The sequence below is a fragment of the Dromiciops gliroides genome, chromosome 2 (genome assembly GCF_019393635.1).
Source record: "Dromiciops gliroides isolate mDroGli1 chromosome 2, mDroGli1.pri, whole genome shotgun sequence".
Classification (NCBI taxonomy): Eukaryota; Metazoa; Chordata; class Mammalia; order Microbiotheria; family Microbiotheriidae; genus Dromiciops; species Dromiciops gliroides.
Window position 1 is genome coordinate 194,517,471 of NC_057862.1, and position 229,952 is coordinate 194,747,422.

A 229,952-nucleotide genomic window follows, 5' to 3' on the forward strand; every position below is an offset into this window, starting at 1 on the left:
TTCCCAGAGTTATTGTGAGGCTCAAATGAAATGAGATTTATAAGTTCTTAGCACAATGCCTGGCACATAATAGGCACCATGTAAATGCTTATTCCCTTCCCTTCCCTTCCCCTCAGGGAAGACCCGAGTTCAACTCCATCCCAACATTTACTAGCTGTTTGACCCTAGGCAAAGTACATGCCCATTGATTGGAGAATGACTATACAAGTAGTATATGAATGTAATGGAATATTACTGTATTTTAAGAAACAACAAATGTGATGAATACAGAGGAGGGAAAGACTTACAAGAACTGATGTAAAGTGAAGTCAGCAGAACCAAGAAAACAATATTCACAATGACTACAATAATGTAAATGGAAAGAACAATAAGCACAAAACAATTGAAATTGAAAGCTGTAATATATATATATATGTATATATATATATACAACACATACATATACACATATACTTGTATGCATGTATATTTGTGCATATATATATATATTAATAAAAAACAAGCTTGATCCCAAAGAAGAAATGAAAGACACATTCCTCAACTCCTTTTCAGAGGCAGGGGTCCAAAGGAGGACAACACTACATATGGTATCACATTTTTTCAGTGTGTTGATTTGTTTTGCTAATTTTTTTTCTTATTCCACTTTTTAATAAATTATTTGTTCCAAAGGAGAGTTCTCTAGATGGAGTAAAAGGCAGAGCTACTGAGGGAAGAATAGATAACATTTTTTTAAAAGGCAGCTAGGTGGCACAGTGGATCTAGAGCACTTGGCCTGGAGTCAGGAAGGCCTGACTCAGACTCTTACTAAGCTGTGTGACCCTGGGAAAGTCACTTAACCCTGGCGATCCACTCCAGTATCTTTGCCAAGAAAACCCCAGAAGGGGTCACAAAGAGTCAGGCATGACTGAAAACAAAAAACAAAACCTATAAATATATAAATTTATATATCTAAATATATATAATAAAATCTAAATATATATTTTATAAAAGGTGCAGCAGAGAGCCAAGGAAGATTTAAAATTATAGAACTTTAGGACTAGAAGTAGTTTTAAAGATCTTCTAGTCCAAATCCATAGTTTTATAGATAATTAGGGAGCTCTAGAAAAGCAAAACTAAAAGATCAAGTCACAGGGGAATAAGTGTACATTTAAAAACTGAATATAATAAGGATCTTATTTCAAGACAGCACTATAGGAAGAGACATTTAAGACTAATTTGGGCATGAAGCATTATCATTTATTATGGACTAAAAATACATCCAATTTAGAGGAAAGTGACATTTGTGAGCCTGTCGCTATAGAAAGTAAGAAAGAGACTCCTCCAACAAGTTTGGATTTATTCTTTCTTTTTGCTTCTTTTACCCTGGAGATCCAAGGGATGTTGAGAGAGGACTAAGAGATCCCGAAAGCTTCTGTCAAATGGGGGGAAAATAGGAAAGAGTCTGAAAATCTTAGTCTAAGCTCCCAACTCCACTCCTCCTTTCCATGTACTCCCCATTCTAATCTGGTCTAAAGTTCAAGTCATGAGACAGATATATCAAGAAACAGCATCCCATAGTGAATAGGGCACTGAAGTTGGAATTGGGAGGAGGCCTAGGTTCAAATCCTGATTCAGACACTTATTAGCTGTGTGATCCTGGATGAGTCACTTGAGTTCTCTGTGCCTCAGTCTCCTCATCTGTAAAAGAAGGAGTTGGATTCAATGATCTCTTGGTTCCCTTGCAGCTCTAAATCTATGCTTTTCAGATACAGGACCATCAAGATGATGGGGTTGTGGTGGACTCCTGGAGTAGTTCCTAAACGTAGATTCCTTAGGGGAATTTCTGCTTGAGTCAAAAACAAATGGTTCTATCAAAATTAGAAAATCCTTGGACATCTCATCTCTACCTTTCAGAATATTTATTTATCTTCCTTCAAAGCTCATCTCAGGGACCACATCCTCAGAAGTCTTTCCTGGTCCCCTTACCACCCCCGTCCCTACCCCACCCCACTGCTGTTACCCATTCCTAGAAGTATCTGAGTGGTTCAGTAAATAAAGTCTAGAGTTAGGAAGTTCTAATTAGGCCCCAGACATGTACTTAGTATCTGTGTGACTCTGGGAAAGTCACTTAACCTCTGTCTCTTATTTTCTCCATTGTAAAAAGGAGGTAACTGTAACGATTGGAATGACGCCACCTACTGGAGACTTACTGTAGAAGAGTTCCGCCCATGAAGCGAAGGTCTTTGAGGGCAAGACCAGGAGTCTTTTCTTTGGCGTCAGGAAGTGACGCAGGCTAGTGGGAGGAGGAAGGAAGAGACTGGTGCTCACTCTCACTCTCTTTCCTTTGGACTCTGGTGGAGAGCGGAGCTAGAAATGTGCTCTCCCTTTAATAGATAGGAATCTAGGCCTTTCTCTCTCTTTACCAAATTCTTATTCTCCTTAATAAACGCTTAAAAGTCTAACTCTTGCTAAAGCTTATAATTTATTGGCAACCACTCATTAAATATTTTAGACAGTTTAGCTAGAATTTTATCCCTTAACATAATAATAGTATCTATCTCACAGGGTTGTTGTGAAGGTGAAATGAGACTATTTTTTTGTAAAGTACTTAGCACAATGCCTGGCACAAAGGAAGTTCTTAATAAGCATTTATTTCTTCCTCCTCCTCCTCCTCCTCCTCTTCCACACCCCCAATATTGCTAGAAGATTTGTCTAATCTTCTTTACTTTCTTCAGTTCTTAATCTGTATTCTATTTACCTCTGTAAACTGTATCCTCCTAATATAACAGCAGCCAGGTGTGCAGTGGATAGAGCATTGGGCTTGAAATCAGGAAGACTCATCTTCATGAGTTCAAATCCAACCTCAGATATGTAATAGCTATGTAGTCCTGGGCAAATCACTTAACCCTGTATGCCTCAGTTTCCTCATCTGTAAAATGTGTAATTTAAGATTCTAAATGTGGATTCTAATCTGTTCCCCCAGTTTTGGGGGAAACTGACTAAAAATCACTGATAAAACAAGTTTAGGTTTTTAAGGGTTTATTGGAAAATAGAAAGAAAAGATTGAGAACAGAATTCTAACAGCCTGGCATTCCTATCTTTCCTCAAATTTCCTGTGAAGTCCTCTGCCGCCACCACCATCAAGTCAGGAAGCCAAAGAGCCCAGCGCTCTCTGCGCAGGCTCCCTTTCCTCCTTCCTGTCTCCTCCCAGACCATAGGAGGCTCCTCAAGTTGATTGGCTGGTAGCCTTGATAGACAGCACCCATGAGCAAACGTCATTTCCTGATGCCAAGGAAAAGCCACAATGCCTCTGAGGCATTTTCCTCATGGTGGAGCTTTCCCACAGCAAGTCTCCAGTAGGTGGCGTCATTCCAATCATTACAAAAATGAGCTGGAGAAGGAAATGGCAAATCACTCCAGTATTTTTGCCAAGAAAACCCCAAACAGGGTCACAGAAAGTCAAACACAACTGAAACAATTGAACGACAACAATATAATATAAACTCACTGAAGGCAGAGACTGTTTTTTCCTCTTTTTGTCCCTAGTACCTAGCATGGTATGGTGAATGATCTAGTTTGGCTATGATATAGAATATATAGAAGACAGTGATATGAGACAAAGCTGGCAAGGGAGGGGGATGTCAGATCTTAGAGGACTTTGCATGACAGGCTAAAGAGCTTGATAGAAGGCAGTATGGGGGCAGCTAGATGGCGCAGTGGTTAAAGCACCGACCCTGGATTCAGGAGGACCTGAGTTCAAATCCGGCCTCAGACACTTGACACTTACTAGCTGTGTGACCCTGGGCAAGTCACTTAACCCCCATTGCCTAAAAAAAAAAAAAAGAAGGCAGTGTGAGGCCCCTGTAGAATTTTTTTTTTTTTGGTGGGGCAATGGGGGTTAAGTGACTTGCCCACGGTCACACAGCTAGTAAGTGTTAAGTGTCTGAGGCCGGATTTGAACTCAGGTACTCCTGACTCCAGTGCCGGTGCTTTATCCACTCCCCCTGTAGAATTTTGAACAAAGAAAATAAATTTGGCAGTAGCAGAGGTAGAAAGCATAGATGGGCAGAGGCAAAGGAGTATAGGGAAACAAGTGAGGGTGAGGAGCTTGGTTAGGATGTGATTACAATAGTATAGTGTAATGATTGGAATGTGCTGGAGACTTACTGTAGAAGAGTTCTGCCCATGAAGCGAAGGTCTTTGAGGGCAAGACCAGGAGTCTTTTCTTTGGCGTCAGGAAGTGACGTTGGCTAGTGGGAGGAAGAAGGAAGAGACTGGCGCTCTGTCTTGCTCTCGTTCCTGAGGACTCCGGTGGAGCTAGAAATGCACTCTCCCTTTAATAGATAGATGAATGTAGGCCTTTCTCTCTCGCTCTCGGCGCACACACACGATGGCTCAGGTTTGACAGTGTGTTCGGGTGATCAGCCCTGGTCCTCGGTGGTAGCACGTGCTTGATGCTGTTCTCAGCCTGAGAGGTAGCTTTGTGATTCGGGGAGTTTTATAAAAGAATATAGACTAAGCTTAGATCTAAGACTATTTATTTGTATTTCTACTTTCCTATTTCTCTAATCGGCATCACCTGTTTGTTGGCTAATTAATTCCCAAACAATAAAAGCTAAGTAATCCATCTCTAATTAAAGCTCAGTAATCCATCTCTAATTAAAGCTCAGAGGTTTCTTTCTCTTACTGGTCTGGGAGATATATAAGGGAAAGGTTAAAGGGGAGTTTAATGCTCTTATACCACTTTTAAATCTCACAATAGGAAGGTAGTGTGATAGCAGTGGAAATAGCAAGAAGGGAAAAAATGCCAGGAAGAAAATGAGGTAAAATTGATAGTTCTTAGTAATGATTGGACCTGGGAGGTATAGAAAAGGAAAGAGTCAAAGACAGAGCCTAAAAGAATGGTAGTACTAGTTTGGATCTCTTCTTTCCCCCATCACATTCTACCCTGCATATGTTTGTGTACAGATCATATTTTATAACTTTTGAAGTTGCAAGCTCTTTTTCATCTTTGTCTACCCAGTCTGCCCCTCAATAATAACTTTTAAAAACTAGATTTAAGTCAGAAGGAGGAGCAGGCTTAGGGGGATAGGGGGAAGTAATAAATTTTATTTTGGACATGTTGAGTTTTTGAATTAGCAGTGGATGACATCTTATTGGTAGTTGAAAATACAAGGGTAGAGGTCAGTAGTAGAAATATAAATTTGGAAATCATTTGCATAGGGGTGGTCATTGAAATTGTTGAAGTGGATGAGATGGCCAAAGGAGAAAGAGGGCCAATGACAGAACATTGAGAAACACCAACATTTAGGGGTTGAAAAGAAAAACTGGATGGAGCAGCTAGGTGCTGCAGTGGATAGAGCACCGGCCCTGGATTCAGAAGGACCTGAGTTCAAATCCGGCCTCAGACACTTAACACTTACTAGCTGTGTGACCTTGTGCAAGTCACTTAACCCCAATTGCCTCACCAAAAAAAAAAAAAAAAAGAAAGATAGAAAAAAGAAAAGAAAAGAAAAGAAAAACCAGTAATTGAGGTAGAGAAGGGTAGGAGGATAGCCAGGAGAGTGTGTTATCTCAAAAGACAAGATCCAGAAGAATGGAAAAGCCCACGGTATCAAATGCTACAGAGAGACCAAGAAGAATGAGGAATGTGTTGGTGATTTAGTGGAAAGTGATACTGGTTTTGGAGTCAGAGGACCTGAATTTGAACCTTAAGTTCCAACATTTTCTAGCTATGTAATTCTGGGCAAATCGCTTAATTTTTTGTGCCTCAATTTCTTCATTTGTAAAGTGTAGTGTGGATAATACTAACACTACCTAAACACAGGGTTTTTGTGAAGAAAAGTCTTTAAGTACTAAATACACGTAATAAGGTATTATTATTAGGAATAATAAACTCATATGATTGAGCACCTAATTGTTATATGTTATCTAGTTTTGGTTTTTTGTTTTTCTGAGCACTTTCCACACCTGGTTTCTATTACTAGGTACCTTGTCTCTTGACAGGCTAAATGAATTCTGTCTGGCTGGGTCAGCAATCAGTTCCTTTTCCTTAACAAGGTTGATTCATCAACCCTTCCTCAGGTATCTTGTATAATCTAACTTTATGTTGAATAGAGAAGGGGAAAAAACTCTTACACTCAAGTCCCAACACCCTCCCATGGTCACGTATTTCTTCCTACCTGTTGTTTCTGTAGGACATGTGACCAAATGCAGCGTTAGTCTTACATGTGGAATGAGCTCAGGCAACTCCCCTAATAACTTTTAAGCCAACAGAGGAGCAGTCAGGCAAAATTATGGAAGGAGGTTTATCCAGAACTGAGCAGGAAACTGAGTTACCACGATGCCGCGTCAGAACTGTGTGGTTCTTAATGATTATTCTGACTCGGACTTTCATGGGTTAGGACAGACCTTAGTCAAAAAATCATTAAGGTGAGGTGTGGCTGGCCTCCAGCCCTGACTGATGAAATCTTGCATCAGGGCAGGTGTCCAAACCAGCATTTAAGGAAGGCACCAGCCCTAAGCCAGTGTTTCAACACTTTCACCAGAAGTCTTGCATGATGGATGGTTTCATTTCCTGAGAGATGTTGTTTTTGTGTAGGATAAAAACATAATTACTAGAAATGGACTAATTTTTCATTGTCATTGTGACTTTTGCCTCTGGCACTTCCTTGATGAAAAAAGGCCAGTGAGCCTTCCTTCTATTCCTATTGGCTTGAAACAGTGGCCAAGTCACATAATTGTCTTAGGGATAAATATGACACTAGGCCTTAAAAGCTTAATAAATCATACCTCTGAACACAAATGTTTCTTTGGTATCACAAGATCAGCTTCTATCATTTGATGTGCAATACATATCTATTGAGCAAGGCTCTAGGCTAAAAACCATAGGAAAACCACGTTGACAAAGGCATCCCTGCCTTATTGGGGCTTATCAGGAGTTTATTAGTTTGTAGGAGAGATAAGACATACACAAATAACTCTGTTATGGTGCTATAGTTTGCATGTGTACTTAGCAGGCATTACACATGACATTTGAGGCACTACATTAAGCAGTAACAGCCCACCTAAGCTTACATTTTGCCTTCTGTAAGTCCACAAGACAAAAATCACACATAACAATTAACCAACAAGGGAAAGTATTTATAATTTGTCTATCAGGAAGGTGCTATGCTCAAGGCAACAGCCTCATAAACTCATAAAAGTCCCTTGAGTAACCCCAAAACAACAATTTCAAAATATGCTCCATGGACCCCTGGGGGGGTCTCTGAGACCCTTTCAGAGGGTCCTTGAGACAAAAACTATTTTCATAATAATACTAATTTCTAATATAGTATATAACAATAGATATAACCGATATAAACAAAAGCTCTTGAGGAAGAGGGGTACACAATACTTTTTAAAGGTATAAAGAGATCCTGAGCCTAAAAAATTTGAGAAAACTCAGTTCTAAAACATTTGTAGGTGATCTGTTTCTTTCCCTTCCCTCTCCTGCCCCCAATCTCTCACCTACCCAATGAACATATGGAAATGGAAAGTCACAAAGAATAGATTTGGAGATCATAAACTGGATCTTGGATGCATTGAATTTCAGAAACGATTTGAGGACAAGCAGAAGAGAGCTAGATACGTGGGCCTCGTGTTTAGAAAACGGGTCAGAGGAGGAGATACAAATTTAGATCAGTTACATAAAAGTGATAATTGAAGCTGTGGGAGGGAACAAGATTGATAAGTGAGAGATTGTAAAGAGAGAAGAAAAGAATGCCAAGAACAATGGCTGTAGAATGACAACCATTAAATGGTGGAAGCAAGAAACTGAAAGAAGCAGAGATATAGTTAGAAAGGCAGTAGGAGAATCAAGGAAATACAGTGTAATGTTATTTTCAAGAAGGGAAGAGTGGTTGAGTGTCAATGATACAGAGAGGTCAAAGAGAAAAAGATCACTAGTTTTGACCCTATGAGGATCACTTTGGAACACCTTTGAAACAGCAATTCTAATATAATGGTAGGGACAGAAGTCAGAATGCATGCCAAGATCGAGAAGTCAGAATGGGAATGAGGAAACTGGGATAATGAATGTAGGCTGTTATTTTGAGATGTTTGGCAATGAAGAGAAAGGGCAAAAGGAAGTATCAGAGTGTCAGGAAGGATTGGTCTGTTTGAATCTAGTCAATCAATTGGTCTGTTTGAATCTAGTGAATATTATGTGCCAAAGACTAGGCTAAGTGATGGGGATGTAAGGAGACAAAAGACAACACCTGACCTCAAGGAACTCATAATCTAATGATGCAAGAATTTTTTAAATAAATTTTCAAATAATGTTATTGTAATTTACTAGAATTTTCCCAACCTGTACAAATTTACTTTAAAGACAAATAGTTACAAGCAGATATTAGGATTTTATTTTAAAATAAGAATTTTTAAACCACTATCTCTAATTACGTGCAAATGTGCCACATCACAGGTGCAAGCTCTTTGATATCAAAATGTCATCGCTCAATCCTTAGAGATAGCCTTAAATTCTGGTCCTTCTATTATGAATATCAGAGATAGGTTTTAAAAACAAAATCTTTGTAACCCATCCCAACTCCAGGTGCTCTTTGTTCTCTTAGCAACTGATTCTTGTCAGCCAGGTCACTGGGGCAGCCTGTCCCTCTCAGAAGAGCTGAACATAATCAAACAGCCCTTTTTTCTGTCTAGAATGCTCAGTTAAAAATGTTACCTGTGAGAACCAGGAGAACAAGTTATATGACTAACACACTATTATAATACACTAACACCAAAAAAATGACTTTGAAAAGCTTAATTAGTCGATCAAACAAGTATTTATCCAATGCCTTTGTGCTCTACACTGTGCTAGGTGCTGGAGACAGAAGTATAGTGAATGAAACAGTATCTCCTCATAAGGAGTGAGAAAACAAGGGGGCAACAGCAAGGATATCCATGTTATGGGAGGGCCCAGTCCTTAGAGCATGCTCAGATTTGCCCATATGGTTGGTTATACAGAGCAATGAGTTTATCATCTGACTCCAATTCAACATATGAAACTTGGAGGAACCTACTTCCACCCAGGAATGACTCAGGGGTCTGTACTATGGGTTGATGAAGTCTTCTAATTGGCTTAATAGCCAGAGGAATGCTGACTCAGTAGAAGCTGAGCCAGAACTAAGGGGCCATACAAAAGTTTCTGCTCTTTTCTGGTTGCTTTTGAGTGAGGAAGGGGTAGGAGAAGCAGCAAGCTGTGTTCTCCCACATGGTCCCTATGTGTCTGTGAATGTGACACATGTTTATTTTTTCTGATCTTAGGTGACTGAGTATTTGGAGACAGGTTTGACCAAGTTATGAATCTGTGAGCTTTCAAAGTTTGGAAGAGGGGGCAGCTAGGTGGCACAGTGGATAAAGCACCGGCCCTGGATTCTGGAGTACCTGGGTTCAAATCCGGCCTCAGATACTTGACACTTACTAGCTGTGTGACCCTGGGCAAGTCACTTAACCCCCACTGCCCCCCCCCCCACAAAAAAAGTTTGGAAGAGTCATCAGAGGTCCTCTTAGCACCTGGAGTTGATATCAGAGACCAGCAGAGCCAGTGTAGCAAGCCTACTGGCCTGACCCATTAGTTGACACATCACATCATAGGAAGAGCCAGCCTAGCTAAGCAAGAGAGTGGCTTATCCTTCACAATGCCATATCTCAAAGGGAACCTGGTGGGGATTCTGCGAAGAAATAAAATGGACTCCCAGGGCCAGGTCTTGTGCAGTATCTTTCAACCCCACATACTTCCTATATGTGTACCTCACTGCCTTTGTACTCTAAGTTTGAGCTCCCTCTCCCAAGAGATTCTGTGTACAGAATGGAGAGCGTGCCTCAAGTTTGGGGAATAGTTTTGTAACTTCTATCTTTGGGATAACTTCTCAACATATATCCCTTTATGAAGAGGGCAAAGTGGAAATAGAAAGAATCGTCAGCAGCCACAACTCTGATTCTGTGAGACAGAGGTGAAGAAGGAACGGAGGACAGGCAGGGAAAAGACATAGGCATAGGAAGCCATGTGTCAGAAACAGAGAGACCAGTTTGGCTAAGTTACATAAAGTAGTAGGGGAGTACTATGAGATGAGGAAAGTTAAGTTGTGACAAGGTTGTGAAGGGTTCAAATACTAAAGAGAGGAGTCAATACTTGATTCCAGAGGCAATATAGGAAGCTATTAGAGCTGATTGAGTAGGGGAGTTGTATGGTCATATCTGAACTTAAGGAAAATCATCTGGGCAGCAATTTAGAAGATGGACTAAGGTAGAGAGACAGAGACAGAGAGAGACAGAGAGACAGAGAATTGAGGCTGGGAGATCAAGGAGGAGGCTGTTGTAACAATCTAGGCAAGAGGTGAGGAGGGGCTGAACTAAGGTGGGAGCTTGTGAATAGAGAGAAGGGGTTGGATATGACAAATGTTGCAGAGGTAGAAATGACAAGATTTGGAAACATTGCACATGTGGGAAAAGAGAGAGTGAGAAACTTTGATCAATGCAATAACTAACCACCATTCCAGAAGACCAATGATGAAGCAAGCTTCTCATCTCTGGAGAGAGAGGTGATAGACTAAAGGGATAGAATAAAGCATGCATTTTCATCCATGGCCAATATTGTGCTTATTTGTTATAAAAGAGGGGATTTTTTTGAGGAAGGGGAGGGTTGGAAGAAGGTGATGGAAGTTCATAATAGGGATTCAAAAAAAAGAAGAAAAAAAAAGAGAAAAGGTGCATCAATTTTCATTGGGCAGGAAAGAACAAAAGGGAGTTCAAAGGGAGGCACAGCTAAGTGGGACAGCTCTGGAACTAACTTATTGAATATGAAATATGCCTTAAGAAAAAGTTCTACATTAGTAGAGATTTGTGCTTTCATATCAATCTCTGATTTTCTGTTCTTGTATATGGAAATATTCATGTTTATTGATATTTGTCAAGTTTATAATAGAATTAACTTTTACATAGAATGCATCTAGACTGAAAAAATAGTAGAAAATGTAAAGTATCTCATAGCAAAAAACCAACTGATCTGGAAAACAGATCAAGGAAAGATACTTTAAGGATTATTGGACTACTTGAAAGCTATGACCAAAAATAGTTTAGATATCATATTTCAAGAAATCATAAAATAAGACTGTTCACATTTCTTAGAACCAGAGAGCAAAGTGGAAATAGAAAGAATCCACTAATCATCTCCCAAAATAACTCCCAAAATGAAAACTTCCAGGACTATTATAGCCCAAATCCAGATTTTCCAGGTAAAAGAAAAAATACTGCAAGCAGTTGAAGAGAAAAAATTCAAGAACTGAGAAGCTACAGTCAGAACCATACATGATTTAGCAGGCACAACTATAAAGGAGTGGAGAGTTTGGAATATGATATTCCTGAAGGCAAAGAATATAGGTTTATAACCAAGAATAACTTACCCAATAAAGCTGAATATCCTATAGGTCAAAAAAATAGAACTTTAATGAAAAAAAGGAATTCTAAGCATCCCTGAAAAAGACCAGAACTGTATAGAAACTTTGAAGTGCAAACACAGGAATCAAGGGAAACAGAAAAGGGTAAACATGAGCAAGCAATCATAAAAGACTAATATATATATATATATATATATATATATATGTATACACACACATATACATACATATATAGATGTATAAACTGTTTACATTCTAACATGAGGAGATTGTTTTGTTTCTCCTTAGAACCCTCTTATCATTATGGATCACAGAGTCTGATTAAAGAGAAAGTCTGTGAATGGTTTGGTTATGTCTTAATGACATTAAGAATGGAAAAAGAGAAGAGAAATACACTAGATGGGGAGAAGGGAAAGGAGACGGGGGAAAACATCTCATATAATCAAGGTACACAATTAGAAGTCTATACAGGGGCAGCTAGGTGGCACAGTAGATAAAGCACCGGCCCTGGATTTAGGAGAACCTGAGTTCAAATCCAGCTTCAGCCACTTGACACTTACCAGCTGTGTGACCCTGGGCAAGTCACTTAACCCTCATTGCCCAGGCCCCTCCCACCCCCGCCAAATGACACTTGAATTTCATTCTCATCTTAAATGGTCAAAGGAGGGAAAAATATACACAACACATATTTGAGTATAGAATACATTTCATTAACATGGAAGGGGGTTGGAATAAGGAGGAGGACATATTACAGGAAGGATTAGTCCTAAGTTAAATAAACTCTAAAGACATACAAAAATATTTATAGCAGCCCTTTCTGAGTGGCAAAGAATTAGAAATCGAGGAGGTACCCACTAATTGGGGTTGTCTGAACAAATTATAGTATATATATATATATATATATATATATATATATATATATATATATATATATATGCAGGGCAATGAGGGTTAAGTGACTTTCCCAAGGTCACACAGCTAGTAAGTGTCAAGTGTCTGAGGGCAGATTTGAACTCAGGTCTTCCTAAATCCAGGGCCGGTGCTTTATCCACTGCACCACCTAGCTGCCCCCTAAATTATAGTATATTAATGTTATAGAATACTATTGTTCTATAAGAAGTGATGAAGTGAATGGTTTCAGAGAAACCTGGGAAAACTTGAATGAACTGATGCAGAGTGCAGTGAGCAGAACGATTTGTATAATTATAATATCGTAAATACAAACTACTTTGAAAGCCCTAAGAATTCTGATCAACACAATGACCAACCATGATTCTAGAAGACTAATGATGAAATCCATCTCCTGATAGAGAGGTAATGAACTCAGTGTACAGAGTACATTTGTTTTATTTGTAACAAGGTTTGTGGGTTGTTTTTTTTTTTCAGTTGGGAGATGTGGGAGAGATAAAAGGTAGATTTTTATTAGTTAAAAAAATAATTTTAAAAAGAATAGATCTGTGATAGAAATATATCCAACTCTATTCTGTTTTACTGGGGCTGACTCAATGGAAGAAGTCTCCTATCTTTTCAGCTCAGCCATCTTGACATGAAATATATTTGGGATATCTGGATAGGGTACAGATGGTCCCTCCCAATCACAACCAAGTCTTGTTTCTACCATAGTTTAACACTGTCTTAGCTCTGATTCTCGTATCTATAGCCTTTGCCTCAGATTAGAATACCCAGTCTACCATTATGCCTCATTATGATGTAACCATGGGTTTCAAAAGCTATATCACTGGAATGCAAGCTCTGCTGATTTCTACCAAACTAGACAAGAACTAAGTGCATGTTCAGCTATGATTTGAAGTATGGTATGAAGACACTTATTCAGAAGGCAGTTGTTGATAAACAAAACAAAAGTTATCTTCTCTAGTTGTCTACTTCTTTCTTGGCTCTACCTTCACTTCTGCTGTATTGCAACTAGGTGACACAGTGAATAGAATGACACATGTGGAGTAAGGAAGACCTGAGTTTAAATCCTGTCTCAAATACTTACTAACTATGTGGCCTTGTATAAGTTAATTAACCTCTTCAGTCTTCACTTTCTTCATCTTTAAAATGGGGCTAATAGTTGTTATTGTTTGTCTTTTTGTTTTCAAAGAGAACCAGTGACATCCCGAGGTGACTGATGTCTTTACACATGCATGAATTAGATTTAGATGAGGCAGAGTTGTAAAAAGTCATTAGCCTCACTCTTTCCTCCAGAATCATCAAAGTCCAGTGGCAGGACAAAAATCAGAATGACTATAGATGACCTGGGATGTAATGGATGACATTGCTATCTTTAATGTCTGACCAAGCTCTAAGCGCTTCACAGAGCCTGCTTCATTCACCTTCATAGCTGCTGGAATAAATTGTTCTCACCTGCCCATTCTGTTGGAGGAAGTCTTCACATGACACCCCACTAATTCACTGATAGATTTAAGGCCCGTCAGTTACTTTCAACCTGGTTTAGCCTGTCTGCCAAGACAGTTTACCAGGGAGTGGCCAGTAATAATAATAGCTAATAAAAGCAGAGTTGTTGTGAGGCTCAAACAAGATAATATATATGAAGTGTTCTGCAAACCGTAAAACGCTATATAAATATTGACTGTTATTATCTTTATGATTTTTAGTGAGAACACCAGGTTAAGGCAATAATACTTACTCAATATGCATTGTGTCATTTAATCAGCACTACATTCCATTTATAGGTGGTAGATTAATTATTTTCAGATAATGATGACCACCTCCAGCAAATGAGTCATATATCCTGGTAATGTAATGGGAAGGCAGAACTGTGGGCAAATAAGGAAGGGTGATGGGATCATCTAACAGGACTAGCTCTAACACCCAGAAATAAGAGTGAGGTTATGTCCAGCAAAGGACTCAAGTTCCACAAAAATCCTCCCACTTAATGAAGCAGTGAAGAGAAATGGTATTCTGCTTTATGTTGCTTAAAAACTATTTCTACAGGGGCAGCTAAGTGGTGCAGTGGATAAAGCACCGGTCTTGGATTCAAGAGGACCTGAGTTCAAACCCAGCCTCAGACACTTGACACTTACTAGCTGTGTGACCCTGGGCAAGTCACTTAACCCTCACTGCCCTGCAATAAAAGAAAAGAAAAAGGGGAAAAAACCCTATTTCTACCAATTAACACATCAACGTGGATCTTATATGTGTTCATACAGAATGGGTCACTATGATGGGAGAAGAAAGGTCTAACTTGGGAAATTCACATTAGCAAAATATTGATTCTGTATTTTACAGATGAAGAAAATGAGGCTTATTGAGGTTAAGTGTTTTGTATCAGAGGCGGGATACAAGCCGCTAGGTCTATTTGGCTCCAAGGTCAGCACTCCTGCAGCTGCCTCATACTGTTTCTGTCACTGTGTCCTATTGTTCCTTCCTTGGAAATATCTTTAGGAGTGACCTTTTCCTTTCCATTACCACCATCCAATCCTGGCTCTCTTTACCTCCCTCATGGATTAGTGCAATAGAATCTTAATTGTTCTACCTGCTTCCTTTTTTTTTTTTTTTTTTTTGGAGGCAATTGGGGTTGACTTGCCCAGGGTCACACAGCTAGTAAGTGTTAAGTGTCTGAGGCAGGATTTCAACTCAGGTACTCCCGACTCCAGGGCTGGTGCTCTATCCACGGCGCCACCTAGCTGCCTCTACCTGCTTCCTTTTGATAGGATCAATACTGACCAGGTTCCCTCCCCCTCAACAACACCCAATGTAGGCTAGACTAGTTTCTTTCCCTAGCTTTCCCTGATACTTGATTGGCCCAATGGGCTAAATCTCAAGAGTCCTCATGGCTCAGATAACTTCCTAAAATACTTGGGCTGTGTTAATGTGACTTCTTGGTTACTTTAAGAATATAAAAAATCCCATCCACTTGACCTGAGTCTCTTTCAGTAGCTAAGTGACATATACTTGTGGAATAGCCTTTCTGTGTTATGGCTAAGTCAGATTCCTTTTGTTAAATCTTGCATGGTCTATGATTGTCTTACTGCTTCAATATCCAGCCTGAACTGCCAGACCCAGCCCACAACATACCTCCAACCCACCTTTCATAATAGCAATGTTAAACTAATCTTTTTTAAATACTGCTTTCATCATGTCAATTCTGTAGCGACTCTCTACTGCCTACCACATCAAATCCAGAATCTTCTTCCTGGCTTTCAAGGAAGGCTCCACCCTTGCCTATCCAACCACATTTCCCACCAGTCTCTAATAGTCACTTCTATTCCAATCAAACTAGTTTCCTCACTGTCTGATGAACAACAACAGACTGGGATCAATTCCTCTCTTATGCCTTTGCTTATGCTGTTCTCACCACCTAGTACTCCTTCTTCTCCTTAATCATTTTTCAAGGTCCATCTCAAGTCTCATCTCCTCCTTGGAGCATTTAAAGCACTTTGATCATTCCCATAAACTACTTGTGTGGTCTTGTCACACAGCTAGTTTGTGAGGACAACTGGAGTACTTGAAAATCCCTTAACTTCTAAACTTCACTATTTTGTTGTTCAGTTGTTTCAGTCATGATCGACTCTTTGTGACCCCATTTAGGTGGTTTTTTAGGGTTTTCTTGGCAAGACAATGTAGTGATTTGCCATTTCCTTCTCCTGTTCATTTTACAGATGGGGACACTGAGGCAAACAGGGTTAAGTGACTTGCCCAGGGTCACTCAGCTAGTAAGTGTTTGAGGCCAGATTTGAACTCAGGAAGATGAGGCTTCCTGACCCCAGGTCCAGCACTCTATCCACTGTGCCACCCGGCTGCCAAGGACCACTCTATCCACTACACCACCAAGCTAACTTCAGAGAAGTTTGTCACCAGAAGGTTGGCCACCAGGTAATTTATTTTGGCCATAAAGACTATTAAGGTACAGAGAGGGTTGTAATTTCCACTGATGGAGGGAATGCCAATTAAATCAGTGATCCTTGAAATATTGAACTATCATGTACATTTATTTCACCTTTTCAAATGGACTGTGAGCACGTCATCAGAATGCTCATCTAGAGAATGTGTACTAAATAACTGTAGTACTTGTCGACTTATTGAGCACTTAACTGATTCCTGAGGAAAGAGTGGAATATTTATGCTCCTTCCTAAAGTAGGCAAGGGATGGACCTATAAAACAGGATTAAATTGTGGAGATGAACCCTTCCACCTTTTAGAGTTCCTCCTGGCTTAGCTAACTATTAGGTAGTTGAGAGAGTGCAGATAGAATTAGGTTTGTATTCTGCCTCTGATACTTGTAGTCTCTGATAAAATAGATTTGGAAAAGCTTTAGTCTGGTTTGCAAGTGAATGCAGACAGTTGACTACAGCTTAGTCAGTGAATTTTATTGTATCCCAGTTATTACCATTGACTAAAAGACTTTACTGAGAGACTGGTGTGTGTGTGTGTGTGTGGGGGGGGACCTTGTATGATCCATCAAGAGCAGATGGTGCTGGGTGTATCCCTGACTTGCCCAGTAAAATGGGATAAAAGCATCACGATCTCTAAGTTTAGTAATCTTGGTTGTCTTTGGGTGACTGAAAGAACTCTCACCAGGTGCGCGTGCAAGTCATTTATCCTCCCTCTGCCAGTCACTGGATAGGAGGAAATCACCATTTGTTGGAAGAGATTCAACAATTTGAAGAATTGTCAAGAAGGTGGAGCAACCTTCACCTAGCAGCTAGGACCAGGACCCAGCATTAGAAATAAGTTGAATTGGGGGGCAGCTAGGTGGCACAGTGGATAAAGCACCGGCCCTGGATTCAGGAGTACCTGAGTTCAAATCCGGCCTCAGACACTTGACATTTACTAGCTGTGTGACCCTGGGTAAGTCACTTAACCCCCATTGCCCCGCAAAAAAAAAAAAGAAAAGAAATAAGAAATAAGCTGAATCCAATCATTTTGACTTACTGTGCATCTGTGGCCAGTTTGGTTTCAGCTTTACGAATGTTTCAAGCCTAGATCAATCTGGAGTGTGGTAGGCTACATTGATAATGACCCTGGTAAATAGTGATGTATGGTTCTGGGTCATCACTAGTCCTAAAGAGCCCAAGGAAACTGGATTAGTTCCAGGCTTCTGCCAACTCACATTTACCTGGGAATCCAGTTCTTACTAGGGTTGTTATTACTAGGGTCCAAAATGGAATCAACAAATTGGCTTTTCACTTAGAAACAAAGCAAATCAAAATCCCAAACCAGCACACGTCTTTTGTTACTATCCATCAGCTGTCTGGATGGGAAGTAATAATTTACATTTACATATCACTGTATGCAGGGACCAAAGTCCTATGAGATTCTTTAAAAGATTAAAAAAAAAACCAGGGACATTTAGGTGGTGGAGTAGATAGAACACCAGCCCTGGAGTCATAAGGACCTAAGTTCAAATCTGGCCTCTGATACTTACCAACTGTGTGACCCTGTGCAAATCACTTAACCCCAACTGCCTCCAAAAAAAAAGATAAAAAAGCAATAACCTTTGTTTGGCAAATATCTGATTCTTATAATATGATAAGGCATAAAACAGATTCAAAGGTATTTTCTACTGTAAAATAGGATGTCCAGCAGAGATTACAATTAGAAGAGGGAATCCCTATTCATGGTGAGGTTCTCTACATTAGAGGTGCCAAATACATATATGGCCCACAACACTCCCAAGTGCAACTTAAACCATATTAAAATATTATTGGGAAATATTTAACAAATCATAAACTCTAGAATATGCACAGATATTGTTTCCTGTCTGTTAACCCCATGAAGAAGAGGAGTCTCTTAATTGGCTACTGATCCATAAATGTTAATGCCTTCAAAAAGCACTAACCAAAGCATTTTCTTTTTCCCTTCTGACTGAGATGAAGGAAAGGCATGCTACCATAAACATCTGGGTGGGGAGAAAGCCCTCAGGTCTTAATTTTAATAACTCTTATTAGCTATTATTAATCTTCCCATCCAGGCCCACATATGGTGATGAATATAGGTCTCTGTTTTTTTTGTCTCTGTGCATTTGTTTTTCCCAGCTTTTAGTTGTTGTTGTTCATCCTGTGTTCTCTCTCTCTCTCTCTCTCTCTCTCTCTGTCTTTTTGGGGGGGTAGAGGCAATCTGGGTTAAGTGACTTGTCCAGGGTCACACAGACAGTAAGTTTCTGAGGCTGGATTTGAACTCAGATCCTCCTGACTCCAGGGCCAGTGCTCTATCCACTGCACCACCTAGCTGCTCCTCATTCTGATTCTGGAAGAGGATTGATGACATCACAAGGCTGCTCTCTTGACTTGCACATGAATTGGATATAAGTGAGGCAAAGTGGTATGGGAGACAACAATGACCTTGTGAGCTTTGAAAGGTCTAGAGAGCAAGACACCATAAATCTAATTACAGAAATCCAGGCCTGAATTTGCTACCAGACAAGGCATCAACCCCATTAGTAGAATTTAAGATGACAGAGTCCCAGGATGATGCTGAATTCACAAGTCAACTTAGCAAAGGGGGAAGGGGGGGCAAATGCTTTGTAGAAATGATCTTAAGTTTGAGCCTATTCTCCCAAAGCTCTGAATTGAGATAAGGGATAGTATTCCCTGCTCCCACTACCTACCCCACATAGAGGAGAAATGTTTTTATTTCTGTTCTTGCTGTATGTGAGAGTTAACATATTCATTGGTTACATGAAACTGGAGCACTTCCTGGTGGTCAGCATTGGGAAGAACACCAGAATGGGTGTCTGAGCAAACAAAATTAGAGGATTAGGGGTATGCTGGAGCCAGCTTGAATTAACTAGACCCTACTGTTCAATTTTCAGTGTGGAAATTGGCAAAGACTATAAATCAGGATTTGATTTATTGTTTTGGTGATTGTCTAGACTTAAGTGATGGAGAAAATGTTAATAATAAAGATTAAACTTAAAAATAGGTTGTATGTATATTTTTCAGAGAGCTGCTTGTTAAACATTTACCAGAATACCACTGTAGAAAATCAGCCCTTTAACCTGAGCTCCTGAGCTCAGATACTCCTATGGGTACCCTTGAGGTCTTGCTCAGGAACTTGGATAATCATCCAATAAATATTCTCAGAACTTTATAATGATTACATCTAAGAAAAAAGTCCCATATTATCAAGATCACTATTTTTCTAAGGATGTTATATGATTATGACCATAATCTCTGAATAAAGTCACCTAAAGGACAATAGAGACATAGAGTAGTCATGAATAGCCTACAAGATATTACTGATGAAGAATTGTAAAGAAATGGGAGAAAGCTATCCTCAGAAAGTTAAATATCTGAAAAAGGCTATAGGCTAAAAAATGAAAGATAACCAGTGGACCATCTATGTGCTCCACAACCCCCACCATATGCACACCATAACAAGAGATCTAGATTTGGGACTGAGAGAAAAGACTATATTTGGACTCTTCTCAGAGCCCTAACGACAGAGAGTAAGTTCAGTTTCAGGCCCAACAGCTTTGTGCCGCCCCCCCCCACCCAACCTCTCAGCAGGGGGCCGCTAGGTATAAGAGGCTTCAAGCCAAGGCTCCTGGGCCTGAGGCCCAAGCAGGGGCTGAAGAAGGGCCTGGGTTTTGTGGGAGTCGGGCTGAGCTAGGAGTTCACCTTGAGGCGCAGAAGGTGATCCCCATGTGACTCGGGCTCAAGCCCTGACTTGAGTTTTGTTTTAAAAGGTTATGTTTACACAAGCACTGTTTAGTGGGGAATGGGGACATTTTTACTCCAGAATAGGGATGGAGCCTAAATCTGCAATCTGACTGGTCAGTGAATGGAGCAATCTGATTGGTCAAATCCCAAGACCAGTTTTCTTTCTTAAAGAGTTGTGTATGTTAACACAGCATTGTTCTACGGAGTAACTGACACTCTTGCCCAGGATAGGTTAAGGCCTGGTATAGTAGTTTGTAAAATCTGATTGGTTAACAGGGATCACCTCATGGGTTCTTAGGCTGTTACTGCTTTTCTGTATATATAGCAACTGTAATAACTGAAATGTAAATGAGGGGCTATCAAAATGCCTTAATGTGAATGGTTGGAGGGGACCCCTTGAGGGGTATAAATAGAGGTGAGGGACCTCACTTCAGTGCACTCTCCGGCACATTCAGAAGAGTTCCCATCTTCTCGAAGATGAATAAAGCCTTCACTCACCAACTGCTGCCTACTTGGAGTTTTTGAACAGCAAACTGCTAGCAACACTAGGGCTGCCAACACTTGAGCTGCTGACACTCAAACTACCAACCGCTAACACTAGAGCTGTGCAACACGAAGAGTAATTAGCTGTGTTTCTAACAGGAACCCTCATGGAGGATTTATGGGAGGACATGGACAAAAAAAGCCACACAAAAGAAGACATAGATAGGTGACAATCTGCTTCATTGGAGGCAACAACTACATTGATGAGTTTAGAAATTCATAGAAGTATTGAGTTTACTGTTTACAAGGCACTTTCCTCACAAAAATTTGTGAGGTAAACAGGGAATGTAATATCGATCCTCTTTTACAGGTTAGGAAACCGAGTCTGAAAGAAGTCAAGAGACTCAGCCAGCTGGGGTCATATATTTACCAAAGCTTCTAGGTGTCAGAACTAGGATGTGAACTTGGATTTCTCCTGACTCCCAGGCCAATACTTTTGCCCATTACATCACATTTGACTCAAATCTATGCATATATACCTGTGTAATTGCAGGAAAGCCACTTATTCTCTTTGTCTCATATGTCAAATGAGGAGAGGTTTGAACTAGATGACCTCTACTGCCCCTTCCATTTCTGAATCCTTCTGTGGCTAGAATCCTGCTACCTCTCAGGTGGTGACAGAAGCAGGAGGGATGGGGCAGGAATTCCTGAGAAGAGGCATGTATTTGTTCTAATGATTCTATCAAGTTCCCTAGGGTTGTTTTTTGTTTGTTTGTTTTCTTGTGGGGCAGTGAGGGTCAAGTGACTTGCCCAGGGTCACAAAGCTAGTAAGTGTCAAGTGTCTGAGACCAGATTTGAACTCAGGTCCTCCTGACTCCAGGGCCAGTGCTTTATCCACTGCATCACCTAGCTGCCCTTCCCTAGGGTTTTGTGACATCAAATAGGATCATAGGACATTATAGAAATTGGAAGGAGGAGTTCAGAAGAGGTGAAGGGGGAAAGCCTATGGAATTAATAGAAGAAATCTAATGTAACGCCAATAATTCCATTTCCTCCTCCTAGGAAGTTGGTGATGCAGGGCATCAAAAGAATACATCAAAAACCATATCGTACCGGCCTCAGACACTGAACACTTACTAGCTGTGTGGCCTTGGGCAAGTCATTTAACCCCAACTGCCTCACCAAAAAAACCATATAGTAAAAAGTCATTATTACACTAATACACTATTGGTGGAGCTTTGAATTCCTTCAACTGTTATGGAAAACAATTTGGAATTATTTGGCAAAAGTCATACCCTTTGACCCAGGGATCCCATTACTAGGCATGTACCCAAGATCAATGACAGAAATTATAATAAAGTATATAATAAAATACTCATCTCAGCCCTCTGTGGTAGCAAAAAACTAGAAACAAAATGAATACTCATCAATAAAGGAATGACTGGACTGTGATATATGCCTGTAATGCAACATTATAAGACAATATTATTGTCATAAGAAATGAGTGATGGGGGCAGCTAGGTGGTACAGTAGATAAAGCACAGGCCCTGGATTTAGGAGGACCTGAGTTCAAATCCGGCTTCAGACACTTGACACTTACTAGCTGTCACACAGCTAGAAAGGTCTGAGACTTTTTGTTTTTTGTTTTGTTTTGTTTTGTTTTTTGGTGAGGCAATTAGGGTTAAGTGACTTGCCCAGGGAAGTGTCTGAGGTCGGATTTGAACTCGAGGTCCTCCTGACTCCAGGGCCGGTGCTCTATCCACTGCACCACCTAGCTGCCCCAGGTACCTCTTTTCTTAGACAAATGTCCAAGAGTAGCTAGAGGCTTGTGGCTGCTTAATGGGAAAATTGTTTTGTTTTGTTTTTTCTGACTTTTCCTTTCAGGCTAGAAGCTGCATTTCTAATTCAGATACTTTATTACTCAGTCCAGCCAGGTTTTACAGTGGGAAGAGGGGAATCAATGTAGAGGATGGGAGAGGAGTGGGGGATGTTAATACCTCCCCACTAATCCAAAACAAACTTATCACTACTCCAACCCTGAGCTAGCCTCAGCCAGCTGTCCTACAAACTGTGCACTTCAAAGGCATCCCTGAGATTTTGCATAAGTTAGGTTGGATCCCCAGGAGTACTTGGATTTCGAGGTGATGTCAGGCATGGGGTGTGGAGCTCCAGGTTCAGTGACTGTTTTATGGTTTCACATTGCCCACTTGTGAAAAGGCAATTCCATTTCCCATCACCCTATCCTCAGCACATTCTAAGCACTGGCATTTAGAAATTGCAACTCTAATTAGTCTGGGGGAAAAAAAGAAAGAAAGAAAAGCAGCTTCCTAAGGCACCACCCTAAGGAGGAAGAAGATACTAAGGAAGAGATCAAAGAGTTGTGTAATTTTCTTTTCTCGAAAGCTGACACAGGCACTCAGAAGTGAACACTCAGAGACTCAGATTCCATGTAAGACATGAATCAGTGGACATCATCATTACATTACCTTCTAGAACCAGAGGCATTGCCCAAATTAAAACCAATAATTCATTACTAGTTCTAGACAAAATCACATATAGATTGTCATTCATGACACTGGCTACTAGTCTGAATATGGGTAAACACTATTATCCAAACGTATACTGAGTGAATACAGGATCCCCTTTGTCAGCTTTTGACTGGGGAATTAGTGATGGAGGTGGAGAACATTGGGTAGAATTCTAAGTTGTTTAAAAAATGGTTTTTTAAAAAAGTTTTAGTTGCATTCCTTCTTTTGTAATTGACATAACCATATTTATGAAATGAGTTTTGCTATTTTTTCTTAAATAAGTAGAAGTACAAATAAGAGTCACAGATCAGATCCTAATGAAGACCCTGCAATTGAGGGTAAAGGCTAGGGAATGAGGAAGAAAGCACAAAGTATCATATCATAATAATTCATCCCATTGCAAGTTCCAAGTGTGAAATACTTTAGTCTGATAATTAAGTGGCTAATGACTTTTCACAGAAAAATTAGGGCAAGGTCTTTTTGTCTTTTCCCATTAAACTCATTCAGAGTTAAACACCAGGTCATGCTTAGTGAAGCATCACAAAATCCAAAAAAGATTCCTTTTGTGTTTTTTAATTGCATGTCTCTAGTACCTCAGATTAAGTTTTCTGGAAAGCTAACTAACTCCTGTGATGTATTTTGTTTGTTTAATTCTTATTTTCCATTGTTGTATTCTTTTAAAAATCTTAATCATTCTTCCAACTTACCCTCAAGACTAAGGGAAAGCAGAGGTCTTATTGGTGATATTCAAGGCAGAAATGGAAGGTCTCAGTAGTAGGGAAGGATACAGAATCCAGCTTGTTAGAACGAACAATTCCAACACTGGGGAAATAATCCAGACAATTCTGTGTAAACTGCAGGAGGCATTAAAATGCAATCCAGTGTATCTGACGGTGTTTTAACCTAGATTAATAAGGTGATGGCTGAAGTCAGGGAAAATGAGGACATGAGGTAAAAGGCTTGAAAAATGAGATTACAAACATTAGCCAATCACAATTGCATTATGGAGAGAGGAAAAGTATGTTAAAGTAAAAACCATGCAACTTTTTCACCCACACCTTACCAATGACATGTAGACACCGGGGTTCCCAAAAGTACTCTGGTTTCATTAGATCAAAGGATTTAACTAAACTGAGGGTCTTTAAAATCTTTACTAGGCTCATAGCAATTACATTTGGCAGCAGCAGCTTTTAAAGTCTGTCCATCTATTGGACAGTAGGCAGTCATAATAGCACTCAAAACACTACTTTTCTGTGTGCAAAAAAGCATCTCTGATCTTATTTGAGAAGTTGGAATTTTTCACTCAATTCTACAGAACTCTCAGTATATCTATTCTTGTTTGCCCACCCAGCCCACTTACACAGTCATTAGGAGGTGTTTTTAAGTGTTTAAGGCATTGTGAGTGGCCCCACAATTATCTTAATTTGTGGGATAAAAACTCATTGCAGTTCACTACTCTGTGTCTTTCTATGAAGTTCTATCAACTCTAATCAATAAAGTTTCATAATTTCTATTTACATACTCTTCTTCTATCCATTTAAATAACTAAGTCAACTATAACTAATATTTGCAACCTTATTTTCTAGTCCCTCATTACTTCATATCTTGGTCAGTTTCCTTGACCTCAGCCAGAAGGCTCTGTATCCCTTTGTTAAACCAGGTTTAAACTGTCATCAGTATATTGGGTAGGCAGTGTTTTCATGATTTCACCATACATAATCCTACACAAAAGACATTTTACACATTTTGCATCTACATCTTCAATCAACTCTTCTCTTGTTCATGGAATAAACTCTCTGGAAAACAGACTTCTTTTTTCCAAGAGGCCTTTAATATTCAACATGGCATCTTTCCTTCTCATCCCCCCTCCCGTCACCTTTACAAATGGTGTCTTCCTGAATTATGTCCCAGGAAAATTGTAAAATCATAGATTCTAGACTTAGAAAGGATCTTAGAGGCCAGTAAGTTCAGAGTTCTCATTTACAGAGAGGGAAACAGAACCCTAGAGAAGTTGATTTGCTCAAGGTCATACAGGTAGTAAGAATCAGAGGAAGGATGCTGAGAAGGGGATGAGAATACATGGGGGCAGGGAAGAAGCGACAATAAAGGGAATTACGGGCACTCAAGAGTGTCCTTGGCTTGCTTCTGAGTAGGAAACGTGTCATAGTCAAGATGTATGTATGTACGTATGTATGTATGTACGTATGTATGTATGTATGTATGTATGTATGTATGTATGTATTTTTGCAGGGCAATTGGGGTTAAGTGACTTGCCCAGGGTCACACAGCTAGTAAGTGTTAAGTGTCTGAAGCCGGATTTGAACTCAGGTACGCCTGACTCCAGGGCCGGTGCTCTATCCACTGCGCCACCTAGCTGTCCCCTCGAGATGTATTTATTAAGAGTTTACTATGTGGGGCAGCTAGATGGTGCAGTGGATAGAGCACCGGCCCTGGAGTCAGGCGTACCTGAGTTCAAATCCGGCTTCAGACACTTAACACTTACTAGCTGTGTGACCCTGGGCAAGTCACTTAACCCCAATTGCCTCACTAAAAAAAAAAAAAAGAGTTTACTATGTGCCAGGCACCGTGCTAAACACTAGGGATTCAAAAAAAAGGAAAAAAAAAAGTTCCTTTCCTCAAGGAGTTCACAGTTTAATAGAGGAGACAACATGCAAACCATGTACAAACAAGATATATACAGAATAAACTGGAGATAACCACACCAGGTTATTATAACATGATCTGATATAATGTATGATATAATGATATAATATAATAGTGTTCATGATGTCACAGGCACTGTGCTAAGTGCTTGACAATTATTCTATCATTTGGTCCTCACAACAACCCAGGGAGTTAGGCACTATTATTATCCCCATTTTACAGATGGAGAGACTTGAAGCAAACCGAGATTAAGTGACTTCCCCAGGGTCACACAGAGAGCCAGTGTCTGAGACTGCACTTGAACCCGGTGCTCCATCCACTTACCCATCATACAGTAATTAGCACAGAATGGATATAGTGTAAGACAACGGCTCAATGCATTGGGAAAAGACCAAGGAAATCTATGTTCTATAGAGCAGACACATGCCTACTTGCTGACATCATTGAGGAAGACTAGAACTTCAGAAAGATGGAAGTTTAGTCACAAAACTTAGGAACCACAACAAGGATGTGCTGGCATTCAGTTCTACAAACCACACACATTCAGTACCTATCTTAAAAGAGGAATTCTTACCTTTTACGGGGGGCAGGGGGAATTTGTCTGGTCTGACGAATTCTTACTGTGCCTCTGATGGACTGATTATTGATTTAAAAAAAGATGGCTCTATCACTTGTCATCTTGGTCTCTCTGGCCTAGGGAAGCAAGGGTATTTTTCCTTTCTCTTCCAGTGCTGTTCTCAGCTTCATAACAGGGCTTTAAGTAAAATAAAGAGTTTAGGGGAGAGATTGATATCATGTATCGAATTGACCTAAGAGTCAGGAAAATCTGAGTTTAAGCAAACCCATGGACATAGACTGGCTGTGTGATTCTGGGCAATTCCTTGAGACCTGCTCTTGTACAGAAGGCACCCTCCACGGCAGTGGGAGGGAGGGAAAGAAGAAGGGAGGAAAAGAGAGAGGGAGAGAGGAAGAGAGGGAGGGGGAGAGAGAGACAGAGAGAATGAGAATTTAGAGGTAGACTGGAATGGCAACATTTATGACCAAATTCCTCGATTTATGCTGGAGTCACAGATGTAATTGCCACAGACCATTTGTAATGAGACTCTCTCTGGTCAGGAAGCATTGCCCATGAGGACACAAAGTAAATGCTGGGCCAGGCTGTAGTTTCATAAGTGTTCTAATGAGGAGACTGGGAGGTGCATGATGCATGTATGGGCTGAAAGGTGGGGAAGAGCATGCTTAATCTGGTAATAGCTTACAGAAAATGTGGATAATTTCTGTGGGGAGAACAAGCCCAATTAGTCACAATATAAGATGCTGACCAGTACAGAGGGTAATAGATACACTTTACTACTTTTAATTTGGATTTGGTACATATTATGAAAATTTTACCAAACTCTTCATCTGAAAAAAATCCCACATTTTTTTGTCCCTTTAAAGTCAGGAAGACCTGAGTTCAAATATGGGTTCAAATACTTCATAGTTGTGTGATCCTGGGCAAGTCACTTAACCTGTTTGCCTTAGTGTCCTTCACTCTAAATTGGGGATAATAATAGCACCTACCTCCCCAGAAGATCAAATGAAATATTTGTAAAGTGCTTAGCACAGTCCTTGGTACAAAGTAGGTTCTTAGTAAATGCTTGTTTGCTTTCTTACAGCATGGTTTAGGATAAAAACCAATGGCCTCTGGAAATGGAAGACCTGAGCTCAGCTCCCAGTACTATCTTTTAAAAGTGATACTGAGTGTTGCATTCCTTCTCTGTAATTTTTTTTCTTCATTTGTAAAATGGAAATAACACCTATACTCTTCAGGTCATTGTAAAGAAAACTAAAATTGGTGTTTTTTGACAGTCCTCTGGCACAAGAGAATCCCTCCTAGGAGGACAAAGGGCTCCCCTATTAACCCTTGCTTTCTACAACTGGGCTCACAGTCCCCTGATAGGTGCAGCTATCAATAAGTTAAGTCCTTCTCTGGATACCCAGTTTATGGCTATGGAAAGACCCATGGGCCCTGTTGGAGACATCAAGGGAAACAACCCCTTAATGAGTTCAGGTGCTGAGAATATAAAACAATAGGAGTCAGTTCAGTACAAAGCCTTATTGAAAACAATGGGAAAAAGAGGAAGGGAAGAGAAGAAAAGGGTACCCAACACACAACTCAGTCATACCAACATAGAGCATAACTAACATAAGGGCAGTGCTGCACTGGGGAGCACAGTGCATTCAGCAGGAAGGGGAAGTGCACTCCATCAGTAAGGGGTTCTCTTGCTGGAGAGAAGCATATGCTCCTCAGCAGGAAGGGGTGCTCCACACTGCTCTTCTGAAAGTGAGGTTCTTATACTATGATTTTGGATGGCTTCCTTGGAGCTGGCCAAATTGCGTATCAGGGGTCAGGGCAAAATATTATTTGGGGGGAATTGTTCTCAGGGAGAAAAGCTGGTGGTATATATTATTTGGAGGACATGGCTATACCAAACATTGAAAAATGTTATTGTCAGTATTTTTCCATGATTATGTTCTATAAGCTTTCGGACTCCCTTGAGAGGAGACATCAGGGTGGCTTCAAAACCATCAGGCCTGATCTTTTTTTTTTTTTTTTTTGGTGGGACAATGAGGGTTAAGTGACTTACCCAGGGTCACACAGCTAATAAGTGTCAAGTGTCTGAGGGCAGATTTGAACTCAGGTCCTCCTGAATCCAGGGCCGTTGCTTTATCCACTGTGCCACCTACCTGCCCCCTTTTTGTTTTTTTTGGCGAGGCAATTGGGATTAAGTGACTTGCCCAGGGTCACACAGCTAGTAAGGGTCAAGTGTCTGAGGTCAAATTTGAACTCAGGTCCTCCTGACTCCAGGGCTGGTGCTCTACCCACTGTGCCACTTAGCTGCCCCCAGGCCTAATCTTTAAACAAAGGTTTCCATCCATAGATTCTATAAACTACAGCCTCCCTTAATAAGAAGCTGTCACAACTGTCTCAAGACCACCAGGACTTTTTAATTAAGTATATGGTGGTATAAAAACATGAATTATTACTATTACCTGAAATTAGTTAGATTGCAATGTTGACCACATGGTTCAAGAGAGTATCTTCCATATTGGATAGAGTGATTAGCTTTTCTTATTAAAAGACTTGGCATATCTGTGGGAAAGGGGGCTTAAAATTTTTTTAAAGATTCTGTTCCAAGATTTACAAAGTACATTCCTCACAATAACCCTGTGAAATAGATGGTGCACATATGCTGCAAATGTGGAAGCTAAACTCAGATAGCTTGTGTGAATTGCACAGAATAACTCACTAGAAAGGGCTGGTGTTGGGACCTGAATCCAGATGTTCTCATTTAAAGTCTAGTGTTCTCTCTACTATACCATGCTGGCATTTTCTAGAGTGGGAAGTGGGAAGGGGTTGGGATAGGGGAGTAGTAAATTTGTTCTGCTTCTGATTTTCTAAACTTAGCTAGGGTAGGGACTATATTTGTATCCCCTCTGCTTAGCACAATGCTTGGCACATGGTAAGCACTTATTTTTTTTTCTTTCTCTTATTGGTCCCACTACCACTTGAGCCTATTTCTAGACTAATTTTGGGACTGTGAATTCAACTAGGAAAAAATAAAAATAAGGCCTCTGTGGTTCAGTGATTCCAGGTCTAGCTCATAGATACCTAGATTGAAGAGTATTCACCAAGGGTACTTCTGGGTTGTTTTTGTTTTGGTGAGGTAATTGGGGTTAAGTGACTTGCCCAGGGTCACACAGCTAGTAAGTGTTTAGTGTCTGAGGCCGGATTTGAACTCGGGTCCTTCTGAATCCAGGGCCAGTGCTCTATCCACTGCGCCACCTAGCTGCCCCACTAAGGGTACTTCTGAAGGGAATTTAAAGTGCTTGTGTTTGATTTTGGATAGGTTGGGGGGTATTTAGCAGCAGTACTAAAAGGTCAGTTCTGTCTGTAACTACCTCATCTAAAGCAGGGCTTCATAAACTTTTTCCACTTGTGACCCTGTTTTGCCCAAGAAATTTTTACATAACCCCAGGTACATAGGTATATAAAAGAGGTATACATAAACTTTTACTGTTGCCAAATATTTCACGAGCCCCACATTCAGTTATGCAACTCCACATGGGGTCAGGACCCACAGTTTAAGAAGCTTTGATCTAAAGGTGAAGATAGTTCTAGGCCATAGAATAAATCACTTACACTCAATATTAACTTAAGGCTTGAAAAGCATCTTCCTCAATACAATCCTATGAGTGCAGTAGTGCAAATATTTCCATCTCCATTTTATAAATAAGGAAACTGAGTCTCTGAGAAGTTAAGTGACCATCCTTTGATCACACAGTCAGTAATTGGGATTTGAACTCATGTTTTCAGACTCTGAGGTCACTTGATCTTCTATGCCATGATGCCCTATGATAGAATCATCTAGGCTATGAGTCTTATAGACCAAGGATTATCTAAGATTACACCTCCTGTAGATATATCCAGAATAGCTTGACTGGTTCACAGCTCCACCAACAATGCATGTGTCCATTTTCAACCTATTTAGTAGCTTTGATTTTGACTCACTACCTCATTTTGGGCCAAGAGGTTTTTATTTGGGTCTTTTTGTTTGGAGTTACCTAATATGCTCCAGATTTTGATATATCTGCCACAACAAATCTCTGAGGAGCAGGAGTAGTAGTAGTAGTGATGATAATAATAACATTATATAGAGCTTTACAATCTCATTTGATCCCTTTTAAGTTGATATTAGACCCATTTTACAGATGAGAAAACTGAAGCACCAAAAGGTTAAGTGACTTGCCCCAAATCGGATAGTACATATGTAATCCCAGATTTGAACTCAGGTTTCCTGATTCCAGGCCCAACATTCTATCTACTGTACTATCTAGCTGCCTCAAATATGCCCTGCCTATGACACTACATAACCACAAACACCCTTCAAACGTAGGGCTCTCCCCAGATAGAAAGGAATTCTTTTCCTACATAGTATCTTGTAGTATTATTCCTATAACTCTCTTTTGAATATCCAGGCCCCCTTTCATTGTCACACTCTAAGTTCATACTTTTCCTTGGGAAACAAATATATGCGACAACTAAGGCCTTTCTCCTAGGTGTACTGTCAAGCCACTCCCCTCATTCCTGTTCCTGGTCTTACCTACAGATATATTACCTCAAGATTTCCAATTAGAAGCCTTTGGACACCTGCATTTGAACCACTGCTTGCTGAATTTTTGCCTGTGCATATTTGCTTTCCCCCCACCCACATTCTTTTTTTTTGGTCAGGCAATTGGGGTTAAGTGACTTGCCCAGGGTCACACAGCTAGTAAGTGTCAAGTGTCTGAGGCCAGATTTGAACTCAGGTCCTCCTGAATCCAGGGCTGGTGCTTTATCCACTGTACCACCTAACTGCTCCATCCCCCCACGTTCTTAAAGCCTCAAACCCCCATGACTAGTATAAATGTAATTTAGCATAATAGATCATACTTGATAAGTGATAAGTGACCTTGGGTAAGTCACTTAACCCAAGCTTCCAATTCCTCATCCCTCAAGAATATAAATCTTTGCACTCCTTACCTCACAAGGTTATATACTTTGAGCAGGAGGTAAGGTGAAGCTCAGTATAAGAGGTGAGATTTAAGGTTGAAAATTCAAGATGCATCCCTAACAGTTCATTATTGTATGAACTGTGTGCAAGACACTACAAAATCCAATTGATCGCAACAAGTTCCTCTGATACAGGTTTCAAATTTATAAAACTGAGAGGTAAATAAATAGCTAAAGGACATATACAAGCAGTTTTCAAAGGAAGAAATACAAGTCACCAAGTGCTTTACATCACCAGAAAAAAATGCCAACTAAAGCAACTTGAGGATTTACTTCATACCCATCAAAAATAAAGAGGAACAGAGGGAAAACAGAGGCACTGGTTCATTGTTGGTGGAGCTACAAATTAGTCTAGCCATTCTGGAAAATGACCATGTGGAACTAAGCTCCAAGTTACTAAACTGAACCCAGATATACCACTAGGTCTATAACCCAGAGATCAGAGGAAGAGGAAAAGGACCCATACACACAAAAATATAGCAGCTCTTTTCACAGAAACCCCAAATTGGAAACTATGCAGTTGTCTTATTGGGAAGTAGTGAAACAAATCATGATGTATAAACACAGTGGAATATTATCATGCCATAAGAAATGACAATTTCAGAGAAAACAGGGAAGACTGAAAAAAATTAACATAGAGTGAAGTGAGAATATGAACAATTTACATGACAAAACTGTAGGAAAAAAAACTAGACTAATGACTTTAGACTCTGATCAATACAATAATAAACCATGACTTCAGGAGACTAAAGATGACACTTGCCTCCTGCCAGAGGTGATGAATTAAAATGCAGAAATATATTTTGAGGCATGGTCAAATTGAAAACTTGTTTTGCTGCATTATATGATTATGATGGGGTTTTGGTTTTCATGGGGGGGGTGTAGTGGAAGGGACAAATTATAAAACAAAATAAATTAACAATTTTAACAAGAAACAAAATTCAACTTAAAGAAACAAGCTAACTGGAAATGTGTAACCTAAACCAATTATACAAACATTAAGTGGTAAAACATGGACTGAAACCAACAACTTTGCAAATGCAGATTTGCAAGTTTTCTTGGGAATTCCTCCCGTTTTTGTTCAAGCTGGTTTTTTGTGCTGCTCCACTTTTGTTTCAGACTTCGGTTTGGGGTTTTTTACAGACACTGATTGGTATGTGTGGTTGGTTGCCCTATCCACCTACAATCCCAGGTATGCTTCTATATTCACTTTCATGGCCTCATTTGTAGTCATAATTTAACTAAGGTATCTGTGATTTTCTACACAAGGGACCCTTGCTGGTCTATATCTCTCAGAGAAAAGTTGAGACAACCTCCATTCAACATTTCAGGAGATGGAAGATTTTGGACACCTCATACCTAAGCAACCTATTACTACATGAACAGCAGCAATCATTGCCTAAGCCTCAAAGAAGTGACATCCAAAGTGACTGGGTGGGAATTAAAGTGGGTACCAAAAGAAAAACAGTTCCCACCCCCTCCAAGGAGAAGGAGTTGTTGCTCTTCTGGTAGGAAGATGCTGGTATGATTATGCAGCATTAGAGGCCATGGAACATAAGTTGTGTCAATAAGGTACTCAGAGCTCAGTTTTGTGGTCAGGTCAATCACAGTCACTCCAGGAACATAGGAGGAATGAATCCAGACCCCTCCCACCAGCAACAGCTTTCCATCAAATACATGGGCTGTGTGAGAATACCTCGGGGTGATGGGAGGCTGAACGTCCAAGCTTTCCCAACAAAATCCATGAGAGACTGGTTTCAGAAAGTATATAGAGCCCAGTGGTTCCTCTGAAACACTCAGGCCTCCTGCAATGAGGGCTCCTCCCTTCCAACTGCAGGCACTATGAGAGTGTCGAGCATCAGGTTCTGGCCCCTCTACTGGTAAACTGACGCAAGTCATTGTGTCCATGTGTAGAAAAAGCCAGTCACCTAGCACTGGATCCTTCCCATTGCGCCCCCCGTATACAAACAAGTATTTCTGCCTCTTACAAAGGACCTTGGCTGCTGAGTGTCGCCACCGTGGAGAGGGGAACTCAGCGCCAACCTTGGTGACTGTCACCTTTAGGTTGTCAGGATCATTTCCCTCCGGGGAGAGGCAGCTGAGCCAGTACATCCCCGAGGCGGGAGTCACCGGGGACAGCCTCCCACCCAGCACAAGAACCAGAGTATCTGAGAAGGAGGTCATGGTGTGGAAGAGGCGCCCATCCCACTGGGTTCCAGGCCCACCCACGTGGCTTGCATTCCACCTAGAGCCGGGCTGTCTAAATAGCACATGACACTTGCTCATCCTCACATGTCGCCCGTCGTGCTCCCCAAAGCCCCCGGTGCTTAGGATAACATCGGGGCCTAGGAGGGCTGAGGCGTGGCCAAAACGCTTCAGGTCGAAGCCCTGGCACTCCCCTACTATACGGGCGGACAAGACACCAGTAGGAGAGGCTGGCTCCACTCGAGGAAAAGCCTCCACGGGGGGAAGCAAGGGGGTTTGAGCCACACAGCCAGCAGTGGAGGCGGCTAGAATGAAATAGTGGGAGCACTTCAGGTGCCACTCCTCAAACTCATCAAAGGGCTCGAGGGTCTCCACGCGCCTCCGCTCCTCGAGAGGGAGGACGCTGTGGTAAAACTCGTTCAAGTCCAGGGCGCTGCAGGCCGCCCAGCCGGCGTCGAGGAAACGCCGCCGCTGGGCCGCCACGTCGGGGAAGCTGGTCAGCCCGTGTAGGGGCGAGTTCAGCCGCCGGAAGTGCCGTTGCATGACCTGGCCGAAGGGGTCGTGCGGCCCCATCTGTTCATAGAGCACGAAGACAGCGTTGTCGAAGCGGCCAGCGGCCCACGCCACCAGGGCTGCAGCGCTGCCCGGTTCCATGTACGACAGCACGGCTTCGGCCAGCAGCAGCGTGGGCGCCGCGGCGTCCAACCCGGACGCCTCCAGGGCGTCGCGCAGCGCCGGCAGGTCCCGCAAGTCGCTGCCCAGGAGGCGGTAGTCCTCGCTGGCGAAGCGTGTAGCCGGGCCGAGGCCGGGCTCCGTCCCACTCAGGGGCGGCCCAGCCACGGCGAAAAGCTCCGGCGTGGTGCAAATCCTCGACGCCTTACGCTCGGCCACGTCGGGGAAGTCCACTTCCCACACGGCGGCCTGAGCCAGGCGGCCCGCAGCTTTAAGGCGGAAGTACAGCGAGTCGAAGCCAGCGCCCAGGGAGAGGATCTGCCGGCGCCGCGCGCCGCCCTCGGCGGGAGCGCGCTCCAAAAAGGCGCGCACGCAGTGCCTTACGGCTCTCGCGCGCACGTAGTACCCGCGGTGGATGAGCGGCGCGCGTCGCGGGGCGCCGGCGACCAGCAGCGCGGCGAAGGGATCCCGCACGTAGCCGTGCGCCGCGAGGGAGGACTTGCTCAGGGAGCTGCTGTCGTTCGTACTTTGGACCGCCCCAGCCCGGCCGCGCCCGCGCGGGCCCATGGCCGGCGGCACCCGACTGGCGGGCTGGAAACACGTGCCGGCGGTCCGGAAGGGCGCTTACCCACGCGTCCTCACTTTCGCACTTTGGTTCTCGCCGGTCCTGGGATTCGTGCAGGCGCGTATGCCCTTCTTTCCATGGGCCTCGCGGGAGGTGATTTCAGAAGAAACCCGTTTCCGACCAACTAGAAAAGGAGGGCGGGACAAGCACCAAACACTTGCCTGTGATTGGCTCCACACTCAACCTTTTCCAGTGCCTTCCTGCACTTCCGGGGAGGGGTTTGTTGGTGATCTTAATAACATCCGCTTGGCGGCTGGCACTAGCCATGTGGCATAAACCTTTTTTTTCTGTCCTTCCGGAGTAAGAGGAAAAAGCGGTTCCTGCTCGTATTTGCAAAGGTGTGAAGGCTTTGAGAGGTGGGTTCGTGGTGGGCAGAGGCCTCCTTTTGGGGCCATGTGGTTGGATGGACGGTGGGAACAACTTAGGGGTGCCTTCTGCAGGGGGCAAAATCAGTCCAGCCGCTTGGGTCTTTTGGATAAAGAGGGGTCAGAGGCTGGGAACGAATTTGGGTGTCTTGAGAGTGATGCAAAGCCAACGTGGAACTTAAATGGGAGTTGACAGACTGCAGTCAGCAGAAATTGGTGTTGCACCTACTATGTGCAGGGCGTTATGCTAGTTGTGATCCTCACAATAGCCCTGTGAGGTAGGTACTATTTTGACGTCCATTTTACAGTTGAGTAAACTGAGGCAAACAGGTAAAGTGACTCGTCCAGGGTCACACATTTAGTGAGTGTCAGAGGCTGCATTTGAACTCAGATGTTCCTCACTCTAGGCCCATTGTTCTATCCACTGTACTATGTAGCTGGAGAAACTTGGAGAATGTAATTTCAATTATGTGTGGTCAGAAGCAGTTATAAGATGTTGGAAAGTGACTCAAAGTGAGGAAATGGAGATAATGAGTATAAATTTTTTTAATACTTTGTCTATAAAAAGGAGAAGAAATTGTAGGATAGTGCTACAAGAGGATGGTTGAGTCCCATAAAGTTTTTTCTAAGGAGATAATCTGAACATGTTTTTAGGCTGCAGGGAAGGAATAAGTATCCAGGTAGAGATTGAAGGTGAACTAGAACAGGGCTTCTTAAACTTTTTCCACTCACAACCCCTTTTAGCCTGATAAATTTTTACACAACCCTGGGTATATAGGCATATAAAATAGGTATACAAATCAAACATTTACTGCCAGATTTTTCATGACCCCCACATTCAATTACTCAACCCCATATGGGGTTAAAGCCCACAGTTTAAGAAGCTGTGAACTAGAAGGAATGATCAAAGGGCAACCTTTGGGAGGAGATATAAGGCAGTGAGATAAAAGATGCAAGTGGTGGAAATTGGCCCTTGCAAGAAGATCCCTGCTTTTATTCAGGGTCTGGAGCAAAGGAGTAGGAGGAGCATAAGTTGTGTGTTTGGGAGCACAGGAATAGGATTGGAGAAGGCAGATGGTGTTGGTAGCCAAGAGTTGGGTATTGGCAAGGCATGAGCTGCAGTAGTCAAGTATGGATGGCAATGGATGGAAGACAGTGTATAAGTTGAACTGGTCAACTATGTAGTGTTAAGACTGAAGGGAGAAAAATAAAGTTTTAAAAAAAGAATGAAGGGAGGAAAGGGAGCAGAGAGCAAGAGGGACAGACTAGAAGAACAGGGAGAAGTGAAAGGAATGGAGGTCACAGTGAGGACAAGTAACAGGCTGAGGTGTCATGAGGAAAGGAGGAAGTTGGAAAGATCAGAGGTTATGATTCAGGTGGGGAACTTTGGTGTTTAGTATCATGTAGGTTACACAGTTGTGGTTGATGATGAGAACTAAGGTATTGCACATTCTTGTCTGTGGAGTAAAGATATAGGTTATGGGAGCTGAGGAGGTTGAATTGGAAGGCCACTTTGTTTAAGAGGACATCATAATTTGTTGAAGTCCCTGAGTATGAAGGCAAACATTTGGATGGACAGGGGTAAGCCAGGTACTTAACTTGAGAAAGGGTGAAAAGAAACCTGGAAGCCAATAGATTACAGCAAAAGGATCTACACAGAATGATTTAAATGAATGGTATGAACCCCAAAGGAGAAGTTGCTTTTGGGTGGCTGCAGTAGGTGGGTCTGGAAATGAAAAGGAAAAGCAAAAGGGGTACCAATTCCTCCTGGTCCAGTGTGTCAGGTGGTATTAGAAGGAAGGATCCAATATTGGAAAGGCCAGCGATGCATTGGCATCTGGAAGAAGCTAACTTCCCTTCAGTTTAAGAATAGTCAAAAAGCATTTAATAAGTGCCAGTGACATATTCATGCTTTGTGGGGATACAAAGAAAGGTCAAAGGACAGGCAAAATGTGCCCTCTCACATTCTAATGGGAGAAACTACTTAGAAACAACTAAAATAGATGCTAAGCATTAGCATCTGGAAGGAATGGAAAAGGCTGCAGGCAAGAAGTGGTATTGGTGCAGAGTCTTGAAGGAAGTCCTGGAAACCAAGAAGTAGAGATAAGAGGGTAAAGCATTTCCAGGCCTGGGAAACAGCAAGTACAAAGGCTAGCTGGTGTGGTAGATTCAGAGAACTGCAGGTAGACCTGTGTTGCTGGAGTAGAGTATGTGCAAACAAGTAAAGAAGTGAGAAGTCTAGAAAGATAGAAAGAGACCAGGTTACTGCAGAACTTTAAATGCCAAACAGAGAACTCTGTTTTTGATTTCTGGTATTCGACTCTTTGTATTTGTACTTTTTATATTTATTATTATGTTATTTATGTTATTTGTATTTATATTTTTTATATTTGATTCTGAAAGTGATAGGGAGCCACTGCAGCTAACTGAAGAAGGAGATGACTTAGACCAGAGATTTAGGAAACCCACCTTGGCATCTGAATGGAGAATGACTTGGAGTGAGGAGAGACCTGAGGTGGAGAGACCAGTTAGAAGGTAATTGTATTAGTCCAGGTGAGAGGTGATAAGGGCCTGAATATCATGGTTGTGTGGTTGGAGAGAAGGGGACTAAATGAGAGATGTTGTAAGGAAGGAAAGAAAAGACTGCAATTTGTAGGATGTATGTAATGATGAATACAAGAGAGGAGTTGAGAATGCTACCAAGGTTGAGAGTCTGGGTGCTGGGGCGATTGTGGTGTGAAAGAAATAGGAACGTTGGGAAGAGGAAAAAGGCTTTAAGGGGAAAGATGAATTCTCTTTGGAAGTGTTGAGTTTGAGATAGTTATGGAGCATCTAGTTGAGATGTCCTGAAGGCAGTTGGTGTTAGGAGATTGGAGCTTAGGAGAGACTTGGGCTGGATAGACAGATCTGACTTGTCTTCCATGAAGATTTTTTTTTTTAAGACTATAGGAGAGAAAAATAGAGATAGCAGAAATTTGTGCCTTAGTGTTCTAAGATGGACTTTGTTATGAACTTTAGTACCTATCCCGTCTTCCCTCTAGCTTACGATTTGTAAGAAGAAAGCCATGTGTTTCAGGAACTGTTCCATCCTAAAAAAGTCTGTAGTAAAAGAGTAGCAGGAAATAAGGGTTGTGTTCATGTTCTTACTTACTGAAACATTGTTGGGAATTGAGAAGGAGTTAGTCAGAGGTTGCCTTCCAGCTTTTCCTTTTCCCTCTGACCTCAGCACCAGAAGCCTGGAGTTGTCAGTGATGTGGCACTGGGAGCAGCAAGGGAAAAGTGAAGTAGTGCTTGTCTTCAAGGAACTTAGAGTCTTAACAAGTCTAGCATCCTGCTTGGGCGGGAAGGATTTGGTCACTGACAAATTTTTTAAAATATATGTGCTGGGGCAGCTAGGTGGCGCAGTGGATAAAGCACTGGCCTTGGATTCAGGAGGACCTGAGTTCAAATCCAGCCTCAAACACTTGACAATTGCTAGCTGTGTGACCTTGGGCAAGTCACTTAACCCTCATCCCCCCCCCCCCCCGCCCCCCCAGATGATGAGCAGGCAGATTTCAGAAAAACCTAGGAAGACTTAAGTGGACTGATGCCAAGTGAAGTGAGCAGAACCAAGAGATCCCTTAAAAATCATTTCTTTTTTCTTTCTTTTTTTTTTTTTTTGCAAAAATCGTTTCTTGAAGATCGTTCTCCCTCCCCCCCTCCCCATTACTGTTGTTGAGCTTAGTAAAGGGTGGATTAATGGAATCCTATTACTCAGGTGTGGTCTGTTCTTAAAACAGCCTTATCAGTTGGAAACTGTTCATGTTTTGTTAAAATGTAGGAGATACACCTTCCTGATTTGACTGTGCAACCAGTAGTAGAAGAATTTGTGGAAGCAAGCGCATGTGGGAGAGGTTCCAGACTACAGAACTTGCTGGATAGAATTCTACTTTTCGGTTCACAACAAGAATAGCAGTATTTTGGATCTGTGGTCACATCACTTTTGCTTGAAGGAAAGTCTTTTTCCATTAAAATCATGATGGCAATGGAAGAGCAGCAGCAGCCACAGAAGAATAATTTTTACTTGGGATTACCCAAAGTGGTGAGAATTAAATGACAGATAACATAATTCTTGAGCTAATGCTAATTATGTTGATGAGTGTGTTGTCTCTTCTCATAAAAGTAAATTTTTAGGCAGAATTGCTCATTTTTAAGCTTTTGCCATTAAAATTAAAACTTTAAAAAGCATATGTCTTTAAATGAAAATAGATCAAATAGATGGTTTGCCTAGTATAGTGTAAGCACCTAATTATTATGCCATTTGTCTTTATACTGTTGGCACTTAAATTCTGAATACCTGTTTCTTTTTAGGAACTTCATGCCCACTTGAATGGCTCCATTAGTTCTGCTACTATGAAGAAGCTAATAGCCAAAAAGCCAGACCTTAAAATCCATGATCAGATGACCGTGATTGATAAAGGAAAGAAAAGAACTTTAAAAGAGTAAGTATAAGGAGCTTTGTTAGGGGCTTCAGGGTTTTTCCCCTGTATATTTTCTGAGCTTTTAAGTAGAATGTTAAAACCACATCAGTTGCAGAGATTCTTTTTTTTTTTTTTAGCTAAGGGAAATGACCTCATATTACCATTATTATTACATCTAGATAATAAATGTGTTTTGAAATTCATTCTGAGTCTTGTTGCAGATGTTTCCAGATGTTTCAGCTCATTCATCAGATTACCACTAGCCCTGAAGACATATTAATGGTAAGATATTAGGGGACTTTTTAGGATTTTTTATATTATTAAATAAGTCCTTTTTTTGTCATCCTGAGAATCTGATGGAAGGTTTTGAATTTGTTGTTTTCAATAAGATCCCTTGTCAAAACTAATATAAATCATTTGCCTACAAACTAATACATAAAGCTCACTGCTTTTTTAAAGATTAATCCGGGAGAGATTTAGTCTTAAGGCTCTCTTAACAAGTAGGGCAAAGTGGATACATTTTCTGTAGCTAGTGCTTTTCTGTAACATGTAGAATTTGCCTTCATATGTAACCACAGTGAATGGAAGTTTCAGAAAAAAAGGTAGGTTTAAAAATGGCTTAGATAAATTTATGTATGGAAAAATCTGGAAAGTCTTACATGAACTGATGCTGAGTGAAATGAGTGGAACCAGGAGAACATTGTACACAATAACAGCAACATTGTATGATGATAAACTAAGATAGACTTAATACAGTGATCCAAGACGATGCCAAAAGACTCCTGTTGGAAAATGCTCTTCCATATCCAGAGAGTCTGAATGCAGGTCAAGGCATACTGTTTTCACTTTTTGGGGGTATTTTGTTTTTTCTTTCTCATGGTTTTTCCCCTTTGTTCTGATTTCTTTTTTTACAACATGACTAATGTGGAAATATGTTTAACATGATTGTACATGTATAACTTATATCAGTGCTTCCTGTCTTATAGGGAAGGAGAAAAACTTGGAACTCAAAATCTTACCAAAATGAATGTTGATAAATTTATGTATGACTCCTTGATACCACTGAATACTGTGTTCTATGGACCATTGGGACTGACCACTATGGCATTATTTATAGTTCCTATGCAAACAGAGTGGGGTGGGGTGGCAATCTTAGCATTCTTAACTATTAGGAGAAAATGAATGGGTGAAATTATTGCTTTCTCTATGTGAAGAATTTTGGCTTATCTATTTTGAATACAAAAGAATTTTTGTTTTATTTGCAGCCTGTTTATATTATAGTTAGATCTCTTTGTGTCCTATTTCTCTACTAGACCATAAGCTCCTGGAAGACAAGAGGCAGTTTGATATAGATGAGAGAATACTTCATCGGAAGTCAAAGCAGTTGGGTTCAGTTCCCTCTCTGCCACTTCCTGCCTGGCAGACTGGAGCAAATCACTTATCATCTCTGGGCCTAAAGTTCTGTAATATATGAACTAGATGACCTCCAAGGTTACTTCCAAGTTTAATCTACAGTCCTGTTGTCTTTTGGCAGGGTCTGTGTCTTAATTAAGCTTTTTTATTTTTCATTGTACCTTCTGAGCACAGGGCTTTGCACATAGTAGGCATTTAATGTTTCTTCCATTGAATTAGTAAGGAATTAGAATAATAGCCACAAAGTGATGAATTCTTTGATCTTGAAAACTAATGAATCAGTGATTTGAATGAGCAAATGAAAAGTGGTTCTCAGTCTTATGTGGTAGCTGATAAAAGATCAAATGATGCTAAGATTCATTAGACTATTAGTGAATAATTAAGGTAGGTACTCTAATGTGAGATTTGTCAGATGACCAGTGAATTGTCAATACAGCTGGAAGAAATGAATCACTTCAGTGATGATAGTGCAGTAAATGAAACCAGAAGAAAAAGATAATTTACAGGACTTCCTCAAAGAAGGAAACAATGCTGTTGGTAAAAATAGTTTCATAGTATTCTCAAAGGCAACATGAAACATTTCTTGGAATATCTGGATTCATCCTACCTTGCACTGCTCATTAATAAGCTTATGATCACATGAAAGTAATTGTAATTATATATCAAATCCCCATTGCAGAAGATGAAGAGATAGAAAAATTCTATATTCTACATACAATTTTTATAGCTTAGTGACTTCTTTAATCACAGAATGGATTCATTTGGTAAAAATTACAGTAACTTTCATTTTAATCTTTGTAACAAAGTGGTGCAAAAAATCCAGACATCTTGATAGTGGTTTCTCTTTAGTCCCTAAAACATTGCTTTTAATGCCAGTGGTATAAAGGTATTTGTGTCTGATTTTTTTTTTAACCTCTTGATTTTCCTAGTGTTTTATTATGAACACATGACATGCAAACATCCTCTGTATGTATAAGAACTGAAAACTTCCATATTTAAACTCTTGATTTAATATTTCCTCCCAATTACATGCAAAAAAATCTTTAATATTTACTTTTTTAAAAATTTTGAGTTCCAAGTTCTTTACCTCCTTCATTTCGTGCCCCACCCCACCCCAATTGAGAAGGCAAGTGATTTGATATAAGTTATATATACATTTGCAGCCATGCAAAACATTTCTACATTAGTCATGTTGTGAAAGAAAATGCAGGACTCTCCCCTCCTCGCCAAAAAAAAATCCCAGAAAAGAAAAAGTATACTTTGATCCGCATTCAGACTCCATCAGTTCTTTCTCTGAAGATGGGTGAAATTTTCCATCATAAGTCCATCAGAATTGTCTTGGATCATTGTATTGCTGAGACATTTCTTTCTTTCTTTCTTTTTTTTTTTTTAGTTTTTTAGTGAGGCAATTGGGATTAAGTGACTTGCCCAGGGTCACACAGCTAGTAAGTGTTAAGTATCTGAGGCTGGATTTGAACTCAGGTACTCCTGAACCCAGGGTCAGTGCTCTATCCACTGCGCCACCAAGCTGCCCCGACATTTAAATTCTTAACATCTTAGTTCCCAAGGTGCCATATGAAAAAGTTGAAATTGTATTTAGGAACAAAGCTCGGAAGGAAAACTGGACCAGACCAAGTGTGTGCTGAAGAAATCCTCCCTGGCAGTGATATTCTTGAATAATTTTAGGAAGAATTACTTTGATAGGGAAGGAAAGATACCAAAAGAAAGGGGGGGTGGTGGTGATTGAAAGAACAGAATTTTCAGGGGCAGCTAGGTGGTGCAGTGGATAGAGCACTGACCCTGGGTTCAGGAGGACCCAAGTTTAAATTCGGCCTCAGACACTTGACACTTACTAGCTTTGTGACCCTGGGCAAGTCACTTAACCCCAATTGCCACACACACACACAAGAAAGAACAGAATTTTATGCCTACTTTTTCATCACTAAATTGTGAGCATAATCTACGTACATATTAAGAGTATCAAGTATCTTTAGTCAAAATATAAGAAGGGAACTAGGCCGGCTTTAACAGTGATTCTTTATGACAGACCATATCTTTATTGTCATAATTGACTGAAAAAAATAGAACATTAAAGACTAAAATGGGTTGACTTCTCGTTTTAGATTTAGATGGAAACTTTTAATAAAAATAATTTAATGATAAGATGACATGACAGCCAAATCATACAACAAAGTTTTTGCCATCCCTTGACATTGGGGAAATAAGTCAAATAAATGGATCCTTATTTTTCAAGTTTCACTGTGTTTCAAGTTCCTTGATGAAACAAAATAAACCTCCAAGGTCACTTCCAGGTTTAATCTACAGTCCTGTTATCTTTTGACAGGGTCTGTATCTTATTTAAGCTTTTTTATTTTTCATTGTACCTCCTGAGCACAGGGCTTTGCACGTAGTAGGCATTTCTTCCATTGAATTAGTAAGGAATTAGAATAATAGCCACAAAATAAAATTAGGTGATTGAAAGAACAGAATTTTATGTCTGCTTTCTCATCACTGTAAATTGTGAGCATAATCTACATACATATTAAGGGTATCAGGTATCTTTAGTCAAAATATAAGAAGGGAACTAGGCAGACTTTAACAGTGATTCTTTATGATAGACCATATCTTTATTGTCATATAATTGGCTGAAAAAAATAGAAGCATTAAAGAAGCATTTTACTTGATAGAACAAAAAGCAGTCTTAAAGGCTCTCTTGTGACAAAATCTGCCATACATTAGGTTCATAAAAGAATTCTTGAAGGGAAAAAGAAAAGGGAATAAATTTAATTTTAAATTTCATTTCATTTAAAGCCATGACTCAAGGTTCTTAGAAGTAATATTATATAGTAATAGAATTCTTCAGGGCTGAATTTTGCCCAGAAGTACTTAGTGGCAAAGGGGATTATAGATAAATGAGTGCAATTAAGGCCATTAAAAGTACAAATTTCAACAAATATTAAATAATCAAAGGAAAAGAATGGAGTTTTTAAAGACATATATGATCTTCCAGTAGTTTACCTAATAAGAGCATAACTAAAAGAAAAATTCCCAGAACCTGCTTTATTTAATAGTTGACTAAAATGGGTTGACTTCTCATTTTATATTTAGATGGAAACTTTTAATAATAATAATTTAATGATAAGATGACATGCCAGTCAAATCACATAACAAAGTCTATGCCGTCCCTTGACATTGGGGAAATAAGTCAAATAATTGGATCCTTATTTTTCAAGTTTCACTGTGTTTCAAGTTCCTTGATGAAACAAAATAACACAAATCATTGAGAGGATTATTTTTCACATTTAGACTGTTGGGTTCCATCATACTATACTTAAGTCATGGCAGCAATTATCAAACCTTATTTTTAGCTTAGTTTCAAAATCTGCCTTCACTGAATCTTTTACCAGCATTGCTAACAAGATTTAAATGATTTTAACTTTATCTCCTTTTTTTTTTCCCCACAACCTACAGTTTAGAATTTTTAATGGCTAAAAGAGAAGTAAAGGATATAGTCAGCAAATTCATTTATGAATTTAATTTAGTGTGGGTGTTGGGAGCAGAGTGGGTATAAATTTTTTAAGGCATCTTGTGAAATTTCATATATTTTACAGTGTGTATAAAGGTTTTCTTTCTTTAAAAAAATGATCAATTCTGGTACCTCAGAATTTACCCATTATAAATATTGATGTTTCATTTTATATAATAATATGAACTGCTATGTTACCAGGTCACAAAAGATGTTATTAAAGAATTTGCTGATGATGGTGTCAAGTACCTAGAACTGAGGAGTACACCTAGAGAAGAAAATGCAACAGGTAGATTCTAATATATACTTTAATTTGTTGCTCAGTTGTTTTCAGTCCCGTCCAGTTCTTTGTGATCCCATTTGGGATTTTCTTGGCAAAGATAATGGAGTGGTTTGCCATTTCCTTCTCCAGATGATTTTATAAAAAAGGAAACTGAGGCAAACACGGTTTAGTGATTTGCCCAGGGTGACACAGCTAGCAAGTGTCTGAAGCTAGATTTGAACCCAGGTTTTCCTGACTCCAGGCCCAGTGCTCTATCCCTTTGTACCACCTAGCTGTCTATATACCTTAATTAAGGTACGCAGTATATCCCTAATTAATATAGCTTGCCACTTCCCATTTTCTCTGCATTAGGTCCAAAAATGGGATTAGTTGACAGTTACTTTTCTGTTGTATTGTCCTCTAATTGTTCCATGTGTTTCCTCTCTCCAGCCAGATTATAAACTTCTCGAGTGATCATAGCTTAAACTACTTCTGTGTTTCCCCACATCATCAAGCTCAGTTTTAAGCATGCAGTAGGCATTCAGTAAATATTTACTGATGCCTTGATTGATGTTTTGTTTGGAAATGATTTAATAAATGCTTCTAGAGTGAACAGTCCAGCTCTGCAGCTCTTTCTACAGATCCTATTAATGAGTGACTTATGATCACACAAAGATCAGAAATTCAGGTACAAACCAATCTGTGTATACGCATCATTACTTCCCTTTAGGACTAAAAAAACCTAAATAGTAAAGCCAACCCTGCAGAAAAGGCTTTTTTAATTAAATGATTACTTTTGTGCTTCTTTTGTAGCTCTTTTATTTTTTATGCTGTGTAGTAAGGGTACTTACTTCTTGTGGTTTTGCTTCTTCTGCTGGGTTGTCTTCCTGAAGATGAGAATCTGGATCATACTTTGTAGCAGCAAAATGGAAACTGTTGTTGCCTCTAGTGGCCCCTACTAAGTAACTCAGAATTTCAGCCTTTTCAGACCTGTTTCCTTCTCCCTTTCCTTCCCATGGTCAGTGTTCCAGCTTAGTACCTATTGCTCAACTTGGAATTGTCACTAATACCTGTGCCTTCATCCAGCCTGCCCGCCAGGATTGGAATTCATAACCCCTCTCACCTCTTCATCTTAGAAGCCTTAGCATCTTTTAAGATGGGGGGGGGGGCGGGGGAGCAGCTAGGTGGCACAGTGGATAAAGCACCAATCTTGGATTCAGGAGGACCTGAGTTCGAATATGACCTCAGACACTTGACACTTACTAGCTGTGTGACCTTGGGCAAGTCACTTAACCCTCATTGCCCTGCTTGGGGAGGGAAAAAAGACTCACCTCAGATACCCCCTCTATTACAACACCTTCTCCTGATTTCTGTATTTCCCACCCTCCATATTTTGTTTATACACATTTTATTGCATCTGCAAATAAAATTACTTTTTCTTGTCTTTTATTAGAAATTCCTAACAGTGATTTACACATAAGTATTTAATTTTTGTTGGATTTTAATGATGGAAAAATTCCTTGGTTGCAGATAAAAATGAAGTTGAGATCAAGTAAAATTTTTTAATATCTTCTGGAATATGACCTCCATACACATATATATCAGTGGAGACTAGGTATGATTAGGGTGTAGTCTGGAGAGTTGTGTAGGTACCCTTCTACAGAAACCAGTAACTACAGGTGAAGGGCTAAAGAATTTCCAATACTGTCAGTGATGCACATTGAAATTTATAGGTCATTAAAATTTTTGAAATTATTTCCAAGACTATTTTGTGATGAGGCAAGTTATTGAAATTTGGGAGGTGGGGGAGAATCTTCATTTACATTTTTAAACTTTAGAATAAGCATTGAATTGAACTATACACAGTAATCAGGGAAGAACTTTTCCTAAAAAATGAATACTGAGTAGGGTAATGTAGCTTGGCTAGGGTGAGGAAGAGTGGAGGAATGACACTTAATTAGCTGTATCTAGGGGTTTCTTCCAGTGGTGTGAGGACATTAAAAAGGAGACTGCTAAGGGAGAACTAACTCACCAGAAGATAAAGATTTGGGTACCCAGGAATGTTCATTTTTTTCCACTGACTTGGGGGATAGACTTTGAGTTTGGGATATTAGAGTTTTCTTTCCCCAACTAAGAAGATAAACAAATACCTGAAATTCTAAATGAGGTTGCTTTTTTTTTTTTTTGCAGGGTCATGAGGGTTAAGTGACTTGCCCAGGGTCACACAGCTAGTGTCTAGTGTCTGAGGCCGAATTTGAACTCAGGTCCTCCTGAATCCAGAGCCGGTGCTTTATCCACTGTGCCATCTAGCTGCCCCCAAAGAGGTTACTTTTTAAAAAGGATAGTGTTTTAGCTCAACTCTCCCTCTTCTGACATGAAAATGAAATTGTTTACACAGGAATGTTTCTGTTTACATTGAAATTTTGCTCAATCACATGAATGTTTGCATGTGCCCTTCCTAGGTATGACTAAAAAGTCTTATGTGGAAGCTGTTCTAGAAGGCATAAAACAGTGTAAACAAGAAAATTTGGATATTGAGGTGAGGTAAGAAACATACCTTTTCCTACAAAAACAAGAACATGACATTTTACTGCCAAATCTCTGGTGTGATTGGTTTTTGTGGAATGATCAGTGATGTAGCTTAATACTCTGGTGTGCCTTTTAGTAGTGAAATATACTATTCTCTGCCTACAAATTTTGAAACAGTTTTAAATGTTAGCAGTAAGTAACAAAGAACCTTGGTTGTAGAGACTGTGGAGCAGTGGAGCAAGTGCAGTAATTTGAATGAGGTCCGACCTGGGTTCAAATTTTGATTGCCTCTACTACCTGTGGGAACATGGACATTTTACCCCTGGGCCTCAGTTTACTTTTGGAAAATGAGGGAACTAGATTAGATGACTTACTCAGCATGCTCACTGGTTCTGCCTTTTCCATGCTTCAGGTCTCACATCCAAATGAAACAGTTCAGGGAGTACACAAAGCCATCCCTTTAATAGACTACATGGAGATATGTAAAGTTAAAATGGTGACCTCTTCTTTTTTGTTACCAAAAAACTGGGGGAATGGCTAAACAAACTTGTATCTGACCATGATGGTATATTATTGTGCTATGAGAAATTGAAAGATGTAAAGAATTGAGAGGAATGTTGAAGGACTTAATGGATCCAGAATGAAGTCAGTGGAACTAGAACTATCTACAAAATTACAATGCTGATATAAATAAAACAGTAAATGGAAACTGAACTGTGTCATTGCTCCAGAAAGAGAGATAATGAAGCATATTTCCGTCTTGAAAAAGAAGTGGACAAATATTGGTATAGAATGTTACATATACAGTTTTTCTTTCTTACAAAGGAATTTGTGTGTAGAGCATATATGAAAATGACTATGATATAGTAAAAAGCGTCAATAAAATTTATTTTAAAAATAAGATGATAAACTCATTCTCCAACAGGAGAACTGAATATATTGTGACATTGTGTAATAAGTATTCCTAGAATATAATTGATTTTTGTGTTTCCTGGCACTTCTGGCTAAGTATTACTTTGAGTAAAGTTATATTAATTGTTTAAAACATACACACACACATACACACACACACCCTCTCTGGTCCTTACACCAATGGTCCTGTTTTCTCTCTTTGGCTATATATTTGTTCACTGTCAACCATTCATCTGTATTACAGATATTTAATAGCAATAGACAGAAGAGGTGGACCTTCAGTAGCAAAAGAGACTGTTAAACTTGCCAAAGAATTCATCCTTTCATCTGAAGATACTGTCCTTGGTCTTGACTTGAGCGGAGACCCCTTTGTAAGTTTTTCCTAAAAGTAGTTATTCTTATTTTATTATTATAGGGCAAGATTTTTTTTTTTGGTGGGGCAATCAATGAGGGTTAAGTGACTTGCCCAGGGTCACACTTCGCCACCTAGCTGCTCCCTGGACACTATCACTTTTGACAAGATTTAACCTCAAAAAAACCCCCAAAAGTGGGGCAGCTAGGTGGCACAGTGGATAAAGCACTGACCCTGGATTCAGGAGTATCTGAGTTCAAATCCGGCCTCAGACACTTAACACTTACTAGCTGTGTGACCTTGGGCAAGTCACTTAACCCCCATTGCCCCCCCCCCCAAAAAAGATTTAACCTCGCTGGACCATCGTTTTTTTTCTCATATGAGGGCATTCTTTTAGATCAGTCAGTCAACAAGCACTTAGTAAGAATCTGTTATGCACCAAGCACTATAAGAGATGCCTGCTCTCAAGGCATCTGCAGTGTGCCAGGGGAAACAACATATACATATATAAGTAAATATAAAAGGCAATGGAGCAGGGGAAAGGGGAGAACGTTGTAAGAGGTGGCTCTGAGGCTGAGCTGGAGAGAAGAAGGGCCTCTATAGAGGCACAGAAGTAGGAGATAGAATGTTGTGTTCAGGAACAGAAAGGTTTGACTGGAACGTAGTGTGAAAGAATAATAGTATATTAAGGGGCAGCTAGGTGGCGCAGTGGATAAAGCACCGGCCCTGGATTCAGGAGTACCTGAGTTAAAATCTGCCTTCAGACACTTGACACTTACTAGCTTTGTGTGACCCTGGGCAAGTCACTTAACCCTCATTGCCCTGCAAAAAAAAAAAAAAATTGTGTATTAAGTCTAAGGAGGCAAGCTGTATTTAGATTGTGAAGTGTATTAAATGCCAGACAGAAGTTTGTATTTTATGCTAGATACAGAGCTTTGGGGGCAGGACATGGACTTTAGGAATACTATTTGGCAGCTGTGTGGAAGATAGATTGGAGAAGAGACTTAAGGCAGTGATCAAGCAAAGGTGCCTAAAGAGTGGTCAGACTGGAAGAGAACCAAGAGACAACTGTCAAAAAAATCCAAAGCATATATCCAGGAGGAGAAGGTAGCCACATTATCAAAAGATATAGAGAGATAAAGAATGATCAGGATTCTGAAAAGGCCACTGGATTTGGCATTTAAGAGAGCATTGGTAACTTTGGAAAGAGGAGTTGTAGTTGGGAACCAGATTGCAAGAGGTTAAGTAGTGAGAGGGGAGAGACAATAATGGGGTAGACAGCTTTTCCTAAGAATTTGGCTCTGAGAGGGAAGAGAGATTTAGAATCCTATAGGGATGGCAGGAGTCTAGTGGAGACATATTAAGGATATAGGAGAGCGGGTATATTTGTGAAAAGCAGGGAAGAAACCAGTGGATAGGAAGAGACCGAAGATTAGAAGAGTAGGAGGTGATTAGAGGGGCAGTCTGTCAGAGATAGAAAAGGAGAGGATCAAGAAAGTGTTAATGGGGATGATCAAGTCAAGGGATTTTTGAAGTGTAGAAGAGGAGAGAGCAGGGAACTCATAACAAATGACCTCTTTTCCCAGTGAAATAAGAGGTGGGGGGTCTTCCACTGAAAGGTTGTGGGGTCAGGGTAGTGTGAGCAATTTGAGGAGAAAGAGATTTGAAACAGTTCTGGGGAGCAGGATGGTCAGTACAAGGATTCCCTTGTGGTAGTGAGGGCCTGTTGAGATGAGTTAACATAAATTTGTATTGAACATAGGCCAGTTGTGGGACATCCTGCAGCACTGTTCAGCATTATATCAGCAGGATAGAGGAGGCTGTTGGTGGGGGTAATCAAGGGTTAGCATTTAGCAAATCATGAGTAGCAAGAGGGCAGAGGATTCTAGAATAGAGTTGTGATCAGCTCTGTGGTCACTTTAAGTTAAAAACTCCTTTAACAGATTATCTACATTTTGCTTAGCACTCTAATATTGTGCTTATCTAATCTTGACCACTCTTTCCTCCCACCTTATTAGTGGCTTTAACAGTAGCATAGCTGATTTCACCAGTTTATTCATGAGTCTTATGCAACCTTGTTTTAACTTATCTCTTTAAGGCAGGACATGGGAAAGACTTTTTGGAACCTCTTTTGGAAGCAAAAAAAGCAGGTCTGAAACTGGCATTGCATCTTTCAGAGGTAAAGAATAATAATCTCAGACTAGAATAATCCTTTTCCCACTGGCACATGGGGAAAGTATACAGTTAGAAATCATCAGGAAATGGTTGGAAGAAACTGCAGTTTTGAAAAATTATTTTGAAAGGGGAAAGGTAGACTTTGGAGGGGATATAAATTAAGACAAACTATTGCAATTTATATATGATTCTTCTTTCTGGCAGTGTTCTTATTTTGGGTTTTGAAGGTCAGTATTCAATCACACTCCAGTTCATAATCACAGTGTTCAAAACAACAACTTGTTCAAATCAACATCTTGCCAGAACTACAAAAAAAGACAAGAACTTCTCATCATCTTTGTTATTGAAAGCATTATCTCCCTGTACTGAAGACTAAATTCAAGCAGACTAGTTTCATTTGTCCCAGGGCATGACATTTCAGTGAGTATTTGACATGAGGAATTTGAAGGGACAGGGAAAGAGACTGTTTCTCATGTCCTTGGCGAGCAAGGAGATGAAGAGACACTTCTCAGTTGCCAAATATCTGGCAATGGTGAGACTATAACTAGTATATAGACCATGGTTTTATGCCCCAAAGCACCAACAGGATGAAAATTAGTCAGGGAAACATTTCCATCCTGGAAGAGTTCATATCGGTGATTTTTCCTCTGGCACCTACAGGTCTCTCTGGATCTCCATACTGCCAGTTTCTCTTCCCTCCTCTCCCTCAAAATGACTAGTTATGACTCTAATCAATGTACACTTACAAAACTTGAATAGCAAAGACTGATTTTTATCCTTAGTTAATGTTCATTTGGTTAAGAAATCCATCCTCTTTTCCAGTGATATAAGTGTAAGGTAGGCAGGGACTACTCCCCATTTTACCTATAGAGAGACTAAGGCAATTAAAATGCTATTGGGCCAGTATCAAAAATCCGTTGGTAGATGTAAAAATTTTGTTGTCCAAGGTTCTAGTTTACTCTTTTATGTGAATTACTGGGTAATCTTTTTTTTGCCCACACAGCATCAAGTAGGGCAACCAACTTGACTAAGTTTAATCTACACAGACTACGTATGGACATAACAGAAGAATTCTTTCTTAATTATCTCTAGTCTATATATGCACTTCTTTCCCCAAAATGTGTTCACTCCTCTGAGATTCCTATTTTTATTTCTACTTTTTCCACTGCTTATGAAACATTCAAATGTGAATCATTTTGAACATTATCCTGGGCTCTCTAAAAATAAAAACAACAGTCTAGTAAACCTTGAGTTCAGAGACAGTTGTAACTCTAATTATGACTATGGGACATAGATAACTGTCAAAACAAAACATTAATGAAATGAGGTCTAGAGGAATATGGTGTAGTGAGTAGGCAAAAGGAGGAAGAAAAGGAGAGTGAAAAAGATTCATCAGAAGAAAACAAGGTAAAGTGTGAACTCCTACTGTGCATCAATACCTCACTCAGAGCCCCTTAGTTACCAATGATAGCCCCAGAAAAAGAAACTAAGAACCACTGAATCAGTCTTTTTTTTTTTTTTTAAGAAACCTGTATAGATATATTTATATGTATCATTTTCAGATTCCAAACCAAGAAAAAGAGACCCAAGTTCTCCTGGGGCTGCTTCCTGACAGAATTGGCCACGGGACATTTCTCAATTCGTGTGTAGGAGGGTCACTGGATCTGGTAGAGTTTGTTAGAGAGCACCGTATACCACTAGGTGAGGTCCAGATCACCGAGAACCCTTGTAAGCTCCCCCCACGGCTTGTAACATATATTTTGAGAGGCACCACTCTTAAGGCAGCACTTAAAAGGCAAAAGATTAAAAATAATCACTTATTTAATGCTGTTCTAAAATAAAAGTTCATAATGACATTTGCTGGGTACAGCTAGGTCGTGCAGTAGATAGAGAGCCAGGTCTGAAGTCAGGAAGATTCATCTTTCTGAATTCACATCTGACCTCAGACACTTACTAGTTGTATGACCCCGAGCAAGTCACCTGTTTGCCTGAGTTCCTCATCTGTAAAATGAGCTGGAGAAGGAAATGGCAAACCGCTCTAGTATCTTTGTCAAGAAAACCCCAAGTGGGGTCACAAAGAGTTGGACATAACTAAAATGATTGAACAGCAAACGACATTTGTTAGGAAAAAAACGCAACATTTATTTAAAAATTTACAAATTTAGGAAAAGTTGTAAGTATTTCAGGTCTAGCAAATGCATGCTTCTATTTTTTCCAGATTTTTAGGTATGGAAGTTATTTGAACAGAAACAAATTGCAAATATAATCTTTCACACATGAAAGGGAGTCTTTCCACTCCCAACTTCCTCACTCCCTAGATCCTCCCTCAATAAAGGAAGGATTGGCAAAATGTAAACCTATCTTAGAATACTGTGGCCTGGACATGTGTCATGGCTAGAGAATATGCTCACCCGGGGTTTCCAGAGTGCTCTTGGCCTCCCTTTGCTTATAAGTAAAGATGGTCATTCACTCAGTATACATTTATTAAGTGCTTACTGTGTGCCAGGCATTGTGCTAAGAACTAGGTATACAAAGAAAGGCAAAAGACAGGCACTCCACTCTTACATATCCCACATTTGGAAAGAAGGATTTTCAAAGTGGTCAATTTGTGCATAAGCCTGGGAGGTAGGTGGAATAGGTTTTTGTTTCTTATTTTGATAAATTTCTCAACATGAAGTATAGAGTCAAGTCCATAAATATTTCACTAAGGAAACTAGTATTTTGTGATAGGAGTTTGGTAATATTGTAAATTAGTCTTAGAATTTACTTAACTTTGCTTAAGAACAGTAGGTGAATGTTTGTATAGATAAATAAATGCACATTTCCTATAGGACCACAGAAAAAATTCAGAGTTTTGCTTTACCTGATTCTGTCCTAGTCTCCTTATAATGTTGCAGCTTCCACTCACTGCTATATTTTCAAGGCCTTGTGTGAGTTTATGCAGTAAGCTAGGGATTAGAATGGATACCCCAGCCTAAAAGATTCTTGCTCCCTCTCCCCACTCCCATAACCCCATCATATATGCTGGGCTGCCAAAACCATTCCCTATACTGTTATACATTATAATGCTGATCTTGTGTCTGGATAAGGGAAGAAAGAGGAAACCCCACATGGAATGGGTTTCCAACTATGGAGGTGAGTTTTGGGAGGAAGGGAGAAAGGAACATTAAATATTTTATTATAATTTACTACAATTTGATGTAATAATAGAAAAGAATTTTGTTCCACTGGTAAATTATAAGTGTATCTAATTGTGTTTACTAAACAAAAATTTTTAAATTATGAAATACTATTATGTGAAAGAGAACATAGTGTAGATTAATTTCCTATCTGTGGTTTTAATATAGTGTTTGCGGTTTTTCCCGTTAGAACTGTGTTTAACTTCAAACATCAAAAGTCAGACAGTACCTTCTTATGATCAGCATCACTTTGGATTCTGGTATGGCATAGCCCACCCTTCTGTAATTTGTGTAAGTAAGATACTTTGCTTAAATTATTTTGATCCCTTTTTTCTTCTGCTTTTGTAGTAAACCAAGTATAGCATTAATAGCTGAATTACCTACCTTAGATGCCTCACAATATTGCTTAAGCAATTGGTTGAGTGGTTGGTCTGGCAGGAAGGATTGCATAAGACCAGGGTGAATAGCTCTTGGCTTCACAGAAAAGAACCAGGGAAGCAACTAACTTGAGAAAGATGGTAAAGAAGTTATAAGTGAGAAATGCACTATTCTTCTACTGATTTGTCTCTAATCCTGGGGCCCAGAGAGTAGTGCTACCCACAACTATGATGAATATTTCTTTATGCACCATGACTTATAAAAATCTATCCCAAAAGGAGCAATTAAAAATTTATTTCAAAGCTGAAATCTCAGGTTGGTTTGAATGATGGGTTCAGTTCTGCAATACTAGTTGCAGTTTCCTGGTAAGAAAGATTTACATTGACCCTTCTAGCTAGAGGTCTCAAAGGACTCTAGAAGTAGTATTAATCATTTATGATAATAAATACTGACATCAGTATAGCTCTTCACATTTTACAAAGTGCTAGGACAGTTTATTCCTTCATGAATGAATTTAAGAGAGGCTGAATGACTTGCCATGAATCATTTAAACTTGGGACTAGAACCAGGTTTTCTGATTCCTAGTGCAGTTTTCTTTCCATCATTATCATACTACCTCTCTCTTACCTTCTCATAGGTGGGTATGAAAAGAGCACTTTGGGATTCAGTAGTTTGAGGAGTCAGAAAATGTATGCCCTGTATAAACATATTCTAGTGTACATTATAGGGGGAACACAAGACAAATCAATGCTACCATAGGAAAATTGATCACATATTAAAAGGGAGTAGTCATTTCCTCTAATTCTGAAACTTTCTTGGTTTATATCGGCAGACTGATGACAAAGGTGTTTTTGCAACACACCTTTCTCAAGAGTACCAGCTAGCTGCTGAGACATTCGGTTTGACCCAGACACAGATGTGGGACCTCTCCTATGAATCCATCAATTATACTTTTGCTTCCAGCAGCACCAAATCTGAATTAAGGAAGAAATGGAATAATTTGAAACCAAAATTGTTACATTAAGTTTTGAAATGGGAGAGATGACTCTCTGGGAAGTCACATCATGGTCCTTGGCCTCCTTCCATTTGGAATCACTCTGCAATCCTTCTGCCACCTTGCTTTGAATCAGTGATTAGGAAATCCTCAGAGAGTCTAAATCAGGGATCCTTAACCAGCAGGTGACAGCCCCCTGGAAGCTGCAGAAGCCTTACCTGGCTGATCTCTGGTTTGTCTGTGGCTAATACTCACCCTCCTCCCCAACTCCCTCCAAGGGAACTAGATTAATCAGTAACTCGTACCACAAGCTATATTCTCCATTGCCTACCCAGCAATCATAAGGCTTTAGAGAAATCATCCTTTTTCCTCTCATTCATTCCTCAAATATCCCAGGAGCATTAACAGCTGATGATGACATGGATCTTTCCTAAAGACTCTGTAAACAGAAGCAGCAATCTCTCATAGAAATATTTATTGCCCACTTAGACTGCTGTAAGACTCATCAGCAGTTCTCCATTTCCTTCCCGAGCCTGAATAGATCCCTGCAATAACAGCATCACTGCCTAGGATCCTCCAATTCCACCATCTTCTAAGCCCCCACACAACAAGTATATGCATAGCTACTTCAATAGATGGGACTAAACTAATAAAACTACTAAACTGGAGGAAGAAGTAACCAAGTAGGATAGGATCAGGGCATATTTGTTTTGCTCTCTAGAAATCCCACTATAACTTGGCATATGAAAGTGTGCCCCGTTAGTTCCAAAGGAGCTACCAGATCCTACCTAAACATCAGCCATGCGCTACCCTTCTTTTTCTAGTATCTCATCCCTTTCAGATTTTATTTATGATAGCTGTTGTTATTCCCTATTTTCTAGAGCCTCACTAGTAGCATGCATAAGTCATGACTAATGAGGAAAGGTCGGGGGCATAGGGTGGTTCTGGGTGCAACTGTTTCATCAGGCCCATTGCTTCATTTTTATCCTGCCTGCATCAGAGTTGCTGACTTTACATCTGTGTACAAAGCCATGACCAGATTGGGCTGTAATTCTTTAAGGATTATGCTTCCTTATTGTCATGATGAGCTGTTCATTTTCTCTTAAGTTTACAAGTCTAACCTCAGGAAATTTTTCTTTGAGAGCTGAGAAATAGACATGAAGCCAAAAAAACCCCAGACTGTCTGAAAAGCAGCTCAGGTGTAACTTAGCAGTACAGATAGGGTTTTGAATACTTATATGTTGGTTTTCCTAATGGTGTGTTCGCCAAAATGATCGGTGAATAAATTGAACCTTATTTAAAATTTATATGGTGAGCTTGCTATTTCAAGGAAGCCTGTTCAATCACCTACCAAATTTAATATTGGATTTTCTTATTGGGTATAATCTATAAATTATTGATATTGCCCTCCTCTCCAAGCACAAATAATCCAGACTTTTACTCAGGAACCTTCAAGGGAATGGGTTGGAAACTGGCTTGTAGTAGAGTGCTACCCACAAGTCAGAAAACATAACCTTGGGCAGCTAGATGGCGCAGTGGATAGAGCACCGGCCCTGGAGTCAGGAGTACCTGAGTTCAAATCCGGCCTCAGACACTTAACACTTACTAGCTGTGTGACCCTGGGCAAGTCACTTAACCCCAATTGCCTCACTAAAAAAAAAAAAGAAAAGAAAACATAACCTTGTTACAGGGCTGTCCTTTAAGGAAATACAAGTCCTCCCTCATGACACAGTGGCTGTGAGACTGTGGTCCAGTCATTCAACCCTAGGGCCTGGGCAACTAAGACTAAGTTACAGATAAATTGTCAGTACATTACTGGAGGATGAAGTGGAAGGAGTTTCCACAAGAAGGCAGTTCCTCATGCTAATGAAATCACAAGTCCAAAATTAAAATAAAAAAACCCTGCATAGGGAAGAACTTTGAATCAAAGTTCTAAAATATTAAAATTATGAGACAGAAAAATCCCTGCTTAACTGTGGAAGAGAGTTTGGTGTGGATTTTTAAATGGAAAAATTTAATTGTGGTGGGGGAGGGGTGGGAGGTGGCATTTGGTAGTCTTCACAACCTTGTTAGTCCCAAACCCTCACCCCCCTGCATCAGTATCATCATAATTTTTAAAAATTTATTATATACCTAAGTTCAAATGGCACAGTACCAATGCAGTACAAAATTTAAACACAGTCCCTGCAAAGAGTTTACAATATAAAAAATAGTAACAGATAAATAGAAAACTTAAATGCAACTTTTAAAAGTTTTCATTTTTTTTTTTGCTTCATTTGTTTGGCTTTCGGGGGTTGGTACTTTAGTTTGTTAGAATAATTCTGAGGGTACGTGGTAAGAATAGAGAATTCAAGATGAGAAGATGTGAGATTAGTAGCCAAGAGTCGAGAGAGAATGAACTGACGGAACTGGAAAAGGGATCAGCAAGCTTTTGCCAAAGGGAGTGATGATGCTGATCTGTTCTGGCCTTTGTTGCTACCACAGCCTATTTTCTTTAGAACTTTTTGAACATGATTTAAAAACGAAGACATGTCTAGGTCCTACATTGCCCCGCTTCCCCCAAACATCTCTTTTAGTTTTTATGTTCAATGTTGATGTTTCTTATTGCTTTTATCCACAGATAGTAGAATTAAACAATGGAGTTGAGAGGGGGCTGAGAGTAGCCTGACATTTATTCCCACCCTAGCAAAGCTTTTTTTTAACTTTTATCCTGTTCCTTTTGCTTATATTTGCCAATTGTAGATAGCATTACTACTCTAATTTTGAGATAATACATCTGGCTCCTAGTTATCCAAGGTCCTTAGATCATAGGTAGATACCAAACCTAGCAGGCTTGTAATAATGATTTTTCTTAGTTTACAGTAATCCCACTTGACAAACCTACTGCCACATCTCCTAAGAACATAAAGATTCGATAGGAGTAAACTAACGACTCCAGGGCAGTCACAAAAGCAAGTTGTTACAGTGTTCTCAGCCAAATAACAAACAATTAAATATTTCTCCAGCACTTCCTTTTTGAAGAACTCCAGGCATTTTATAGACATCTCATTTATTCATATGGCATCCCTGAGAGGCAGCTTAAGGTGTAAACATGATTGTTTTACAGATAGGGGAAATGAGGCAGTTTGATTTATACATAAGACAGTACAGACAGTTCATGTCTTTCTATACCCCATTCCCATGATCTTTCCACCAGACTACATGAATATGCTGAAGACAGTAAACTTATTTTTATATTATTGATCACACATTCTACACTATCACAGAGCTTGGCTTTAAGGCAGTTTTAGACGGGCTTTCTTATACCTTTTACTGCTTATTCTGGGGGGAATTCCTAATAAAAGTATGTTCTGGAATCCCAGTATTCCTCCTCCATAAGAACCTTCTAAATCACATAACATCTTCATCTACAAACTTTCTACAATAGTCCACCTCACCCATTAGCCAATTTTCTGACTCCTAACTTATAGGACAATTAAATGAATGTATTATCTCAGTACCAAGTGTGAGGAAGACAGAGCTGCTCATCTCTCCAGTAAACACTCTCCACCACCCTCAGCCTCCTGTAATGTCTACCTTCCTTCTCAACGAGTATTGGTCAGGTATCCTCTCCTACCCACAAAGGTATCTTAGAATCAACTCTAAGTCCTGACTTATTGGCTTCCCACATAGTCGAATAGGATTATTCTTATTCTGTGCTGGAAGCCATCCTCAATCCCCAATGATACTCCAAATAATCAATTATTGCACCTCTGGTTTCTCTGCCTCTGGCACACCTTCAAGTATCACTGAAGGTCATTTCTTCTACTACACAGTTTCAAAGCCCTTCAAAGGTGTGAGGTTCACTATCCCAAGCAATTTCTTTTGCTCTACCCATACCAAACACCCTGCTTTCCAGTTTTTAGACTTTTTCCACTCACAAAATTCTACCTTATGAACTGCTTCCATTTTGAGAATTTTCCCCCTCACCCATTCCCTTCAAAAAACTGGTAACTCACTAAATAGAATGGGTACTTCCCAGCACCTTTCCTGACACTGTTGCAATGCACCAAACTTATAAATACATAAACTTACTAGTTTTATGTCTTAAACTGTTTAGTATCTGCTACATACTATAGATGTGCACTTTATTATTTGATGTATGTGTCAATTAGACTGTAGGTTCCCAGAGGATAAGGCCCAACTCTGTTTACCTCATTTTATATCTGGCCCACCACAGTATTAATACACACTTGGGCAGTTAATACTATTTGAAAAACAGCAGTAAGCAGACTTATTCTTAAGTGTTCCATATTCCATGTATATTTTTTTAAAATACTAAATACGGATTGGCAACCCCACCAAGCTGGTAAAGATAATTTATCTTTAATCAGGCTTGAGGGCTATTGGCACTGGTGGGCTCTGTTCCCAGTACATAGTAACATAGTAAACGTCTTTTGCTTATTAGTCAAGAAGTATTTAGCACCCATAGGGTGCGTAATACTATTATTAGTTGAACTGAATACCAGGGAAATGGAAAATCCCTATTAATGCCCCTTTCTACTCCCCTCCTGCCCAGCTGGCTTGCTCTTTGGGGTTACAAGGGACAGTTGAAATACAGATGAGATGGGACAGAAGGGAAGTAAGAAACTAGATACTATAAGTACAGGAGTTCTTTCTACTTAGAACCATCTGAGGGTTGAAGGAAACTAAGGAATAGCCATCCAGGGCTGACACTTCAAACTGACACAAGGTTTGTAACAGCTTCCCCATAAACAACACCTAGATTCTTAACAAGACAATTTGTAAGACATGACTGAGAGGGACACTAAATTCATCTTCATTAAGGGTAAAGGAGTAGGGAGACTAAATTCAATCACATCAGTCTGAGTACAGGTTTACATGAACAAGAAGAGTCATTCCATTCCTTTCAGTATTTCTCTTGTTTTGTGGGAGGTGGGGGCGGAGGGGTGGGTGGAGGGGAAGACCTGGAATCATGAGATAAGTCCATAACATCTTTCCCCCTTGATGCTGCTAAGTTTCCAGTCAAAGATGCAGCAAAATGACAGGATGAGCAATGTCAGGGATAAGTTTAACTCACAGGATTCTCTCCTTTTATTGAAGGAATGACATAGGCACTGAGAGGGGGCAAGGAACTTTGTCAAGTCAGAAGCAGAGCTACGGTGGTATCTAGATCTTCTTTGTTCCTTAGATGTTATTGCCTTGGTGTTGTGGCTTCAGACTCAGAAGACTAGGTAAGGAGCACCATAGTGGTGTAAATCCTAAAGGTGATTTCCTAAGCCAGGTGGGCATTGCAATGGGATTTCTATTAGAAGATGTTTTCCCAAATAATACATTTATAAAGGCTCTTTGCAGATTCTCAGGTTTTTACTTAGGTTCTGACTGTGACAGAAGCTTTTCTCTTGTGTGGATTTCTCGGTGTTTATTAAGGGCTGAACTTTTGCTGAAACATTTCCCACATTCGTGACATCCATAGGGTTTCTCTCCTGTGTGGGTTCTGTGATGTGCCCGTAAGTCAGAGCTTTTACTGAAGCTTTTCCCACAATCAGGACACACATGGGGCCTTTCTCCTGTGTGTATTCGCCTGTGTGCACTAAAGTGAGAGCTATTATTGAAGCTTTTACCACACTCTTCACACTGATAGGGTTTTTCTCCAGTGTGGGTTCTCTGATGTATGATAAGGCTTGAACTCTGATTGAATCGTTTTCCACACTCACCACACTGATAGGGTTTCTCTCCTGTGTGAATTCTCCTATGAGTGATGAAGTTTGAACTGTCACGGAAACTTTTCCCACAGTCAAGACACTTATAAGGTTTTTCACCGGTGTGTATCCTCCGATGTCTAATGAGGCGTGCACTTCGACTGAAACTTTTTCCACAGTCTCCACATTTATATGGATTCTCTATCTGGTGGGGTATCTGATGAATGAGAAGGTGTGAATTTGGACCAAAGCTTTTTCCATATCTAAGATATTTATAAGGTCTCTCTCCCAAGTAAGGTTTTTGATGACTTAGGATTTTTCCTAAGCCCCTTTCTGGCGGTGTCAGTTTTCCTCTTTTGTCCACTGGGGACTTTGCCCATTGCCTTCCTGTCCTGCAATCACTGTCATCATCTTTTCCCAGATTAAAATGATGGGGAATTTTCCTTTCAGACCTTGCAAGTAATGTCCTGTGCAGTTCTACTTCTTCAGAAATATCCCGTTTTGTGTTCTGCTTGTTTTCAAATCCAGCTTCAAAACCTGAAATTAATAAATAGAATTCCACAAGTCATCCATTCCCTCAGTTCTTCAAGTCAGAGTATAAGAAAATTAGGGAGAAGCAAAAGTTTAAATTAAGTTAACTAAATTAATTTAGGAGCTGGATCTCCCAACTGAATTTTAACTCACATAGGAATTAGAAGTTTTATTTTTCTTTTAGGGAAATGCTTATGGGATTTTCATTATACTATTTTGTGGGGGTGTTGAGAGGATATTCTAAAGACTTGAGATCTAGAACTCTTCTTACTGTAGTAAGGCAATGTCACTGGGTTTGGGAATAGCAGTAACTGCTGGGGAAATGTCAATTGTTGCCAGAAACAAAGAGCCTCCCTGATTCTGACTTTTCTCTAGTACCACACCTTCCACAGAAGCTCAATATTTGATGATCACAAATCCCCAAACCTTTTCTCTGCCCAGGTACATTCTTCTTGTGTCTAGGAAGAGGTATATAGGTTCCTTTCCCTTGGGGTGGTAACTAATGGTATGGAAGGAATGTGGAGGGGATAGCAGAATACTCAGAAATTACTGTATTCTAATTCAACTTAAAAGACATGATTAAGGGGGCAGCTAGGTGGTGCAGTGGATAAAGCACCAGCCCTGGATTCAGGAGTACCTGAGTTCAAATCCGGCCTCACATACTAGCTGTGTGACCCTGGGCAAGTCACTTAACCCCCATTGCCCCGCAAAAAAAAAAAAAAAGACATGATTAAGTACCTACTATATACAAGGAACTGGAGATACATAAAAAAGCACCATAATCTCTGTCCTCAAGGAGCCTGTAATCTAATAAAGGGCATCCTAAGAGTGAAACTTAAAAAAAAAACCACAAAACAAAATTTAAATTTAAAAACAACCTAGTTTCTATGAAGGTTAAAAGGGGGGGAAATGACATAAGAATTTAAAAATCACCCAGGCGTTTTGCTAATCAGCTTTTTAGAATTCATCAAAGTGGGAGAAAGATTAATTGTCAGAATGCTCTAGGTTCACACTATGAAACCCCAACTCAGTTCTCCACACTGTTCATAAACAGAATGTACAAAACTATTCAAGCATCTTTTATAGAATGTCCCAATGTCTAGACTCTTGAAATTTTGCAGCTGGAATGTTCCAGCCTAGGATCCTTAACTAATAACTATCTAGTTCTAACCAGATTTATGGTGCATGCTAAGCTTAAGCATAATCAAGCAACTGACTAAACTGGGTTTTTTTGATCTCCCCCATCATGGGGGAGGTTCTAGAGACTATATGTAAATATTATACTCAGAGAATCTCCCCAAATTTCCTCTCTACTAGAGGTGGGTGCAAGGCTGGAAAGGGCAACAGGTTTTCAATAAGTAAGTGAGACTGACAGCATGGGAAACTCAGTTAAGCTGACGGAAGAAAACAACACACTTAGATGACAACAAACTTTTAAAATCATCTTTATGCTAGGACACCCACCTGAGATGAACAAACGTGCTGTCCAGGACAAGATATTAGAGATGCCTTTCATTTCCTTGCTGCCTGCCAACCCACACAGAGGTGGTGACAGCTTAAAGAACTCAGCTACTATTTCCCAGACTTTGTGGCTTGAATTCCTCAAGCTGATGCTGTCTTTGGAGTAAACAGAATGCACTGGGGAACCATATTTACCACTGCCCTACAGCTCTATGAGTTAGGGAAGGCTTTTTCGCTTTGATTATTTTAAAAGATTAGAACCTGAGGGAAGAATCAAAGTGTTCACAAACTGAGTCAGAAGAGTTGGGAGTAGAACCCAAGACTCTTGGAACCTCAGTTGGTGCTCTACATCATAACTGCCTTTTTTGTACATCCAGGCCCCAAGAATGAAGTTTATCTTACCCCTTGGGCTTTGGAACAGGACAGGAGCACCGGGGCTCCCAGAACTCCGAGGTGCCTCCTCAGCGCCCATTTCCTCACCCTCAGAGTCTTCTGCTGTGGCTGAGGCCTCCTCAGCTGCCTCTCCCTGCTGCCAGCCCTCCTGGTCTTGTTCTTCTGTCTCACCATCACTGGCTCCCAAGCCAGGGTGAGGTGCTGCATCCTCCTCCACACCACCACTAGGTGGGACAGCAACCCGGGCACTCACCAAGGCGTCCATCTCCTCAAAGAAGGGGCAGGTCTCAGGGGCATGGCCACTCTTGACTTTCCGATAGCTGGTTTGGAGGCTTTTAAATTTAGTCCGACACTGTTCCGGTGTCCTAAGGAAACCATATTCCCATAACCGCTCAGCCACTGCTCCATATAATTGGCTATTACGATGACAGTTCCGGAGCGCTTCATAAAACTGAGTCTCACTGAGAATTGCAAGATAAGTCTTGGTCTCTTCATAGCCCCAGTGTACACCTGCCACCCGAAGAGAAAGTTCAGTCTTCTAAGACACTTAGCTTTGAACCTCAGTTTACCAATTCTACCATTTGCTTCCTCAGAAATCATCTGGGAATGGACTTCGAATGGGTTGCTTACAAAGTAAAAATATTTCATTTTTTTCTGTATGCTACAAAATCTGATAAATCATGTTATCTCACTCTTCAGCTAGGGCTGAATTCCATAGTTATTTCTTTTAGTTTGCCTATTCATATGAGAGGGCATTCCTACCTGACCCCTGGCCTATTATATTATCCTGGATTCTTCTGACAATCTGTCTTAGGAACCTGATTCTAAATAGAAAGTGACCAACTGATTAAGGGCAGGCTCATTCAATTCCTGTTAGCCATGGTAGATGTCTATGCACTACTCTAATCCTTCTGCTCTTTTCTATTACCCTCATCATAATCTCAGGTTTTTCAATATTTCCAAAGGAGGGCTCAGATGACTAAAAAACACTGCTTCCGGGGCAGCTAGGTGGCGCAGTGGATAAAGCGCCGGCCCTGGATTCAGGAGTACCTGAGTTCAAATCTGGCCTCAGACACTTAACACTTATTAGCTGTGTGACCCTGGGCAAGTCATTTAACCCACATTGCCCTTTAAAAAAAAATAAATTAAAAAAAAACACAAAAAACCCCCACTGCTTCTTCCAATGCTTCCAATACAGGGCAACCAGTTTGCCTTTAGGTCCCAGCATTGGGGCTCTCCAAATAACTACCACTCTGGGACACTAAGCCATTCAGTATATGCTTTCTCCAATGGGGACTTAACATGATCCTTAACAGACACACTTTATTCACAGGAACCTGGCAAGGAAAAGAGATCCAATGAGTGAGATTTCTTTTTGTTAGAGATCTGCTTGAACTGCATCTCCAACTTCTAAGGAGGCAGGGCAGATAGGAAGACATAAGGATATTTATCCGATCTGTTTTCTGAGGGCTTCCAGGGTGGAGAAATGTAGGAACTTTTCCTCCAGACTGAGAACAAAATTAGGGAAGCTTAATCACTTGTTTTCTCCCTGCCAAACTTCTCAAGTTTTCATCAGCCTCTCCAAAAAAGAGGTGATACACTGTGGCTGGGATAAGGGCAGATGAGAAGGAATCTTGACCAAAGAGGGAAAGATCTACCCATTGGTAATTCAGACCTCCCCATACAGGGAATAATCTGAATTCTGAACTAGTACAGTGGCCCCTGTCTCATTTGCTGGTAAAAACAGATCGGAAACAGAACAGAGTATATGTTGAGGGGGTAGTAGAAAAGAGGATGATAGGGGTGGGGAAGAAACCAAAAAAGAGAGGGTTTAAGGCAAAGAAAATATCACAGTCATGAAAATTTAGAGATGGAAGGAGCTTTGACAATCATTTATTTCAACTAATTTAACAGCCAAGTGCCAGAGTGGAAGGATCACTGAACTTAAGGGTCAGGAAGATCCAAGTTCAAATCCTATTTCAGATACCTACTAGCTGGGTGACCCTGGGCAAGTTCCTCATCTATAAAATGGGAAAAATAATAATAATAATAGCACCTACCTCCCAGGGTTGTGAGGATAAATGATATATTTATGAAAGCATTTTGCAAATCTTAAATGCAATATAAATGCTAGCTATTACTATAACTGAATAAACCAATGACAAGTAGGTTAAGTCACCTGCCTAAAGTTGCATACCTATTGTGATGGCTAGGGGCTAGAATCTCAGTTTCTTAACTCCTAATACACTAGCATCCACAACTCTTTCCATTACACTATTCTGTTACAAACAAGTACGACAACAGCAAAGAAAAACAATATAATGAAAGGGTGCATGGGGGAAGTTGAGGAGAAAGGCAAAAAACAGTAGGGAAAAAATTAAGAAATGAAATATAAAAGTAACAAATATAGAAACAGCATAACATTGCATCAAGGCCTAGTCTGGGAGGCAGAAAAGTCTGGCTGCCTCTTAGACATATTGGCTGTGTGACCCCAAACAAGTCACTTAAACTCTCACTGCTCCCAGGAAACTAACTAAGCCAACCAGTTGATAGGCATTGGTGGCATTTCCTTATTGGGAGTTCTCTACACCAATAAATCAATGGGTTTTTATTCCCTCTTCCTACCCCCCCCCCAAAAGGAATGGAACAGAAGAAGAAAGGTCATTTTGGCTATCCATAATCCTAGTAATGCAGGGTTATGAGAATATTCATTTACTCCGTTACTTTGAACCACTCTTCTCTCACCCCAAAACTCTTTAAAAAGCTCACTCTGTATTTTTTCCCACTGATCCTTCTAACACAGAGAGTGCTATTTCCTATTTCAATACCAGGACCCCAAGGATAAAGAGGATCTTACCACTAGGGCTTCGGAACAAGACTGGAGCATTGGGGCTCCCAGGCTCTTGGGGGCCTGCTTCAATTCCCATTTCATCACCATCAGATTCTTCAGCTGCAGCCTCTTCTGTGGCTTCCTCTTGCTGCCAGCCTCCCTGCTCTTGCTCTTCTGTTTCAGCATCACTGGCCCCCAGGCTGGGGCGAGGTGCTGCCTCTTCTTCCATGCCATTGCTGGGTAGAGCAATGACTCGGGCACTCATCAAGGCTTCCATTTCTTCAAAGAAGGGGCAGGTCTCAGGTGGATGCCCACTCTTGACTTTACGGTATCTTTTCTGGAGGCCTTTAAATTTGGTCCGACATTGTTCGAGTGTCCGGAGAAAGCCATACTCCCGCAGTCGCTCAGCAACAGCTCCATACACTTGGCTATTACGATGGCAGTTCCGGAGGGCTTCATAAAACTCAGTCTGACTTAAAATTGCAAGTAGAGTCCTGGTTTTCTTCATATCCCCAGTGCCACACCAGCTACCTTTTCATCCTCAAAGCCCCACTGCTCCTGGTCTCCCCAGCCTTTTTCTTTCCCTTCCTTGATGGCATAAAATCAGAGTGCATTCGTTTTGTCACCTGTGTGACTGCCTCTTGAGATTTCCCTCTCCTTGGAGCCCAGAAGATCTGGGGCCCATGGTTCTCCTCGTTCCATCCCAGAAACCATACCAGATTTGGGAAAAGGAAATTCCTGCTCACAGGGAAGCAACAAAGGACATCATAGTTCTGTACTAATCATAGAAAACCCTAGGCTCAACACCACCCTCCAATCCTCTAAGTATAGGGAAGGTTTATAAGAAAAAATATCCAGAGAGATCCTGCAAAGAGCCCAGTGATATAGAGAGATTTGAAAGAAATGTAAGGATCTGAAACTTTAAAAAATGGCAAAAATTTGTTTTGGGGGGACAGAAGGATGTCATGGCAAGGTAGAAGAGAGGAGAGACCCACATTAGCCTTCTAGAACCTATCCTCATGTCTCCTTACCTCTCAAATTTATGTTATGACCCATGACTATCTACAGAAGTTCCTAAGCACTAACCATCCAGAAGTTAGAAGAATGGTCTCTAATCTCGTGGGTTTTCACAACTGGTTTGAAAACTATATTCAGAATAATTATCAATGGATTGAAAGGAGTCTCTATCAACTGGCATTCTTGAGGGCCATCTTCAACTTGCTCGTGTCTTCTCTTTCATCTCTGTATTTAGTCAATCACCACATTTTGTATATTTTGAAATGCCTCTGGTATCCGAACTTTCCTATTCCACTGTCACATACCTTAGACTAAGCCATTATCAGCTCCACACCTGGATTATAGCAAGAGCCACTTAGCTGTCTCCCAGACTTCAGGTTTTTTCCTATTCAATCCATTCTATATGCTGCTGCCAAACTGATCTTCCTTAAACACTGCTTCCTTGTCACTCCCTCGTTAAAAACCTTCATTGGCTCCTACTGTAAGAAATAGCAACTCCTTTGCTTGTTTCTTAAAGTCCTCTATATTCTTCAGCCACTCCCCAATCCAACCTATTTTCCAACTATTCAGTATTCCTTCTCCTATCAAAACAAGTTAATTTCTTTCCTGTCCCAGGAACACAGCATAATCTTTCCTGCCTGTTTCTTCTCTTATTGTTCCCCTCACTTGAAGTGTCTTCCATTTTTCCTTTCTGCCATGTATTAACTATCCTTAAAACCCCATCTCTTCCATGAAAGCTTTTCCTAGCTTTTCTAGCCTGTCTTCCTTCTCTGAACCATAGAATTTAGCACCTTCTATTTCTCTTTTGCATTGTTTGCTACTGTTTTCATTTGTCATATCTTTGTTTTTCAATTAGAACACAAACCTCTTAAGGGCAAGTACTATTTTATACTCTTAGCATTTTCGTTCAGCAAAAAAGTCCATAGCAGATGACTAAAATGATTCACTTTTAATTCTGTAGTACTATGAGTAAACCAAAATCCTATTTTCATATTTTTCATACATGTCTTAAATGACTAAGGAACATCAATTTTAACCCTATACATGACACAAGTTGGTTGTTGGCTAGCAACCTGTAAAAATGAAATGCTAAAATAGTCTCAAGCGGAGAGGTGATTAAAAATAAACAGGACATAGTTCAATAGAGTACAAGGAGGAAAAACAAGTTATACAAATTCAAAGGTAAGGAATGACCAACTAGGCACAAGGGCAACAAAAATTTAAGCAGCATGAAAATTTACCAGGTGATATAAATAATTACATAAGCACAACACTGGGATGTGAATACAACATATAAAAACTTTAGGACTTTCTGCCAAATCTATACTTGTCAGACCCTCAATAGAATATGCTCTGTTTGGGGCTTCACAAACAAAGATGTGGAAAACTTGAAACGGTTCTAGAGGAAAGTAGAGGAGGTAGATAGGTGTCACATTGGATAAAGCACAGGTCCTGGATTCAGGACCTGAGTTCAAATCTTGCCTCAGACACTTGGCACTTACTAGCTGTGTGACTCTGGGCAAGTCACTTAACCCCTCATTGCCCCTGCAAAAAGGAAAAAAAAGAGGAAAGTAGAAAAAATAAAGTCTCAGGGAAATGGCAACCCTGAGGAAAAATTCAATTTAGAGGGGAAAAGCCTAAAAAGGATGTGTTGGAAAAACAATAAAGGATTATTACATGATAATGGTGACCTAATACCATTTTTACATAGATGAAACAAAAGAATATAAGTTGCTAATTCTGAAGAAAAAAAAGCCTCTGGAAACATGGTAATTTATAAAAACAGAATATAAGATCACTCACGTGGGTTAAGTGTAGTCATTCCTGGAGATAGGAGGGTGAACTTCTGGTGATCCCTAATAGCTCCTTAATTCTAAAACTTTCCAAAGTCTCCCCAAGGGACCCTCACCCATTCACTGTCAGTTCTCCAACCTAAAGTGTCTTCCTCTTTTCCCTAAATGAACCTGTATTTCTTACCAGTCTTTTGATGAGGTTTAAGCTTTTCCTTTAGGTTAAGTTGTTCTTGTGGTCCTAGTTTCTGGGCAACTTGTCCCTTCTTCTTGGCTACAACCTTGGGTTGTGACTCCCCTGCTTCCTGCTGGACACTTAGTAACTCCCGGGGTGACCTTAGAGGTGCCATCTTCTCTGGACGAACTTCCTGTCCTTTCACAGGGACAGTGACCTAAAAAGAACACCCATTAATTCTCACTGAAAAGCTAGAATAGGATGGTTTTTCAAAGATGAATACTTGAAGTAAAAGGAGATCACCCCACAGGGGCATGATTAGAGAATAGGGTCTCAAGGAAACGTCACTTGGTTACATAGCCAGAAATAATAGGCATCACACAGAGAGACAAAGGACCCTATTTTATCCCCTCTTCTACTTTAATTTGATCCTTCACCCTGTTTTCCTCTCATTTATGTTTCTAAATTCCCCCGCTTCTCACCGGGCACTTTGGTCTTTTGGGTTCTCTCTCCAAATCTTCTACCAGGGTCACAGCCTCCTCTCCACTTTCTGGACAATGCTCCTGTACCCAGGTCTGAATCTCCCCAGGTAGGACAGTCAGGAATTGCTCCAGTACCAGTATCTCTAGTATCTGCTCCTTGGTTCGAACCTCTGGCCTTAACCATCTACAGCATAGTTCCCAGAGTTGGCTGAAAGCTTCACGGGGCCCAGCCACCTCCTGGTAATGGAATTTCCTGAAACGCTGTCGAAAGGTTTCAGATTTCCCCCCATCTCCTCTCAGAGTGGATTTGGCCATCATTCACAGTAGAACGCTGCTTGACATCAGCGGGGAGTCTGAGAGCCAGGGCTTCTACCTGTCTCCTCTCTATCCTTGGGGAAAATCACTGCACCTGGGCATCTGTGGGAGGAGTTTCTCCCTAGGGCAGAGAGGAATGACAAAGTCAAAAGGATGCACCCATTCATACAAAGCCCTCATAGGACTAGCTTGCCTATCTACATGCTCTGAAGAAATTACTTGAATTAGGGAGCACTCTCGGAGGACAAGAATCCAGGATTATGAGCCAGTGAGCAACGCTGCCTAAAAGGATATTTCCTGTCTGGCTTGTAGTCTGAAACAGAGTAAACTGTGTTGTGTCTCCGGCTGTTCCCTCTCCCCCCAAGTCCTATTAAGAACTACACCTCCAATAATATATGGTGGGGTCTGAATCGCAGGCAGGTGACCTAGTAGCAGAGGAACAGGAAGAGATGGGGCGATTCCACTGGGGAACAGCAGCAAAACCTCTGAACCCCAAGCAGCTTGTCCCTCAGGGTCCGCCCCCCGCCCCAATCCCGAACCTTTCCCAGAGCCCTATGCGCCTGCCCCGCCCCGCTCGGCTCCCCTTACACTACCTCCCCAGGCAACAATCAATACATGAAAATTTTGTCTTTGTTTTCCTCTCATTTCGGTAACCTCGGTGTCTCGGCTCTGTGGGGGATACATCAGGGGGAGGATCGGCCCCGGGAGACGAGGGTTCCAGCTCCTGTCCCTCGCCCCGACTGGGTGGTCCTCGGGGGTCACCCTGAGCTGGGGGTGACAGACCTGACGGGGGGACTTCAGAAGGATAAAGCGCATTGAGAGAGGGGACAGGATTCGAGGGAGGACACCAGGGGTGCCCCAGAGCCTCGGGGATAGAGGGGGATCGGGGTTCGGAAGAGAAGGGAACGTCTGCGGTTCGGCCTCTTTGTCTCGGCTCCCTCCGGCCGGGTCACTCTTGGCGTCGTTGTCCCGTCCCTTCCAGACGGTCACTGACTGGGTTGAGGGGAGCTCCAGGCACCCCTCTCCCGGCTTGCCTCCTGAATCTATCCGCTCCCCTTCACCCCCGCCTTCTCCTCCCGCTCCCTTCCAACCCGATCCCGTCCCCGCCTCCCGGCGGGCCTCACCCTCACCCGCTCCCGCTCCGGCCCCGGCCCCCGCTCTTCAGCCTCCCAGTCCAGCTCCCAAACCGGAAGTCCGCAGGGAGACACCGAGGACTTTAGGGCGCGTGCGCCAAGGCCGCTGCTTGGACTACGTCTCCCAGAGAGCTCGGTGGACTAGAAGCAAACGGGGTCCCTTAGACCAAGCTAGGTGAACACTTCCGGGATTCCACTGGCGGGGAAAAGGACGCCCTCGCGCTGGTCGGTGCTTTTTCTCTTCCTCCCGAAAGAATTGTCTTTCCCGGCTTGTTGGTTTGACCGGAACTACACCCCCCAGCGGGCCTTGCGCACAACGGCGAGATCCGTGCTCCTCCAAGAGGGCCCGAGGAGCTAGCGCCGGCAGAGGCTGTGGGCGTTCTCAGCCGCCAGCTGCCCGCCGTGGGAATGATCCACGAGCTGCTCTTGGCTTTGAGCGGGTACCCGGGTGCCATCTTCACCTGGAACAAGCGGAGCGGCCTCCAGGTACCGTTCACCCTAAAGGGAGCGCTAACTGGGGCACCAACTGACTGAGTGAATGCTAGGGGCGGAGCTAAAAGTGCAAGTGTTTCGGGCCGGGGCAGGGGGAGGTGTAAAGAGGTCAAGAGGGGAGGGGATGGGACCCAGGGAGTAGAGAGCGCGGACTGGCTATTGGGCCTGCGGCAGAGGAATGGAGGGCGGGCTCATGGGAGCAGGCAAAAATCAGGGGCGGGGCCTGGAAAAGGCGGGAGGGAGGCTCCGAGGAACGGGCCTTGGTTGCTGAATGGAGGTGGGGAGGGGCGGGATCATAACAGCAGAAAAGTTGAAGAAGAGGAGGGGGTCTAGGGTAGAGGCGGTGAAGGGAATAGCCAAGGTAGAATTAAAAGGTCTCAGACAGGGGCAGCTAGGTGGCGCAGTGGATAGAGCACCGGCCTGGAGTCAGGAGGACCAGATTTCAAATTCGACCTTAGACACGTACTAGCTGTGTGACCCTGGGCAAGTAACTTAACCCTAATTGCCTCAACAAAAAAAACAAAAACAACAACAACAACAAAAAAAGGTCTCAGACCTTTCTAGCTGTGTGGCCCTGGGCAAGTCACTTCACCCTGTTTGCCTCCGTTTCCTCATCTGTAAAATGAGCTAGAGAAGGAAATGGCAAAACCCTCCAGCATCTTTGCCAAGAAAACCCCAAATTGGGTAACTAGAGTCGTATTTGACTAAAACGACTGAACAGCAAAAAAGGGTCAGAGTCTGGGGGCTAGGCTGGGGAAGGAGGGAGTGCTGGCCAAAACTCCTATGCCCATAGATAAGGGCCATGTATGATTCAGAACCCAAATGAGGACGCCTTGCCCCAGGCTCCCATTTTTAGCAGTCTCAGAGCTGGCCATGTGTGGGAGGCTTCCAAGAGCTATTCTGAACTTGTCTCCAGCCCTTCTGGTTCTCCCTCCCCCCCAAGGGAAAATGAAACATTACTTGGTGATTCTTCTCCGAGGAGCTTCAGGTAACCTTGGTGTCACAGGAATAGAAAAGTAGGATCACAAATTTAAAGCTGGCCTTCATTTGGGGAAACTGAGGTCAAGTGGTTGTCCTGGGATTAGAGACCAGATCTGATTCCATATCCAGCATTAGTTTTACCATAACCAGCCTTGGAAGAAGCTTAGACATTCAGCCTAATGAAGGCAAAAATTATATTCCCAGTCTTTAAGAATTCAGAAATGAAGCAGAGGCATGTCCATTTTCCCTTGGGTAGAAATTAAAAGGCATTCATAAGATTTAGAAATGGAAAAGGACCTTAAAAAGCACTTAGACCAACTTCTTCTTATAGAGGGGGAAACAGAGGTGCAGAGAGGCATTAAATTCCATCTTCTGCACCTCCACTTCATTGAAGCCACATAGAGGAATACCCTTCATTTCATTAGTTTCAGCCGAAACGACAATCTTTTAAAGTGAGCAATAATCTCTTTAATGGACAAATCCAGTGGCCTTTTATCAGTTAGCCTTTGGGATCTCTCTTCAGTCTTTGACATTTTAGCCTTCTCTGCTTCTGGACACTGACATCTCTCTTTCAGTTTTTATAATACTGTGATTTTTTCCTATCTGACTTCTGCCTACTTGTCTGACCACTCCTCAGACTCCTTTGCTGTCTAGTCAGTCATAACATGATCCCTAAGCGTGGATGTGCCTGTGCCCTCTTTTCTTTCTCTGTTCTTTCTCAGTGACCTCATTGACTCTCATGGGTTTAATTATCATCTCTGTGCTGATGACATATCTATACATCCACCCTTAGTTTTTCTCTTTTCCTCCATAGACACTTTACAAACTGCCCACTAGATATTTTAGACCAGATGTCCCATAGGCACTTCAAACTCAGCATGTCCAAAAAAGAACCCAGCTTCCCCACTGAATCTGCCCTTCCTCCTACAAACTGTCCAATTTCTATCGAAAGTGCTATCATCCCTCCAGTCACTCAGGTTCACAACCCCAGATCCAACCTGCGCTCCTTCTCCCTTAGCCTCTATATCCAATCAGTTGGTTCCGCCTCAGCATCTCCCACATCCAGCTCTTTCTTTCTGTTTACATCTAAACCACTTTAGTTCAGGCTCTCATTACCTTTCATTTAGGCTATTGCAAAAGCTTCCTCCTTGATCCATCTTACACAGAGCTCTCTAGAATCATAGATCTTATTATTTCACTCCCCTGTTCAAGAAGTTCATAGCTCTCACTTGGCTCTCTATTTGGCATTGAATGCCCTCACAATCTAACTCCAGAATGATTATACATGACCCCCCCCCTTTATTCACTCTTTTCTAACCAACCAGAGCACATGAAATTCCCTTTCCCTTTTCTGTGCATGGCATAGGCTGTGCCCCATTCCTGGAGGCCCTCCCTCCCCACCTTATGCCTCTTAAATGCCATCTGCTACATGAGGTCTTTCCTGATCTCCACTCCCTGCCCCCAACCGCTAGTGCTCCTCCTGAAAAATTATATTGTGTACATTTTGTATTTACTTGTATGCAAATATGTTGTATCTTCCCCGTAGAATGTTAGATCCTTGAGGGCAAGGACTGTTTTGTCTTTGCCTAGCACAATGCCAAGTCTATAATGAGAATTTAATAAATACTTGCTGATTGATTTTCTGCTCCTACTTGCATGCCAACGAATGCTGCTAGGGGAAGTCCCAACACTGATAATTAGGTCCTCTGCAAACGGATGTTATCTAACCTTAGCTGGACCTTCGATTCTGCTTGCCAGCCCTCTTCTCATTTGGCCTTCTGTTGTACTTCTCTACCACCCCTTCCCTGCTCCCTCTCAACAGGAGGTTTCAACTTACACTTCACTAAAAAATTGGGGCTGTTTCGCATGAGTTTCCTCTTTTTCCCATTATATACTTCAGATCATCTCAGTGTTATCCTCTCCTTTACATTAGTCAAGGAGGAAGAAGTGGCCCTTCTCTTTACCAATACCAAATCCTCTACTTCGGAGATTCTTAATTCTTAATCTGTGAACTTGGTTTTAAAAAATATTTTGATAACTGGTTTTCAATATAATGAGTTTTCTTTGCAGTCCCATGCCTTTTGTTTTGCATGGTTATAAACCCCATTCTGAGAAAGGGTCTTTAGGCTTCACAGGACATGATCCGCCAAAGGGGTCCATGACACAATAAAAATAAAGAACCCCTGGTCTACTTGTACCTTTGTACCCTCCTCTCCCTTCTCTGGGAGCTTACTCTTTCAGACCTTGCTCTCCCAAATTTCTCATCTCGCCCTATCCACTGGCTTCTGCCCCGGTGCCCCCAAAACATGCCAGCTATTGTTCAACTTCTAAAAAAAGCTGTCTAAACTCATTGCCTCTACTCTCTCAGCTCCCCCCTGCTTTTCAACCTCCTGCATTCTTGCTTCTGTCCTCACCACTTGGCTGAAACAGCTGTCTCTAAGGTTACCAGTGATTTCTTTATTGTTCACTCCAGTGGCCTTTTCTCAGTCCTCATCTTTCTTGGCTTCTCCATAATGATTGACTGAATACCTTCCCTTCTCTGGGTTTGTTCTGGGCATTGTTCTGTCATGCTTTTCCTCCCCCCTACTCTACCCATACTTTTCAGTCTCTTTGCAGGATCATCATCCATGTCTTACCCTAAAGTTTGGGTGTCATACACCAATGCTATGTCCTGGACCCTCTTCTCCTTTACTTCTACATTTTCAGTGTTCCCTTCTCACTCCCATGGGCCCAAATATTATCTTTATCCACTTTACAATATAGCCCTCCTTTCACTCCTGAGCTCCAGTGCCACATCTCCAACTTTCTGTAGCTAGACTTCTGAAGCTCAGCTGGAAAATCATCTCAGCCTGTCTTTTTGTGGGTTTTTCTGCTCCAGGCATCCTTGCTTCCTTCTTCAGCCTTTTCATCGCCCACTGCTTCATCTCTTGCGTGTCTCCATCCCTTTCTCTCCACTCATGATGGCCATCCTAGTTCAGGCCCTATCACCTCTCACCTGGACTATTGCAGAGCCATAGATTTGGACGCCTCATCTCAAGTCTTTCCCTCTTTTCAGTCCATTCTTCCTAGAGCTGCCAAAATAATGTCCTTAAAGAATAGGATTGACCATGTCACTCTTCTGCTCAAGAAGCTTCAATGGTTCCCCTTGCCTCTAAAATAAAATACAAAATCATGGCTGCATGCCTGGAATATTGCAATAGCCTTGCATTCTCCTTGCATCTGGTCTCCCTCTTCTTCTGTCTACCCTCCATGGAGCTGCCAAAGTAACATTCTTAAAGTATATGTCTGACTTTATCACTCCCCTGCTCAGGGAAGCCTTAGTGGTGACTTATTGGCAGTAAGAAAACAATTCACTTTTTTTTTGTGGTGGTGGTGGCGGTGGGGGAGGAACCTTAAAGCCCTTCCTAGTTTGACTCTAGCATGTCTTTGCCCTATGGTTACATGTTACTTTCCTTCACATACTAGTTCCATCCATACTGACTTGTTTATTCCTGGTAAAGGACATCCCATCTTTGCTCTCTATGCTTTTGCCCTATGCCTGAAAAGCTCTCCTTTTAAACTTTGCCTCTTGGGACCCCTGGCTTTCTTCAAGCTTCAGCTCAGAGGATGCCTCTTCTCATTTCCCAACTTGTTGATACCCTCCCCCCATTAATCTGTATATATTTTGTATTTATTTTTCTGTGTACAAATTTATGATGTAAACTCGAGAGCAGAAGCAGTTGCATTTTTGTCCTGGTGTCTGTCCACAGTGCCTGTCCCATCGGTGCTTAGAAAATAATTGTTAAAATAAAGAGCTCAGCCAAGAAGAAGGTGTTGACATTGTTCTTCCTCTTCATTCTTGAATTTTTTGTGTTTAACCTGTGGTTTGGATGGATTTTTCTCCTAAACTTTCCAAGTTTAGCAACTTGGAAAGACAAGTCTTATTTATAGTCTTTCTCATCTTTGGTAGTTTGTGAAGCGAGAGAGATTGAGAAGAGGAGAATGCTTTTATTTTTTTGTTTAATTTCTTCACACTGTTGTCTCGTAAATTATTTAAGTGGTGTGGTTTTGGTTTTTTTGGGGTTTTTTTAAGTTTTCATGAGTGTTTGCCAGTGTGCCTCTTCATATCGCCTGCACTAACTGGCACAGTACTGTGCACACAGAAGGTGTTTAATAAGTGTTCAGTGGTAGAATGTTAGAAAGGGAAATACTGAAAAGATTAGGAAAGAAAGGGTAATTGCTTGTTACTTAGCCTCCTTTCCCGAAACCCTTTTCAAATTATGTAAGTCCATTCAGTTAATAGATTCACAATGAAGAATTTTTTATACCTGATTTAGACAATGCAGGAATTTGTTTGGCCCAACTGTACATATTTGCTACAGGGCTTTTGGTTTTCTTTTCTTTTTTTAAATGAGGGGGAAGAAGGGGAGCAGCTAGGTGGTGCAGTGGAAAAAACACTGGCCCTGGATTCAGGAGCACCTGAGTTCAAATTCGGCCTCAGACACTTGACACTTACTAGCTGGGTGACCCCAGGCAAGTCACTTAACCCTCACTGACTCACTCCCCCCCCCAAAAAAAAAAGAAAGAAAATTACTGGCTTAGTAATTACTTTCAATGATATTTCTCCATTAAATGAGGGGAAGGAGAGAAAGAAATCTTGTTAATTGAAAAATTACATTTAAAAAACACACTATTTCCTTTTTAAATGATATTTCCCCAGACCAAAAAAAATCAGTTTTTTACAGTCTATAATGAATTTGTTGTGATCGCTTTAGAAAAACACCAGTAATATGGAAATAGTAATGTTTTACAGAATTCTTCTGATAAATTTAACTTACAAATATTCCTCAGAATGAGAAAAAAATAGGATCATAAAACATTGGAGAAAAACATCATATGATTGTAAAGCATTTGGAATATCTTCAGAAAAGGAGTCAAATGAATTAGAGGTATCTCTGTCCTTAATCTTGTTACTCTTTTTGTAGGTGTCACAGGACTTTCCATTTCTCCACCCCAGTGAAACTAGTGTCCTGAATCGACTCTGCCGTCTTGGCACAGACTATATTCGCTTTACAGAGTTCATTGAACAGTATACAGGTCATGTGCAGCAACAGGTGGGTAGCCACTCCTTGGAGAATATAGGCCCCTTGAGGACAGTGGTGATGTTGTTTACACATTTTGCAGAATGCCTTTCCGGTTCAGAATAATGCTAAGTGGTAACAATAATAACAGTAACAATAATAGAACCACTGAATTGTAGAGTTGAACAGGACTTCAGTGGCTACTGAAGTGAAACCCAAATTCTTACTACAAACATCCCTAACAAGTCTTCATCCAATCTATTCTTGAAAATCTCTAATGGGGAAGAATTCATTACTTTCTTGAGACAATCCGTTCATTCCCTGCTTGGCTAGGTCTAAGTGTTGGGAAGTTTTTTCCTGACAATCAAGCATAAATTTGCCTCTCTGTGATTTTAACTCACTGCTCCTAGTTCTGAGCTATATGATGAATGATACAGAGAGTCGTGTGGAGGATGGAATTCACCTAAGGTTATTCACAAATGTGTCTTGTTATTTGGTTGTCTTTTCCCGTCATTTCTAGGAATTTTTGTTCTACAGCTTAAGAATCAGCATTGTATGATGGGGAGAATGCCAGATATGGATCTGGTTCTATCACATATTTCCTACATGCCCTTGGAGGAAGTGATTGAAACTCTCTGGTCTTAGAAAAACATCTCTCTTTGGTGGGCACTATACTAGACATGAGAAAGGGAGAGAAGGAGTTAGAAGTTAGTTTAAAACTGAGACTTGTAGCTGGGTGCTCAAGTCTGAGTTAAAAACCTGGGTTCTTCAAATCCAGTAGTTATCAAAGAAGATGGATTTTTTTTCATCAGAGGAGGAATTCTTTCCTTTTTCTCTTTGCATTAGAAAGCTTTATTTCTCCTTAAGAGGAAGGGTAAAAACACATCCAGGTTTGAAATGAATATGATGTCAGTTTGGAAGGTGGGAATAGAAATTATGAGTCACACTGATAAGATGTTTACAAATGCTTTCCTTGCAGTATCCCTTGAGGCAGGGAGTATAAATTTTACAGATAAGTAAACTTAGACTCAGAGCAGTGAGGTGACTTTGCTCCAGTTTGCTCACCTAATCAGTGTTGGAAGTAGCACTGGAGTTCAGGTTCTCTTGAGACCAGTACTTGGGGGCAGCTAGGTGGTACAGTGGATAAAGCGCTGGCCCTGGATTCAGGAGGACCTGAGTTCAAATTTGGCCTCAAACACTTGACATTTATTAGCTGTGTGACCCTGGGCAAGTCACTTAATCCTCATTGCCCCACCAAAGGAAAAGAAAAAAAAGACCATTGTTCCACATTACACCAAATGCTGGGCTCAGTCCCTAGGTCAGCCTCTTATGACCTCTGTGACCTTGGACAGTTCACCTAACCTCTCTGAACTTTTTCCTCATCTCTGAAATGAGAAAGTTGGACTAGATGAACTCCAAGTGCCCTTACTGCTCTAAAGCTATGATCCCACAATGTTAACAGCCAAACTACTGTCTAAGTTTTTTCTTCTTATTCAAACATTAACAATACAACTTATAAAGACAATAATAACAACAAAAATAACAGCATTTACATAACACTGTAAGGTTTTATAAAGTACTTTACAAATATCTCATTTAGTCCTCTACAACTCTGGGAGATAGGTGCTGTAACTACCCTCATTTTACAGATGAGGAAACTGAGGTAGGCAGCAGAAATGTTAAATGTCAAGGGTTATACAGCTAGAAAGTATATTTTAATTCAGGACTTTGTTACTCCAGGTTCAGCACTTGATCTGCAAGTCCCAACACTGAGGCTAATTTAATTTGCCTTTGTTTAATTGCAGGATCACCATCTATCCCAGCAAGGCCAGAGTGGATTACATGGAATTTATTTGCGGGCCTTCTGTACAGGTCTTGACTCAATCCTGCAGCCATATCGTCAAGCACTGCTTGACTTAGAGCAGGAGGTAAGGTAGAGAAGAGGAGAAACAGGAGACAACACCCCTGAATCCCCCAATTCCCTTGTTAGACCACATCTGTGGAAAGGAAATGTCTTCTGATCCCTTATCTTCCTTTAATCAGGGTTTCAGAAAAGGAAAATGTCTTTAATGGGCAGAAAATACTATAAGCTCTCTGCCATCACTTATGAAATGATCAAAGAAATTTCCTGTATATGTCAGAGGTTCTCAGGGTATTCTATGGAAGTCTTGCCTTTAGTTTTGGTTTTTTGGTGGGTTTTTTTTTTTTTTGGGAAATCGCATTCCCTTTATTCTCTTCAGCTACTCCACACAACCACCAGTGACACAACACTGTTTCTGACACACAACACTCAAGGAGGGGACCCCTCCCAGCCCACTGGTCTGGAAAATGAGGAGCTGTGGGGCAGTGAGGGAAAGCTAGGTCACCCTGACCTGGGCTATGGAGTTTGGTGTCGGTTCACCATACCTCTAACAGTGGTTAAAGGACTTCTCACCTCACTGCTTGATGGTTTAAGGTCTCTCCACCATTCAGTATCCCCACTGCTAGCAAGTTGTCACCTAATTTCACAAGTCATAGCTCTGAAATCTTCCAGTTTCTCTCCTTAAGACTCTCTAACCCCACTCCTTCCAAGTCAGTTTCCAGTGTCTCCTTACACTGTCTCCAGCTTGCTGAATTGCCTTGGCTCCCTCCTCACCCTGGCCACTACTGGTGACATTTTATTTTACTGGGGTTCAAAGGGTGCAGTTCTAGAATGAGGGGAAATGGCAAGGAGCTAGTGAAATAGATCAGGTAAGGGTGGTCTCCCCTGCAGTTCACTTAATTGACCCATCTTTAAATGTAGCTAGCTCTGGGATGGAAAACAGAAAAGTATAACAAGTTGGTGTTCCTGATTCTAGGGTGGGGCAAAGCCAATAGAGAGATGACACTGACATGGTGTGACTGCCCATACAAGCCATGGAGATGCACGGTTGCCTTTAGTTTTTAATGACCTCTCTTACTTTCCCTGTTCCTCTGTGGGAACCTAAAAGCACCCAAATTACCACTAGGTCCATTCTTTCCCTCTCCCTAGCTAGTATTCTTATACCATAGGTTGGAAACTTTCTGAGATGGTGTTTTTCTAATTATATTTTTTTAATTGCAGTTCCTTGCTGACCCTCACCTTTCCATATCACATGTCAATTACTCCTTGGATCAGGTAGGCTTTGTAGATAATGGACCGTCTTGGATTCTTTTAACCTCTTCTCTCAATCTGTTAGGCTATATTTGCCTACTCTTGGATTTTGAAGAACCTTCTTACTTCCAGATTCAGAATTTGAGTCTAAAATTTTATATTTTGCCTGCTTGACCTGCTTTACTATTTCAGCATTATTCTATGAATTCTAAAGATAAATCATCTTAACATTTGATAGTAAATGTATCCATATTAACATTATATTAACTATTCTACCATCCTTAAAAATAGGTGTTTATATCTACCTTCCTCATACTGTCTAGCACCATGGAAGTTAAGATAGGCTTAGAACAGAAGACCTTTTTCTTGCCTCTTCTAGGTGGACCTGACATCTTTATCTTCACTCAAAAATGCTATCATTTCCTGAGCTTATGTTTATATTCTCTCTCTTACATTTGGTTGCCTGACCTCTCAATTAGCTTTTGCTTTGCTTTGTAGTTCCAGCTTCTTTTTCCCTCGGTGATGGTTGTTGTTGAACAGATTAAAAGTCAGAAGGTGAGCACTTCCTTTGTTATTTTAATAATGTTAGTAATTTGGTGTGCTTAGTGATTTGCACTATATGGATTTCTTCAAACTGTCGTGTTTGGGGGAACCATGAAATTAGGCCTGAGAAAAAGACACAAGGTATGCACTGATCACTGATGGGAAGGGGGAGCTTTTTCCTCATGGTCATGCTTCAGTATGAAGAGATCATGGTGCTTAAGCCATTCACCCATTTTGCTTGTTAAATATACTTTTTGCTTATGTTGCTGCTGTTATTATTCTCATGGAAAAATATATTCCAAGTATTCTAAGAGACTGCTGGCATCTTGTGTCTGAGCTAGTAACTCTGAAACCAGCAAACACTGAGTAGATCCCCTTTTGAAGTTGTGCTGGGAAAAGTACCCTCTGGTTCCCTTATTTAAATGAGTGTCTTTCTCATGAGTTATAAAAACAATCAATCACGGGAAGCAGTCTTGAAAGCAGCATCATTTTTTACATCCATAGCATTTGTAAAAATCTGCAGTGAGCCAGTTGGTTGCATATGACACATTGCTGTCCTCTTTCCCTACCTCTACCCACTCCCAACCCCATAGATATTTAATAAGACCTTTGTAAATGTCACACAGATTCAAAATATGTATGTATACTAATAGATATGGGTTCTCTCCCTCTTCGCCCCCTCTGTCTCTGTCACTCTCCTCTCCTTTCCTCTCCTCTCTTCTCTCCTTTCGTCTCTCTTCTCTCTTTCCCTCCTCTCCTCTCCTTTCCTCTCCTCTCTTTCCCTCCTCTTCCTCTTCTCCCTTCTCTCTCTCACCCTGCGTTTCCCTTCTCCCCCTTCCCCCAGTCTGTCTCTCTTATGTATAAACAACACAGAGTAAACAACTGCCACTTCTTCAGCTAAATTGATCAGAGAGAAAGCCCAACCAGATAATTCAGGCCAAAGACTTGAACATGAAGGGTAGGACCCAGTCGAAAATAGATGTAATCACACTAAAGAGGCTAATTTAGCTCATTTAGCTTCCTGCTTTGATGGATTTCATCAAATTATTGCCAGCCTTTCATTTCATTTTATGTTGTATAGACACATACCCGGCCCTATTCCACAATGAATTGTTTATGTAAACCCCTTCCATTTCTTTAAGCCTTGTGTGAAGACTTCATAGATCTCTCCATCTTTGTTGCTTCCTTATAACCACCTCTCTCTGCTGTAATATCAAATGAGAGGAACATTGCCAGCGTGAATAGTTACTAGACAGATTGAAGTTTCCTCTCCTTTCCCGTATTAGCATTCTCTGTTTCATTTGAATTGGGAAAGGAGAGTGAAAAATCCAAGAAAAGCTGTTGGGTCACTTTCCCTCATTTCCAGAATGGGCCTATGGATGCCTTGGGCTGAGGTTCAGAATAAATTGAAAATACTTGCATGTTTCAACAGTCTTCACTTTGCTCAGCTAGAAGAGAGCTTCATCCATGTTATCCTTTACAGTTACAGAAGCAAAGATAAAAATTCCCTCCTGGGAGAAGCTAATAGGGATGCCAGTGGTAGCAGTGTTTTCATTTCTGAGTTAATATATTTACTCCTGACTGATGAATCTAGAACCTGTAGTTTTCTAAACAGATAAACATTCTTGTGCAGCATCTTTCTGGAGAAGAAGTTCTACTTCTTCCAGAGCAAGAGAATAGGTACACATCCACAGGTAGATCTGGCTCAAGAGATTGGCTGACTCTGCTTGGCCACCCTTAGAAACCCAATGGAATATGTAGCTGACAGCACCTGCAGACAGGGATCCAGAAAGCCTCCTTGCAGAAGGGGGGAACTTTAGCTGAGACTTGAAGGATCAAGGAAAACTAGAAGGCATAGGTAAGGAAGAAAAAGTTCCAGGGATGAGTGATAGCCAGAGAAAATGCCTGGAGTCCAGAGAATCAGCAATGAGGCCAGTGTCACTAGATGGGTGTGTGTCTGTGTTTATGTGTGTGGTGTGTGTTTTGGGGGGGGGAAGCAGGTTACTGGTGAAGTGTTAAGAGGGCTGTAAAGGTAGGAAGGGGCCAAGTTATAGAAGGCTTTATAAGTCAAACAAGGTTTTACATTTAATCTGGGTCACAATAGTGATTGAATAGGTCTCTTCTGGACCATTCACAGTTGAATGTAGAGTTTAAACTTCTGCAGCAGGTGCTGTTATAATGAAATAGAGTTTTTGCAAGTTTATCTTTTCCACAGATTCATGGCTGTCAGATCTTGGAAACAGTCTACAAATACAGCTGTGGGGGGCTGCCTCCTGTACGCAGTGCACTAGAAAAGTAAGTGACAAAAACGTAGATAGGATAGACACTGTTAGTCGAGAGCATTTTATTTGCATGTTGTCAAAGACCTCTCCAAAACAGTCAGTAATAGATGGGACAGGAAAGCTAACACTGAGCAGATGGGTCTGTATGACCAAAGTAGGAGAGGCAGGCTGCCAGCCAATAAAGAAGGTTCCAAGATGGTAGGTACTACATGAAGGAGAGTGAAGTAACCTGGACGACTTTGAGGTCCCTCTGATTTTCAGATCTCATCATTCTTAGGAAGTCACCATTATATATGCTGAATTTTGCTTGGCTATATTTGAGTAGATCTTTGAAAATAGTCACTGTTTTCAGTCAATACGTCAACAGGCATTTTATTAAATGTTTACTATTTATCAGGCTCTTTGCTAAGCCCAGGAATACAAAGAAAGGCAAAAAATACAGTCCCCGCCTTCAAGGATCTCACTTTTCTAATGGGGGAAACAACTTTTAAACAACTATGTACATACAAGGTACTGTATATGCAGAATAGATGGAAGATAATCTCAGAGGGAAGGCACCAATCATGGGGAGGGACCAGGAAAGGCCTCCAGCACAAGGTGGGATTTGAGCTGGAAAAGGAAAGCCTCCTGGGCACTGGGACAGCCTGTAACAAGACGTGGAGTCAGGAGGGGGTACTGAGAAGGCAGATGCTACTGGATTGTAAATTACGTGGAGAGGAGTACAATCTAAGAAGACCAGAAAGGAAGGAAGGGGTCAGGTTGTAAAGGGCTTCTTCATATGCTAAGTGGAGAATTTTATAGTTGATCCTGGAGGTGGTAGGGAGCCAACTCATCCTGCCCATTTTATCTCGCCTTCTTTAAAACTTGAAGTTAAGACTCTTCTCAGCAATACAATGGTCCAAGATAGTTCCAAAGGACTCACGATGGAAAATGCTCTCCACATTCAATCTGCATCTAGATTGAAGCATACTATTTCTATTTTTTTTGTTTGTCTTTTTGTTTTTTGAGGTTTTTCCTTTTTGCTCTGATTCTTCTTTCACAGCATGACTAATGAAGGAATATGTTTAATGTGATTGTACAGATATAACATATCAGATTGCTTGCTGTCTTGGGGATGGAGGGAGAAAAATTTGAAACTAGAAATCTTATAAAAACAAATGTTGAAAACTATTTCTACATGTAACTGGAAAATAATAAAATACTTTTATGAAAAAAAAACCCTTGAAGTTAAGTTTCTGTACTGGGTGGAAGATTCTGTGATCTCCAAGTTCCTTTCTAATTTTAATATTTGCTTATTGCACAAGAAAGCCTTGGAAATGCTTCGAATAGTTTTGCAGGAGGTGCTTAATCTTCTGTTTCCATGTGTTTTTGTAATGCTACATTTTTAGAGTCATTTCTCCCTTATCAAATCCATTCCCTTCCTTCTCAGTGAAACCAGAGAAAATAAGCAAACTGCTTTTGCTGGCAGAGAAACAGACGTCTCTTAGCTCATCCCATTTCATTTTAGCAAGAATTTTCTGCTCTGGAACTCTTACAGAGGGTGAGAAAAACAAGAAATCTTTTCTAAAAGAAGCTGTCAAAATGGCTGAAGATTTTAAACTTTAATTTGTGAGCTTTAATTCTAAGAAATTTAATGACTGAGTAAATCCAAAAAGCATATAAATAAAAATGGCGTCATTATCATTAGCATAATGGACAATTTCCTTTCTGACTCACCAAGTCCTTATTCAGATCTTAGCCAGTACCCTCTAATAATACACCAGAATGGCCTATGTTTGTGGGTTTGGAACACTCTCTGCAGGGGTCTTTTAGGACATTGATTTTTCTTTTCCTTTCTCTACTCAGGATCTTGGCTGTGTGCCATGGGGTCATGTACAAACAGCTTTCAGCCTGGATGCTACATGGCCTGCTCTTGGACCAACATGAAGAGTTCTTTATTAAACAGGGTCCATCTTCCGGCCTTGTCTCCACTCAGCTGGAGGAGGAGGAGGAGGACCTGGGCATTGGGGGCCTGACAGGGAAGCAATTACGAGAACTTCAGGATCTGGTGAGGATGTGTATCTCCATCAGTGTAGTATACTGGTGTAGTACATTCCACCAGAAATTGGCCCCTTAACCCTCTCAGATGAGCTTCCACTGAGCCTGCCACCTTGCCATGGTCTGGGCCACTTCCCTGAACCTGTCCATTTCAATATTGTCTTTGAATAAGGTTTGCAGGATGTATGGGAAAGCACTGACTCTGGCATCCCTTGAGGGCCTAAGCTCAGCTTCCCACTGCCCTTGCTTCTTTGTCTAGGACCCGTCACTTAACCTCCCTGGGGTCTATTTTTCTCATCTATAAAATAAGGTTGGGGGCAACTAGGTGGCACAGTGGAAAGAGCACTGGCCTTGGATTCAGGAGGACCTGAGTTCAAATTCAGCCTCAGACATATAACACTAGCTGTGTGACCCTAGGCAAGTCACTTAACCCCAATTGCCTCACCAAAAAAAAAAAAAATAAGGTTGGACTTGATGGCTTTTAACATCCTTTCCAGCTCCAGATCTGTGAGCCTGTGATAATCCATTAGAATGGGCAGTTGTGAGGCCTTCTTCATACCATACAGACACATATTAGGAAGTGGGTAGCACCTGTGTGGTCCTTAAGTCAACTCTCCCTGGCAGCTTTTAGATGTAGCTCAGGGTGTTAATTAGGGTTCACAAAACCCTGTGTAGGCCAGTGCATTATACAAGAATGATAAAGTTTTGAAACTGAGGATAATAGGATTTTAGGATTTTTTAGGACTTTACAGGTCTGAGCCAACCTTCTCATTTACATATGAAGAAACTAAGGCTGAGAGCAGTTGAATGACTTAGCCAGAGTCCCATAACTAGTTAATGGCAATGCTAAGATTAGAACAACCCAAGTGTTATAACTGTCCTGTCTGCTTTTCTTCCCACTAGGCTAGACTACTTCCTTGCAAACACAATATACACCTGGTGATTTGTGGCAAGTGTGAGGTTGTACATGCCTAGGTTTAAAGTCCCTTTTCTCCAAATATATTAACTATGGAATATAATGGATAGAGATAAATACAGAATTAGTGCCTATTTGCTTGTTTCCTTTCTCATGCCATATTTCCTTGCCTAGCGCCTGATTGAAGAAGAGAACATGCTGGCCCCCTCCCTGAAGCAGTTTTCCCTTCGGGTGGAGATCCTTCCTTCCTATATCCCAGTGAGGGTCGCTGAAAAAATTCTCTTTGTAGGAGAATCTGTACAGATGTTTGAGAATCAGAATGTGAATCTGACCAGAAAAGGTAGGAAGTCCTGCCCTAATATCTCGTCCCTAAGAGCTGGTCAAGAGCAGCTCTTAATATTGCCCAGTGCCTCATGAGCCAAGGCCTTTTCTGAGATAAATGTTGTGAGGGCACCATGATGCTTCTTATCAGAAATCTCCAAAGGAAATGAAGTGGTACCAGTGGATAGGAGAAAAAGTCAATGCCCCGTGTTTACTAAACCCTGGGTAGTTAGATTCTCTGCAACAGCAAATGAAAGAACCAGATCATTGTTAGTAGCTTAGCTCCAAGGGTCTCTCCTCCTACTATCCATGATACACAGGATCTATTTTAAAGAATCAAGAAGACACCTTTGCTGCAGAGCTGCATCGCCTCAAGCAGCAGCCTCTTTTCAGCCTTGTGGATTTTGAGCTGGTGGTGGACCGGATACGTAGCACTGTTGCTGAGGTTTGCCTTTTAAGTGTCTGATCCAGTAGATGTTTTTGAGGGGGTGGGTTGGTCTGGAAAGATAGAGAATGGAGCATGGCAGCCATTTCTTATAGCTAGGATTAGAGACCTGGATGAAGGAATGATTTCTCAGGCTGACCCTCTTCTCTATCTTTGGGTTTTAGGGACACTCCAATATTAAGCATCCTTCCCTCTTATTGAGCTCAATCTCTTGAGAGACATGCAATGTCTATTTCTTGTTGCCTGTATGGTGACAGAGACACAATTGGCAAGATCTTTGTTTCATCTGAACTGTTCACCATTTTGTATGTGTGTTTCTGCTCCACAGTAACTTTCAAAAGAGTAGACTGCTTTTTACCAAATTTGGTCTACCACTAAAGAACAGAAGAATAAAGGGGCAAGTCACTGCTCAACTTACCTTTTCTGCTGCTGGCATACATATACAGGGTCTAGTATCATTTTTTTCAGAAGTTTTTTTGTAGAAAATTTATTGTAATGATCATAAGAGTAAGATCTTTTTGTGAATCATCCAATGGCACGTAGGGGTAGCTTTTAAATAAAGGATCTTCCTTTGTAATGGTGTTCTTGAAATAGGATTTCACTTATGTTCTTGTTTCCTTAGCATCTATGGAAGCTCATGGTAGAAGAGTCTGATTTACTGGGCCAACTAAAGGTAATAGCTTCATTTATTTTCCTTTACTGTTAAAATGTCTAGGGGGCAGCTAGGTGGCGCAGTGGATAAAGCACCGGTCCTGGATTCAGGAGTACCTGAGTTCAAATCCGGCCTCAGACTCTTGACACTTACTAGCTGTGTGACTCTGGGCAAGTCACTTAACCCCCATGGCCCTGCAAAAAAAAAAAAAAAAATGTCTGATGGGAAATGACCATTTCCCCCAAACTCTCCTGACTTTGAGAAGGAAACCTATCACTGGATTGATAGGATGACCTTGTATACACTTCCCCAAAATGAGCAGCCCACTGTGGGGTGTCAGTCTGAAGGAACAATTCTTTTTAGGATTTGCTTCTGTAACTATAAACATGATTGTACAAATAGAGCATACTATATGGACACAAGTTTTCATATAATTTGATCCTTTGTGTTGCCATTGAGTAAATGATACCAAACACGCTGTAATCCTCCAGTCTTAACAATGTCACTAAAGTTTCAGTCCCCAGGATGCCTGTTTAGAATGGCAGAATCTCATATCCGTGTGTTGGGAATGGGAGGGAAATGGCCTGGTGTTCATTGGTATGGGGAATTCCCAGTACTAATTCTGTCAGTGCAAGTCAGTACCGTTTCTTCATCTTGTCTTAAAGAGAATTTACCTGGAGTCACTGAGAGGTTGAGGGACTTGCCCATGGTCACATAACCAGGATGTATCATAGAAGGGACTTGGACCCAGGTCTTCTTGCCTCTGAGGTTGGCTCTTTACCCACTTTACCACACTGCCTCCTCAGATCCGTGTGTTAATTGGGTCTAAATTAAGGAGACAGCTCTAAGTTGTCTTTAGTTTAAAGGCCTTTCTACAATCTGGGAACCTAGTTTGCCAGCAGTATTTCATACTACTCCCTTTCATGAGCTCTGTTCCACCCACCATGATTACTGGCTGTTCCCGAACCCTTTGTCTTCAGCCTCTTTCTTCTCACACAAGCCATCCCCCCATGTCTGGAATGTATTCCTTTCTCATCTCTGCTTTTCTAGAGGCCCTGTCTTCTTCCTTCAAGGTTTAGCTTGGGGTCCACTTCCTCAGGGAAGCCTTCACTTATCTGCCCAGTCTTTAGTGCCTTCTGACTCTAATTTATCTTCAGTTTTACTTATTTAGGTATATATTGTATCTCCCAAGTAGAATAGAAGCTGCTTGACAGTAGGGATGATTTAATGCTCTTCTATGTGTTCCCATCTCTTTGGACAGTGACTTATACATAGCAGGAGCTTCATGAATGCTTGAATTGAATTGAATTGAATCCCCCATAGTAGTAAGGAATTCCTAGGCTTGCCTGATTGTTGACTTGTATACTGATATTCTTTTTCAAAGATCATTAAAGACTTTTACCTGCTGGGACGAGGAGAACTGTTCCAGGCCTTCATTGACACAGCCCAGCACATGTTAAAGACACCACCCACTGCAGTAACTGAGCATGGTAAGCATCCTTGGCTTCCTGAAATTACATGTTCCTGGGGTGCTATTCCCACCACACTGTTGAGTTTAATCAACAGAAGAGTGGATGGCTGAGTCACAGAAGTGCCTTTTCATGAGAGAAGAGCCCAATTCTCAGCTTCTTCATTGAGGGGTCAAGGGGCAGCCTCTTTGACCTCTGTCACTTCCTGAAGGAGCCATTCCACAGTAACTGGATAACTGCCATCAGGCTGCTGCTGTCTCATGGGATGAGAAGCCACATAACCAACATCTGTATGAAAAGGTGTGGTTGGACCCCAACGTCAAATAGTGTTTGTTCCTGACAGTATTATAGTGAGGCAGGGCTGTGTGGGAGTCCTCTTCCCCCAGGCTTAGTTATATAGCCAAGTGCTATTATTTGCTCCCTGTTCTCTCTCTCTCTCTGCCAGATGTTAACGTAGCCTTCCAGCAGTCTGCCCACAAGGTACTGTTAGACGATGATAACCTTCTCCCTCTGCTCCATCTGACAATTGAGTACCATGGAAAGGAACATAAAGGTATCCATTCCCTTTCGCTCTCCATTCCATGTCAGTGTTCCTGTTTTTTCTTCTTCTTTTTTTTCCTGGCTCTGCTTCCTTCTCTAAATTCACCTACGTGGTTTTCTTGGGTTTTTATCTTAAGTGTTATCTACCTTTAGCACACAGAGGCTCCTATGAGATCTTCTATTCAACCTCCTCATTTTCAAGATTAAGCAACAGGGATACAAGGTGGTTACGTGACTTGCCTGGACTTGTGAGTGGCAGAGCCAGGATTAGAATGCAGACCATTTCATTGTTCAGCCAAGGATTTTTTCATTATACCATGCTGCCTTTCTGCTAGATGGGTCAATTCTTGTCCAATTCTTTCCAGTTTCTTTTAAAGGTTTAAAGACCATAGAATAATCACTAAGATCTCCCAAGAAATCTGCATACACTTTGTTTCCTTGCCCTCTGCCTATTGTGTCTTCCTCCTTGTGCCTTAGACCTCTTCTTGTCTTTTCTTTCATGTTATATATGTGCATTCTTCTTTTAGCAAAACAAGTTATCTATCTTCATTGGGCTGAAGTTTCTTCATTTTTTTTTTCTTTTTTTTACCTTAGATGTCACTCAAGCACGAGAAGCACCTTCTCGGGACACCTCTCCCCGGGAAGCCCCTGCATCAGGCTGGGCAGCCCTGGGTCTTTCCTACAAAGTGCAGTGGCCTCTCCACATTCTCTTCACCCCTGCTGTCTTGGAGAAGTAGGTTTACAAGGCTGCTGTGAGCTGTTTGTTAGTCAACGCTATGCTAAGTGCTCTAGGAAAGAGAGGAGCTAGGCAGGAAAGACAGAGGCACTCTGACCAGTTGTTAGTAGTCTGCAGGCCCAGGAGACACACCTTCAAGAATCCAGCCATTCATTCCCCCCCACCGCCCCCATTACATTTAACATTTAGAGAATGCCTGGTAAAAGATGGTTTTTTTGGACTAAAGTTCTTGGGTAGGAATGTGGTTTAGTAGAAATCGTGCTCAACTTGGAATCACTGAATCTGAGTTTGAGTCCTGGCTCTGGCACTGGCTACCTCTGTGAGAATGGGCAAGTCACTTAAACTCCCTGGGCTTCAGTTTTCTCATCCGCTGAAGGAGGGGGTTGGACTAAATGACTTCCAAACTCCTAGGTCTCCTAATATGCCGTGTTGCCTCTGTTTTTGAAATTGATTTCGGGGAGGCTGGAGGCTTGTCTGGGGGAGAGTAGTGGCAGTGACCAGCATAATCAGCTTGATGCTAGATGTATCCTTAACCCCTTTGAAGAAGGAGAGTTTAAACATGGATTATTTTAAGGTCCTTTCCAGCTCCAAATTTGTGAGCCTATGATAATCCATTAGAATTTGAGGAAATTCGGTTTCTCGTTTTTCTATAAAAAAATTATGCCAAATGAGAGGTCACATCATTCTGGTTCCCCTAGGAATCAAATCTTCTTCCAAGTTGTACCCTGCCCTCAATACGTGTCCTCTGGCATTGCTCCCACATCAGTGGCTATCATGACCTAGTGAGGCATGAAAAGTTTAGTCACAGACTCTAGGGTTAGAAGAGACCTTACAAGTTATGTAGTCTAGCCTCACTCCCAGGACAGGAGTTCTTTCTCTGAAAGAATAATTTAGTCTCTGTTAGAATACTTGCAGGGACTGGCAACTCATTACTTTTAAAAGAAGACAGCTAACCATTAAGAAGTCATCATGTACATAGCACAATCCTGAGCCCTAAGAAATGGTGAGAAAACATGTCTTCCTTTGAGGGGCTTAACATTTCCCAAAAGCTGACCAGTTTTTTGGGTCACCTGTTGCTTCTCGTGACCTGTGTATAGCTCAGTGAACTTTGTAAAGCAGAGGTTGTTTGGCACAACTTGTAAAAGTAGAAGGGGCAGAGGCAGTTTGAAATTCTGGGCCTCCCCTGAGTGGAAAAGTGGAAAATCCTGGAACAGACCCATGCATTGAGTTGAGCCTTAGGAAGGAGGAACAATGCCCTCACTGCCACCAGAGAGCTCCTCTCTGACTATCCTCACATCCTTCCATTTTGGAAATGGGAAGGAAAATGGGGGAAAGGGTAGGAATCTGAAATTTGTTCAGGGGAAGAAGGGAGGTGGCTGGGAATGGAAGATTCTAGCATCATGGTGGTTGTTTTGGACCTAGGTACAATGTCGTCTTCAAGTACTTGCTCAGTGTACGACGAGTACAGGCAGAACTACAGCACTGCTGGGCTCTCCAAATGCAGCGCAAGCACCTCAAGTCTAACCAGAGCGATGCCATTAAATGGCGTCTACGGAACCACATGGCCTTCTTGGTGGATAATCTTCAATATTATCTCCAGGTCTGTGCTGAAAGTTGAGTGGTAGATGGGGATGAAGACATGGTGGGAAAAAGGTCTTGAAGTGATATCTTATTCCTGCCCTGTGTGCAGTGCTTCTGAGAGAAGAAGTGGGCTGGTGTCACTGGGTGTGGTTTTTAGGGTTACTTTACACTGGAATGGTGCTGATGAGGTATAAGGGTCTTACACGGCACTGAACAAGTTCTTGTGGATATGTCATTGGCATCACACTAACATGCTACTCTGTTCTGTCGGACAGGAAGCTGATCCTGAGGGGGTTTGAAAGTTATGTCAGTAAAGTGCATGCGCCGGCAGATCCTACCAAACTATGACACTTTGAGGTCAGGCCACATAACAAACTATCTGTTGCCTAAGAACCAGCCTAAGTAAGTGAGGGGAGGCTTAGCATCAGATGGTTGATGTCCAGCTGATGAACTGGTTTAGTCACAGCAACTCACAAAGACTGTCTGCTAAGGTGTCGAATGGTGGCAATAGAATTCACTGGAGGAAGCATCCCTAGGATGAAATCTCAGATCTTTGGAATCATTGAAGTTTGGGTTTGACTGTTTTTGAAGTGCTCCACAAGTTCATAAGTTAATAAGATGTAACCAAGTCAATCAATATGAACATAAGACATCTATTCAACTAGGGGAGGCTGGGCCGAAGCAGGTTTTCCACTTTCCCTACCAGAGTCATGCCAAATAATAAGAGCTTTCTTGAAAGCTAGGTACAGGGGGGGTTTTCTTTTTATCTTTCACATGCTGCACTACTTCTTTCTATCCTAGAGTGATCATGTCATACAAAATGCTTTAATTACTTCTATTTCTCCTTCAGGTAGATGTGCTGGAGTCTCAATTCTCCCAGCTCCTCCATCAGATTAACTCCACTAGGGATTTTGAGAGCATCCAGTTGGCTCATGACCACTTCCTAAGCAACTTGTTGGCTCAGTCATTCATCTTGCTGAAACCTGTAAGTAGAGCTAGTTTGTTTTTTCTGAAATTTTTATAGCACTGAATCTTCCCCTTCTTCAGATGCTGATTGAGTTGACAAGACAACAGACTTCCATTAAGCAAATCTTTATTCCCCATTTTTGTTGGTGCTTGACAATATTTAAAAAACATAAATAGAAGATAGAAAGCACAGATGATGTGTATTCAAGTTTCTGAAATTAATATAAGGAGTAGACAATAGCTTAAGACAAACAAAAACTGCTTTATTGTAGCAAGAGGAACTTTAGTGAGTGTGTATGGTAATAATAAAAAGAATGAGTGAAAGCTAAAGATGTCTGTGAACTACAAAAGCTTGAGAACTTTTAGGATAGATCAGTTACCTGCTTTGGATAGTTTGATTTCAGTTCTACTTTGGAGAAAGAATGATGGGAGTAGAACTTCATCAATAAACCTTCCTTAAGCACCTGTTCTACTATGGCTCTATACTAGACACTCAGGATCCAAAGAGAAATGACATAGTTTTGCCTCTCAAGGAGATTACAGTCTAATTGTCTAAAAGATTACGTACAAGATAGCATATATTACCTTGTATTGTTACTATGATGCCATATGAGTGTCATGGCCAATAAATGCCAGAGTGGTTGGTATGGACAGAGATCGTTGTGAGCTAGGGCAGTCAAGGAAGGTTTCATGGAAGAAGTGGGACTTAAGCTACACATTGAAGACTTAGAGAAGTGGAAAAACAAGGAAAGAAAAAGTCTATTTTGCACATGCCATATGGGGGCTATAGAAAAGTAAATACATATCTGGGGGCAGTTAGGTGGCACAGTGGATAAAGCACTGGCCCTGGATTCAGGAGGACCTGAATTCAAATCCGGCCTCAGACACTTGACACTGGCTGATGTGACCCTGAGCAAGTCACTTAACCCTCACTGTCCCGCCAAAAAAAAGAAGACATATCCATGTCATGTTCAGGACATAGTGAATAGAAATTGGGAATCCTAAAGGGCAAGGTGGTTTTGAGGAAATAAAGGTAATGAGTTCTGAGTTCTGTTTCAAACATTCTGAATTTGAGGTACCAAAGGACATCCAAATTGAAATGTATATTCAACAATCAGAGATGTAAGCCTGTAGCTAAAGGAGAAAGGTCAGAGTTGTAGGTTTGTTCTTGGGAATAGAAGGCCCCAAGTCCTCTATCATTCCTCATAACATGTCCATTTTCCTTCCTCTACTGTTGTTGATGTTTTAAAAAATATAGGTGTTCCATTGCCTTAATGAAATCCTAGATCTCTGTCACAGTTTCTGCTCACTGGTCAGTCAGAATCTGGGACCTCTAGATGAGCGTGGGGCTGCCCAACTGAGTATCCTAGTGAAGGTAAGTCTTTCAAAGTAGACAGCTCTGCCAAAATGGGGTCGGTTAGGAATAGTCTTGCTAGCCAGAGAGAGAGAGTTTTCCAACCTCTTCTGTGGAATTTTTTTAAATTAAATTTTACTTTTTTCAATTAAGCAAATCTGCCTTCTCTTCCTCCCACCTTCCCTTACCAATGAAAACAAAATTAAAAGAAAGCTCTTGTTACAGATATGTATAGTCAAGCAAAACAGATTTCCTCACTGGCTGAAGTTTAAAAAAAAAAAGAACAGTAAAAATGGAGAAAACTATAAACTGATATGTCTAATAAAATTTTTGCAGGTAGACTTTAGCAACATATCACAAAGATCATACAGTATGAGCAGGTTGGATTTATAGCAAGAATGCAGGATTTGTTTGTTATTAGTAAAACTATAAACATAATTGGCCATGTTAATAATGACAAAAATAATATGATTATATCAAAAGATACAGAAAAGGTTTTTGACAAGATACAACACCCATTCCTGTTAAAAAACAAAACAAAACTGGGAAACAGCACAGGAATAAATGCATCTTCCTTAATTTGATAAGTAGTATTTATCTATAACCAAGAGTCAGCATTATATGTAATGATAAACTTAGACATCTTTGAATAAGATTAAGGGCAAAGCAAGGGTGTCCATTATCACCATTACAATTTGATATAATGTTAGAAATGCTAGCTAAAGCGATAAGAAAAAAATACTGAGAGAATAAACGTAGACAGAGAAGAAACACAGTTATCACTTTTTGCATATGACATAATGGTTTATATAGAAAGCTCTATATAACTGAAGAATTAATTCAAACAATTAACAACTTCAACAAATTTACAGGATATAAAATAAACCCACAGAAATCATTAGCATTTCTGCATATTACCAACAAAGCCCAGCAGGAAGAGATAGAAAGAAAAAATCATTTAAAATAACTACATATAACTAAATTTACTCAAGTAAAATCCTTGAGAATCTACCTGCTGAGATGCTCACAAGAATTATGTGAATACAACCACAAAACACTCTTTACATTAAGACAAATCTGAATAATTGGAGAATATTCATTGCTCATGGGTAGGCTAAGCCCATATAATAAAAATGACACTACTGCCTAAATGAATTTACTTATTCAGTGCCATTTCAATCAAACTTTCAAAGGATTTCTTTATAGAGTTAAAAAATAATAATAAAATTTATCTGGAAGAATAAAAGGCTAAGAACCCCAAGGGAAACGGTTAAAAAAAAAAGGAGGGGGAGGAAGCGGTACCAGATCTCAGACTATACTACCTATACTACAAAACTGTAATCATCAAAATGATTTGGTACTAATTAAGGAAAAGGTTGATCAGTAGAACAAAATGTACAGTAGGTATAAAATATACAGAAGCAAATGAGCACAGTAGCCTAATATTTGATAAACCCAAAGATCCCAGCTTAAAATAGGGTCAGAACTTGCTATTTGACAAAAACTTGGGAAAACTGGAATGTAGTCTAAAAGAAACCAGTTTCTAGTTTCAGCATCTCATACCATATACTAAGATACTGGCCAAATGAGTACATGTCTTAGATATAAGGGGTAACATCATAAACAGTTTTTAAAAGCAAGAGGGGGGGCAGCTAGGTGGCGCAGTGGATAGAGCACCGGCCCTGGAGTCAGGAGTACCTGAGTTCAAATCCGGCCTCAGACACTTAACACACACTTACTAGCTGTGTGACCCTGGGCAAGTCACTTAACCCCAATTGCCTCATTAAAAAAAAAAAAAAAGCAAGAGGGGAAGAATTCATGCCCAAACAAAGAATAGAGAGGATTATAGGACAATTTTGATTAGATAAAATTTTTTGTTTTTTTGCACAAACAAAACTAATGCAGCCAAAATTAAAAGCAGAAATGGAAAAATATTTGTAGCAATTTTCTCCAAGAAAGACATTATTTCTAAAAAAATAAAGGGAATGATTTCAGATTAATAAGAATAAATCCCCCAGTTGTCAAATGGTCAAAGACTATAAACAGGGCAGTTTTCAGAGAAAGAAATCCAAGCTATCAAAAACCATATTAAAAAAATGCCTAAGTCGGTAATAATTAAGAGAAATGCATATTAAAACAACTCTGAGGTTCCCCTTTATATTCATCAGTTTGGCAAAGCTGTCAAAAAAGGGAAAATAGCAAATTCTGGAAAGAATATGGGGAAATAGTTACATTAATGCACTGTTTATATAGAGCTAAAAATTGGTCTAGCCATTCTAGAAAGCAGTTTGGAGCTTTGCTCCAGAAGTCATTAATTTTCCCTGAACTTTCCCTTCCCTCTCTCATCCAGTACATTATACTTTCCCTCTCCTTCCATTCTTCTTTTAAGATCACCAAGACATCAACAGAACCACTCCCAGGCTTTGTCTAATTAGACTTCCTATGACTCCTAATAATGATAGGGTTCAGAGGGTGCATATATATCATTTCCCCATATTTGCATGTAAGCAATTGCACTTGTTTAGTCCCTTATCATTGTTTGTGTTTACCTTTTTATTTTTCTGTTAATCCCTATGTTTGAACTTCAAAGTTTCTACCAAACTCTGGTATTTTCATCAAGAATGGTTGGAAGTCCTCTGTTTCATTAAAAATCCATTTTTACCCCTGTGTATTATACTGTTTTGCTGATAAGTTATTTTTGACTGTAACCCTATGTCTTTGGCTTTCTGAAATATTGCATTTGAAGTTCTCCACTCCTTTAACTGGTGGCTGCTAAGTCATGTATGATTCTGACTGTGGCTCCTTGGTATTTAGATTCTTTTTTGCAACTTGGAGTATTTTTTCTTTGACCCAGAAGCTCTGGATTTTGGCTATGGTGTTCCTGGGAGTTTTTATTTTGGGGTTTCTTTCTGTCGATCAGTCAATTCTTTCTATTCCTACTTTGCCCTCTAGTTCTGTGTGTTTTTTTTTGTTTTTTTTTTAGTGAGGCAATTGGGGTTAAGTGACTTGCCCAGGGTCACACAGCTAGTAAGTGTTAAGTGTCTGAGGCCGGATTTGAACCCAGGTACTCCTGACTCCAGGGCCAGTGCTCTATCCACTGCGCCACCTAGCCGCCCCTCTAGTTCTGTTTTTTAAAATTTCTTGAGATAAGCTAACTAGGCTCATGGGTTTCAGATGGTGGCAGGTCAATGATTCTTTCTTATCTTTGATCCATTTCCCAGTTATGTTGTTTTTGCTATGAGATTCCTTGCATTTGCTTCTATTTTTTCAGTCTTTTGACTTTAATATTTTTTAATATTGGCTTCTTTTAGGTCCATTCTAATTTTCAAGGAGTTTGCTGCTTAGGCAGAGATTTGTCCCTCTTGTGCCAAGCTGTTAATTCCCTTTTCAATTGGTTCATCCATAGCTCTCGTTTCTTTTCCATTTTTCTCCTCAAGTGCTCTCAATTTATAAAAATGTTTTGAATCTCTTCCAAGAATTACAGGTGAATTTGTGCCCAAGCTATACTTTTCTCCTAGGCTTTGCTTTTTGATCTTTTGCAGTCATTCTTTTCTTATAGTTTTATAGTGGGATTCTTTGTTCATTCTTCCAGCCTACTTCCTAACTTCAGACTTGATATTATAACTGGGCCCTGCACACTTCTAGAAAGTCCAGGCTGGTGCTGTTGCTACTTTCTTGGAGTACTGAGTGTTGTGTGTTATTCCAGGAGCCAGGGATGAGCAAGCTTTCAGTGCCCCCAAAGTGGTCTGATCCTGGGCAAAGTCTGATCACTGCCTCTTGGTTTGAGCTCTACAAGGTCCTGCCCTGGGTTTGTGGCTAAACAGAAATAGACTGCTATCAGTCAGCTGGAATGCTGCTAATTCAGAGTGATGGAGTTGTCTCCTCATGGTCTGGGATTCCCACCAGGGTTATTCTTCTGCAGGTGTCAGACTGGGCTAGAAGCTGGCACCCTACCTGGGGGATCTGAACCATGTCATTACCACTTATTTCTGAACTTGCTTCCTCTTGCCTTAAACCACTGTGGACCTCTCTGGTAAGGAATACCACCCCCTGGGTACAGGTTGTCTTCTCAGTCTGCCAAGGATCTGTGACTCAGAACTGGATAGCTGGTGCCAAAACTGCCTGTTGACACCTGTTCCTGCATCCTGCATGCAATGTCCTAATATAGGTCTGGGACTTCCTCTTGCCCTGGTGCACAGCCTCACCCTGGGAGCTTGAGTCCTTCATGCCTGAGGTGGTCTGGGCCCAACTTCATCCCTGGTGTTCATAGACCTCTCCATCTATCTCCCTAGGATGACCTGGGATAGACAAATGAGACACTATGACTTTTCCTGGATTTACCTATCAAGATTCAGTCTGGAGGGCAGCTAGGTGGTGCAGTGGATAAAGCACTGGCCCTGGATTCAGGAGGACCTGAGTTCAAATCTGGCCTCAGATACTTGACACTACCTGTGTGACCCTGAGTCACTTAACCCTCATTGCCCCACCAAAAAAAAAAAAAAGTTAAAAAATGTGGTTAAAAAAAAAAAGATTCAGTCTGGTGTGTTTTCTATATTTGTCTGAAGTAATTTTGTTTTTTTAGTGGGGAGAGCGTTGTACTGCTTCATGCCACTCTGCCATATCTTGGCTTCCTCCCATAGACATCTTAAACTCAGCATGTCCAAAACTGAATTCATTAACTTTCCCCTAAAACCTGACCTCTTCTGATATTGTTGAGGATTACAACATACCTAGGTCTCAAGTCTTCACTCTCTTTAACTCCCCATATCCAGTCTGTTGCTAAGTCTCATTGATTTTACCTCAAAATATGATATATAATGCCTCTTTCCTCTTGACACTGATGCTCTGGTGCCCATCCTTATCACTGCATTCCTGTCCTCTAGTCTCTTCCCACTACAGTCCATATTCCACTCATCTCTCAAATTAATTTTCTTAAAAGTGCAGATCTGACCATGTCACTGCCCTACTCAATAAATGTCAATAGCTCCTTGTCACCCCAGTATCAAATATAAAATCCTGTTTGACATTAAAGCCTTTTATAACCTAGCTCCCTCCTACCTTTACAGTCTTCTCACACCTTAGTCACCACCACATACTCTTGATCCAGTGACATTGGCCTCCTTGATCTTCCTCCCCCAAGACACTCCACCTCCCAACTGCAGGCATTTTCCCTGTCCCCTTTGCTTGGAATTCTCTCTCTCTTCATCTCCATCTCCTGGCTTCAAGATCCAGCTAAAAACCTGCCTTCTACAGGAAGCCTTTCTTGATCCCCCTTAATCCTAGTGCTTTCCTTTTGTTGATAATTTCAGATTTATCACATATCCAGTTTGTTTGAACATAGTTATTTGTGTGTTGTCTCCCCTAATAGACTTTGAGCTTCTTTCTTTGTATCCTTAGTGCTTAGCACACTGCCAAACACATAGAAGCTTAATAAATGCTTACTGAGTGATTGATATTGCCTTCTTGTCTCATGGAGTCATTATATTTAATCCATTCTAGTTTTCAGGAAGTCTGTTACATGGTAAGGTTTGTAAGTGTCCCAAGCTATAAATTCTCTAATTCTGTGTGCCATCCAATTCTTTTCCTCTAATGCTTTTACTTTATGTATAAGAATTTTTTTTTAGCTCTTCAGCTTGGCTAATGTGCACATTTGTTTTACATTACTATACATATTTGTAATAGGTTTGGGTTTTTTTTTAAACTTTCTTAATGGGTGGGATAGGGAGTGAGGTGAATGGGAGATAAAGTCTTTGTGCTTTGAAAAAATAAACTCATGTCTTCCTTTTTAGGGATTCTAGTTGAACTTGTGCTCAAGCTGCATTTTTCTGACACTTTGCTTATTATAGGTGTTTTGGAGTCATTCTTTTCTTCAGAGTTTGTATCTTGAGTGACCTTTTCACAAATAATAACTAATTATAGTGGGATTGATTGGTTTTTGGTTTGTTCACTTTTCCAACTTCTTGACTTTAAAGGCCATACTGTATGCGATATCTAAGCTATATTTGTGTCTTCTTGGGTCTTGATGCTGTTTTCTTTGGGTATTGTTATGTTATTTTAGGGTCTCAGAGACAATTCAGGCTAGATACCTGCAAGCTTCCCAAACTTCCAAAGAGATCTGATCCAAGGTGAAATCTGAGTGTCATCCTAATGGTCTGAGCTCTACAAGTTCCTGGCCTGTTAAGCGACACAAGTGTAGCCTTGCCTCTCATTGGAGTTCCAGTGGAGTGCTGTTGGAATCAGCCACTATAAGCCCATAGGAAAGCTGTGCAGATTCAGGATGACAGAACAAAGGGTTCCCCTTTGACCAAGAATTCCTGCCAGCTTCAGACTGGGCTTTGCTGAAAATGAGACCCCTTCCCTCCCTCACCCCAAGCTATACTCCCAGAGTGAGAGCCACATAACTGTTGCTTCTCAACTCACTGCTTGCTCAGTGCATAGCCTAGCACCTGTGACCACTCCTTGCCCAGTACCATTCTTACTAGGTACAGGACCCTTCCTCAGCTCCCCTGGATCTGTGACTCAGAACTGGGTAGTGAATAACAGAGCAGTCATTTGCCATTTGTTACTGTTCTCTGCACAGGCCCCTTTGTGCTGGATCTGGGACCTCTTCTTTTGCCCTGGTATACAGTCACAATCACTTCCCTGAACTTAAAGGCACTTCTATGAAATTCCCCATCTTACCCAGATGAATGTGGCTACACATAAAAGAAGGCTGAGGTTTTGTGAGACGCTCACTTAAATCACTGTTACTCCTTCTTTCTGTAGGGTTTTAGCCGTCAATCTTCACTCCTCTTTAAGATCCTTTCCAGTGTCCGGAATCATCAGATAAACTCAGATTTGGCTCAACTACTGCTACGATTGGATTACAACAAGTATTACACCCAAGCTGGTGGGACTCTGGGAAGGTAGGAACAAGTTATATTCAGCTAGCTAAGTTCATAGACTCATAAACTGCACTTGGTGGATCTTCTGAGGTGTTCTATTTTGACTTCTTCATTTTACAGTGAGAAAATTGAGACCCAATGTCTCAGATTGCCCTAAGTCACATAAATAACAGTTCCAGGATCTGAATTCAGGTCCTCTGACTTAAAATCCAGTGGGCTTTCTTCCACTGTGCCATGCTGTCTCATGTAAAAAAAGTTTTTTTCATATTGAATAGTCTCTTTGGTAGGAATTTTTTCCCCTACTTGTAGTGTGGATTTGTGAGAGGAATCATTTGCACAGTTCTACCATTATCTTTCTTCAAATTTTTTTCTAAAGATTAAAAAAACGGCTTATTTGTTCTTAGAAATTTCTTCTAATAGCCTCCTCCAACAGATCTTTTGGTGGTTTTAACAGAAGACAGGCTAGGAGCAGTATGCCATTCCTTGAGTTTTCATGTGAAACTGTCTCAGATCCATAGTCTTTCGTAGAAGACTTCTGAAAATTGTGATGGGGTCTTTTTCTTTTACAGTTTTGGAGTATAAACCCTGTCATTGAACTGAAGTTGCATTCAGAAGCTGAATTCAGGAAGTGAGTTGGCAACATTGCAATTTTCATCCATCCAGCCTGGTGATCCTGTCCCTTGCTAAAGATTCATGAAAACATACTCCTCTACTTTTATAACTTAGAAATTCTTTATCTTTTCTTCAATGACTGCAGTTAAATTCTCTCTCCTCTGTCAGGGAGCTATTAACTTTGTACTAAGCGCATCATTCACACCAGTAAAAACTGTTAGCTTCATATACATCCAAACAAAAGCAAACTTTCTTCTGGACCTCTAGGAGAGTTTATTAATAATCCTCCTTCTAGGAGTTTGGTGGTACAGTATGACTTAGTTAATAGTCAAATGATCATGACTGAACATGTAGCAGTTATACTAGAATTTTGAACATTTCGAACAATCATTGTAATATGACCAGAAAGTCAAATCTGATTATGGCATATATTTGGAAAGGGGAATAGTTTTACACACATGAGATTTCTGGGTGCCATTAGCAAATAAGAAGGGAAACAAGTAAGTTTTCTATTTAATTTATAGCCATTCTTCCTTATTCAGAGCTTTTCCACCATCTGTCAAGAAGCTAGAAGATCTTAATCTACAACAACTTCTAACTATCTCAAGCTTAAACTTTATGAGTAAGTGACTGGGTCAGTAATAGAGGATTAAGATGTATGGAAGTTTTTTGTGCGAGGGACAAAAATAAAGACCCTATGAACTCTGTATACAATTATATCAATGCTACTAAAGTAGAAGCATTCAACAATTTGGCAGGTGGTGCAGTGTCTCACAGGTATGGGAGACTCATTCCATTGGTTCCGATTTGTAATCAGTCTATAGCTCATAGTCTTAGAGGTACCTGGGGCACCAAGAAGTCAAATGACTTGTCTATAGTCCTAAAAACAGTCCACATGGCAGAAACAAGGCTTGAACCTAGGTCTTCAGCAGGTTCATAACAACATCGAAATAAATATTTATTAAACCCTTGCTAATGTACTGGTTTCTTTGTATAGCAGATAAAAACTTGATCTCTGTTCCTAGAAAATTTTGAGCCAGTCCTAAGCTCCCCACTAGCTCCACAGGACAGTTTACTCACACATCAAAGGAAATCAAGCCCTTCAGTGCAGTTGAATCTTAGCATTCCTAAGTTTTAAAACTTCATGTTTTAGAAAGTATATATAACTCACCAGTTGTATGCTCACTGGTATATAACTTACCAGTCATATGCTCACTGGAAAGAAATATTTTAAGGCAAAGAATATTCTCCACTTATCTTTGGAATGTCTCAGTACAAAATTAACTAGAAAAAACATAAATGATCAGCATTAAGTCTCCTAACCACAAATAGCAAATTTCAAAGCCTCTCATCCCCATATCTCCAAGACCAGATGCTCCTGATCCAAAAGGTGATGAGGATTCTACTGAAAAGTCATAAATTGGGGTTCTTAATCTTTTTTCTGATGTGGACCCCCTTTGGCAGTCTGGTAAATTCTGTGGACCCCCTCATCAGAATTGTTTTAAAATTCATTAAAAAAAACAGGATTACAAAGGAAACTAATTATGTTGAAATACATTTATCAAAATACTAAAAAAAATAAATAAACCCAAACCAAGTGGTTAAAGAACCTCTGCCTTAGAGGCAATGTTCTTTTCTCCTATTCCTTCCGAGAGAAACTCAGGAAAAAAAGGATAAAGAAATCAGTTACTACAACCAAAGAGATTCAACATTTATTTTATCATAAAAGTCCAGCAAAGAAAACTATATACAATGATCCATGCATGAAGTCCAGTTACACACAAGACACATTTAAAACCTGGTTAAAACACAGTCTTCACAACAGCAGGGAATGAAATTGATGGGGCTGAGTATCTTTAGTTAGCGACATAATCGTGTTTATATTTTGGATGCTGCTTGAATCCAACTCTCACCCCAGCAATGAGGCACTGGATAACCCACTCTTGTGACACCACAGGCAGCTGTAATGCTTCTGCACACTTCAGCACCGAAGAAGGGCATGAGGGGTCTGTCACCACAACATCAAATACCCCCAAAGCAACATCTAAAAGAATCAGCAGAAAACAAAGGAAAAGGAATACATCATAGCCCTCTGTGATAAGGAAAGATGTGCTCTAGCCGACCAATTCTGCTGTACCCAAACCAGAGACCTAGTCTATCCTCCAAATCTCTATTTGAACCAGGACTTTTTAGTAAAAGAATACCATAATGAATGTCCTCTGAACACAGAGAATGGTTGAGTCTAAGGAAATGTTTAGCAAACATCACTGGAATCAAGCAGGAGAACAGCCCTGTACTTGTTTTATGGTGCCTCACCTCAACTCTTGAAGCTGCGTATCTTCTCCCAGAGCAACATAGGCAAGGTCAACCTCTCAGGACAGAGACTTTGACCCCAAGGCCCAGTAGTTATAAAAGCTAATCAGATATGGGTAGTAGGAACAATACATTCCCTGGGGAAGCAGGGGCTTCCAAACATCCTTTCAATAAGTACCTTTGTTCTGGGCGACTGAATGGTGTTGCTTCACTGAGGCTGCTCCCCCAGTCATGAGGATCTCAGACCAGAGTTCCAGGAAGTTTTGCTGCTGGTCGGATACTAAAAGGACCTTAAGATTGTGGAATGGATTTTCACGGGGATGCCTACAAAAAAGGGAACAGAATCAAAGCTGGAAAAGAGCAAATGCAGATCTTAATCCTCTCAAAGGGAGAACAAGCTAGGTACCAAACCCACAGTATAGCTTCAAACCTCTCCTAAAGGTTGATATATATATATATATATGTTTCAATGTCTTAAAGAGTAAGATTTCTATAGGAGCATACTTGTGCACCTTCACAATTTCTGTGAATGAAGACTTCTTCAAAACTTCTCTTTAGACCTTAGCCTGGAAAACCTGGCAGGCTTAACCCTTAACCACTATGATCACCTCGGATCTAACTGGTCCTTAGGTTCAGGGACATGTAAGAGCATGTTCTTACATAACCCCTCCACTCCAGGACTTATTCTCTCAGAGGTTGGAAACATTTTTAAATGCTCTAAATTAAACAAAGGTAGAGAAAAAAAAATCACACTACTATTGTGACTGGATCCATTGCAAATTTATGTTACATATCCTCAACTGGGCCCTCAGAGTTGCTAGGCAATCCTACACCTCCCTTATCAACTCACTATCTTGCTCTCCACAGTGGCTTTTCCAAATCTTTTTATCCCTCCTCAAACCTATAGCTTCCCCTCTCTCCACCCACTCAGAACCTTGCCTTATATTTTACAGGGGAAAAAAATTAAGTCATTCACCATGAGCTCCCTCTTCTTCATCTCATATTACTCATATAACCTTCTGTTACTCTGTTCTCCTCCTTCACTCCTATCCCGAATGAAGAAGTGGACTTCTTCCCATTCCATCCCATCCCCTCCAAAAGACTGCCTCCTCAGTCATTCCTACTCTATAACTTATTTTTTATCTTTCTTTGTCTCCTGGCTTCTTTCCTACTGCCTACAAACATGGTCATTATTTCTCCCCCATTCTGAAAAAACCTGCATTTGATCCTTCCATCCCTTAAATCATTCCATATCCCTTCTGCCCTTTAAGACTAAACTTGAGGGGCAGCTAGGTGGCGCAGTGGATAGAGCACCGGCCCTGGAGTCAGGAGTACGTGGGTTCAAATCCGGCCTCAGACACTTAACATTTACTAGCTGTGTGACCCTGGGCAAGTCACTTAACCCCAATTGCCTCGCTAAAAAAAAAAAAAGAGAAAAAAAAAAGACTAAACTTGATATATGAACTGATGCTGAGTGAGATGCACAGAACCAGGAGAACATTGTACACAGTATCAACTTTGTGTGTTGATCAACTGTGATAGACTTGACTCTTCTCAGCAATACAATGGTCCAAGATAGTTCCAAAGGACTCATGATGGAAAATGCTCTCCACATCCAGAAAAAAAGAACTATGGAATCTAGATGCATATTGAACCATATTATTTCTATTTTTTTTCTTTTTTGAGGTTTTTCCTTTTTGCTCTGATTCTTCTTACACAGCATGACTCAAGCAGAAATACATTTAATGTGATTGTACATACATAACCTATATCAGATTGACTGCTGTCTTGAAACTAGAAATCTTACTAAAATAAATGTTGAAAACTATCTCTACATGTAACTGGAAAATAATAAAATACTGTTATGAAAAAAAAAGACTAAACTTGAAAAGGTCATCCATGATAGGTGCCTTTCTCTCCTCACCCTCTCTTCTTAATCCTTTGCAAACTGACTTCCAACTTCAGCGTTCCACTGAAACTGCTCTCTCCAAAGTTACCAATGATTTCTTAATTACCAAATCCAATGGCCTTTTCTCAATCTTCAATTCTCTTTGACCTCTCTAGAGCCCTTGGCACTGTTGATCACTCTCCTCAATATTTTCTTCTCTCTAGGTTTTTTAGACATTACACTCTCCTGGTTCTACCTATCAGACAACTCTGTCTCAATCTCCTTGGCTGGACCCTCACCCAGGTCATGCACTGTAATGATAGATGTCCCACAGGCTTCTGTCCTGAGCCCTGTTCTTTTCTCCCTCTATCCTACTTCCCTTAGTGATCTCATAGTTCCCATGGATTTAATTATTTTCTCTATGCTGATTTTCAAATCTGCCTATCCTGCCCCCAACTTCTCTCCTTACCTTCAATCTCTCATTTCCAACTGCCTTTCAGACATTTCAAACTAGTTATCTAGCAGACATCTTAAACTAAACATGTCTAAAATCACTCATTTATCTTCCCTCAGAAACATTCTCCCCGACCCCATTTCCCATTTCTGTTGAAAGTAACACCATCCTCCTAGTTCCTCAGGCTCAAAACCTAAGTCATCCTGGAATCCTTACTATCTCTCACCCCCTATATCCAATCTGTTAATGGTTGATTTCACTTTTGCAACATCTCTCAAATATGTCCCCTTCTCTCCTTAGACACTGCCATACTGTGGTACAGGCCCACTTCAAGTATCTCCCTATTCCCATCCATCCTCCAGCCACCAAAGTAATTTCCTGAAGTACAGATTTGACCATGTCACCCCTTCACTACTCAATAAACCCCAGTGGTTCTGTATTGCTTCCAGAATCAAATATAAAACCTCCTGTTTGTTTTTTAAATATCTCTTTTGTGTGTGTGTGTGGGGGGAGGCAATGAGGGTTAAGTGACTTGCCCAGGGTCACACAGCTAGTAAGTGTCAAGTGTCTGAGGTCAGATTTTAACTCAGGTCTTCCTGAATCCAGGGCTAGTGCTTTATCCACTGCGCCACCTAGCTGCCCCCTAAAATATCATTTTCTACAAAAGGCCTTTCCCATACCTCTTAATTCTAATGCCTTCCTTTAATTATTTCCTATTTTTCTCATATACAACTAATTTGTACATAACCGTTTGCTGCTTGTCTCTCCCAGTAGATTATGAGCTTCTTGAGGGTTGGGATGCCTTCTGTATCCCCAGAGCTTAGCACAATGCCTGGCACATAGTAGGCATGTAATATATGTTTACTGACTGACTGATAGCCCTTTCCAACCCAGAATTTATCATTCCATAAAGCACTGCCCTGCCTAGATTCTCACTTGCACATTTGCTATAAAGCTGTCCTACTGAATGAAAAATGAATTCCAGGGTGCTCACCACTCCAGTATCCTCTGTTCCTGGAGGCTGTACCCAGCTGGCAGCAAGTAATTTCGATAGTTCTGGAGCTGGTTGGCATGGCAGCTGTCATGGACCCAGACATGAGACACACAAGGGATCCCACTGGCAAGGCACAAGAAGTACTTCCGGGTCCGACAGTGCTGATCCGCAATAAGAAGACACTGATAGGCCACATTACACTAGGAAAGAAGAAATTCATCCAGGATGCTCAATGATTTTGTTCTAAGATGATCCCTAAAAGGTACTCCCAATAAACTGAGAAGGGAGCTAAGATGAAGTCCTCCAAACAGTAACAAATGTGACTTAGCCCATCCAATTGCCAAAAAGCTTCCTATCCCCATTTTATGTAATTCACCAAACCCCTGGGATGCCCTAATATCCCAGAAGAAATTCCCATGGAAATTCCCATATAACACCAGTCTACAAACTAAGAATCAGAAATACGGAATGGAAATTTCTTTCAAATTCAAACCCCCATCTTTTTTCTTCCCAGCAATAGTATTCTCTCTATACTAAGCCCAAAATTTATTCCCTACTCACCCCCAAAATTCTTTTACCCAGCATCTGCCATAAAGCAAATTCTCAGTTCCCCAGGGCTTAGCTACCACTACGGTCCTTCCCTTGATCCCTCTCTCCCAGGAAGTGAACAGGTTCTCTCACCACCACCATTCTAGGAAGCTACACAGGGAGAAATGCTCACCTGGGCTTCATTGAAGTCTTCAAGAATGTAGCCAGCTCCTGCTCGGAGCTGGGATTCTGTATACTGCTTATTGTAAGGAGGAGTTTCCAAAAATTCTGCATCAAGTAAGAAGAACCAATAAACTCCAGTTATTGTCAGAAAGGCCTTCTTTGTTCTCTCCTATGTTATGCTTAGCTTCCTACTACCCACTCTCCCACTCCCCAGCTGCCTCCAAAGCCAGTTCAAGGGCCTCCCCATGGATCATAAGAGTTCTTGAAAGCTAGAAAAGGCTGCCAGAAGAAAGGGTGGTGGGAGAGTCGAGGAATGGAGATAGGATGATAAAGCTGGAAGGAACATCAAGAGTCCTCCCAGTCAGGCCTGCATCTAAACCATGGCTGCTTATAGGGATTGAAATCCCACAACTTCCCAGAGTAGACTGTTCCAATGTTTCAATGTCCCTTACCGTCAGGAAGTTCTTCCTTATGTCTAACCTAAATCTCTCCTGCTGCAAACTAAGCCCATTTCCTCTAGTTCTGTCCTCTGTGGAGATGAAGAATAGCTGATCAGCACTCTCTTTATATAAACCTTCAAATTCCCCCTCATTCCCATTCTTTTCCCCATATACACTAAAACTTCAATATACCAAAAATGCTTGGGGGGGGTAGAGAGGAGGAAATATTCCAGTTTAATTTTCTGGTTTCTGTGCATTATCCAGAAAAAAATTGTTTTCTTTCCATTTTTGTTGTTGAAAAATCTTTCTAAAATGTGCTATTAGCCAACTGTCCTGTCTTAGTAAAATATAACTTGTTATTTGATAAGTCAGATATTACAATGATAAAGATGAATCGTGAATATTAATGATCACATATAATCTTGAAGTTGATATAGACAGTCACTAATACCAGGTTATATCCTAAAAGGGTTTTTTGGGTCATTTTTAAACCAAATCCTTAATCAGTGTTTTTTTTTTCCTTTTTTGGATCATTTAGTCCTCTCTGATGTAAATGGAGTATAAAGATAACAAATGAGAGAGGAAATTCTGGTTAAGGCATCTAGCCAACTGATTAATTGAAGTTTTAATGTAAAAAAAATAACCCCAATCCAGTGCATGATTTTCTATTTCAACCCTCCACCCACCTCATCAAAAATGTCCAGAAATTATCCCCTTATCCTATATTAATAGCTCATATTTACATATAATACTTTTAAGTGTCTAAAGTGCCTCCCTCACAACAACCATTGTGAGGTACACAGTGAAGTCTTCATCTTAGAGAAGAAACTAAGGCATAAATGTTAAGCTACTTGCCTATGATCACACAGCTAATACGTAGGAGAGCTAAAAACTGAACCCAGATATTCTACAACTGGGTACAGTATTCTCTCCACTATTCTATGTTAAATAGAAAACAGCACTCCAGCAGAAAATAAGAGATGCAGGCCCCTGCCTCTTGTATCATTTCATTCACTTAACTCCTGAACCACTATTTACATCTAACTATTTATGCTTTTCTCAAAGATCCTACTTGCTATTCTACTAATTATTTCTCTTTCATTAAGACTCTAGCTATTCTATATCCCTCTTAAAATAAACATCAAAATTGAACATGTTATATAAAAGTCTGATCCAATCCTATGGGGAAAAGAGGATTACTTTCATCTGTCACTACATTGTATCACCACACTAAATTAATATTCCATGATGACAATCCATATTCAGCTTGTAGTACATTAGTAATTTCAATTATTTTTCTGTTATAGACTTGCCTACTTAGGTCTTAACTCCCAATGGTATTATCTTATATACTTCTCTAATTTGTGCCAGTTACTATGGACTCAATGTCTATATTTGGAAATATAATTTGCCCTACTTGATGGGATGCAACTAAAAACTGAATGGACTCTTAACAGCCCTAGAACCAACCACTTTGAAACATCACCCCATATGAATCCCCAGGATGACCTTATATCCCTTCCCTTCTCAAGAGTCCAGTTACTTGGGAATCAATGCTGTTACATGATTACAGTGCATGAAAATGAGGACGATGAAATGGGGACTTTTGTCACCAAAATTCTTAAGGGTGAGAAGCAGAAGGCTGGGGAAAAGAGAAGGAAGAAAGGAGAAAGAATATGAATGAGAACAAGCTCTGGCAATATTTGGGAGGTAAAGAAAAATGGGGCCCTGAATGTCAATGTCCCCTTTTCAGAACACAAATTACCTATAGAATCAAATTAAAATGTATAATCAACTTAATAGCTTAAAACTATATTTTTTTAAATCCCTCTATCCCTAGCCTCAAATGACTTACTCTCCTATTACACTTCAATTCTCTTTAGTGGGACAAATCCATCCATGTCCTGTCCCTTACATGGGCCTTTGCTCTATTCATTCTCCAAGTTATAAAACATACCATTAGTACCAAAAAATTTACCACAATCTCTTATCTTTTCTGCTAAAGTGATTCCGTTAGCCTTCTTAGATATGTCCAACAAATCCTGTCCTTTACATTTTTCCCATTTCTTTGAATATTTGGTGCTTATTTAAACCTCTATCAGAAAGTCCAAATTCTGGCTAATGTTCAACTAATCTTAATTTTTTACAACAGGAAGGGTTGGCTAATGTTAAATATTCAGAAAAACAGTCTATTCATTAACTGGGTTTAGAGACACATCCCTGAAGTGCTAATATAATTGTGGCTCATTAATGGTGCTACTTTCATAACACTACTGCCAAAAGCAGTTTGCTCTTCCAAGAATGATCAGCCAGAAATCTGTAGCTGGTGTTCAAACATCATATTAGACAAAAGTTTGTACCTTAGCCATAATGGCTAGATTGATGTGTTTTTGTCAGCCATTCATATTTAAATTCATACTTGCCTTCTTTCCCTTTTAAGAATCATAAGACACAAGGCTTTCTGAATACATGGAACAAATCTTTCTCATAACTCCCCATGGTGTTGTTATAACATAATTGTACACTTAGCTTGTGGTCAAATGGAGAGAAGATGAAAAATATCTAGAAATTGCTTACTGAAAGTACTTGACAGAAGACCTGCTACCAGCACACACCCAACCTTCCAAAGTCCCCTGAAAGCCACAGTCACTTTTATCCCCTTCCACCAGTTTTGCTATGGTCTTTGCCTTGAAACCTTGGGTAGGAAAGATGTCAGACTATTTAGAAAGAGGAATAGTTGCTTTACTCCATTCATTAATTCAGGGTCAATTTCCACTTGCTTTAGAGCCTATATATTTATGACAAAGAGGACCAATCACAGGCTTGAAACAGAGGAGCTAGAATGAATATGAGGGAACTGTGAGGCTATGTCAGAAACCCACAAATTTCCTTGGGAAATGAGGACAGTGGTCTCACCCTCCTCTTCTTCACTGCTCCCAGTAGGAACATCTGGCAATTTAGAGCGGCTGGCTAGCTTATCATTGGCTGTGGCCATGGTGAGGAGAAAAGCATAGCCCAGAAACAAGGTCTTGTTGTGGGGCAAGGGTCCCCTCTGGTCTTCCAAAGCTAATGGCTCTCCAGCATTGTCTCCACCCTCACATGGATTCGCAAACTCTCCTACTCCCACAGTACCTGGGTAAGAGCAAAAACAATATTATTACAGAGAACTCTGACTTTGTACCAGAGCCAAGGAACCTAAGAATGTAGTATTCTACACATAGTAGGCACTTATAAATGTTTGTTAAATTGAGTATGTCCTACCTGCCTGAGTACAAAGTAGTATACAATATCCCACTCTTATTTTTAGTTCTGAGCAGACAACCATGTTACATAAGCAAAAAACAAAAAACTATGTAGACTGAACATACATGAAGAATTTATTTTTAACTTAAATAAAACCCATAGTAAAATCAATGACACAATGATATGTATGAAATGAAAAATCTTTCAGTACACAAAAATAATTAAAATTTTTACACAACCAAACCAAAAGTTTATCAGACTAGCTAGTAGAAGATTTATGGCCATTACAGCATCCTCCCTGGGCAGTGTCTGTCCATTCCCTCTTTCCTACTATAGAGGACCACTATGCTGGTTCCAAACGTCAGTGTCTGTTCTGTTACTGTTTCCAGTACCTGGAAAGTAGGTAAACTTGTTAGCTGAGGATTTATGACACATCCAGATTTGTTTTATCCCCTTTGTTCAATTTTCCAGGAATAAAAGAAAATGAGTATTTGTGTCAGGAAAATTGACTGTAGGGCTCATATGAAGACTAAGATGACAGGTAACTTTTCCCCCTGATAAAATAAGGAACTAGAAAGAAGCCAGGGACATTTTGACATCCAGATGATATAAACACAAGGAACAAGTCTGAACATAAAAACAGCTACCCTTTTAATAAAATCTAATAATGTAGTTTAATCAAACTGCTTTCCTAACTTCCAACACCAAAGGAATAAGACTTCATTAGAGGTGAAGAGACTGAAGGAACCACTGGAACATGGAATACAGGGGTCAGTAACAGCCATGTGAGGTGCCACAGTGGAGAGGTTCTGGACAGTCAACAAACATCACGAGATAACGAGCTCCCAAGTTTTGAGGGAAAATGAGACACCATGGGAAAATGATGACAACAAACTTCATGGGCTTCTAAATTTTTCCCAGTCAGCCCTGATTCCTTACCCTGCCTCCTCTGCCACACTATTCCCATCACAAATATCTTCATTTAAATATTTCAGATATTATCTCCATTCCCTCTTTACCTTACTCTGCCCAGAATATTGAGGTAATAAGGTAGGAGGGGAGTGATTAACACCTCAATGAGTTGGAGTGCCCCACAACAGGAGGTTATATGAAAGTATTTTATGCCCTGTCTAGCTGAATATGTGTACAGCACATATCAGAAGGACAAAAGGCTACATAATTAACACTACTTTTTACAATACTTTCATAACTTTTTCCCAAGGGGCCCTACCCTTTGCATGCCTTGAAGGTATCTGGAGGAATCTGAAGGAAGAGGATTTACCAGGTTTTATTGTGGTAGACTTGCGGCCTCGCTTGGCAGGGGATCGATCTTCATCAGAGCATATCAGTTTCCTCTTTCCAGAGAGAAGTCCCATGGAGACTCTTGGACTTTCAAGGGCTTTACGTGGAGGAGTGGCAGTGGCACTGCTGCTGGAGGTAGTAGGGGTGCCTGGGGAGTTGAGGTTACTTCGCCGTTTCCGCTTACCCTCCACCAGATTATCTGTAACCAAATACAACAGAAAACAATTAGTTCTCACAGTCTGAAGCCCTGAAGCCTTTCCTCACACCTTCCACTGCAGCATAAAGCACATCCTAAGACTATTGGATCATTTATTTTACACCTCCATGGCTAAAGATTTGTTTTATCTCTTGCTGAGTTGAGGAGGCAAGAAGAAGCCTAAGGATTTACTAGAAGGTCCTGGGAGGAGAATAGGGATAGTGACCCAGTAAAATGCACCTAATCTCCATCTGATCAGCCACAATTGGATCTAACAATAACAGAGTTAGTGAACTACCAACAAACTGCTTTTTCATACAGGCTTGATAAGGCTTCTTGAGATCAGCTGCACAGAGCATACTGGTCTTACCTAAGCTAATGTCTGCTGCCTTGGTGAGGGGCGTCACTGGCTCATACGGACCAAGCCCATACTGCTCCCTCAGTTTATTCCCTTGTTCCAGAGACAGGATAACAGCCATTCGCTTGTACCATTTCCTTTGGCCTTCCTTTTCAATGCTGTAGTATAATTCCCCAGACTCTTTTCTGTGTCCTTTTACCACGCCTGGGAAGAGAGACAATAAAGAGAAGCTGTTGCTAGCAATGCCATTCCATGGAATCCACTGTTTGTGCTCACTCTTTGCTCTGCCCAGTGAGCCTAAACCAGATGGTCCAGACATCTGCAAAGCTGGGATATGACTAAACACTGTCACAACTACCAAAATATATTCTTCAACTACTACATTGGAGTTGGGGTAAAGAAGGTTTTAGGGTATCAGAAAGTAGAGCCCGGTAGGAGAGCTATGAAAGTTATTTCCCAAGTCAAGCACAATTGGCTTTTCAGTGGTTCTAATAGTTCTCTCAAAGTTATGATATACTGTAAACAGTAGTTGACAATAACTCTTTAGTCCTTTTGGATTGTGTTTCTTTAGGAAGTATATGATAATTTTTGCATTAAGGTATGGAGGAGATGGGCATCTTAAGAAACTAGAGAGGAACCAGATAACGGGAAGCCAACACAAACTAGTATGAAGCTGAAATATGTCTTTCCTGCCAGCTCCTCTCACTCCACTCAGCCCCATTGCTCTAATTCTGATCTAATCTTTAATGATAATTTCTTAAAATAAAAAGTGAGAACACAATGGTATGAATAGAAGGTGGAGTAGAATTTAAGAGCCTTGGGTTCTAATCTTGGCTTTATCACAACCTAGCTTTGTGAAATCCTAAGCACTACCCATCCTCATAATAATCATCAGCTTATCAATAAGCCAATAAGTATATGCCAACCTTGCTGGGTTGTTGTGATATTAAAAAATTAATTGGAGAAAATGCTTTAAAAAAAAGAATCTTCAAACCATCTCACTCCCAAACCTATAATCAGAAGAACCCATTTTGTTCTGTTCTACTGGTCTGTGTTAAATTACAGAATTGGAAAAATCCTATCTCTAACATATGAGGAATTTACCTTCAGAATCCTATTATTTTATATAGCCTTGAGACAAATGTCAAAAAGAATAGGAAAAAGAAAGTAAGACTCAGTTCTGCCCTTTGTCATGAATTTCACCCACCACTTATGCTTAGTCTCTCTTTGTTTACCATCTTTCCCGAACCCCACCAAACTACAGAACTCAACATGAGAAAATCATAAGACTCAAAAGAAACACAAGAAAGCCAAGAATTAATAAATCAGGGTAAGAGCTACATAATAATTAATAGTCCTAAAAAACAACAAAAAAAAAGAATTAAAAAGCAAACCACTGGTACTGAATTTCAGAAATAATTTTAAGGGCTCAAACGGATAGAATTAAATTATTTTCTCCAGGATTTATTTTGGAGACAAGGGTATCTATATCTTTGGTGTGCAAAGAGCTAAATGTGGAGCTTCAAGAGTTGTTCTCTTATCTAAAAGTATTCAGAATTTAGTACATCTATATTTGGAACATAAATTGGTACATATTTTGGAACAAATTTTTGGTATTTATTTTCATATGTGTTTGGTAGAACTCCTTCAGTAATAGGACAAAATTTTTTTTTAAATGGAACTTTTATCAGAGATCATCTCTTTACATAGTCTTGCCATCAAGATAAGATGAGCAAGGGGGCAGCTATGTGGCATAGTGGATAAAGCACCGACCTTGGATTCAGGAGTACCTGAATTCAAATCCAGTCTCAGACATTTGACACTTATTAGCTGTGTGACCCTGGGCAAGTCACTTAACCTTCATTGCCCCAGCCCCCACCCCAAAAAGATAAGACAAGCAAGCCTATTCCAAATTGTAAAGAGCAAGCAATAGAAACCCAAAAGAAAAGATTCCTAATCATTAAAGAATATTACTGTCTGGGTTTTCAGAAACAAAATAATTTTTCCCCATCATCTAAGAAAAAAGAAAAACTCTGAGCAAGGTGAACTGTTTCTAAGTAACAAACTACAATTACATGTTAATACCAGGTTAATCCACAAAGATGGAACAATGAAATGCAGCCAATAGAAAAGATCCCCACTGCCCATCCCTGTTATATCCTAGAGGGGAGGGAGTAAGGACAGACAGCCAGTTCCTCAAACCAGAGAAGCCTGGATTTGTGTACTTGTGTATACATATGAACACACAGGCAGAAGTGCTACTTTTTCCTAAGTACAGTTATTTGATTTGTTTCAGCTGTATTCATCTAGCTGGTTTCATCAAGACAAACAGTAAATCAAAAAGGAAGTCATCAGAGTAGTTAGTTTTGGGTGAATAGGACTTCTGACCCCAACCTAATAAGTAGTCAGGTTGGGGGTACTTTTCAGTAATTAGTGAAAGGACCCAGTGTATCCATGGACACACTGAGCTGGTAAAAATCTTGCTCCTTTCATTACCTGCACTAAAATACTCATCCTCCGAAAGGGCTGTCACTTCTGTCTCCAGCGGGATAGGGTCACACAACAGAATGTCTTTGCCCAACACATCACACTCGTACCCATCATCAAAAAGCAGCTTATACTTCCCAGCTCCAACATCTCGGGTTATTTTCCCAGAATAAAAATAGCCATTGGAGGACCACTTGGCTACAACTCGGAGCCCTACAAAGCTGTTTCCTGGAGAAGAGGAGTCTTGGCCATCCGATGGGCCAGCAACAACCTGCAAAGGAATCTCTGGAGAGTCACTACGTCGTAAGACTCCAGTACTGCCATCTGCTCGTTTACTGGCATCTGGCATACGAGGGACAATTCGAGTGAAGGGTTTATCATCTGGTGAGACACTTGTCGAGATATCCTCAACACCAAGTGGGCTAGGCAAAGCTGTTTCTCTGAAAAGGAAATGTAGAATGATGAAGTGAGAATGAGATGAAAGATGCATGCACAACAGCCATAAGTCTAGTCTTTCAGTTGCTCTCATTTTTACCCATATCACCTTTTTTTTCCTAATAGGTACAAATTATATAAATTTATTTTTCATCATTTTAGATAACATTCTTGTATAAATTCTTTCATACATTAAAATCATACATGTTGTTAGAAATTTATTCTGAAGCTATTACAGTAAATGTGTGAGACAGCTTTGTAAATCTGCATTAGGATTTTAGTGAGATAAAGAGAAGTTAAGTTCATTTGTTGCTTCAGAGACACATATATCACAATAAGTTGACTGGATGACTAACAGAGTCCTTGAGTCTTTGAATCAAATTTAGCTTTAATCACTTAGTCTGACTTAGGCTTAGGACCTGGCTTCATGTCTTTTAGTTGCTGTAAGTTACTTAGTATGTGTAAGGATGACTTGCATCTAATGGAATAAGGATGATACAATGACAACAGCCTTGGAAAAGACTTCAGTCAACCACTGACAACTTATTGAGCGAAAGCCTCTGGTCCCTAGAATATCATTTGGTTCTTTCAGACAAGTTCCTATTAATTAAAATGGCTCTTGCTTTTCCCCTGGGCAGACATCAGCTGATATTCAGAATGTGGACTTTCACCCCTCCAAATTACCCTCCTGTTACCCCTACCCCCAAAGAAGACCAACCATCTCTCCACATACAAAGAATTTTGGGGATATTTGTCAGGGCTTCTTTTCCTTCTCTGGACTATTTGAACCCTTCTGCCCTATCTAAAATATGTCTTTTAGAACTTTTCAATGAATGGGTGAGTTTTATTTTCTTAATGCACATGAACCAGATGATGTTCAGTGTATGACGGTCATTCCAATGATGATACATGTTCCTTGAGAAAGAATTCCCGTGAGTTACCCATATCATCTTGTAATTTAAAATCTGCCCACTTTTCTCTCCTGGAACCCCATATATTAGGCCTCCTCTTTCTACTCTCTTATCTTCCTATTCGTGTGAACAAATCACCAACTAAGTACATCTCACCCTCCCCGAATACCTGGTTCCAGTAGTCCGAGAAGGTGGACGGCCCCTTCGCCCTCTGCCACGAGGTGTGACTGGAGTTTTTCCTCCCTGTCTGATGCCGAGGCCTGAATCACCATCCTCCTCACACACAGGTGCCCCTATCTGAGTGACCCCTTTTCTAGGACTGTAGAATGAAGGCAGGTTAGTTGGAGAGCACCTATTAGTCATCTCAAAACCCCCAGTCCTTTTTTCTCCATGTGCCAGGCTATATGCCAGACCAACATATACTAACCCTTAATGCAAATGGTAAGTAAGTTCACATCAGTCAAATCTGTCACGAATGGGGAAGTGGGTAAAAATAGAAAGGAGAAAGAAGAAATATAGTATTTTCTTTTTCTCTAAGATAAAGCTAAATGCCTCCTAATAAAATTTCAAACTCAGCAAAACTACTTCTACCCCTTCCCTTCCAATAGAGAATCTGCATCAGAATGCAAAGAATTAGTGTGGAGTCAGGGCCCCAAATCCGTCCCATTCCTAATAGAAACAATGGGCTTTAGAATCAAGAGAAAAAAGGGAAAAGCTCTGGATCTGGCATCAGATCCAGAATTCTTGCTCTGCTACTTACTATTTGTATGAACTTGGGTAAAGAACCTAATTTCTCAGGCCTCACTTTCCTCATCTGAAAAAATGAGTGCTTTGAACTCTATAATCTTTAAGGTCCTTTCCACCTCTAAATCTATATTATCCTATGGTTTCCAAGGCAGTTCCAAAGAGGCATGGGAATAATGTGCCCCCCTCATTCCTAATATTCACATACTTCCCATGCCCTGCCACAGGAGCCTGTCAAGGTTTCTGGCCTATTTATGAAGGAGGCTTCTTTGCCAGCAGAATCAGGGCCTACAGCTTCAGAGTGACAGGCTCACACTGAGCCTCCAGCAGTCTCTTAACCGATCAGCTAAAAGTACCCTAAAAAAGCACCACCAGCTCTAACAATCCAAAAAGAAGGGAGGAAAAGGGAACTAATTTCGTCTGTGGCAGGGGGGTGGAAAGGACTGGCAAAAATCCTTCTAGCTCTCTATCCGCTATTCCCATCGCTCCCCTTTCCTTATGAAGTTAAATCTTTCTATCCTTCAGCCTCCTCATCCCACACTAAGCTCATGTCTCTCCCTCTGGATACAATATCTGCACCTCAGTTTTCCTGGGCCTCCTCGAGTGCTGGGTAAGGCAAAATCTGCAGGTTCTGTCCCACTTGTTTTCCCTTTGACAAGTCCAGCTCCTTTCCCTGAGCTGCTACTGCTATGTGCAGCTGAGAGGCCACTGCTAGCTCCACTTGACATTCGGTTCAAGCTGGATGCCTTGGAGGAAAAAGAGCTGATGTCCCCTAGGTCTCCTGAGGAGCCACCAGTTTGAGAAGGAGAGACTTCAGTCTCACACTCTTGACACTCTACCACTGGTTCTTCAGCCTCCTGGAAGGAAGGAAAAAGAGAAAGTAAAGTTAAGAGGAATTACATTAAGACAGGTTAAAATGAGTGATGTCAAAACCTAGAAATGGCAAAATGATTCAAACTACAAAATTGGGTTTTAGTCTGAGAACCAATTATCTTAAGGATTCTATTTGGGTTTGGGTTTTTTTGCTATTTTTTTTCATTTATTTAGAATTTTCTTTTTCTCCAATTACATGTAAAAAGAATTTTTAATGTCTATGGGGGGGGGGACAATGAGGGTTAAGTGACTTGTCCCAGGGTCACACAGCTAGTAAGTGTCAAGTGTCTGAGGCTGGATTTGAACTCAGTTCCTTCTGAATCCAGGACCTGTGCTTTTTCCACTATGCCACCTAGCTGCTACAAATTCTCTTCCTTCCTCTCTCCCTCCCCCACCCCCACTCCCCCACCCCCCACCCCTGAGAGCTCAAGCAATTCAACATAAGTTATACATGTGTAGTCATGCAAAACATTTCCATATTAGGAACGTTGTGAAAGAAAATAAGATTTAAAAAATCCAAAAAATAAACTTAAAAAAATTATGCTTCAATCTGTATTCAGACATTAAGAACTCTTTAAAGAAACTGTTTTCATTATAAATCTAATAATCACCAAAGTTGGATTTTTTAAAAGTATCACTTTATTAAGATAACAAAATTGACGTTTGTTTCTATTCCCTTCTGAACTTTTGTTTTCTTCTGTGCTTTATGTTTTATGCTTTACTGATACTCTTTCCCCCTCCTTTTTGGGGGAAGGGGTATCCCTATCCCTTCCCATTAACTCACTGCCACTGCCATTCCTCAAAGAGAAGTCCTTCTTTGAAACAAGTATAGCCAAGAAAAGCAAATGTGGCCATCTCAGAAAATGTGTGTCTCATTCTACATCTTTAGTTCACCCCTTCTCTACAAACAGCAGAAGGCATGCTTCATCATCAGTCTTCTAGAGTGATGATTGCAATACCACTTTTGGGTCTTTTCCCCAAAGAGATCATGGAAAAGGGAAAAGGACCCACATGTACAAAAATATTTATAGCTGCTCTTTACGTGGTGGCAAGGAATTGGAAGTTGAGGGGATGCCCATCAATTGGGCAATGGCTGGACAAGTTGTGGTATATGAATGTAATGCAATACTATTGTGCTGTAAGAAACGATGAGCAGGAGTTCAGAGAAACCTGGAGGGTCTTGCGTGGGATGATGATGAGTGAGATGAGCAGAACCAGAAGAACATTATACACAGTGTCATCAACATTGTATGTTGATCTACTGTGATGGACTAGATTCTTCTCACCAATGCAATGGTACAGAAGAGTTCCAGGGGACTCGTGATGGAAGAGGATCTCCAAATCCAGGGGGAAAAAAAAAAAAAAAGAACTGTGGAGTATAGATGCCGATTGGACCATACTATTTCTTTTGTTTTTGGTGTTGTTGTTTTTCTACTTTGAGGTTTTTCCTCATTGCTCTGATTTTTCTCTTATAACATGACTAATGCAGAAATATGTTTAATGTTATTTTATATATATATATATATATATATATAACCTATATCAGATTACCTGCTGTCTAGGGGAGGGATGGAGAAAAATTTGAAATTGGAAAGCTTGTATAAACAAATGTTGAGAACTATCTTTACATGTAACTGGAAAAAAATAAAATACTTTTATCAAAAAAAAATCATTGCAGAGCTAAATCAAACATCAAATCTACAAAATTATAATATATTCTAACTAAAAAAAGAAAAGAAAAGAAAGTGATGATTGGTCCCTGCATTGATCAGAGTTCTTAAATCTTTCAAAGCTGCCCTCCTTTATGTTGTTGTAGCTATTGTGATATCTATTCTAGTTCTACTCATAGTTCTGCTCATTTCTTTGATTCAGTTCATTCAAATCTCTCCAAGTTTCTCTGAATTCTTCATATTTGCTCTTTCTTGAGGGTGACAATATTCCATTAAATCCACTTAAGAATTTGTTCAGCTAGTTCCCCTAAGATGGGCATCTACTGTTTCCAGTTCTTTGCCACAACAAAAAGAACTATCATGACCATTTTGGTACATGAATTGTTTCCATATGTCTTTGATTTGGAGTATTTGGCTAGTAGTATAATCATTAGTAGTATCAAAAAGCAAAAGGGAATGTAGAGGAGGCAGCTAAGTGGCACAGTGATTAAAGCACTGGCCTTCAATTCAGGAGGACCTGAGCTGAAATCTAGCCTCAGACATTTGACACTAGCTGTGTGACCCAGGGGCAAGTCACCTAACCCTCATTGCTATGCCACCCCCCCCAAAAAAAGGGGAATGTAGAGTTTGGTGACTTTGGGGACATAGTTCCTTGTCTACAAGCTCATGCCTCCCTTTTGTCTTTCGGCCAAAACACAAATTCTTCTGTTTGACACTTAAAGACCTTTAAGCCTGGCTCCAACCTAACTTTCCAGTCTTATTATGGGTTACTCCCCTTTATGTATTCAATGGTTCAGCCAAAGTGGCCTTCTCAAAACACACCTCCATACTTCTACTTCTAGCTTCCTTCAAAGCTCAGTTCAAGTACTGACTACTACAACAGGCTTTTCATAAGCCTCTCTAGCTACTAGTGTTTTTCTGTGCCTTCCTCACCTCCAATTCAATTACCTTGTACATTTACACACACAAACACACACACAACTTTTCTCACAAAAGAATGTAAGGTAGGAACTGTTTCATTTCAGCTTCTGAATCTCTAGGCTTAGCCTAGAGTCTGGCACATAATAAGTCCTCAATAAATACTTGATTATTACTCTAGTTATTGAGATCTAGAGTTCACTTTCTCAGTCCTTTCTCTCCCTGCCTTCCCCCAAAAGTCCTAGAGAAATTTCATCAAATCTCATCTGGGACAAACCTAAGGAAACAAAAGGAACTGAGTGGACTTTGCCTTAAGCAATCTGAGTGAGGGTCTTTTGCATTCTTTTCCCTGATGTCATTTCTAGAGTTCATTTTAATGTAGACCACCTTCAAGTCATGTGAACCAATGGAATTGAATGATGCTAACCAATTAGCTTTGATTAATGTATAATGACCCGCCTCTATCAAAAGAGGATAAAAAAAGCCCTTGGAAGATGCCACAGGAGGGCTTCTAGGTATTCGTGGTCTTCTGAGCTTCTCTCAGGTCTCTTTGAGACCACATGCTGTCTCTGGGAGACTCTACCACTTGGCCTGAGACCAATGATAAGTCAGGGAGAAATGTGGTCAATCCTTTACTGATATAATTTTAATAAATCAATATCTGCTTACCCAAAGCTGAGAGATATAGCAACAGTAATTAAAATTCAAAAAACACATTTATTACCAGTGGATGATCACTTGATAATGAATTCTCTGGCCATATCAAACCAGAAATTAAAAGAAAGATACAAAATGGCCCCCAATCCTACATGGCTCCCTTCTGCTTCTTCTGTCACAGGTAGCAGACTGATTGTAAGATTTTGTGACTGTAGAGAACACATAATCCCACCATGCTTATGGTTTACTAATTATGAAAAGGCATTTGATGTAGTACAGCAAAATGCCACCTCTGAAAAGTTTTCTTCCATGACAAGTATGAACAGTCTACAATAGATAACCAAAGAGGAACTTGGAAAAAGATGTAATAAGGAAAATGTATGAAAGGAAGGGAAAATGGTTCTGATCACAAGGTGAGGGTGAAGTATGAGTACAGTCAGAATTCTTCTCAGGTATCCTTAAAATGTCAGGAGAAAGTGACAAAGGCAAATAGAAATGTTGGGTGGCCTATGTCAAACTTATGGTAGGAGATGGACAAGAATCACAAAGAATGGGCAAAGATGTGTTGCAATCTGTATTTTGGGGGGTAAAATCCATATCAATGAATTCTCAGATCCTTGAGTATTGGGCATTAAAGTATTACTTAATAACTTATATAAATATCTTCTCACACATGCACACACATATATACACATACCTGCATGTATCTTTTTCTTTTTTTTTAAAGTGAGGCAATTGGGGTTAAGTGACTTGCCCAGGGTCACACAGCTAGTAAGTGTTAAGTGTCTGAGGCCGGATTTGAACTCAGGTACTCCTGACTCCAGGGGTCGGTGCTTTATCCACTGTGCCACCTAGCTGCCCCCCTTTTTCTCTTTTTTTATCGGGCTGTGCTTTTTATGGGAGGTTGGCCTATTCCTTTAGAAATCATTCATTTTTATTTACCACTGGTTTTGATGAATCATAGAATGTTAGAGCTAAAGTAAATTTTAGAGATTATCTAACTTGATTTCCTCATTTTACAAATAAGGACAATGAGGCCCAGAAAGATGAAGAGACTTTCCCAAGATAACAGTGAGAGGTAGTGGCAAAAACAGGACTTAGCTCACTCCTTAGGGTTTCTTCCATTACCCCATAATTCTCTTCCTTCACATGAACAAAACAAAATAAGTACTAGGGAATATAAAAGTAGCTGATAAACACCATTTAAACATTCCTGCTAAAAAGCTGCATTAGGGCAGCTAGGTGGCACAATGGAAAAGGCACCAGCCTTGGATTCAGGAGGACCTGAGTTCAAATTTGACCTCAGACACTTGACACTTACGTGTGACCCTGGGCAAGTCACTTAACCCTCACTGCCCCGCAAAAATAAATGAACAAATAAATAAAATAAAAAGCTGCATTAGTAGATCAGAATACACATAGTAGAAGTTTTGTTTTTGTGAAATGCAAAATAACAGATTTTGTTATCCTGCAATACATACCTCAAATGTTGAAAACATGCATATTTGAACCTGATAAAGAGGCAGTGGGTTCAAAGGCAAACAGCATTGAAGTTGGAATCAGAAGACCTAAGCTTAAGCCCCACCCCCACCCCTCACTAGCTGTGTCATCCTTTCCAACCAACCCATCGACTCACTCTTGAGCCTTACTGTGCTCATTTGTAAAATGGAGATAATAATCTTTAAACTAGCCAGCTTATTACTATAAGTAGCAGTGATATTATGAGTATTACCAGATATTAGAAATAATTTTCAAGCCAAGAGACAAACATTAATATAATTACTGACTATAAGAATAGCTCAAAGAATGTGAAATGGGGTATTTATTTTAATTAGTTCAACTATTAAGATTATTCATTAAACTATATATTCATCAGATACAATCCACCCTGAAGAGCCCTTTACAGGACCAGTATCATATCAGATATGATAACAGATAAGAATTTTCTGGGCCATTATTGGACTGCAGAGATTGTTGATATGTAACTTGTATTCATTATTTTATAGAATCATCTATACCAATTTTAAAATTTAAGTAATATAGATAATCCTAATAACTGTATATTTGGCAAACTATTAAAAATTTTCAGTGATGTTTTCCCTCTAGGGGAAAAAAAATTTCTGATGTGTGACTTTACACAGAATATGAGACAGCTTCTCACATTAGTTTCAAATATTTGTTTGGCAAACGTCTGACACAGGTTCAATGGTGAGAACTGGCAGTACCCCATGTGGCCACTAGGGAAAGTTGAAGAAAGCCTGCTGCCATGGAAAACCGATTCAAATCTCAGCTCTGCCATTTATTACCCATGTGCCTTTGGCTCTTAACCAACCTCACTGTGCCTGTTTTCCCCATCTAAAAGATGAAGAGACCTCCTAAGATCACTTGTTTAAGGCAAGACAATAAGGGACAAGTTGACTCTGTGATCACTAAGGGGAATTAAAATGACAGGAGAGAGGGGGCAGCTAGGTGGTACAGTGGATAAAGCACTAGCCCTGGATTCAGGAGGACCTGAGTTCAAATCAGGCCTCAGACACTTGACACTTAATAACTGTGTGACCCTGGGCAAGTCACTTAACCCCCATTGCCCTAGGGGGGGAGGGGAAATAGAATAGATAGGGGAGAGAGTTTTCTGGCTGGCCATCTGCAACAAGTCTTCACTAGCTTCTAAGGTGAGTCAAAAAGGTCTTAAAGTAATTCCTGTTTTCTTATCTATGATGGATGAGCTTCTTTATCTATTAACTAGTAAGGAAATGTTACTAGAAGAGGGGCTACTTCTACTATTAAGGTCACTGGTGCAAGGATTAATAATCTCCATTTTACAGATAAGGAAATGAGGTTCAGAGCTAAGAGATGACTTGTACAAGATAACACAACTGGTGAGTGCTGGAGCTGCAACTCAAACCCAAGTCTTTTGATTCCAAGTCCGTGTTATTTATATTTCACCACACTGGCCCTTCCTCAGACTCCAATGTACACATTTTCCAGAGCACGTATAAGGAGAAGGAAAGAATCAACTGAGGTGATCAGAGGCTAAATGTGGATGTGGCTTTCTTCATTCTTGAAGTGAGACTAACACGATAACAGAAAAACACCCAGTGCTGAATACAAACCTGTTTATACTGAAAAAGCACCCAAGTGAATGCCTTAGATGAAGTGGCAGGCTGTCTTAGCACAGTGCTCACAGATATAGGCACATGGGATGAGGATTTTAACTGGCAGAGAAAATCTTCAAACAGAAAGTGAGGGTTTCCTCCCCATTCCTAAAGAAAGTACCTTTGGGGTGGAAAGGATGGCTTAAAATGTGGGAAGAGGTACCAACAATAATGAGCAAGACAAGCATCAGTTGAGCACAAGTATCCTGCTAGATCTGACTATGTGGAGAAGGGTCAAGAAGATGAAACCAGAACCCAGTGCCCACTGGGTTTTGACACCACTCAAACTGCAATGCACTTTATGGAACTAGACAAAATAACATTCACTCAAAAGAACAAAAGTCCTGAAGCCTTGTGGAAAATAATGGGAAAAAGAAAAAATTAAGGGGACACAGGCATTACCAGATCACAAACTATGTTATAAATAAGTAAACTTAAAAACTGTTTTGATAGGGAGTCCAAAAAAAAAAAGTAAATAAATGGGACTGAAAAGACCCAGAAAGCAAATACAGCAAACTAGTATTCAGTAAAGCCAAGAAATCAAACTATTGGGTAAATAACTCACTATTCAACAAGAAATAGAATTACTAGAAATTAAGGTTATACCAGTATCTTACATCCATAACTTAAATAAAAAAGGTCACATATAACAATTTAGAAAATGGAAGATTTTTTTTCACAACTGTGGCTGGGGATAAAGGGGGAAGGAAAGGGGGAAAGGGAGGGCACATTCTTAACCAAATGCAGGTTTGCGTTAACTATTTCTGACAAGTCAGATGTCAGTATATACAGAGAGCAAATGGTATGGTGGACAGTGTTGTCCTTGGCCTCAGGAAGACCTAGGTTCCAGTCCCCACTGTGAGCTAGACTGACTGGATGACCCCAGGCGAGTCAACTTGCAGAGGCAATTTTTCATATAATTGAGAAATCACAGGTTGAGTACAAAAAAGAAACATCATATCAAGGCATCAAGTATATATATATATATATATATATACACACACACACATATATATACATATATATACATACATACATATATATATATATATATATATATATATATAATAATAACAATAGCTCACATAGATTGCTCTAAATGTTACAAAACACTTTCTTCACAGCAGCTTTGTTGGCTATTAGTAGGAGCATTCTTAGCCACACTACATAGGTAAGTTAAATGAGGCACAAAATGATCCAGTGACTTGTCTACATGCACACAAAGCAAGTTTTAAATCCAGGATCTACCTTATTGTTCTTTGTGTTGCTCTTCCTGCTGTTTGGATGTTCATTACCCATATTAATGATTTGGAGTAATTTTTCATGTGGTAGCCAATCATTTACATTTTTTCTTCTGAAATTATTTGTTCATTACATTTAATTTCTTATTTTAGGGGGAGAACCTTTTGGTCTTATCTATTTGAGTCAATTCATGTTGTGTCTTGGATTCTTTTTTGTACTCAACCTGTGATTTCTCAATTATATGAAAAATATAACTAAACATCTAGATACAAAAGGAAAAATATCTCCTGCCTTGTTTCTCCAGTTCTGAATCAAGACTCAGCAGCAGAGGTTCTAATATGTGATTCCTTCAGTATGTTCAATTTCAGCCCTAGATCTGAAGTAAGTACGTCTTTAACCAGAAAAACAAGTGGCAACATGATCATTAAAAACTCAGACATTAATTACACCAATCCTGAAGATAAGTCAATTCGAGCTTCCAAAAACACGAACTTTAAGAATTTCACAGGCAATGTATTCTCAACATTCCAAAGAAAAGAGACAGCATAAAGTGCTGAAAAAAGCATTGGCCTTGGGGTCAGGAAGACCTGGACTCAAATCCTACCTCATATAATACCCGAACAAATCACTTAACCTCTTTTTTCAGGGCCAATGTCTTTATCAATACAATGAGGGCACTGGACTTGATGGCCACTAAGGTCCCTTCCAGCTCTAAATCTATGATTCAATGATTGGGTAATTACAACAAATGCCTTACAAAATTGTATTACAACTTGCATATGAATTATACTGTGGTAATGGATTTGGAGTCAAAAGAACTGGGTTCCAATGCTATTTTTTCAATGTAGCACCTGTATAACCTGGGGTATTCCCCACCACCAGGCCTGTGTTCCCATCCACATGATCTCTCAAGATTCAATCCAACTTTAAATCCAAAGATCCTATACTAACGTTTTTAAAGGTTGTATAAAAAATTTTAGTATTTTTAGTTTGCCACTCCTTATTAATACTAAACATGTGAAAATATTTTATAGTGATTCCTAAAACTCTACATTAAAGGGAAAGATAACACTGAGAGGTTAAGTGACAAGCTCAGTGATACATATGATAATCAGGACTGGGAAACAATCAGAAATTAGAATCACTAACTTCTAGCCTTGCGATGAGGTTCCTGAGCTACTTTACCCTTTGACTTTCTGATATAAAAGATAATAGAAAGTAAAGTATCAATAGCTGGATAATGGAGACATAAGAAAGAGATAGTGGGTTAAAAAAAATCCAAGGTGACATTCTAGTGAGTGGAATTTGCCACTTAGATCTAGTGTATCATTACCTCAGTCACCTTTCGATCCACTTCTGTGCCATCTACATAATATACATCAGTGATAACACGTGTAATTAGTGTGCGTACTTCACGTATAGTTCTCATGTGGCGATGTAAGACCTGGCCAGGTGGAGGCTGAGGCAAGTCAAATTCTTCTTCTCCCTATAATGTTGATAAAGCAGAACAGAGAATTAACACATTACTACAAATGGATATAACTATGACCCAACCAATTCAAAATGGTCTAATTAATGGGGTTTCTTGAAAACAGGAATATAGTAAAACTACATGAATTAATTACAGCTAGAACCAGATGTCAGATTTCTCCCAGAATTTAAACATTAAGTACATAATCTATTCAACAGATATACTACATATATATTATACCTACAGACCTGGGTTAATGTCTACAAACAAATTTTGAGCAAGTGAGAAACCTGTTATAGTCTATCATAAAGAAAAATAACTTGTTAACTCAAATAAAATCCTGTGCCTTTATGAAAACTGACATATGAAAATACCAAGTAAAGCTTGGCTCATGCTAGAAAATAAAATATATAATTTTTTTTTCCATATAGCTCTGTGATCTCATCTATGTAGAGAACTCCTGGGTATAAATCTCCCACACCCACATGCACAGCTGCAATTTGCAATTATACTCTGAGAGTTGTCTGAGGCACTGAGAGATTAAAGTGGTCGAATTGCTGGTATGTGTCAAAGGCAACTCTAACCCTGACTCCAATGCCAGTCTTCTATGTACTAATGCCATGCTGGTTTTTATAAATTACTGGGGTTTTTTTTTTATTTGAAATTTTAAAAAATATTTAATGTTTTTTCATTTTAATTTTTCTCATTCTACTATGAACTGATCACAAATGAAGTGTTGGTTCTGGGGGAAAAAAACAACAAACTTCCCCATAATTATTACATTCTAGTTTCTCTCCAGTATGAAATCTCAAGTGTGGAATCAGTTCTATACCTAGGCAGAAGGACTTACCATATTCATTACATTTATAAGGTTTCTTTCTAATATGAATTCTGTGGTGGGAAATAAGATATGAGTTGTAAATGAAGGTCTTGGTAGAGCTATAAAAAGAGCAGACTTTGGGGGCAGCTAGATGGTGCAGTGGATAGGGCACCGGCCCTGGATTCAGGAGTACCTGAGTTCAAATCTGGCCTCAGACACTTAACACTTACTAGCTGTGTGACCCTGGGCAAGTCACTTAACCCCAATTGCCTCACCAAAAAAAAAAAAAAAAAAAAGAGCAGACTTTGAAGTCGAATGACCTAGGTTCCAATCCCAGCTCTGATACTAACTACTTTAAGTTATTTAATCTCTTAAGCCTCAGTTTCCTGAAGTGTAAAATAAGGAAGTCGAACTCGATGACCTCTGAGCTTTCTTTCTAGCTCTAAATCTATGATCTTTCCTACACTAAGGGTTCTTTCAAGTATGGATCCTGATAGCCAGTAAGTTGTAACCTCTGACAAATGTTTGCAAAATTCATCTATTATTTCATAAGGAGTTACAAAAACTAAAGAATTCAAAGAAATTAATTATTTAAACATTAATATAATGCCATTTCATATTAATAGTTATTTCTTCTATAACATTTTGTGTTTATTATCCCATTCTCTCCACCTGCACAGACACTTAGACCCTCATCATCTCACTTGGGCTTTTACAGCAGCCACCTAACTGGCCTCCCTGCCTTTTTCCATTGCCATACATCCTCCATAAAGCAGTCGACATGATTTTTTCAGAAAAATCATTTTTCATGATTTTTCCAACTGCCTCTCCCTCTGACCCCCACCACACACCTCACTAGACTCCAATCGCTCCTATGAACTCTGGGACCAAATATAAACTCTTCTGTTTGGCATTTAAGGCTCTTTACAACCTAATCCCAACTTAACTTTCTAGCTTTATTACATATCACTACTCCCCTCCATATATGCTAAAGTACAACCAAACTGGCCTTCTCTCTGACTGTCCTCTCCACATCTCATCCCTCTACTTCTTGGAATCCGTGGTATTCTTTTTTGTTTGTTTGTTTTTTGGTTTTTTTGATGGGGCAATGAGGGTTAAGTGACTTTCCCAGGGTCACACAGCCAGTAAGTGTCAAGTGTCTGAAGCTGGATTTGAACTCAGGTCCTCCTGAATCCAAGGCCAGTGCTTTATCCACTGGGCCACCTAGCTGCCCCCAATCCGTGGTATTAAAAAACTGAGCTCAAGCACCACTTTTTGCATGAATCCTATCCCAGTTCCTCCACTTGATAGCACCTTCCCTACCAAGGTTATCTTTTATCTCTTTTGCAATACCTATTTACAAACAAGTTACATTCCCTGTTAGTATGTAAGCTACTGGGGCAGCTAGGTGGCGCAGTGGATAGAGCACTGGCCCTGGAGTCAGGAGTACCTTAGTTCAAATGCAGCCTTAGACACTTGACACTTACTAGCTATGTGACCCTGGGCAAGTCACTTAACCCCAATTGCCTCACTAAAAAAAATAAAATTAATAAAATTTTTAAAAATTAAAAGGGAGCAGCTAGGTGGCGCAGTAGATAAAGCACCGGCCCTGGATTCAGGCATACCTGAGTTCAAATCTGGCCTCAGACACTTGACACTCACTAGCTGTGTGACCCTGGGCAAGTCACTTAACCCCCCATTGCCCCACCAAAAAAAAAAAAAAATTAAAAAAAGAATGTAAGCTACTTGTGAACACACACCATTTACTTTTGTCCCTGTATCTGTAACTCCTAGTACAGTGCCTGACACACAGAAGGTATAGTAATGCTTGCTGAACAAGCAAATATTTATTCAGAGCAGTTCTCCCCTGCTAGTACTGCTTTAAAGTTAAAAGAATTATACATATCTCTTCACATGCTCAGACCAAGCCTTCATAATATATCCTTTTGTTGCTATTGTTGAAAATTAAATCACTTGCCAGAGGGAAATAATGTGGACTGAAATAAAATCCTATTTTCTACTTTTCATATCTAATGTGGGGAAAATATGTTAACAAAAAGCTACCACATGAAACTGAGTTTCTATGTAATCTAAGAGATTCCAACACAAAGGCTGAAATTTAAGCATATTATTCTTCATATATAGGTACTAGATAATGGCCCATAACTTATTTATTGATAGACTAAGTAGGTATTTGTACTTAAAGATTTGCATTTTATAAATATTATCTCATTTGCTCCTCACAACAACTGTAAGAAACAGGTACTATTATTATTATTCCCATCCTATAGATGAGAAAGGTGAGGTTAAACAAAGTTAAGCGTTTTACTCGGATTCAGAGCTACTGAGTGTCTGAAGCAAGGTCTGTACTAAAGAAAAAGTTTTTTTTGGGGGGGCCAATGAGGGTTAAATGACTTGCCCAGGGTCACACTGCTAGTAAGTGTCAAGTGTCTGAGGCCACATTTGAACTCAGGTCCTCCTGAATTCCTGAATTCAGGGCCAGTGCGCCACCTAGCGGCCCCCTGAATTAAAGAATTCTTAACCCCAGGTCCAATGCTCTATCCACACTACCACACATGGTATAGCTATTACACCAGACTGCCACAAGAATATAAGAGAGTAAAAATACCCCATAGCATTTGTACATTCCCCAACTGTAAATAACAGTTATCTAATCAGTCTGTACAAATACAGAAGGCATACTGTGGGAGAAATTAACTGGTATCAACATAAAAACAGGTGAGACAATGATGAAAGAGGAAAGGACAGAAAAACTCATATTGCTATCTCATGAATAGTTCTCTGAAAAGTACCTGTATGAGTGTGAACATCTTAATTCTTTTATTCATAAATGAAGGCAACAAGAGCAATGTCAAAGAAAACGCTCCTTTTAATGCAGAGAAATCTTAGTGCCAGGGGTTAAATTTGAAACTTAAGTATTAAAGGTGGGGCAGCTAGGTAGCACAGTAGATAGAGCACCGACCCTAGAGTCAGGAGGACCTGAGTTCAAATCCAGCCTCAGACGCTTAACACTTATTAGCTGTGTGACCCTGGGCAAGTCACTCAACCCCAATTGCCTCGCCAAAAAAAAAAAAAAGAAAGAAAGAAAAAAGTATTACAGGAACAAATTGGTTTCCACTAACACAGGCCTAAGTCTTACCCACAATGCACAGCATTAAAAAGTTTTTACATCCTTGTCTTTATGATCACACAGAAGGCATTAGAAGATGAAAGGGACATGAGTCAGTGGCAAAGTTGAGACCAGATCTCTAAAACTTTCAGATGACTGCTCTGCATTTTATTTAAGTCAGATTAACTTTACCAGTGTTAGTGAAGAAAGGGGCAGCATGGCATAGTGCATAGAAAATTGGCTACAGTGACTAGAAAGAAGCCTTATCTATCCAAAGGGAAAATGACCCATAACTTATTTATCCATAGGCTAAGTAAGAGCACATAGCTGAACCTTTATCAGATTCCTTTTTTTCCCCTCCAAGGACCCCATAGCCACCCTAAAGAAATCTTTAAAATTCATTTTCAGATCTGTCCATCTAATATATAATTTCCTCACTCCTTAAGATGACCCAATTTTTATTGTCTTAGTTATTATATTCTTACATTTCTTCCTCTACCCCTACTCCTACCAGTTCCCGATACTTTCTCACCCACTACAAATCTTAATACCTCCTCCACAGTCCCCAAAGTTTCTAATTTCTCTTCTTTTTATTCCTACTACTTGTGCTTCTCCTAGTCATGAACAGTTCCCCCTCCAACCCCTTCCCTGCAACTTTCAGTCCTCCCTCACATTCTCACAAAAAGGACTCCTAGGAACTATAGGGAAGGAGACGAAGTCCTGATAGGTGAGTAAGGGACAGAAAGATACTCAGAGCAACAATATTCTATGAGAGATATGAAATAGGGTACAAATTGTTTACCTAACCTCTTTCAAGAGAAACTCAAATACTACACAATTTTCCCTGTGACGTTACAGATTAGCTATAGTTCTAACATCTCCCACTCCATCTCTATTCTTGAGAGCATCCCTGATGCTCTATAGGAAACAGCTCTATATTGTTCCTTCAGAGTCTCATCTTCTCAGCTGACTCACATATGATTATTAACCAATAGATCACACAGTTTAGAAGATCAGAGGAAAGCCCCATGCCTGTACTTACCTGGCTATGCAAAGAGTCAGTATCATCTCCTGAGATATTTGTAGGTTTTTCAGCATTCCTCCTCTCAGTCTGTACCTTAGCATCTTGTCTCCCAAGGTTCTGGTCAGCCATGCTGGTCCCCACCTCTACTTGTTCACACACTCCTTTCATGGTTTGGGTTGCTACTGAAACAACAGTTGGAGCCCAAAGGGAATATTCTGTTGTCTGGACTTCTTTGTTATTTGTCTTGGGCCAAATACTCCCCCCTCTGGTTGCTGGGCTTATAGACAAGACTTTACTGTGCTTGTCCTGACTGTTTTTTGATTCTTCTTGTTGCTCTCCTGCCACATTCATCTCCACAGTATCTCCTTTTGGACTGGATGGCACTTGTGTGACAGTCTGTTGTGAGGTTGGGGAAACAGGAGCCTCAACATGAGAAGTGTACTTGATGGGCTGTTGTTGGCATGGCCATGGACTAGGTTCATCTTCCATTTTTTCATCTTCCGCTTCTTGAGTGCTTGGGAAATTGAATAAATCCCCCCTGAAAACCAGAGATGGTGTCATAAGTGAACTGATCTGTTTGAATCAAAATTCAAAAAACAAGCCTCCTTACAAGTGCTCCACACCCCTGTTCATTCCTGTAGTGTTCCTCTAATAGCATGAGCACACACCATGTCCCACTCACCACTAGGTGAAACTAAAATACAGAAAGTAGATCAGGCAAATCCAAGTTCCAGACTTTCCACCAAATAAGAAAATGTGAGAGTGCCCAGATTACTTCCACCACATGAAATGCATGACAACATTATGATTGTTGTTACTGGTAATTGTGTTTATGAAGTTTAATATCATGATCTTAAGTAGCTGCTCCTGTGAAATAAGAATGGTGAGTTCACAATTACTCCAACATGACAATACTATTTTTGCAAAATGTTTTCCATTTTTATTGATGAACTCTTTTATACTACTGGCAAAAGATAACCAAGGAAACAGGAAAAGTGAATTTCTTACCAGTCAACACCAATATAAGAATTTATTTTTAAAAAGGAAGTTGTCAGAACATGATTTTTATGCACAAAGTAATGTTTCTAATACTTTTCTGAGTCTAAATTGATTTCTATCAGGTTTGCTATGTGCTCACACTTTATAAGCAAAGAGGGATATCTTTGGTTTTCCTTTTATTAGCTGACATTGTGAGGAATGGGATGACATGGATGAAGGTCACCAAGGACAAGCAACCAAAGATAGAATACTCACTTTGATAAGAACATAGATCCATTTGAATATTTATTAGTTTATTTATAGTATTTATCAATTAGTAATACTTCTAATTTTTGTTTATTTTGGGAAAAGGAGCCCAATTTAAAAGGCAATAAGTTGCAGTTAAGCTTCCAGCTCTGTCGGCTACAGCGGCCAAATCAAAAAGCATTTATATTACGTGTCTATTACGTGCCAACCACTATGTTAAGCTCTGAGGATATAAAGAAAGGCAAGAACAATCCCTGTCCTTAAGGGGTTCACATTCTGACAGGGAAGACAACATGCAAAAAAAACTATGTACATTCAAGATATATATATAGTTAAACTGAAATATAGACAAACTGGAGGTAGTCTAGGGAGGTGGCCTAATAGATGCAGTACCGGATTTGGAGTCAGAAAGACTTGAGTTTGAATTCTGCCTCAGACATTTACCAGCTGTGTAACCTTTAGACAAGTTACCTAACCTTAAACTTGAATTTCTTCATCTGAAAAATGGTAATAACTATAGCACCTACTTCATGGGGTTGTAGTGAAAATTAAATGAGATAACATGTAAAGAGTTTTGCAAACCTTAAAGCATTATATAAATGGTGGTGGTGGTGGTGTTGGCAGTAGTAGCAGTAGTACTTGTTGTACTAACCACCTCTGGATAACTTAGCTCTTCAAAAGCTGCAAAGATGCTATTTTTGATCACTCATGTAACAGTGAAACTCTCAATAAAATCTTCCCTGCCCATGGTACAGTCATCATAACAGACCAAGATCAACAGGCCTGGACCAATAGAACAAATACAGCTAATATAAAACTGTGATATATGACTGGTACAAAAATGCAGAAGGTATTGAAAAGAAACATATGGTAAAGATAGCAGCAAAATGTAAAGCGCTACCTCTGCATACATGTGCAATATTGCATTCGAAAACAAAGAGGTCTCTGCTCACTTCAGGAAATATCAAATTCCCATCTATATGGGAACAGCTGTTAAACTGGAGACTAAGCAGCTGATAAACACATGCATAATGAGCACATTATTTACAGTCAGGTAAATGTAAAAACTTTTATGACTTTGTCTTTTGGGGCTTTCTACAAGAAGCCCATGGTGCAGTTACTAATGTAAAACATCTAGATTAGACACTATGAGGGCTTTAAAACATAATTATTATTATTATTTTTTTTTTTTAGTGAGGCAATTGGGGTTAAGTGACTTGCCCAGGGTCACACAGCTAGTAAGTGTTAAGTGTCTGAGGCCGGATTTGAACTCAGGTACTCCTGACTCCAGGGCCGGTGCTCTATCCACTGTGCCACCTAGCTGCCCCAAAACACAAATATTTAAAAACCAAAATGTTCCTAAAAGTTTTTTGTTAAAGTAGGAGCTAAACAATGAAAAGAAACTCTAAGGTAACATCTCTGGAAATAATGAATAAAGCTATGTCAAATTAACTGCATGTGCTTTAAAAATAGCAAAATAAGCTTTTTGTTTTAATTATCTGGGATATTTCAGGTGAAAGTGTTTTGGAGTTTAAATTACCTAGAACTGCAGGAAACTGCATTTTGTTGTTGTTTTTTTGTTTTTGCAGGGCAATGAGGGTTATAAATGACTTGCCCAGGGTCACACAGCTAGTAAGTGTCAAGTGTCTGAGGTCAAATTTGAACTCAGGTCCTCCTGAATCCATGGCCGGTGCTTTATCCACTGCACCACCTAGCTGCCCCAAGAAACTGCATTTTGTATATATAGACAGTCTCAGATATAGATTGGCTTTACATTGTTCCTTTAAAATGTGAACTTTACCTGCTTAATTTCAGCAAATAATGATCAGGAACCAATAATAACCAAAATCCTAATTAAGAAACTAAGTTTTATCTTTTCCTTAACACTGTTTGATATTAGTAAAACATGAAAAAGAAATGAGCATATTTCAGGTTTTAAATCTCAATTAAACTCAGCTTGTTAAAAACAGGGTCTATATTTTATATTTCTTTGTGTTTTTCATAGTGGCTAGTATAGGACCTTGTACACAATACTCAGTAAATATTTGTTGGTTTGATTTGAAATAAAAACAGTGGGAAATGACAAGTGATAAAATTGGTCGTATAGTTTCAATACTTGCATTCATGAGATATAGTGTCATGAATAGAAATCTTTTTCAGTGGTTCAGTCAGCCATTTTCTTCACAGGGATTTGCTAAGTAGTATTTCACATTACTCTACTATTCCCTTTGGGGAGTTTGGGCACACAGTAACAAGAAACATCATTAAAGAGAAGCACAGAGAGATCTGAGTTTATATCATATTACTATTAGTTTATTTTCTTGCTCTCATCCTCTATATCTATTTACTTCAGTGATGGATAACAATTCAACTCCTCTCCTGATGGTATTAAAAATGTTTGGTTTTGTTTTTTGAGAGGTAGTGAATGGTCGTCGACAATTATGCAAACAAATTATCCTGGCTTCCCTAAAAGGGAAAAGTAAATGGGCACTTCAGTCTTAATTATTTCTGGCTGCAGTGAAAAGTCAGGAGACTTGAAAAGAGAAATGAAAAAAATAGAAATCAGCCATTAGGTATGCCTGGGCAATATGATATTTAAAAACAAGTAAACATAAGTCAGCTATGGAACACCAAGTATAATACCTGAACTGTACAAATGGAGGAGGCAGTGATCACTAAAAACAAAGTAAAACATTCCCTCTTAATGTCAAATGTAGGTCTTTGCCTAATACGTTAGTAGTATTTTCACTAAGATCTAAGATACATTATTCCAATGATGGACTTCAGAGTCTTAAGTTACCTGTTCTAAGACATAGTTATTTGGGAGAATTGCTACTATGTATGGTAGAATGGATCTTTTTATATATATAAAAATCCGTCCCAATTATTTGCTGAGATGAAATGGAAAAATTCACATGGATTGTCCTGCCAGCATCCTGAATGCTCAGGCCAGAAATTTAAATGATAATTCTGTCATATTCAACCATGATTTTAGTGAACCACTAAATCAAGTATAGACAAATCCGTTTAATTTAACACATGGCCAATCACTCCAATTCTGTGCTGTATTTAGGTGGGACTTGACAAACTAACGTTGTATAGCATAGATAAAACTCCTTTGGGACACTCAGCCCCATCCAACTATCAGTTTCTTTAATATGAAAAGAATTTTGGGGGACTTAATACAAAATGCTCAAGTCACAAAATGTATGTTGCCTAAATGAACATAACAATTAAGTGCCTAATTTATTGGTTGTTTAAAAAAAAGGCACTGGGTAGATACTGATAAGAGATTGAAGCTACATTCTTCATATAGCTCTAATGAGATCTCACCTGCAATACTGCAATCAGGTTTCAGGGCTTCAATATCAGAAGAAAAAAAAAGTCAGTAAGACAAAGGGAGCACTAAATGATAATACAAAACAAGATATCATGTCTCATTTTTATGTCACTTCCTCCGAGATATTATAAGAGGTTCACATACATTAATACATTAACCTTCACAATATTCTGATCTTACAGACTGGGAAACTAAAGCACATAAAGATTAATGAATTCACATAGGAGTCTCAAAGTAAATTAGTACTGGAATTATTAAAAGTATGTTCTTTCTTTAAAATCCTCATGGTTTAGCCATGTAGCTATACTCACCTAAATCTTTAATGTTTAGGAATTCTTAAAGTTGACTCAAGGAAGCTATGAAAGGTAATGGAGACATCTGTTTTCACTATATATGAGAAAAGATTTTCTGCCCATTAAGTATCATTGGTCCCAAAGAATATACTTTATTATGCTCCTCCACCTTAGGCATAATGAGTTACTAACATTCTCCTATTGCTATGGTCTACAATAATTTGTAACACCTACCTATTACTATCAAAACCACCATCCTCTCAGTCACTTAGGCTCACAATCCAGATGTCATCCTCAACCTCTCACAATCCTACTCAACACACAAGGTCCCAGCCTTGGATAACTCCCATCATCTGCCTCCTTTGCTCCTACACATGTGCTGTTGAACAAATGTGTAGAAAATTACATTTGCAACCATTTTGGTCAGGTACACTATAAATTAGTGTTACACAACCTCAACTGGGCCCTGACTGCTGTTAGGCAATCCTTCCAAACATTCCTTATCAACACACCATCTCACTTTCCACAGAAGCTCTTCCAAACCTTTTCAACCCTCCTCAAACTTCCCATGGCTTCCATCCCCCAAATCATCAGCTGAGAAATCTGCCTCATATGTTACATCAAAAATTGGAGTCTGGGGCAGCTAGGTGGTACAGTGGATAGAGCCCTGGAGTCAGGAGTACCTGAGTTCAAATCCGGCCTCAGACACTTAACACTTACTAGCTCTGTGACCCTGGGCAAGTCACTTAAACCCAATTGCCTCACTAAAAAAACAAAAACAAAAAAAAACCTGGAGTCCACAGCAATCCCTTTTCCTCATCTCCTACCACTCAGATGCTTTCTACCACTATCTACCCCCTTCACTGCTATTTCACATGAAGTACAGGTAGCCTTATTCCTTACAATGATTAACACTATTTACCCATTCAAATGATCTTATTCCATATCACCTCTTCCAACAGAGTGCCTCCTCTCTCAGTCTACTGGCTCCTTCCCTACTCTTTAAAAACATGCCCAGATATCTGTTAAGTGCTTACATGAATAAAAAAGAGAAAGAGGAGATCAATGAATTGGGAATGCAACTTTAAAAAGCTAGAAAAAGAACAAATTTAAAATTCCCAATTAAATACTAAATTAGAAATCCTGAAAATCAATGGGGAAATTAATAAAATTGGAAGCAAAAAAACCTGCAGAATTAATCAATAAAACTAAGAACTGGTTTTATGAAAAAAAAAAAACCAACACAATAAAATAGATAAATCTTTGGTTAATTTGATTTAAAAAAAAGAAGAAAACCAAATTACCAGGGGTGATTTCACCACCAACAAAGTGGAAATTAAAGCAATAATTAGGAACTATTTTGCCCAACTGTATGCCAACAAATTTGACAATCTAAATGAAATGGATAAATATTTACAAAAATACAAATTGCCCAGGTTAACTCAAGAGGAAATAAAATCCCCAAATAAGCCCATATTAGAAAAAGAAATTGAACAAACCATTAATGACCTCCCTAAGAAAAAATCTCCAGGGCCAGATGGGTTTACAAGTGAATTCTACCAAACATTTAAAGAACAATTAATTCCAACACTATAAAAAATTATTTGGAAAAATAGATGAAGAAGGAGTTCTACCAAATTCCTTTTATGACACAAATATGGTGTTGATACCAAAACCAGGCAGAGCCAAAACAGAAAGAAAATTATCGACCAATTTCCCTAATGAATATTGATGCAAAAATCTTAAAAAAAGATATAGCAAGGAGATTACAGCAAGTGATCACCAGGATAATACACTATGACCAGGTGAGATTTATACCAGGAATGCAGGGCTGGTTCAACATTAGGAAAACTATCAACATAATCAACCACATCAATAAGAAAACTAAGCAAAATCATATGATTATCTCAATAGATGCAGAGAAAGCTTTTTTTTTTTAAAGAAGACTGAGGTTTATTGCAACAGAGGATTCATGAGCATTAGACAAAAATATTCATATATCTTATGAGTTTACAAAATCCAATAAAGAATATTACACATTACGAAATAAACAAAAAAGATAAAAGAATGGAAGCCTGTTACTAGAAGCTCATTTTCTTTCTTTTTTTTCCATATAAATGTTTTATTATTGTCCAGTTACATGTAGAAATAGTTTTCAACATTTGTTTTTATAAGATTTCTAGTTTCAATTTTTTCTCCCTTCCTCCCTCCCCTCGACAGCAAGTAATCTGATATAGGTCATATATGTACTCACATTAAACATATTTCTGCATTAGTCATGCTGTGAAAGAAGAATCAAAGCAAAAAGGAAAAACCTCAAAAAAGAAAAACAACAACAAAAACAACAGAAATAGTATGGTTCGATCTGCATCCAGATTCAACAGTTCTTTTTTTTTTTCCTGAATTTGGAGAGCATTTTCCATCATGAGTCCCTTGGAACTATCTTGGACCATTGTATTGCTGAGAAGAATCAAGTCTATCACAATTGATCAACACACAATGATGATACTGTATACAATGTTCTCCTGGTTCTGCTCATCTCACTCAGCATCAGTTCATGTAAGTCCTTCCAGGTTTCTCTGAAATCCACCTGCCCATCGTTTCTTATAACACAATAGTATTCCATTACTTTCATATACCACAACTTGTTCAGCCATTCCCTAACTGATGGGCATCCCCTCAATTTCCAATTCCTTGCCACCACAAAAGAGCAGCTATGATATTTTTGTACATGTGGGTCCTTTTCCCTTTTTTATGATCTCTTTGGGAAAAAGTCCTAATAGTGGTATTGTTGGGTCAAAGGGTATGCACAGCTTTATAGCCCCTTAGGCATAGTTCCAAACTGCTCTCCAGAATGACTGGATCAGTTCACAGCGATAAACTTGACTCATCTCAGCAATACAATGATCCAAGATAGTTCCAAAGGACTCATGATAGAAAATGCTCTCCAAATGCAGAAAAAAAGAACTGGGGAATCTAGATGCATATTGAACCATACTATTTCAACTTTTTTTGTTTCTCTTTTTTGAGGTTTTTCCCTTTTGCTCTGATTCTTTTTTCACAGTATGACTAATGCAGAAATATGTTTAATGTGATTGTGCATATATAACCTATATCAGATTACTTACTGTCTTGGGGAGGGAGGGAGAAAAATTTGAAACTAGAAATCTTATAAAAACAAATGATGAAAACTATCTCTACATGTAACTAGAAAATAATAAAATACTTTTATGATTAAAAAAAAAACAAACATGCTCAGATCTCCCCCCATCCTGAAAAAAATCCTCACTTGATTCTTTCATCCCTGATAACTATCATCCTATAATTTCTGCCCAAGGCTAAACTTCTTGAAAAGGTCATGCCCAATAGATACCTCCACCTTATCTCCACTCACTCTCTTAACTGCTTACAACCTAGTTTCCAACCTCATCATTACAGTAAAACTGCTCTCTCAAAAGTTACAATCAACCTTTTTATTGCCAAATCCAATGACTTTTTTTTTCAATTCCATACTTGTGAATTTTTAGTAATAACTACAAATACAACCTGAATGCTATAAAAATGGACAGTTTTTCAAAGCAATTAATCGTGCCACCACTTAAAGAGACATGTAAAAAGAGACAGAGACAGATGCAGGGTGACAGAATGTTTCTAAAGAATAAGAAACAAATCCCAGTAAAAACAAATGTACTATTCTGAGTAATAAGATTCTAGGAAGTATTCCTACTTGAAACCAAAGGATTCAGAACATACACATTGCTGAAGATACTATAAAACAAACAAACAAAAAAATTCCAAGGAGCTAAAAGCAATGAAAGCATATTCATTTGAATGCTGACATAGCAGCTCCAATTTCAGTACCCAAACAGTCAAGAATATAGCATCCAAATGAATTCTCTAATTTCTGGGGAGGATGGCCTAGAAGGACATGTTGAATGCTCACATGATTATTCAAGTCTTTAGTACCTGAGTCACTGGGTACTTCTTTCTATAAACAAAGATACTATATAACAGAGAAGATACAAAAACTAGTTGAATTCAATATATATTTAAATACTCATCTGGGTAAATTCCCATGAGGGATATAAAGAAAAACAGGTTCTTTTCCATGAACACAATGCTTAAAATCTAATAGGGGAGGGGCAGCTAGGTAGTGCAGTGGATAGAGCACCAGCCCTGGAGTCAGGAGTACTTGAGTTCAAGTCTGGCCTCAGACACTTAACACTTACTAGCTGTGTGACCCTGAGCAAGTCACTTAACCCCAATTGCCTCACTAAAAAAAAATAAAATAAAATCTAATAGGGGAGATAAGGGACATACACAAATAATTATAAAAAAAGCAAAATGTGATAAGTGCTATAGGAGAGGTTCAGGCAAAATATTAGAGGAGCAAAGGAGGAGAAAAAATTTTTTACAGTTGAGGATCAAGAAGACTTCATAGAAAAGAAGGCAGCTAAACTGTACTCCCAAGAATACATAAAATTGTGATAGGTGGGGATGGAAGAAAGGGAGAAACTTCAATTAGCCAAGCTTGACTGCAATACAGGTTCATGAAGAGAATAGTGTGATAGAATGGGAACAAAGAGTAAAGGACTTCTAATGCTATGATAAAAAGTCTGGATCTTGTTCTATAAATAATTAAGACTTCTAAAAGGCTTTTGAATGGGAGAATGACACAATCAGAACCACGACTTAAGGAGATTAAATCTGATATCAATGTGCAGAATAGGCTAGAAGGGATTAAAAATGGAAGAAGGAAAGTTAGTGAGGCTATCACAATAGTTCAGGGCAATAAAACAAAGAACCTTCAATGCAAATGGAGAGATGATACAGAGATAGAACTTACAGATATTGGCAAAATAACTGGTTGTTGTTGGGCAGAAGGGATCACAGAACCTGAGCTGAAAAAGACTCCTCAGCAATCATTTAGGCCAACCCATGACTAAAAAGTAATTCCCTTTATAACATACTTGTCAAATGGTTATTCAGCCTTTGCTTGATGATCTCTAATAAGAGGGAACATACTTTCTTTCACAATATGACTAATGCAGAAATATGTTTAATGTGATTGTACATATATAACCTATATCAGATTGCTTTCCATCTTGGGGAGGAGGGAGGGGAGAGTGGGAGAAAAATTTGGAACTAAAAATCCAATGAAAACAAATGTTGAAAACTATCCTTACATGTAAATGGAAGGGGCGGCTAGGTGGCGCAGTGGATAAAGCACTGGCCCTGGATTCAGGAGTACCTGAGTTCAAATCCGGCCTCAGACACTTAACACTTACTAGCTGTGTGACCCTGGGCAAGTCACTTAACCCCAATTGCCTCACTAAAAAAAAAACAAAACAAAAAACATGTAAATGGAAAATAATAAAATACTTTTATTAAAAGAAAAAAGAGGGAACATACTACTGGGTTTTAAGATAATCCATATTATTAAGTAGTTTTTCTTTTCAATTTTAAATCTGCATTTTTTTTCTTTGGCAAACCTATCCATTGTCTCTAGCTAGTTCTGCCTTCCAGGCCAAACACAACAAGTCCCATACCACTCAACAGTGGGAATCCTTTAAGTATTTGAAGACACTTATCACATCCTCCTTGAGTCTCCTCTTCTACAGGCTAAGCATCCTCAGCCCCCTCAACCAGTCTGGTACCCCATCAGCTTACTAACAGGGGTACTCTATGATTTCACTGGTTCAGACAACTAACAGGAAGGGAATGCTTCCAGCTACGTAGGTCTGCACCTTCTCTGAGAGGTTAAGTGATTTGCCCAGGTTTCACCGAGGTGGACTTAAACTCTGTTCTTCAAGGCTAGTTCACTATCCAATATACTAAAATATTTCTCAGCTTCCTTCCAAACACATGACACTCAGATTTAAACACAATACTCTAAATGCAGACTGATGACCAGAATATAAAACAGAAGCTACACCTCTCTTAATACATGGTTTCTGTGTCACATTGTTGAATCCTATTACAGTTACTTAGAATCCTCTCATTAAGAGGTGGGAAGAATGAGGGGACGTAACAGGGAGAGGGTCAGAGTGCTCCATTGGAATCCTCAAGATCTATCGACGAAGTGAGGAAGGGCTCCAGAATACTGGATAGAAGCCATGGGGTAAACTTTTAGGTGGAAATGGATAAAAGGTCACACAAAGGATAGGGAAACACGGATAGGTTGAGATCTGAATTTAGGGAACTCCCAAACTGATGACATCACAGATCCATTGATTAAGAGTAAAACCCCTGGATATTTTTTAGATGAACTGATATCTGGCCATGTCTCCTTTACCTTAGACCTATGAAACTGATTGTTTTGAATCCAAGAATAAGACTTGATATTTGATCTTATTAAATTTCCTCATATTTCTAGATCTTGATTCTTCACTGTATCTCTTCAAATTTGCAGAAATACCATCTGTGGTATCTTTTTTCAATGCTCCTTTTCTTTGACCTCTTTGCTATTGTTGACACTGTTGATTACTTTCATATCCTAGATTACATTCTTATTCTCATTTCTGGGTTTTCAATTTACTGCTTTCTCCCAGTTCCCCTCCTATCTTTCCAAATACTCCTCAGTATTCTTTGCTGACTCACTAGCCGTGTTAACTGTGGGTGTACCACAACCCTCTATCCTGAGCTCTGTTCTCTTTACTTTCTACACTTTCTTTTCTTCTTCTTCTTCTTTTTTTTTTTTGGATTTATTGTTGTTGTTCAGTCATTTCAGTTGTGTCTGACTCTTTGTAACCCAATTTGGGGTTTTCATAGCAAAGACACTGGAGTGGTTTGCCATTTCCTTCTCCAGAGCTCATTTTACAAATAAGGAACAGAGGCAAACAAGGTTAAGTCATTTGCCCAGGTTGACACAGCTAACAAGTGTCTACAGCCAGGCTTCTGACTTCTTTTTGGGATAATCTCATTAATTCCCATGGGTTCCCCTATTATCTCTATGCAGATGACTCCTAGTCCTAGTCTCTCTCCAGAGATCTAGTTTGTATCACCATTTGCCTTTAAAACTGTAATACATAGGTTATCTCAAACTCAACATGTCTAAACCTGAACTCCTCTTCCCCTCAAAAATCAATCTTTCTTCCCAATTTTCCTATAAAAAATACCAAAAGCATGCCAGTCACTCAGGTTTACAACCTCAGTGTCTTCCCTGAGTCCTCATTCTCACTCATCCTGTATTTCCCGTCAGCTGACAAATACTGTTGTTCCTATCCCCACAACATATTTTGCATATATATCTACCTCTCCACTCGTATAACTACTACCCTAATATAGGCTCTCACCTCCCCTTGACTCAAGTACTTTCCTATTTAGTCTTCCTGACTCAAACCTAACCCCATGCCAATCCATCTTCCACATAGCTGCCAAAGTAATTTACCAAAAGCACAAATCTGATCATTTCACCAGACATAATCCCTAACCTACTCAACAAACTCCAGTGGCTTCCCCTACTGCAATGTTCTGCACACAGGATTCTCTATCTGCCAGCCCTATGCCTTTGTACTGGCTTTATCCCATATCTGGAATGCATTCTATCCTACCTTCTGCCTCTTGGAATCCCTGGTTTCCTTCAAGACTCAGTTCTAGCTCCATTTTTTTTCATGGGAGAGGTAGGAAACCTGGTTTTCCTAGGTGCTAGTGTACTCCGTTCCCAAATGGCAATATATTCATTTAGATATATTGTCTATATTAATATGTGTGCACAATGTCACTCCATATTGAATGAAAGCTCCTGACCCAAGACCCAAATATAGATGTAGTCATTTACCACCATGTGCCTGGTTCATGCTTCCTGGCTTGCCCCTCTCTCCCAGCACACTCCCAACCCCCAACCAATAAATACCACCTACATTTGGACCCAATGACAATATGAACTTCAGAGGACTAATGATAACACATGTTGCACACATCTTTTTTAAAAAAATAATAATAAACATTTTTATTTAAAAGTTTTGAGTTTCAATTGTTATCCCTCCTTCCCTCCCTCCACTCCTCCCACCCTAAGGCAGTAAGAAATCAGATATGGGTTATACATGTGCAATTACACAAAATATTACTATATTAGTCATTTTGTATAAGAAAAGTTGAAAAAAAAAGAAAAAACTTGAAAAATGAAAAGCATGCTTCAGTCTGTGTTCAAATCAGTATCAATTCTTTCTTTGGAGTTGGATAGTATGCTTTATCATTAGTCCTCTGGGATTGTCTTGGATCATTGTATTGTGTGGGTTTTTTTGTTTTTTAGTGAGGCAATGGGGGTTAAGTGACTTGCCCAGGGTCACACAGCTAGTAAGTGTCAAGTGTCTAAGGCCACATTTGAACTCAGGTACTCCTGACTCCAGGGCCGGTGCTCTATCTACTGCACCACCTAGCTGCCCCCGGATCATTGTATTGTTGAGAATAGTTGCCATCACAAAAAGAGCTGCCATAAATAGTTTTGTACAAATAGGTCTTTTTCTCTTTTGGGGGATATCTTTGGGATATAAATCTACAGTAGTATTGCTGGATCAAAGCATATGCACAGTTTTATAGCTCTGTTCTCCAGAATGCTTAGATTTGTTCACAACTCCACTAACAGTGTATTGGTGTTCCAGTTTTCCCACATCCCCTCCAACATCAGATATTTTCCTTTTTTGTTATATTTGCCATTCTGATAGGTGTGAGGTGATATTTTAAAGTTGTTTTAATTTGCATTTCTCTGATCAATAGTGATTTAGAGCATTTTTTCATATGACTATAGATAGCTTTGATTTGTCTGAAAACTGCCTGTTCATATCCTTTGATCATTTATCAACTGGGGAATGACTTATATTTTTATAAATTTGATCTGCATTCAGACTCCATCAATTCTTTCTCTGGAGGTGGAAAGCATTTTAATCATAAGTCCTTAGGAATTTTCTTGGATCATTGTATTGTTGAGAATGGCTAAGTCATTCATAGTCAATCATTGTACAGTATTGCTGTTACTCTGTACAATGTTCTTCTGGTTCTGTTCATTTCACTTTACATCAGTTCATATAAGTCTTCCCGGGTTTTTCTGACAGCATACTGCTCATCATTTTTTATAGTATGCCACAACTTGTTAGCTATTCCCCAATTATCAGGTATTCCCTCGATGTCTAATTCTTTGCTACTTCTAGAGGATTCCACAATCATTTGACTGTCCTCTTTTTAATCTGTGTTATTTGCCTATATTATACTTCCCATCCTTTGTCATGAATGCTGTTCTTTTTGTGGCAGCAAAGAACTGTAAACTAAGGGGATACCTATAAACTGGAGAATAGCTTTAACAAATTATAATATATGAACATAATGGAACTATATTGTGCCATAAAAAATAATAAAAGGAACAGTTTCAATGAAACCAGGTAAGACTTGAATGAACTCATGCAGAGTGAAGTGAAAAGAACCTAGGAAAACATTTTATACTATAATATACTATAACAACATTATAGAAGAATAAGTTTCAAAGACTGAAGAACTCTGATTAACACAGTAATCAAATATCACTCCAGAAGACCAATGATTAAAAATGCTACTTTCTTCAAAACCGAGAGGTGATGGACAAAACATGCTGAATGGGACACACATTTTTGTCCATGGTCAGTATGGGAATTTGTTTTGTTTGTCTAGGCATATTTGTTATAATAGGCATATTTGTTATAAGAGTCTTATTTTTCCTTTTTTTTAACCCAGTGAAGCAGGACGCTGTCAGAAAAACCTGGGAAAACTTATATGAACTGATGCAAAGTGAAATGAACAGAACCAGTAGAACATTGTACACAGTAACAGCAATACTGTACAATGATCGACTATGAATGACTTAGCCATTTTCAACAATACAATGATCCAAGGCAATTCCTAAGGACTTATGATGAAAATGCTTTCCACCTCCAGAGAAAGAATTGATGGAGTCTGAATGCAGATCAAAGCATACTTTTTTCAAACTTTATTTTTCTTGCTTTCTTTTGGTCTGTTTTCTTTTACAACATGACTAATACAGAAATATATTTTGCATGACTGAACATATATAAGCTATATCAAATTGCTTGCCTCCTCAATGGGGGGAAAGAGAGGGAAAGAAATTGGAACTCAAATTTTTTTTTAAATGAATGTTAAAAATTATTTTTATATGTAATTGGGAAAATTTCTGATTAATGTAATAATCAAGACAATTCCAGAGGACTAATAATGAAACACACTGTCCATATGCTGATAAACAGATAAAAGACTGAATGCACAATGAAACACAGATTCTCTCTCTCTCCCCTCCCTTCCCCCATGGGCGTGCCTAATGTGAACATTTATTTTGCTTTGGTACACTTTTTTTTTGCGGGGCAATGGGGATTAAGTGACTTGCCCAGGGTCACACAGTTAGTAAGTGTCAAGTGTCTGAGGCCGGATTTGAACTCAGGTGCTCCTGACTCCAGGGCTGGTGCTCTATTCACTGCGCCACCTAGCTGCCCCTGGTACACATTTTTAATGAGGATTTTGTTTTAATTTTATTCTCAAAAGGAGTGGGGGAAGGATGAGAAGGGAAACAGGAGGGGATTTTTCCTGACTGAAAAAAAAAATTTTTGATTTTAAAAAAAGAACTTCAAAGAAGTAGATACTATTTATAGGGGTTAGCAGCCAGGATAGATAAAAGAATGGATAATGGACATCTATGACAGCTAGCAAGGCAGATTGTAAGAACCATATAGAATAACAATGGGCCAAGGAGTCTGATTTTACCTAAGAGTAGATTAGGCATTATTTACTGGCTACCTGATCAGGACACAAGTTCTCAGATACAGTTACAGATCAAAGTTTTCCAAACTATGAAGTTTACCTTCTTGGGAAAGCACAAGACCATCTTGAAGATAGGAGAATGATGTAAATACCCAAAATTATTGAATTTGTTTGAGTACAACTCCCATACAAATATATCTGTCCTTTTCAATGAAAACAAAGTTCAAATCAAATCAAAATGAAAGCAATTCACTAACACTTAGACCCACTCTAACTGACACTGAATGCACTTTAGTGATTATATAATATGATATGGGCAAACCAGACCAAAAAAGAGTTAGTGTCTGTCAAATCTTGACAGAGGCATGAGCTACCACTTATGCTGCCAACAGACATAGGATGATGATACATATGAGTTGTGTCATTGTGCCGGTTGCTTTATATACACTTTAAAGGTATAGTGTTAAGTTAAATCATCTATATGTGGAAATTTAAAGTTCCACAATATTGAAAAAACTTTGTACACACTGAATCACCATCAGAATGAATAGGGCTTTTTGACAGCAAGATTAACAATACAAATGTTCTATATGTATACAAATGTTCGGAAAACTGTCTCAGCAACTTATCAACAACCAAGAAGCATTTATCTTGTAGCATCACTACAAGCTATACATTATATTGGGCAATGAGGATATCAGTATAAAGGATAAAACAATTCCTCCTCACAAAAAGTTTACCTTCTAAAGGGAGGACAATACAGGCTGTCTCAAAAATCTTTGCTATTAAAGCTTAAAACTTCACTAAAACTTCTGGGATACTCTATGCATGTAAGTATGCAAGCATAAGTATAAAGTGAATAAATACAAATATATAAAAATAACTAAATAGAAGGTTTGGGAAAGAGAGAACTAGTACTTGGGGAGATTAGAAAAAGTTTCATGCAGAAAGTAATGCTTGAGCTGCATCTTAAAGAAAGAGAAGGACTCTCTGAGACAAAGGTGAGGAGAGAATGCATTCCAGACATGAAGAATGTCCAATGTAAAGGCACAGAGATGGGAGATGAAATGTCATATAGAGTACAGGAAGGGGGAATGATGCCCACTGAAGTTAGAAAGACCTATTAGGAACAGGTTGTAAAGGGCTTTAAAAACCAAACAGGAGTTTATATTTGTTCTTAGAGGAAAGAGACTTGAGGTTCCAGGGGAGGAGCCAAGATGGCAGGTAGAAGCTAGGAAGTTGCCTGAGCTTTCCTGTATTTCCCTCAAAAACAACATTAAATCAAGCCTCTAAAGAGATTCTGGGGGCGCAGCTAGGTGGTACAGTGGATAAAACACTGGCCTTGGATTCAGGAGGACCTGAGTTCAAATGTGTCCTCAAACACTTGACACTTACTAGCTGTGTGACCCTGGGAAAGTCACTTAACCCTCATTGCCCTGAAAAAAATTTAAAAAATTTTTAAATAAAAAAAAAAAAAGAGATTCTGGAACTACAGAACCTCCAAAAAGAGAGACACAATCCTCCTACTTGAGATAATTTAGAAGACTTCAGGAAAGGTCTGTCTCACCTGGATGAAAGGGGAGGATAACTCAGTACTACTCCGTTCAGCTGGCAGCTCAGCTCAGCACAGGTGGGCTCAGTGGGCAGCTCAACACTGCTGCAACTCGACACAGCTGAAAGTTTGGCAGCTGAGAGCAGTAAGAAGCTTGCAACAGTGAACCCTGTGCCCCAGGAACAGATTTCAACTTTATAAGTTTAAAAATAGGCTACAACATGAACAAGAAACAAAAAAGGACCCTTACCATTGACAGCTTCTATGGTGAAAGGTTGAAGACCAAGACTCAAACTCAGATGAGTTGGTCAAAATGCCTACAAGTGAAGACTCAAGTGAGAAGATGCTCTTGTCTCAAGACCAAAAAGCCTTCTTTGAACAGCTCAAAAAGGCTTTTAAAAACCAAATGAGGGGGCAGCTAGGTGGCACAGTGGATAGAGCACCGGCCCTGGAGTCAGGAGGACCTGAGTTTGAATCCAATCTCAGACACTTAACACTTACTAGCTGTGTGACCTTGGGCAAGTCACTTAACCCCAACTGCCTCACCCCCCCCCCCAAAAAAGAGATAGAAGGAAAAATGGAAAAAGAAACAAGAGTTACACTACAAAAAGAAGCACAAAAATTACTGAGGAAAACAATTCCTTAAAAAATACAATTGGCCAAATGAGAGGAAAAAAAATGGCCAAATGGGAGAAAAAAATAGCCAAATGGAAAAAGAGCTACAAAAGCTTACTGAGGAAAATAATGCCTTAAATATTAAAACTGGGCAGATGGAAGCTAATAACTCCATGAGACACCAAGAATCAGTCGAGCAGAATCAAAAGCCCGAAAAAATAAAAGAAAATGTGAAATACCTCATTGGAAAAACAACTGACCTGGAAAATAGATCCAGGAGAGATAATCTGAGAATTATTGGACTACCTGAAAGCCATGATCAAGTAAAGAGTTTAGACACCATATTCCATGAAATTATCAAGGAGAACTGCTCTGAAATTGTCGAATCAGAGGATAAAAATCATCATTGAAAGAATCCACCAATCACCTACTGAAAGAGAGCCCAAAAGGAAAACTTCAATATTATAGGCAAACTCCAGAATTATCAGGTGAAGGGGAAAATACTCCAAGCTGCCAGAATGAAATCATTTAAATATCATGGAGCCACGGTCAGGATTGCACAGCACCTGGAAGCTTCAACATTAAAGGATCACAGGACTTGGAATATGATATTCAGGAAGGCAAAGGAGCTTGGATTACAACCCATAATCAACTACCCAACAAAACTTTTAACTCTTGGGATCTGTATCTCTGTTAAGGTATTGTTACTAAACTGACTTTGATGTGATGATATAAAGAAACTTAAGGGACAGAATAAAAGAAAACTAGGGGGAGGAGAAGAAGGGGGAGGTGGAATGAGGTTAATTATATCATATGAAGAGGCACAAAAAGAACCCATTACAATAGAGGGAAAGAAGGGAGGGGTGAGCATTGTTTCAACCTTACTCTCATCAGATTTGGTTCAGGGAGGGAATAAAATACACTCCCATTTGTATAAAGGAACTTAGCTTATTTATTTATTTGGGGGGGGGGGGCAGGGCAATGGGGTTTAAGTGACTTGCCCAGGGTCACACAGCTAGTATGTGTCAAGTGTCTGGGGCCAGATTTGAACTCAGGTACTCCTGAATCCAGGGCTGGTGCTTTATTCACTGTGCCACCTAGCTGCCCCAAACTTAGCTTACTTTTTAAGGAAACAAAAGGGGAAGGGGAAAAGAGTGGTATTGATAGAAGGGAGGGCAGATTGAGGGAGGCAGTGGTCAGAAGCAAAACACTGGTCAAGAGGAATAAGGTGAAAGAAGGGAAAAAGAGTACAAATCCGGCCTCAGACACTTGACACTTACTAGCTGTGTGACCCTGAGCAAGTCACTTAACCCTCATTGCCCTACCAAAAAAAAGCAGGGGTAGCAATTCTTATCTCAGACAAAGCAAAAGCAAAAATAGATCTAATTAAAAGAGATAAGGAAGGAAACTACATCTTGCTAAAAGGTATGAGAGATGATGAAGTAATGTCAATACTAAACACGTATGCACCAAGTGGTATAGCATCCAAATTCGTAGGGGAGAAGTTAAATGAGTTACAAGAGGAAATAGACAGCAAAACTATACTAGTGGAAGATCTGAACCTTCTCCTCTCAGAATTAGATAAATCTAACCACAAAATAAATAAGAAAGAAGTTAAAGAAGGGAAGAGAATATTAGAAAAGTTAGATATGATAGCTATTTGGAGAAAACTGAATGGGGCTAGAAAGGAATATACCTTTTTCTCAGAGGTACATGGCACATACTCAAAAACTGACCATGTATTAGGGCACAAAAACCTCACAGTCAAATGTAGAAAGGCAGAAATAGTAAATGCATCCTTCTCAAATAATGATGCAATAAAAATTACATGTAATAAAGAGGCAAGAGACTTGAAAAAGTAAGGGAAGAGCGCAGCTAGGATGGCATAGTGGATAGAGTACCAGCCCTGGAGTCATGAGGACCTGAGTTCAAATCTCAGACACTTGACATTTACTAGCTGTGTGATCCTGAGCAAGGCACTTAACCCCAAATGCCTCACCAAAAAAGAAAGACAGACAGACAGACAGACAGACAGACAGACAGACAGACAGACAGAAAGAAAGAAAGAAAGAAAGAAAGAAAGAAAGAAAGAGAGAAAGAAAGAAAGAGTATGGGAATTACACATTAATTACTTTGGCATCAGTGTATAATATATACAGGAATGGAGAAAAATGTAAGCCACAGAGAAGGCTGTTGCAATAATTTAGGGAAGAGATAAGGAGGGCCTTCAGTGGTAATATAAGTGGTAGCTACATGAGGAAAGAGGAGTCAGATTCAAGAGATGTGGCAATAGAAATGGCAAGATCTGACAATCCTTTGGATATGTGAGGTGAAAGAAAGTAAGAAAGTTTAGACTAGTGCTGCAATTATAGACCTAGCAGACGGAAAAGATGGTAATGTCTTCAAATTTTGGAAGAGGGGGATCAGTTTGGGGAGAAAGATAATCCAGTTTTAGACAATGAATTTAAGATGTCAATGAGACATCTTCAACTGAAATGCCAAATATATAACTGGTGACATGGGACTGAAACTCAGGGGAAAGACTGGGGCTGGATATGTAGTTCAGGCAGTCATCTATACATGGATAGTTACACTCATGGAAGTTAATGAAGTTACCAAGAGAAAAGTATACAAGGAGAAGAAAAAAAGGACCCAGGACAGAACCTTGGGAAAAATAATTAATGAGCATAATACAGATGAGAAGCCAGGAAAGAAGAGTGGTCACACAGGTGGGAGGAGAACCAGAAGAATCATGAAAACCCATAGAGGACATAGTATCTAAGAGAAGACGGTGGTCAAAAGTGTCAAATTCAGCAGAGGTCAAGGATAAGGATAGAAAGACCATCAGATTTGGCAAGTAGGAGATTATTGCTAACTTCAGAAAGAGCAGTTTTATTTGAGTGATGACATCAAAAGTCAGATTTCAAAGGGTTGAAGAGAAGAGAGAAAATCAAGGTGCCAAGTATAGACAGCTTTTTAAATTTCACTAAGAAAGGAAAGATATAGGATGAAATCTTGAGGGATGGTAGAGTCTATTGAAAGCTTTTTTTAAGAATGTGGTGAGGGAGGTTTAAACATGTTTAAAAGCAAAAGAGAAGGAACAAATAAATAGGGAGAGGCTGAATATTCAACAGAAAAGGGAAGATTGAGGATGCCACCTTCTGGCAAAGACAGAACAAAAGATGGGATTAGAAGTAAAGGCCATGGGCAGGAGAAAGGGCCATTTCTTTTTCAAAGATCACTTTTTAAATAAACACAATTCAGTCTGGCTTGAATAAGCCATCCTCAAGTGAAAAGCTAAATTGGAAACCATAAAGAAAGAACATAACAGCTTCTGGCAGCAGTCAATTTATGATTTAATATAGGAGCAAAGATACTACGAAAATAATGCTTACCTGATAAGATTTGATGGGAGATCATGGCCTTTGGCCTCATCATCCTGCCGTACTTCACATACACGGCTAAACACAGACACTGTCTTCTGTGAACTAAAGATGATAAAGTAAAGCAATAATTCTCCATTTGTTTGGATAGAAGAAATACCTTTCAATCAAGCAACAAGAGGAAGCTAGGTGGCGCAGTGGATAAAGCCCTGGCCCTGTATTCAGGAGGACCTGAGTTCAAATCCAGCCTCAAGACACTTGACACTTACTAGCTGTATGACTCTGGTCAAGTCACTCAACCCTCATTGCCCCACCAAAAAAAAAAAAAAGCAACAAATATTTATTAAGTGCCTACTATATGTCAGACACTATGCGATGTATTAGAAATATCTCTCAGGCATTGCAAGTAAATAATTCTTTCTTTACATTCCTTCTCCCATAATTATTCCCTTGATCCAGGATGTAGCTTTCTTATATTTCTAATGCAGCATAAGAAAATCATGAGGAAAATCATCAGCAACAACAACGTAATCAAACAATGCCTAGTCCCATGCTATCACCATACTTCTATACTTCTGCCTGATTTGTCTCTTACTGGGACTGTATAATCTTAAAAATGTACAGAAATGGGGGCAGCTAGGTGGCGAAGTGGATAAAGTACCAGCCCTGGATTCAGGAGTACCTGAGTTCAAATCTGGCTTCAGACACTTGACACTTACTAGCTATGTGACTCTGGGCAAGTCACTTAACCCTCACTGCCCCGCAAAAAAAAAAAAAAAAAAAAGTACAGAAATGACAACACTCCTCCATCTATAAGCAGAAGAAAGAGTGAGTCTTCTTCCAAACATAACCTTATGAAAGTTATCATGTACAGAAACATGGAAGCAAAACAAAAAAAAAAGAGGAGCTAAAGTATTCCTGTGTTAAATCTATTTGCAAAGAGATTCTCCAGTCCTAGACACTTGACACTTACTAGCTGTGTGACCCTAGGCAAGTCGCTTAACCCTCACTGCCCCACCAAAAAAAAGCCCAAACAAACAAAATAAAGAGATTCTCTCCCGCAATGGATCTTTTTCTATATATCAATATTGTCATCTGTTTGCATTTCCTTTTTTGTTGTCTTTTGTTTTTGCAGAGCAATAAGGGTTAAGTGACTTGCCCAGGACCACACAGCTAGTGTTAAGTGTCTGAGGGCGGATTCGAATTCAGATCCTCCTGAATCCAGGTCCCGTGCTTTATGCACTGTGCCACCTAGCTGCCCCTGTATTTGCTTTTGTTTTGTTTTGTTTTGTTTTTGCGGGGCAGTGGGGGTTAAGTGACTTGCCCAAGGTCACACAGCTATTAAGTGTCAAGTGTCTGAGGCCGGATTTGAACTCAGGAACTCCTGAATTCAGGGCCGGTGCTTTATCCACTGCGCCACCTAGCTGCCCCCTGCATTTGCTTTTAAAACAAGATAAACATATATATCAGTAACACATACCATTAACAATTACTTGACTTCATTCCCATCTCTTCCTTTTTTACACACTCCCACCCTAGCTTTGCAGGATCTCTCCTTTCTCCCACACTCTAAGGTTTTCTCTAACCTTAGAAGTAAATTCAATTGCACATGCAGACCAACAATAAGCAATATCTGGAATACAATAATGCAAAAACTATATAGCAAAAAAATGTTTTCCCCCTACTGGTAAGGCTATATATTTATAATGGGTATTTAGCAGAAGCCTCAAAAGTAACATATAAACCTCACCCAAAAACATTAACTTCATTTACAATCCAGGGAGATGATTCTTTTTTCCAGAATATGAAGTAAACAAGAAGTAGGCTAGGATCATATCAAAGGAATTGGGACCTTTCAGCCATGCTTTAAGGAGAACTACTGGAATTTAATGTTTTATTAATAATCTGTAGCATGAGACTTTTATACCCTCTCTTAGCCACCAGGTGGCAAAATTCAACTACACAGGCTTGAACCTAGAGATACACTCACTCAAGGTATTATAGCAAGAAACAACAATAAAACATTACACCACCACCACTACAACAACAACATAATATACCACAACACAGCAATCAGTTTGGGACACTAACAAGAATGATCTTATATAATGGCTAACAATAACAAGAAGATTAATAATTATATACCATAAAACAGCAGTTAGTTTGGGACACTGACTAGAAATGATCTTATATAATGGCTAACAGTTGAAATCCCTGAGGGACAAAGTCCATAACTATCCTACATAAGACCTTCCAACTATCTCCTACCACACATTACAGCCCCACCAAGACTAGAGGTTCAGATGAGGATTCTAATAGGATTAGTGGAGTATTTTTTTAAATTGTTTTTGTCAACATTTTAGTCAAGAATTAGCAGACAAAATACTGGTCTTATGAGAGTATTAATGAAAAAAGCTGAGACTTATTCAATCTTTCCTCCTACTAATCCCTCATTCTGGGTTTCATTTTTGTTTTTTTCTACTATTGATAAATCATCTTTTCCTTCATTACCAGTGGCTCTGTATGAGACTGCTCTGCATAGCAACAAGCTCTGGTTACCTGGCAACAGACTCAGCAACAGCAGTAGATCCATTTTTCCTTTCACCACTTACAGGCTCTGAACAAAAACACAGGCAAGGAGGGAAGGGGAAAAAATAGAGAAAGAATTCAGTTAGTGTCATACCTAAAAAGCTTCTCTTTATTTTTCTACTCTTTCTTCCCCCATTCTGCAGCAGAAAGGAATAGAAAGTGGGATAAAAAATAGGAACAGAAAGAAAAAAATCATTAACTATGTTTAACAATACAAGTATTACCCATTCCCAACAATCAATATCCAGACTAAACCATTTCAGTGGGTTAAGTAGGCATAGCCAAAAATATTATATGAAATTATTTAGCAGTATCATTTAACAATGAAAATTAACCCCCTGAATCACTGTTCTAAACTGTCACCTACATAGCTCTCTAAATCAGGGGTCTTTAACTTGGAGTTTGTTAATGTTTTTTAAAATTACCTTTTAAAAGTTAAATATTTATTTTAATCTTATTTATATTTATTTATAATGTTTATATTTATTTTAATTTACCTTTTAAAAGTTAAATTTTTCAAATTCAATTTAACTTTAAAGACAGATAAATAACTGTATTTCAATAAAATTGGTTTCCTTTGTAATTAATTTTATTTTGTGTATTTTAAAGTATTTTTTCAAGTCTCCATGAGCTTCAAACGGCCAAGAGTCCGTGACACAAAACAATTTAAGAACCTCAGATCTAGATGAAGATAAATTGAATAACTACAATGATAATATTTATGTTTTAAAGCTTGAAAAGCACATCACAAATATTATCTCACTTGATCATCAAAACTAACCAGCACAGATGAAGAAACTGAGGCTCAAAAAGGCTGCATGACATGGATAAGGTCACCCAGCTAGTGTCTAGGGTAGGATTCAGATACAGGTCTTCCTAATTAAATTCCTGACTCCAAGTTCAGAGACCTAGCTATTCCATTCTACCTCTCCATAAAATAAGTCTCATAACTGTTAAGGTAGTCATGATAACATACAAATCATCCACATAGAAATCAAAGTCCCCAAGAATAATAAATCAAAACCATTTATAGTCATATAAAAAATGCTCTAAATCATTATTGATTAGAGAGATGCAAATTAAAACAACCAGGAGATATCATTTTAGACCTATCAGAATGGCTAAAATGATTGAAGGATAAAGCAACAAATGTTGGAGGGGATATAGAAAAATTGGGACATTAATTCATTGTTGATGAAATTGTGAACTGATCCAACCATTTTGGAGAGCAATTTGGAATTGTACACAAAGACTTATTAAATTGCCTATACCCTTTGACCCAGCAATTCCACTACCAGGTCTATTTCCAAAAATGATTAGGGAAAAAGGAAAAAAACTTTTATGTTCTAAAATATTTATAGCAGCTCCCTTTGTGGTGGCAAAGAATTGGAAATTGCAGGGATGTCCATTAACTAAGGAATGGGCAAACAAGTTATGGTGTATGATTGTTATGGAATACTACTGTGCTATAAGAAATGATGAGCTCAATAATCTTAGAAAAACATGGATAGATTTGCACAAAATAATGAAGAGCAAAAATGACAAGAACCAAGAGAATGTAGTTTACAGTAACAGCTATATTGTTTTAAGAACTTTGAGCAAATAAGTTGACTATTATAAATATCCAAATTAACTAACTACAAAAGACATATGAAGACACTATCTGAATCCAGAGAAAGAACTGAGAAAGAGAAGTATGTACAAAATTATTTTACACATGTGTATTTGTGTCTAATGGTAGCCATCTCTAGGGTGGGGGAGTGAAGGGGGAAAAAAAAAGGAAAAAAATTACATAGTAACTTTATTACATTATTTAAAGGGAACAGTAGTATATTAAGAGATTTGTGGTTTTGTTCACAATCATCTTATTATACTATGTTATGGAAATGCTTGTTTTATTCCACAAATTAAAAAAAATTTTAAAGTATAAGCAACTCCAAAAGTAGTTTGAATAATTCCAATTTCAGCTGAAAAATCTAAGGAGTAGCAGAGATTAATTACCAATTATCAGTTTTATTTTTTCATTGTTTATATTCAAGATACAAACATTCATGGAGTCTGACTTAACCTGTGTTCCAATTACTATGATCTCAGATGGATGGATGGATGGATGGATGGATAGATTAGATAGATAGATAGATAGATAGATAGATAGATAGATAGATAGAGAGAGAGAGAGAGAGAGATAGATAGATAGAGCTGTCTGTCTGTTTATCTATCTATCTATCTGTTTACTTGTTGTATGCCCCATTAGACTGTAAGCTCCTTAAGGGCAGAGACTGTCTTTAGCCTCTTTTTGTATCCCTAATGCTTAGCATAGTGTCTGAAACATATTAGGCACTTAATAAATGTTTACTGAATTAAATGATGTAAAGGATCATAGAGTTAGAGCAGGAAGAGATCTTAGGGATCATCTTAGTCTCACACTCTTATTTTGCAGTTAAGAGTAATAGGCAGGGGCAGCTAGGTGGCGCAGTAGATAAAGCACCGGCCCTGGATTCAGGAGGACCTGAGTTCAAATCCGGCCTCAGACACTTGACACTTACTAGCTGTGTGACCCTGGACAAGTCACTTATCCCTCATTGCCCTGCCCAAAAAAACCCAAAAAGAGTAATAGGCAGTAGAGCCAAGGTGCAATTATATCATTTTGCCCCTTGATTTCAGCCCTGGGCTCAGACTTCAGTGAACTGCAGTCAGAATCATAAGGCACCAGCTCTTCTGCACAGTTAGGTGGAATAATCAAGAGACTTTTCTTTGGCCTCAAAACTTTTGCCTTTCACTTCTATAAACTTCCCTGGTACACAGACCCCAGCTCAAGGCATGTGCCTCCAAGGGCACAATATAGTGGGAATAGCACTATAATCTAGAAGAAACTGAATACAGTAATTAGTACAATGTTTGATACACCTAAAAACACTACTTGGTTAATGACTCAATATTCTATAACTGTTAGAAATAACGGAAAGCAAAATGAGAGAAATTAAAGATTTCACACCATATTTCATAACATGATCCAAATGGATGAAGAACCTAAACATAAAAGGTTATATTAAACAAATCAGAGAAGCAGGTAATAAGGTACATTCATAACTAGGGGGAAGGGGAAAAGTTCTTGACCAAACAACAGACAGAAATGATTACAAAAAGTAAAATGGAAAGTTTGTATTATATAAAATTGAAAAGGTTTTGCACAAATGAAAGCAATGCAAGTAGAACCAGAACAAAAAGCTGATTTGGGGGGGCGGGGGCGGGAAGAATCTCTGCAGTAAATTTTTCTGAAGAAGTTCTAATATCTAAGCTATATAGAAAATTGGGATAAAAATAAAACAAGAGTCATTTCCCAGTAGATAAATGGTCAAATGTTATGAAGAAGCAGCTTGCAAACAGAGAAATCCAGGCTATCCACAATCATAGACATTTCTAATAGTAAGAAAAGTGCAAGTTAAAACAACTCTGAAGTTCTGTTTCATACCTTTCAGACTGACAAAGATAACCCAAAAAAAGGAAAATGACAATTTTTAGAAGGGCTGTGGAAGAACAGGAACATTAATGCACTGTTGGTGAAACTGTGAAGTTGTCAAGCCAATATGGAAAACGATGTGATCCAATGTATAGCACTATCAGGCATCTGAGTGCACTGTTTTGTACTTCTCTGACTTCTCTAGCATACCCCCAGTAAGTTCATCATTGAAAAATCTCATCATCTTGCAAGAGCCAATCAATCTGGTCACTCAAACCTCATCAGTAGCTTTGACCATCTGATTTAAGGAGAGGGGACAGGACAGACATCTCATTTCCCACCTGCTATACTAGGTTATTGGGGTGTGTTTGTTTGGACTCTCCAAACTTCCTCTACCTCTGTACATAATCAAGATTCACAATTTCAAACACAATCCTTGTTCTCTTCTTTGTATTAGTAACTAACATTAATTAGTCTGTTAAGTTCACAATTTAAACAAACAAACAAGGAACAGCACTAGATTTAGAGGCAGAAGGCCTGGATTCAAATTCCAGCTTTGCTACTAATTACCAGTGTGGAAAACCATTTCATCTCTATAGCCCTTAGTTTCCTTTTCTGTAAAAGGAGAGATGTACAAATGATGCCCACAGTACCTCTTGGCTCTGAATCCTATGATCCTGTAACTTTCGAAGGGTTCAGAGATTTGCTGTCCCTAAGCCCTAACCACCTCCTTTTTCTAATGCCACTCTATCCTGGTACTCATTTCTAGTATCTGCTTCCCCAGTGCCCCTTATCTCCACACCTGATCAGAAAAATATGTTTTCTAGTTTAAAAAAAAAAATCCTAACAAAAGAAAAGAGATTACACAAAGACAAAAGGACAAGGTAAACGAGAAGCAAACTATCTAGTCCCATACTAAGTGATCCTAAATTATCCTATTTCATTACAGTTCCTTAGTTCCAATATGTCCCATTCTGATTTACTCTTGACCTAGAACTCTACATTCCTCATTCAATTCCCTTGTGGTCTCAAAGGAAAATGTTGTCTTTTCTCCTTGAAGGGTTCCATGCTAATTTTATGATGGTCCTACATCATCCTACATGGGTATTATGGCTCAAGTTTATTCAAATTCTATTATATCAGGTTCACTATCAAACAACTAGGGAGCTTTTTACTGAATAGTCAAGAATACTTAGTACTTCTATCATATTATTGCTTAATTATGCAGCTATCGCTTTCCCCCCAAAAATCAAAGGAATGTATGAAAATTCAGTATAGAAAGCATACCCTATGCTTCAATAATCAGAAAATTCAGCCCAACACAAGTCACCTCCCCCAAATTCATTTATACTAGCCAATCTTTCTATTGTTCACATTGCTTAGGAAAAAAAGAGAGCCTGCCTCACCCTCCCTTCACTGAAAATGTGGGGAACTATGAGTATGATATATGCTTATACTGTTAGAGATGATCAATGTGCTGGTAAGTTTTGCTGAACTTTTTCAATTTCTTTTTTAAATTTTTTATATAGGGTATGCTTACAGTGAAAGGAGAAGGATATACTAAGAAAGGAATATGATATAAAAACAAAAAGCACCAATAAAAATTTAAAAGAAAGAGGGAATACTAAGATATATTACTCAGGTGTAGTAATACAAACAAGAGATTAAAAGCTTGTCATAGCTTACCCAGATATGCATAAAAAGATAACTTACTTTCCAAACTAAATTGCAAGGACTCTTCACTCGCCTCAGTCTCAGGGCTGACCAATTTCATTTTCAGACACAACTTTTCATCCACTTCTGGGACAGCTCTGGAATCCCCCTTTTCACTCTCAACAGTAACATCATTGGACGCCATAGAACTTTCAGCCATGACATCACTGGTTGCTAAGGGGCTCTCTGAATAGCTGTCCACAACTGAAAGAAAGGAAGGAGGAGGAAGAAAAAAAAACCACTAAAGCACAAACATTAAATACAGCATCTCAGGGTCATTAGTTTGCCTCTATAATTCCACAGGTTTTTGCAAGATCCAAGTAGTTGTACCTAGAAGAGATCCTGTCACAAATATCCACAACTACACGCTATAATTGACACCTGGTCTTAAGAGGAGCAACAGGATTCAGTTCCACTTCCACATCTGGATTTAGGATGCTGCATGAGCCCTCAGCCAACCCACATCTGCCAGCATCAGGCATAGGTAGCAGGAAACTCCAGACGGCATGACAGTTACCTCCCAGCACTGACTAGAGAAAACAAATAGATTAATGTAGAACACTACTGAACTGCTGAAGAGGGGGGAACTACCTAAATATTCTTGCCTGTCAAGAAGTATGATTTGTACATGGTGTTGCACAAGAAGGCATCTTCTATGAGTTTTATGTCCCTACCTAAAACCTAGATTATCTCTTTTCAGAAAGTATGGTAAATTGCCCTCCCTCCTTTTCTGATGCTCATTTTAAATTTCCCTTTTCTCCAGTGTTCTACACAAAGTAGTTTGCTTATTCAAACAATGAATGAATGAAAAAAGCATTTATGAAGCACTTACTATGTGCCCGGCCCTCTGCTAACCTCTGGGAATTAAAAGACAAAAACAGTTTTCTGCCCTCAAGAAGCTTACATCAATATTTTTTTTGTGGTTGACTCCCCTCCACACCCTGATTATCTTCTGCAAAAAAAATCAAGCACAATCAATTTCTACTATAAAAATATACAGGGTGAGCCAAGTCATGATGTTTTAATAACTCTTTGAAAATTATTTTTCTTCATTTTTTGCCATTTATGAGATTTTATTTTTCACTTATAATGTAAATTCATTTAATATACATATGCATATACATATACTATATATGGTGCTATGGTATTATAATTTTAAAAAGGAGTTATTAAATAATGAAACCCCTTCATGACTTTTGGTCCACCCTATATATTGTCTAAAAGGCAAAAAAAAAATTATCAAAATGTAAGAAACTAGAAACTGTCAACAGAGATTCCCCAATGTGATTAGAATAAGCATATGAAGATCTGCAGTCAGTCATATTCTTCTTGAAGCAAGAAGAATAAATGATATAACCTAGTCCCAATTCCTTAGATGGTCCTAAGGATATCCTTTTTATAAAGGATAACACCTCAGAGTTTCTAGCTCAAAGAGTGTCATTTTTATATCACTCACCAATAGGAGTACTGTGTCTCCTTGGACCTAATTTAAGATGCCCAATCAAAGGTGGGGTTGTGTTGGTCAATGGTGGGATAACATCATCTTCCTTAGGCAAAGTGAAATGAAATGGTGTTTCTGAAAAAGAAAGACACAAAATAAGTAACAGAAGAGTAAACTTTAAAGGAAGCATACTGGGAGCCATTCTTTTCCTTTACCCAAAATTCTCCTCTAGTCACTACTCCTAGCCATCATGTCTCCTGTGCAATTTTCATTTCCTCACCAGATTATCTTTTTTTTCATTACCCATAGCATCATATAGATGAATTTAGGCAATGACAGTATAAGCAACTTTATTCTTAAAGACTTTTTATAACCTGTTCTGCTGTTCAACTACCAAATATTAACTTCTGTGGCATTTTCAGTATGTGCTTTATTTGTTGTTAAATAAAAAACCTCTCATTTTCAAAGTAGTCTTTAATTTTACAAAGATACACTGAAAAGGCTCTCCTTTTTCTAAAATATTTCTCACCTTTTAGCAAAGACAAATACTAAAATTGCAGGCCTTAGCTTTAGAAAAAACTAGTACAGTGTGACCTACATATAAAAAGAGATCAATATTAGGGAAAAGAACTTTCTTGAACTGTTTAAATATTAAAATCCCACCCAGGGGGCAGTTAGGTGGTGCAGTGGATAAAGCACTGGCCCTGGATTCAGGACGACCTGAGTTCAAATCCGGCCTCAGACACTTGACACTTACTAGCTGTGTGACCCTGGGCAAATCACTTAACCCTCATTGCCCCGCAAAAAAAACAAAATCAAAACAAAATCCCACCCCCAAAAAAATCATAGCAAAGAGGGTTATATTGACAGACCTCATATCATGCCTATGTAAGAGAACGTCTCCAGAACACACTTAAATGCGAGAGCAACAAAACATTTAATATTTCACAATCTGCATAAAAGTAGCACTACTGTTATAAGATGAAACTCAAAAGATCATTTAATAAAATTTCCTGTCTGAAACATCAGTTCTCTACAACACTGCTGACAAGCAGCCTACATTCACTGTTCTTACAGAACTATGCTATTCCTTTGTATTTATCTTTAGTCATACAGCGTTAGTTTTTGTTTTGGGGTTTTTTTTTTTGGTTTTTTGTGGGGCAATGAGGGTTAAGTGACTTACCCAGGGTCACACGGCTAGTTAGTGTCAAGTGTCTGAGGCCAGATTTGAACTTAGGTCCTCCTGAATCCAGGGCTGGTGCTTTATCCACTGTGCCACCTAGCTGCCCCTAGTCATACAGTCTTGATTCCATTTTTTGTACATGTTCTTTTAATTCTGTGATCAGTGAGTTCCCTATAAGTCAAATGGGTGTCTTAGGTGTCTACTCATCTTATTCATTGGAATTAATCACACATATCATTAAATTTTCATTTTTAAACTCTAGTTAGGTCAATGACCAACAAAGAAGCACGACAGAAAGGTAATGAACTCAGGGTGCAGAATGAGAAATATTTTTTGGACTTGGAGAATGTGAGCAGTTTATCTGCTTAACTATGCATGTTTGTTACAAGAGTTTTGTTTTTCTTTTTTTTTTTTTGGTGGGAGAGGGGGAGGAATAGGAAGACAATAGTTTTACTGATTTAAAAAATTATTTTAAAAACTTTGTTCTTCAACATTTCCTATTCCTCTTAAGTTGACTGACTTTGCTCCTTGAGCCTCCATGAAATCATACTTAGCTTTGTACCAAACTTTTCACAATCTACATCTCCTCAAGTCCAGGTTACATATGATACTATATCTAGTGTTCTCTCCTCAGCTAGCATGAATTCTAAGATGTTATATATTCTTTCCACCAATGTTTCCAACATTTCTACTTCATCTACCAGTTCTTCCTTGCTCATCTAAGTCAGGATTTGAGTAAGACTTCTGTTAACTTCCTCCATCTTATGAAAAGCACAATTATTGGTAAAGCAAACCAAGAAAGCCAATTCAAATGATACCTCCTCTGTGAAATTCATTCAATATACAGTGCTAATTCACTGTCCAGTCTAGCTAACTGTTCTTTTTTCTTTCAAAAATGGTTTAAGTCGGGGCGGCTAGGTGGCTCAGTGGATAGAGCACCAGCCCTGGAGTCAGGAGACCCTGAGTTCAAATCCAGCCTCAGACACTTAACACTTACTAGCTGTGTGACCCTGGGCAAGTCACTTAACCCCAATTGCCTCACCAAAAAAAAAAAAAATGGTATAAGTAGATCTAGGTGATATCTATGAGACTGTGTTTATTTATTGATGTTAAGATCTCAATTTCATTACTATCAATATCCTGCACAATGTTGTACAAACATCTGAGGTGATGAATATCAATCCAGCTTTTCTTTTCATTTGTTTTGTAGACCCCTCCAGTGCAATTTGTATTTCTATATCACATCTATCATTTTCCATGGCATCCTATTCAGTCGTTATATCTAGGCACTTTTCTCAAATGAGCAAGTCTGTGTGCAACTCTTTTCTTTCTGGTTCTTACTAGATCTATCTTTGGTTAAGATGTTAACAGCCAAATCCTATTCTCTAACACCAATAGCCACTTGTTCACTTCCTGAATTCTCTTCTTCTAAATTCCCTACTTCCTGACAAAAAAATCCATACACTTTGGCCAGAAATCCTACTGCTATAGATGCCTCAAGGAGGTTAACGACAAAAGAAAGTTTCCATATACAGCAAAATATTCATAGCAGTACTTTTTGTGGTGGTAAAGAAATGAAAACAACATAGATCCCCACTGATTGGAGAATAGCTAAAAAAAATTATAGTACACAAATGTAATGGTATATTACATCAGAAATAATAGGAGAAACATAATAAGATTTATGTGGATTGACAAAAATGAAAGTAATAAGACCAGGAAAACATTATACAGAATGATTACAATAATGTAAATGGAAAGAACTAACAAAAAAGGACCTGAACACTGGGTAATTATGACTGAGAACTCAAATTGACTCTGGAGAACAGGTAAGAAAATGCAGCTCCTTCTTTTCTTTGGATAGGTGGAGAACTACAGAAATATTGCATATAGTACCAAATATGGTTTATTGGTTGGTTCTGGGCTGCCTTTTTTCCTTTTCCTTTTTGTTATAAGGAATGACTTGCTGGGTAGGGAAGGCAGAGTGACATATGAAATTGAGAAATGAAGGCATAATTAACAAAATTTGGCAAATGACTGGATATGAAGATGAGTAAGAAGGGTCAAAGATGACTGAAAGATTTTAAACTTCTAGGAGGTACCAATATCAAACTATGAGAGAATTATTTTATAAAGCTAGAGGGAAAAAATACAGAACTCACCAGGTTGAAACAAAGGACAAGAATCTCTAAAGAAATTATTAAAAAAATAATAAGAAAGAACAGGATATGGGGCAGCTAGGTGGCGCAGCAGGTAAAGCACAGGCCCTGGATTTGGAAGAAGCTGAATTCAAATCCAGCCTCAGACACTTGACACTTACTAGCTGTGTGACCCTGGGCAAGTCACTTAACCCTCATTGCCCCACCCAAAAAAACCCCAAACAAACAAAAAACCAAAACCCAGATGCTTAATAGTACTACATCTCAAACTATACTACAAAGACAAAATCATCTAAATATTTGGTACTAGCTTAAAAAAAACGTATCTTGATCAATGGAACAACTTAGATACATAACATACAGAAGCAAAAAAAAAAGTGGCATAGTATTTGATAAACTCCAAAATGCCAGTTCTGGGGCAACTAGGTGGCACAGTGGTAGAGCACCAGCCCTGGAGTCAGGAAGACCTGAGTTCAAATTCAGACTCGGACACTTGACCCTTACTAGCTGGGATAATCTCACTTGTAGGGTTAGCCAAAGAAGCTTTCACTCAGTACCAAATATCAAGTAAATTTAACAGACCAATTGCATTTTGAAAGAAGTATAAACTCAGTAGTTTGGCATTTAATGCCCTTTATAATCTGATCCCAAACTAGTTTTCCTGTACCTTCAACTACTCACCATGGTCCAGTCAAAATAATTTCCTTACCATATCACAAAGATACTATTGTAGTTCAGTTCTTAACACTTAAACCAAACTGGAATACCCTCTCCCTCCTCTTTACCAATATAAATGCTATCTGTCCAAGTCAGTGTGATAATTCCCAGTCCAAAATGGATAAACAGTCAAAGAACATGACTAATTTTCAAAGGATGAAACACAAATCATTAAACTGAAAAGTGTTCAGCATCACTAATAAAGAGGCAAAAATTAAAACAACTTGGACACACAATCTTCAAAAGTATCGATTTTGCAAAAATTGCAAAAAGCAATATAGCTCAATAATGGTGGGATTGTGGAAACACAGATATATTAGTTTACCACTGGTATATCTTGCAAATTTGCAAAATCTTTTTGGAGAGCAATCTGTTAACACATCAAAAGTTCCCAAAAAACAATGATACCTTTTGACCCAATAAGTCTATTCTTAGGAATATACCCTGAAAGTATTTTTAAAGATCTTTCCATATAAGATTTCCTAGCAGTATCAAATGTAATTTCAAAAAACTGAAAGTAACCTAACAGTAACAACAACAGGGGATTGGCTAAATAATGTGTTTAATGTAACAGAATACAATAAAGCAACTGAAATGGACAATTATGAAGAATAAAAAGAAATCTGGAAAGCCATTTAAGAAATAATGCGGGGCAGCTAGATGGCGCAGTGGATAAAGCACCGGCCTTGGATTCAGGAGTACCTGAGTTCAAATCCGGCCTCAGACACTTTACACTTACTAGCTGTGTGACCCTGGGCAAGTCACTTAACCCTCATTGCCCCCCACAAAAAAAAAAAAAAAAAGAAATAATGCAAAACCCCCAAAAAGCCCAAACAGAAGAATGGAGTACCCACTAACTACAAACATAGGAGGCAAAGTGAATGAGAATGAATGGACAAATGTGATATGTTTAATATGATTGTATATACATAACCTATATCAGATTGGCTGCTGTCTTGGGGAGGGGAGAGAGGAGGCAAGCAGAAAAATTTGGAACTCAAAATCTTATAAAAACAAATGTTGAAAACCATCTTTATATGTAACTGGAAAAATAAAATAAAATACTATTAAGATTGAGAATGAATAGACAGGGGACAGCTAGGTGGCAGAGTGGAAGAGCCCTGGATTCAGTAGGACCTGAGTTCAAATCTGAGCTCAGACCCTTGACACTTACTAGCTGTATGACCCTGGGCAAGTCACTTAACCCCCATTGCCTCACCCAAAAAAAAAAGGGAGAGAGAGAATGAATAGACAAAGAATTCCTGAAGGCTTAATGAATATGACTATAAAAGTGTTAATGATACTTTATACATATTTACAGTTAATTAATGTAAATGTAAATAGATACTAAGAAAGAACTGCTTGTACTGATTTTAATAAGGTTTCAAATAAAACATTTAATTTTAAAACAGTGATAAAAAGAAATCCTAGCTATCCAAGAATCAGCTCAAATCCCATCACTGTAAAGCCAATGCTGACTACCCTAACCTAAACTGATCTCTTTTTGAACAGTTAGAGCAATTATCTATTGCCTGTACAATTTGACCTTGGTAGTTTAATAGATCTGATCTCATTGGTCTAGGTATTCCTTCTACCAGGGCATATCAGAAATGATCTAGGGTACCTTAATCTGTGTGATTGTTTTATTCAAGTTCTTCCATAAGTCTGCCCTAGAATATTTACAAAACATACTGGAGACATTCCTCTAAGGACAAATTATTCTCAGTTTATGACTGGACTCCTTTTCCAGTTATACATGTCTTTGATAATTCTATGCCACTACTGGGTCTACAGCCAAGAATCATGTACCCAGAAAAACTGGGTATAATCTTTCAGAGGAAAAAATGGGACTTCAATGAAAAAGAGGACTTTCAGGCATTTGTGATCAAAAGACCTGAACTGAATAGAAAATTTGACTTTCCAACACAAGACCGTAGAGAAGCATAAAAAGTTAAACAGGAAAAAGAAATCATGAGGAATATTAAAGATTAAACTGTTTACATTCCTACATGGAAAGATAATACTTCGAACTCATAATAATTTTCTCAGTATTAGGGTAGCTGAAAGGAATACACTTAGAGGACACAGGTCTGAACTGAATATAAAGGGATGATATCTGTAAAGCATTTATTTTTTTGTTTATCCTTGTTCTTTGTGTGGCAAGCAGGGTGGGGTGTCATGTCTGGGGCCAGATTTGGGCTTGGGGCTTCCTGGGTCCAGGGCTGGTGCTTTGTCCACTGTACCGCCTAGCTAACCCATGATGACATCTTTAAAATAGGGTTGAGGGGTAGGAGGAATGCACTGGGGGAGGGGGAAGGGGAGAGGTGGACCGGGGAGAGGTAGTTCACATGAAGGAAACAAGAAAAAGCTTATGGAAGGGGGAAGGAGTGGGGGAGTGAGTGAACCTTACTATCATCAGAATTGGCTCAAAGAGGGAATAACATAACTACTCAAGTGGGTACAGTAATATATTTTTGCCCTAAGGGAAAGTGGGAGGGGAAGGAGATGGGGGGGAGGGGAGAATAGGGGAAAGAAGGAAGGGCAGATTGGGGAAGGGAGCAGTAAAAAGCAAAACACTTTCGAGGAAGAAGTTCTGCATCACTGCACATGTATGACTTATATTGAATTGCTTGATTTCATAGGGATTGAGGGTTGAGGAGGGAGGGAGGAAGAAAATTTCAGAACACAGAATTAGCTCAAAGACCTTAATCTCAACAGAGTGGGCTCAAGGAGAGAATAACATACACACCCAATTGGGAGGAGTAATCTATTTAACCCTACAGGAAAATAGGAGGGGAAAAGGATAAGAAGAGAAGGGTGAAAGAACAGGGCAGAGCGGGGGAAGGGGCAATCAGAAGTAAAACACTTTTGAGGAGGAATAGGGTAAAAGAAGATAGAAAATAGAATAAATATCATGGGAAGGGACTAAGATGGAGGGAAATAGTTATGATGAGTGACTATAATGGCAAAACATATGGTACCTACTTTGCTGGGCTATTGTGAAGAAAATTCTTTGTCAAGTTTGAGGTACTCTATAAAAAGTGATGATGAACAGGATGCTATCAGAAAAACCTGGAAAGACCTACATGAACTGAAACAGTGAAATGTACTGTATACAAAATAATAGTAATAGTGTAAGATGATCTGCTGGGAAGCATGTGGTTATTTTTGGCAAGGCAATGATCCAATATAACTTTGAAGGACTTATGAAAATTACAATCCATTTATAGAGAAAGAACTGATGGTATCTGAAAACAGATTGAAGCATAATTTTTTTTTGATAGTTCCTTAATCTGAAGTTTTGTTTTTGTGTTTTCTCTCACAACCTGGCTAATGTGGAGATGTTTTCCATGACTACTCATGTATAACTTATATTGAATTACTTGACTTCTTGGGGGTGGGGGGTGGGAAAGGAGGGAGAAAGAGAAGTTGGAACACAAAGTTTTAAAAAATTGATGTCAAAATTTGTTTTTACATGTAATTTAGAAAATAAAATTCTAAACAGGAAAAAAAAAATTCTATGCCACTTCTTGAGCACAAATTATCATTGTTAATATGGTACTGCCAACTTATATCTGTCCATGCGTCTTTCTATTGCCCAAGTCACCTGCAATTCCTATTATGTTCCAGAATTCAGAGCCATATAATATTATTATTATTTTTTTTTTTTGGTGTGGCAATTGGGGTTAAGTGACTTGCCCAGGGTCACATAGCTAGTAAGTGTTAAGTGTCTGTGGCTGGATTAGGTCCTCCTGACTCCAGGGCCAGTGCTCTACCCACTGTGCTACCTAGCTGCCCCCACAGCCATATAATATCAGAAAAAATCTGATGTCAAGAAGTTGGGCTCTGGTGGCCAAAAACAGACCAAGATCACTGAAAACACTATGCAATTTACCAAATGCAATCCACCCTGTTCTATTCTCCCTATTCAATTCTGGTGCTGGCTTACTGTCTGTAGTACCTAATAGATATCTATACACCCCGCCATACACACCCACACACCTACTCAATGGGCACTTACCCAATTGCATTTCATAATTTAGACAATAGGTAAAATTTCATCCCCTTAGATTCTTCATTGTGACTACCAATTTCTTTTGAAAGGCTGTAAATCTCAATAAGGGCACGAACAAGGGAATTTTGCCTTCTATAACCTAAGTTTTTAACTGGGGATTGTGAAATTTAAAAAAAAATTTTTTTGATAATTGGTTTCTTTCAAAATCCTATGTAATTTATTTTATGCATTTTAAAATATTATTCTATCAAGTAATTAACAGGTTTCATCAGACTGCCATGGACCCACAGGCGTCCATGACACAAAAACAGTTAAGAACTATATTCTATATGGAATACCATACAGTAAAATAAACAATTTAAATAGCTAGAGGCACAGTTGGTGCTCACAGCTGGAGCATGGCAAAATAACAAAAATGACAATACTGGTAGTTAACTTACTGATTTAATGTTATACCAATCAAACTACCAAAAGGATAATACAGACTTAAGTAAAATTAAAACCAAATTCATTAAGGAGTCTACTTAAACGGAGGGCATGAGTGTGAGTATAATATATTGGGATGATCTCAAAAGAAAAATGGAAGGGTGAGAAAGATTTACTGGGAGAAGAAGGGAGGGAAAGGAAGAAGAGAGAACATTATCTCACATAAAAGAGCCACACAAGGAAGAGTTATTACAATGGGGGAGACAGTGGAATAGGGAGGAGTAGGCAACACTTGAACCTCAGGATCATCTGAATTGTTTCAAAGAGGGAAGAATATTGAAATTAATCTTGTCTAACAGGGAAGTAGAGGGGAAAGGGCTAAGAGAAAGCAAGGAAAGGGTGATAAGAAGGAGGGTAGATTAAGGGAGGCAGTGGTCAAAAGCAAAACAGATTTTTGAGAAGGGGAAAGAGTAAAGAAAAAAAGCATAAAGAGAAGAGAACAGGAGCAGCTAGGTGGTGCAGTGGATAAACCATGGGCCCTGAATTCAGGAGGACCTGAGTTCAAATCTGACCTCAGATACTTAATACTTACTAGCTGTGTGACCCTGGGCAAGTCACTTGACCCAACTGCCTCACAAAAAAAGAAAGGAAAGAAATAAACCCAAGTTGGAAAGCAAAAAAAAAAAGAGAAGAGAATAAGATGGAGAGAAATACACAGTAGTCAAACATAACTGTGAATGTGCATGGGATTAATTCACCCACACAACAGAAGCAAAGAACAGAATGGCTTAGAAACCAGGATTCAACAATATGTTGTTTAGGAGAGACACACTAGAAACAGAAAAACACAGAGAGTTAAAATAAGGGGTTGGAGGGGCAGCTAGGTGGTGCAGTTGTTAAAGCACCAACCCCTGGATTCAGGAGGACCTGAGCTCAAATCTAGCCCCAGACACTTGACACATACTAGTGGTGTGACCCTGGGCAAGTCACTTAGCCCTCATTGCCCTGCTCAAAAACAAACAAAAAAAAAACCCCACCCTATCTGAGAAGATATAGAAATGCATGACAAGAGAAAAAGAGAAAATAAGGGGTTGGAGCAGCAAAATCTATTATGCTTCAGCTGAAGTAAAAAAAGGCCGAGGCAGTAATCATGATCTTAAAGCAAAAGGAAAATTAGATCTAATTAATAGAGATAATTGAGGAAACCACATTTTGCTAAAAAGGTCCATAGAAAATGAAGTTATATCAACATTAAACTTATGTGCACCAAACAGCACAGCAAACAAAATTCTTAAAATTAAAGTTAAATGAAACACAAGAGGAAACAGACAGTAAAACTATACTAGGGAGAGACCTCAATTTCCTCCTTTAAGACCTGGATAAATCTAACCATAAAACAACTAAGAAAGAAATTAAGGAAACAGAATTTCAGAAAAATTAGACATGAAAGAACCCTGGAGAATACTGAATGGAAATAGAAAGGAGTATAGCTGTACATCTTCATAGCTGTGCATGATACTATGAAAACTGACCAAGTATTAGGGCATAAAAACCTCATAAACAAATACAGGAAAGATGAAATATTCAATGTACCCATTTCAGACCATAATGTAATAAAAATATATATTCAATAAAGGGTCTTTGAAGCCAAATTAAAAATTAATTGGAAACTAAATAATCTAAGCTTAAAGAAGGAATGGGTCAAAGAATAAATCACAGAAATAATCAATAATTTAATTAAAGATAATGACCACAATGAGACAATATACCAAAATTTCTGGGATGCAGACAAAGCAGTACTTAGAAGAAAATGTATATCTCTTAGTGCTTATATCAATAAAAGAGAGAAAGAAGAGATCAATGAATTGGATATGCTACTATATAAGTTCAAATTAAAAATCTTCAATTAAACAACAAAATTAAAATCCTGAAAATCAAAGAAAAAATTAACAAAACTGAAAGTTTTTTTAAAAAACTGAACTAAAAAATAAAATGAAATGCAACTAGAAAAAGAACAAATTAAAAATCCCCAAAATAGAAATCCTAAAAAACCAAAGGAGAGATTAACAGTAAGCATAACTGGGGGCAGCTAGATGGCGCAGTGGTTAAAGAACCGACCCTGAATTCAGGAGTATCTGAGTTCAAATCCAGCCTCAGACACTTGACACTTACTAGCTGTGTGACCCTGGGCAAGTCACTTGACCCCCATTGCCAAAAAAAAAAAGAAAAAAAGAAAAAAAACAGTAAGCATAACTGACAACATCAGTAAGAAAAACAACAAAAATCTTATGATTTTGATTATATCAACAGATGCAAAAAATGCTTGACAAAATGCAACATTCATTCCTATTAAAAACACTAAAAAGCATAGAAAGGGAGTTTTTCTTAAAATGACAAGTAATATTTATCTAAAACCAAGAGCAAGAATTATCTGTAATAGGAATAAACTAGAAGGCTTTCCAGTAAGATAAGGGATGAAACAAGGATGTCCAATATCACATTATTCAATATTGTGCTAGAAATGTTAGCTATAGAAATAAGACAAGAAAAAGAATTTGAAGGAATAAGAATAGCCAACGAGGAAACAAAACTATCTCTTTCTGCAGATGATACAATGGTATACTTTAAGAACCTGAAAGAATCTACTAAAAACCTATTTGAAACAATTAACAAATATAGCAAAGTTGCAGGATATAAAATCAACCCACATAAATCATCAGCATTTCTATTTATTACTAACAAAACCCATCAGGAAGAGATCAAAAGAAATTCCATTTAAAATAACTACTTGGGAGTCTAGCTGACAAAATGCAGGAATTTTATGAGCACAATTACAAAAACTGTTTTTACACAAATACAGACAGATCTAAATAATTGGATAAATATTAATTTCTCATAAGTAAGTCAAACCAATATAATAAAATACAAATCTGCCTAAAGTAATTTATTTATTCAGTGTCTTACCAATCAAACTACCATGGAATTATTTGATAGAGCTAGAATAATAACAATTCATCTAGAAGAACAAGAATATCAAGGGAATCAATGAAAAAACTGTGAAGGAAGGCAGACTAGTAATACAAATTCTATTACTAAGTAGTAATCATGAAAACAATCTGGTACTGGCTAAGAAAGAGAGTGGAAGATCAGTGAAATAGATTAAGTACACAAAACACAGTAGGAAATGACTATAGTAACCTACTGTTTGTTAAACCCAAAGATCTAAGCTCTTGTGGCAAGAACTCACTATTATGACAAAAATTGCTAGAAAAATAGAAAGCAGTTTGACAGAAACTTAGGTATAGACCAGCATCTCACAATGTGTACCAAGATAAGGTCAAAATGGATACTTGGTTTAGACATAATGGGTGATATCATAAACAAATTAGGAGACCACAGAAAATTTCAGATCTATGAATAAGGAATGACCAAACAATAAAACGAGAGGATTGCAGGAAATAAAATAGATAATTTTTATTACATGAAATTAAAACGGTTTTGCACAAACAAAACCAGTGTAGCCAAGATTACCAGGAAAACAAAGAAACTGGGTGGTGAGCTTTGAGGAGGGTAGAATTTATAGCAAGTTTTTCTGATAAAGGCCTCAATTCTCAAATATATAGGGAACAGTCAAATTTATAAAAATAAGAGCCATTTCCCAATTGAAAAATGGTCAAAGGATATGAATAGGGAGTTTTCAGAAGAAATCAAAGCTATCTGTAATCCTATTTTTAAAAGTTCTAAATCGGGGCAGCTAGGTGGTGCAGTGGATAAAGCAGCGGCCCTGGATTCAGGAGTACCTGAGTTCAAATCCTGCCTCAGGCACTTAACATTTACTAGCTGTGTGACCCTGGGCAAGTCACTTAACCCTCATTGCCCTAAAAAAGGGGGGAAAAAAGTAAAAAAAAAAAAGTTCTAAATCAATCATGATTAAATTCAAACAACTATGAAGTACTACCTAGGGGCAGCTAGTTGGCACAGTGAATACAGCACTGGGTCTGGAATCAGGAAGACCTGAATTCAAATCTGACCTCAGACATTGTGCGCAAGTCACTTAACCCCTCAGTATCCTCATCTGTAAAATGAGCAGAAGGAAATAGCAAACCACTCCAGTATCTTTGCCAAGAAAAGCCCAAACGGGGTCACAAAGAATCAGACATGACTAAAACGATAGAACAACAACAAACCGTTCTTTCCAACTTCGTTTTCTTGAATGCTCATTCCACTTCTTTATGGAATATAATGTTCTGAGTTGTCAAATTACAAATATGATAGTACTTAAGATATAAATTAAATCAAGAAAGAAATCTGATTTCGTCCATTTCACATCTAATTATTCTCCTCCTAGTTTTATCTATTAACATTATTTGAGGGGCAGCTAGGTGGCGCAGTAGATAAAGCACCGGCCCTGGATTCAGGAGTACCTGAGTTCAAATCTAGCCTCAGACACTTGACACTTACTAGCTGTGTGACCCTGGGCAAGTCACTTAACCCCCATTGCCTGCAAAAATAAAAAAAAAAAATAACAAAAAAAATAACATTATTTGAATGATTGGTTTAGCTGGGTCTCAGGCCAAACTTTCTATAGCTATGTTTTTCCTTCTGTTTACTGTTTTGTGAACCTACTACACAGAATCTTCTCTTATTCTCCTCATAACTTTTTGGGGTTTTTTGGTGAGGCAATTGGGGTTAAATGACTCGCCCAGGGTCACACAGCTAGTAAGTGTTAAGTGTCTGAGAACAGGTCCTCCTGAATCCAGGGCCGGTGCTCTATCCACTGCAACAACTAGCTGCCCCTCTCTTCATAACATTTTACAAATAAGCTTACTCTCTAAAAGTATCCACTAGCCAAGAAAATAAAGTGTTTGCTGGCTAGAGCAATTTCTGGGCTCTGTTGGCCTCCTTATTATGGTGATTGCTTTTCATCAGTTAAAGTTCTCTAAGAAATAGTAAATAATCATAGTCAACATATTTACTTTTACCTATATCTCAAAAACAACAAATAAACTGTTTAAAAGCTGTTGTAATAGCACAAAATGCTGTCATCTCATCTTTATTCTTTTTTTCTAACTGGATGTTAAATTTAACCTCTAATAATGGTTATAAATTTTAATCAGTTATTGATTTGACTACATATAGAGAGCAGATTCTGAAATAACAATCATTTCCAATCTGCTAAGATATGGATGTAATGTTGTTCAGTGCTCAATATGTCCAGGTGAAAAGAACACCCATAACCAATAAGAGGTCACTAATTAACCAAAATGTAAACATATTATGAAAGTGTTTTAAGTCCCTTGGGAAAAAAGCTATTAAATGAATACAATGTGTTCTTAATTCAAAAGCCATCAAATTTTCAACCAAATATCATGGGATAAAAGAAGCATTTCAACCTTAAACTTTCTTGAATTTATGTAGGATATGTACAATTTAGATTAGAAAAAAAGGAAATGTTTACAAACCTCTCTAAAAACTAACAATTTGAATGTAGGAATTTGTCCCCTAAATTTTCTCAGATGGCTGTCATCTTTTTATATCTTTTAGTCTGTTTGTGTTTACCAAAAAAAAAATTTGCCCTTTTAATTAACACACAATATCAAGGTACAGACCAAAAAAAATCCTAAGTAGGTAATAAGCCTTCTTTCTGAAAAAATGTGGAGAGCCGTTTCTTTTGTCTTTTCAGCAAATAACTGGAATTTTCATTTGGATTACTACCTTCACAATGCTATAATTCTGAAGATAAATCTTTGGTACCTTTTCTTTAAAAGCTATGGTTCTATAATAAAAATATAAAAGCTATGGTCCTATTAAAAAATAAAAAGGAATAAGTGATACTTTCACAAGAAATTTGATTTTTTAAAAAACTAAATGAAAGGAGCAGAAAACAAAAATCCTGAAATATTTATAACATTTCTCCTCAGGTTTTGGTTTTCTTCAATAGGCATACACTGAATTATTATTTGGATCACTGGATTTAGTGCTGAAAGGAACTTTATAGGTAATTTAGTCCAGCAGGTCTCAAACTGCAAGGTCTCAGGATCATTTACGTATTCAAAAATTACTGAGGACCCTCCCTAAGGGCTTTTTGTTGGTATGGGTCATAGCTATCAATATCTGTCATATTAGAAATTAAGAGATATTACTTAGTATTATTATGAAAATAATTTTGAACTCAGGAATCTCAGGGATTCCTCAGACCACATTTTGAGAATTACTGATTTAGTTCCAACTCCATGGCCCTAATATTACAGATAACAAAACTGAGACTCAAATTAGTTAAATGATAGGCCCAAGGTCACATAAATAGTAAGGAACAAAGTCAGGATTTAAAACCAGATCTGATTTCAAATCCAACCTTCTTTTCTACCAAACCAGACTGTTTACTAGTGGATGCCTTTTAGCATTGATCTTTTTTCTTGGCACTTTGTCCTGTGGGCCCTGGCTGCATAGCTGTTTCCCACTGAAGCTACAGACCCCAGGTGGTGAGTTAACAAATGAGCCCTGCTCTTTTGAATTAGCTGAACTGGAAGCGAGTTTGGGGATTGTATAGACTTAGATTTAGGGGGATTATCCATTTTTCTTTTTCCCTATTCCCTTGTCTTTGACTTTATTAATTTCACCTTTGCTGTGTATTTTATTCCCATTAATAAAACCTGATTCGTTTGTGGAAAAGAGGCTGTTAGGATCCCTTCTTATTGGCCTGGGAGAAATCTCTAAAAAGGCAGTTTGGAGGGGAGGGAGCTTTGGACCTAGAGGTCCTTCATTATTTTCGGGACCTCAATATCATGGCGAGTCACCCAATTAACTCCCCCCATATTAAATTTGGCCCCTACACTTTGATTTATTTTTGGCCTAGCATTCATGAATTTATTTAAATCAACCTTGAGGATACTAAAGATTTTTTTTTTGGCCCAAGGACCCCTTTTACTAACTTGTCTTATAAATTAATTTATTGTGCAAAATAGTTGTGCTTCTTTTATTGGCCTAAATTTATATCTTTTAAGCTTCAAGGACTGTCTTCTATTTGTCCTCTATTCTAAATAATCTTTCTAATTATTTATTAGAAATAATTCCATGTTCACCTTTGTTGTTCAGTCACCCCATTTGGAGTTTTCTTAGCAAAGATACTAGAGCATTTTGCCACTTCCTTCTCCAGTTCATTTTGCAGACAGGAAATAGGTCAGCAGGGTTAAGTGACTTGCCCAGGGTCACACAGGTAGTACATGTGTGAGGCCAAATTTGAACTAAGACCTTCCTAACTCCAGGCCCAGTCCTCTATTCACTACACCACCAAGCTGTCCTTTGCAAATTCACCTCACCCACAATCTTAATATTTTTCCAGATTTCAATCAAAACTAGATCTCTCAGTCTTGGTCTTTCTAAACTAAAGAACTGAAGAGATCAATGAATTGGGAATGCAACTAAAAAAAAACCTAGAAAACCAAAAATTTAAATAACAAAATAGAAATTCTGAAAATCAAAGAGATTCCAACAAAATTGAAAGCAACCTAAGGAAACAATTTTTACTAGGTTATTCTCATAACTAAAAGACTCTATATTCCCTTTATCATTTTCACTGCTCTTCTATGGACATTCTTCAGTACTATTTGTCTATTGAAATGCAGCAACCAAAGTTGCAAGTAGTATTAAAAGAGTGGGACAAGATTGTTAACTCTGTTTCTAAATAATCTTCCTAATGATTTTAAACACTTTGCTCTTTTTGACTTGAGTAGCTAGTACAATGTTAGCACATCACAACATTCTAGTTATATAAAAGTCATAAAATCAAAGTCTTGCTGATTTGTAAGGAATCTCAAAAGTCACCTAGTTCAACCCTTATCTCAAGCATGAATCTAATCTATAATATCCCCAACAAGTGGTCATCAAGATGTCTATCAAGGCTCTATACATCTCCAGTAACTGGGAGCTCACTATCCCACCACAGCCCATTTTGACCATAATTTACTAGTCTAATTTTTGAAAACTTTCTTTCATACTGAGCCTAAATCCACCTCCTATGTAATTTCCACCCAAAGGAAATTCCATTCCACTCCAATCTTACTCTTTGGGGCTAAGAACAAAATTTAATTCCTCTTCTATATAACAAGATAATGCTTTAAATAGTTGAGAACACTTATGTTGCTGTCCTACCCCACCAAGTTCTGTTCTTCAGGATAAATATCCCAGTTCCTTCAAATGATCCCTAGTGTCAATTTCCCCTAAAAGACTTTTAGCCACTTAGCCTTCTGTTCTCCAAATTAAATAATCCCAATTTCTTTAATTTCTTCCAAATACAATTTTTCATCTCTTCAATTGGCTTTATTGTTCTAATTTGAACCCTTTGACCTTTGTTTCTCTCATATTCAACCCCAAAACTAAACATAGTTCGATAAACTTCATTCATTCTAGACTTCACTAATTCAGAATTTGTGATAATTCTGAAAATGGCTGCACAAAAGTTTGACTATGAAGAAAAGGTTTGCTGAAGCAGATCAATATTAAAAAACAAGCTTGCAAGGGAAATGCTTAAACTACTTAAGAAACTTTTATTAAGCATCTTCAAATACTTTATAAACTATGATTAAAAAAACTGAACATAGAAGGGCTAACATTTTCTTAGCCTAATCATTAAAATTCAAATTACTGTACTTTAAAATCACACTTCTTCTAATATATATCTATCAGTCAACAAACATTTATGTAGCACCTACTATGTGCCAGTTATTGTGCTAAGCACCAGAAAGTCAAAAAGAGGGGAAAAAATCCCCACTCTCAAAGAGCTCATACTCAATAATGGGGGAGACAACATGAAAAAAGCTATATACGAACAGGATACAAAGAAAATATATTAGAGGCAATCAAGAAAGGGAAGACACTATGTGTGTGTGATGTGGAAAGGACTCTTGGAGAAGGTAAGATTTTAGCTGGGACTTGAAGGAAGGTAGGTGGGCCAAGAGATTAAGATGAAGAATAAAATTCCAAGCATAGGAAACATTCAGTAAAAATACCCTGAGTGAAAAGATGGAGTGTCTTATGGGAGGAACAGCAAGGAAGCCAATGAGGTAAATACATAAGGGTATGCACCAGGGTGGTGTCAGTGTCAGAGAAGGGAGCATTTATAAGAGATATTACAAAGGTAGAATCAACAAGACTAGGCAACTGATGGAATATGGTGGGGTTAAGAGGAAAAGTGGGAGTAGAGAATTAAACCTAAGGGTCAAAGTAAATGGAAAATGGTGGTGCTCTTGTAGTATGAAAATTTGGATTAGTGGAGGCTTTGGGGAAAAGATAATGAGTTCAGTTTAGGACATACTGAGTTTAAGATGTCTAAGAGATGTCAGTAGAGAGGTTAAGGCTGAATAAGTAGATCTAGGAATCATCAATATAAAGATGATAACTGAAATCACTGAAGTTGAAAAAATCATCAAGCAAAATAGTATAAAGGAAGAAGGGAAGAGGGCTCAGGGCAGAGCCTTGGGCAACACCCAGAGTTAGTGCATATGACCTGAATGAAGATATGCAAAGGAGATGAAGAAAGATGAAAGGCAGACCCACCAGCAGGCTTTTGTTATAGTACAAGCATGAAGTGATAACGAAGGCCTGTACAGGGCAGTAGCAGTATCAGAAGAAAGGGACATATTCAGAGATGTTGCAAATATGATAACAAGCTGGCAACAGATTGGATATGGGGAGTAAAAGATAGTGAAGAGTACAAGACACTACTCCCTAAGTTTCAATTCTGAGGGGCTGGGAAGACTGTGTTGCCCTCAACAGTAATAAGGAAGGTGGGGGAGGGGAAGAAGGCTTAGAGGGAAAGTGAATTCTGTTTTGGACATGCTGAATATAAGTTGTCTATTGGACATCTAGTACAAAGTGTTTAAAAGGCAACTGAAAATGCAAGAATGGAGGTCAGAAGAAAAGTTAGGTTAAAATAGGTAGATTTGAGAATCATCAACACAGAGGTGTTAATTAAATTCACGGAAGCTAATGAGATAAGAAAATGACATAATATAGAAGGATAAGAGAAAAGGCCCAGGAAAAAGCCCTGTAGGACACTTATGGTAAGAGGATGTACCCTGGATGATGAGCCAGTAAAGAAGAATGAGTAAAGGTCTAATAGGAGGAAAACCATAAAAGAGTAGTGCTAAAAAACCTAATAAAAAGAAATTAAGGAGAAGAGGGTGAGGTGTCAAACACTGCAGAATGAAGTCAAGAGAGATGAAGACTAAGAAAAGACCTTTAGATTTCACAATTTACTCAAAGCAGTAACTCAGTATTCCTTATCTAAACTAACTAGTCTAAATTCATTAAATGATACTCTTTTTAAAAAGAGCCTATTTATGTAATTAATATCATGGAAATGCTGCCCAAATGTTGAATCTACCTTTAGGCATTCTAGAATTGGCTTTACAGAAACATTATGTTGCCAATTCTTTGCCCCTTACAAATATTATTTTTCTAATTACACTCTCTCACATAGCACTGCATTAATATTTATACCTCAAGGATCCATGATTTTATTGGTAAGGATGCTCCATCCATCCTCACAGACTGCAACCCCCTCTATACCTTAGCAGATGATCTTTTAGTGGAAAAGGGAAAAATAAACACTTAGCAGCCAACCTTTCAGAGATGAGTCACTGCATCAGCAGGCCCATACTGGAAGCCTTTTTGACATGGAATGACCTGCCAAAGCTTAGTGTCCCACTAACACAACCTTTGAAAAATTAAGAACACCTCAGCACTATGATGACATATGAAAGTAGCTTACCCTTATTTGTTGTCTCTCAGTACTACAAAACATAGTTCAAAATAATTTAGAATCCTGAAATAGATCCCAGGGGAAGTATGGAGAGTCCATCATAATAAATCTTTCAAGTCTTAACTTCTATGACATATATATGTTAAATCATACTTGGTAACTTGGTCTAATACTTCTAAAGGGAAAACAACCATTAGTAAATTATTTAATTAGGTACCTGTTTGTAGTCCTACCATGAAAAATAATTAAATGAATACTTATTACGTCTAGATGACTCAATTGAAAACACAGTATGAAAAAAAAAAAAAGAAAACACAGTATGGCTATGTTCCCTACCCCACTCCCAATTTTTCCCCCTAAAAAAAGCAAGGTAAGTTCAATTTACATATATTTGTGAAATTCAGGCACCTTTATGACTACAAAGCAGATAGAATTATAATCAGTAAAGAAGACCTCAGGCTCAAACAAATGATTACAGTTGATAATTTGCTAATTGTTATTCCCTATTTATTAATATTTGCCCAAGTTTAGCATTTAGCTCCAATAATAACCTTCAGCCCTCTGTATTCCCACCTCTCAAAAATCAATTCTGGTTAAGCTTCCCAATCCATCAGCTGAATGTGCCAAACAGTTCACATTCATATCGATGAATTGCACTCACCATTGGAGCTTTCACAGGGGCTCTGTGGACTGTGGTCAGCTGCTTTCTCAAACTGCTGGACTTTTTCTTCACTTCCAAATTCCTCTACAGTATCCATTTGTGAATGTTTTATTAACAAGTTGTCTGCTTTCTCTGGAGACTGTGGCTGCTGCGTCTCCTGTTCAGTTCTCAGTACATCATCTACTCTTTCTAAAGAAACTGGAGATTGCTGAGGATTCTCCTCTTCAGTCAGTGATTTCAGATCCCCTTCATATTCTTGGCTCTTCTCTCCCTTAGCATCTAGACTCTGCTTAGGACATGATTCTATTCCTGGATCAACATCCACACAAGAATGGGTATCTTCATGTCCTTCTTCTCCCACAAAAGGCTGAGAGGGAACATCAGCTGGCGACTCATCTTTTGTGACTTTCTCTTCTATAATGACACTACAGCCTTCAGAGGTGGCCTCCTCCCAAACCTCTTGATCCTTCTGTTCTGATTCTTCATCATACACTTGCAGTTTTTTTGGAGACTCACTGTCACTAACAATGGTATTAACTTCCATAGCTTCTTGGCACTCTTGATCTGGAATTTTTTCTTGAAGGCATAATCCTGGTGATTGAGCTTGAGTCAGACAGAGATGGAGTGGGCTACTCTCCATGTTTTCTTTCTCTTCCTTCTGCTCCTCCTCTTGACTTTCACAAGGGGTTTCAGGAATTTCTTCAACCTCAGAAACTGAAGACTTCTCCTCTGTGTGATATTCTTTAGCCTCCATAGGGACTTCCTGATCTAATACATTTAAGTGAGCCTCAGATGAAAGCGCTTCAGAGGGAAGAGGCTCAGAGGGAAAAGGCTCAGAGGGAAGAGCTTCAGACGGAAGAGCCTCAGACGGAAGAGCCTCAGACGGAAGAGCCTCAGACGGAAGAGCCTCAGAAAGAAGTACTTGGCTTCCTGAATCACATGTGAAATCAACACAAACCTGCTCCATCTCTTCTCTGGTTTTGCATTCAGCAGTTGAAATGGTAACTTCATTTGTAATTTTTATAACATCTTCTTCTGTCTTTTTACAGTTTTCACCCAGCTCTTGACTGTCCTTTGTTTGGCTCAGTAGTATAGTAGAATTTTCTGTGGAACAAACTTTAGACTCCAGAGTTTGAGATACAGGTTCAGTATCTTCAATCTGTGTGTTTTTACCTTCTTCATCAATTTGCTGAGAGCTCAAACTCTCCATCTTTGTAGACTGACTACAATCACTTGCAGAAAGCATTAACTTACAAGAGTCTCCCGTCAGTGACTGCCCAAGATCCTCCGTGGGATTCTCTTCCTCAGTCTGGGAGGACTTAGAGCACTCCACTGTTAAAGAGGAATTGCATCTATCTTCAGTATTCTTTTCATCATTCGGTCCCTGCTCCAAACTTGGAGATGGGATAAAAATGTCCTAAGGAAAGAAAAGGTAATAAACATGATTTTTTCTTCACATTCATATTGCTTTGTTCACCTAAAATTCACATCAGAAACCTTCGTCTTTTATTCAAAATAGGAACCAAAAAACTCAGTTTATAAGCACTTTGCCCATGATCACAGGGTTTAAAAAAAAAAAATCTAGAAAAAAATCCCAGGCTTTTATAGTATCAGTCTTTTTCTCAAAACAAAAGGCTACTTTCTTCTCCAATTCCTCTGGCCAAATCACAGATTTGAGCAAAACAGAATGCATGGGGGCAGCTAGGTGGCGCAGTGGATGAAGCACCGGACCTGGATTCAGGAGTTCCTGAGTTCAAATCTGGCCTCAGACACTTGACACTTACTAGTTGTGTGACCTTGGGCAAGTCACTTAACCCCCGTTACCCACCCACCCCCCCCAAAAACAAAAAACCAGAATGCATATAAGATATTTTTAAAGCTAAAAGACTTCTTCCTTTGAAGGGAAAACATTTTAGTGTTTGACTACATATGCATACAGTTCCAATATATTGTCATACAGTTAATTGAGCACTTTAAAAATAATGACAATGAAGAAATCAGTACAAATTTGTGTATGTTTTATGGAAGGATGCTATCTTAGGAAGAGCACTGACAATAGAACACAGAAGATACATGACTGCTTAAATACAGAGTAAACTGTTAAAAAAAACTTTTCCCAAGTCTTTCACAAAGGATCAAAGTAACCATCTTGCTTCCCAGTATTATGTCAGGTGTTCAATGTCATTAAGATGATTAAAACTAAAATCTAAGACAGATATTGAGTCTAAAATATCTTCCTTTTGTTGAATTTAAATTCTGAAAAGTGGTATGCCAAGCAAATGAGATATGAATTTGCTATTATTTTCAAATTATGACATCCAATTAGGAATCAAATAAGATTACCAGACAGTCCATATATACAATATTATTCTATATTTCAATGCCTTGATTTTTTTTTTACTGTTTTAGGAAATATAAAGCTAGGTCTCAATTACTATGAATAATAAATCCCCTAAAGTGGTTGCATTATTTGTTCACAATGCATTATTTCTACTGGGCTAAAATCAATTTCTAAATTTTACATAATTATAACTTTGAATAGTACAAATACAAATACATGAAACCATTTCAGGGGTTTCATTACTTGCACTAATTGGGATCTGGTTGTAAAGGTCACGTATCTGAGCCTAGACAGACACTTTTTAGCAACTACTTTTAAAATATATTCCTTATCTCCCCCCACCTACTCAAAATATGCCTCATACTCTTCAAAATATAATCTCATGACTTTATAAAAGGACAAAGAACATATCCCATTTGAATATTAATAACTGGACTGGGGAAAAAGTTGGCAAATAAATTTACAAAGGAGTTAGTTCTAAAAAAATTGCTGAAATTCTCCAAGTAAAAGCTACAACATACTGCTCTGAGAAGACAATATAGCCCAGGGATGTAGCTTAGTGAAGCAAACAAAGTTTCTACTACAAATAGGAACCACACAAAAGAGGTATCTAATTAAATACTAAATTCCTTTCAAACTTCAGTAAAGTAAAAGTTAATGAGTTTGACATACAAAATTCCTACAATAAGAATCCACTCATTCAATCCATAAATTGGGAATTTCTATATTAGCAACAGCATTTCAAACAGTAGAATTTAGTGAGTTCTAGATTTCATAACAAGTACTCGCCAGGGATTGATTCCATCCCTTGGTCATTTCTGGTCCTCATGATCCTAGATGGGCTGAACTTCAAAAGGACTGTGGACAAGGAATAAGTGTGGGTTGCAACAGAATATCCAGGATTAAGTCTATGTGAGTCAGCATCCAGGGTCAACGTCAATCCAAACCAGCCAAGATCCAAATTAACAACATTCAAACAATACCAAACTATCCTTAAGAGTCAGTTAATAAGCATTTATTAGGCAGAGCTAAACATTCAACTAGCCACATTTTACTTCCCTTTGTCAACAAATTAATATGCATATTAATCACAAATAATGTGCCAAAGTCAATATATTACCAAAAACTTTCACCAGCTCCAGAAGAGAATCAAGAGTACAACTGCTAATAATAGTGTCTGTCTGTCTGTCTGTCTGTCTCTCTCTCTATATATATATATACACACACACACATGCATATATATATTACATATAACATACACACACATATATATTTTTTAAGCAATTCATTCTGTCTCACTGTAGTTTTGTACCTTCCTTTTTTCCACTGCTACTCTTCTGCACAAGATGGAGTCCCTTCAATAAAATACACATCTCTAAGTAATTTCTAATAGCAAGCCAGAACCTCATTCTGTGTGCTAACCTGTTTTTGCTATTTCTTGATTGCTAATTTAAAGTCTTATTATAACATCTGCAAACTAAAATGCATGAAATACTAAGAGCAGAAGTTCTCCTAACAATGCTAAAATAACTCCTCCATAGAATTGTGAAAGAATAAGCACTTAGATTGAACAGATTCATACAGCCACTTAAGATTAAATTGAGAACCTTCATTTTTATTTCCTGACTTTAAGCATTAGAATTTAAAAGTTGCACCAATCAAGGTATTGGACTGTTTGTGTTTAACCATGTGAAAATATACATGTAAGTGTATGCACATATCTTATTTCCCCCACCCCCATCCCAACCACCAAGCAGAACGGTAATCGGAAGAAGACTGACATGATGAAATAAATGGGAGTAAAAAACCCCTGGAAATACTTACATGAGAAAAGTCAGGCTGCGATGGGACAGGAAGTGGCTCAGAAGTAAAGACAGGTGTGCTCTGTGATACAGGTGTTGAGGCTTGAGGGAGCACTGTTGGTTCAGGGGAAGGATTTTCTACCTCCATTGCTTCTTCTTCCAAGGAGTTCTTTAGAATATCTCCCTCCTCCTCAGGCATTACTGATGTGTCCATTGGTTCATCTGATTTTTAAAAAGAAAACATATTGCAAGAGTCAGTCACCAACCAATGTAATTCTTATTATGCCACCTCATCCTGTTGATATGTTGTATGCCACAAGACTCTCCCTCTCCTCAAAGCATATTAACACCATCTGACAAAAGAAAAACTTAAGACACTCCTTGTGCCCAAATTTCATGGAACCCAGACAATGGGTTACTTATTATTTGTACTCTGAAAACAAACAAAAAAGTTAGAAAGCAAATGATTGGAATATGCCCCAAAATGAAAAAATATACATTCCTAAAACAATTTAGATGAAAACTTAATTAGTATTCATTCAAAGTAAAGTCCTACCGTGTGAAAGTAAAACAATTAACTGAGTTTTAATGAAGGCATTCTCAATTTGGGGCAATATTTTAGCCTAGGAATGCAACTCTTAATAGTATCCTATTTATATAACTATGTGAACTGCCACACCTTTTGAAGAATAGCAAACAAGCTCACCATATTTCTTCTCTTTTCTTTCTTTTTTTTTTTGGTGAGGCAATTGGTGTTAAGTGACTTGCCCAGGGTCACACAGCTAGTAAGTGTCAAGTGTCTGAGGCTGCATTTGAACTCAGGTTCTCCTAAATCCAGGGCCAGTGCTCTACATCCACTGTGCCACCTAGCTGCCCAAGCTCACCATTTTTCAAAGTAGACACCTGTATACATCTGCTGAAACAAATTATGATGACAGAAGAAATATAGAAATAAAAACACATATCCCATAAAAGAGAAATATGCCTGTTGGTGCTCTATCATCACTTGCCAGAGTTCCAACTCACTGAGATGCATATGACACTGATTGTCAGACACATTACAGAGAAGAGAGGTCATTCTGCCCTTCCTGTCTAGCATGCTGCCTGTGTCTAGACCAAAAAGAGAACTTAACTAGACCTGAACAACCACTCTTGATATTGACTTAAATAGTCACTTCACTCTAACTTGCTCTTTTCCATAATCAGTCTTCTTCAAGAAATGACCATTACTTATCCTGGTTGCTGCCTAACCTGGACTGCTCTAGAACATTACTCGTTAATGCAGTTATATATCCCTTCCAAATTGTATCCCTGCTAAACAGCATTGCTATAATATCAAATCCTAATGAAATGCTGATTCAAACCAATAAGCATTTATTAAGTAACTTCCATGTACATGGTACTATATCAGCTACCAGGAATAAAAAGACAATAGTGACAGAATTTCAGGGTTAGAAAGGACCACAGAGGCTATTTAGTCTAATCCATACCGCTAAAGAATCCCTATAATATCCTCAAATGGTCATCCAATTTTCACTTGAAAACCCATAGTAAAGGGAAAGCCCAGGAGATCCTAAAGCAACCCAATACATTTTTAGAAAGATCTTAGGGAAATAATGTTTTAAAGTACAATTTGCACTTACCAGACCAAAAACTATATTATAAAGCAATAATCATCAAAATGAATTGGTAATGGCTAAGAAACAGAAAAAATATTAAATAATCAGGAACAGAAAGCAATCAAAAACAGTAGCTAGGTATTTGTGATAAATTCAAAAAAACTTAAATAGTTACTAGATGAAGGACTCCCTATCTGACAAGAAATCCTGGGAAAACCACAAAACAGTTTGGCAAAAATTAAGTTTAGAACAACATTTTATACCATATGCTGATATAAACTCAAAATGAATATGCACCCTAAATATAAAAGGTTAGATTCTTTTTTTAAAACCAAAGGAAAATGCAAGGAAGAATGTTTCACAACTAGAGTTAGGCAGGGAATTTCTTAGCCAAGCAAAGAATAGAGGAAGACATAAAAGATAGAATAGACAATTTCAATTACAGAAAATCAAAAGGGTTTTGCATAAAACCAAAAGATAAGAAGTTAAATACCAGAAGAGAACTTTAGAAAAATTAGAAATAACAGGTTTCTGACAATTGCTGAATAGGAACAGAAAGGAATTTACATAATTCTCAGCTGTACATATAACCTTTCTCAAAACTGACCAAGTATTGGGACATAAAGACCTCAACAAAAATGTAGAAAAGCAGAAAAATACTAAACTAATTTACAGATCATAATGCAGTAAAAGTTATATTAAATAGAGGGCCCTTAAAGAAAGAATTTTAAAATAAGTGCAGACTAAATAAAATAATTTTAAAGAACTGGTGGGTCAAAGAAAAAATTATAAAATTATAAAAATGATAGAAAATTTCATCAAATAAAATGACAATACACTCAGATTTATATGATGCTGCAATACCAGTTCTGAGGGGAAAATGTGTATCTCTAAATACTTCTATCAACAAAAGAAAGAACAGATCAATGAATTGGGCATGCAATTTTTAAAATTTCAAACACAAATCAAAAATCCCAAGGTAAATAACAATGTAAGAATTCTGAAAACTAAAAGAGATTAACAAAGTTGAAAGCAAAAAGGCCACTGAATTGATAATTAAAACTAAGAGTCCCCCTGCCAAAAAAACCCCAACCTAATAAACAGTTAGCCTAAGTAAAAGATAGAGGAAAATCAAGTCGTTCATATCTAAAATTAAAAAAAGAACTTAAAATTGAAAAGGAAATAGAAGAAATTATTAGAAACTATTCTGTTCAATTATATGCTAACAAAACTGATAACTCGGGGGAAATCAATGAATACTTTCAGGAATATAAAATCCCCATATTATTTATTACTTAAATAACACAATATCTGAAAAAAGAAATTGAACAAGCCATTAACTTCCAAAGGAAAAATCCTCCACATAGATTCTCAAGTGAATTCTAACAAATATTGAAAAATAATTCATTCCAAGGCAGAGCCAAGACAGCAAACGAAAGGCAGTGACGAACCTGAGTTCTCCCCAAGACCCCTCCAAAAACCTTCAAATAATGCCATAAGACAATTCCTGGAGCAGCAGACCCCACAAAAGGCCAGAGTGAAATAATTTTCCAGCCAAAGACAACTTAGAAGGTCAGCAAGAGAGGTCTGTCATACCAGCGTGAGAGTGGAGTGCAGCACAGACCCAGCTACAGCAAACCAGGGGCAGGCCATGGGAGCCACTGAATCAACAGCAGCAGTGCGTGCTTCTGGAACTCTTAGCTCACATTCAGTAAGTGGTTCAATCAACTAGACAAAAGGTGATTATGAAGGTCTCTTTGTTAGCACTGGGGGGAAGGACTCTGGTACTTTGTCCATACTCAGATCCAGGCAGCAGTCCTGGGAAGCAGTCCTAGGGCAGGGAGGAACACGAGCATACCAGAGTTTGCAGCTGCCATAGTAGAGCGGGACTGGGGGAAGGACTCTGGTACTTTGTCCATACTCAGATCCAGGCAGCGGTCCTGGGAAGCAGTCCTAGGGCAGGGAGGAACACAAGCATACCAGAGTTTGCAGCTGCCATAGTAGAGCGGGACCCTGCTCACAGTTCCAGGGCAGAAAAGCAGGCTTGTGGTCACTGACAGACGAGAGCGCAGGTCAGGAGAGTAGTAAAGTAGTAAAGTAAACATACCTTAGACCATACCACCTTGGAAGAAACTTACAGGTCCCTAGAAGTATCTTTGAAAACAGATACACAAATGCCCTGAAGCTTGGGACAGTGTATACCCTCCACTCTGGAAGCAGAGCTCTACTTTAACAAAGAGTTAAAAGTCAAGAAATAAGCTAGGAAAATGAGGAAAGGACAGAAAAAAATTCTGAACAGAGAAAGTTACTAGGGTGACAAGATCAAAACACACTCTCAGAAGGAATAAAGTCAAAGCTCCTACATCCAAAACCTCCAAGAAAAATATTAATTGGTCTCAGGCCATGGAAGGGCTCAAAAAGGCCTCTGAAAATAAAATAAGAGAGGGAGAGGAAAAAATGGAAAGAGAAATGTAAGAGATACAAGAAAATCATGAAAAAAAAGTCAGCAGCTTGGTAAAAGAAATACAAAAAAATATTGAAGAAAATAACACTAAAAAAACAGACTAGGTTGGGGGGCAGCTAGGTGGCGCAGTGGATAAAGCACCAGCCCTGGATTCAGGAGTTCCTGAGTTCAAATCCGGCCTCAGACACTTTACACTTACTGGCTGTGTGACCCTGGGCAAGTCACTTAACCCCACCATTGCCCCCCCCACACACACACACACACAAAAAACAACAGACTAGGTCAAATGCTAAAATAGGTACAAAAAGCCAATGAGGAAAAGAATGCTTTGAAAAGCAGAATTGGCCAAATGAAAATAGAGGCATAAAAACTAACTGAAGAAAATAACTCCTTAAAAATTAGGATTGGGCAAATGGAAGCTAATGACTTTATGAGGAATCAAGAAACAATAAAAACAAAGCCAAAAGAATGAAAAAAAAAAAAAAAGCAATGTGAAATATCTCATTGGAAAAACAACTGACCTGGAAAAACTAGATTCAGGAGAGATAATATGAAACTTTTTAGACAACCTGAAAGCCATGATCAGAAAGAGACTAGACATAATCTTCCAAGAAAAGTCATGGAAAACTTCCCTAATATTCTAGAACCAGAAACTGAAAGAATCCACCAATCCCAAAATGAAAACTCCCAGGAATATTATAATCACAATTCAGAGCCCCCAAGTCAAGGAGAAAATATTGCAAGCAGCCAGTTTTTATAGCCAACACTATAAAAACTGATTACAATAAGAAAAGAAGGGGGGCAGATAGGTGACGAAGTGGATAGAGCACTGGCTGTGTGACCCTAGGCAAGTCACTTAATCTCAATTGCCTCACCCAAAAAAAAAAAAAGAAAGAAAAGAAGGTACCCTTCCAATCTTCATGTAAACATGGTCTTGATACCAAAACCAGAGAAAGACAAAGCAGAAAAAGAAAAATGCAAACTAATATCCCCAATAAACATTGACAAAAAAATGTTTATCAAAATATAAACTACAACATATCAGAAAAACTATACACTATGACCAAGTTGGGATTAAACCAGGATGTAGGAGCAATTTAACATAAGGAAAACTATAAATAAAATAAGCCATGTTAATATAAAGTAATAAAACCTATAATTACTTGAATTGATATGAAAAAAGTTTTTGACAAAAGTCAACAATCATTTCTATTGAAAATTATAGAAATGAATCTCCTTAATACAGTAAATAGCATTTATCTAAGTCCAAGAGCAAACAGGAAAATAAAATCTTTCCAATAAGACTGGAGATGAAGCAAGGATAGTGCTAAAATTACTAGCTATAACTTATTAAAAAGAATTTGAGGGAAAAAATATAGACAAACAAAAGAAAATTATCACTTTTGAAGATAAAATAAATCATAAGCATTTCTGTTTATTACCCAAAAAAACCACCAAAAAACAAAAAGTAAGAAGAGCTAAAAAGAGAAATTCCATTCAAAATAACTACAGAAGCTATAAAATACTTGAGAGTGTATCTTCTAAGATTCACCTAGGAACTATATGAATCAAACTATAAAACACCCTTTGCAGAAATAAAGACAGATCTATATAACTGGCAAAAAAGAAAATATTAACTGCACATGGGTAGGTTATGTCAATAAAATAAAAATGCCAACATTAGCTAAATTCATTTTTATGTAGTCCTATATTAAACTGCCAAAGAATTACTTTATAAAACCGGGGGGAAAATAACAAAATTCATGTGAAGAAAAATGTGGTCAAGAATCTCAAAAGAAACTGGGGGGCAGAGGAAAGGGAGGAAGGGGACCTAGCAATACCAGATCTCAACTATACTACAAAGCAGTAATTATCAAGCCAATTTGATCCTGGGAAAAAAAGAGAGACTGAGCAGTGGAACAGATTAGGCACAAAACATAAAGCAAACAAACAGAACAGCATAGTCCAGTTTGGGGAAAGGCCTTGTTATCTGACAAAAACTGTTGGAAGGACTGGATAGGAGTCCGGCAAAAATTAGGTTTTTATCAATATTTCATACCTTAAACCAAATTAAGCTCCAAATGGATACATAACAGATATTTTAAAAGTCAAATTAAAAACAAATTAGAGGGGCAGCTAGGTGGCACAGTGGATAGAGCACCAGCCCTGGGTTCAGGGGACCTGAGTTCAAATCTAGCCTCAGACACTTGACACTTACTAGCTGTGTGACCCTGGGCAAGTCACTTAACCCTCATTGCCCCACCCCACCCCCAAAAAAGTGATTGGATCACACAGGATTAAGTAGATTTTGATTATGTAAAATTAGAAATTTTTTGCATAGCAAATCTAATATACTAAAAATTACAAGGGAAAACATAAAACTAGGTGGAGGCAACCCTTTTCTATAAGTGTCCCTGATAAAGGTGTCATTTCCAAGATAGTTAAGGAACTGGTTTAAATTTATAAGCTATTTCATTAATTGATACATGCTATTCCCTAACAGCTATTCCCTGATACATAGTTAAAAAATAAGACAAGGCCATTTTCAGAGGAAGAAATTCAAGTTCTCAACAACCATAATAATTAGAGATATGCAAATTAAATCATGTTTGAGATCCCATCCCATACCTAGATTGGCAAACAACAGTTAAAAGAGAAAAATGACAGATGTTGAAAGGAAGGACTGTGGGAAAAGAGAAATGAGAATGCACTATTGTTGGAGCTACAAGTTCATCCAATCATTCTAGAAAGCAATTTGGAACTATGTCCAAAAAATTACCAAACTCTGCATACCTTTCAACCCAGCTATACCACTACTACATAAGCTTATACCCCAAAGAAATCAAAGAAAGAGAAAAGGGTTCTCTAAATGTACAAAGATATGTATAACAGTTCTGTTCATGGTAGCCAAAAACTGGAAACTAAGAGAATTTGCTCAATAGCTAAACAAAAGGTGGTATATAAATGTCCTAAGAAATGATGAAATGGATAATTTCAAAGGAAATTGGGAATGCCTTCATGAATAATGCAGAGTGAAGCAAACACAACTAGAAGAATGATTCATATGAGGATAAGAATATTATACAGAAGAATAGCTTTTAAAGACTATACTATGTAGATAAGTATTGAGGAATTTATAAAATAATACTTAAGTAATGTATTTAATTGGCGGGAAGCATTTTAGGTTGGGGGAAATACAGTAGGGACAAAAGAGGCTTTGCATGAACAAAATCAAAAAGGAGAGAATAATGGGGGAAACTGTCAAGTAGGGAAAATACCCTATTACCCAAAAAGTCTCATAGCATTCATACATATATGTGAATGATATATGCGATATATATATATATATATATGAATGCTATATATACCTATATGAATGCTATGTGTGTGTATATGTACACATGTGTGTATACCAATATATGTATATACATGCCAATATAAAAATATTGGCAACTGACACAAATACATAACCAAGGACCATTTCCCAATAGATAAGTGGTCAAAGAATATGAACAAACATTCCTCAAAAGAAAAAATGCAAATTAAAAATAACTATATGAAATTATGCTCCAAATAATTAATATTAAGAGAAATATTAAACAGAACAATTCTGAAGTTTTATCTCACATCCTGCAAACTGGCAAAGATGACCCAAAAAAAATAGTCAACATAAAAAGGACTATGGGAAGATAGGCACACTAATACATCATTGGTGGACTATTAACTGATCTAACTGCCCTGAACATCAACCTGAAATCGCACCAGAAAAGTGAAAGAACTGTTTATAGCATCTGACCCAGCAATCCCACTACTAGACATATATCGAAAGGAGGTCCAAAACAGAAATAAAGATCCATTATATACTAGAATTCTATAGGAGCTCTCTTTGTGATAACAGACCAGAAATAAAATGATTGTCCATTAATTGGGGAAGGGCTGAAAAAACTGTGCTTTATGAATATAATAGAAATTATTATACACAGTAGGAAATGACAAATGGATTTCAGTGAAACCCAGAAGATAGATATCTATTATCTAATGTAGAGTAAAATAAACAGAACCAAAAGAATAACTATATTATTTACAACAATAAAAATAAAAAGATTACTAAAAGAAGTAAAATTAAATGAAAAACAAAAATATGGCACCAGAGAACAAATAAGCAAACAGTTCCTTCCTCACAGACAAGCGACCAGGACAGAATGTTATATACAGTACCAGATATAATCATTTTATTGGCTATTTCTGTGTAATTGTTTTTCTTTTTTACAAGGAAGAATTTAAACTGGAGAAATGACGGAGAGGAGGGTATTGACAGAAATGATTGTTATAAAGACAAAAGGTATGAATAAAATTTCTTTAAAAAAATAAAATACAAAAGGATCCCCAAAGCAAAAGTAAAAGAGAGTTTTTGAAAAGTTTTTTTTTCCTTTTCTTAAAAAATCTGGGGCAGCTAGGTAGTGCAGTGGATAGAGCACTGGCCCTGGAGTCAGGAGTACCTGAGTTCAAATCCGGCCTCAGACACTTAACACTTACTAGCTGTGTGACCCTGGGCAAGTCACTTAACCCCAATTGCCTCACTTAAAAATAAATAAATAAATAAATAATAATATAAGATATAAAAGGGATTCTGTTGGATCCTTTACAAGTCTTTTTTCAAGTACTAAGCAGACAAGTAGAAGGCAACTGGTGTCACAAATTTTGAAACAAAGTCTACCATTAACAACTTCACAGAGACACAGGGTCTAGAGCCAGAAATCTAACAGGAATGTATGCTGAGGGATGAGATGGTAAGAGGAAGGAATAAAGGAAAGGGAGAACACAGAGTTTTAAAGGAAAATAAAGATTCTGAAAAGTAGAGACAGTACCAAACATATTCCAAGAATAGGGTAAACTTAATCAAATAAAAAGAGGTAGGAGATGGCATGTGAAGTTTGGGAAATTGTTTCTCTTCTCTATCCCCCCCCAAACCAAGGGACCCTTTTTCCTTGCATTTCAACTTGCTGCTCCAGAGAACAAGAACTAAAATGTAGCCTTTGTGACAGTATTTCCACTGTTAAATATTGTAGAATATTGTCTTTTTTCATTGTCATATCACTAAAAAGAATTTATCAAATTCTATATGCAAATTTATCAAATTCTATATCCTAATTATATAAAGCATAGTTCCAATCCTACATGAAGAAAGTTCCATTGACACAATCTTTTCCTGTGAATTATCCACTAAGACAGATGATGACACAGATAAACAGAAAAGGGGGTTAAATATCAATCAAAAATAGGCAAACACCAAATGAATACATTTAAAATGCTATCAACTCTTGACTGAACACGCAATATGCAAAACGGTGCTTCGAATATTCCAAAATTAATTTATAAGTATGCATTCAGAATAAAAGGAAAAAAAGACAGACTAGGAAAAAAATCTTTGTGGTAAACAGTTCCAATAAGAGACAGGAAGCATACTTTAGTGGAAAGGGTATTAAAGTTGGAATTAAAAGACCTGGGTTCAAATCATGCCTCTGACATTTACTAGCTATATGGCCTGGATAAATCACTTAACTTCTCTGAGTCTCATTTCATTCATCTGTAAAATGAGGAGAATATCTATACTATATACTATAAGCAAAGTACTATATAATTATCAGCAATTATTATAAAATTCTTACTCAAAAGATATAAGAAATACACAAACACTTATAAACTTAAGAGCCATACTTCCAAAGGTCAAAAACAGAAACAAGCGGTACTTGAAATAACTAAAATTATCAATAATTATATGACTGTTCAAACTCTTAAAAAATAAGAGAAAAGCAAATTAAAACAAATGAAAGACCACTGAACCACTCAATTGCAAAAAACAATTAAAGGCTATATAATTCAATGCTGCTGGGTCTGTAGAATAAACATTTTCATACACCACTGAACAAGCCATAAATGACTGCGATCTTTCTGAAAATACAGATGAAAAAACTGAAGCTCAAGGAGTTTAAGTGATCTGCCCATCATCACCCAGCCATCAAGTGCTTCTTCAGGTGATATCTGGGTTGAAGACCCTATCCACTAACCCATGATATAAGAAACAACAACTATGAAGACTACAAAGAAATATGAGAAAATACATAAATACTCAGTGAAGATAGCAAAATGAAAATATATACACTGGTTAAGAGTGTGTAAATAGTGATAAGTAAAAAATTATAGCAGCAACAAAATTTTGAATACCCAAAAAAGGTCAGAAAACAATTTTTTTTAAATTATATATAACAAAGGGCTAAGATTTCATGTACAGCTTTAAAAAATCCTTGTTTCTGTAAATGATATTTTGATTGATTTGTTGGTGGTTAAGTTTAAATTTAAAAAAAAATAACACTTTTAAAAGAGAATGCCCAGGTGGAGCAGTGGATAGAGCACCAGCCCTGGATTCAGGAGGACCTGAGTTCAAATATGGCCTCAGACACTTAACACTTACTAGCTGTGTGACCCTGGGCAAGTCACTTAACCCCAATTGCCTCACCAAAAATAAAAGAGAGAGAGAGAGAATGCCCAGCACAACAATCTAGCTTTGGAATGGTACAAGATTTTTTTAAAGCAATTGATCCTTCTTTTTATTTTTAATCAAAAACTTACCTAATAATGTTTTACTATTTCCTGAGCAGACAACAATCAATTAGAGAGAGAAAGAAATCAAACTGGTGTTTAATGACAGGGAAAAAAAAAAGCCTACCAGGACCTAAATTTTGTCATGATATTCCCCAAAAAGTTCCATTTTTTATATTATGTACAAGCACTAACATCAGCATCTATCTAAAAAGGGAGCCTTGGAATTGAATTCTGGATTTAAGGTTAGGATACCTGGTTTCAAAATCCCAGCAATTCAATTAAATTCAATATGCATTTATTAAACACATATCATGGGCCAGGCAGTATGCTAGTCTCTGGGGCTACAAAGAATAAATGAAATAGTCATGGAGCTTGCAATCTACTAGGGGAAAACAACATATACAAAGATGAATAAATGGGACAGCTAGGTGGCACAGTGGATAGAGCACTGGCCCTGGATTCAGGAGGACCTTAGTTCAAATCTGGTCTCAGATACTTGACACTTATTAGCTGTGTGACACTGGGCAAGTCACTTAACCCTCATTGCCCCGAGGGGGGGGGGGGAGAGACAAAGATGAATAAACACAAAAGATACACAAAATAAACAAAAAGTAATTTTGGTTGTGGGGCCAGAACAACAAGGGAAGAAGAATCATGACAGGCCTCTTACAAGAAGTGGCACTGCCCATAAGCCATAAAGTTAATTAGAATTCAAAGAGGCAATAAGCAAAGAGAGCATTCTAGTCATGGGAGAGAGTTTCTGCAAAGGCTTTAAGACATTTAATGTCGCAGATGAGGAATGAGAAGTAAGCTAGTTTGGCTGGAATAAAGAGTGAGTGAAGAGAAGTACTCTGTAATCGATCTGGAAAGGGCTTTAAATGCCAAACACAGGAGTCTGTATTTTTCCTAGAAGCAACAAGGAGCCATTGAAGCTTAATGAACAGGGAAATTACATGGTCAGGCTTATGCTTGAGGAATATCGATTTAGTGTCTATATGGAAGATGGATTGAAGAGAGGAAATATCAGATGAAGGGAGATCAATTATAAGACTATTGTGGTCAAGACAAACAATGGCAAGACTTAGGGACTCTGATCAAGACAATGGAACCAACCATAGTTCCAAAGGACTCACGATGAACTATGCAAACCACCTCCCAAAAGAAAGGTGATGGACTCAGAGCTCAGTGAAACATTCTTTTTAATGACATGGGTAGTACAATAGTAAAAGCATGAAGTGATGAAGGTAATGATTAGTAAACTGGGATGGTTGTAGTCTTAACTAGAGAGAAGAAATAGATAAGAGAAATGATGTGGAGGAAGACTTGGCAAATGCATTGATAGAAGGTGGGATTGGGAGAGTGAAGAGTCAAGGATACCTATTAGTAAAGCTGAATGACTAGAAGGAAGGTATTCTCAAATGAAATAAAGAAGTTAGCATGAATGTGTTTAGAAGAAAAGATGAGGTCTGTTTGAGACATGTTGAGCTTGAGATAAACTTGAGGAATCCAGTGGAAATGTCTAGAAGGCAGCTGGAGATAGACTGAAGCTCATAAGAGAAATGAAGACCACATAGATTTGGGAGTCATTTGCATAAAAATGATAGCTGAAGTGACCAAAGCTGACAACCATCAAGAATATGGAAAGAAATGGACCCTGAAAAGAGCCTAGGCAAACCACTTGACCTTTCTGAGCTTCAGTTTCTTCATATGTGAAATTATGTTGGTCTTTATTATCTCTTAGGTCCCTTCTAGCTCTACAATAAATGAGATAGTTTATAAATGAGATAATTCATAAAATAAGAAACTTTGCAAAACTTAAAGCACTATATAAATGTTAACTATTATTATTATCAAATCCTATGATTCTAAGATGAAGGTGAAAGGTGAACATCCTACCTTCTAATTTATCAGAAGAGAACTTGTGGAGATGGTGGGATTTCAGGAGCAATTTGAATGCTAGAAGGGTAGAAGCTTGGCAAGATGTTGGGCTTAGAGAAGGAAATGAAATAATAGTATGAGACAGAAAGAAACAAAAGCTTTTGCTAGTGAGAAATAGTAAAACAAGTCAGGGTAGTAAAGAAAAATAAAAAAAATTCAGGATAGCACAATGTAACCAGGTGAAAGACCTTAAAAACAGAGGAGAAAGATTATAGTCCTAATGAATAAAAATATTCAAAGTCATTGTTAAGTCTTCAAGGATGGAAATGAATTAATCAAGTATTCCTTCTCCTTCTCTGGATGACACTTTGGCAAAACAAGATAATCCTAATAGCAATATTAAGATCCCAAAGAAGCCAAGAACACTTCTCCTGTAACATTCACATATCCTTACCAACTACTGGACCTGTGGTAGTAAGCTTAGCTCTCTTTTATTATTAACTAATTTCAATTTTTTTAATAACTAAGTTTTTTCATCCAGTTCATGTTTTATTTTAATAATGTAGACTATCAGAAGAAGGATGGGTGCTAGAAAAGCAAAGAACTGAAGGAAGCATTGCACAGTAGACCATGTCTCTGATGAATGAATTTATTTTGTATATACTTATAAATGTATATTTTGTCTCCCTGAATTGAATGTAAGTTACTTAAAGGCAGGGTCTGTTTCATTTTTATCTTTGTAGCCCCAGTGCCTGACAAAGAACCTGGCTTAAAGATGTGTTGACTGATGGAATGAATATGAATTAATCTCTATAGCCTGAACCATAGCCTTCTGACACCTGTCAGGAAATTAAAACCTCTAGCTCTACAAAGATTTGCATCCCTTCTTCTAGACTAAAACTCTGGGGTGAAAGTGCATCAATAAAAGTTCTCACCTTTTACTTCTTCTTGCTCTGTTGGACTGCTAGGGACAATAAAAGGGGTGGGTTGGAAAGCATCTGGTGAAGGAGCAACAAGATCTGGTGAACTCCTAGATACAGAAAGTTAACAGGTTATTTTACTAACAATCACAGATTTGTTGTGGGGTTTTTTCCCTAACAGCAAAAACACCTAACATGAAGCAAACAACATTAAGAATACTCTGGCTTGGTAATTCTTACCCATTTCAAACACTTCAGAAGACATAATAAACAAACAGGAATGTAAGCAAGAGAGAGAAAGGACACAACTTAAAAAGCACAAACTACTGCTAAAATGTCTATTTATCAACTAAGTGCATGAAGGTTTTTTTCAAAGAACTGGAAAACACTGTGGATGTTTACAAAAACTCTTCGTCTCTATACTATTCTGAGGGCAAAAATAAATAAGATTCCCATTCACCATCACTTAAAACATCACTTCTTATTCAGTCTTTACTATGAAGAAGATATAGGCCTGTGTGTAGTTAAGAACATAGAAACAGGAAATGCCTTCTTTGGATATGTGAGTTTCCCCAAATAAAGGAAGAAGCCTTGTACCATTTTTTTTTCAGCAGGTACAATCTTTGGATTCATACAAACACTAGTGATACCTTCAGATGGAAAGGCAGACCTTAAACTTTTTTAAGTTTTGTAAAAGGATGCTAACCTTCATGCATATGCTTTCCCATCAAGACAAATTCCTACTACTTACGTAGTGGCACTCTCCTGCATAAGAGAACCCTGGCCAGAGAAATGCAGAAGTTTCAAAGTGGTAGCTGGGGTGGAAGTCAAAGAATACCCATCTTCCACACTTGGAGCAGAGCAATTATCAGGAGCTAGGAAGGAAAAGGAAAGAAAACTAGTTAAATTTCTCAGACAGACACAAGTGAAGTTTCAGAAGGCAATTCTCAGTACTCTTAAAAATTATGAGAATTCTGATTTCTATTTTATGTTCCTTAGGGCAGAAATTATTTTAATACCTAAAACATAATATGATTGTGACAGAGTACTATTGTGCTACAAGAAATGAATGGGGGGGGGGGCAACTAGATGGCTCAGTGGATAAACCACCGGACCTGGATTCAGGAAGACCTGAATTCAAATCCGGACTCAGACACTTGACACTTACAAGCTGTGTGACCCTGGGCAAGTCACTTAACCCTCATTGCCCTGCAAAAAAAAACAAAAACAAAAACAAAAACAAATTATGAGGATGAGGGGGATGGTTACTACAAAAAAAATGAGAAGGCCTGCATGAACTGATGCAGAGTGCAGTGAGTAGAACCAGGAGATCATTGTATACAATAACTGCAATATTGTAATGATGATCAACTGTGAAAGACTTAGCTACTCTGATCAATACAGTGAATTCCAGAAAATTCTAAAGGACTCTTAATGAAAAATGCTATCTACCTCCCAAGAAAGAACTAATGAAGTCTGAGTGCTCACTTTCATTTTTCATACTTTTTTTGCACAATATGGCTAATATGGAAATGTTTTGCATGATTTCACTTGTATAAGTAATATATTGCTTGCCTTAGCGAATGGGAGAAAGGGGTGAAAAAGGAAGGAGAGAATTTGGAACTCAAAATTCTAAGAAAAGAATTAAAAATATTTTTTTAAATTAAAGACTGGGCACAATATTAAAAAACATACATATATTAATAAAGCTCTTTTGACAAAAGACCAAAGTAAGGCAACAGAATTAATTTTTTCTAACCTTCCATTCAGGGTCTAGGCTTAAGGAAGAGATAGCAAAATTTCTACCTTTGGTCCTACTGTTCCTAGTTTCTTCTGTTTCTGATACAAAGTAGCAACAGATTTTTAGCAGCTACACAAACACTTTCCAAAACTACCCTTAGGTTCAAAGTTATATTTAGTCCCTATTATAGATGAGAAATTTCAAAGCATTATAATATCCAAGGTGAGACCTTTATTAGTAAACATAAATATAAGAGATGCAGCACACCTAATCCTCTTGCACTAAGTTCACTGAATCATTGTGAGAAATTAACCCATCATGCTTAATGTTTCAGCAAGGAAGAGACTAATATTTTCCACTTAATTACCTCATTGGGCTGTTGCAAGGATAAAGAACTACAAAACATTTTTAGATTGCTACATTACCCTAAATCATTTATTTGCCTTGAGAGTAACTAAGTCACTTTGTCCAAACAACAATAAGGAATTTTCATTTGGCTAAGCATGTGAAGACCCTTATATAACTGCCCCAAATTATATTTTAATAGGTAGGTTTCCCAAACCTGGAGTTGAGAATCTTAAGGAATTGCTAGAGAATTCCTAAAAGAGTTCAGAAACTGATACTGAAGAGTCAATAATAAGTATTCTGCAAACAACCAAGCTGCAAACTCAATGACTGGTTCAAGACAATCTACTCCCATTTAGAAGTCATGAATTTGGAATCAAAGGACGTGGGGTCAAATCACTTAACGTGTCTTAGCTTCAGTTTTATCATTCTATAAAATAAAATGGGTAGAGTTAAAACTGAAGATTCTTCCACCTCTAACTTAGGAACCTATGATCTTTTCCAGACTTGAAAATCTGCTGGGATGCTAAACTACAAAGCTTCCCAGTGGTGATATCTACAAAAAGAGCTGCAGTTTTTTTCTTCCCCCTTTTTTAAGTCAGGAGAAGACTAACGTGAGATGTGATACTAGAAACTTCAGAAACCAAAAGGTATATATGTAAAGCCACTATCCTCAATTTAAAGAATCAGAAAGGGGCACTAAATTCAGTTCATTCTTGACAAGGTTTTTGCTAAGATGTACAGACTGTGATTTATAACCAGACATCAGTTTTTATCTTCCATAGCACAGATCAACTCAAAAGAGGCTAATTCACTATTGTTGCTATAGACCAGGTTCTCAAATGCCTTCTGTTCCATATCTATGTATGAGGACACATAAAGAATAGTGTTTGTATAATCAGAAACTCCCCTTTTATTTCACCTCAGATCACTGAGAGGCCACTGAGCTGAAAGCAAAATGATTCACTGAGCTGACCAGTATGGAATTCAGAACTCAAGCAATAGATACTTTATACAGTTAATGACAATCCCAGTTTAGACACTTTCTTAGAGCTAAACCTCAATTTCCTTTAATGTCAAACATTGTTATGGTAATAATATTAGAATAAGTAGATTGTGGGGGCAGCTAGGTGGCACAGTGGATAAAGCACCAGCCCTGGATTCAGGAGGACCCGAGTTCAACTCCAGCCTCAGATACTTGACACTTACTAGCTGTGTGACCCTGGGTAAATCACTTAACCCTCATTGCCCCGCCAAAAAAAAAAAATAATTAATTTAATTTAATTTAAATTTTAAAAATAAAAAATAAAAATTTAATTTAAAATTTTAAAAAATTTTTAAAAGAATAAGTAGATTGCCTAAATAAGTGCTTATACACATACATTGTATATTATATATGGAGATACACATATACAGTATAACAAGTGCCATAAAAATTAATAGCAATAATTACCTAGAAAGTTCTCAATATTTAGCTAAGAAAACATTTTTTTCAGAATGTTTTTTCTTGAATCAAAGCCTGTATCACAAATATTCCCATTCTAATCTGCAATCCCTTTAAAACCAGTATTTCTCCCATCTTTAATCAGTATCTCCAATGAAAAGGATGTAGTATCAGCACCAAAATACTGTAAGTTTGTATCTTAAGGAAAATTTATGCAAACACACAAAGGGATCTGTGATTTTTATCTTCATGAGCAATTTCCAGTATAGGAAATCGCTCCACCCAATAACTCATCTATGGCCTGGTAGGTAAATCACTGGGAGTCACTTGAGACAGGTGGAGATGGACTAACTTACCCAGGTTCATATGGCTTTGATGTATCAACAAGGAGCTGAGCTCAGGGGTTCAGGACTCCAAATCTAGCATTCTCTCCCCTACCTCAAAAATAAGGGAAAGGTAGTGATCATACCTGTTCTACTACTCTGGTCAAACATGTCTTCCTGAGTTGACAAAATCTCAGGCTCAGGTGATTTCTGAACTTGCAATTCACCTTCCAGCAGTTCCTGGGTAGAAAGTTGCATCTTGGCTTCCATATCAGTAAGAGGTATTTGTGGAATAGAAGACATATTCTCTGACCTGCAAAATTCAGATTAATAAAATAATTTCTAAATTCAAATATTTCAACATTTTATTAAAAAGCCTAAGTTAAAAAATGTTTTTTTAATTCCCAGACATGTAAACATAATATTTTCTATATGGAGTATGGCTCCTCTTAAAGCTGGTAAAGAGAGCTTTCAGGGAGGAAACTCCTTCTACCCATGTAGATGGGCAGCTGTTCTGACACCTAATAGTCTTGAAGCAACTCCTTGGGATACTGATAGTTATGTGACTTGCCCAGAGTCATACAGGCAGCATGAATCTGAGGCAGAACTTGAACCAGGTCTTCTTCCTGACTCCAAGGATTTTATCCACTTCACCAGGCTGCTTCTTAACCACTAGTGCACAAGTAGATGAAAATACAAAAAGGTGCTTCTACAAAGGGCAGCAGTTCATCTAGAGAAAGCATACATCACCCACTTGGCCCTAGTTTCAACACCTTTCATACAATCTCTCAGAGAACAACTTCAATAGGAAATCCCTGTTCAGCTCTGCTGGCTGCTGTCACATTTCATGTGTAGTTTTGTCTGGGAGAAAATATCACTTACCATTATCTTTGTTGTTAAACAGAGATGAGACTAGCACTGCAGATCTATATTTCAGTGATAACAATTTGGAATTGTGATCCCAGAAGGGTCCTGGACCCTTCTCTTCTCTGACTACCTTCTGACAGGAATCTCTTCTGTTCCCACGAGTTCAATCATTACCTATACACAGTTTACCTCACAAAGCAAAAAGTCTGTCCTAACCTCTCTTCTATACTCCAGCCTTGCATTGCATATTCCTGGGTTGGTATCCTACTGGCATCTCAAACTCAACATATCCAAAACTGAATTTATTATCTTTCCCCCTTAAGCCTATCATTTCTCTAAAATTCCCTACTTCTTTTAAGGGTACCACCATCCTTTCAGTTTTATCCTGTTTCACAACTGTGAATTTCTCCCTCTCCCTCAATACCAATATATCTAATCAGTTGCCAAGCCTTATTGAGCCTACCTTCACAAAGTCTTTCATCTGTCCATTTTCTACCTATGCAGCCACCCCAGTTCAAAAGCTCTCATCACCTATTGCCTGAATTATTTCTACAGCCAACTGGAGTACCAGTTGATCCCTCTGCTTCTAGTGTCTCTCTTCTTCAACCCATCCTCTAACTAAATAAGCTAAAACAAAGTTCTGATCATGCTACTCCCCTGCTCAAAAACCTTTAAGGGTTCCTTATTGCCTCTAGGATAAATACAAACTCTTTAGCTTAGCATTTATAGACCTCCAGTCTCATTCCAACTACTCGCCTTTTAGAGAAACTATATTCCCACAAAATTGGCCTGTTAGCTGTCCCCTAAAGTTGGTATTCTATCTTCCATCTCCACACATTCATAGGCTGTCACCATGCCTGGAATACATTCCACCTTCACCTCTGCCTCTTAAAATCTTTATCTTCCTCCAAGGCTCACCACACTACATCCTAAGCAGTCTTTCATGATCCCCTCCAGTTTCAGTGCTCTCTCCTTCCTCAAATTACTTTGGCTTTATTTATCTCTCTCCAAGTTGTATTCTTCCAATAAAGTCATGAAAGCAGGGATTGTCTTGCTTATTACTTTATCCTCAGGACAGAGCATATAGTAGAATGTAATAACTGAACGGAGCAAAAGTAACTTCTACTTAATCCCAGAAATGGGTTTCTGTTATGAATGCAGCAACTCATTACTTTTTGTGATAGTTAAGATTTGGAAACAAAACAGATGTCCATTGATTGGGGAATGGCTAAACAAACTTTGGCATGTGAATATAATGTAATACTATTGTGCTGTAAAATGTGCTATGTGTAAATACTGTACAGAAAAACATGGAAAGATCTAAATGTTTTGGATTTTGTTTGTTTGTTTGTTTTTGCAGGGCAATGAGGGTTAAGTGACTTGCCCAGGGTCACACAGCTAGTGTCAAGTGTCTGAGGCTAGATTTGACTCAGGTCCTCCTGAATCCAGGCTGGTGCTTTATCCACTGCACCACCTAGCTGCCCCTGGAAAGATCTAAATGAACCAATGCAGAATGAAGTAAGCAGAGTCAAAAAAACCAATACACAGTAATTACAACATAAATGAAAAGAACAATGACACACCAAAAAAATAAAGGTATCAAAATTATAAGATCAAACAGGACTCAATGAAGTGATATGAGAAGACGCTCCCAACCCATCCTTCATGGAGAGGGGAGGTCCACAGATGTTTTCAAATTTTTTCAATGTATCAAATCACTATGGGTTGGCTCTCTGGGAAGGGAAGGAGGATACACGGATATCTATGGTGATGTTAGAAACAGAAAATATCAATAAAAACTTACTTCTTTAAAAAGTCCTACTACTAAAGTATCCTCTGGCTCCTCCTTCCTACTCATGCTACCTTCTGTTGATTCCTTCCCATCTTACCTATCACACTTATGCCCAAAGTTCTCCTAAAGCACTTTCTCTTCCTCTTTCTTCATAGCTTACTACAAGGACTTCTTTATGTTGTGGCCACAGGATCTTTCCGGTTTCCAAGGCCTTTAGTCCCCAAACTAATCTAAAACAGAACTCATTAGAACATAACCTAAACACAACCCAAAGAAAAACCCTATTATTCCAAGTTTTCCTTTACAAAAAGCAGCTTCTCTCTGGTTCGAGTTCTGACAGGCTCTTGTATTTGCTTGCTCATGCTCGCTCTCTCTCCCTCTCTCCCTCTCTCTCTCTCTCTCTCTCTCTCTCTTTCTCTCTCTCTCTCCCCGCCCCCCCCCCTTTAAATGTAGGTTTATAAAGACCCATATCTCCAACTATTATTCGCACTATCTCCAGACATATGCAAGCTACTGCTGGCCAAAAGTATAGATGTTATGATCCCAACAATCATGGTAGATAGGGCATGGAACATTTTCTAATTCTAATCTTACCTAATCAATCTTACCGGAGTCCAAAATTTACCAGAAATCTCAGAAAGAGTATATATCCTTGCAGTTTGCCCAGAAACTGTCAGTCTAAAGGTAATCTGAGAATCAAAAGATAAGTGGGGGGGAGGGGGGGGCAGCTAGGTGGCGCAGTGGATAAAGCGCTGGCCCTGGATCAGGAGGACCTGAGTTCAAAGCCAGCCCTCAGACACTTGGCACTTTACTAGCTGTGTGACCCTGGGCAAGTCACTTAACCTCATTGCCCTGCAACAAAACAAAACAAAAACAAAAACAAAAACAAAAAAGATGACTGGGAGTCTCCTGGCATATAGAAAAGGCATGCTTTCATATGCAGCAAAGGCCCAATGCTTCATAATATACCAAAGAGTACTGCAAATCTTCCAAAGTATATACCTGCCTTTTATGCAGCAGTAGTCAGAATGGAAAGAAGTTGGAGACACAAAACATCAAGTCATGCTAGGGAAGGTAACAGTGTTAGGTGGCTAAAAATCTAATGTCAGGGCAGCTAGGTGGTGCAGTGGATAGAGCACTGGCCTTGAATTCAGAAGGACCTGAGTTCAAATCTGGCCTCAGACACTTAACATGTACAAGCTGTGTGACCTTGGGCAAGTCACTTAACCCCCATTGCCTCACCAAAAAAAAAAAAAAATCTAATGTCAATCCTAAAAGCCAAATGGAGTTCCTATACTAGATGGCTTGATCCCCTGACAATGCAGGTTAAATTAGAGGGGTTTTTCTTTTAATATTTTTTACAGCAACTTAAGAGACTCTAAAGTTTGGGTTTTTTGTTTTGTATGCAAAATGAAATAAGAGACTTTTAATATGCTAAAAGATAAAAAGTGAGGGCTAATGGCAATGCTATGAAGACTAAAAAGTGCTTCTTGTAGCTCTGAAATACTGAAAGTATGAAGAAAACTTTAAAATTTTCAAATTTTTTTCTTGGTAAAATGAAATGACTATAAATGACTATAAACCCTGTCAGATAATACCAAAAAAAAAAACCCTTTAGAAATATAAGTTCCTCCTCACTGCCCCCCCCCAAAAAAAGAAAAAGAAATATAAGTTCCTTTTACCTCTCCGACTCTGTATCTTGTTGGACTGCCACTTGTATATCTTCAATGGATTGATCTTCATGTTTAGCCTCTTGAAGTTCTGGGAGTAAATGAGTTTATGTTGTTGAAAAAAAGAAAAGGAGATACCCAGTGTGCCAGAAGAAAAAAAGAAAGTACAAAGATTTTCCTGGAAAGCAGGCTAATTCAAAATGTGCATGGACATAATAGATAAAAGCTACATAGGTCTATCCTGACCAATGTCACTTCACAATACCAATAATAATGCAGTTTAATTGAATCCTGCCATAACGTTGATAAATCCTGCTATAAGATTATTCAGCTGATTATCAATGTATAATATTTATAACACTTCCTATGGAAACAATCACCCCTACTAATGTTATTTCACCCAATATCAAGGTTTTGAAGCACCAATTAATAATGTTAGGTAGTGCATGACTGCATTCCAAAAAATGGAACCACAAGTACAACATACTTCAACAGAACTCAATTTGTAAATGATTATTGCTCCAGTGCTTACTACCTAGCATGATGCTAGCAATAATTTGAACCTTACCCCTTTGGCAGAGATAAAACTTTTTTTTAAAAAGGAAAAATACAAAGAATAACCACTGTCAAAGAAAAGAACATCTAATGTGGAGGGCTACACCAGTTTATAATAGTGCCACGTCCCAGGGAACTTGTTACATACCGATATTTGCATCTACATTAGAAGGGCTGAGAGGACTAGACTCCTTGGTTACTGGCTGAAGCTGTTGTTCTTTGTCTTCTTCATATGGTATAGTTTGCTCCTCAACATCCTGGCTCTGTGAGAGGTTCCTGGCCCCAAAGCCCAACTGTGATGAACCTGTATCTTTAGAACCCCAATACCCCCAAATTATACATCATCCCAAATTATCATGCTTTCATTATACAAATGACTAGACTATAGGGACTATCATGTCTTCCAGATAACAATCCATCCTTCCTGGCCAGATAGATTTTCCTCTGTCAATCAAAGTAACAAAAGTAAAAGAACCATAAAGTCATAAAAAGAAAAAACTATCTTATATAAAAATCCAAGACTTTTATTAGTGAAAAAAATCTACTTTCTAATACCCTAAACAATCAATACCCTGCTCACCCAACTCCTAGCAACTGATATCTTACAAAGCAGGCCCCCTGGAAAAATTTCCACAAGGAAAATAAGTGTTGAAGAATGATATTAACACATCAGAAAAACACAATAACTTCAATGAGCTACCTGATGGACTATCTATAGACAAAGAGTAAATTTCTTAATCACTACTCCTAATCAAAGCTCACAAGACACCTGATGAGAAATCTAATCTAATCAAGGGAGAAAACTACAGACTTTTGAAGCTCATGTAAGAACTTTAATCTACACCCTGAAGAATTCAAAAGGTTACCTTCAGCACCAACTGAATGTATAGTACAGTCAGCAGGATCTTCTTCCTTCTCCTCTTCCTCTGCAGTAGAATCAGCCACTACTGTTATCCCAAGGATGCTACATGAAAGAAACAGTGAAAAGCGCAAATGAAAAGATATGTCAACCAACTCTACACAAAGCATTCTTTGAGGGGTAGCTAGGTGACACAGTGGATAAAGCACTGGCCCTTGGATTCAGGAGTACCTGAGTTCAAATCTGGCCTCAGACACTTTACACTTACTAGCTGTGTGACCCTGGCAAGTCCTCTTACCCCCATGGCCCCTGATAAAACAAAACAATACAAAACAAAAAACAAAGTATTCTTTGAACTCAGTCTCTCTGGTCACCAATACCATTAAGCAAATTGAAGAAAATAAATAAATTATGTCTCCTTCACTGCCACTTTCTGCAGGAAGCAAATAAATCTACTCCAAAAAAAAAATGCTGTAGAGAATCAAGGAGAGACTATACAGACACATGAGCTAATATTTCCTTAGAATGACAATCAAAGAGGACTGAGAATCAGTATGAGTAATCTGAATAAAAATCTTGTCTTTCAGGTGGAAAGATTGTGAGGCCTATACAGAGAAGGCCTGTATTAGCAATACTGTGAAAAAGTCAATCTATGAAACAGGAGAAAACTCATGGGGATTTTCTTTTAGTGCCAGACCCTAGAATGAATACAATACAGAACCAGAGAACTTGTGTGGTGATTCAAGTGACAAAGTTGTAACTTTCTGTGTTAAAAAAGAGTAATGTAAATTTGGAGAGCTGACAGAATCTGTGCAATAGAAAAAAAAATACTAAGTAAGGATTTTCACAAAGGCAAAGCAAAACCATACCTGAAAAATTCTGAGGCCATAAAACCTTGAATTTCCAAAAACAAACAAATAATCAAAAACCCAAGAAAATAAAAATTCAAGCTCAAAGATAATTTGCAAGCTGACTGGTTTTTTAACTATAAGAAAGGTTGTATTAAAGATAATAGGAAGGGGGGCAACTAGTGGCACAGTGGATAAAAGCACCGGCCCTGGATTCAGGAGGACCTGAGTTCAATTCTGGCCTTAGACACTTGACACTTATAGCTGTGTGACCCTGGGCAAGTCACTTAACCCTCATTGCCCACACAAAAAAAAAAAAAAAAGAAGAAGAAGAAGAAGAAAAAGATAAACAGGAGGAAAGAGAAGGATGAATCATAAAAGGAGATACCTAATTTGAGGACATTCAGTTCTTCAAAGATTATTCAAATATTTAGATAAAGTTAATACAAATTCCATGTTTCCATATGAAGCTCCTCAAATTTTTTAAATATGATTGAAAAAAAATTGCCTCATAAAATTTCCAAAGGCTTTTCACATTTATGAGTGTCCTTGTGATGGCAAAATGTATGGTTCTTGATGCTAAAAAGTAATAAATTTGGGGCAGCTAGGTGGCGCAGTGGATAAAGCACCGGCCCTGAATGCAGGAGTTCCTGAGTTCAAATCCGGCCTCAGACACTTGACACTTACTAGCTGTGTGACCCTGGGCAAGTCACTTAACCCCCATTGCCCCGCAAAAAATAAAAATAAAAAATAAAAAATAAAGTAATAAAATAAAACTATTTTTATTAAAATCCAGTGGGAAAAGTCTACTTCTGTCTACATCCTGATTAGGCCTCTACATTTCTACTGGACTTTCTAGATCCACAGGCCTGTGGAAATATTATCTTTGATTCTGATGATTTTTTTTAAAGAAGACAGATTAAATGACAGGACCTGTGATTCCATTAGTAAACTTTCTGCATTAGTGCCTTTTGTGCAACTTATATTCTTCAGAGAATTGTCTAGAGTATTGAGAGGTCAAGTGAATTACTTAGGGTCACACAATTTCTTTGTCCTAGAGATGGTCTCAACCCAACTCTTCCTAATTCTATGATCTGGACATCAGAAATAAGAAATGAAAAATAAAAAAGCAAAAAAAAAGTCACCAAGGCTTTGTTTAGAAGTCTTACCACCCTTCCAGAACACAGTCTCTCCCAACCCAGTCATATATCTAAATATGTGGGAAAAAAAATCTAGAATGGGGGAGAATGTGTTTCATTCATATGAACAAGCTAAGTTTGGTCCACACTTTGAACAGTGTAGATGTGAATGGATACTAGCTCCACAAGACAATTTACCTTACTGGTATTGGAAATACAAACTACATATTTCCCTACTGAGTTCACAAAAGTATAAAAGGTTGCTAGGTTGATTTCTTTGTTCCTGGGCTTAAGGTCTAAAGTAAGGAAATAATTCAATTCAACAAGCGTTTTTACTAACTGCCTACTATAAACACTAGAAGCATAAAGAAAAAAAATTAAAATAAGAGAAGAAAAATTTAGAAACTGAACTGAAATGAATATCAAACATCAATGTACCTGCTTTCCCTATTGGGCTGAGGCAAAAGTTCAATGATCTGACTTCTGGTATTTCCTGTGTCCAAAGAAGAAGAATCTATGGATTATAGGGAAAGGAAAAAAAAAATAACTGGGCTTTAGTACAAAGGTCACTCACCCACAAACCCACGCAAATTCAGACTCCAAGAATAGCCAAGATAGCTACAGCTAATATACAAGCATATCATTTCAATTTAATTCATCTAGCAACAACAAGATTCAGAAAAAATCCAACAGAAAAGAACTAACTCCCTCACCTGCAGGCTTGTTTTCTTTCAAGTGTTCTATGAACTGATTGTTACTGTCTCCTTTTTCTTCTCCGGCTGTTTGTTCAGGGTCTGCCACAACATCCTAAAAAACAAATAGATTTTAATATCTCCACCTTCTGGTTCACAACAATGGACTAAGAGCCAGACTGATGGGTAACATACTCCTACAAACTCCCTGATCTCCTATACCCTGGCCCAAAACTAGAGATGGCCAATGTACCCGTGCTTTCCGGCTAGTCAAAAGAAAGAAGAAAAAGAAAAAAAATTCTACCCAATCATCCTCAACGAAGAATTTTCAACTCACCGGCCCAGGGCTCTCTTTGTGAGTCTGCAGATTGGGAAGGTGTCTGGATAGCATGCTAAAGTGAGAACCAGAATCATCTTCCTGAGCCTGGCTCTCAGGTTGGGAGTCTTCGATAATCAGACAAGGTGTCCCTTGCTGAGAGAAATCCGAATCCACCTGACTCTCAGGAGGGTCCATCCGTTCCCCTAGAATGAATAGGAGGGCGCAGGATTGAGCAGTGTGTAACCTGCTCGTCTAACTCCTCCCGAGGAAGCCAGGGAAGGACAAAAACCCCTCCAGAGCGGATCCTGCCCGCCCGCCTGCCCGCCTTCCTCCAATGTGGAGATGGCATTTTCCCTGGAGCCGCAGGCCCCCTCCTCCCGAACCTCGCAGCCCCCGCCCCTCGGCCTGCCCGACTAACGCTCCCCCCAGAGCTCCTCTCCCTTCACCTTCCCGAGAAGACCCCTCTCTCTTCTCTCTCGCCGCCAGCCCCGACCCCGCCTCCCCGAAGGCCCCTCGGCTGCGCCCCCGACCCCAGTTCCGCTCCTCCCGCCTGTCCCTCCCCTCCCTCCTCCGCCATAGCCTCTTCCGCGACCATCCCGCCCCCCCAGGACCACCCCGCCACCCCCACCCCCCTTCCCCAGGTCTCTCCAGCCCTTTCGCCGTCACGGCCGCCATGCTTGCCACCCCGCCCCCTTCGGCCAGCCATCCTCCCGGCCTCCCTCCACTCCCCTCCCCGTCTCTGCCGGCAGCCTCTCTCTCTCTCTCTCTCTCTCTCTCTCTCTCTTTCCTCCTCCTCTCCCGCCAGTACCGGGCATCCCGGCGGGAGGGTGGCCGCGAGGGTCTCAGCACGCTGCCCAGGCCCCGGCTCAGTCCCCCCGCAGGTCGTCGCCGCTGCTACCGCTAATGCTGTCCCTACCGAGGCTGCCGCCGCTGCTGCTACCACCGCCGCCGCCGCCGCCGCCACAACCAGCCCCTCTTCCCGTCGCGCGTCACGCTACAAGCGTCTCCCGTTGGCTGGGAATACCTGTCACTCAGTCCACACCACCACTAATAAGCCGACTGGCCCCAAGGCCCCGCCCCCGCGCAAGAAGAGGGAAGACAGCGGCGTGTTACCATGGCAGCATGGAGGTTTCCCCTGGCCCTTTCCCCCCTCTAGTTTTGCCAGAGAATGACAGAGAATCCTTGAACTGAAGGGACCTTGAGAGGTCATGCAGTCTATTCCCCTGCCTCCAGTAGGATCTGCTTTTATCTTTTACCAAACAGAAGACCCTTTTCCCTGTTTCCTGTCTTTCGATACTCCTTTGAAGGCCCCTAGGAGACTGGCAAAGGGGTTCCCATTAATGGGACCTAGTAAACGGAATGTAAATGGCCAATGCCTTAGGAAGGTGGAAAGACTGTAAAGAATGAGGGCTTTGTTGGCTTTCTCTAAAGTCCGGACTCCTACTGGGGTCTTCATAAAGTCAAAGTCCTCTCTGCCCCTCAGGGGCCTCTTTAGAATATGAGAGCCCCCTGAGGTTACATTTCTCTAACCTGGCCCTGCTGCAAACCTCAAACCTTTTCCTCTATCTCTGGTACCCTATCTTTCACAGGGCTGGAATTTTCAGTCTACAGTTCCCAACATGCTATGCCCACCACCCTTTGTGAGGTCTGCACACCAATAGTGTCCCTTTTATCCTGAAGACAAAGATTAATGTTGCCATTCTGATATTAGTTAAGGGGGAGGGGGGAGGGGGGGACGAGGCGACGAGGCGGGTCTTGCAGAAGACGCGTGTCTCTGGAAATTTTAATCACAAGTTAAGAAGTTTTTATGACTGTGAGCAATCTCAGTATCAGTTTCCTCATCTGTAAAATGGAACTAATACCTATAGTACCTTCCCCAGGGGACTGTTATGAGGCTCAAATGAGAAAAGGTGGGTAAAGCACTCTGTAAACTTAAAACAATACGTTGATATTAGGTAGTATTAATAATATTTTTATGACAAGACATGGATGGAAGTGGGATGGGTGGTGATAAGTATTATATTCCTGCCATAGACTCAGAAAGATTTAGACATAGCCGTGCAAAAATGGTGCCCAATTCTGATAAATGCCCTATTAGTTGATAACATGAATTAAGTTGAGTTTGCACTACCTGCCAGGCAATCCTCTCCGCCATATCTAAATTGGTATCTTCTAGAATATTTTGCCAGAAGCAAAAATGTAAAGGAATGCACCAGAATGTAACCCAAGGACCTTCAAATGCAAATAATTTAATAATGAGCTAATGACCTGGAAGTTATTAAACATCTATTTCTAGAAACCTTCATTTCTACTCCTATCAATGGATATTAATCATTGACTTTCAAATTATTCTTTTCTTCACTCAGTGAGACCACCAACCAAAGTCAGATCAAACAAAGGTGCTAAAAGGGGCAAAATCAAGTCAATCCTAAGCCACTTGTAATGAGTTTCCTTAAAGTCATTGATTAGGAGAAATATAGTTTTTCCTCACAAGCTGAAGAGAATACAGGCAACTGACCTTTGTTCTCAAGCATACCCCGGCCAGGAACCACCCTTCTCCAAACAATAACAACAATGCTTCAAAAGAAACGTGATTTCATGGATGTGAGTACTCCATACACTGGTGTGGAATGTAACCCCACCACCTCTAACACAACTCACTCACACACACCTTAATAGAGAGTACTTCCTGAGTTGCTATGGCAACAACAAAAAAAAATCACCTGGTGGCCAACCTTCTGGGGACAAGCCTCTCTGCACTAACCTAGAAGACAAACACGGGATCATTATCAACATGCTGTGCTACCCTCTCCCTGGCTTTGTGAGCATTCTGTTATTAAGCAGGGGGGTAAATGCTGCCCCTCCTAATGTCAGTTATGGTGCCAGGATCCTGCAGAAGGTGTGGCAGCTATGAAAATCTACTAACAAGCTAGATCCCCAAGAAGAAGGGGGAAATACTGAAAGTATTTGCACCTTGGTAAAAATTATTAGTGTGTTTACGGTGTGTTGTGGGAGCTGGGGGGGGGGAAAGGAAAGGGGGGGTGTGGGTGTGGTAGAGGGGTGGGGCAGATTTCTCAGTCAAATGAGTCCCTGAGCCATTTTGATGAGTTCCCCAGTCAATTTGATGACATTATACCCAGTAACCCTTTGTTTGGAAGCACCTAAGGGCACCTCCTTCTGGTGGTATGGCCCACATGGCACTAAGAAGACTCAGGGAACTCAAAATAATTGGTTGACAGACGTGTTATTTATCAAAGCATGTAACAAACCAGCTCCTTCTCCTCCATATCCCTTTCCCTCTATCCCTGAACTCTCACCCTCCCCTCCCCTGTTCCTACCCAAGATAATTTCATTGGTGGGGGCATAGAGAAGCCTTTACTCACTGAAGCGATCGAGGAATAACCTTTTATAAGAGGTGGCTTTTCAGTTAAGCTGTGAGAAACCTAGAATTCTAGAGACAGAGGTGAGAAAAAGAGTTCATCCCGGACATCAATGAGATGGATGCCCTATATGAGAAACAAGAAGCAGTCCTGTTTATCTGCATTGTAGAATGAATGAATGAGCATTTATTAAACATTTACTTTATGCCTGATACTAAGAGCTAGAAATACAAACACAAAAAGAAAGACAGTCCCAGCAAGGATCTTACATTCTAAGAGGGGAGACAACAGACACAGGAGAGAGGGCCAGGGAAGAGCATTTTGATTTGGAAAATCATGAGGACCATGCACAGAGCTACAAGGTAGCAGATTGACATACCCTTTCCAGAAGCAATGACAGAGTATGGGGGGTGGAATTTGTGGGTGTTAGGGGCTGGGTAATGATCCAGCAAGGCATGACAAGAGCCTGACTTAAGGGTAGGGGCACATGTAAGCCACCCACTGTAAGCAAGACACTCATCAAACAGGACAGCAGAGCCCCAGGGCTGGAGTTCTGAATTAAGGAGCTATAATGTATCATAAGTATACTTGGGCCAAATTGTAAATGAATTTAAATGCCAAACAAAGGAATTTGTAATCTATCCTCAAGACAATAGGGAGACACTGGAGTTTATTGAGCAAGAAAGAAATGTGGTCATCTTATTTTGTTAAGAATAAGGAGGATGAATTGGAAGGAGAGTAATTAGCAGGCTATTGAAATAATCCAAGCAATAAGTAATGAGGGCTTGTTTAGGGGGATGGCCATGTGAATAAAGAGGAGACGGATGCAAACTCTTTTCTTAATACTTCTTCACTGCTTATCCCTAAGACTCTCTTCCTCAGATAAAGAACAAAAAGGTCAGGGTCCTTCCCATCGCTAAACAATATGATAGCTAGAAAAACTGGAAAAAATATCAAATGCCTTGTTAGGTCCTATGCAATTAAATTCCATCAATAATTAATCACTAAATTATCTACAGTAGTTTAAATTAGAAATACTCTGAGACAAAGTGGTTGTCTCCATTGTAGATTATAAAGAGGCCATTGTAAGCAAAATACTTTTACTGACTCTTAGGGTTGCAGGGGACCATTAGGGAGTCATCTAGTCGATCAAGCATATTCAGGTAAGACTTTACTTACATCATGTCAGATAAATAAAATTATTCTGTCTCTAAAGACTTGGGAGAGAAGAATATTCCATTATTTCCTGTGCTTAACTCATTTTAAAGTATGACATACCTCATTGTCAAGAATTTTCCTTTTATCTAAATTAAATCCTTCCTAGGCTCACTTTTCTCCCCACAGTATTCTTAATGAACATCTTAAAAAACCTAAATGAATTCTCAAACTGGATGGTAAAACTTCTAATAGTCCCATCCAACTCTTCAAATTCATGACTTTATTTAACTAATCAATGAGTATTTATTAAGTGCCTATTATGTGCACAACACTATACTGTGCTATTTGTAATAATTCTTTTTTATTTTATTTATTCTGAACTTAAGAAATAAAAGAAGCATTTTCATTAAAAAGTGGGATAGAAAAACAGATTGCGGGGCAGCTAGGTGGCACAGTGGGTAGAGCACCAGCCCTGGAGTCAGGAGTACCTGAGTTCAAATCTGGCCTCAGACACTTAACACTTACTAGCTCTGTGACCCTGGGCAAGTCACTTAACCCCAATTGCCTTACTAAAAAAAAAAAAAAAAAAAACAGATTGCACCTGAAAGTGAAGATCCATTATGTACAACTTGCTATTCCTTTCAAATATACAACAAAGTTATCATGTCACTTTCTTTTTCCCCTTCCCCTCACCCCCCCCAACTTTGAGATGGCTACCATTCGACACAAATCTGTAGGTAAAATATATACACATACACACACACACACAGAGAGTAGTTCTTTTTCTGGATTCCAACAGTATAATAGGATCTTTCCAGTAAATTTGGATATTTAAAATAGATTTACTTGGTTGCTCAAAGTTGTTCTTAAAACAATACCGTTGTTACTATATACAATGTTCTCTTGGTTCTGCTCATTTTGTCCATTATTTTGTGGAGGCAGGGCAGCTAGGTGGGGGCAGTGGATAGAGCAACTGGCCCTGGATTCAGGAGGACCTGAGCTCAAATACAAGCCTCAGACACTTTAACACTTAATAGCTGTGTGACCCTGGGCAAGTCACTTAATCCCAATTGCCTCACCCCCCCACCCCAAAAAAAGAGAGAATTATTTTGTGGAGGTCCTCCATGATTTTTCTAAAATCAATGAACTCATCCTTTCTTATATCAGAGTAATATTCCATCATGAAACATATACCACTATTTGTTTAGCCATTCCCCAATTGACGGGGCATGCCCATAATTTCCAGTTCTTTGCAACCACAAAGAGAGCTGCTATAAATATTTTAGAACATGTAGGTTCTTTTCCTTTTTCCGTAATCATTCTTGGGAAACAGATCTAAGAATGGTAGTGCTGGGTCAAAGGTATAGGCAATTTGATAACTGTTTGGGTGTAATTCCAACTCTCCAAAATGGTTAGATCAACTCACAGAATCACCAACAATGAATTAAGGTCCCCCAATTTTTCCTCATTCCCCTCCAACATTTGTCTCCTTCCATTTCTATCATTTTAGTCAATCTGATAGGTATAAAATGATATCTCTAGGTTGTTTTAATTTGCATTTCTCTAATCAATAATGATTTAGAGCATTTCTTCAATGACTATAAATTGTTTGGATTTCTTCATCAGAAAACTGCCTGTTCATATCCTTTGGCCATTTATTCAATTGGGGAATGACTCTCATTTCTTATAGAGTTGACAAAGTTCTTTATATATTTGAGATATGATGATACCTTTATTTGAGGAACTGTCCTATAAAAATTTCCCCCCAGTTTTCTGCTTTCCTTCTGATCTTGGCTTACATTTGTTTTATTTGTACAAAAAAATTAATTTCATGTAATCAAAATTTATCTATTTTATATCTTGCAATGCTCTCTATCTCTTGTTTGTTTTATAGATTTGTTCACCTGTCCATAAGTATGATAGGCAATATGTTCCATGTTCTTCAGATTTTCTTATAATATCTCCCTTTATATCTAGGGTCATGTATCCATTTTGACCTTAGCTTGGGTAAATGGTGTAAGATACTGGTCTATGTATGCCCAGTTTCTACCAGACTGCTTCTCTAGCTTTCCCAACAATTTTTACCAAAAATGAATTCTTATCCCCAAACTTGTCTTTATACTTTTCAAACACTAGGTTACTATATTCATTTGCTGCTATAGATTGTATGTCTGCTCTGTTCCACTGATCTACCTTTCTTTTTCTTAGCCAGTACCAGATAGTTTTGATAATTACTGCCTTATAATATAGTTTAAGATCTGGCACTTGTGCAGTAATTCTTTAATTCTTCAATATTTAAATATTATTGCCTGTCCTCAGACTTCTCTGAAGTCATCTGAGCAAATTTTAGTCTTTCCTCTGAGATCCTATATTCTAACCTTGATCAACTCTGTGAATACTGGCATTAAAGTAGTACTTTTGTGGAGGCCCAGAAGTTAAGGTTTTGTAGATTACTTAGACATTTCATGCCTCCCTAGTGAACTGTTGGTGTACCTGTGAATTGATCCAGTCATCCTGAAAAGCAATTTGGAACTATGGCCAAAAAGTTACTAGACTGAGTATACCCTATGCTATGCCATTACTGGACCTATACTCCCAAAGAGATCAGAGAAAGAAGAAAAAAGCTATAGATACAAGAACATTTATAGCAGAATTTTTTGGTAGTAGCCCAAAACTGGAAACTAAGGGGTGTCTTCCTATTGGGGAATGGTAAAAAAAATTATAGTATATTAATGTAATGGAATATTATTTTACAATAACAAATGCTGAAATGGATAGCTTCAGAGGGAAGACCTCTATGAAATGATGCAAAGCAAAGTAAGTAGAACTAGAACATTTTATATGACAACAACATTATGGAGAATAACAATGTTGAAAGACTAAAATTCCCATCAGTGCAATGATAAACTATGAGTCCAGAAGACAGAAAATGAAACATGCTCCTCACCTCCTTACCAGAGAAATGAGGTACTTAAAATGCAGAGGAAAGGCAATAACTCTATTGCCATTTTTTAGAAAAGCTAAACTGATATAAAATAATAGTTACTAGAAGATGATGTGAATGCTCTGAAATGGAGAGTAGAGTCCTATTGAATGTCATTAGGCTTTTTCAGAAGAAGGCTCACCAAAAATGGGTGCTGCTAGCACTAAGCTTTCATCAATCCCCCATGCCACTAGGAACATCACTTATGAAACTGTGTGGGGAACAAATTAGGGGAGAGACAGACTTGAATCAGAGAGAGAAATTAGGATAGTGTTGGAATAGTCTAGGTGAAAAGTGATGAGCCTAAAATAGCGTGTAGGCCATGTGAGTGGAGAAAAGTGGATGGATATAGGAGACATTGTAAAGGTAGAATAAACAGGATTTAGCTGTTAGAGAGATTATGGAAAAACAGACCCACTATTGCATTGTTGGTGAAGCTATGAATTGGTCCATCCATTCTCTAAAGCAATTTGGATTATGTAAAAAGAGTAACTAAAATGCCCACACTTTTTGACCCAGAGATTCTACTGCTAAGCAACTTACCCCAATAAGAGTCAATGACAAAGAAAAGCCATAACTATGACATAATATAGGCAGGCATGTACATAGGAAACAAAGTCATTGCCCATTGATCAAACTAAACAAATTATGTTTATGTAAATGAAAACGGAATGATACGTCCTGCTGTTAAAATGAAACAATGAAGTGATGAGATACCTGAAATTGTGAAGACTTATGTGAACCTACAAAAATGAAGCAAGCAGACAAGGAATACTGTGACCAAAGACTACGTAATATAAGTGGGGGAACAGCAAATGAAGTGAGTGCTACAAAAATTTAATGATTACCTTGCCGCCAGCTAAAATGAGTATGTAAGGTAATATCCCCAAGTCTTTGCAGAGACAACGGTGGACCATAAAGTATGGCATGAACATATTTCAGATATTTAGTTTTACTGAACTTTTCTTTTTTCATTTTTTTTTATTCTTTTATATGATAACAGGCCTCAGGGAGTCATTAGAAGAGGAATACAATGGTAAGCATGGAAATGTACAAACAGAAATATTTAAATAAAAAGGTATATTCTCTTACAACATGACTAATGTGGAAATTATGTTCTACATGATTATAATCTATATCATTTCAGATTGCGTTCCAGCTCAGGAGGGGGGAGGGAAGGGAAGATGGGGAAAAATTTGGAACTCAAAAAAATTCTCTACAGTGTAATTGGAAAAAAAATTTTTAATAAATAAGATTTTTTGAAAATACTATTTAGAAATTAATTGGATATGTAAGATAAAGAAAAGTGAAGAATTGAAAATTATTCCAAACTTGGATAGGGGTCACTAGAGTATGATGGTCCCCTCAACAGATATAAGGAAGTTGGAATCTAGTCAAGGGAATTGGTGGGGGGGGGCGGGGAGAAAGTGAGGCCTATTTTGAATGTGTTGAGATTGAGCTACCTGTAGAACATCCAACTTAAAATGTAGTTAATCTGCAGGACTATTTCCAGTCCTCAGTAGAGAAACTACTTTGGATATACAGATTCTGGAGTCCAAACCCATGGAGCTGAAGCAGCAAGGTACTCTAAAGGAAAGACAGGAGACAACACATGCCAGACAACTCAAATCACCACCACCATCTCAACCGTCTCCCTTCAGATTCTGATGGAGACAGCCCAGGAATTTAAATCCAAGAGACTTTAAAATAACAATGATATCCCAAAGAGCAAAGAGTGATTTCTGGAGGACACTAGTCCAGCAGTGTCTGAAACAAGGATTCATCTAACAGTGATACTGCCTTTGAACTTGAACTTGGTGAAGTCAATATTACATAGGAAATGAGTTAAGTTTTAAACCTACCCCCCCCAGAATAATGAGGTGATATAGGAGAGAGAAGAAAAATGCTTGTATATTTGTTCTTGCTTTGACATCTTTGAAATATTCCATTGTAAAAGCTAACTAATGTTAAGTGATTGAATGAAACTAGAGACTTGTTTACTGGCCCTTAATCAATAGAAGGAGCACTGCTGCAGGGTTCTGGTGATGATATTAAGAGGAAAGGCACTGCAGTTCCTTGGGGTTACCCTTGAGAACTTTGAGAGGCACATGTGGCAACCTAGCTCTGAGGAGCCAGAACACACCACTACATTAGGATATTAAATTAGCTCACCTGCGAGCAACAAAAGCTATCAATCAACACTTTCAACATAAAGCATATTTATTACAAAGCAAATAATCATATAAATGTAATTCAATTCTGAATTCATTAAGAAAAAGAAAAATCTCACAATACTCGTGGAGTATGTCCCAGTAATGTGGATGGACAGGGAGAGATGGAGTGAAGACAAAGTCCACAGCCCACTTCAGCTCTGGTCCTATCTGCCTCCACAGCCTGTCATAATTGGATTATTACAGGTACAGAACTTTCTGCTTACCTTGGGTATTCCTCAGGGCTGGCCTGACAGCCATTGACACATTGCTGGCTAAAGCTATGACTCTTAGACACTCTCCCATTTTCATGCCTGTGTCTTCCTCCTTGTTCCCAGCCATCTCCCCTCTCTGTCGATCTACATCTGCATCACAGCCACAGGACACCAGAGGAAAAAGAGGCCTTCCTGCATTAGATATGCCCATGATGTCAGCAAAGTCAAGGAAGTAGAAAAATACAGGCTGTTTATGGATGACAATGTCACATGTGATGCACATTTGGTATTTTTTTTTTTCAGATAATAGGGGACTCAGCTCAGTTATGAAGGAACAGATTCATGGCTCATAGGCCAAATCTGATGCTTATCACTTAGATGTCCTCTTCAATGTACTTTGTGTCCTGGCTAATGAGCACAGGACCCAACTGTGGACCTACACAAAGATACCCAGTGGAACATAAACACACAACCAAAATTCCTGACTTCCTTACCCTGAAGAACAGCAGTCTAGAAAAATAGAAGTGTATCAGATTGTCAAGGGCTTTGAATGTCAGGATAAAGAATCTGAACTTCATTCAATAGGAAATCACTGAAGTCACATGAGAGTGACATGACCAGATCTATACACAAGAATTACAGAATTGCAGAATTGCAAGCGATGTCAAAGGTCATCTTCTAGACTCTAGCTTCTTAAATTGTGGGTCATGACCCCATATGGGATTACATAATTGAATGTGGGGGATACAAAAAAATTTGACAACAATATACCTATTTTATATAACTGGAGTCATGTAAAAATTTCTTAGGTGAAGTGGAAAAAGTTTAAGAAGCCCTCTTTTAGACCAAATAATACATGAAAAAGAATCTCTTCCATGATATTCCCAAAAGTGATCAGTTTAACTTTTTTGAGGAGCTCACAAGCTTTAGAGAATTTACTACCTCTGGAAGTGGCCCATTCTTTTTTGGGATAGCTTTAATTGTTATAAAGCTATTCATTATGTTGTGCTTCTCTGAAACTTCTATAAATTACTCATAATATTGCCTTTTGGGGTCATATAAAACAAATTTCGTCACTCTTCTGCATGACAGCCTTCAATTTTGAAAGATAATTAACATGTCCCACCTAGGTATTCTCAGCTTTGGGTTAGACATTTCCATTACTTCTACTGATCCTTGTAGGGCATGGTTACCAGCCTCCACACAATCCTGCTCATCTTCTGAATAAACTTAAGTTCATTAACATCTTTCTTAAAACTCAGCACCTTGGGGGCAGGTAGGTGGCAAAGTGGATAAAGCACCAGTCCTGGATTCAAGAGGACCTGAGTTCAAATTTGACCTCAGACACTTGACACTTACTAGCTGTGTGACCCTGGGCAAGTCATTTAACCCTCATTGCCTCACCAAAAAAAAAAAACCAAACCACAACTCAGCACCTGAACTATGGCAGAATATAGTAGGACAACTGTCACCTCCCTTGGTCCTGGAGATTTAAGATTTTTTTGGGTGGCCATGTTACACTGTTGACTGATTCACGAAAATAAAACTACCAGATCTTTTTCATGTGAAATATTATTTACCCATACCTCTCCTGTGCTATACTGAAACTTTATTTTCTGAATATTTAAATATAGGATTTTGTATTCATTCCTGTTTATTTTTTCCTTATTAAATTCAGCCCAGTGTTCTAACCTCTCTCTGGATCCCAATTCAGTTATTCAACATGTTAGCCATCCTCAGGAGTATGCTAATAAATATCTAACAACTGGTTCTCTGGGGGGAGAGGAGAAATGTACAGAAAGAAATCTGCATTATTAACACTTTTTTACGTCTAGACAATCAACAAAACAATAATCAAGCCCTTATTTGTAAGTTTACTGATTTCTGAAGTGTCAATGCTCACACTGAAAAACTGAACAGTTGGTTCAAGATTCAAGCTGGCTCAGGTACATTCTTGGCCATCCCTCCCTGATTTATGTCACCTGAAGTTTTATTGTGTGCCTTCATTATCTTCATCCAAGTCATTGAGAACAATATTGAAAAAAATAGAATGAAAGATAGTTCCTGGCTACTCTATAAGGATCTCCCATCAGGCTGACATTGATTGATTAATCACGACTCTTTGGGCCCAATAATTCAGTCATTTTGCAGTTGTGTCTGACTATTCATGACCCCATTTGAGGTTTTCTTGGCAAAGATACTGGAAGGGTTTGCCTTTTCCTTCTCTAGCTCATTTTACAGTTGATGAAACAAAGGCAAACAAGATGAAGCGATTTGTCCAGGGTCACACAGCTAGTAAATGCCTGCAGCCAGATTTGAACTCAGGAAGATAAGTGTTCCTGACTCCAGGCCCTGTGTTCTATCCACTGTGCCACCCAGCTGCAGAAATTCAACCTACTTCAAATTTGCCAATGTCACTAAGTATTTGTCTTTCATTTCAGCTCCTTCTACGTTTTAGTATTTCTGATACTGTCTTTAAAGGAGGATGCCATCCTTGTTTTCATCCATAATTATTTGTCTTTTATTACTTTTCCTACACATGTATTGTTTGTTTGTTTGTTTTATTGGGGGGGGGCAATGAGAGTTAAGTGACTTGCCCAGGGTCACACAGCTAGTTAAGTGTCAAGTGTCTGAGACCATATTTGAAGTCAGGTCCTCCTAAATCCAAGGCCAGTGCTTTATCCACTGTGCCACCTACCTGCCTCCTGCACCTGTATTTTTTCTTTTAAAATCTAATGGTTGCTGTATTTCCTTTGCATTTATGTCTTTTTTTTAACTGTTACCCCTTTTCTCTCTCATCAGCACTGTTTGTATCATCAGAATTTCATTCTTGAAAACATCCTTTGTTGATTGCATTAGTAATGAAAACACTATGTATCCCCATGAACTTTATTTTTTTTACCAGAACTTATCACATCATATATCTTGAGCTAGAAACGACCTTAGAGGCTAAAGAAGGAAGCCACAGGAAGGAGGTACGATGGTAGCAAAACAGACTTCTGACTGGCACTGAGAGCATGCAAATGATCTTTTGGCCAATGCGACCAAAAGGAAAGTGGGGAGAGGCCCTGCATGGGTAATGACATTCCCAAACCCAGGAATCCCAACAGAATCCTGATGACTCTGAAGTTAGCAAGGTAGATAACTGTTGCTATGTTAAATCATAGACTTCCATGTTAAATCATAAAATTATCAATTTGGAGCTGCAAAGGACCTCAGAACCTATCTAATCCAAGCTCCTTCATTTTATAGATGGTTTGCCCAAAGTCACAAAGCTAATAAGTCAAAGCTAAGGTTCAAACTTAGCCTTTGACCCAAAGGCCAGAACTCTTTCCAGTATACCATATTCCATGCCATATTTGAACACAATTTCATGACTCTGAGCCTAGTGCTCTATCCATTCTCCCATCTAACATCACAATTTTTCTTGCTTTAGCACCTGTAAATTGTGAAGTCATTAATTTACAACATCAAAACCAATTAGTTTGGCAATATTGTACTGAATGGAAAGTAAAAGGATTTGGTAGTCAATCTTGTGCCATAAATTAGCTTTAAATATTTTCCTTTTTCTGAACATCTTTTCACATGTTGAAACAGTAACAAAAGTTTTTTTTTTAAGATAATGCCATGTTTGGGGGCAGCTAGGTGGTACAAGGGGCAGCTAGGTGGTGCAGTGGATAGAGCACCGGCCCTGGAGTCAGGAGGACCTGAGTTCAAATCCAACCTCAGACACATGACACTTATAAGCTGTATGGCCCTGGGCAAGTCACTTAACCCCAATTGCCTCACCAAAACAAAACAAAACAAAAGATAATGCCATGTTTGGATAGTGACCTCAAAGAATGTGGTCACCTGTCTAAGATCATAAGTTACTGCTAATTCCAGATGTAAAAACCCTTCCAGCTCAGCAGAAATATTGACATAAATTTCACTTGCTTCATTTGTGGTCAGATATGGGGAAAGATAGGGGGAAAATGGAAACATCAGAATGTAGTAAGATTTTTGAAAGTGAATAAGAAGAGAGACCAAAATGGTGACTTGGACAGAATCATCAAATTCATGCTTTCCAGAATCTTTCTTCCTGTTCCACCAGCTACTTATCCTGCTGAGACTTTGATAGCAAGGCCACTCAACGTTTGGATATAAACCAAATCCAGATACAAACAAGAAATGAATGGAGATAGGAGATTAGTACCATCATGAATTGAGGCATAGGGACCATCATGCTATGTTACTGTGAGTATAAAACCACATGATCCCTTTAAGTAAGGACATTATAGCCACTTCTGTTCAATGATGCACTTCGTGCCAATCTGCCTTGGAAAGATCAGTACAGCATGATCCCACATGGTACTCGATCTCTCTCCGATTGACAGATTAATTACACTGACCCTCTTTCACTATCTCAGGGCAAGATGTTTGTTCTAACAGAAGTTGATATTTATTCAAGGTATGGGATTAGAGTGCTAGTTAAGTTCTCCACTGTGGCAGCCACTGTCAAAATTATTAGAGAAAATATTCTTCTTCCATATGGATCCCTCTGTATCACTGACTTTGATCAGAGATCTCATTTTAATCAAGCAACCAATAAATATGTATTAAGTGCCTACCACGTACCAGGCACTATAACTAAGCAACAAGGATATAAAAAGAGGCAAAGACAACTCCTGCCCTCAAGGAGTTTGCATTCTATCTTACCATAAAAAAGGTCTGATATTGCGTTTGTCATCATCACATTAATTGGGTTTTTTCATTTTTCTTGTCATCCTTGGGCATCTGGTATCCTGCAATACTAGAATAACATTTCAAATCCACAGTTTCATCATCATACCTCCGACAATCAGATTTGCATGTCCCACCTGTCTTTGATAAATTAATACTACCTGAAGAAGTAGAGGGGGATCTCTGGTCCAGCAGTTTCTTGGATCTTACCTTCAGGAAGATTCATCTAATACAGGACAAACTACTTTTGGACAGTCCTGGTTAACCTTCCCCAGCCCTTCATTATTCCATATTCTGTGATGAGTCCACAGGGACCTTTAGACAACCCACAAAAATAATTTAAGTAAAAAATAATCATAATAATAATAATTTAAGTCCCCCTTAATTGGGAGGTTCTCTTTCTGCTAGGATAGTTCAGACAAATTCTGCCTAGAAAGAATTTGGGGGATCAAGAGGTAGAATTACTCAAAGGTTCTTTGTTTTCTAATGACATGGGGGAGATGAAACTCTTTTTATAATCATGGTGAAGAGAAATTCATCTGGAAGAAAGGGAATCCTTTAGTTAATCTCTGGATGAAGGTCAGTCAATAAGCATTTCTTAAGCACCTACTAGGTGCTAGGTAGTACATTAAGCACCAGTGATACAAAGAAAGGTTAAAAAAATCCCTGCTCTCCAGGAGCTCACAGTTTAAAGGGGGGAGAGAGGATGTGCAAACAACTGTAAGAAACAATGTCACTGGATCACAGAATTCATGTATGGGGTTTGAAGAAAGGGGAGTAAGGTGGAAGAAGACTGGAAAAGTAAGAGGGGGCCAGGTTATGAAGGTTCTGAATGCTAAACAGATTTTATATTCGATCCTGGAAGTAATAGGGAGCCATGTAAGTTTATCAAATAAGGGGGTGACATGGTCAGACGCACACTTTAGGAAGATCAGTCTGACAGGATGAACTGAAGATTTAATGAAGGGAGAGCAATCAGAAAGCTATTGCAATACTCCAGATATGAAGTGATGAGCCTATACTAGGATGATGGCATTTGTGGGGTGAGGGGGAAGGGTGAATAAGAGAGATGTTATGAAGGTAGAATTGAGAGAACTTGACAAAAGATTGGATGTGGGAGGTTGGAGAGTGAGAGAGAGAAGTGGGTGAGTAAATGAAT

The 229,952-nt window shown here is 39.0% G+C and overlaps 5 protein-coding genes across 9 annotated transcripts; 2 read left to right on the forward strand and 3 right to left on the reverse strand.

Moving 5' to 3' along the window:
• Positions 1-30,522: 30,522 nt before the first annotated feature.
• Positions 30,523-34,804, reverse strand: LCMT2 (leucine carboxyl methyltransferase 2). The gene has a single exon (XM_043989201.1). The coding sequence runs from the start codon at positions 34,757-34,759 to the stop codon at positions 32,708-32,710; it is 2,052 nt and encodes a 683-aa protein (XP_043845136.1). The 5' UTR covers positions 34,760-34,804; the 3' UTR covers positions 30,523-32,707.
• Positions 34,805-34,846: 42 nt separating this feature from the next.
• On the forward strand, positions 34,847-56,665 carry ADAL (adenosine deaminase like). 3 transcript variants are annotated; one of them, XM_043989206.1, is made up of 12 exons: positions 34,847-35,173; positions 37,586-37,717; positions 39,003-39,263; positions 39,533-39,663; positions 39,864-39,924; positions 44,783-44,870; positions 47,306-47,387; positions 48,529-48,655; positions 50,735-50,815; positions 52,374-52,512; positions 54,181-54,281; positions 55,201-56,665. In XM_043989206.1, the coding sequence occupies exons 3-12, from the start codon at positions 39,198-39,200 to the stop codon at positions 55,390-55,392; spliced, it is 1,068 nt and encodes a 355-aa protein (XP_043845141.1). In that variant the 5' UTR covers positions 34,847-35,173; positions 37,586-37,717; positions 39,003-39,197; the 3' UTR covers positions 55,393-56,665. The 3 variants fall into 3 exon arrangements, with proteins under 3 accessions (XP_043845141.1, XP_043845140.1, XP_043845142.1); XM_043989205.1 differs by lacking the exon at positions 37,586-37,717; XM_043989207.1 differs by lacking the exon at positions 37,586-37,717 and having other exon boundaries at positions 34,847-35,155.
• Positions 56,666-57,424: 759 nt separating this feature from the next.
• ZSCAN29 (zinc finger and SCAN domain containing 29) lies at positions 57,425-71,370 on the reverse strand. The gene is given in 8 exon segments (XM_043989200.1): positions 57,425-61,601; positions 63,459-63,959; positions 66,307-66,778; positions 66,780-66,797; positions 66,799-67,015; positions 69,273-69,478; positions 69,744-70,179; positions 71,183-71,370. Coding segments are annotated over 7 exon segments (2,604 nt in total). The 5' UTR covers positions 70,062-70,179; positions 71,183-71,370; the 3' UTR covers positions 57,425-60,729.
• A 6-nt stretch (positions 71,371-71,376) lies between these two features.
• TUBGCP4 (tubulin gamma complex associated protein 4) lies at positions 71,377-103,145 on the forward strand. 2 transcript variants are annotated; one of them, XM_043989203.1, is made up of 18 exons: positions 71,379-71,677; positions 77,629-77,757; positions 79,530-79,652; positions 80,807-80,860; positions 81,335-81,391; positions 83,595-83,674; positions 85,507-85,708; positions 86,789-86,954; positions 87,256-87,380; positions 88,003-88,053; positions 89,417-89,522; positions 89,947-90,054; positions 90,636-90,774; positions 92,200-92,377; positions 93,209-93,343; positions 94,583-94,699; positions 101,444-101,583; positions 102,132-103,145. In XM_043989203.1, the coding sequence occupies exons 1-18, from the start codon at positions 71,600-71,602 to the stop codon at positions 102,142-102,144; spliced, it is 2,001 nt and encodes a 666-aa protein (XP_043845138.1). In that variant the 5' UTR covers positions 71,379-71,599; the 3' UTR covers positions 102,145-103,145. The 2 variants fall into 2 exon arrangements, with proteins under 2 accessions (XP_043845139.1, XP_043845138.1); XM_043989204.1 differs by lacking the exon at positions 94,583-94,699 and having other exon boundaries at positions 71,377-71,677.
• A 140-nt stretch (positions 103,146-103,285) lies between these two features.
• Positions 103,286-215,071, reverse strand: TP53BP1 (tumor protein p53 binding protein 1). Of its 2 annotated transcripts, XM_043989199.1 has the most exons (28): positions 214,934-215,071; positions 214,144-214,328; positions 213,828-213,921; positions 213,553-213,628; positions 211,135-211,232; positions 210,417-210,578; positions 209,726-209,804; positions 205,531-205,697; positions 202,283-202,406; positions 201,547-201,641; positions 188,070-188,269; positions 183,905-185,321; positions 163,997-164,116; positions 162,541-162,744; positions 157,338-157,395; positions 154,791-154,883; positions 133,629-134,148; positions 128,499-128,651; positions 119,230-119,507; positions 118,076-118,225; positions 116,570-117,000; positions 114,086-114,277; positions 113,500-113,718; positions 111,891-112,106; positions 108,545-108,639; positions 107,824-108,023; positions 104,666-104,811; positions 103,286-104,218 (listed from the first exon to the last, which is right to left on the reverse strand). In XM_043989199.1, exons 1-28 carry the CDS (start codon positions 214,938-214,940, stop codon positions 104,031-104,033), a joined length of 5,967 nt encoding a protein of 1,988 aa, XP_043845134.1. In that variant the 5' UTR covers positions 214,941-215,071; the 3' UTR covers positions 103,286-104,030. The 2 variants fall into 2 exon arrangements, with proteins under 2 accessions (XP_043845134.1, XP_043845133.1); XM_043989198.1 differs by lacking the exons at positions 163,997-164,116; positions 183,905-185,321; positions 188,070-188,269; ... (8 more) ...; positions 214,144-214,328; positions 214,934-215,071 and adding an exon at positions 162,922-163,044.
• Between the last annotated feature and the right edge of the window lie 14,881 nt (positions 215,072-229,952).

What these genes read in the sequence shown, in the direction of transcription:
- TUBGCP4 (XM_043989203.1), top strand. Translation starts at nt 71,600, where the DNA reads ATGATCCACGAGCTGCTCTTGGCTTTGAGCGGGTACCCGGGTGCCATC. An exon ending in CAGGTCATGTGCAGCAACAG is followed by an intron (nt 77,758 to 79,529) that starts GTGGGTAGCCAC and finishes GTTTAATTGCAG; the next exon opens with GATCACCATCTATCCCAGCA. An exon ending in ATTTACTGGGCCAACTAAAG is followed by an intron (nt 88,054 to 89,416) that starts GTAATAGCTTCA and finishes TCTTTTTCAAAG; the next exon opens with ATCATTAAAGACTTTTACCT.
- LCMT2 (XM_043989201.1), bottom strand. Translation starts at nt 34,759, where the DNA reads ATGGGCCCGCGCGGGCGCGGCCGGGCTGGGGCGGTCCAAAGTACGAAC.
- ADAL (XM_043989206.1), top strand. Translation starts at nt 39,198, where the DNA reads ATGATGGCAATGGAAGAGCAGCAGCAGCCACAGAAGAATAATTTTTAC. An exon ending in ACTTGAGCGGAGACCCCTTT is followed by an intron (nt 48,656 to 50,734) that starts GTAAGTTTTTCC and finishes TATCTCTTTAAG; the next exon opens with GCAGGACATGGGAAAGACTT. An exon ending in CCCACCCTTCTGTAATTTGT is followed by an intron (nt 54,282 to 55,200) that starts GTAAGTAAGATA and finishes TTATATCGGCAG; the next exon opens with ACTGATGACAAAGGTGTTTT.
- TP53BP1 (XM_043989199.1), bottom strand. An exon ending in CAAGATACAGAGTCGGAGAG is followed by an intron (nt 205,698 to 209,725) that starts GTAAAAGGAACT and finishes TGAATTTTGCAG; the next exon opens with GTCAGAGAATATGTCTTCTA. An exon ending in TTCAGTCGCCCAGAACAAAG is followed by an intron (nt 104,219 to 104,665) that starts GTACTTATTGAA and finishes TGATTCTTTTAG; the next exon opens with ATGTTGCTTTGGGGGTATTT.